Source organism: Pelodiscus sinensis, chromosome 4 (genome assembly GCF_049634645.1).
Source record: "Pelodiscus sinensis isolate JC-2024 chromosome 4, ASM4963464v1, whole genome shotgun sequence".
Lineage (NCBI taxonomy): Eukaryota > Metazoa > Chordata > Testudines > Trionychidae > Pelodiscus > Pelodiscus sinensis.
The window spans coordinates 44,327,789-44,566,333 of NC_134714.1; the positions used below are offsets into that span (position 1 = coordinate 44,327,789).

Genomic DNA, 238,545 nt, shown 5'->3' on the forward strand with positions numbered 1-238,545 from the left:
GAACATACTGGAGGCCTTCGGCTTCTGGGTCCTATTGCGACCAAGATCTCCACGTTCTCGCTACGCACAAGTTCAGTCACAAGCTGGGATGAAATTCTGGTACCAACCCCTCCTGCTCGCTACCCAAAGTCTGCGAGCTGCTCTGTCAGGCCTAGCGATTAGCAAATAATGACCGGCAAGGGCCACCTCTGGCAAGGGGAGCTGACGACCATAGGCAAAGCCTTGAACCCTTCGCTCCGTTACTATGGAGACAGCATTCAGTTTACAAGTACTGTGTTTGTTTAGCAGCGACAGGCTCTTCGCTTCAGTTTAGCAACCCCAACGCCATTGCCTGAGGACTCGGATTCGCTGAAAATTAACCTAAATTATAACTCGGGTGATGCCAGGATCGCCGTTAGAGATTTTTAGGGAGTCGGGAGAGGGGCAAGTTTAACGGATTCCATGGGCTAGACAGACACATGAACACTCTAGATTTTGATAGTAACTTAGAAATTATCTGACAGAAGCCCTGTATCTAATTTCTTTATAAAGAAAGAAAAATAAATATTAGATCTACTCAGCTCTAATACTAGTATGTTCTGTCATTTTTGTGTCAAGTCACTTAAACTGGTTAGGTCTAAAATTTTAATGTATATTCCTATTTTGTTGCTAACTCTTGAATACAGCAATTGAAACAATTGTAGAAAAATTGATTTCTTTCTATCACTCTTTTGCAGGTCAAGATTGGAATAGATCATATTAACTTTTGGAAACATCCTACTAGGGCAGCAAGGGGCAAACTATGTTAGTGAGTGGGCCACATGATTGTCGTAAACAAGTCAGTCTCCCGGGATGGAGTAGTTTTGCTAACTGTACCTAGAATTTGCAGGGTGTGCCAATTGAACTGTAGCAGCACTTTGATTAGATGCAGAGGGAGTGCAAGGCTCTCTCAATGTTCTGTGCAATTAACATGCACCTGGCTTCAAAGTAGGAATAAGAGCCTCCGGAAAAGGGCGCTTTTTCCGGAGGATCGGGGCCAGTGTAGACGCTCTTTTCCGGCTTTTCTAAAAGCCGGAAAAAAGCGGTGGACATTTTTATTTAAATGCCGCGGGGGATATTTAAATCCCCCACGGATTTCCCTACTACGATAGTTGAAATTAACATGCCCCTTCCGGAAAAGGGGCCAGTGTAGACGTAGCCAAGGATGTACACCAGAGACTTCTAAGATAACAGTTTGTAACATCTCTGCTACGAGCCTGCATCAAGAACTTGGTGATTGGAACATGTAATGTAGACTCCTTAACAACCTTTTCTTTTTTTTGTTAATAAACCTTTAGATGCTAAAGGATTGGCCCAGTGGGTAAGATCTAAAGAGTAAATCGACCAGGGATCTGTGGCTGGTTCTTTGGGACTGGGAGAAGCCGTTTGGGGTAGGTGAGATAGGGTTCTATAAACCCTCACCTGTGTGTAAGACCTGGGACTGATTGTAGCACAGGGAGAACTGGGGTGTCTGAGGGGTTTTGCTCATGAGGCTTCCTGCTGGATAGATTGGCAGCTGAAACACTCAATGTGACTGGTTTGTGGCCTCTTTGGGAAAGGTCTTCAATCTAGGGCTGTAAGCAGCCCTGGTTTTGAGCAATTCACTCTGAGCGGATGCCCTCAGCGGTGCCCAGACCCAACATGGTCCATCATAGGTGGTTCAGTGGATCAGAAGCTACTCTGAGAGATTTGGGAGTCTACTTTCCCCAGAGACATCCTGTATGACCTTAGGCTAGTTAGTACTTTGGGGACAGAGTTTCAAGATTTTTAGGCACCCAAAGATGCAGCTAGGCATTTAGTGGAGTTTTCAAAGCACCTAATTTCTAGATGCTTTTGAAAATCCCATGAGGTGCCTAAATACCTTTCAAAATCTGGCCTTTAGTCTTTCAGTGCTTCAGTATATTACCTGATCAATGGGTATAAAATAACATTTCTGCATTACCTTACTGAGGGGTTGTGTGGAGAAATAGGTTAGTGTGCAAGATTCAGATACTATGGTGATGGGGCCATAAAAGTACCACAGATAAATTTCTCTATACCATTGTTATCCCTTCCCTCGATTTTGGCCCCTTCTTTTCACTTACACCTCTCAAATCTCCCTCTTTTCTGAATGTAACTTTAGTTTAAAGGGCTTCTGAAATCCCTGCATTTTCTTTTAAAAAACCTGTCTTGCAGATTCCTGTTTTACAGGCTCACCTACGGGCTTATCTACACTGACAAATTACCGCACTGAAACTTTCTTGCTCAGGGTTATGAAAAATCACCCCCCTGAGCACAGCAAGTTTCAGTGCAGTAATTTGCCAGTGTAGACAGGCTCCCATTGCTGAGCCTGGCCTAAGGCAGAAATGTAAGAAAGTCTTGAAGACATGTTGCTATAATGTACTTTTGTCAGTGCTGTTTGGTGTTGGAGTGTGCAGGAGAATGTAATCAAACTAGTTTTGACAGGATGGCGGTCGGTTTCTAGTGGAGTGCCCCAAGGTTCGGTTCTAGGACCGGTTTTGTTCAATATCTTTATTAATGACCCGGATGAGGGGATGGATTGCACCCTCAGCAAGTTTGCAGATGACACTAAGCTGGGGGCAGAGGTAGATAGGCTTAAGGGCAGAGATAGGGTCCAGAATGACTTAGACAAATTGGAGGATTGGGCCACAAGAAATCTGATGAGGTTCAACAAGGACAAGTGTAGAGTCCTGCACTTGGGACGGAAGAATCCCAAGCATAGTTACAAGCTGGGGACCAACCGGTTAAGTAGTAGTTCTGCAGAAAAGGACCTGGGGCTTACAGTGGATGAGAAGCTAGATATGAGTCAACAGTGTGCCCTTGTAGCCAAGAAGGCTAATGGCATATTAGGTTGCATTAAGAGGAGCATTGCCAGCAGATCCAGAGATGTCATTATTCTCCTTTATTCGGCTTTGGTAAGGCTACATCTGGAGTATTGTGTCCAGTTCTGGGGCCCCCACTACAAAAAGGATGTGGACGCATTGGAGAGGGTCCAGCGGAGGGCAACCAAAATGATTAGGGGGCTGGAGCATATGACTTATGAGGAGAGGCTGAGGGACTTGGGTCTGTTTAGTCTGCAGAAGCGAAGAGTGAGGGGGGATTTGATAGCAGCCTTCAACTTCCTGAAGGGAGGTTCCAAAGAGGATGGAGAGAGGCTGTTCTCAGTAGTGACAGATGGCAGAACAAGGAGCAATGGTCTCAAGTTGTGGTGGGAGAGGTCCAGGTTGGATATTAGGAAAAACTATTTCACTAGGAGGGTGGTGAAGCACTGGAATGGGTTACCTAGGGAAGTAGTGGAGTCTCCATCCCTAGAGGTGTTTTAAGTCTCGGCTTGACAAAGCCCTCGCCGGGTTGATTTAGTTGGAATTGGTCCTACCTAGAGCATAGGGCTGGACTTGATGACCTTCTGAGGTCTCTTCCAGTTCTATGATTCTATGAAAATTAGACATGTGAAAGTTGGAAGGAAGATTGAGTGCTGCACAGGTGTTCAGTCTTGGATCTATTGGAGGCAGCAAGGAGGGGCAGGCAGGTCCACAGAGATGGCATGTGAGAAGAGCTGGCTTAAATGCTGCCTCCCCATGCACATTAGTTCCTGCTTGACATCCCCCTCCCCGCTGCTGCCTCTGATAGAGGCAATAGCACTGGGGAAGGGAAGAGCAGCTTGTGGGAAGTGATGCGGGTGGAGCTGGCTTAAAAGCCAGCATCACACATGCACCAGCTCCTGCCTGCCCCCTTTACCCTCTGTGCTGCAGCTCCTGCCGCAGAAGGTCTGTGGCGAGCTTGGGCCACCGCAGACAGAAACTGGTCCTCAGCAGCAGCCCCTGTCCATGGGGAGTCTGAGCTCTCCGAGGACAGGGGCTGCTATCGGAGCAGCCTCTGTTCACGGTGAGCCTGGGCTGCCGCGGACAGAGGCTGCTTCATGGCAGCCTCCTCCCCACCTCCTCCCAAAGCAGCTTCTATCCCCAGGGAGCTCGAAACCCCCATGGACAGAAGCTACTTCCACCCCACACTGCTGACCCCACACTGCTGCCTCTGATACAGAGGCAGCAATGTAGAGTGGCAGGGGCTCCCTCGGAGTGGGGCCACAGTTCACTGGCTGCCAGCCCTGCCCTCTGGAACTATAAAATAATCAACTAACCACTAAGAATTCATGCGGTTACTCAACTATTCTATTACTTATCTAACATCCCTGGTGAAAACTACTGCATCTGCTAATTAAGTCTAGACAAGTTAGACCAACCTACATGCAAGATAAATGATACTTCTATTGTGTAGACAGAGCTGTGTTGAAGAATAATCAGATTACATCTACACTACGAGTTTCTCAGCAAAAATATGCAAATGAGGGGCTCATTTGCATGAGTCATGATCTCTTGCATATTTTCTGCCGATCCGTTTTTGCGCTGGGGTTTTTGAGCAAAAAACAAGCAGTGTGGAAGTTTTCTTTTTGCGCAAAAAACCCTTTTCCCACAAGATTTTTTTGCTAAGAAAAATCAGCATAGATGTAGCCCCAGTTCCTACTGCTAGTTTAAGCAGGGCCTTAAAGTTTAGTAAGGGACTTAATAGAGATATTAAAAAGCAGGTAATTGGGTAACTGTGTAACTGCTGAAAATCTCAGTGGTTACATAGTTACATGCTGCAGGCTCTGCAGTATAAAGCTTACACTGCAGAGCCCAGAGCACAGCCAGCTACCCAGGAGCAGAGCCAGCAGGCCCTACTCCCAGGGAGCCAGCTGCACTGCAGGCTCTTCATTATAAGCCTTTAAACCAGCTCCTGGTGCATACCAACTCCCATCCCACTCGCAGGGAGCCAGCTGCTGCCCCATGCTGTAAGCTCTGATATAGAGCCAGCAGTGCAGAGTAGCAGTCGGCTCCTCAGGATCAGGGTGGGAACCTGCATATAACCATTCATGGTAACCGATAAGCCCAGGCTAAATGGTTATCCTGTTACATTCCTACTTAGTAGCAAGTGGTGCATCAGTTGCATTGTAACAGGATGGCAGAATGCCTAGAAGAGGTGCTCTGTTCCCAACTATGAAGATGGTGGGGGATAGTGCTTTTATCAAGCAGGACGTGGGCAGACATACATAAAGACATGCAGTTTCAGGAATTCACGTAAGATGCCATCATGTTTAACTCATTATGCTGATGATATAATAGTCAAAGAAAAGCCCACTAATTCCAAATAGAGACTGAACTCCTTTATTATTGCCTGTTTAGTAGAGATGCTGCAGTTTGCTTACGGTGCTCTCATCAACAGACATGCTGCCAGGTTTTCCTTCAGCAAACACCCCAGAAAGTTGATGGTAAGTGAATTTACACAAAGCACTTTCCTCATTTGAACTTGGCCTCATGTTCTCATGGGGAGGAGAGAGGAGAACTTTGTCAGTTTTGTTCAGATCCAGAATACAGAGAACCTATTGAGTCAAGGATTTAGAAAACATCCCTCCCCTCCATATTTTTCAGAGTTTCTGTGTCCATATAAGGTAAATTCACTGCTATGGCCTCATAATTTAGCTGATTCCCCACCATTCAGATGAAGAAATTATAAGTGTGGGGAGAATTCAGCCATGTCAGAGAAATGCATGTGCTGCTGCAGAGGCCACTGTTTTTCATACAAATTCCTAGAAACTAGAGTTGCAGATCAGTATTTCCATTATGTTCTATTGTTGAATCCTTCTTTGACATTTTCTCCAAATACTCCACGGGCAAGGAAGCTAGGCAGATGCACTCTCTGGGTCCTGGTATTCCTGCCCGCACATGCTGATGTGACCAATGGGTTTAGGTTACCTGCAGCAGGTGGAGCAATGGTGAATAAAAGCAGACAGATCCAAAACAGCTTTTCATTAGAAAACCAAAGCTGCAAAGCCTAAGAAATTAGTCCAGTGTCACCTTCAAGGTCTGGGAACAAGCATAGGGGTATAGAAACAGATGAACCTTCTAACTGGTTTTAGAGTCTCCTGACACTTGATGGCTTAGTAGCAGGATCTATTGGGAATATCTGTAGCAGGGATTTAGAATCGAGGGGCTCCATAATCATCTGGCATTCTCTCAATATTATACCTGAAAGTGACAAAGAAAAAAAACTGTGAGTATAGAACACCTTGCTTGAAAAGCAGTCTCCTCCAGTAACTGTCTTGCCATCTTCCCCTTCAGCAAATGTGGAGAGGAGCCTAATGCTTTCATGCCCACAGCAAGCAGCTTCATAGAATTTTGACTTGCAGTCTGAATACTCAGGGAGGGTGAATACCCAGGGAGAGAAGCAGTAGCGGAACTGCAAAAAGATTTGGAGATGTCCCTACCAGTGTTCCAAACTCAAGACCTAGCTATTGGGGTACAAGCACCTTAAAAACACCCCTATGGGAGGAAACCAGCTTCCTACCAAGTTAGTACACAATAAATACTGTAACTCCTTTCAAGCATATGACCGAGTAGCATTGAAAGCACTTCTCACCCAAGTTGCATTCAAAGGCACAAAAGGATGACAGCAGAAGACACTTTGTGAGAGAAGTATTCAAAGCTACATTCCAGTTATGGATGTATTAAGATTCTTTGACTTGCCTCAGATAATCTTGACACACTACTCCCCTGATATATCAGCAGACTCTTCCTCTCTTCACATAATCACCACTATTAATGCAAAGAGCTTTCTCTTTGCTTCCCTTAGCATATGGAATTGCTTCCTCTCCCTCTCTCACCTCCATTTCAAATCCCACCTGAAAACACCCTCTTCTCTGCCCAGACCTTGTTTTCTTTTCCCACCTCTATTTAACAGCTGATATGAAAAACAAAATAATTCAATGTCATGAACAAGATAATATTAAAATACTAAAGGTGACTTTTCTTTCTCTAGGTCCACTTTAGGAAGACTGGGATTGCTGCAAATCCTTGGAAATTTAGATTGTGTTAAGCAGATCCTGAAACATTTAACGTAACTTTAATTAAGCAAGCAGCGCCAAATGATGAATACTTGAAAAAATAAACTTCAAACTCACTACACCAATTTCTTTCAAAGTTTTGTTTTACATCAGAAATTAGGTCAGTCACTTATTTGCGTGCACTAAATTTGTGACGAGGTTATGAAAAACACCACTCCTCTAAAAAACTTCTGAGTGTGTTTTCCTGATACTTCAGAATTTAAAAAATAGAATTCCAAACTTAGATTACTAGGTATTCCTGTTACAACAGTGTACAGTTCCAGCATTTCTTCACATAGGCAGACTTCCTCTGATAAAGAATCAAAGACGCTACAGTTACAGGCATTATAGAAAACCTCAAGATAGAAAGACCAACGTGTTTCGGAATAAACTGCAAACAAATAGGAAGTCTATCGAAGTCAGTGTTGTGTCCTGCTACAGAGGTCTCCCACCTGTGGTTGGAAATGTACATGATAGGGACTCCTGGAATCTTCCGGATTCTCCGCTTAAGGTCTCTGTCCACGGTGGCCACTATGTAACACTTGTGCTGCAAGAAAGGGAGGCATGTCAGACTCTAGCAGTGAGCCAGCCCAGTGGAGAAGGATAAACATATGCTTTTGTACTCTTAGGCCTAACACTATAGGGCACAAATTTTAATATTGGGCATCACTAGAATATGATGCTATTCTTATTCATACAGAGCCCTACTACAGATTAGCTGTGCTCTTCTGCTCATCTTAGGCTGTGTCTAGACTACATGCCTCTGTCATCAGAGGCATGTAGATTAGACACATAGGCAAAGGCAAATGAAGCCGCGATTTAAATGATCGCGGCTTCATTTACATTTACATGGCTGCCGTGCTGAGCCGACAAACAGCTGATCAGCTGTTTGTCCGCTCAGCGCGCTAGTCTGGACGCTCCCCTGCTGACATCAAAGCCCTTTGTCAGCAGCCCTGTTATTCCTCGTGGAATGAGGATTACCGGGGCTGCCGACAAAGGACTTTGATGTCGGCAGGGGAGCGTCCAGACTAGCGCGCTGAGCCGACAAACAGCTGATCAGCTGTTTGTCGGCTCAGCGCGGCAGCCATGTAAATGTAAATGAAGCCGCAATCATTTAAATCACGGCTTCATTTGTCTTTGCCAAAACAACAAATCTACATGGCTCCGTCGACAGAGCCATGTAGTTTAGACGTACCCTTAGTGTCCAGGTGACTTACAGGTGGGAGACAGTGTTGCCTAGTGGACAGAGCATTGGGGTGGAACCCAAATACCTGAATTCTATTACTGGCCTTACCCTGATGTCCTGGGTGACACTGGGCAAGTCCCTTTGCCTTTCTGTCTCTTATTTACCCAGTCTGTAAAATAGGGACAGTGATACTGACCTCCTAGGTAAAGTGCTTTGCAATCTACTGCAAAAAAACCAACCCTCCACAGGAAGCTGGTATTACCATCTTTATTGTTACTAAGGCTACTAGCCTGCAGGATGGAGAATTGAGGAAGGAACATCTCATCCCATATGCATTCCTTTAGACAGAATTTCACAATGAAGTACATGATGGGAGTGTTATATCTTTCTTTGAATTAAGTAATGTTACAGATTGGATACTGGATTAGAGGAACTTTGTCTGGCTCCTACAGCTTCTCAGCAGGCGATTTGATAGGTCATTAGCGTCTACAGGTGTTCAGCAAGTTTTCATGCCAACAATGCAGAAAAGGAACCCTTGGAATGGAAGATACCTGAGTGACCCTCTGTACTAAGCAGTCATCTGCATAGGTCCCTTTGTGTGTGCAAGGCAGGCGTTCAAATCGTGGGTCCTTAGCTATTCTGTGGAATTATAAAAGATGTCATTAGGAAGAGTACAAGGACAGTTAACTTATACAGATGCATCTTCATATTATACAGGTGTTTCACTCTGGGCAATTTCCAAACTTCAAGACCACAGCCAAGATCAGGGTCTAAAATACCTTCAGTTCAAAGGAGAGAGCAAGAAAGATAAAAAAGCACAAGATGGATTAACAAATATTGTTCATGTATTACTTTAGTATATATTGCAATAACACCCAGAGACCACAGTCAGGATCAGGGCTCTATGCAAAATAGAAAAAGATAATTAGAAATGCAAGTTCTTTGAACAGTTCCTCTACAGACTCTCCATATCCTGTCCAGGTGGCAAGAACAAGCCTCAAACATAGCCAATGCCTTCTTGTGACAGATCCAGGAGTCCAGCTTCCTAGTTTGACCTTCCAAGCCATCTTTGAATAAAGCTCAAATCAATTTATATGTGTTGCTAGTGACTATAAATGGGTCTTCATGACTTCCCCCCCTTTACTGCTGTGGTCACTTAGAAGATGTAGACCACATATTTGCAGATTGCATCCCTGACAAGGGCTGGCTGGTTCTCTTATGGACTTGTCTACATAGACGGAATCATTATATAGATATCAGGGACAGGGATCATACTTCCCTCTACTACTTCATCTCAAAATGCTTTATCAATCTTGGAATGATTTCAAAATCCTGTGAAGTATGGATGTTGCAGTGGAAAGTCACAATTATTTCTTTTTTGTTCTACTGAAGTACAAACCTCTGGAAACATCGCACTAAAAAGTTTCTCAACAATCATGCTAGCAAATATCACAAATGTGCAGAAGCATGAAGATGGATTTTTTTAACCTAAGATACAAGAAGTATAAGCGAATATCTCATTCTAAGTGTGATCATTTAAATGGATAGAAGTCAGGAAATTCAAAGTTACAGTTGGAACATCAGGGATCCAACTGATGCAGGCTGAGGTCAGTCATCTTTTCTCCTGTAAGGATGAAGACCAGTTTTTTTTGTTTGTTTTTTTTTTTGCATCACCTGCTGATATTAAAAGGGATCAAGTTCATTTAAGAGCTCTCAGTGCAAGGACACAGTCAGCTATGGGTGACTCCATAGGACTTTACAAACAACTTTTCCCCTCAGTGTAGGGACTTCTAAATGCTCCCTTTTCATCAGGTTATCCGCAAAGAAAGAATAGCGTGCCAGTGGCAGAGATCTCACTATAAACACAACTGCTTTGGACAAAGATTTTTTTTTTAAAATATGGCTTGCAATTGTGGCAAAGGAGGTTTTATCATTTTCCTACAAAATATTAAAGTGGTCTTGAGCAGCAGAACTGTCCAGGATGATGGAAAAACTGATGCATATCAACTATTTTCATTCACAAGAATCAAATGTTTCTCTCATGGTGGATTCCTCCAATTTAATTGAGACTGGACTGCTGCCTCCTTTGTGTCAGGCCTCTTGTGAATGATTTATGTTAAGGTCTTTGCCAAGGCTTGCTCACAATTACTGTAGATATACTGGCACTATGATTTGCACCATAATGACTACACTTTTTTAAATAAAAGCTTTTATTGTGCAGAAATTGATAGACCAAGAAGAGAAGCAAGACTTTCCATCCCAGCCCAAACCAAATCTTACTCTGGGAACAGAACTTTCCACTTCCCCTTGCCTATTTCAAATTCAACCATAATGGTTGCAACACTTTATATCAGCACTTTAGCACAATAGCACTTTATATCAGCAAAGTGCCTGAAGCAGCCAAGTGAACAGTTGGACTAAGGAATAGAGGAAGTGGGTCTGGCCCACGAAAGCTCATCATCTAATAAACCATTTTGTTAGTCTTTAAAGTGCTACATTGTCCTGCATTTTGCTTCAACTACCCCAGACTAACACGGCTACATTTCTATCACTAAGGAATAGAGTGAGTGTTCTGTGCCTACCTTAGTGCCACACGATATTTCTGCCCTAGCTTCTCAATTTCAGCCATCACGCAATCTGTGATACAAGGGATACCTGCAAAAACAGAATATAATTAATATTATTTGTTACCTGCATAGTACCTAAAGTGTGTTAACAAATTATGACAACGTGCTCTACAGAAAATACTAAGAAACTATCAAGAAGATACCCTGAACTGCTTACAGTTTCATTAAACATACAAAAAACTCATGAGGGGAGAGGGAAATAATTAAAAGCCAAGTAAACGAGCAGTTAGATGGGCATATCTTGTTAAGGTTATTGATCTTTTGGATGAATTTGGGATTTAAAATTGTTGGGTTTGATTTTTTATTTTGTCAAAATTAGTATTTAAGACTCACCTGATTATTAATTGCAAAGTTTAATGCAGATTAAGAATCCCAGGCTCACTGATCAATATTAAGCGCTCTTCATCCCTGTATACTTCCAGCAGCATAAATCCTTTTAACTGGACTTTTGTTACTTTAAGCAGAGTCATCCTGTCTATAGGATGGTCTGGAGACACTGCCCCATCTCCTGCACTTCAGGAGGATGCAGAGTCCAGGGTAGCCTGAGGAGTTAGCGGATGCTCTGGTGCTAGCAGCAGTAAGCAACCCAGCCCCAGCCTGCCCTGCTGCACTATGTCACTTAGGGAGATGGTGGAAACCAAAAAGAGGCAGGGAATAGACATGAAAGAAGAGTTAAAATGGGGGCAAAGAGGGGGTGGAGCAGAAACTTGGGCGAAAAAGTGAAGTGGGGAAGAGCATGGTGTGGAGAGGGGTAGTTGTCCTAGGCCCTGCAACCTCCTAGGGACAGCCCTTACCTTAAGCTAGTTCCATGTAGGCTGGAAAGTGTTTGTGAGAGAGCGGAGAATTGTAGCAGGTAGGGATGTAACAGTATAACCATTTAAATGATTAACCAATATGCATGAGTTTATCAGTTACCTTAACGGTTAGATGCTGGCTCCCGGCATGCACTGGATCCCGGGAAGGCGACTCCCGCACTGCCCTGCTGCCTCCGATACAGAGGTAGCAAAGCAGAGTAGCAGCTGGCTCACTGTGAGCAGGGCAGCAGGCAGGAGTTGGTGCATGCCCCTTGCTGCAAGTTCCTCAAGAATGGAGCCAGCTGTGCTGCAAGTTCTGCAGTATAAACTTTATACTGTAGAGCCTGCAGCGTGTAACCACGTAACCACTAAGATTTTCAACAGTTACATGGTTACCTAATTAAATACTGTTTAACATCCCAAGTTGAAGGCAAGAGCAGACCATGCGACACCAGGGCACCATGGTATTTCAGGAGAAACTCTTAACAGGAACAGATACTCACACTTGGCATAGAGACAGTCCATCATTGACTGTACCAAGTCCAGCTTGGCTTTAATGGAGAAGTTGATGAAGTTTGTATCAACCAGAATGTAATAGGGAGGACCCAACTGTGTGTTATACTGGAAGAACAAACAGGAAGGGTGCTGAGGGCTGTCAGGAAAGAAACAATTAAAATCAGTTACTTTAAACTGGCACTTCCAATGTATCAAGTCCTATGACCAGACCCATCTGCTAGGAAACATGCCCTGCCAGGAGCAGTCTTGAGATAATGCCTGGAGAGAAACAGGGTGGCAAGCAACCTCCTCCCCAGCTTCATAGTAGCACTTCCCACATTATACACATTAAGAGGCCAATGGGGGACAAGTTCCTATAACCTTTAGAACACTCCTGTAAGTGAAAGAGGGGGGAAATATTCTTGCAACTGCCCAAAACTGCCTCTTCTCTGCCCCCAAGTGCCAGGAAAGGCAAAGAGCTTCTTTACTCTCAAAAGATGTAAGGAAGAGTGCAGCTCCTTGGGTACTTACACCTCTCTTTCCTTGATTGCACTGGGATCATCCTTCTTTTTCACATTAGATTTTGCTCGTGCGCTCTCTTTGCTAAAGCAACAAAAAAATAAATTATGTTTGTCTGTGACAGTACATTAGTACAGAATACAGGAGAAAAATGGATCTAAGACTAAACCACAAATGTCCTAATGATGTAAAAAACAAAGGAGAAAAAAGGAACAGCTAAGAATGATATATGGGAGTAAAACAGGAAGTTTGAACTGAAATTATGAACATTTAGGTTAGTTGGCAGGAAGCCTCCTTGACAATGAAAAGGACCAAACTGGGAAAAACATCTCATAAGGGAAGCAGGAAAAGGAAGCAAGCACCGGGGATTCTGAAAACGGAACAAGACACTGAAGAATATTCAACCATAATACATCTTGCATTGGCCTTCAGGTATTGACTAGGGGGAGGCTAAGCTTCTCTGTAGTTAAATCTCCAGTTTTATGAACTGGTGCCTGATAAACTGTCCCCTCTCCCCATGACTGGGAGGCTCACATGCGCTGGTCTCGGAGGCTGATCATGCGTTTCACAGTGGCGTATTTCCTCGCTTTCTTTTGTTTCCCCTAGAAAGAAACATTGTTAAAGAAGAGGAGGAAACACAGACACCCCCGAACCTGCCTCCCCAGTGACTCTCCTCCAACCTCTCCCCCGTCCCCAGCAAAGCATCTTCTCCACGTAGCCACCCCTGCAGCGCGCACCGCCCCACGGGGTGTCACACAATCCCCTGTGGCTCGGGGAACCAGGCGCGGGGCCCCCCGGAGGCAGCGGAGCCCCACAATCCCCGTCCGCGTGCCCGGAAGCAGAGCGCCGCCGACGGCTACTCACCATCCCGTTCCTCGCCCGGCTCGGCCCCGGCCCGGCCACCACGTTCCGGACACTTCCGGCGCGCGTCTCTCTCGTCACCGAGGACCAGCCGGCCGTGAGGCTCTGTCACTTCCGGCCAGAGCTTCGGAGTTGGGGGGCAGCGGGAGCCCGCGCTGGCCGCGCGCATTACCGGGCCCCAGACCCGGAATCGCCGCCTGGGGTAATTCCCCTCAGGCCCCTGAGCCAAGGGCTGGGCCCGCGTCCCGGGGAGCCCCTGCGGGGGGAGGGACTCGTCCTTGGAATCTCCCGACCCGCCCGTGAGGAGGGGGGCGGCGGCCCCCCGCCAGGCCTCGAGACCGGGTGGCAAAGGGCGGTCTGGAGCCTGTGAGACGCAGCGACCTCCGAGGGAGAACTTGGGGGCGGGGGTCTGCTTGCCCCTGGAGAGGCCGTGCCTGTGAGCCGGTATCCGGGACGGGGAGGAAGCCTCGTTACAGGGTCACGGCACCGGACAAGGAAGAGCGCCACAGCTAGGGGGGAGTCCAGCGCGAGCGCGGCATGGTGGACTTGTCAGCGGGTACCGAAGTGCGAGGACCTGGCGTCCCGCACCCACTCAATGATGGGAACCCAGCACAGGGCTTCCCAGTATATTTAGAGTTAAGCTCAATATATTTACGTTAAGCCTCTACCTAGGATGGGCTTTCACAGCGTGGCTGGGACTTGAGCCTCTGTCGGCCTGCTTGTCCCGCTGGTTGGGAAGGGTGCGGTCAACGGGTCAGGTGTCGAGCATTATGCAGATATTCCCCACCGTCCTTGGATGACAAGTCATTTGTGATCATGTGAGGAAGTGCCTCCGCAGTGGAGCAAGAAATAATTTGGACCTATTCTGTATGGCATGGGAAGCTTAGTTATTTCTTTGTGTTTCTTTAGAGCCGTATAATCTTTCAGTTCTGGTTGCCATTTTGTGATCTCTGATTCTACATTTGAAAAAGTCTGCTTGCATTTTCCACCTCATTGTGGTTTGAAATATTTGCTGATGAAAAGGTGCTGTTTGACATCTGCATCTGTCTGTCTTTCATTTGTGTCTGTCCTCAGTGAGTGCTGTACTGTAATTTTTTCTTTAGTGATTTACATTATTATTTTGGCTAAGGTAAAATTGATTATTTAATTATTCTGTAGGTTAGACCTTTTTTGAGGTTTGGCTAGACTGCTGTATCTGCAGTGGAGTCATTGTCAGATTTGTTTTTTTCTTCTCTGGTGCTTTGTGGTGGGCAAAAAGTTTGTGACTTTTGCTGAAGTGCCTGCCAAACTTGTTCTTATTGTGTGTTGGTTAGTAAAAGGAAACTCTAGTTCTGTCTTGCAGCTGTGTGTTCCAATGGATGCATAACATTTGTTTGCAGAATTTATAAGGTTTCTATTGGGGTTTATTCCTCTTCAGTGAAAGTTGAAGATACAGGTGACCCCCACATTTTACTTTTCTTCTTATACAGTGGTTTGGATTGTTTTCAGATATTTTTAACAAAAAAATTAAGTGTATGTTTATGGGGGGCGGGGAGAGGGTAGTCTACATCTTAGTCTCAAAATTTGTTAGTGGTTTTGGAAGGGAAGCATACTCCCATTTCCCTTCTCTCTTTCTTTTCCATCCTGCCTCATTGCAAAATGGCGAGTAATTATATATCCCCTCTCATATGGAGCTGTTCTGCTTGGCTGTCTCTTGAAGGTGATGCGCTAGTATCTAAAGAACTTGTTTACTTGTGATTCTGCAGGGCCCTGGCTGCTCCAGTCCCTCATATAAAGGTGTTATCATCAACCATACTTCCTGATATTACCCCATTGCCTGTAGTCCTAACAAATGTACAGAACTTCATAGGGGATGCCAGCAGAGAGTGATGGCTAGTATGGTTGACACACCCCTTTTCTAGCCATCGGTCTTTTCCAAGACCTGTTAGACCACAAACAGGCTCATGGTAATATATCCCTAAGGGTCTATGAAATGAAGGGAGAGTTAAGCCTTGCTGTGGTGTCTCTTCTTCATGCACATCCTAGATTTGCTGTGGGCTTCGAGCTGATGGCGCCTTTCAGATGCGACCTAGTTCTACCTGATTTGCTGAGGTGATCATGAAGCATGATGAATACAAGCATCAGCACAGGCTGAGTTACAGCTGAGACACTTCTCCCCAAAGTACTTTCCTCAGCAGAACTGTAATAGAGGAGCTAGTGGTGCAGAAGAGAATCAAAGACTGGAAGGATAATTGGGATTGGTAAGTAAATGGGGGGAAGGTTGTTTAGAGAGGTCAACATATAGGCAGTTTTACCCAAATTAATTGTTAGCTGAAGGGATGCATTCTCCAGTGCTCATCTGAGTGACCTTGCTTTGGAGCTGGAGGGGTGAGCAGCAGTGGGAAGTATGTGTTCCACAATGAGCAATGTAGAGCAGTGGCTGAGGGTTATTTTTACTTACAGAGTGAATGAAGAAGGCTGACCTGCTGTATCTTTGTGGGGAGGTGAGGAGCGTATATGTACTGACATTGATTTAAGATCCTCTAGGGCCGTGGTCACCAGCCCGTCGATCGCGAGGGCTTGACCAGTTGATCGCGAGGCATTTGCCCCTTCCCCATTTCTCCCATCCCCGAGAAGCCCCACTATCTACCTCCAGCAACAATGGAGGTAGTGCCGGCTTCCTGCAGGGTAGACAGAAGTCCTGCAGCTGCATGCCACTTCCGGGGGTTCCAGAAGTGCGCTGTCTGCTCCCCTCCCCCACGTCTGTGGCGTGCTGGGAACTTGCGGGGGGGAGAGTCCCCAAAGGAGGCGCACTCCAGGGCTTCCCTGCCCTGCGGGAGGGGGGAGTTGGCCCCGGAGGAGGCACGCACTGAGGCTTCTCTCCTCTGCGGGGGAGGGGGGTTGACCCCAGAGGAGGAGCGCGGTGGGGCTTCCCTCCTCTGTGGGGGGGAGGAGTCCTGGGAGGAGGTGGGTGCAGGGGACTCCCTATCCCCTGTCCCCCACTGGCACCCTGTCCCCACCCCAGCACCCTGTCCCCTGCTCCCACTGGCACCCTGCCCTAGCACCCACTAGCTCCCTTCCCCAGTACCATGTCCTCTGCTCCCACCAGCACAGTTGGGACTGTTCCGCATCCAGGGATGCATTTGTTCTTCCGCTTTTTTTAGTGGAAGAGCAAACATGCTCTTTCGGTAATCCCTGTATTCCCCGTTCCACGAGGAATAAGGGGGCTTCTGAAAGAAAGGGTTTTTCTGATATTTGGTCCAGTCTAGACAGGCCAAATGTTGGAAAAACCTCTTCCTACAGAGATGGAGAGGAGGAGAATCGAGAGGGCGGGGCTTCAATGAAGGGTTGAGGTTTTGGGGGCAGGATGGGGCGGTAGATCTTGGCTTCTTCTGACATTTAAAAAGTGATCTTGGGTGTAAACAGGTTGGAGACCACTGCTCTAGGGAATAGAAAGAATGAGGAATCTTAGATTTTTGTCATTGATCTGGAATATTTTTCTCTCTCTCCCTTTTTCAAAGCCAACATTTCAACTGGATCTTGTTTAAAGTTTCCAATGGCATTTTCTAACTCTGAACAGTGTGTAACATAACTCTGTATGTATTGATCTTAGCCATCAGTGTGGTTTTCTGACCTTACTGCTTGATATTGTAACCTGCCCTGTGCTCTTGAGTTGACTCTTTTTCAAGACTAGGGATGTTAAATAACGTTTAATCAGCTAATCAACTAGTCAATGGAATTTCCATCAACTAGTCAATTAGTTGATGGGAAGAGGGGACTGCAGAACTTCAGTGGCGTTAGCTCCTGGCCCCAGGAGCTAACCTTGCTGCAGCTTTGCCTTTTAAAGATATTAAGAGCCACTAGGGGAGGCAGAGGTGTAGCAGGGGACTAGGCACAAGCCAGGAATCAGTTGTCCTGGCTCATGCCCAGTCCCCTGCTATGCCTCTGCCTCCCCTTGCACCTCCCAGAGATGGTGCTGGGGGTGAACTGGCTTTTAAGTTGGCTTCTGCCCCCCTTGCTGTCTCTCTCTGACAGAGGAAAAAGGGGGGGGAGTGACTAGTCAAGTCACTGGTTGACTAGTTGCTTAATCCCTATTCAGGACCATATTTTAAAATTAAGTGCATATGTGCAATTGCACTGATATCTTTGTGCACATTTCATTTTTGAGAAAATACTGGGTATTCTCACTCTAAAGAGAACCTTCTTATTGCATATGATCTGTCCACATGGTTACATATGCCACATAAGGTGTTCTGTTCACAAAGTTGTAGACATGTTCTTTCAGCTTGGTTTTTAAAATTTGAGGCAATACTATCCTGCAGAAATGATTCATGATCCATTTTTCATAAAAGTTGTTGGAATTGGAACAGGGACATAAATATCAGTGCAGTAACAAAATATGAAAGGATAATGCGTTCTATATAGTATGTGTCCCATATGGCTCTGCACCTGCAGTTAAGTTAATGTACCTGTGCTGGATAATGTTCCTCTTCTAGTTGCATTACACTTAAGTGCAGCTTCAAAAGCTTTGCTGCATGCTCTGCTGTCTCCATAGCAGTTCTCTCTTTGCTGCCATGCACTCCATCTTTGTTCTGCTAATAGTTTAGGAGGCAAATCTGTATTAGAGCTTCCAAATTCAAATGATTCCGTTAAGTGATAGGAGGCCATCACTTGCTGTGTCCTTGGATCAAGCATGTAAGGCCTGTAGGACAACTGGGTATTTTCTCTGCCTAGTAATGAGGTTGGCCCTCTCCAGAAAGGTTAGTTCCTCATCTTGTTAGATAGTAGCATTGACACTGCTTGATGCTCATCTAAAACAGCTCATTCCTTTTCTGAATAAAATAGATATTCTGGGTGCCAGCTAACCATGGGAGAACGCTTACCCCACAGCACACTGGCTGAGTAAGTGTCTTTAGGGCTTGTTTTAATATACATGCTAGAAGGAAGCTGGCTGTGAATGTGGCAATTCTCTTTTGTCTCTGCTGTCTATTTGACATGGCGCCTTGCCTGCCATTTCATGCTGAGGTAATGAAATAACTTGCTGCACTGATTGAAGGCGATAGCTTGTCAGACACAAGGAATTCTGAAATTCAAGATCAAATGGCCCATTTTTGCGTATGAATATAAGCAACTAGTCGAGTGAGTACTCAACTAGTCGCTTTCCCTCCTCCCCCCGCTGCCTCTGTATCAGAGGCAGCAAGGGGGTGGGAAGCAGGAGCCGGTGCTCGGAGGAGAGCCAACTTACAAGCTGGCTGCCCCCAGCATCATCTCTGTAGTGCAGGGACAGCGGGAGGAGAGGCAGAGCCGCAGCGGTCCTTAGGGTGGTGCAAGCAGGGACTATTCAGTCCTGGCTTATGCCACCCCCAGGAGCTTACCCCACTGTGGCTCTGCAGTTTAAATGTAGCAAGAGGCCCCTGGGAGCAGCAGGAGAAACTCCGTCGACTAATCAAGTAGTCAACGGAAATTCCATCAATTACTCAATTAGTTAATTAATTGATACCTAACATCCCTATTTTTATATTGACATCAAGCTCCTGGAGTGGGAACAAAGTGGATATTGTTCATTTGAAGGTTGCAGGTACCAAAATTAGAACAGACAGTAACTTTCAGCATGACTTGGGGAGTGGATGGTGTTATGGTCTGAGGTTGGGGTATCTTGTGCATACCAGCCCAAAGTGCCAGTTTTGTACTGAAGTTTTCACTGGGTGAGTGAGCTAATTTCGTTAGCTGTTAGTGAAATATTTCCTTGGATATTCAAAACACTTGAGAATTGCATAGTGATAAGAGTCCCTATGGAGTTTATAAGCTGCTTAGTAAGGGAGTGTGCTCCTTATTCAGAGGGTGAGGCACAAAGGGAGCAAGTACGAAGTAATATGAAGAAATGTGAAGGGGAGGAGGCAGGAATGTGTTGTTGTTTTTAAGCACATTTCAGTGTTAGAAATAGTTCTAGAAACTACATCCTGCTCTGTGTTCCTTCCTAGACTGCACTGCAGTTTCTAAACTGTTGATGCTGGTATGTGGGGAAAACCTTGTAACAGACTGGTTCAGTTGGAGCAAAGTTTGAAGCCAGCATTGAGGCCAGATGAATTAGCATCAACAAGAAGGGGTTTAAGGTGATATTACTAGTACATATGTGGACTGTTTGGGGTCAGAGCCATGAGTCAATTACCCAGCCCATGTCTCGGGCATTAGCTAGATCAAAATCAATGAGTATTAAGAATAGAGAATTTACAGGCGTTAAGCTATGTAGGGAGGAGATTGACAACTCATGGCCTAGGGATTACAGCTCTGTACTTTCAGCCAGGAAGGGAAGGATAAAATAGATGAGTGGGTGGGATTTTCTCTTAGACATGAGAGAGGAGGAGACAGTAAGAAACTGAGTTTTTCTGCAGCACATGTAAAAGACTGTGTACAGATTTGCCCATCTGTTCACATATGTAAGTGGAGAGTTTTGTGTCCTGAAGGCAGCAGGCTTTGTATTGTGGAGTTATGGGTAAGAGGTCATGGGGAGGTAGCAGGCATCCTGAAATAGACAATTTGAAAGAGAAGTGGTAAAGATGGCAGGTATCTTAACGTGCAGGATGGGGAAGAAGGAGGAGCAGGTCTCTTAGTGGAGTTCTTACTTTATACGCTATCAGACAGTTAGGTGATGTCATCTGTTTTGGGGGCACATTCCTAGTTTATTCCTGTCTCCTTCCTACACCTCTCCATTCTGAAAGAACATGTGTGACCTAGCGACGGGCACACCCTCTTGGGATGTTTCACATTCTCTATGCCAGAGGCCCCAAAACTGTGAAGCATCCATCTAGGCGGGCATGGAGGAACATTTGGGGCACAGGGCAGAGCTTGGCCAGCCTCCACAGCAGGCAGGGCAGGAACACTATCCAGTCCCACTACTCTCCCAGCTCTGCTTCAGCCCCAGTCTTAGCTGCAGCCCTTGCTCCCCAGCCTTGTCCCCAGCCACAGCCCCTTCTCCCCTCTGCTATGGCTGCAGTTGCACCCCTGGTCCTGACTCCCAGATCCACTCCCAGCCTCAACACTTAGCCCTGACCTCTTACTATCCCTCCCACAGGAGCCACTACTCACCCTATCCACACCTCCTCCCAAAAGGTAGGGCTGGGAGGGAGTGTGGATAGGGTAATGGGACTACAGCTATATGGGTTACACAGATTTTGTCTGTTATGGGGTTTGTCTTCAGACTAAATGAGAGATGTGCTGCTTTGCAGCTAAGTTTTAGCAGGGTAGACAGAGCTTAAAATGAAGTGTCTTGTGAAGCCACCTGATGTTAAGATCTGGGACATGTGTAATGTGGCAGCTTCAGAGAAATTTGTCCCATCTGTTTTGGGGCTCAGATTCCTTTTAAGGCATACTGCCATTGTATATAAATGTCTGTGCAGCTGAATAACCTTCACCGGGGATTGGTGTAGTCAGATTTTGCTGGACACCATGCCTTTCATTAGCTTTATCTCCACCTCTCTTTCTCTGAGCTGTTTATGTGGTGCCCAGTCCATAAAATTTACTCTTGTGTGGGAACTGAGTACTTGGCTGCCCTGCTGAACAGGGCAGCCTGTTAAATCTATTTAGGCTAGCAAAGATTATTTCCATTTTAGCCCTGTATATCTAAGCTGCAAAGTAAAATGAGACAAGGGTACATTTGAGAATGCTGGGAAATAGGAAAACCCATCACTTTACACGTGCAGTAGTGCTTTACATCAGCTAAACTTGTGGCAATGACATGGACTCAAGTGGGTGGGTTTTTTTTTTTTAAATCTCTTTACAGGCTACCCTTTTCATCATGGATAAGTGTAACTGGTTTTCTTCTTGTTCCTTCCTAGGCTACTGAGCAACTTGTGACTGCAGAGTGCAAGAGTGCAGATTACCTCTTCACAGAGCTGGGGGATAAGTTGTTGTACTTGAGTCCCTTTCCTCCAGCTGTGAAACTGCAATGTGTGTTCCAGGAGCCTCTTTCTCCACACTGTTCTACTGCTTGGTCCCTTCCTGCTGACCCTTGCCCCACCTCTGGAGCCAAAAGGAAGGATGTGGAGGAATGAGTGTCCCCCTGTTGGCTTTTAGAACATGGGCACTTTTGTAAAGGTATGTGACTGCCATTGGCTAGAGAATTGGGAGGATTCACAGGGCTGGAAGGTGATCACCATCAGACAGGGAAATGTCTGGCCCAAATTTCCTATGTGGTGGTGACCTTTGCTGCTGTTGCTGTTATGACTGATAAGTAACTTCACCTCTTGCCTAGACTAACTGCAGGCACATTGTAATTCCTCACTTAATATGCATTAATGCGTGGAAATCTATTTCCACCTCTGGTTGTTGGACTAAGTATTATCTTCTGATAATACACAGTGATTCTTCCACTGCTTTAGGGACTCCTGAGCCACCAGCATACTCCTTGCAAAAACTGAGTGTATGATGTTTCCAATTTGTTGAATTGAGAAAAAAGATGTAGATGTACTTTCCTGTCTTGTTTCCCCCCTGTTGTTCAGCCTCAGAAGGGCCACATGTATTTTAGCCCTATGCTGGAGGGCTCATTTGGAAGAAGGGTGGTGGTGGCAGAGAAGAGATTTATGCTTCACGACAGCCGATTTATTCTGTAGTTTTTCTGCTGAGGCTTCCAACCTGAGACCTAGTTGCTACCAGCTATGGTGGTGCTTTTGTGATTTGCCTACATGACTTCTGAGACTGGACCTTAGATCCATGCAAACTCACTTCACAGACCCATCAAACAGATAGGAACTACAGGCAGTCCCCGGGTTACGTACAAGATAGGGACTGTAGGTTTGTTCTTAAGTTGAATTTGTATGTAAGTCGGAACTGGTACATATTGTAGGGGAAACTCTAGCCAAACATTTTTCCAGAGCTCAGTTTTATTCTCCCAGTGCCTCCACCCCCAGCAAAATCTTGCAGTTCCCATTGTCTGGTTTCCAGCCAATGGGAGCTTCCTGTGCAGGGGCGTGGAAGGCAGAGACCCTGTGAGGAACTAGCTGGGCTGCTGGCTAGGAGCCATCCAGGTAAGTGTCTCCTGACCATAGCCTGTCTCTGGCACCTCAGCCCCTTCCTCCACGCAACTATCTGCCCCACTCCTGTGCCCCTACCTCATGAAACCCAAACGCTCCGCATCCCTGCTCCTGCACCTATACCCCTTTCCAGACCTTGCACCCTAATCCCCTACCCCCAGTCACAATCCAAATCCCTGAACCTCCTCCTGCACTCAGTCACATCCCGCTCCCAGACCCTGCATCCCTTTCCTATGCTGCTCCTCCAGGTCGCAACCCCTTCCTGCACCAGTGTCTCCTACCTCCAGGTCATAACCTCCTCCTTCACCCAGCCTGCCTCCCAGATCCCACACTCTGAGCCGCATCCCAATCCCTTACCCAAGCTCCCTTCTCTATCCAACCTCCATCACAAATCCTGCAACTCCTCCATTAATATCATGGAAAAGTGTAGTTCTTGACCACTTTATCAAATTCTTGGAGTACATCTCTCCTCCCCCCCCCCCCCATCAAAAATTATTGCCCACCCCTGGTTTAGGGTCTGTCTAACAAACAGGAAGTTTTCTTGCCACATTGTTCTCCTCTTCAGCCCCAGGCAAACTCATCTCATTGACTTCCCTCAGTCCTTTATTCTCAAGCTGAGGTGTCTGCTGAGAAAAGCCGCTCCGCGTCTCCCTGGTCTGCTGGGGGGAAGCAGCTAGTGCGGGGTTGCCTCACCCTGTTTGTAAGTAGGGATCCGATATAAGTCGGATCCATGTAACCCGGGGACTGCCTATACTGTCAGTCACTAGTGTTGGAATTGGTGACCCAAGGGGAGTGGCCCTGTTGCTCAGTCCACAGTGTATTTGCACGTTCTCAACACTGTCTCTGAAGCTCATACTGCATTGTCTTTATTTCAGATACCACTAGTTCAGAACAAGAATCTGTGATGTAATTGTTCTTTATAGAAAACTGAGCTGATGGGGTTTTTCAAAGACTTTAGGTTTCATGTATGAGGGATCTCTTTAGGAAGAAGACCAATTTTTCTCAGCTTCCGCTGAAGCATATAATGTGTATATGGGGGAGGAAGAGATGGGGAATCCTGCTGCCCCTAAGCAGGGTCACTGGGTTTTTGTTGATGGGTGCTGTAGGATGTGTGCAGATTTGAGAAGGGATCACTGAACTAGCCATGGTCTGATTTGTGTTCTAGATGGAGCTGTGATCCTCAGCTGCGTGTCTTACAGAAGGGACCTGATGTTTTACGTTATTGGTAAGTGGTGAGGCAGCCTAACTTAATGCATCTTATAATAGGATTCTGAGGGTTTCCTTAAGTCTTATTCTGCCTTGGATGCTTTCATACTGGTTTAGGACAGGGGTGGACAAAATATGGCCCATCAGCCACATTCAGGCCACCAACCTGCCAGATCTGGTCTGTGGGAGACTTTGCCAGGCTCCCTGCCTGCTCCGCCCCCACACACCGCTCACAGTGGCTCTCTGAACACCATGAGCCTGTGGGGACGGAGAGAGGGAAGAGGCTTCACGTGGTGTCTCCACCTCCAGCAACATCTTGCAGTTCCCATTGTCTGGTTTCCAGCCAATGGGAGCTTCCTGAGCAGGGGCGTGGAAGGCAGGGACCCTGTGAGGAACTAGCTGGGCTGCTGGCTAGGAGCCATCCAGGTAAGTGTCTCCTGACCACAGCCTGTTTCTGGCACCTCAGCCCCTTCCTCCACGCAACCATCTGCCCCACTCCTGTGCCCCTACCTCATGAAACCCAAACGCTCCGCATCCCTGCTCCTGCACCTATACCGCTTTCCAGACCTTGCACCCTAATCCCCTACCCCCAGTCACAATCCAAATCCCTGAACCTCTGCCTGCATTCAGTCACATCCCGCTCCCAGACCCTGCATCCCTTTCCTATGCTGCTCCTCCAGGTCGCAACCCCTTCCTGCACCAGTGTCTCCTACCTCCAGGTCATAACCTCCTCCTTCACCCAGCCTGCCTCCCAGATCCCACACTCTGAGCCGCATCCCAATCCCTTACCCAAGCTCCCTTCTCTATCCAACCTCCATCACAAATCCTGCAACTCCTCCATTAATATCATGGAAAAGTGTAGTTCTTGACCACTTTATCAAATTCTTGGAGTACATCTCTCCCCCCCCCCCCCATCAAAAATTATTGCCCGCCCCTGGTTTAGGGTCTGTCTAACAAACAGGAAGTTTTCTTGCCACATTGTTCTCCTCTTCAGCCCCAGGCAAACTCATCTCATTGACTTCACTCTTGCCTTGTCATTCCCTTTTTCCTTTATGGTCTAGTGGGGGTTTGTTTCTTTCATGATGCATGTCTGTCCAGTTCTAAAACACTTCAGGTGGTAGCTGTCTCATTGCATCCTTCAGTGGAATCTCAGTAGTTTTATGTAGGGTATTCGTAGAAAACCACTCACAGATGTATCTAGACTCTCCTGTGCCATACTTCAGACTCTGGGCAACTACAACCATCTCCATTCAGTTCATAGTCACTTATAGATTGTAAAACCCAGCAACCTTTATCTAGTGTAATCTAGCATTATCTCCTGAATAAAACATGCCACAGAATTTCCCACAATAATTTCTGCATCCAGCCCATAACTTCTGGTTGAGTTAAAGTGTGTCCTGTAGAAAGACTCCAGTCTCAATGCAGGTGGGATCTCTGTGCTTTGCTGGACCATGCTGCCATAACCATCTTGTATTCTTTCTCTGCTGCAGGTGGGATCACAGTATCCGTTGTAGCCTTCTTCTTCACCATTAAGTTCCTCTTTGAGCTTGCCGCACGTGTAGTCAGCTTCCTCCAGCATGAGGACCGGGAGCGCCGAGGGGAGCGAACTATTTATGACTACGTGCGAGGCAACTACTTGGACCCCCGCTCCTGCAAAGTCTCCTGGGATTGGAAGGACCCCTATGAGGTGGGCCATAGCATGGCCTTCCGAGTGCATGTAAGGGAATGTTTCTGTCTCCACACAGATTGGGGGTTAGGAGCAGGGTTCCATCTCTAGGAGATGTAGGGGAAATCTCTTAATTGTTTGGTGGGCATTGAAGAGAGTGAGGTCCTCTCCTGTTTGTTTGTTACGTCATTTTCATGGTTGAGTTGAATATAGTGTTTATGTCTAACAAACTTTTTTCATGCTATGGGTGTCGTTGGCACAGACTAGGTCAACTATTGGGGTGAATGTCTCCTGTGTCACCTTCCTTTATGGTAATTGGTCCAGGGCACTACATAATTCTCTCTGGGGACAAATAGACAATACCTAGTAGTCTTCCTATAAAGATGCAGTTTTGCTTGCTTTTGGTGGGGGCTTGGTTGGTTTTGATCCTGTTCAGGATGCAAACTAACAATTCATGGAGCAATTGCCCTGAAACGTCGTCTTCTCAAGTAACTTTTTTGAATCCCAGCAGAATAAGTACTGGGGGGAGGGGAACCAGAGCTTAAAGGTACACGGTTCCCTCTTTCTCACTCTCTGGGAGAACACTGCCCATGCTATGGGGCTTTGTCCTGCATTTGTTTTCCCCTCACTCCCTTGTTGAGGCAGGGCTCCATCCTGCCTTCTGTTGCAAGGTGGCTGGTTTCTTTCTCTACCTGTGTCCCGTATCTCTGCTGACCTGGGCTTCTCCATTCCCCATGCAGTTATTCTATAAGAATGGGCAGCCCTTCCCTGCTCATCGGCCTGTGGGGCTGCGAGTTCAAATCTGCCATGTGGAGCTAGCAATGGATATTCCTGTGACCCAGGAAGTCCTTCAGGAGCCTAATTCCAATGTGGCGAAAGTGGCCTTCACTGTGCGCAGGGCTGGGCGATATGAAATTACCATAAAGCTCGGCGGCTTGAATGTGGCCTACAGCCCCTACTACAAAGTGTTTCAGCCAGGTAAGGTCTAGGTGAATTGGTAGTGAACCTGAGTAGATATAGAGGTGTCAGTGACATCAAGGTATATGTTGGTAGCTGAGATAGAGATATATGGGGAGGGTTTGCCTCCTTTGCATTGTACTCTACATGTGCTCTCCCAAGTAATAGAAAAAAATTAAAAACTACAAATAGTTTCGTAGCACCTTAAAGACTAACAAAACATGTAGATGGTATCGTGAGCTTTTGTGGGCGCAATCCACTTCTTCAGATGACACAAACCTCATGATACCATCTACATGTTTTGTTAATCTTCAAGGTGCTACTAGACTATTTGTTGTTGTTTAAGTTTTTGCTGTTACAGACTAACTCGGCTACCCTCTGAAGCCAAATAATATAGAGAGAGAGACTCTTGATTTAAGCAAGCTTGTAAGCAGCAAACATGGGAAAACAGAAGCTGCTATACTGTAGTACAGGCAGTCCTCGGGTTACGTACAAGATAGGGACTGTAGGTTTGTTCTTAAGTTGAATCTGTATGTAAGTTGGAACTGGCGTCCAGATTCAGCCGCTGCTGAAACTGACCGCCAGTTCTGACTTACATACAGATTCAATTTAAGAACCCCAAGCTTCCCCAAGTCAGCTGCAGCTGAAACTGATCAGCAGCTGATTCCAGGAAGCCTGGGGCAGAGCAACTCTGCCTCGGGCTTCCTGTAGTCAGCGCTGGTCAGTTTCAGCAGCGGCTGACTTTGGGACGCCTGGGGCAGAGCAGCTGGGGTGCTGCTGGGTTGCTCCAGTAGCACCGCTCCTCGGCGCTACTGGACCAACCGAGCAGCACCCCAGCTGCTCTGCCCCAGGCGTCCTGATTCAGCCACTGCTGAAACTGACCAGCAGCGGCTGAATCAGGACCTGGGGCAGAGCAGCTGGGGTGCTGCCGGGTTGGTCCAGTAGTGCCCAGAAGGCGCTGCAGGACCAATTGCCAGCCCCAGCTGCTCTGCTCCAGGGTCCAAAACAAAAGCCTGGTCTGCTGGGGGGGGGCACACTAGCCGCGCCCCCCCGCCCCCAGCAGACCAGGGATACGGGAGCAGAGCCGCAGCGGCAGCGGGGTGCCGCGCCTCTGAGGCTTTGCTCTGGCAAAGCCTCAGAGGCGCGGGACCCCCCGCGGCTGCGGCTTCAGTCCCGGTGCCTGTGGTCTGCTGGGGACGGTCCCCAGCAGACCACAGGCAGGGGACTGAAGCGGCAGCAGCGGCGGTTCCCCGCGCTTCTGAGACTTTGCTCTGGCAAAGTCTCAGAAGCGCGGGGAACCGCCGCTGCTGCCGCTTCAGTCCCCTGCCTGTGGTCTGCTGGGGACCGTCTCCAGCAGACCACAGGCACCGCGACTGAAGCGGCAGCCGCGGGCGGGTTCCCGCGCTTCTGAGGCTTTGCTCTGGCAAAGCCTCAGAAGCGTGGGAACCCGCCCGGTGCCCCTGGTTTGCTGGAGACGGTCTCCAGCAGACCAGGGGCACCGGAGCAGCTTACGAACGGGGCTTTCTCGCCCCGGAGCTCGCAGGTAGCAATCCGCTACCTCGACCTCCGGGGCGAGAAAGCCCCGTTCGTAAGTGCGGATCCGACGTAAGTGTGGATCCGCGTAAGTCGGGGACTGCCTGTAGTAGCAGTGTGTGTCAGCCTATATAGCCATTGACACCATACCATTCTTTGTGGGTAACTTCATCCTGACCCAGCTAAATGGCCAGAGAATGCCTTTACACTCAAATATAGAGAATTATAATTGATATCTTAGCTATTGTTACTTCAAGTGCTATTTTGATTTGACCTGAATCCTCTTAGATCTTCTAAACTTTGCTTCATTGATTTCTTGCAGCAGTGATTTCCACAGATTTTTTTTATAAAAAGAAAAAAGGAAACTCTTCGACATAATTTATTTTTCTGTTTGATTCCAATCAGTATATTTTATACTCTGTGCATGTACTTCCATTAATAATTTTACAAATAAACACAATTCCAGATAAGTCTTGCCCCCTTTATTGCCTCCAAAAAAAAAGAGGTAATCCAAAACTTATTCAGTACCCTTCTGGCTAAAGCTTGCATAACTAGTTGAGTCTTACAGGTCAACTGATTTGTACTTTATTGGATCAGTTGTGCTATCATGATGGGAATGAGGACACTCATTTAAATAGATGCCTAAAGAAGCCAAGAGTTAACCCTGTTCAGCATGCTGGGTCTCAATCTATGGCAAGCTTTTCCTTCCTCACAGCATGTATTTGAATTCTCAGTGCTTGGTTGCACTAGCTGCAGAGGTGGGAGAAATGTATTAAGAATTCATCTGTTCTTTGCAAGGCATAGTGCTTCTATGTTAGCTTTCTGTTGCTGTAACTAGGGCTGTCTCTGATTCTAAATTGTGTCTCTCTTTGTTTCAGGGATGGTGGTTCCCTCCAAGACCAAAATTGTCTGCCACTTTTCCACTCTGGTGCTGACCTGTGGGCAGCAACACACTTTGCAGATTGTCCCCAGAGATGAGTATGATAATCCCACCAGCAATTCTGTGTCCCTGGTAGATGAGCACAACTACAGCCTTTCCATCCATGAAGTGAGTTGGGTTGGGCTTCATCCCTCTCTCCCGTCTCCTCCTGATCTAGAGTGTTATCCTCTCCACTGTTGTTTTTCTGTCTTTTTCTAGCTGGGTCCCCAAGAGGAAGAGAGCTCTGATGTTTTGTTTGAGAAGTCTGTGACATCCAATCGACAGACTTGCCAAGTGTTCTTGCGTCTCACCCTGCACCGTAGAGGCTGTTTTCATGCTTGTATTGCCTACCAAAACCAGCCTATTAGCAATGGCGATTTTGACATTATTGTCCTAAGTGGTGAGTTGAGAGATGTTCGATGATCTAGTCCTACTGGATGCCATATGTTCCATTCAAGGAGAGCTGGTTTCTGTTTTAAAATTGGCTTCCCTCCATACCAGTCTCACTCAGTGATGTTCATTCTTTTAAACATATTTAAATGAGGTGAATTCAGTGATGGTGGAGAAAACACTAGAGATAGACATTCCATATCCCTATAACATTTATCACACAGGAGTTGCCACCTCCTGCTTCTGAGGGGAACTTTTTAAATTGAGCCTTTGACTATGATGTATTCAGTCCTTTGCATTTAGGAGGTTAACAGTAGTTAAGAAAATTTTGGATATGCTTTGAGATCTACAAATTAAGAGTACTATATAACAGATGGTATTCTCATTCTTGATTATTTTGTGATGTGGATCTTTGTCCCACAAGGAGTAAGTTACCAGTTTATTTCACACAAGCTACTGAATGACTGTCATTTGATTATAGCTTTTGGTTACTACAGGCAGGAGTTAAATTAGAAGTGGCGCCCTAGAAATGAAAGGTTCTGTATTCCTTTTCTCTCGCCCCTCCTCCAAGACAGCCTGTCTCCCAGGCCTACAGTCAGACCTGATTTACTGATGCCCTGGAGGTGAAAGGCTCCATATCCCACTCTTGAACCTCCTTCGTTGTGGAGTCACTTTACCAGGTTCCCACTTAGCTGGTTAGACTTTTTGATTAGTGCTGTTCTGTGAACTCTGAACTTAATGTGAGGTACTCAACTTCGTTTCTTGGCTGTATCAGACTTGACATGTGTTCCATTTGTGTCTTTTAGAAAATGAAATGAACATTGTAGAACGTAATGTGTCCACATCAGGGGTCAGTATCTACTTTGAGGCCTATCTTTACAACTCTACTAGCTATGCCAATACACAGTGGCACCTCCCACCCATGCATCTGGGCTCCTCCCAGCGCCGTCTTTCTGCCACCACTGAAGATGAGGATGAAGACTCTCCATCTGACAGCCAAACTCCAGAGAAAGTGAAGAAACCTAAAAAAGTATATTGTTATGTGTCACCCAAGGTAAAGCCCACATGGTTACTGCTCTTCAGCTTTAGATTCAAATGTTCTGGCATTTCAGAGATTGCCTTGCCCCTCTCTTTGGGCTCTGTTCCTAGACATATCAGACTTGGCTGGTAAAGTTTGTCTAAACTAAGTGTTTAAAATTGTTGTTTTAGATTCCCCAGGTATTTTCCCCCCTGAAGGATCCCAAGATGTTAAATTTAAAGGCAGGGAAGAATATAGTGGAAACCTGGTAGAGTGAAGATATGTGCCACAGAAGAGATGGAAACCTATTAGCTGTACTTGTCAAGGCTGACAATGCTTTAATTAAAGATGGGAAACCAGAGTAAAAGCTACATGTTAATAATATTCAGAGCTGATCCTAAATTGGGAGGAGCTGCAAACACCAGTGAGGGCAGAGATACACAAAGGGACCTAGTAAGGCTAAGAACAGGGGGTGAGAAAGGAGAATGCCAAGATTCAAAAGCAGCCTAAGGAGCCAACCAAGCTAATCAATGGGAGCGAGAAATCTGGAAAACAGGAACAGCTAAGGGAAACCCAGAGGGAATAGACAGAAAATTTAGAGTTTTCAATTAAGTATCAGTAAAAAGACTGATACACTTTTTAGCATTACATATGTAGCAGCATCATATCACAGAGTAGGGTGATCTAACAGCCTCTCTCTGTCTGATCCTAATCTGTTGAAGTCAATGGGCATCTCTTCATTGACTTTAGTGCCCTCCTTTATGACTTTGGTGAAATCAGGCTTCAAGTTACTTCCATTTTGAGTACGTACAGGTCATGATCAGGAGGAAAATCAGAAAAAACAAGTCTGATTGGGAGCTAGGGAGAATGATTGATTTGGGAAGAAAGAATAGAAAATACAATCTGTTTAACAACAACTAAGGTAAAAGGATTAAAACAGTGGTCACCAACCAGTAGATTGGGATCTACCGGTAGGTCTTGGAGCCTCTGACAGGTGATCCTGACTGGTTTGGCAAGGAAGCTATCAAGTGCTGGCACTTCAGTTGCCTCTCCACACACTGTCAAGCTGCTCCTGCCCCTGCCTTGGAGCTTCCCCCCTGGAAGCCTCCTGTTTGCTGTGCAAGGTGTGGGAGGGAGAAGAGGGGGAGAGCATCCTTCCTCCACTCCTGTACTCTGTCTCCACACAGAGAGAAGGGGATGGAGGGAGTTTGGCGATGCAAGACGTGTGTGTGTGTTTGTCATTTTCACAAACATACACTGTCCTTCACACTCATCTCCCAACCCAACACATACTTAAGGGGTTGTTGTTCTTGTACTGCTTGCAAAGTGGGTTATTTTTGGTTTTTGACTGGTCTGTGCATTTCATAATTTTCATTTCTCTTATGCTTAAATTTAATTCTTTTGAGTAGCGAGTTCTAAAATGCCTATCCTGTCGTGGCTGGAGTCATTATTCCTGTGGTAATTGCTGTTCCTGGATGTGGCTGGCATGTTCCTGCAACCTCTGAGAAAGGCAGAGCATGGGGTCTCCATATGCTGTTCTTGCCTGCAGACACCACTCCTGCAGTTCCCATTGATCAATAATGGGGAACCGTGGCCAGTAGAAGCTGTGGGTTCAGTGTCTGTAGATGAGGGGCATTGGTGCCATTGAGCCATTGCTGTACATGCCAGCTGCTTTCAGGAGTGGTGCAGGGCCAGGGGATAAACCTGTCTTAATTCCACTGCTCCACCACCTGGAAGCTGTCTCAATTAAACATTAAGCCTGTTTCCTGGATCCCTGTCCTAGTCCTGAACCTTCTGCTGCACCTAACCTCCTTCCCAGAGCTTGCACCCTGAAATCCCTCCTGGACCCCAATCTCCCCCTGGGCTAAGACCGGAGACCCTCTCCTACTCCAAACCCCATGGCCCAAGACTAGCTCCGGTGGCCCAAAACCAGAACCTGCTCCCCCAGCCTGGTGAAAGTGAGTGAGGATGTGGTAGGAAGGAGGATGGAGTGAGCAGGATGAGGCCTCGGAGAAGGGGTGGAGCAGGGGCAGGGCCTCAAAGAAGGGGCAGGAAAGGAAGTGGAGCAAGGGTATTTAGGTTTGAGGTAGATATTACATTACACTTACATAGGAAAAAACGTGTTCTTGTGGTTAAAAAGTTGAGAGAGCACTGGATTAAAAAAATATAAAAACCTAGAACAGAGAATGGTTATTTAGTTTAATATCCTGGAGCATAACTAGGAGAAATGGCAAAAAATTAAGAAAGGGGCAATGTAGACTTTACCATTGTAACCAGAATAATATTAACAGAAATCTTTGACTGTCCACTCCCTACAAAAACCCTTATCCTAAGTAGAATGTCTAGGGAAGCTAGTAAAGCAGAAAAGTTAGGCTAGTAGAGGCTTCGTTTTGCCAATCTATTAATTTGGGAGAGGTTCAGGTACTATAATAAAAGGTACCCATATAAAACCCTGACCCAGGAAAAATCTTCCTACAGAGAGATGAGGCTGTGAAACAGTTACCAAACAGTAGAGGGGAAGCCACATTGCTTGGGATAGTTAAGTCTACATTGGATGCAGCATTAGAAAATGTAGAAATGAGACTAATGTCTGAGGGGGAGTAACTCAATAGTGCTCCCACTCTGATTCTGAGAAAAAACTTTGGACTTTGATCAGGCTTCACTGATACATTTCCTGATATTGTAGATCATTCTGAATGCCTTTTATTATAGATACTGCTTGGGTTGGAAGAGAAGACCCTTGGATGTCTGTGTAAAATGTGCATTTCTTATGCATCCACAACTGTAATATTTTGGGTACCATATACAGGCAGTCCCCGGGTTACGTACAAGATAGGGACTGTAGGTTTGTTCTTAAGTTGAATTTGTATGTAAGTCAGAACTGGTACATATTGTAGGGGAAAACTCTAGCCAAACATTTCTCCAGAACTCAGTTTTATTCTCCCACACCTTACTTCCCTCAGTCCTTTATTCTCAAGCTGACGTGTCTGCTGAGAAAAGCCGCTCTGCGTCTCCCTGGTCTGCTGGGGTGGGGCGCTAGCTTCGCGTCTCCCTGGTCTGCTGGGGGGAAGCAGCTAGTGTGGGGTTGCCTCACCCCGTTTGTAAGTAGGGATCCGATGTAAGTTGGATCCATGTAACCCAGGGACTGCCTGTACATAAATGTAGAGCATTATTCCTGTCCAACAGATCCATGTTGTGCAGCCCAGCAGTTCCTTATATAGGGCTTTTCTCACTTAACTCATTGAAAATTGCTGCCATTCCTCAGCCATCTTTGCTAAATGAGGCTTGTGTAGAAGGGAGTCTTGTGTCGAACAGGAGTTAAAATTGGGGCTTAGCCTGTTCTACATTGAGAGAGAGATCCACAGTTGAGGGCCTTCTGCCAGAAATACTCTGCATCTTGAAGATAGCAAACAGGCCTGGTCACTCCCGGCTTCAACAGTTTCATTATTATTTGTTTGAATGTGATGTTCATGAAATGGAAGCAGTAACACCAATAATTTGGCCAGTGCATGATTACATTCCTCACAACTTCCTACTTCTGTCAGTGCATTGCAGTCCTGCCCAGTAACCTCCCTTGCTATTTGATTCCTGGCCTCCACTCTAAATTCCCACACACCAACTATCTTTTTAAAATATAAGGTTTCTGCACAACCTTATTTACTGCTATATTTCTCATGTCAGTGTGTCCTGGAGTTTCCCAGACAAATGTAACTATGAATTCCTTTTGTCGACTTGCTTACAATCACTCTTCTATCCCATATACAGGACTATGTAGCACTTTAAAGACTAACAAGATGGTTTATTAGCTGATGAGCTTTCGTGGGCCAGACCCACTTCCTCAGATCAAATAGTGGAAGAAAATTGTCACAACCATATATACCGAAGGATACAATTAAAAAAATGAACACATATGAAAAGGACAAATCAAATTTCAGAACAGAAGGGGGATGGGGGGGGAAGGTAAATGTCTGTGAGCTAATGATATTAGAGGTGATAATTGGGGAAGCTATCTTTGTAATGGGTAAGGTAATTAGATTCCTTATTCAGACCCAAGTGTAAAGTGTCGAATTTATCTGGACGCATGGCCAAGAAACACTGGAGACATTCCACAGAGATTTCAACAACCTACACCTCACCATCAGTCTCAGCCTGGACCATTCTACACGAGAAATCCATTTCCTGGACACCACAGTACAAATCAGAAATGGAAAATTAGACACCACTCTCTACAGAAAACCCACTGACTCATACAGTTACCTACATGCTTCCAGCTCCCATCCAGAACACACAATACGATCCATCATCTATAGCCAATCCCTTCGATACAACCGCATCTGCTCTAATCCCACTGACAGAGACCAGAAACTTCAGGATCTCTACCAAGTATTTATAAACCTCAACTACCCACCAGGAGAAATAAAAAAGCAAATTGAAAGAACCAGACGAATACCTATAAACCATCTACTTCAAGACAGACCCAAGAAAACCAACAATAGAACACCACTTGTCATCACCTACAGCCCCCAACTTAATCCTGTCCAACACATTATCAATAAACCACAACCTATACTGGAACAGGATACTAAACTCCAAGAGGCTCTAGGAGACAGACCCATAGTCTCCTATAAACAACCACCTAACCTCAAGATGATTCTTGCCAACAACCACAGGACATACCACACTAATACCAACTCTGGTACCTTCCCTTGCAACAAACCCCGTTGCCAGCTTTGTCCACATATTCACTCTGCTGATACCATTATTGGACCTAACCAAGTGAGATCAAGAACACATATTCCTGAGCATCCAGAAATATAATTTATGCTATCATGTGCCGAAAGTGTCCGTCTGTTATGTACATTGGACAAACGTCTCAGACACTTCACCAAAGGATCAATGCCCACAAAACAGATATTAGACAGGATCACAAAGAAAAAACAGTTTCTTGCCATTTCAACCAGAAAGGACATTGCCTCAACGACTTAATTACCTGCATCCTGCTTCAAAAGCCTTTTAAGACTGCACTTGAAAGAGAATCCTCTGAACTGTTGTTCATGCTTAAATTCGACACTTTACGCTTGGGTCTGAATAAGGAATCTAATTACCTTACCCATTACAAAGATAGCTTCCCCAATTATCACCTCTAATATCATTAGCTCACAGACATTTACCTTTTCCCTCTCTCCATCCCCCTTCTGTTCTGAAATTTGATTTGTCCTTTTCATATGTGTTCATTTTTTTAATTGTATCCTTTGGTATATATGGTTGTGACAATTTTCTTCCACTATTTGATCTGAGGAAGTGGGTCTGGCCCACGAAAGCTCATCAGCTAATAAACCATCTTGTTAGTCTTTCAAGTGCTACATAGTCCTGTATTTTGTTTCAGCTACACCAGACTAACACGGCTACTTTTCTATCACTCTTCTATCCCATGTTATTGCATAGTAGAGATGTGAAGACTATGTATACTGTCACGGGAAGTTTTGGAAGGAGGCTTTTTCTGTGGGTTTGTTCACCCTCTGTCTTGAGTCTAGACTACTTGAGAGAAAAGTTTCAGTAGAAATGTGGCTGCTAATGAGTTTTCTTCTCTTGTGGCTCCTCAGCAATTCTCAGTGAAGGAATTCTATTTGAAGATCATTCCCTGGCGCCTCTTCACATTCAGAGTGTGTCCTGGCACCAAGGTGGGTCTGTTTTCATCCAACTGCTGTTGCAGTTCCCACTTCACTGCTGTTTGCTGAATAATGATCTGCCTGTTGGATTTGCTGTTGGGGAAGTAGTAGTATTTTCACTGAACGGCTGCTAAATACATATGATACAGGAAATTAAAAAAACATTTTTCCTACCAGAGTATTATAAATGTGTGAGAGCAGTGTGGATGTAAAAAGTAGTCAAGTTTACAATTAACCAATAAGCCTAGGCTTATTGGTTAATCTTCTCAACTACTTGCATTCCCCCGCCTTGTTGCCTCTGTATCAGAGGCAGCAAGATGGAGAAGAAGGCTTAAAAGCTGGTTCCCCCCCAGCACTGACTCTGTGATGCTGCCTTCCTCCCTATGCTGCCTCTATCAGAGGCAGCAGCATGGCAACAGAGAGAGGGGAGAGGAGCCTCTGCCCATGGTGGGTCTGAACTCCCTGCGGACAGAGGCTGTTCCGCATCTCACAGAGCAGCCTCTGTCCGCAGTAAGTCTGGACCTGCTGTGGGAAGAGGTTACTTCATGGCAGCAGCCCCTGTCCATGGGAGGCCCAAGCTCCCAACAGACAGAGGCTGCTCCGCCTCCTGTGGAGCACCCTCTGTCTGCAGTGAGCCTGGGCCTGCTGCAGACAGAGGCTGGTCCGGCAGCAGCCCTGGGCCCCAGGAGCTCAGAACCCCCAGGGAGAGGGGCTGTTTGGCTCTGTCTGTGGGCTGCAAGTTGCTGCATCCCCACCCCACAGCAGCCTCTGTCTGTGTGGGGCTTGGACCCCCACAGACAAGGGCTGCTGTCACCCTGTGCTGCTGCCTCTGTAACAGCATGGGGTGGCAAGCAGCTAGTCCGCAAGGGGACCTGATTTTTAAACTGGCTTTCCTTACAAACTGGCTCCCATCTGGCAACCCTGTGCTGCGGCCTCGGATGCAGCAGCAACAGTATGAGGTAGCAGGGGGCTCCTTGGGAGTAGAGCCGGGAGCACACTGGCTGCCAGTCCTGTCCCCGGGGACTATAGAACAGTTGAGTAACTGATAAGAATTCATGTGGTTACTCAACTATTCTGTAATCCAACATCCCTAGTGAGTAGGGGCTGTGCTAGTCATGGTTCTTCTCCGAACTCCAACATCAGGATCCATTTCTCCTAATAGCCGCCTCCCTCCTCCAGTAAAGCATCTAGCTCTGGTCCCCTGAAGCTCCCTGTTTGAAGTGGGCTTTATAAAGGCAACATCCCAGTAGAGATGTGAATGGTTAACTGGTTTACTGGTTAGGGTTAACTGGTGGGGACTGGAGCAGCCCACTGCAGAGTGTTTAATAACAGGCCACTGCAGTTTAACTGGTTAACTAATTAAATGGGATTTTACATCCCTACGTCCCAGCTAGAATCCAAGTGCTGGAGCCAGCATGCTTGTTAAATGGGTTCTGTTGGGGTATGCAGATGGGAAGGTGCGTGTGCGTGTGCGCGCACTGCATGCTGCACGATGACTTGATCTCCTGTCCTGCATCTCTTTGTTTCTAGTTTTCTTACCATGGGCCTGATCCTGTGCACAAGCTGCTGACTCTGGTGGTAGATGATGGGATCCAGCCCCCTGTGGAGCTCAGCTGCAAGGAGAGGAACATCTTGGCAGCCACTTTCATTCGCTCTCTGCACAAAAACATAGGTAAAAGAGGCTGGTGGGATAGGCATTATGATTGGGGGGCCAGGTTGCTGCATCCCCAGCTTGCGTACATCATGGATTGGTAGGCAGGGAGTTAGCACTTGAGGTCAATTATTCCACTTTACTTAGCTATGTAACCCTTCCCAGAGTTGTAGAGTAGTCATCCATCTCTTCTTCTGCTTCTGATAGCACTTCCAATGAATGGCTCTCATTGTCTCTGGCTTGTCATGCTCAGCAGGCATTTCTGTTGTTCTTCTGAGCGTGGCTGAATGTTTGAAACACTAAGCACAAACTGTCCCCTGGGAATTCTGCTGTGCCTGTCTTCAATAGCAGATCTCTGTGACTGAAGAGCAGGCTTGTACAAGTAGGGATGGAGACTCCCATTCTGACATGTGAGTGTTTATAAGAACATAAGAATGGCCATGCTGTATCAGATCGATGTTCCATCCAGCCCAGTATCCTGTCTGCCGACAGTAGCCAATACCAGATGCCCCAGAGGGAGGGAACACAACAGGTAATCCTCATGTGATCCCTTCTGTTACCCACCTCCAGAGAAACAGAGGCTGGGGACACCATTCCTTCCCATCCTGGCTAATAGCCATTGATGGACCTAACCTCCATAAATCTAGCTAGCCCTTTTTTTAACCCCGTTAAAGTCCTAGCCTTCACCACATCCTCTAGCAAGGAGTTCCAGAGATTGACTGTGCGCTGAGTGAAGAAAAACTTCCTTTTGTTTGTTTTAAACTTGCTGCCTATTAATTTCATTTGGTGACCCCTAGTTCTTATATTGTGGGAATATTCACTTTTTCCACACCCGTCATGATTTTATAGACCTATCATATTTTCTAAGCTGAGAAGTCCAAGTTTGCAGCTCAGGTGCAATCATACGATCACTATTTCAGGAGGCTCAGAGACCTTTCAGGACAAAGTGAACTTCTTCCAGCGGGAGCTGCGTCAAGTGCATATGAAGAGACCTCACTCCAAGGTTACGTTGAAGGTCAGCCGCCACGGCCTGCTGGAATCTGTGAGTGAGCTTGTGACGGTTGGTACCTGGGGGGACAATAGGCTGTTTCCACTCCTGCCCAAGATCTATCCCAGCTCCTTTTGCTGCCATTCAGTTACTCCATAGTGAAATTAAAGTTGAGAAAGTCGACAAGAATGTTTGAGCCTCTAGCTGCGAGGCATAAACTGATCACCAGCTTTGTGAAGGGAAGCAAGTAAAATTTTCCATGTGATAATATAATTAGAGAGCTTTTGAAAGCTTTACACCTTTTTCTTAAATTTCTGGCATCAGTTACTGATGCTGGGACTCAGGGGCAGTTGATCTCTTCTGCTATGGCAATAGTTGGAATGTCCAGGCTAACAGGGTAGTTGGTTTGTGTGTGATAGAAAGCATCCTGAATGCCATCAAGACAAGCCCTATTGTGACAGGAACTGCCTTAATCCAGTGTGCTTTGTTCAGGCTTGGTAACTGTTCTTGTTTGTGGGGAAACTGTGTACCTCCCCCTTAAACTGTAAAAGCCAGTTATGCTCTGAGCAAGAAGGAAGCTACTCTGTGAATTACTGTCACTGGGGTAAGGGTAGACCAAACCAAAGTATATGGAACTGTGGCAATAACAGTCTCAGAGCATTGAGTGTCTCCATTTGCAAAATGTTCTCCAGAGCATTAGCAGTGAGACTTGACTCAGACTGACTTGTTATAATTCTTAAATCTCCTAAATTAGATGCAATAAAACTATCATTTGTCATGACTTGTGATGCCATGTGTGTTTTGGCATAGAATTGTGACAGAAATGGAGAACACCAATTGTGGGAAAGGGAGAACTGGTTGAGATTCTCTTTGATACAGTTGGTAACTTTGGATTTAGTAATATTTATCAGCAGATAGGTCAGGCTGAACATTGTATACACTGGGGCTCCAAGTATCAGTTCATCATCCAAACCATTTTTAATTCCTAAAAGCATTTCAGTGTCTCCCTCAGTACCCAGTTATATTGGAAATTGCTGCAGAACCATTAGCTGTAGCATTGCAGCCAGATAAGACCAAAGAAATTACATGTGGGGCTGAGAAATGTAAACATTTGATGTAAGGATGTGAATGAGTAGTCCACTACCTGATAAGCTCGGGTAGTACTTTCAACTACTCGATCACCCCCATCTCTTCCCCTCTCCCCCGCCCACTCTACATTCTTAAAGAGACAGGAGCTGGCCGCAGCACAAGCCTCCCTCCTGTTGCTCTGCATTATTAGGGATAGGGGAGCCTGCATGCAAAAATGCTGGCTCAATCCTGGTGGCCTATCTGTAGCATTCCAGCCTGACAACCAAGGGAAGTCCCAGCTGCTATCCCAGCAGAGGAGCATTCCATTCCAGGCAACCCCAGCTGGGCTGGGGTGGGGGGGCGGCTGGGAGAGACTGGAAGTGAGAGCTGCAGCTATGCTAAGGCAGCAGGTAGAGGATAGTCCACCTCAATTTAAGCCCGCTTGGATGGAAGGGGACTGGGAGAGACAGAAAGTCTGATCTCCAGCTGTACTGGGCAGCAGGAAGATGAGTGGGATTCCCTTTGAGCCCCAGAGGGCAGGGGGAAAGGGGACTGGGAAAAGAGGCAAGTTCTGGCTGTACAAGAACTCCGGTAACCAGAGTGTCTCTTGAAGTATTTGTAACCTGACATGTGTGACTCTGAGCCCCGGCTCAGGGGCTGCAGTGACACTGTGACTAGGAGAGTGCCTGTTCCCAAACAATTTCTATGGGTTCTAGACAAGTGAGAGCCATAACGTTTTACTATTTGTTTGGGGACAGGGACAGGTTTTGAAAGTCATTAAGTGCAAGCACCAGGTCTTCTAGTGTAGTTTTCTAGTGTAGTTTCTTGGTCCTTCGAAATGACTCAGTGACTCCTAAGTATGCTGACCATATGCCCTATAAAATCCAGGACAGTCCTGAATTTTAATCTTCTGTCCCAGTGCCCCCCATAAATACTGAAAATGTCCCAGAAACAGCGCACAGCCTGAAGCGCCTGTGCGCTGCAGTTTCCCATCCCCTTCCCTGTGCCCAGGAACACAGGGACTTCATAGAAATTTTTTCTGCTGCTCTGGAAGCAACCAGTAAGAGCAGTGGGAGGCGGTGCCTGACCTTGAGCCTTTGTCCTGGCTGGGCAGGTAGTCTGGGAGCCGCCACAAGCAGCAAGTGCCTCCCCGCAACCCTTATGCCCTTTAAAGTGAGTAAGAGCCATGCGGGTGGTCTTAGATTTAAAAGGCTGAGCTGGAAATCCGCTGATGCCAGTTTGCACAGAGCGCAGACTCTGCCTTTTAAATCTGAGACCATCTTCATGGCTCTTACTCACTTTAAAAGGCAGAGCCAGTGCTGTGCGCAAATCCTGCATCAGTTGGTTTTAGCTCAGCTGGCGTGGCTCTGCCTTTTAAATCTAAGATGAGCCACTTGTGCTCAGCTGTGTTGTGGGAGGTGGGGGAGTTCAGCCGGGGGTGGAAGTGGGGAGGAGCTCAGCTGGGTTGCAGGAAGGGGGAGGTGCTGGGCTGCAGGAAGGGGGAGGTGCTGGACTGCAGTAGGGGGGAGGTGCCAGGCACAGAGCTCAGCTAGGCTATGGGAGGGAGAAGGTGCGGAGCGTGGAGCTCAGCTGGGTTGCTGGACGGGGGAGTTGCCGGGAACCCAAGGACTGGGCTCAAGGGGAGGGAGGGAGGTGCAGGGAGCCAGCGCTGGACTCAGCACGTCAACTGGGCTGAAAGGGATGGGGGGGGAGGCACAGGAAACAGACGGGCAGCTCAGCTGGGCTGCAAGGGGGGGTGAGGGGAACTGGTGCTGGGCTCCACTGGGTTCTGGGGGATGGCCTTTGGGGAAGGTGCAAGGAATCGGGGTGGGAGGGGGAAAGGAAATGCAGAGAAGCATAGTGGGGTGGGGGCAGCAGCAGAGGGCCTGGAATGACCTCCCCTAGTCTGGAAGTAGCCCTCATCTGGGACCAGTGAGATCCAGAGGGTGCTGGACCAGGGAGGTACTCTTATGTATCCGGTGTTGGGCTTTTTATGTCATCAGAACGTGGGATGTAGCGGGTAATCCAGTTAAGGTCTTTGTTGAAACCTTTATTGTAGCTTTCAAACTTGTGTTTTGTCCCAACCTCAGAACCTAAGGGATCCATAAAATTCCCCAGAAAAGTAAATCTGGCTTATGAGAAGCCCTGAACTTTAGTCTTCTCTGTCCCTTCCCCTCATGCCATGGCACACCTGAGGAGTGAGGTGTCTCAGTTGGGGGCCACCTCAGTGAGGGTTGGAGTTTTGGGAGGGTTTTTTTTGTTTCTCACTTGTGTGGTTCCCATCTCATTTTTCTGTGGGTCAGTGACCCCTAACCCAAAAAAGGTTGCCTACCCCTCCCATAAATAAAGAAAACATTGGAATCTTTTGTATTGGACATACATTTATATTTTACTTTACTTTGTTTAAAATTAAGTTTGATAAACTAACATGTGAGATTTATAACATTTAATCTGTTTAAAAATTGAAATTAAACCATTCTCCCCAGCTGTAGCACTAGCAAAATGGCTTGGGCATAATTGTATAATTAAAGGTGAGTTTCCATTAGCAACTGATGGTCCATGGAAAGGTTTACATTGAGACACATGGTCCACTGGCCAAAAAGTTTGAGAATCACTGAAATAGAAGCACCCCCAGCCTCTCCCCTTGAGACACCTCTGCAGGCTCCCTGCTGCTCCACAAGAGGCCCAGAAAGATCAGGTCTGTTACCAGGGCAGTGAAATCACCATGTTGCTCTGGTGTGAATGATGGACAGACTCTTTGTGAGTCTTCCTCATCCAAGCAGTTGATTTAAACAGCACGGTAAGATGCCATGTGAAAACGCTTGGTGTGTCCACAGAGAGACAGGATGTATCTTCTCTCTCCAGAGAGGATTGTCATGACTTGTGTGTCTGGGTAAACAAGCCCTTTATGAGCTCTGTGAAGAGGTGAGATGTTTAGACTTCCAGTTTCAAGGGATTTGTTCTTCTGTCTTTGGGTTGCACGTTGCTTTGACCTGAATGGAGTGACAACGCATTTATGAGTTATTCTGACACACAGTGAAACCTGTGGTAAAGACCCCACGTTTAGTGAGAGAAAGCGCTGTTGTCAGAAGAAGTAAATTCATAGTCTCGCCAATTTTCTTCAAAGATCACCTCTACTAGGCAGTGGGGCTTTTACTGATTGGTCCCTTATATGTTTGAAGAGTGATTAAATGTTACCTGGATCTTTTTGGGAAATATCAACAGATTGCTTTGGGCTCAATCCTAGCTTAAAATTTAAATTGGATCAGGCCCTTTGTAAGCAGGTTGGGAAGTGGTCTCATTCGGCAATTATTATTAGGTATCATTTACATAATATAGGTGTTACCATTATGGTATTGGCATATGCATTTCTCAGTAGCTTTACATATAAAACCGCCCCATTGATCTCCCCAGGCAATGTACCTTTCAAGCTGTAGTGGTGAGGATTAGTGACATGGTCTTCTCCACCCTGTAACTGTCATAGTTAGTTCAGTATTGTCATTCTGGCTTGTGGAAACAGAGGACATTTGATAATTTTGCAGTAACTTCAAAAAATGCTGTTGTATTACATTACAATGATGTTGTAATACATCTCATTAAGGATGTAAATTCCCATTCATCAGTTAACCGGTTAATGTTAGGTCACTCTGGGGCTGCTGCCAGCTTCCAGCCCCCTCTGGAGCAGCCCCTGTCAACAGCAAGCTGGACTCCCCATGGAGAGAGGTTGCTCTGGACACTGGAGCAGTCCCTGCCAGCTGAGACTCCAGGTCCCCACAGACAGGGGCTGCTCCAGACCACAGCAATCCCTGTATGCAGTGGGCCCTCTGTGGGGGTGGATCAGCCCCCTGCCAGTAGCAGGTGGGAAGCTGCTCCAGCCCCCTCTGATTACCTGTTAATTGGAGCTGTTAAGAGCACTTAGGAAGTTGTCCTAAGAAGTTGTGGGATAGCTCTGTATGATTCCCAGGTCCTGAGTCAAATGGGGCTGCATCTCTACTGCAAAATAATAGGTGTCTGATTCTGGATTTCATCTTGAATTGTGGTTGGACCTGTACTGCTGCAGTGTCCTGAGACCCTAAGTCTGGGGTCAGGATTAATGCAATTGTAATATAGTTGCATGGGGGACCCCTATAGTTCCCAAACTCATCCCTATTGGTAGAGGATGGTGGGAGGAGTTTTTAGAGGAGGGAGGTCACATGATACCCTTTACTTCCGGTCATGTGTACATCTTGACCCTGCAAGTACTACCCCAGGGGAGGGACTTACTGAGGCAGATGGGTGGGGCCTAAGGATCAGGGGCGTGGCTAGCAGTGTTAGAAGGTGTGGTCAAGGTGTTCCTATTTTTAGTTCAGAAAATATGGTCACCATACTCATAAGTAAAGTAACAAGCACAACTGGGATTAGCATTTGCAGGCTGAAGACCTTATTTACATTACAAGGTCTTTCAAGCTGGGAAGCAAACTCCACAGCAATGTGTTAAAGTGCTCTGTTTCCTTTGGGAGGAAGGAAAGATTACCTAGTAAGCCTACTGTGACTTCTTTGTGTAATACAGTGAAACCAAGAAAGGCTTGCCTTTTTCTGTAAGGCTCTGGTCTGCAGCATTTGCAGTGTATGGGTCCAACACACTGAACCAGTGTGCTCTCACTGCCGGATCCTTTGTCCCTAATAATGCAGAAGGCAGCAGGGAGAGGGCGTGGGGCTTGTGCTGAGATTGTCGGGTTGGCTGCTCTGTCCCTTTGATAATGCAGAATGGCAGCATGGGTTACGGTTGTCCTGAGAACCTGTGGGGGACCAGAGATTGATTCCTCTCTATCTCTTTAAGAGTGCAGAGTGGCAGCGGGGAGTTGTTCTGAGGTTCAGCATGAGCCAGAAGTGAGTGTTTTAACTTCCCTTTCTTAAGGACTAGTTGAGTAGTAGATGGAAATGAGATTGATTAGCAAGTTAATTGCTACTTAACATCCCTAAATTGAGGTATAAGGACAATACATATCAACCAGAGAGAGAAGCTGTAAGCAGGTGCTAGCATGATGCTCCAATGTATTTAATAATCAACTAAGTCTGAGCTGACACTGTTGCATTCTGGGCTTTCTGGGATACAGGTTTTGCACTTAGATCTTTAATTGGAATCAGGAATGTGGGCCTACCCATTTCCAGTCTCTTGAAAGATTTTCTTAAAGTAAATCATGCTGTAACAGGTAAATGTAAAGCAGCAACTTCTCCTTAGGCTTCTTTCTTCTATGCTCTTTGAGGAGCAACTGAAGAGATGGGCCAGAGAGAACAGAGACTTCTTTACAAAAATTGCTCCTAGCTATAGACGCTTTAATAAATGCTATTGAGTTGTTGCCTCAGGTTGGGGGGGAGGGGCATTGAAAGAATGGGCAGTGCTTAGACTATTGCTTTTGAGCAAACTTTCTCTTGATTGTGAAGTGAGGAGCTGTTAGATGTGGGGAATATTTTGTAATGGAGAACATACTTATGGTTGAGTCTAAAAGGAAACAGCCCTGCCTAAAATTAATTCCTGACTCTCCAACCTGTATTCAGATTACTAGACTGTCTCTCTCCCGTTCTGTTTCATTTAAGTCAGGGAACCTAACGGCCAGGGGGCCGGATGTGGCCCCTGTCTTGCCTGGATCTGGCCCCTGAGGCTCCTCCCTCCCCCCCCAGCATGAGGGAGCCTGTGCCCATGGGGCTGGAGTGCACAAAATCTACTCGCCTGGGCTCCTGTAGGCTCTGGTATGCAAGAGTAAAGTGGGGAGTGGCTTTCTCTTACTCATTTGAGGGCCACATCAGTGAGCGTTTGGGTTTTTTTTGCTTCTCCCCTTTGTATGGCCCCCAACTGATTTTTCTGAGAGTTATCAACTCCCAACCCAAAAAAGGTTCCCCCCCTCTGGTTTAACTCGTGCATGGATATTGAGGCCTGAGTAGTGGCTGCTGCTAATACTTTTCCTTTCATTCTCTCAGTCTCTGAAAGCAACACGGAATTTTTCCATTTCTGACTGGAGCAAAAACTTCGAAGTGATTTTCCAGGATGAAGAAGGTAAATGAACTTGCCCCTGCAGAAACTTACAAGCTCAAAAAAGGTGTGCCTGAAGCATAGTGGGAGCCACTTGGTGTGAAATTTAGCACTTCTGGCTGCTTTGTAACAAATACATCTATGTCTAGATCCTTCTATAGCCGCTCTGGTCTAGGTCCTTCTATAGTCTTCATACTGAAGTTTTGAATAAATATTAATGACTTCATCTTCCCAACTCCTGTTAAGTAGGAAGGTATTAGTCCCAATTTACAGATGGAGATGTGCAGCACAGAGAATAAATGACTTACCTAAGGCTATATGTGTCAGTGGCAGAGTTGTTTACAGAATCCATTATTCTTGAGTCCCCATTCAGTGCCTTCATTTTATAAGACCATCCTTTCTTTGAGTTTGCAGCTGGGCTTCCCAGTGTGTTACTTATAAATGGTGACTGATTTGATAAGAATCACCTATGCAGAAAAGATATGAAGTGCTGGACTAAGAGATTTTGTCAGTCACTGTTGTATTTAAATGTGTGAAAATGCTCGCTTCATGGATCTGAAACCTTAGGTTTGAGTGAACGGAAAATCCTTCCAGCAACAGGAGTCTGATACAAGCAATTACAAGACAATTAAGTGAAAGACCATCTCTATACTTATTTTCCTGTGATCCCATTCCCACAATGCTCTGCCCATCAAAGTGACTTGGAGATAATGATGCTGTAGCTAAAGAAATAATTCTGATTTCCTGGCAGCTCTGGGTGGGAAGAAGAAATGGAAGAGAGTTGGCTATAACTCTGGGTTTTGGACTTGGTTTATCTTGTAGCACTGGACTGGGGAGGCCCCCGAAGAGAGTGGTTTGAGTTGATCTGTAAGGCTTTATTTGACACCACCAATCAGCTCTTTACCCGTTTCAGCGACAACAACCAGGCTTTGGTGAGTTCCCACCTTCCTACTTTGGGTGGACAGAGTTGGGCATGTGGGCATACTGTCTGCTGAACAAAAACACATAAAAAAACCTACTGTGCCTGTCTGCTGAAATACCTGCCCCCAAATCCTCCTAAATTATCTCCAAATTCTTGTTTGGATATCTCACTGGGTTCCAGAGTTGGAGCATTGGGCTTCCAGAATCTGGCACTTCCTTATAAGGCCTTATTGGGCATAGGATGCAGTCTGTCTGTCTATTAGAATCTCTTTCTTTTGTCATGGAGTGGAAGGCAAATTTTTGGTGCATAGCTTGGGGCAATGCACGTGGCTCATGTTGTGTCCCTGCTGGCAAGATTCTGGCTTTTAATCTCTGTTGCTGTGTTCTCATGCTGTCACTCCTGAGACCTACAATAGCTTTAATTTAATCACTGAGCCAAATCTATGGCCCATGTTATGCAGGAGGTCAAACTTGAAAGATTATTGTAATGGTCCCTTCTGGCATTAAAAGCTATGACTGTATGTTTAGATTTAGGGTGCATTTCCAGGGGCATGAGGGCATCTTCCTGGATGTGGTATGCAATGTGAATGGCAGGTAGGGTCATTGTTGCCATTTGTGTTAACCCGTGTCTCGTGGTGTTCTAATTCTGATCCCTCTCCTCTGCAGGTTCATCCCAACCCCGTCCGGCCCCCACATTTACGGCTGAAAGTGTATGAATTTGCAGGCCGCCTGGTAGGGAAGTGTCTCTATGAGTCATCTCTTGGAGGAGCTTACAAGCAGCTAGTGCGAGCTCGTTTCACCAGGTCCTTTCTGGCTCAGATCATAGGACTGCGCATGCATTACAAGGTAAGGCCACACTGGCTTCTGTGCTGAGCCCAGGCTGAAGTTGCACTGAATGCGATCTTGTTCCCAGCAGACCCAGAATTCCTGTTCAACCATGTATGTTAAATTCCTCCTTCTCTCTTTCTCCGCCCCATACCTCATCTACCTTTCTTCCTCAGTATTTTGAAACAGATGACCCAGAGTTCTATAAGTCCAAGGTTTGTTTCATATTGAACAATGATATGAGTGAGATGGAACTCGTCTTCGCTGAGGAGAAATACAACAAATTGGGGCAGCTGGAGAAGGTGAGAGGTGGTGGATGAGGGTGGGGACAATCTCCACTCCTTTCATCATTGGTAGGAGAGGTTGGGAATTGTGTGGGATGTCCCTCAAGCAGTGGTTGAGGAAGAGTATCAGCAAAGTAGGAGCAGGGAGAGTTTCTTCAGACAGGGGTTCATGCTACAGGGATGATTCTCCTTATCCTCACACATTCTTACACCAACATCTTTGTGTGGTCTCTTGTTTCAGGTGGTTGAGCTGGTAACTGGAGGGGCTCAGGTCCCAGTAACCAATGAAAATAAGATCTTCTACTTGAATCTGCTTGCCCAATACAGACTGGCCAATCAGGTTAGAGAAGAGGTGGATCACTTCCTGAAAGGTAAGATACAGTGTGTGCTCCCTGCTTGGCTCTAACTTCCTGTTTTAGAGACACTGCCACTTACTGTCTTTTTGTCTTTCAGGTCTCAATGAGCTAGTTCCTGAAAATCTCTTAGCTATTTTTGATGAGAATGAGCTTGAGGTAGGTTCTGCTGATCCTGAGCCAGCCTGCTTTGCCCACTTACCCTCCTTTTCACATGACTGTAGAGCTGGCTGGGGATGAGAGAACTCAACACTTGCAGTGTCTCTTCTTAAAACATTCCCCCTTCTCCTTCCCTCCTCTCAGTGGGGTGGGTGGGGGTGTGTGTGTGTGTGTGTGTGTGTGTGTGTGTGTGTGTCTGTCTGAGGGAGAGAGCATTGAGTGTTTGGGAGACTCCTCCTTCTGTCACGTATACACTGGCTTCATGGATAATATATAATTATTGTTTATAGTTTTAATCAAAGGGTATTTGAATCATGGGTTCAGATGCTCTTAATGTCTTGTGGGGACATAGGAAGTCTAGCCAGACTATAATTGCCTCTTACAGCAGATGGCATGATCTAAAGAGAACAGGGCCAATTCCTTTAGGTCAGCATTCTACACTAATAATGAACCCATGGCAAGGTAGAGAGTCACTTATCAATTTTTCTGGTCTCCATTTAACATCTGAGTCTAGACTTCTTGGTGCACACATCCCAGTTCCAGCTCTGAGAGTCTCTACTTTGCATAGTTTTTATAGTACTCTGCTTTGTACAGGACCATTTGGGCATCCAAACATGAGGTCTTATTTCCTGATTAGCTGTTATCCTAAGAAAATTTTAGAGTAGCAGGGGAGCCATTAAGACTCTTAGTCCCCTCCTCTCAGGATTGCCCATATTTCCTGGTTTGGCAACTGTTTTTCCTCTTCCTTTAGCCCATTTTATATCTAACAGAAGAAGTCCAGTACTATATATGGGTATGTCTACACTACCCCGCTAGTTCGAACTAGCGGGGTAATGTATGCATACCGAACTTGCTAATGAAGCCCGGGATTTGAATTTCCCGGGCTTCATTAGCATAAAGCCGGCGCCGCCATTTTTAAAAGCCGGCTAGTGCGAACCCCGTGCCGCGCGGCTACACGCGGCACGGGCTAGATAGTTCGAACTAGGTAGCCATTCCGAACTATCTGTACGCCTCGTTCCACTAGCGATTAAAACTATAAACAATAACCCCTGTCTGGAACGAGGCGTACAGATAGTTCGGAATGGCTACCTAGTTCGAACTATCTAGCTCGTGCCACGTGTAGCCACGCGGCACGGGGTTCGCACTAGCCGGCTTTTAAAAATGGCGGCGCCGGCTTTATGCTAATGAAGCCCGGGAAATTCAAATCCCGGGCTTCATTAGCAAGTTCGGTATGCATACATTATTCCGCTAGTTCGAACTAGCGGGGTAGTGTAGACATACCCTATGAGATTGACATTTTACTTGAAGTGTGTATGTTCTGAGCCCAGCATTTTGCGTGCCTCTTAAGGGAACAAAGCTGACTCTTGTAACTGGAATAATGGCTGGCTTCATGAGTACTTTGTGCTCTTGCTCTCATAACTGCAGGTCTTTTTCCTTTCAGCTGCTGATGTGTGGTACTGGAGACATCAGTGTCTGTGATTTCAAGGCTCATGCTGTGATGGTGGGAGGGTCGTGGCACTTCCGAGAAAAGGTAGGTGGGAAGTTTTTTTCTTCCTCCACTGAAATGGGCCGACTGTCACCTGCATCACTTGGACTCCAAATGGAAATTTCCTGCTCAAAGTGGGAAAAGCTTCCAGAAAGAAAAACTGGAAAGAACTTGGAGAAGAGCAGAGTAGAAAAGCAAGACCTGGGCCTGGTGGTATAGACACAGGAGAGCAGACTTTGGATCTTGGAAGGGAGCTTACAAAGAGGACAGAAGCCACTGAGGACAGAACAAGAATGACTGGACTGCAGCTGCAGCAGGGAAAGTTCAACATTAATACTGAGAAAAGAAAAGTCAACTGTAAGAGAATTTCAGCATTGTGGCAAGTCAAATGTTGGGTATATCACTCTTCAGTGAGGAGATTCCCATCTATCAGGGATGATTTGAGGATTTTTAAGTCCATGTAATTGTGAGGCGTAGGGTTGTCACCCAATAGAGGTTCCTTAACAAATGGCCCTAGTCTTCCCATCCCAGGAGCACTTCCCATCCTGATGTGGGGGGCTCATGAGACTATCTAGAGAAGTAATGGAAATTGCCAGTGTGTCCCAGAGGGAGACACTAGAACTGTTTCCCCTTCCAAACTGCCAAGGCACCAAAGGATGTGGGAGAGCAAAAGATTAGTAAAGGAAGCAGATGGGATTTGTATCTTAAGCCTAATTAGTTTTCCAATTCAGCATTTCAGCAATAGAGAGGAGCCTCTTGTGTGGGAAATCGATGAGACATCCTATTATACTAGAGGTGGGTGGTAGCAACAAGATATAAAGGTGACTGGTGAGATGTGACTATGCAATTGTTCCTTTTCTGGTTTGCCTTCATAATATTGGTGGCCATAGCAGTTGGTAGAGCTACTTTCTTGCACATATTGCCTCTCTTCTTCTAGTAATCTGCCATTGTACTTGTATGTCCCTGCTTCCCTGACCTAATTCTGCCTTATTGGTCTCTATCAGGTCATGAGGTGGTTTTGGACCGTGGTCTCCAGTTTCACACAGGAGGAACTGGCCCGTCTATTACAGTTCACAACTGGTTCCTCTCAGCTGCCTCCAGGAGGGTTTGCTGCACTCTGTCCATCTTTCCAGATCATTGCAGCTCCAACCCATAGTACTTTGCCGACAGCACACACCTGGTGAGAGCCCTGGCCTTTGAACTCCCTGCAGTATGTGTGTGGGATTACATTATGTGCTTGTGAGCGGTGAGTGCATCATCTAGTAGCATTTCTTGTTGTGAGCTGCCGGTACTACATGCCAGGTGTGTTGGCCCCTCTGAACTGTGAGCTGCTGGTAGCAAGCATGTGGTGGGCAATCTGTATAATGGGTGCTAGATGTGTGGTGGATACCATGTCATCCCACCCAAGGGCAGTGAGCAGCTGGAGACATTGGTGGATATTCGCCAACTGCACAAGTGGTGCTTATTAATTGTTTTTCTTTTTTCAGTTTTAACCAGCTGTGCCTCCCTACTTATGACTCCTATGAAGAAGTGCACAAGATGCTGCAGCTGGCCATCAGCGAGGGATGTGAGGGATTTGGCATGCTGTGACTCCCCTTCCACTTCCTTGCTCCTCAGGGCAAGGCATAGCTCCAGTCCACTCTCATTCTTCCCTTCACAAAGCAATGGGGACACAGCACAGACCCTGTCCAAAGGGGATCATCCTCCAGAATCTGGCATGCAGTCTTTCCGTGTCTAGAGTACATCACCAAGAGCTCGCCTCATACCCTCCCCTCACTCCCATCTCGGTTCAGGGTAGTACAGCGAAAGAGCTGTGGTGCATTCGTCAGGGTGATATGGCACTGGGATTGCCCCAAACTCTCTGCATTTGTCCCTCTGGGAGCAGGGAGTGCCTGTGAGCAGGAGTTGCAGTTTAGTACAGAAGGAGGTCTGTGTAGCAGTCATTACTGTAGCTATTTTTGGGGAGGACCAGCTTGAAACTTTGTTGGAGAGCTGGCGTGTGAGAAGCCTTAACATGTTGCCATGCTTTGGCCCAAGTCCTTCTCCTGATGCTCTCCTGTAGCTTATGTAACTACTTGTACTGCATGTTTCTGAAGGACACAGGCTTTGTTCCCTATTCAATACCTGACCCATTAGGGCTTCCAGTTCTCTTCCTCTCACTTGCACTGGAAGCTGACATCTCTTGCCCTTGCTGGAGAGGAGGAAGATTAGCATCTGCTAGAGAGAGCAATCCAAAGGCACACTCTCTCATTAGAGCACAAGCGCCGACCCTGGCAGTGACACTGTACTGCCTCTACAAGGGCTAGCAGCAAGAGCATCCTTCTGTACTGGCAGTGACTGGTACAGGCCTCTGCTACTAAGCTGGAAGAGGATATTCTCCTTCAGTAAATGTTTCTAACATTTGACCTAAAGTGGTACAGGAAGCTGTCCTGCATCCCTTGCCTTCCTTTCCCTTCCTCAGGAGAGGGGATGAGTATCTGTGTGAGCCCTCAATGCTGAGCACAAATGTCTCTCCAGTGTTCACCTTCGTGGCACGTGTGTAGTATCAGGCCAGCTGGCCAGCAGGCAGCTACTACTGTGTGCACTGGGCTTCTGTTTGTACAGAATTACAGTTGGGGTGATGGTATTGGACAGAACCCAGTACCTCAGCCCCTGACATTCCACAGGGTCTTGGCTTCTACCTCTATCACATGGCAGCCAGGGGCTCTGCCTGAAGTATGCTGGAGGAAGAAGGGAGTGCTTCCCGGAGGGGTGTTGGTGCCTGGAGAGCAGCTGGCCTTCTCTCCTACCAATCCTCTGCTGTTCTCTTCCAGAGCACTCTTCCTTGCTATTCCTTCTAGTGCTGCTGGCTTTCCAGCACACAGGGTACTAAACTGGAGCGTCTCCCAAACAGAGATTGAATAGCCCATCAGGTGGCATGTTGCACAACCACTGCCCAAATTATAGTTTGGGAATCAGTAATGAGCAGTAAATTTATAGCTACCTGGTTCTGTTACCTGTGACTATCCACTCAGCTCCTCCCATCCCAGCAAAACGAAAGGGTGAGGAGTCAAGGATCTTACTTGGCAATCTTTCCAGTTTCAGCAGTGAGACCAAAATCTGAACAGATAATTGAACTCCCAACTTGTCCTTAAAGTGCATCTCTCCAGGTCAAGACTGGAAGCACATTGGTGAGTGACTGGCATATGAGAAGAACCTGTGCTGTATGCAGTCACTGGAATGAGTAGGATTCAGGCTCTTAGGTTCATCTCTTCTAAGAGCTAATTTTAGAAAAATAGATAACGTTAAAAATTGTGCCATCACCCTCAGTTCCTTTATTCTGTGGAGCTGGAGCTGTCTTAAACAGGGCAGGACTTGCGGGGTATGGCTTTTAAGTTGGCTTTTCACTTTTCCAATACAACTCAACTAAATGAATTAGAACTCTTGGGAATATTCTAGACAAATGTCTTTTTATTAAGGCAGTATCTTAACTGCTCTTAGGGAGAGTGCAGCAGGGCCAACAGGCACAGCAGGCCCTTGGGCCAGGCGGGAGGGGGGCCTGAATCCGTGCTCCCTAAGGGGTGATGACAGAAGGGGCAAGACCAAGGGTAGTCAGCCCTTAGTACCATCCAGACTCAAAGCTACATGGAATAGAAAGCAATTCAAAGGGGCCAAGAGCTCCAGTCGCTGCTAAAGTAGCAGCAGTGGTGGCTGGGATCTCTGGGCTCCTTTGAAATGCCGGGTCCCCATGCCGGGTCCCCATGCAGTTTCCCAATCTCCCACTGTTGGCAGGCCTGGGAGAGTGCATCACATCTCTACAGAAATATAAGCTATTGTGGTGCCCAATCCAGCCAGAACTCCAAGCATTCTGTAAAGTATATTAATTCCCCTTCAGGAATTGAAGTGCTGAGAGAGAGCCTGATACATAGCTGGTGCAGTTCTTCCCTGACTGATCACTTTAGCAATGGCTACTTTGTCCCCTTTTTAAAAAATACTCTCCCTTTGTGTAATGCTCTGACCTCCTCTGAGTGGAGAGTGTGGTTCCAACTTATTTGCACTTTGGGTGGTTTCTATAGTCAGTACATTTGGGGCTTGTGTGTACTATTCCACTCATGCACTGCTCTTTCTAGAGACCAAAAGAAGGTGGCACTGTTGCTTTGCTCAACTCCTATTGGTTGAGGAGGTGCAGCATGTTGCTGTTCCCTCATTGCAGTCTTATGTCTTGTTCTTTGGCCTGGCAAGGGGCCTTTTGAACCTTGTGGTTATAGGTTAATTCTGCTGATGACATCTTCCTCAGGAATCTTTTCCCTCCTTCTCTAGGGCTGAACTGTTTCTACATTGAGGACAGAGTGGCTAGACATTGAATAGCTTTATCTGCTTGAAACAGCCCCCTGATCCTCCTTGCAGTTCAGCCAGCACCCCTTGTCTCCGTAATTATACAGATGCCAAGGATTTTCTTTCAATACAAGTGCAGTCAGAAATGTGGTGGATGCTATTAATTTTTAGTTGAAAACCTTTCTTTGTTTCCAAAGGCCTTTAGCTGGTCCCATTTCTCCCAATGCTCCACCACTTCTGTGGTAGAGGATCTTTGTCTCTTAACCTCTTCCTTCCTCTTCCCATCACACCCACCTTATATGCTGCCCTTACAGTACCAGTGCGGGGCAATGTACGGAATGCACTGTGGTCAACTGTACTGTATGTTTTCTGCTGCAGAGGCTCCTTAGTTGATCCCTTAAACCCACCTAATAGAGACGCTTCAGTAGAAAGTTTTTGGTTCAGGGTACTAGCTCAGACAGATTCCTCACCTCTCTGGAGCTGCTGTAGACCTCACAGGGCCTGGCCTCTGCCTGTATTTGAGGTTCATGATGCATGTTTTAGAAATCAGAGACTAAAAGAGAGAGGCCAGGCCCCAGTTCTAGCTGGCAAGTTCCAAGTGGAGTTCAGCAGGTTCTGGAAGCCCGTGGATTTTGTATATAGTTTGTATATTAAATAAAATATTTTAAAAATGCTCTCATCCTGGTTTGGAGTTATTTCTGAGAGGCACAGAAGTGATGACTTAAACCGATTAACCTTAGTCGTGAAAAGTCCTCTTCTGATCTTTTAGTTCCTCGCCATGTCACTCATGTCACTGATTTCTAGTAGGACTGACTAAATCAAGGACCTGGAAATTTAACTGAATTCTGCAGTAAGACTTCCTGGTTTCTGTGGTGCTTCATGGCAGCAGGCTGGAAATTCTGCACCAACTTCTGGTAAATCCATTAGTGAGACTTTTAGTATACTTACTATTCAAATGAATAATGGAGTCGGCACAGTAACTTGTAAGTTACTTTTAATATACATGCATTTCATTATATTCAGTGCTGCAAGTATTGCCTTTGAGTTTGCTTAACTGCATTATAAAAGTTGTCAGGTTTTAGTTGGAAGATGGAGGTTTTGGTGGTAAGAGTGGACAGAGTTTATAGCACCTGGGAAGTGATGGCACTTTTGGAATGTGGGACGTAAACTTACCATCTGGTGGTTTCTTCTAAAATGATCAACTAAATAGTTAACAGTAGACAAAGTGTTTACTATTAGGCCTCAGGGTGAGCATTCCTTTTCCATGAATCTGAGAGCTGTTTCAGGCTGTCTGCAGGCTTTGATTAACAACACTGTATTTGTCACTGTGTTCATGTTTGGAAGACTTTTCTTGTCAACCATAAGAACTAGAAACATAACTTTAAAAATGAAAATGATTATGGAGGGAGTGGATTCTGTGGCAACTGCCTCGTGGGCTTCTGACATCAGTATTGCTGGATGTTATGCTGCCAAAGTGTATTTTGGGAGTCAGCCCAAAGGCTTTGGTTGAGTTCTTCCCCCTTCTATGGTAGGTATATCTCTGAAAGTTTGTATATGTCCCACTACACATTAGTATACTTGCCAGCACGTAATGAAATCGGCATCCCCTTCTCTGACTGTGGCCAATATTTGCATTTTAAGCTGTGAGTGAGTGCTGGCTGCTGGATAAGACTGTGAGCAGAAGGTGTGGATCCCAGAGTCCCAGCTGTAGTATTGCACTACAGAGTTCCATCTGGCAGCCTACAACTGGAGCAAGCTCTCATTTTGTCTGGTGCAGAAAAATCTGAACTCGTTTACTACAGCAGTGGATGCCATGAAGAACTAGAGAGACAGAGTCTTGGTATCCCTTTCAAGTGGATGAATCCGTGGCTCATGATGTTAGATCAGGGCTCTCAACGATGCGTAAATAGCCCCGAATTCCCTGTGTGGAATGATCAAAATGATTTCCAGCAGTGACTTTACTCCTCTTCCAGACAAGCATATCAAGCAAGCTACATGCACCCTGGCTAGTGTGACTCATAGGAAAGGGTCACAGCGGAGGCAAGAGCTTTTAGAAATACTACCCGTTTGGCTAGACATGGAGGGGGAGCAGTAATCTGAATTAGTTTAACATGAAGCAGGTTCTATAGTTTCTGCCCCTCTTTGCAGCAGGAGGGGTGATGTCATCTGGCCATCTCCATTCTTGTTCATCAATTTCTCCTGATGTCATGGAGACAGAATGGTGCCAATGACCTGTAGCCAGATTAGCATCCTCAGTTCAACTAAGCATCTGTGAATTTGCCTGGACCTGAATCTGGGCCAGGAGAAGTTCTAGCTATGCATGTGTCTCACTCGTTCTGCATGCACCAACCTGTGTCTTCTGTGTCTGCAGGCAACTGCACAGGGGGAAATGCTGCAGACTTCCTGATTCTCTACACGCAGCACTCCTGGCATGATGTGCTGAAGGTTGAATGTGCTGCTTGGAAACTGCATTGTCTGCAGCATTCTCTCCCCCTCCCAAGTTTTGTCTGCCTGCCTTCTAAAAGCACAAAGCTCTCAGGAGTTTCTTCAACAGTACTAATGGAGAGACTGGTTCAGGGAGGGACTGCTTTGTTTGGGGGGATTCTGAGTGTATAAAAGGTTACAAGGAGGAGGGAGAAAAATGTTTTCCTTAATCTGAGGCTAGGATGAAGCAATCTTAAATTTCAGATAGGAAGGTTTAGACTGAACATCAGGAAAAGCTTTGTCAGTGATTAATTGCTCAGGGAGGTTATTGAATCTCAATCACTGGAGATTTTAAACAGCAGGTTAGAGAATCACCTTTCAGGTATGACCTAAATCAATGGTCTCCAACCTTTTTAAAAAAGTTATCTTGTGGTTAATATAAGTGCAATGTAAGATCTACCTCAAATCCAAATACCCTAGCCCTGCTTCCTTCCCGCCCCTACTTTGAGGCACTGCCCCTCTCTGCCCCTTCTCCGAGACCTCGTCCTGCTCACTCCATTGCTCTTCCTCCCACATTATCACTCACTTTCACTAGGCTGGGGTAGGAGGTTGGGGTGCAGGCTCTGGTCTTGGGCCAAGGGGTTTGGAGTGTGGGAGGGGCTCTGGGCTTAGCCCAGGATGGGAGATTGGGGTCCTAGAGGGGTTTCAGGGTGCAAGCTTTGGGGTCCAGGAGCAGTTTCAAGGTGCAAGCTCTGGGAAGGAGTTTGGGTGCAGGGGGACTCATGTCTGGGGCAGGAGGTTGGATGTAGGAGGAGATTCAGGGCTGGGACAGGTTCATGAAACATGCTCTGGCTGGGCACCGTTTAACTGAGATGGCGTCCAGGTGGTGGAGCAGTGGAGTTAAGGCAGGCTTACTCCTACCCTACCTTGGCCCTTTACCACTTCTGAAAGCAGCTGGCATGTATAGCAATGGCTCCATGTGTAACTCATTTCATACCTGATTTACTGTACCTGAAGCTAGTCTTGGAAATTCCCAGATCCTGCCCCAGACATGAGACTTTGCTACTGAGTATGTCATGCCTTGAGTCTTGGGGTTCTGTATATCAAACTCAAGAGAAGCTTTGGCTGCCTATCACTTCTTTTGTGAGGGATCAAACAGTAGATCCAAAGGTTCAGTGTTTTTTAGTTCACAGTGAGGGATTGAGAAGCTAGAATTGGCCTAATGTTGTTCAGGATACTTTCCTCCAGTGTGAGTGGAGGCCAGAGCAAGTAAGAGGCAGTTCTTTGGTGGAGTATCTCTGACTTTATCTATGATGGCCAACAACTGACCTCTCTTCCTTCCCTCCTTGGAGACAATTCTCCAAGTAATTGTTCAGCATCTTCTGACATTATTTTCAGCACTGCTGTGTACCTTGGTACTGTAACTTCTTTTCTTTGATACATTTCCATACCTGATGGACTAATAGAATACTAGAAATGTAGGTCACCGAGCACAAACCTCTTCCAAATTAAAAGCCCTATTTCCTCTATGTTGAGGGCCCATATCTGGACCATACCTGTCAGATGTTTATCTAACCTGTTCCTAAACACCACCAGTGACAAGGATTCTACAACTTCCCCAATAACCTATTCCTGTACTTAGCTCTCCTTTTAGTTCATTTCCCCCTAATATTTAGTTTAAATCTCCCTAGCTGTAGTTTAATCTGGTTATTTTTTGTCCTAATTTCAGTATACACAGAGAACAATTAATCACCATTCTGTTTATAACAGTCCATAATCGGAGATCTTTTTGCAGCTGATGTTATGAAGCTATCCTTCTGCAAGAGGGAAGACAGCAGTGGGCAAAAGGATGGCCAAGATGATACAAAAAAGGAGTGTGGTAGTATCCCCTAAAGCAGGGCTACTCAACATGTGGCTTGCAGCCCATGGTGCAGTTTGGGTTTATGCAGGGCTCAGCACACAGCCTGTGGGTGGGAGCCAAATAAAAAAAGTAGTCAATGTAATGGTCTTCTGTTGCTATGCATTTTAGTAGTTAAATTCCTGGACTGTCATTGCTCATTAAAAGTGCTGTCATATGGGTGGAAATTGGGAAAATATTGTATTTTATTAATATGAGCAGAACTGACTAAAATGGGGCCTGTTTGTTGTGTAGTCTTGCCTTAATCTTTGTATTGGTGCCCATCAGTATGAAAGATACTGTTTGCATATATCTGCAAGTATATGCAACCACACTTAAGTTGCAGCCCTCGGCATGTTCTGTGAGTATTACTGCAGCCCCCCAGGGCTTCCAAAGTTGAGTAGCCCTGCCCTAAAGGATCCATCCCATGTTTTTTCCACATCTCAAAGAGAGACGCCCTTGCAGCATTTTGCCCACCAGAGGGCCACCTGTGCTTGACTTGAGCCAGTTTAGTTCATTCATTTGGAACGAGAAGGATTGGTTATTGGCTGTTTCCTTTTAATAGAGCTTTTGATTTGGTAGACATTTGTGCTTGATGTCTTATCCCCTCAACCTATAGAGGAATGTATATAGCAGGTGAATACCCTGTTCCCGTATAGTCCCTTTTACATAAAGCCCTCTATTTCTAACTTGAACAAATTTAAAATGCATCGAAAGGAAATTATTTTTATACAATATACAGTTAACCTTTGTCACATTTTGCCTTGTTTTGTTGAGGGAAAATAGCTTAGTAATGATTTTTTTTAAATGTAGAATCATGTAAATAAATAGTATTTGCACCAGTTCTGATCTGATTAAAACTGTCTCTCAGGCTTTAAGTCACAGGCTGATCACTAGTTTGGGGAGTTTGAAGGCATTTCATCCAGTCAGCCAGAAAAGCTCAAGTCACCAGGTGCATAGGTCGTGAAGTTATTCCACCAACAGGATAAAGGGTCTGCTTTTTAGACGACAATAAGGATTGAAGGCATTTGGCGCCACACGGGAGAGATCATTTGAGCACTGCAGGTCAAGCAATTGGAGGGAGCCAAGCACAGGGAATTGAGCACCTAAGGATGTCTTTCAATCAGAGGCAAAGTGAACCTGATCCCATTCTACCCTGCTGCCAACACAGACTTGTTATTCTGAAGCAGAGTCTCAGAGGAGTAGCTGTGTTGGTTTGTATCTGCAAAAATAACAAGGAAGACTGTGGCACCTTAAAAACAAACCGATTTATTTGTGCATAAGCTTTCCTGGGTAAAAAACACTTTGTCAGATGCATGAAGCAGTTAGTATACCAACACTAACCCTATCCCTGCCCTCATATGCTACTGCTTTCTCAAATTCAAAGGGTGTGACTTTTCTAATCCAGCACATTTACTGTAAGTAATTTCAATGTATTCAGGCTTTGGAAGAAGATAGTGCTCAAAGTATGTGCCTCTGCATTGTCCCTGATATTCCTAAGCCCCTTCTATTTGTCATTTTCCTGGGCTGAGAGCAGTTGTGATTTAAGTGAGACATGACAGAATTTCATTGGAGCTACATACCAGGAATGTTAGTGAAGTGTAAATCACTTGGTGCTGCCACAATGTCCCCAAGGCTAGGATTCTGACCTTGACAGATCTGGTCTTAGACAATCTAAAAAAACAGAGGGAGACACACCAGCTCAAACACCAGCAAGTGGAAGTTGGCCGGTTAAAGTGGGAATGATTATTTTGGACCCAGGAGCTCCTCACAGAATCAGGGGGCAACGGTGTGTGGGCTGGATGGAGTTTAGTTGTTCAGTTTTCAGTTGTGTGTTTCTCTCATTATTGCCCTTGGTGAGTCCCAGGGGTGCATTCTCTAAGTAATAATTGTCTAGATAATACTTAGTCCTGCCGTTGAGTGCAGGGGATTGGACTAGATGACCTCTTGAGGACCCTTCCAGTCCTGTGAGTCTCAACTCTGGTCATCTTAGAAGGATTGTAGCAAACATAGAGGGGGGGCGTCTAAAGTGTATAATGAGAATAGGCGGGGGAAAGATTATGATCTAAGAAGAGGTTGTTGCTATTTAGAGAAAAGACAGAGAAGTATTCAAAATAGTGAACAATATAGGGAAGGTAAATGAGGTGCCCCGTCCATGATACAAGATCAAGGGCACAATAAATGAGTGTCTTTTTCCACAATGAGCCTGTAGCAATGAGTTCCACAGTCTAACATCACTGACGCCAAGAGCTTAGCAGGATTAAAAAGGAGTGACATTTACATGAATAATGAGAACAGCTGCATTTACATTAAATAGGACTCCGTGCAAACCCCAACACAATAAACTCTCTTTTGTTGCACAGCAAAGGCCAGCCTTTCTTGTGAACTGGGATGAAACTTCGTCTGTCACTTTCTTTCACCTGAAATACCTTAGACTAAAGTCATTGGGCTCAACAGAGGTTTGTTGAGGTGAAATGTAATGATTGACATATGCTATACGGGAGGTTAGATCTGATAATCTAATGGTCCCTTCTGGTCTTAAACTCTGTGAAGCATCTGATACTGAAGCATCAGACACAGGATATTAGGCTAGGGGAGTACTGGGCTGATCTGGTATAGGAATTCCAGGGTTCTAAGGTAGAAAGAAGAAAGCCAATTCTTCACCTTGTGCTTCCATCCCAACTGCTCTCTCAAGCGAATTAGGGTTGGGCCAGTTTAATATTGTGCTAAGAAACTAGTTGCTTCAGGAAATAGTGCTGGTAACTCAATAAGGGGCACTCTCCTCTGAGAAAGTACTGACCCCAATACCTCAGTGCTGTGATGGGGGCACTGTGCTGAAAGAAACAGTATAGGCAGCATAATAGCAAGCACCACCCCCTCTGATTTCGTATCCCAGAATGGTGCCCCGTGTGCTGCTTGAGGCGCTGTCTTTTGAATGAGTGACTAAATGTAGAGCTTGACTGTGGTCATTCAGGAATCCATGGCACATTTCCAAAGTGTCTAGGTACTAAGCTCAGAGTCTTGGCCAAATTTGGGTAGTTTCATTTTGTCCCCCCCTGCAGTTTCTACTGGATATGGTGTTAGCCTTCACAACCGGCCTTTTGTGCAGTGTTGCTATGTGCTGCAAAACAGCTGCCACTCCTCACCCCAGAAGCGGCTGTATTTCAGTGGTGAGTGAATAATCCCTGTATGTATATCTTGTAAAGTGCTTTGCAATCCTTAGGGATGAAAGGCACATGGAAGGGTAAGAGTTTATCCTTCTAAAAGTGCAAGTTGCCATCTGTGTCCCCCTCTGGGGATGGGTTGCTGCAGTTAGGGTCAGCAGACTTCCTCCCCCATTGAGCTGCAGGATATGGTGTACAGAAACATGTCTCATAGGCCTAGAAGAGTAAGGAGCTCCCCACTCCCCATTTCCTCTTTGGTATGCCCAGTGGGGACCCCCTCATACTACTTTCTTCTCCATCTCTTCTCCATTTGCACTTTCTATGTTGTCAGTGTCCCATACTCCACGGTGATTTTTGCAAGGAGGACTCTGAAGCACGGGTTTACAGCTCACAGGTTACTGCTCCCTCTCCTCTCCCACACTGTTCATCTGTGTCCCTCTTCCCTCAACTAGTGTTCCTCCCTTTGCCTTCACCCTTCTCTCTCTCCGGACAGAATGGCTCACAGAAGGCAGAGTTCTTTACCTTAGGCTGTGGTAGGGATGGAGCTGGATCTAACGTGGCAGAGCGCAAAGCACTAACCCTGACTATTCTGAGGTTGTCTATGGCTTGGCTTTCTCTATTCTCCAGGGTGCTGGGGAGCCTGTGCTCCTTCTTCAGCTCTTCCTGGCTGCCTTTCCCCTCTCCAGTCAGTCATGGTAATTCACCCTGGCACTGTTTGGCAGGGACTATATCCTGGCATGACGAACAGTCAGGGTCACTTGTCAGCCTCAGAGCTATGAGCCTAATTCAATACAACAGATGTAGGTATTTTTTCCAAATTCTCTCTGGGCCGCAGGATTAAAGTCTCTGTTCTCAGCCGGGGTCCCTAGTGCAGTCATTTCCCTCTGTGTTACACAATGCTCTATTAGGAGGAACAGTACAAACAGATCTGTAGGGGCCCTTCCCCAACCTGGGAAAGCTGGGGGTGTTGGGAGGAGGCAGATTTAGTCCTAGGAGCTCTAGAATGGTTCTGCCTCATCCTTCTCCCCATGAAATGTCTCTGCAGCACCTTACAGCCTCCATTCTAGCCATGGAGGAAGCAGGATGTGGATGATGAAGTGTCTGAAAATACAGAACCCTATTTCCCATGATCTAGCTGAACTTCACACAATTGGTGTGAGAGTGGCCAGGGTACAGTGTGCCCATTTGACTGCATCCCTGGACCCGTGCCCCCACCTGTCTGCATGTTCATTGATCAGGATGCTTCTGTATGCTTGTATACAACAAGTGATACTTGTGACATCTCAGAGCCCCAGTCAGGGAAGGAGTGGAGTGCAGCAAGCAGCAAACAGCACTTGTGTTCTCAGTGACAGCAAAAGGCGCAACAGGGCCCTGGAGCCCAACATCCTGGGCCAGAAGATCTACCACCACAGAAGTGGAGCAGCACTTTAAATGAATTGGTTAGGACAGCTGCTGGATTTGCTCCCCTGTCCATTAGGTCCCATGCTCAGAATGACCGTCTGGGAAAGGGTCACCACCTTATGATATTTATAATCTGAAGCAACTCTGGGGGGTGTGGGAAGATGAGAGTTTGGCCCATGGAGGAAGTTTCAGTTCAGTGACTGTGTCAGACAGCTGGGCTGTGTATCACCCGCCAGGCCCCACCAGCTGCTTTGGAATCAAAACTCATACCACGAGGAGACTTGGTCAACATTCCAGACTTTTCCTTCACCTAATTTGTTAGCTGTTTCAGATATGGATGCTGTGGCCGGCACACAAAGGCCTGGCTAGCATGCAGGGCGCTGATCCAGTTGCCCTCGTTCAAACTTCCTCTGCAAGCCTGTCTGGATGTTAGCAGTGAGAAGGCCTCTAAGAGGGAACTCTGGAAATCCAGGATACACCAGTCGTAATGGAGTTGTTCATCACCATGCAAGGGAAGTGGTGGAAGTCAGATGTCCATCCCAGACATGTCCCTGCATACTAGTGCAATATAATTATGTAACAGAATGAGTTTTTGTATCACAGCTATTGGCCCCAACTTAGATCAGGGGCCCATCGAGCTAAGTGCTATACAAGTCTGTAGCAAAAGATGCTCCTTGCCCCAAAGAGCTTACAGTCTAAATAAACTGTCTTACTTTCCCTGTTGTTTTAGTCCCATTTTACAGATAGAGAGTTGAGATTAAGTGATTTATCCAAGGTGTGTCAGCCACTCGATAGCAGAGCCAGGAACTGAGCCCAGAGTTCTAAGATGCCAGGCCGATGAATTAACCACAAGATCATCTTTCCTGACACAAGTAATTGGGGTCTTCGTTCTTTAGTTGGATGGTGGGGTGTGGCTAGTGAAAGATTGTTATGCAAGCATTTCCAGTGGCCACTTCAGAGCAAAGCCCCTACATGTCAAATGCCAGTTCAGTCTCTAGCATCATGTAGTGAGCTGGCTCAGCCTTTGAGAGACTTTTTGTGTTTATTTGCCTCACTTGGAGATGGGGAAGCAGTTGTGATATTTTGAACATTAATGTAATTGTTATGTCTTAATCCCATGAATGTATTTGTGTTCATGTGTGTATGTGTTTGTTTTTTCCTGCACCAAAATAGCCTGTATTTGCCATCAGTGCCAAAAAGCGATAAGCAGCAGGTGCTACTCAAATGCCACATCAAGGACATTTTTTAACTAGTTTCTAGACTGGAAAAACTTAAATAACAAATAGTCTTGCAGCACCTTAGAAATTAACAAAACATGTAGATGGTATCATGAGCTTTCATGGGCACAACACATTTCTTCATCAAAACATGTAGATGGTATCATGAGCACAACCCACTTTTTCATCTGAAGAAGTGGGTTGTGCCCACAAAAGCCCATGATACCATCTACATGTTTTGTTAGTCTCTTAGGGTATGTCTACACTAGCCCCCTAGTTCGAACTAGGAAGGCTAATGTAGGCATTCGAAGTTGCAAATGAAGCCCGGGATTTAAATATCCCGGGCTTTATTTGCTTCTTCCCGTCCGGGCGCCATTTTTAAATCCCCCTTGTCCGAACTAACTGCCCGCGGCTACAGTCAAACGTTTACTCAAACTAAGTCCTTAGTTTGAGTTAACTGTTACACCTCATTCCACGAGGTGTAACAGTTAACTCAAACTAAGGACTTAGTTCGCGTTAATGTTTGACTGCCGCGTGTAGCCGCGGGCAGTTAGTTTGGACTAGGGGGATTTAAAAATGGCGCCCAGACGGGAAGATGCAAATAAAGCCCGGGATATTTAAATCCCGGGCTTCATTTGCAACTTCGAATGCCTACATTAGCCTTCCTAGTTCGAACTAGGGGGCTAGTGTAGACATACCCTAAGGTACTACAAGACTTTTTTTCCAGTTACAGACTTAACTTGGCTATCCTCTGTAGTTTCTAGACTGAGCAGGAAAGGAGTAGGGTAACCCAGGAGCATCGTTTCCTAGCAGCAACATGATTGATTAAATCCCATATTTACTAACAGATGCCACTTAACTTGAGCTAGAGAGCTAGATTTGTGAAGCCTTTTTTGTTCTTGGGGTGGAGGGGGTTAGTGACCATTCTAGTGTTCTTGTCAACATTTTCTGTTGATCACTCACAGGGTTTTTTCTTGTTCAGCATCTGGCCCTTTATCATTATTTGTATATAATGCCTAGAAGCTTTAGTCAAGGTCCAGAACTCTATTGTGCTAAGGGCTGTGACTGGTTCAGGGTAGATGGGGGAAGTTCTGCTTTTGGAAGGAGCTGAAGTGATAAACTACCAGGAAATATGCCACCAGCCATGGAGATGCCCTGCAAATGCTTCCACATCTGGGAGGAGGAGCAGCAGCAGCCTTGGCTCTTGAGTGTCCTGTGTGCTTGGGTTCCTTGTGGGTTTTCACAAGCTCAAGGGGATGGGACATCTTAGGTCTTCAGTGTGACTGAGATTTAACAGGTAAGAGGCAAAAGGAGGCACTTAGTACATCAACGGCTACATCTTATAAATCAGATTTCAAATGCCAGAACCTGATATGAGAAGGAATCACGAGGCAGATGAAATGTGTGTCATCGGCTCTTTGGAGATAATTAGAACTAAAGAAATATTGGGAAGTGAAATGGCACAGAACAGGAAAAAAATGAAGAAACTCGGCCTGTCTGGGAGAGTGCAATGTCTCTGGGCTGTCATTGGGGACTGGGCTCCCAAGTGTTCAAGGAGGACAGGGGTGTTTGTTTTTTGAGGGCATTCGGAGGATTGCTCCTATTGAATCTCTGAGGGGGTGTCTACACTGCACCTTTACCTTGAAATAAGCTACACAAATAGAGTTGCTTATTTTGAGGTAATTTTGAAATAAAATGCTATTCTGAGATGTTTCTTAACCCTTGTGGAACAAGGATTACAGGGATGCCAGAATAGTGTGCCCATTATTTCAAAATTGATTTTGAAATAAAGAGCTGCATTAAATATGGGGAATAGCTATTTCGAGATACTTCCAGTATCCCAAAATAGCTCCGCAGTGCAGTAGTAGCCTGAGGCAGCTGAGCCTGAAGGAATAATATCCTTATGCCTAGGGAAGGCCCCTCCCTCCACATGGACCCTTTGGTTTCTTCCAGCAGGTATCAGTAACAACACTAAGGGCCCAATTGCTTCATTTCTATGCTCAGCCAAGCAGGTGTGGGAGACTCCCTCTGTTCTGACCTGACCCCTGGCTTCGGTTAGTAAAGCACTATCTCTTGGCATTGGGAGATGTGACTGCGGTTTTAGCTGAGCACGGGAGGTAGGAGCCCAGGCTGGGAGTAACTGCCTTGGGGGTATGGCTAAGGTGACATGGGACCAAGGAACTGAGGCGAATTGATGCACATAGGCCTGAAATAGGGCAGGCTGTGGCAGGTCAGATTGAGGCGCATTGGACTGGTGGGGCTATGTGGGGTAGCGAGCACAACTCCTGTCAGCAATCTAGCAGTGCAGTTAGTCCCTGAGCTTCAAGAATGACATATGCCTTTCCTCCCTCTATCCCTCTATCTTACTCAGGCTAAGTCTACACAGTCACTTTAATGTGCTGCAGCTTTCTGACCCCAGTGTGAGCAAGTTACAGTGCAGTAATGCACCAGTGTAAATGGGCTCTCAGCACTGTTAGCTATTTCACTCACTGAGGTGGTTTACACCAGTGTTTCTCAACCAGTGGTACGAGTACCCTTAGGGGTACTTGAGAGAAGTCTAGGGGGTATGTCAATACAACTGAAATTTGGCAAAAACTGAATTTTTGTCTTTAAGTCTTACAGGGTTTTATTATTTTTGTACTTTTTACACCCAAAAATTTCATCACCCCCCTGGCTACGATTAATTGTTTAAACAAATGTGTTGCAATGGTAGAAAAAAATTGTGTCTGAAAACTGTAGGTACTGGGGGTACTTATAATTTTTTTAAAGGGGTACTTTATTAAAAAAAAAAGTTGAGAAACACTGGTTTACACTCATCTCTCCCAGTGCTCTTGGCCACACTTTCACTTTAAAGCGCAACTGCTTTTTAAAGTGCTGATATGGCTGGAGTGAGCCTGAATTAAAAGAGTTAAATTCCTAAATGTGGCTTCAGTTCCTTGCAGACAGATTGTCTTTGCCTGAGGGGTCCTTACTGAGTGGCTTATGATGTTGGTTTCCTGGGTTGCTGCTTGTTGTTGGGGTCAAGTTGTGTGGTGTGCACGTGAAAGGGAGCTTTGGCACAATAGAGTCTACGTTGTACTGGACTTTATTGTACAGAACACAGACTCCTCCTCCCCCCCCCCCCCCCCCCCCGGTTTCTCTGCTGCAGCGTGGGACAGGGCCTCCCTGAGAGCGGGGAGAAGAGCTGCTCCCAGGATCACCCAGAGAAGAGTGTGCAGAAAAGAATCCTCACAAAAGCTCCCAGCCTGGGAGCCCTGCATTCCTCTGCCAGCCTCTCAGGGGTGGATTGTTTCCAGCAATCTCCTTGGCAGACAGGCAGCTTCCCAATACAATGAGTTTCCAAGAGGTTAAAGCTACTCTGTTGTCAAACAGGATCTGTCCCCCTGCTCCTTCCATTGTCTTGCCAGTGCTCCCCCTCTGCTTTTGTATTCTTCTCCATGCCTTAAAGACAGAATGCCCTGAGGCCCCTTCTCTCAGGGAACAGGACTGCAAAAAATGTGGAAAAGGACATTTTTAACTCAAACAGCCACAGCTGGTGGATAAGCCCATGCAACCTGTAAATCAAAGGCAATGAGGTAGACAAGACAATTTAGGTTGTTAGTTCATACCCAGGGGACAGGACCCTGCAGCTGTACTAGTGGTATTCTTCAAGCGATGTCCCTGTGGCTGCTCCACTGTTGGTGTCGGGCTCGTCCCGTGCCACAGATTGGAGTTGACGCAGCAAGCCAAAGATCCAAAAACCATCAGTTTAAGGCTTCCACCTGTGATAAAGAACATAAGAAGTTAGATCTTTTTGGCAGGAAGATGTATTTGTCCTCCACTTTGCAGCTCTGCATAGCTAATTACACTGCATCGCTTGCTAATCATGATTTTGACAGTTACACTAAGTTAACTGAGTTAATGTAACATTTACCAGACGACAAACAACCCAGCCTAAAATCCATTGTTCAGGCGGATTGTACCATGCACGGCACTCCAGATAGCACTGGATGTTGCCAATACAGGGGCAAGGGCAACGGCTACCTCACTGGCATGAGGCATACTTCTTTGTTACAGGCAGTAGGCATGCCAAAGCAGGTACAAACCAAGGCCATTTGAGCAAAACTGGTCAAGGGCAAGAAACCAATGTTGATGGGGCACTAACAACCATTCCTTCAACCAGCAGGTTTGAGGCATTGGTCAAGGGCCTACAAGACCTCTCCATTCCACTAGTGCCTCACGATCACTTGACCTTTCAGCACTGTCTGTGCCCTTTTTATGAACAATGGGCAGCATTTACTACAGACCATTGGGTCCTAGAGATTGTCAAATGCGGATATTGTATTCCTCTCAATTCCCCTGACCTCCTCACTTACCCTGTCTCTCTTCAGGGACCCCTCTCAGAAACACTTCTGCAACAAGAAGTGAACCATCATCTACACACAAAAGCCATAGAGAGGGTACCCGAACAACATCAGGGTAGAGGTTTCTACTCAAACTACTTTCTCGCAAAGAATGGGGGATTGGAGGTCCATCCTCAGTCTTCGCCAGCTAAACAAGTACCTCTGCAAGCAATGATTCAAAATTATCACACTCACGTCCATCATCTTGGAACTAGAAGAAAGAGACTGGTTTGCAGCCCTTGACTTGCAAGATGCTTATTTTCACATCACCAATTACACAACACACAGATGCTTCCTCTGCTTTACAATTGCTTTTGATCATTTCCAGTATTGAGTCCTACCCTTCAGACTTTCTTCTGCTCCCAGAGTCTTTTCGAACACCCTGGCGGTCGTGGTGGCTCATCTACCGAAGGCATCGTGATCTTTCCTTATTTAGATGACTGCCTCATATGAGGTCCATCTCAACAAGCAACTCTACAGATGCCCTTCTTTTCCAAGAGGCTCTTTGAATCTCTCAGCCTCATCATAAATGAGCAGAAGTCCATTTTTTGCCCAACGCAGTCACTAGAATTCACAGGAGCTCGACTGGATTCCACCATAGCACAAGCATACCACTTTGTCCAACGTTTCGAGGCCATATAAAGCCTCATCGTTATTATGGAGTCCAGTCCCACTGTGACAGTGCTCACCTGCCTCCAGCTCATGGGATATATGTATGGTGGCCACAATATATGGTCTGTTATGCATGTATGTGTGATGTAATGAGGATTGTATTCACTCCTGTAGTCAGTGTATTCACTCTGGTTGCTTTGTTGTGTTGTATGTTATTCTTCTGTCTTTATGCTGTTCGGTAGTGAATCTGTGTGTGAGTAGCGTCCAGCAGGGGATGGGCTCTTTAGGTGAGGACTCCTGAGGGAAGGCATTTAGGGAATGGTCCAGGCCTCCTGTCACCTGAGCTAGGTGGAGGATTCAGTCAGGTGACACTTTGCCCTGGAAGCAGGACAAAGGAGGGGGCAGAGCTGCCTCCAGGGTGTGACCTGTGCCTGGGTGTGTGTGTTAGTTTTCAGCTGGCTTAGGGAGAAGGGAGCCTAGCTGGCTTAAGGGGGGCTGAGCAGGGGCCTAGAGTCCTGGCTCTGGGTCCCCTTGTTCCAAGATGGATTGTGCTGAATGCTCCTGATTCCTGTGACAAGTCTGTGCTACGCTGTGTCCCTGTGAACAAATAAACCACCTGTTCTACTTGCCGGCTGAGAGTCACATCTGGCTATGGATGGGGTGCAGCGACTCCCCCACATTCCCCCACACTCTGTGACAGTCTGCACTTTCTGTGTCTCCAGCACTGGCTGTCTTTAGTCTATACCCCAGCCAAGCATCATGTGTGCAAGCAGGTGTCAGTTACCCTGAGGATTATCGCTTCCTTGTGATGGTGGACCAATCCAAAGAACCTCCTTGCAGGTGTCCCATTTCCCCAGACACAGCCATCTCTACAAATTACCATGCCTTCCTTCTTGGCTGGGGCACACAAATGCAACACTACTTCACTCAGGGCAAATGGTCAACTCATGAATCCAGATTGCACATCAATCTCCTAGAACTCTGTGCAGTGAGCAACGCTTGCAAACATTTCATCTGGCATATTTGTGGACCCACAGTGCATATCCTCACCAACAATGTCACCATCATGTTTTATATCCATTGTCAAGGTGGTACCCGCTCTCCATCCCTCTCTGCGGAGGCTGTACACCTATGGAACTGGTGTATTAGCAGCAGCATCAGTCTGGTTGCATCCTATGTTCAGGGGGTCAACAATACAATGACAGATGCTCTCAGCCAGCATTTCACAACAGACCATGAATGGGATGTCCACATGTGCGTCATACATACCATATTTCATTTCTGGAGGCTTCCGATAGTAGATCTTTTTGCGAATTACCAGAATACTAAGAGCCCACAGCACTGCTCTAAAATAGAAGTAGGACCAGACTCACTAAGACGCTGCCTTAATCACGTGGGAGGCCTCCCTCTGCTACACATTTCCCCCAATCCCTCTCTCTTTCTGAGGGTCATCAGGAAGATCCAGTCAGACAATGACTGAGTCATCCTCATAGCCCCAGTGTAGGCCAGGTAGACTTGGTTTCCCTATCTTTATTAAATGTCTCATCAGCCTCGTTACCACCTTCTGACTTGTTCAGGCCTCCTTTCTCAGAACGCAGGCATCCTTCTTCATCCCCAGCCAGAAACACTACACTTCACAGCATGGTTTCTCTCTGGTTCTCTGGAGAGGAGAAAAGATGCTCATAGCAAGTGAAGAATGTTGTGCTTCAGAGTAGACAACAGACTACTTGCAATACTTACCTGTGGAAGTGGAAATGTTTCACAGCATGGTGCGACATTGGCGCTCAACCAACTACCACTCCTCTACATACCGTACTTGATTACATTATACATCCCAAACAGCAGGGTCCATCACTCACCTCCTTTAAAGTTCATCTGGCTGCACTGGCAGCTTTTCAATCTCCAATTGATGGATTTTCATTATTCATACACCCTATATCTAAGAGATTTTTTGAGAGGGCTACACAACCTAAACCCTCCATGTAAATCCATAGCCTCAACTTGTGACTTAGAGTTGGTGCTAGATTCACTAACTAGATCACCACTTCAGCCTTTGGCCACGTGATTGCTCTCCTTATTAACAACAAAGACTGTGTTTCTAGTGGCAATCACATCAGCAAGACGAGTTAGCAAAATTGCAGCCCTCACGGCATCTCCACCTTACACTGTATGCTATACAGAGTGGTCCCCTGAGCACTCCCCTCCTTTCAGCCTAAAATCTGCATTAATTCCATGTTAATGAACCTATCGTCCTACCTATGTTCTACCAGAAACCTCATGCTTCTCATGAGGCATCAGTGTTACACATCCTAAATGTCCAGAGGGTGTTATTGTTTTATATCGACTGCACATGGCTTTTCTGCAAGACTATTTTTATTGCTTGTGGAGCACTTTCAGGGAATGCCACTATCACAGCATATTTCCAAACTAATAACATTTTGCATCAATCAATGTTATTTGCTCTGAGGCAGAACACTTTGTATGATCCCCAGTGCACATTCTACACAGGCTGTAGTGATGTCAACAGCCTTTTTGAAGGGAGTTCCTCTCAAGGACATCTGTGCGGCAGGTACATGGTCATCCAACCACACCTTCATGAGACATTACGCAGTTCCCTCACAGGCTCTGCAGTACCTCATGTGGTCCTATCATCTGCGCATAACAATTAACCTGAAGTCCATCTTCCAGATGCTGGATACTGCTGGACAGTCACCAACAGGGAAGCACACACAGGAACATCACTTGAAGACGAAAAGGAAGTTACTCATCTTGTGCGGTAATGATGGTTCTTCAAGATGTGTCCCCCCCCATGGGTGCTCCACAATCCACCCTTCCTCCCCATTTCTTTGGATCCAATCCAATCAAGAAGGCACGCACGAAGAAACTAAGGGGAGTTGGGCCACATGCAAGTATTCCAAAGTCACGAATAGCATGTGCCCTAGCAGCGCATGCACGGCCTGACCATACACTGCTGGAAAAATCTCCAATCAATGGTGCTGGGACGAGCCCAACACCAACAGTGGAGCACCCATGGGGAGACACATCTTGAAGAACTGTTGTTACTGCACAAGATGAGTAACTTCCTTTTTTTAAATGGCTCGAAGAAGTTAGTTAATGCCTATTATGCCCGCTGGCATGTAGGGCAGCAACGAAGGTTCTCCATTTTTGTTTGTCTTTGGTCATAAGGAGAATTCTTCGTTGCTATTTCTGTAACAATTTTTTTTTTTTTTAGGTCAGGGTGTTAGCCCTGAGCCAAACCCCCAACCTGGAGAACTTCTGGCCTCTACCCTTCGACCTGTTTGGCATAGATGATCCTACCAGGAGCACTAGGCTCCCGCCGACATAGCTCTAGGGGTCACTGAGACACACAAGCCCCCCCAACCTTGAAAAGATAGTGATCCATTGTGGGGAAAGAAGAAGACCATTCCAAAATCTAGTCGCTCCCACCAACAGTTTCCTGGTTTTTATTGTCTGTTCCTTTGTTATTGGGTCTAATCACATCTGCTTCTCTGTAGGTGTTCACACCCTCAGGGTTATCAGGCTGCTCCCTGAAGCATTGCTTAATGAGGACAAGCTGAGAGCATTCTTCAACTGTTCTTCTAAATAAATCTAGATCTTCTGCTCATTGTTTGGCTGACCTTTGTGGGTGCCTAGACTTGTGCACTAGGTCCTGTATCGCCACCGGGTCATGGAATTGCCCTCTGCATAGTTGAGGGCACACCTTGGCAGGCTGTGTATATCTGTGGGTATGTCTACACTACCCCGCTAGTTCGAACTAGCGGGGTAATGTAGGCATACTGCACTTGCAAATGAAGCCCGGGATTTGAATTTCCCGGGCTTCATTTGCATAAGCGGGGTGCCGCCATTTTTAAAACCCCGCTGGTTCGAACCCTGTGCAGCGCGGCTACACGGGGCACGAACTAGGTAGTTCGAATTAGGCTTCATTTGCAAGTGCGGTATGCCTACATTACCCCGCTAGTTCGAACTAGGAGGGTAGTGTAGACATACCCTGTATGTTTCCCAGCAGGTGCCTGAGCAGTTAAAGTCCCTTTTGCCTGCAATATCCTTGCACTCCTCCACAGATGGTGCAGGGATTGAGCTCTCTTTCCCCCTGTAGGGCTGTGGCTTTGCCCATAGTTCCTGTTGTTTGTTTTTTATCTTTTGTTGTTTGTTCTCTGCTACCCTCATCATGAGTATCTTATGGGATTCATATAATCTATTCCTTTGGACTTGCCTTACTTGGACTGAATGTAGACCTGGTGAAAATGTAACTTCACTGACTGAAAGGGAGCTTCCCTCAGCTAGAGCAGGCATTGACACACCCCCATTCTCCCCACTATAAGCACAAGGAGCAGGAGCCATGCTGGCTCCTCATGGGACAGGCAGAGACTAGAGCTAGGAATGGGCAATAATTTTTGATGGGGGGCCACTCCAAGTATTTGGAAAGTGGTCCAGAGTGGTACTCTTCCATTATATTAATGGAGGAGGTGCGAGGTCTGGGATGGAGCTTGGGTGCAGAAGGGACCTTGGGGAAGGGAGGAAGTTTGGGTGAAGGAGGCAGTTGTGACCTAGGGCACTGGACTAGGGTGGCGGGGGTTGGATTATGACCTAGGGTAGGGAATTAAGGTACCGGGGGTTGGGGTAGGGATTTGGTTTGTGAACTAGGGCAGAAGGGGACTGTGATCTGGGGCAGGGGATTGGGCTGCCGGACCTGGGAGGGGATCTGGGTACAGAAGGGGAGCAGAGGATTTGGGTATGTGGAGTGGGGGGGCAGGAGTGGGGGGGCAGAGGCATTGGGAAGGGAGGGACTGGGGTGTGAGAGAGAGGCTCTGCCCAGGAGACTTACCAGCCAGCAGAGGTTCCTGAATCAACCTCTCTGCCTGCCCCACCCTCTCACAGGCTGCAGACGTGCTCTGGAGCCCCTTGTGCTTCATGGCTGCCTGTTACTGAAACAGGAAGCTCCCACTGGCCAATTTCTGGCCAGAAACAGGCCGATGGGATTGTGCTGGGGGTGGGAGCAGTTTCTAAAACTTCTCCCCTCCCCTCCAGACTCTGTTTTCAAAGAAAACCCCCCCATGGCTGCATTTGCATTTGTGTGGGTGGGACAAGGCAAGCTGGGAGCCTGCCTGGGGTTCCCTGCAGTATCCACAGGCCGGATCCAGCCCCTTGGCCATATTTTGCCCTGACCTAGACTTCCCAGGCCAGTGGAAAGTTTACTTTCTTTTTCTTCCTTTCCCTTCCTCCCTTTCCTCTGTGATTCCCCTGATCCTATAGTGACCATCTTGGTCTTGTTAACAAGAGAGCAAGAGTCAGGCTAAGTCTGTGGCCTGACAACGCGAGATCTGTAATTAGACGCTGCCTTCGCCTCTCGCCTCCATACGGAGATAAGGATAGAATGCTGACTCTGGTAGGGACCTTGAGATAAGGAGCATCTGGGTGGAACTAAATAACTGTTAGCCATTGGTGTTTGTAATGGGAAGGAGACTAATTGTTACTGTTATGATATTTAATAGACAGTATATAAACTGCTTCATAATTGCTTGTATTCGAAGATCTGCCTCCGTGAGGGGGGGACTCCCCCCCTGTCTGAACCAGTTTTTCCCTTGCTGCAGCTCGTAATAAAACTGCCTCTGGCTACTTGTTGCGTAAACACAACGCAGAGTGAGGACAATGTTTTCTTCCACAATTTCGGGGGGGTGGCTGGTGGGAAGCAGGGCTGGTCCAAGGAGGGGGGGTCGGGGTTAGCAGGGCTGGCTGGGGAAGATCGGGGGGAGCGGAGCTGACTGGGGGAGATTGGGGGAGGAGAACCAGCCGGCAGGAAGCAGGGCTGGCTGGGAGTGGGGGGTTGGGAGCAGTGCGGGGAGAGAATTGCCGGCGGGGAGCAGGACTGACCCGGGCACATGCAGATCCCAGGGTGCTGCTTGTCCTGCATATGATCCCGGCGAAGCATGAGCGAGTCCACCTACTGCTCCACAACATGCTTGTACAGAGCTCAGGAGCAGGGGCAGATGACCGTTTTGCGGGGCCCCGGGCAGCATAATGCCGCGGGGCCCCCTTTTGCCACAGCGCATGCTCAGTGAGGTCATGCGCATACGTAGCGGCGCCACGGCGCATGCGCAGGGCTTTCTGAAGCAAGGGGCCCGGGGCGGCTGCCCTGTTCGCCCTGCCCTATATCCGCCCCTGCTCAGGAGCACGGACAGGGCTTCTCTTCCTCCCCAAGGCGTCACTCCTATGTCAGACGCAACCAGAGGCTCCCAGCGCCGATCACGCTCCGCCTCCCAGCCACTTCCCTCACCCCCGCCAGGCTTCCGTCTGGCACCCAGCCGGCAAAACAGAAAATACCAGACATTACACATGTCTGGTATTTTCTGAATTTTTTTACCGGACAGAGGCCCCAAAAACCAGACGGTCCAGTTGAATACCGGATACTTGGCAACCCTAGGAATGAAATCTGCATGGTTTGGAAGGACACCGATGGCTGTATCCCAGCCTTCCTGGCTACAGGTTCACCAGGCTTTGTTTGAGCAGCTTGTCCCTCTGACAGTGACCCCAGAAAAGGACAATAGAAGCAAGAACCACGACCTCTTGGACTTCAGCTGCAGGAGCTGCCCTGCTCTGCCCTGTCCTTTGACCTTGACTCCAGAAGGAGAGAGGCATGAAAGGAACCGGAGTGTCTGGCACCAACTCCCTGCAGTTCACCTTCCAGCTGCTGCCCTCGCTGCTACCATCCTGCAACTGGGACAATCTCAGGCTGCTGCAGATAGCCTCAGACACAAAGGGAGTGAATGAAAGTCAAAGGATCAAATGGAAGGAGCTGGCAGCTGGAGCAGGATCTCCAAGGGTGGGTCCCAGCTTTGCAAAAAGAGGTTTGGTGAATGTGAATAGCTCCATGAGTAGAATGGCTCCATGTGACTTGTGGGGGGGAAGGGAGAATATTCCTGCACAGTCCCCACTGCTTGGCTTGGTTCACTGCCTGCAGTCTGGATGGAGCATAGGATCCAGGTGAAGACTGCTGGGGGAGCATACAGATATGATAGCTTTGCTCTGGCTATGCTCTCTTTGCAGCTGTGGGAAAAGATCAGTGGAACTGTGCAGTCAAGGGCCACCAGCTCTGCCCTGTTCCAATACACAATTCCAGCAGCAGTGTGGCAGAGCCTGTAGAGCTGGGCTCTGGAGGGCATTCCATTCCTGCAAAGAGCTCTGGCATCCTCCTGAGGAGCATGGGTTTTCAGGACTGCAGAACCTTCCATGCCTTGGGTTTTATAAGGAATAAAATTTGTCCCTTCAAAGAGCTGCCACATTCCAGCCCTGGCCCAGGGATGAGTCTAGTAAAGTTAACTTGCATATGCCTCAGGAAAATATTGCTATTGACAGTGATAACTTGTTGCAAATTGTTGCATCTGATCTGTGTTTCCAGGGGTTGTCGGAGCAGGACAGTTAGCTCCTTAGGACCAGGACTTGATCTCTGCTTGGGTTCTGGAACATCTATGTAGCCTGATTGCTACTAATTGTAATATATAAATACTGAAATAGAGACCAATATGCTGGGGGCTGTACAAGCACTTAGAAAAACATGCTCCTGGCCCCAGAAAAATTACAGTCATAGGCCTTGATCCTGCAAATCAGCAAGTGCCTAATTTGCAGTCTGAGTTTCACTGAAGTCAATTATTTGAGGACTCTTTGAAGACACGCCATGGGAACGCCCTTCACTGTGCTGGTAAGAACATTCTCCAAGACCCTGAGCACTTGCTCCCAAAGTTGGTGTCCCAGGGTCTATGATGATTAGGTAATTTTATGGGACTTGTGGGCAATGTTCCTTCTAATCTTTCCCATCCATGTGCAGATTTTTCCCATCTGTGTGTGTCAAGTATGGGTTCTCTTGGCCAAGCCTCGCACCTATAGCCGAGATCTACCTCAGCAATCTCACCACGTCACATGGATAGCAACAAGGCTTATCTACCAATAAAATGGAGCTTGTCAGAGTCCAGCACTCAACACCATATATGGGCCTCACACCACACCCATGCCACTCCCAGAGCACAAACAACACCAAATATGGTAATAGGCAAGAACATAAAAACCTCTCTGCCCTTAGCTGGGGGAGGACTATGGGATGCTGGAAGACAGAATCTGAGTCTGGCTTAGGACTGATCACCCAAAGGCTGCCTCCCACCCACCGAATCTAAAAAGTCTAAAAGGGGTGTACGAATCTGGAGCATGCTCCGTTTCCTTGTGTGTCTTTGTGTTGTTGTTGCTGAGTTTGTAAGTATTTAATTTGCCCCCACTGTTGTTAAGTTGTTTAAAAGAGCCAGGTTAGAAAAAATATTGCTACCCTTGCTATTGTCAGTGTTAAAGAAACAGTTTTTTTAAAGTGTGTATATATTTGACTTAGCTGTAACTTAGGTAGGGTTTAAAAGTTGTTGTATGGTAAATATTAGGTAGTTCATTATATTAGGTAAATGTTAAGTAAATATTAGTAAGTTGTTCTGCTTAATAAATCACTCCTTCTTTAGCAAAACTTGTTGTCTTGCCATCATTCTGTATTTTCACTGGGTATTTGGCCTTAAGCCTCTGGGGCTCCTACCATTTTATCGAACCCAGCACCAACAGTGTGTAATAAATTTTATGTGCACCAAGGTATGTGTGAATGTGCACCACCAGTAGAAACAAAAAAACCTACTTGCAAGCATTCTGCTAATCAGCTGGGTGGCAATGAAATCACTCCTGAATGGCTACACATGTGCACAGATTACTGGGAGCTCTGTTTGTGGTGGCAGTTAGGCCATGGGGGCATTCCCTTTGTGGTCTAACTAATGCACTTCACCTGGCTTGGGTTGGAGGGCTAGAAGGGAGTATCATTAAACAAATCTGATAGAAAGGCTGGCGGGGACTTATAAATCCCATGTGAGCTTGCTCTCATCTTGATGGCCAGAGCTGATGCTGGTGGAGCTCTGGGAGCATGAGCACCCTGGGAGAGTCGGAGTGCTAGTCTAAGCCATCTGGAGCACTGCTTTAATCAGACCTGCTCAAAGGAAATCTTAGAGCTGCAGTGCTGCAAATAGCCCTAATGGAGGTAGGCCCTGAGATAAAACGTGGTGGTGAAACTGAATTAGTGTTGGTGTGGTGGCTCTATTTAGACCATATTCCTACATCCTGCTTGTGGGGAGGGTGATGATCCACTATCTAATTGTTCTCATCTTTGGAAGAGTTTCCCTTCTCTCTTGCCTTGACCCATGCTTCAGAGTAAGGCTAATACTGTTTGTCTCCCTCCACCCCACCCCCATTCATTTTTTTTTTTTAAAGCTTTTGGTGGCTGCTTTCCTGTCTCTGTAAGGGAAGTGCCTTTCCTGCATACCCAGCCCCAGGAGAGGCTCAGAAATTTCTGCACTGCTAAATGGTACAGTGCCGCTTGGGAAAGCCACACTTGACCTCCCCCCCAGGTTAGGTTTTCCATGGGGGGTGGAGGTAAGTGGACGAAGTGTTGATTCATCCCTTGAACAAAGCTCTGCCTGTGGGGAGCAGGGGGCCTGAGCTTGCCTTGCAGAGTGATGGATGGGGGGAGGGATCAGTTTCACCCTCCGTGAGAGTGAAGAGACAAAAGGCCTAGTGATCTGTCCGCACAGAGGGCCCAGCTCAATTTATCAAGCAGCACAAAGCCACCTTCCCTCCCCCATGGGCAAACATAACCTGCCTAGGGTCAGTGAGATTGTGCCTCTGTCCCAGGGAGAAGCCAACGTTCTGGATAGAAGCAATCACATTGATGCCCTGAAGTTCCCTTCTTTCTCTTGTATATGAAACCCAGTTCCCTTTTTAGAGTTGTCCCCAGTTCCACCCACTCTGTCTGAACCAGCCATCTCCCCAGGCCACAGCAGCACCTGTGCTGTGTCTAGTGAAGTTCACTGCCCCTGTAACAAACTTGGCCCAACCATCTCCATTAGCATAACAAACATATCCTTGCCCAGTGTAATGCACAGCTTAGCATCTTCATTTCTCCTAAGCAACTAGCAGCAAGGCAAGTGGGACCTAGGTGCAGCCTGCACAATAGCACAATGTTCTCTATGGAGGACATACCTCACCTTTACTTTAAGTTGTGTTATGGTAGTGCCTAGAGTTGCCAGTGAAGATCCCAGGGCCCCAGTGTGCAGACATCAGGTAGGAGAAAAGAAGTGATATTGCCATTTTATAAATGGGGACCAGAGAGGTGGGTTTGAATCCAGGTGACCAGTGCCCTACTATGAGACCACTCTCCATAACCATGGGATCTAGGTGACCAAGGTGCTGTTTAAAAAGCAGCAGCTTGGCTCATGCTCTTCGTTGCACCTCTGATTTTGGAATTCTCATATGTGAAGCTGCTCTTGCTCTTTGGTTTCCACAGGAAAGCGCTGCCAGGCTATTCTGTGCTTATTTGTGCAGGGCTGACCGTGCTCAGTGCTACACAGTGTACATACCGTGGAAGCCAGGTCCTGCCTTGAAGCTGACTGAACCTAAGGTGAGACCTAGAATACAGTACCCACAGTGCAGAGTGACTCAGGCTTATTTTTCATTATTTCTTTCATTGATGTGTAAAGCTCTCTTCTTGTGGGAATGGTGGCAGAAGTGGATTTTTGGAAAGGATTTGAGCATCTGCACATGCAAGAGGGTGGCCTGGAATCCCAAGTGTCTGTATTGTGGAGAAACCTGTGCAAAAAGATTGTTCTGCCATGGCCTGAAGGAGGCAGGCTCACCAGTGCATAAGTTCTCATCATTAGCCCCTCAGACGAGGAACAATTTCCTCACTTCTGTTCCTGTGTGTGTTTCCTGTCGGTCCTGTCAGCTTCTCTCAATGATCCCTGCACTCAAGATAAGTCTCATGCAGTGAGGCAGCTCTGAGACAGCTAGGCTCAACCTATGGGGAGCTTTAAGGTTAGCACCAGGACCTTAAAGCAGATGCGGTAAGAAATGAGGAATGGGCGTGAGGCAAGCACACCAGGGTAATGTGCACGTTCCTTTTTCTATTGCTGCAGGCTGATGTGTGTTGTGCTTCTTGAAGCTATTACATGGCCCCTGACCTTTAGGTTTCAGCTTCTCCAACACCTTCCTTCAGAGGCTCTCAAAGCACTTTAAAAACAAGTTAACCCCCTTGCCCTCCAGTGAGGTACGTAAGAATTATTGGCAAGCTGATGCCCAGAGGTGGCAGTAATGTGCTTAGTATTGCACAGTGCTAATGGCAGGGTTGGAGCTAGAGCTCAGATCTCCACAAGATGCACATAAAAGCAAGGCCAAATATGCATCTCTGGAGTGTCTCAAAGTAAATACGGTGGGAGCCATTTATAGTCAGCTGGGTTATAAAAAATGGGGAGACAATTTTCAGATTTTCCATGGAGTTTCACTCCTCCTGCATCACCCCTGTGACCTGTCATCTTGGTCTATGCACATCATCATATGAGGGATGCTTCACTCCCTTATACCAGGGTTCAGCTTGGCAAATCCCCTTGTATGGCAGGCTGGTGTACAGTGCTGTAGTCCTACAGGCATTATCTTTACCTCCTGACCAAGCAGGAGGATGAAGTGAGTAGGGGAGCTATAAAGAGTGATTTCTGATGTGTATGGTAAGGAGTAGAAAGGAGCCAGGCTGGCATTGCTATAGCTGGGAATGAAGAGGTGGACTTCCAGAACGTATACCCTCTCTGTACTTTCCATGTTCAGACCTGGTATGAAGGGAAGATGCATCCTATTACAGCAGCACTCCACTTACAGTAACCCATTGTATGGGACTGTGCGCACCTTGGGTCTAGCCCAGTGGGTCTAGCTTTGGTTTACGGTTGGTGGGTGGGAGGCTCCAGTCACAGAACTTTGGGCTGCATTTGCTTGCTGTGCAGTGGTGGGCTCTGGCCCCAAGCTCAGCCCTCATTACCCCTGGCTGCTGCTGCCTTGCTAAGTGCACCATTGTGCTGGTCCACACTGCATCTGTACGAGGGATGTAATAGTGTAGTTGATTAACCGATTAATTGATCAGCAAAAGCTCATAGGTTAATGCTTATAGACTACATGCATTTCATTTCCCCCATCCATTGCCAGTAAATTTTTTAGCAGGCTGGCCAGCAGCCTGGCTCAGTCCTGGCTTACACTGGGTCCAGGACCTACCCCTGCTGCAGCTCTGCATTTAAAGTGTATTAGGAGCCAGGCAGGCAGCCCAGCTTAGTTCCGGCTCTTGCTGGGTCCAGGAGCTCAGACGCTCCTGTAAACGGGCTGCTGCCACCCCGAGCTGCTGCGGACCAGCTCCCGCCTGGCATCCTGCTCTGCTGCCTCTGATACAGTGGCTGCCAGTCCTGCCCTCAGGGACTGTAGAATAGTCAACGAACCAATAAGAATTCATGATTACTGGATTATTTAATTAACCGATATTTAACATCCCTAATCCGTACCCATCTCCCCATTCAGGGCTTAATTTGTCCTTGGGTTTGCCAGGGCTGAAGTCTGCTATGAAAAGTGATAGTTGTATGTTTAATATCCCTTTTCACAGCCAACTTAGTAACTAGCAAGTATTTCAAAAAAGTCATGTAAAAAGCAGAAAAAAAGACAACATAGAAAGCACCTTATTTGTGTTTCTATTCAGTTTTGGTCCATTAGAAATAACTGAACATTACTACAGAGTTTGCAAAAGACACCTACATAAATAAATGTACAGTGAGTTGGACATATGTACATATTTACTTGTTTTTCCTAAAATTAAGTATTTTGGGAAAAATATTAGAGGTAGGTGGTCGCATGTATTTTGAGAACCTCTGGCTACAAATCAGGAGCCCGCAGATACAAAGCATGTTGTGGGTTCTGGTTATATTTTACTCCAGCAACTAGCAGGTCTTTGAGTTTGTCATGTCTAATTGCTGGGGCGGAGGAGAGTTTTGCAGGGCCCAGGGTGCGGAGCCTATTGAAGCGCGGGGCCCAGGGCAGCACAATTTTGTGCATGTGACACGGCCGCAGCCGAAAGGTAGTAGCGCGTGCGCGCGGGGCCTATTGAAGCCCAGGGCAGCCGCCCCGCTCACCGTGCCCTATATCCGCCGCTGTCTATGTTAATTAAAACATTAGCTGTTAGCTGTGTTTCTATAGCTAGGAATGCCTGGGAAGAGCAGAAATCCAATAGTATTACAAGTATTGCACCTGGGTCTGATTAGCATGGGTGTGAATAGAAGAACTGCAATACTGGGTCAGACTAAAGGTCCATCTAGTCCAGTATCCTGTCATCTGACAGTGGCCACTGCTAGGTATCCCAGAGGGGATGAATTAAACAGATAATCAAATGATCCAACCCCAGTCACCCATTCCCAGCCCTGACAAACAGGCTAGGGACACCATCCCTGCTTATTCTGGCTAATCGCCATTGATGGACCTATCCTCTGTGACCTTATCTAGTAAAAGTGCTGGCCTTTCACAATCTTCTCTAATAGGGAGTTCCACAGGTTGACTGTACACTGTGTGAGGAAAATACTTCCTTTTGGTTGTTTTAAACCTGCTTGCTGCCTGTTAATTTCACTTTTTGACCCCTAGTTCTTATGTTATGGGAAGGAATGAACAAATTAATTTTCTTCACACTAGTCGTGATTTTATACCCCTTTATCATATGCCCCTTAGTCGTCTCTTTTCCAAGCTGAAAAGTCACGGTCTAATTATTCTCTCCTCATATGGCAGCCATTCCATATCCCCTAATACATTATTGTCCTTTTCTGAACCTACAGGCAGTCCCCGGGTTACGTACAAGATAGGGACTGTAGGTTTGTTCTTAAGTTGAATCTGTATGTAAGTCGGAACTGGCGTCAGCTGCTGCTGACTTGCGGACGCCTGGGGCAGAGCAGCTGGGGTGCTGCTGGGTTGGTCCGGAGCGGCGCTGCGGGACCAACCCGGCAGCCCCCAGCTGCTCTACCCCAGGGGTAGGCAAGAAAAGCCTGGTCTGCTGCGGGGGGGCACTAGCTGCACCCCCCCCCCAGCAGACCAGGGAGACGGGGGTGGTGGGACCACCCAAGTCCTCCATGGCTTTGCTCCGTCTCCCTGGTCTGCTGACCTGGGAGACGCGGAGCAAAGCCGCAGAGCACGCGGGCAGCGGGGGACAGTCCAGGCACGCCTGGGCTGTCCCGCTGCGGGCGTGCTCCAAGGTTTTGCTCCTGTCCCCCTGGTCTGCTGGGGGGGGTCCAGCAAAGCTGCTGGACCCTCCCCCCCCAGCAGACCAGGGACACTAGAGCAAAGCCGCCGCCTGGGCGGCTTTGCTCCCGGGCAAATGAGCAAAGCTGCCCAGGCTGCGGCTTTGCTCGGGTGTCCCTGGTCTGCTGGGGGGGGTCCAGCGGCTTTGCTGGACCCCCCCCAGCAGACCAGAGAGACCGGGAGAAGCTTTTCTCGCCCCGGAGGACACGGGTGGCGACCCGCCGCCTGTGAGCTCCGGGGCGAGAAAAGCCCCGTTCGTAAGTGCGGATCCGACGTAAGTCGGATCCGCGTAAGTCAGGGACTGCCTGTATTTCCAATTCCAATATATCTTTTTTGAGATGAGGCGATCACATCTGCACTCAGTATTCAGTAAGCGTTTGTACCATGGATTTATATAGAGGCAGTTTGATAGTTTCTGTCTTATGTTTCCCTTTCTTAATTATTCCCAACATTCTGCACATTGTGGAGAGTTCTCTGAAAACATCCACTCAGTGACTCCAAGATCTTTTTGAGTGGTAACACCTAATTTAGACTCCATGTGACTGCAGATATTGGGATTTCTGAGATGCTACTGAAAAGAGAAGGACTGTACTGTTGGAGAGAGCTTGCTCTCCAATCGTGGGAAATTTCAACATGGAATGAAAGCTTTTTATTTGGGAAGGAAAACTGGAGTATGTGCCTTGCAATTCTGCATTAATAAGAATAAGCAGATGCAACTGCAAGCAGGGCAAACAGCCCTTAGCTCCAGTTTGACCCTGTCTCTGGTAATAGGTTACTAAGAGCCATGGTCTGAGCTCTGGCTCTCTGGAGGTTGAAGTGTGCATGTCAATAATCAAGCAGACTAGGCCCCTCTCTCCAAATGCACCCTGCACTGCTGATCTGTTTGTAATCCTCACACGTTTAGTGTCCCACAGTTGTTTTGCTAAGAGTGGTACTGCTGAATCAGCTGTTCTGAAAGAGGCTTCTTCTATCAGTGAATGTTGCTAGAGCTCATCTTCCCACCTTGTGCTCGTGGGAGATTGCAATTTGCTGAAAGAGCCTCCCTGACAGGGTGTAGCATGTTTCGTGTCAGCCAGTGACTTGGACAGGCCATCTTGTTTCTAGGAGTTCACTGTGTGAAGCCTTGCCCAGCCTGCTGTGGGGTGTAAGAAGGGCACATCCTTCCAGCCCTTCTGCTTCCTCCACCACAGCACTGAGACTAATGCCCAGAGTTTGAAATGTTTGAAAACATTTTGATAAACTTCCAAACGTCTGTTGTACAAACCAGATGTGCGAGCCCTGTCTGTAAATTCCCTTCTGAAGAACAGGTGTGCAGTAATAACTTTAGCAGCAGACCCAAAGCTCACAGGGTCATCAAATTGCATAGAGCTCTGGGGCTTGGTGCCTTTCCCACCATGCAGCATAGGCGAGGTTTTCTAGGAGTGTCAAGCATGTTAGGGGTTTGCATGCAGTCAAGATCAACACAGATTCAGTTTGTAGAAAGAGTGAGGCATGGAATGAGTAGGACACAAAAATCTATAGTCCCAAAGCACACTGCACTAATTAAAAGGCTCTTTGCCCTGGTTGCTAGGGCAACACAGTGATGTCCATGGATACATTTGTTTGGGAGCGCCCTATGGATGGAGCACAAAGCTAGATTTGGCCAGCATCCTCGATAATAAGTCGTATTCTATACACGTGTGAATGAGACACCTCAGGGGCTGTGGGGCTTGGGAAGAGGTCCTGTGTCTCAGATCTGCTCCCTGTTGTTTCTTGACAGCTCTGAATCACCATCAACTCAACTCTGCTGCTGCAAGAATATGGATGCTGAAGTGAGTCAACTTCTTCCCAGGTCCCCAAACCCCGAGAGGCCTTGTTCTGGAAATCTGGGCGTTGAGGTGTAGAGGGGGAGGGGAAAGGCCTGAGCTTCAGTCCTCTGTGGGGAACTGTACCTTTAAGAGACTTGGGCAAGAGCTAGTTGGAGTCCCTTTTATTGTTATGCACAGGCTCATGTCACACAGTGCTGATCAGTTTGAACTCAGACACTAAATGAAGCAGACCTCCATCAGGTTCCTTGCCTTGGCGTGCTCTCTTGCTGGGGCTGGATCTCTGAGTAGTTCTTCGAGGAGTGTCCCGTGGGTGTTCCACCTTAGGTGCACCAGCACCACTGGCACCCATTGTCAGCAAACTTTTGATAGCAGTGCCTCTGATTGGCTGTGCATGCAGAGCGCTGGTGTGCCACGCTTGGAATGATCATCTCGTGTGCACAGCCATCCGGCTCCTCAGTTCTCTGACTGCTGCTGGCTTCAGTCGCACAGAGCAGTTGCCCTCATTTACCTCATTCTACTATAGTTAGACTTAAAATTAGTGCTTAGTGTTAGCATTACTTAGCTTAGTCTAATGTTTTCCTCTTACATTTATTTAAAAAAAAAGGGAGAGAAGGGGGAAGGAAGAGTAAGAGCAAGGGACTCTTCCCTCTGCTTCTCAGAAGTTGTAGTTTATCCACCACCTACACAGACTCATGGTCTTTAGCAAAAAGAGACAGCCTCAAAACGGACCTTGTACCAAAACATGCCTGGCTCCCCAGCATTCAAAAAGTGAAAATCCTGTAAATTGTCCATTTCAATATCAGATAGACACGAGCGGTGTGTCTGCTGCCTGGATCAAGAACACAATACACAGCAGTGCAAACACTGCCTGCAGCTGACCAGTAGAACAAGAAGAGCCAGGGAATTCCAGCTTAAAATAATGCAGCTGGAGGAAGACTCTACAGCTGCTGGTAGACAAGATAGAATCTTGCCCCCCCCAGGCTCATGCCAGAGGGGCAACTACTCTATCAAGCCCCAGGGACCAGGACAGGGCTCAAATGCTGAGGAAAAAGGTCCCACTCCTCAGCAGGCTCTGACTCCCCACTGAGGAAGCACTCTGTGAACAGCAAGTCTGTCTCTGTGCCCGCCGCAGCTAAGCCGCCAGAGAAACAGAAGGGGAATGCGGCTGGTACTCACAAAAGCCAGGACTACAAAGAGAAGGTTCAACCTTCCCCCTCGCCCTCCTCAAACTGGATGAGGAACCTAAACATAGAAGCTCCAAGCTGGCACCCGCAAAGCCGCTGTCAGCGGCACCAGTGAGAGTGCAATCCGTGCCGGCACCAAGCGCTGCAGGGCAAACTCTTAAAGAGCCAGCATCGGCTAAGAGCGGGAACGCTCATAAGAGGCACTTGGCCCTGGCTTGACCTTCATTACTGGCACCGACAATGCGTTTCACTCCGAGGCCCATCCTGCCCCCCCTCAGTTGCCTCAGTTTATCTCCACAGCAGAACTGAGAGTGAGAGAAATACCAGGCACGCCTCCATTTAGAACAGGTGCCACCCCAAATACTTGTAGATATAGTCTCTCAGTAACACTAGCCTTGGCGCCTTCCTTACTCACTGATAATGAGGAGGATGCCATAAATATGCACGCTCCCAGAAGCTTGTTTCCCAGCCCTTTGTGACTGCAGCAGTGGCAACAGCCACAAGGGCTCCTGCCACCCATTTCACTCAACTGGCCATACTGGGACCCATGGGTGCCATATAGAGGGCAACAACCTCAGCAGCCCCACCTACCATAGGCTCTCAACCCCCACACTCTCCCCACACAGTCACCTGACCATCCTGCCTTCTCAGAGCAGAGAAGGATGTCACGGGCAGAAAGGACCTTAGAAGACCTGCCACTAACTGAGCACCTTCTATTCTTGTCAGCCGATGACACAATCATGTCCCCGCCCCCCAATGCAGGGGATGATTTCAAAACCTTTCAGGAGCTCTTTAAGAGGGTTGCAGACACACTGGACATATCGCTCTCAGCTCTGCCTGAGACTCTGCATAAGCTAACGAATGTTCTGCACGCTTCACCACAGGCCAAGCTGGCAATCCCAATGATTGAAGCACTCATGGAGCCTGCCAAAATTCTATAGCAAACACCAGCAACAATCCCACCGAGTGGTAAAAGATCTGACCGCAAGTATTATGTGGCCCCGAAAGGTGCAGAATTTCTATTCTCTCATCCCACTCCAAATTCCCCAGTGGTCGAGGCAGTCAACCAAAAGGGCAAGCAGCAGGCCACGCGCACAGTAGCCTAAGACAAGGACTGGAAGTGTTTGGACCTAACGGGCAAGAAGGGTTTACTTGTCTGCTAGCCTTCAGCTCAGGATTGCTAACTATGTGATCCTCTGTGCAAAGTATACACATCACATTTTCAATCAATTGTCAAATGTTATTGGAGAGCTTCTAGACAACAAAGAAGAGCAATACAAGGAAGGACATTAATTTCTAGAACAGCCCTATAGGCTGCACTAAACTTAGAAGACACTGCCTCAATGTCCCTAGTGCCTGCAGTCGTAATGAGGCATGCTTCATGGCTCCAGCTTCCCAAGAGAGGTCCAGTCCGTGGTGGAAGATTTACCCTTTGAAGGCATGAAGCTTTTCACTGAATCCAAGAATGCCTCACTTCATACGCTGAAGGACTCAAGAGTCACACTGAAGACCTTAGGCATACACGTACCGATGAATAGGAAGAAACAGGGAAGATCTTTCACACAGAGATAAACCTATACCATTCAACCAAGACGCTATGACTGCAGGCGCCAACCAAGAAAGAAAAGGCATAGGCAAGCATCTGACCAGGCAGCCATACAAAAACCTTCAACATCTCGTCAAGCGTTTTGATGATCTGGTCGAGGGTCGGACAGCTCTGAGATCTCCAGGGCAGCAATTCATACTTCGTACAGTATTTGGCAGCAGCCTAGCTGCATTTTATCCAGCAGACCTTCACCATGAACAAGTGAGTGTTGGAGATCATTGAAACTGGATACTCCATCCCATCCCCCACTACCAACCCTCCTCCCTGTCCCACTTCAACGACCCCTTACAAATAGGTTCTCGTATACGAGGCACAACACCTCTTACAACTAGGGGCAATAGAAGAGGTTCCACCAGAGCACAGTGGGAGGGGATTTTACTCCCACTACTTCACCACCACCAAGACAGGGGGTTGGAGACTGATTTTAGATCTTCGAAAACTCAATTGCTTTGTCTGCTACCAAATGCCTACAACTTCTGGGACACATGGCAGCGGCCATATTTGTGGTACCACATGCTCAGCGGCACATGAGACCATTACAGGCATGGCTAAGGATGGTGTAAAGGCCACACACATGCACCATCTAAACGGACAACTTTCCATACCAAACAAGATAAAGTCCACGCTTACATGGTGGACACTGCATCACAATGTGTGCAGCAGGGTACCCATCCAGCGACCACCTGTAACACTAACAATCACTACAGATGCCTCGCCAGTGTTTTTTTGTGTGACTGTACTGCCAGGTACACAATACCGGCACCTGCAGACGAAGTACTGGCACCTCCAGTCAGAGCTCAACAACTTTTCCCCTGGAGTACCATCACCTTTTATTTTTTTTCTAAACAAACAAAAAACAGCACTGCGCCTCGCTAATATGACATGGAGCAAACCTGGGCAAACATGTCATACAAGCCCAATGGCAACGCCTACCTTCCTCCCTCGGCTTCAGATCCAACTGCATCACGGTCAGAGAAGGAACTGAGGAGGCGGTTGGCTGTGCAGGCAGGATGACTGTTCCAAGCGTTGACTCTGAATGCACAGCCAACTGGGGAGAGGGGAGGCACTGCTATCAAGTCTGCTGACCATGGGCACAGCGGAGCTTGTGCACCTGAGGTGGAGCGGAGCACCCACGAGGACAACCATCTCGAAGAGCTCCAGTTACTGCACAGGGTGAGTAACCTTTCCTTCTGCGCTGCTCTGGGGAGGAGCAGAATTTAGTCCTGGGGAGAGAGTGAGATGTGGAGTATAGGTTTGCAGATGAGCTCTTGGGAAGACAATGGCAATGCAGCTCAATGGTGTGTATGAGCACTAGTGCCCTCTGCAGGAAGGAATGAAAGCCATGCTACAGTGCAGTCAAGTGATCAGTGAGAAGGGGTGTTTGATGCAGATGAGTTGGGATTCAAGGGACAAAATAAGGGAGATTTAACTGTAGACAAAAGCTGCGGCCCCAGAGGACTGCAGAGGAGGAAAACATGCTTCCCAGACCATCTCCGATAATGCCTCAAGATCCTGCAGTCTTTGGTTGGTTTTAACTCCTGATACCCATTGGGTAACACATGTAGCTAGTTGGGCGTTGGTAGTGACGCTCCTATATTCCACAGCTACCTCTATAAGCTAGAAAGACAAGAGCCAAGTCAGTTGTGGGAGGTGAGGACTGACCAAGAATAATAGGGCAGTTTGGAGACACGTCCTGGGAGCCATTATATGCTGTATGGTAAGTCTATGAGGAGTGCACTACATCATTAGCATTTTTGCCCAACAGGATTGTACTATGCAAATTAATTACAACCTCCCTAATTGTATGCCGATTGACTTACTTGCCACTGATGTCACAAACCCACCAGCCAAAATCAATGTTGTTGTTTGCTCATTCCCAACATTAATTTATTAATGAACTCTTAGTACTGACTCAAAATCACTCTGTCAGTGCCTCTAGTTCAGTGGTGACCAACCAGTTGATCAGGATCTGCTGCTAGATCTTGGAGCCTCTGACAGGTGATCCTCACTGGTTTGGCCAAGAAGCTATCAAGTGCAGCACTTCAGCTGTCCCTCTCTCTACTGCACACCTCCTGCCCTTTGCCTTGGAGCTGTCCCCTCAGGAGCCTCCAGCTTCCTATGCATGGCAGGAGAGGGTGAGGGGTGCTCCTGCCAAGGTGCCCCCTTTCCCACTCTGTATCCTATTTCCACAAAGCAGATAGGGGGCACAACAAAACTTAGTGGAGTTTGCTGGCTGCTTTAGGCAGTTGGCTAGGAGGGGGTGAGCCTGTCTTAGCCCCACTGCACCACCAGCCAGAAGCCACCTAAGATAAGCAGTGCCCCACTGGAGCCTACATCCTGAACTCCTACCCTAGTTATGAACCCTCTCTGCTCCCCAAGCTCCTGCCGCAGCCCGGAGCACCTGTGTATCCAAACACTCTCCCAGAGCCTGCACCTAGAACTTCCTCTGGCACCCCAGCTGCTTGCCCCGGGCTCAGCTCAGAGCCGCCCTGCCTGCGCTCTAGATCACTTAATCCAAGACCAGAGACTGTGCCCAATGCCTGATGAAAGGGAGTGAGAAATGGAGTGAGCAGGGGGCAGGGCCTTGGAGAAGGGACAGGAAGGAGCCGGGGTCAGGGTGTTTGGGTTTGTGGTAGATCTTGGATTGCACTTAAATTCAAAAAATGATCTTGTGCTTAAAAAGGTTGGAGACCACTGCTCTAGTCCTCCCTATGGAGGAGATGAAAGGGACATTAAACTTGATCTGGAGAGGACTGAGCAAAAGTGACAGCACTTTCTCTCTCACACTGCAAGCCCCTAGACGTTTCCTCCACACCTTTGGGCTCTGAGGTGCTGCTCTCATTCTTTATGATTAACCCCAGACAATCAGTCTTTTGATGCCATTCTATGGAGGTCAGTGCTTTAATCTCCCCAGGCGGTGTCCCTGGCTTCTGCGAGTGCCCTTCCTCCAGGCTGATACAGGACAGCAGCTGCCCCCACTCATTCAATAACTGCCTGGGGATTAACCCAATTCAGACGGCACTGGAGTCCAGTGTTCTGGCTTGGCACTGAAGTACATTAGCAGGGATGCCCCCAGTTGTGTCCCTGTAGCAAAGCACAGGGAGGTAAGCTATCTGGGGTTTGCCCAGTTATGCAATCTGTGGCCTTAAGACAGGGTACCTTGTGAGGAGGATGGAGAGGTTCTACAAGGGAGGTGGGGAGGGAATGCCCCTAGCCATACTGTACACGCTGCCCTCTTGACTGCTGCTCCTGGTTCTGGCACCACTCCCTACTGTGCTGGGCTTGCCAGTCTGTCAGGAATTCACACGGTCACCTGGGCTATTAGCATCGCTTGTGTGCACTTGGCTGTGGAAAGCTGCCTAGTCAGCTGGACAGAGAGAGAGTGGGAAAAGGAAAGAGGGAGGAGGAGGAATGAAAACTCTGAGAGGGATGGGCTGTGTGTGTCTGAGCTCAGGACAGAGCTGGGGGCGATGACCAGAAAATGAAAGGTCTAGGCTACTAGGTGCAGTTCACAGCAGTGGTATGAATATCCCTGATTCTACCTCAGATCGTTGTTGTCAGGTTGTTCAGTCGCCGGGGGAGGGGTGGGGAGGCAGCTCCCACAGGGGAAATGGGTGCTGCCTTTCTGCAGCTTCGAGCCCCAAGTTCTTGGCATCTGGTGACCAGACCTTGTGCAGAAGTGCACAGCAGCTTTGCACCATACATAGCAGCTGCCCATGTTTGCCATGTAAACTGCCATTTATAGGTCATTCATATGGTGCATGAAGATTGGTCAATGGATAAACCAGAACAGGAGAACCTCTTGGATAGAAGGAAGAGTCCCTCTGCAACTGTGGTGTCCTTGGAGAGCTGTAAACCCAGCCTGGTGCCTTTACCTTTTGCCCAATAGGATTGTACTATGTAAATTAATTACAACCTCTCTAATTGTATGCCAACTGACTTACTTGCCACTGATGTGACAAACCCACCAGCCAAAATCAATGTTGTTGTTTGTTCATTCCCAACATTAATTTATTAATGAACTCTTAGTACTGACTCAAAATCACTCTGTCATTGTCCACTGAGATACAGGTCTGACCTTTCATCTCCCAAATCAGCAGGATTCTGTGGTGGGGGTGACTGAAACTAAACAATGTGGTCAGAATCAACCTGCTCAAAATTCACATTGTCAACAACCAGCTTCCCTTTTAACTTGGGCTACCATGGTGGTAACTTATAGGATTTCCAAAACTGGTGGGCAGCCAAGCTAAGTGTTTTTGTAAGGGAATTGGAGAGCCATCGCTCCTAAAGGACAGTTTGTTTGGTAGAAGAGAAAAGGAATGAAACAGCTTTAATCTGAAACGCACAGTCAAGTCCAAAAAGTGGTGAATGGTGGTTTTGTTCTTTTCTTTTTTTTGTAATAAAACCTAAGATGGTACTGAAGAAATTCAATGTGTGTGGTTTTTTAAAAGAAAAGTTTAATACAGTGAAATAGAAGATTTTCCACCTGAGCCCTGACTTTCCTCCTGACTTTCATCACTGATATTTGTCCTTCTTGCTCGAAGTCCTTGAGTCTGTTCTTTTCTCGGTGTTTTTGTAGCCTTGGAGAACTGCTCCTCAAAAAAACAGATGTGGAAGCCTGCCCCCTTTGATCTTCCCCTAACACAGACTGTCTGGGTCACCGCATATCCTAAAGTTGGTTTCCTGTTCTCAGGCCTCTTGAGAGTTAAGGCTTGTTTCCCCCTCCCATACCTCCACCTGCGCAATGAATATTGATACTTCAGCTGGCCTCTTGAGGCAGCCATCAGAGTTAACACCCTACTAATATGCAGGAAAAACAAACTTTTGCTGTCCTTTTCATGGGCCTCCTACAGGCAGCACAGATACAGACATGTGTTGTTGTTTTCATCCTCTCTATATGCATATCCTGCTGGAAAATAGGGGGCTCATCCCTCTCTTAGAGCTATTGTTTCAGGCGTGTTTTCTCTCTACTGCATTGGTTACATTTAAGCTCAGCTGCTGGTGGGAATAGTTGGTGATGGAGCAAAGAGAGTCAAAATAACCATCAGTGTGATCATTAAACAAGGACCCCAATGGATTTCTCATGGCAGCTTCACCAGTGCCTTTCTCTAAATCATACCACATGACAAACTCCTATCTGACTTGCTATCCACTCTTGTCCTTAAGGATCTCTCATCTGTTCCTGTTGCCCATGTTTCTCCCTACTTTGTATCTGCAGGTTTATATATATTTTCTTGTGTTCTAACTGTCCAAGCGCTGCTGTGCATGGTCTGAGCCAGTATTAATGTGAACACACATGTTTAGACAATGGTATTCTCAAGGAGCCTGGCCATAGGATGCCTAAATGGTTGGTGTGTGCCTCCTTCCTTCCTCCTTGTTGTAGCTGGTCCTGTTTAAGTGAAAGCATAAGGAATGCAAAAGCCAACAACTCAATCCATGAGTAGGAGCTGTGCGATAAGTTTCTTTCCTCTGTTTCCTGAAAGCAGCCCATCCCTGACACACATGGCTAGTCTGCCTTCCGAACTCTTCCTCGGTCTGGGGCTCTCCGAGAGCTGGCAGAGAGCTCCACCAAGAGAGAGGGTGCAGCCATTCCCCTAATGCTCAGTAGCTGCACACCTACCCAGAGGGAATGTTGCGTTTTTTCATGGAACAGTGTCCCATCATCAGAACATGCTGAGCTATATGTTTCACTGCCAAGTCAAGGGGCTGGAATTATTTCATTGCAGGCTTTTCTAAATGCTTTATGGAGTCCCAAAGCTGGCTCTGCTGCTTGGTTGTGCCCTCTTCATAAGGTCCAGTCCAACTGGCTTGTGAGCTACCTTAATTTTGTACTTTTCATGATCACCATGGCCCCAAGGTTGTATCTCTGTCTGTGTGTGACCCATCTCTCAGTGGGTCTATAACCTCTTGAATGCCTCAAATTGCATATGTCATCTACCCCACCCTAAAGAAAGTTGAGGGTGAAGGACTGAACATCTCCATATTTGGAGAGAGAAACTCTTATGAGACATGCGTCAAAAGGCTGATTCCCCTACCCACCAACAGTGCTAGTGTGGGTGGCTCTACCAGAGGAAGTGCAGGCTCTGACAAGATCCCCATAGGCTTTGTCTGGCCCTGTACATAATGGAACAGTCCCTTTTTCCTCTCAGCAGCCGGCTTCCGAATCTGTGGAATGCATCCCATCTGCACCGTATTACGGGAGTGCTCAGCAGTGGAGGAATAAGCACATGTGAGTTCTGAACCTTTCTGTGGAGAAAGAAAAGGAGTTAATTAATGTAAGGAACATTGTGCCAGGAGCCACATCTGGGGGCCAAATGCCCTTGGGAGTGTGAATCCTAGGTGCTATATCACTTTCGTGTCAAATTACAGGGGTGATGCAGTCACATAGGGCAAGAATTCAGTGGCACTGAAATATAAAAACTCTGTGTAGCTGAGTCCAGAGAGAAAGAGACCACTGACCTCCACCATCTCTGCCCTGAAGGGCCTCCCTCCCATCAGGCCGGAGGGTTAATAGCGAATTGATTCTTCATGCTAATCTATCTAGGGAAAATTGAAGTTCAGGAGTGGACCTTGCTGTTCTCAGCTGGGAGGCAAATGCAGTGTCTGTGTTCTTTTTGTGTTGAGTTTCCTAACTTCATGACGCACCCACTTGACTCAGTTCTAGCAACATGCTTAACTCTATTCCTTGAGCAACACGCTTTCCTGGGAGAAGAGGAAGATTGCAACACCAGAGCAGCTACACTCTGCTCCATCGATCTCCTATGCTGCTCTGAAGAGCGCACTCAGTGGTGTCTCCATTGTTAGTCTCGTCCTCTGCCTTTTGGCAGCATGGCAGCTGGGAATTGGAAACCTTGTGTGTTGGTGGCCACCTAGGTCAGCCTCTGAACTTGTGCTTTCTCTAGAGTTTAGACATTACCTCTCTGGGTCTAGAAGTTACTGATCTCTGCAGCCAAGCTGAGCTGATGCCAAGCACTACCTCCTAAGTGATTGTCTACATGAGAAGTTGTCAGGTAACAGAAAGTATGAATTGAAAGTGCAAAAGTGAATTAAGTTAAAATGAACCAATGTTGTTCTATATGAGAGCATCTGCACAGGGGTTCAATATGTTTTATCTAACACATACAGTTCACATCTTTAGTGAATTCAGTTTAACGTCCTAGAAAAGCCCTGTGGTCCCAGCAGCAAACGGCCAGATGGCCCAGTCGCCAGAGATTCTGTCAAATTCCAGGTTGTTGGGTTGCTTTCTCATCATCGCTTCACTGCTAATCTCTCTTTGGCAAGGGTTTGATCTTGTAGGCTCATTGCCCTGAACTGTCCAAGCGCTGCTGTCTGGGGAGTTCCTGAGAACTGAGCTAGTTCATGTTTGTCGTCTGAGCCCTGCTAAGCAGTGTACTGAAATCCAACTCCTGTTGCAATTCCCCACGGACTCTACTCTTCCGCATTTCTGACAGGATGAGTACGAAATGAGTCACTGAAGCCAGAGAAGTGCCAGTGCCTAGAGAGGGCAGCACACTGAGCTCTGCAATGAATGTTAGCCCGCAGCATGGACTGAAACAATCCACACCTATAAGGCTTCCAGTGTTTGGCTAGCAACTGTGCAGGAGGTACGTAGACAGAAAATGCTTGCCAGAGGAAAACAACAAGAAGAAGCCAGGGGGCCCAGCCTCATTCTCCCAAGCACCCCCACTGCTAGCCTGAGGTGTACACAAGCAACCCTGCAGTAACAAAGAAGGACTGCATAAAAGCTTTCTGTCACATACTTGTGAGCAACTCTAAATCTATAATGGGGTTCAGGGTGCTGGAACAATTTTATAGTGGGGTGCTGACAGCTATTGTATAAGACTGGAAACCCAGTGTATAATGGAAACCTCTTCAAGCTGCAGCACCCCTGCACCCCTAGTTCCAGCATCTATGAATGGGGGCACCTGGCTCCACAGTATCCCTGCAGTAACATGCGAGTGTTTGCATGTTTCACAATGAAAAGAGCTTGATTCTAAGTGCTGAGGGGTTATTGTATACAGGGAGTAAAACTATGCAAGCTCCCTGGGCCTGGCTCCATGGGACCCTGAGGCGATGGTAAAAGTGGAGCAGCTTGCATGAGGTGTTGGAGGCATGGGATCATTCATTGCTGTGGTTGCTTTACACTTCTCTCTACTTTACCTTGTCAGAAAGGAAACGGATCCTCTCACCCCCTCACTCTCCCTGGCTCATGGATGGCTTTTGGTTTCCTAGGCTCTGGGCTGCTGCTGGTGCCCAGAGAAGTTTAATCAGTTGGGTAAAGAGCAAATTTTATATGTGATCTAAAAGGTAGCAGTGGCGGCAGCACCCCTTGTGCTCATGCCCTGACATGGCAGGAGCTAGAAGAATGTCTACAGTCATTTCAGCAGAATCTAGGTTTCAGTAAAGCCTTAGGCTTTGGCTCCTTGTTTTCCAAGCCTTGTTTATGGCACTGATATTTCTTTAGTGTCAGGGTTAGACATCAAGCATTTTTTCCACTGCTGCATAAGAAAATAAATTAAGTGACGATGGAGAGGACTTCTACCTTAGAAAAAGCTATGCTCTTTGGATCCAATAGCTATATACATGCTAGCACAAATTGCTTCCTGGGCAGAGACTCAGCCTCAGCTACAGAGAGGGAGGAGTTGTTTACGCATTGGGAAATCACAAAGCACCCCTTGGATTTTCTCAACAAACGGCTTCTCAGATAAACTTGCAACCTCCATTTGGGTAAAATGCCAGTCCAGCCAGCTCCCTTTGCTCCTCACAGACTTGGACAGACATAGGTGAATGCTGTAACTTCAGCTGCAGTAGCACCTCACTAGTTTCTCTCCCTGGCAATTTGGGCCCCAAAGAAAAGTAGCTCGTATGGACCCCAGTTTAGCCCACGTGTTTCCATTGCCAGCTCATTACCACTATTGTAGCTGGGTGACAATATAATATGCTGCACAGAGCACTCCAGTTTACACTGGCCTAGCTTTAAGATGAGCTTTGAGAGCGGATGTGACTCAAAGGCTGTAGGTAGGGGCTAGGTGGGTAGAGAGAAAACACAAGACACAGAGAGCAGCACAAGTAAGTAAGTTGTTTTCCCCTGCCCACACCATAGAGAGCATCAGGGAAGGAGCAGGAGGGAGACTAAGAACTGGAAGTAGTAGGAGCAGACAGCAGAACAGGTGGCTAGGAAAGCAATAGAGGAGGGAGGTTTGCGAGCAACAAGGTAAATTAGAGCGAGTCAGGAGAGTTCTGAAAACAAAGAGCAGGCATTGGAATTAGCTGTAGAGCTGGGGAGACAGCGAAGGTGGGTGATGGAGGATTTTCATGGACTGTGTATGGGAGTGACTGGCCTGAGGGAGCTAGTAATCCACTTTGCCTCCATAGGAGGAGGTGGAAGGTTCAAGAACTAGGATGACCCTGCAGCTTCTGGCCTGACTGAGGAGCTCGGAGGGAGCAAAGAGCAGGGGAGGGCAGTGTTTTAAAGTGAGGCTACTATGGTGGCTACTGCTATAGCCAACTAACCATACACAACTGGCCAAATTGCCACATGTGGCTAGCGTGTTGGACATCACCACTTTACAGCAATGAAAGTGACATCCCGTCTGCTTGTCCTTCTGCCTTTTCCAGTCTCCCGTCAATTCTGTCCCCACATCTATTCCCCCCAGATCCACCTCTGCTCCTGGTGCAGTTCCAGGGGCTCTTTTCACCTTGCTGCATTAGGGAGAGAAGAGGAGCAGAGGATCTGTCTCTGTGGCTCATGCTAGGGGAGGGTGGAGCAGGGCCCTTTAGGGTGCTTGGGCAGGGCTGAACTGTGACTCTGCAGAGACCAGGCTCAGCTGCAGAAATGTCACTTGCTGGGTTTGCTACACCTTTGGACGGGCTAACCTAAGCCCTCTCTGGGGGTGGCTCTTAGTGCACAGCTTGAGACAGCCACTGGGGGCATGTCTAGACTACATTTTACTTTTGAAGAAGATATGCGAATTTGGCAGGAATTTGCATATCTTCTTCCGATTGCTTTTTTCAAAAGAGTTTTTTCAAAAAAGCAAGCAGTCTAGATGTGGTCTTTCAAAAAAAAAAAAAAAAAAAAACCAACCCCTTTTTTCAAAGGAACTTTCTTCCTCAAAAATTTAGGTTTATAGGTTTTTTCGAAAAAGCAATCAGGAGAAGATATGCAAATTCCTGCCAAATTTGCATATCTTCTTTCAAAAGCAAAATGTAGTCTAGAAGTGCCCCCCAGTGAGAGAAGAGCTCTAGCAGCAGAAGTGAGGAAGAAGACAGCTGGGACCTCAGCTTCCATCAGGAGGTGCCCAGGAGAGTAATTTGGTGGTACTGAGAACTGCCTCAGCATCCTAGAGTGTGAAAGCACCATGGGAGATGGGCAGGGGGGAGAGGTTCCTTGCTCAGCTGCCAGGCAGTGCGGAAACAGATGGAGCTGGGTGAGGCAAGAGGCAGCTCTCTCCTGCTGAGACACTGAGGGAAAGGGGTGCAGAGAGGACAGGGAGTAGGCAGTGAGGGGAGGTGAGCTGTGGTAGAAGGAGAGGGCCTGGCTTTGATAAGGCTGGTGATGGAAGGGAGAAGGGTCTGGTTGCAGCTGCCCTCATTCTGTCAGTTGTGCAGAGGTTGCAGACCTGCCAGAAGACTGTGGATGTTCAGAGTAGGGTGAGTCAGACTATGGCATGGGACAGCAGGAGCTAGTCCTGGAGTCCAGTGGGGTAGTTTTTCCTATTGGTGAGTCATGTAGGAACCAAATGAATATACAAGTGCTCAAGTGGCCTGCTGGGATTTGTTCAGCTACTGACCATCCTGAAGCTGCAGTGAAGTTTGACCCAGATATTCTGACGCAAACACCCCCAGTAACGCTCACTCAGCTGCATGTACAAACCAACACCCTTCTCATGAGCACATACCACACTCCTCCCTGCCCTCCTAGTGCGCTGAGATATGAGGTCCCAATATGCATTTACCAAGCTTCTGCTCACAAGTGAGAAGAGAAGTCAGACCATCACTAATATTGTGTGCTGCTAGGGCCCCTCCACCACGGGATCACCAGGCAAGGGAGTTCAGCTCCAGACCTCCCAGGAGGAAAGTCCTTATTTCATTTGAGAGATGGCCACAGTGAGTGGAGGAAAGGGGGAGGCAACATGGTGAGGTTGCAGTTGGTTGGTAGAGCTGAGATCTGAACTTGTGGTTCTGCTTTTCCACAAGATTAGTCCCATCTCCTGGCACCCGAGATGGTCTTTTCAATTACTGCCTAATCTAAAACACCAGAGGCAGAAAAGGAGGAGGCTAGTGCTGCTCTTGCCCATCTTGTCTATCTGGGGCTTTCCCTGACCTTGTTTCTGGGCAGCAAAAGGGCTGGTTCCATAGCTGAAGGAGACAGAATTTTGGCTAGTTCATTCCTGGCCTGGAGCCATAGATGTGAATAGATGAATGCACTGAGGCACAGAGCTGGGACTTGGGGTGCTAGCTAAGAGGCTGGTCCACTGTGTGACATTGAGCAAGACAAACCTCCCCTCTCTGGGCTTCAGATTTGCCCTCCAGGAAATGGGACTAACAGCCCGTCTGCCATCCTGGGCTATGCAGGCTAATTGGGCAGGGGTTTGTTCAGAAGATCCCAGCCCCTGCAGCACAGGGGCAAAGGGCTCTGACCTGGGGTATATTCTCTCTCTAGGGCTGTGCTCCCCCATGTACCCCTGCCTGCCTCAGCTTCACTGTACACTTACAACTGGGATGTGAATTTCTAACACTTGCTGTGAGCTGGGGAAGCTGAGCCACAGGCTTGTTCAGCAGCCGGGCATGTTTGGGCAGCTGAACTCAAGCTCTCTGAGCAGGCAGTGGAAGGGCCTGCCTGGTTGCTCATGGGTTAATGTTTCTCTGTTGTAGTTTGTTTCCCTTTGCCAAAGTGGGTGTTGCTGGAATGTCTCCTCTGGTAAGGAGGGGGCCGAGCTGTGTCCTCTGGAGAGGGGCGATGTCAGCATCAAAAAGACACAAAAGGGGGAGGTTTCCAAAAATAAAACCCTCCATCCCCTCCAGACTCTGCCAGTGCCAGAGGCAGGCGAGAAGGTGCTTGGAGCTGTCTGCAGAGCGCGCAGGCTCTGACAGCCAGGGGAGAGGAGGGACTGGGAGTTCTCCTTTCAGGGGTAGGAGGGACGGCTGCAGCTGCTCTGTGCAGCCCACACTGTGGGGCTTGCTGTGTTACCTTCTCCCTGGGCTCTCCTGCTCCTGCAGACAGCAGGTACTGATTAAGTGCCCTCCATCGCAGGAGATGGTGAAGTGAAGGACTTGGAAGGCTATTTCAGGAGACTTGTTCAAGGAACTTTGCCTAGTCTGCTTCCCACAAACTCCCGTTGGACACTTCCCTTCATGGGGCTGTCAGCAGCCACACGCTGAGTACGCTCTGCTCCCTTTGGGACTGGCCTTCCCTCACAGGCAAGCACCATGAGGGGTTCTTGGGGCAATTTTCTCCCTCTCGCTTTAGCTCTTTTCCTGGGACTTGGTGATTCTCAGAGAGACTTTGCTGGAAGATCTGATCCGAGTTCTTTGTTCCAAACTGAAGCTGGAAGCAGGGACACAACTCGGCTAAGGCTGCGGAACCAGGGCAGTAACTTGGGACCCACAGGCAAGGTGTACAACCTGTTCCGGGCGCACAGCCCTCCTGCTTCGGAGCATCTCCCAGCAGCCTCTCCTGTGGATCACCCAGCCTGGATGAGGAGCCCGACAGGAGGGGACAAGAGGGCACATCCATCTATTCCTCCAGATCACAAACTACTTGCTCCCCAGAGCGCCAGGGGCCAACCCAGTAATCTGAGAGCAGCTGCAGACTCTCCAGATGGGACCCTCCTTCAGACCCCTAAGCAGAGGCAGAGGATGGATTCCACACGCCAGCGGCAAAGAAACGGGGTCAAAGCTCGGCCAGTGTACCGGGCAAAGATGCAGAATGCCGGAGGCCGACTCATGGGGTAAGTGTAGCCAAAGGGTTCTCACTCCAGGACTAGGTGTCTAATGTGACTCCTTCTGTTGCACCGGCTCAGAGGTCTGAGTCAGGAGCAAAGGGGCCAGAAAAGTCCCATCTTCAGGGAACTTCGTTAGTGGAGACTCCAGCCCCAAAGCTCCAGCCACAGGAGGGGCCTCTGGTCCAATACCCATCCCCTTTTTGTTCACTAACCAAACCTTTTGTGCCCATTGGCACTGCACGTATGCCATCCCCAGCAGGTAGAGCTCAGATTGTCTCTCCCTTGGTCACTTACTCACCTTCTGTCCCATGTGCAGTAATAAGGGCCAGTTTCTGCTTGGCTTCAGCTGTGCTGACCCTCGCCTGCCCTTGGCATGCAGCCCAGGGCCCAACGCAGCTTAGGAGCCAGCTCAGTTACTTGCTGTAACACTGTGAGCAAGTCCCCCACGTGCGGGAGGAGTTTGTGCTTCTGTCTCGGCACACAGAGAGCATGTGTGTGTGTGAGCGAGAAGGCACGCGTGCAACATGTTGTCTGCAGCGTGTCTCCTCGGCATATTGCCCCAGAACGCACCGGGTGTGCTCCCTTTGTGTGTGGGCACGGTGGGGCTGCTGTGGCCATACTGTTGCATTGTAGGCTGTGGGTTTTGCTGCCCTGCTTGTATGGGTGTTGTGTATAGTCCTGCAGAGAGCACAGGTGGGGAACTGCAGTGCAGTGTGTCTCTGTGCCTGAGGGGCAATGCAATGTGGGGGCAGCTGAGGCCCTTGCTTGGCTTGAGGAATATACCTGGGCTGCCATGCTCTCTGACTGCAGATATTAGCCTCTTGGCACATTGCACCTGGAATGGGTGGGCCCCTTGTAAGTTCTGCATGCAGAGCTTTGAGCTTTGTATAGCTCCTGCTGGCTCAGCTGGAGGATGCTTCCTATGACTTGTCTGGCAGAGCTGCCCCCAGTTGCAGTCCTTGCCGTGGTAATGTGGAGGTAGGGTGGGGGGCACACGGTGTGCTCAGATGCTCTGTAGAAGAGTCCTGTTGTTCCTCCCTCTCCTGCCATTCCCCTTGCTGGTTCCCTGCTTGCGTGCAACTCTCAGCTTGCACTGCTGGGGTAACGTGCTCTTGAAGCCACCCTCTGTAATCAGTTAGGAAAACCCAGATTGCCACTAATGGCCACTAACCCTTTTAGCATAGTCATAGGATGATGGCAGGAGGGGCTGGCTTGGGGGGGAGGGGGCGGATTGCTGTATTGCCCTCTGACATGCAAGCACGTTACAGACTCACAGAAACACTTTTTTCCAACACTAACAAAGGAACTCAACTAAAAGAGTAAGAAAAGCAGCATCATTCCTAAAGCTTCCCCTTCCCTCTGCCTACTGCTGAAAGCTTTCTTCTGCCCCATCCCACCTGCTTCCTCCTAGAGATTTAAAGTAGCAGCATGCACAGCCTTGCATCTTTTCCCATCCCCCTGTGCTCTACACATATTTAACAATAAATTATTCGTTAAGAACAAACTATAGCTCCAGACGAGCCTCTGGCTACCTCACTCATCTAGCGCTGCTCACCTTGTAGCCCTAAGAAGGGATTTGTCCAGTGGATTTATTTGGATTATCAAATCTCATGTAATCAGTTCAGGACGCTTCTTAGCAGAATGATCTCCTTCCGCTAATGCTGGGATGTGAGCTCATTGCTCTAAGGGTCACATGGCAATTCAGCTGAGTTTGGGGGACCCACCTGGAGATGCTGCCTACTTCATCTATAATGAGTACCAAGGTCCGTCTCAACCAGGCTGCTGATGGGGAACAGGGTAGCAATTGCCTCAGGGCCTGGCAATTTAAAAGGGCCCAGGGCTCCAGGCCCTTTTAAATCTCTGCTAGAGCCCAATGCTGTGCAGGCTGCCCGTAGGCCTGCCCCCTCCATCTGAGGCCACACCCCTTTTGAAGCCCCTGGAGTCACAGCCCTCATCTACCCCAAAGTTTTACAGGGCCCAGCTAAATCTGTCATCAGCCCCAATCAGAACCAGGGATAACAGTTAATATTCAGTTTCATCCTTGTCCAGTTTTATCAGGACTGGAGAGCCTGCTTTAAGCTTGGATGGGGGGGCCAGGCTGCAGACAGATAGATGGCTGAAGCAGAAAATCTGAGACCTCTTTGAAGTAGCAGCACTCACATTTTAAACAGGATCACTTAGGATGAAGATTTACCTGGGACGTTGTCAGTGTTGCTTGAAAGGAAGCTCCACGTAAAATCCTTGAAATCACACTGCATCCCAAAAACTTGGGATGTAGAGTTCACATTGTCAGTGAATTTTTTGTTCAGATGCCAGGACAAGAAAAGTTTCCTTGTTAACTTTTTTCTGACCTGCTGACTTGGGGGTTGGGGTGGGATCTAGTGAGATGGAAAATGTTTGCCTAATTGGAATAGTGACTGTCTACCAACATTTTCATTTTCCTAACACAAGCCTAGAGCTATTCTTTTTCAAAGCCTGTTGGGTATAGCGTTTTGGGTATCTGTGAGTTGTGGCTTTCTGGTCATCATATATATAGTAGACCAATGTCTGTGAGTCTCTAACACTGAAATGCTAGCTGTTCCCTCTTGGCAGCCCGTACTGCATGGGGAGTGCGGGGCCCAAACGGCTGCTTGCTCCCCAGCGGCAGCCCGGCTGAACGGGGCAGAAGTCAGCCGAGCACCCCGGCAAGAGGCGAAGGGGGGCGGGGCAGTGACGTGCAGCGTGACAGTGGCTCCATGCCCCGCCCCCTGGCTGTGAACGTCACCGCCTTGCCCCCCTTCGCCTCCCGCCGTGGCGCTCGGCTGACTTCTGCGCTGCTCAGTCAGGCTGCCGCTGGGACCAAGTGGCGCAAGCGACTGTTTGGGCTCCGCGCTCCTCATGCAGCACGGGGAGTGCGGAGCCCAAACAGCCGTTTGGGCTCTGAGGTCCCCAGAGTGAGAGACAGGAGGGGGAGGAGAAGAGAAAGAGAGAGACAGAGAGAGAGGCAGGAGGAGACAGAGAGAGAGGCGGAGGAGACCTGAGGGGGGGGAGGCAGGAGGAGGAGAAAGAGAGAGAGAGAGACCGGAGGCTCAGGAGAGAAGACCGACGTGGAGGAGAGAACTGAAAATCCCGTCTTATGACGGGCTATTTGGCTAGTCATATAGGGTATGTCTACACTACCCCGCTAGTTCGAACTAGCGGGGTAATGTAGGCATACCGCACTTGCAAATGAAGCCCGGGATTTGAATTTCCCGGGCTTCATTTGCATAAACTGGGCGCCGCCATTTTTAAATCCCTGCTCGTTCGAACCCCGTGCCGCGCGGCTACACGCGGCACGAACTAGGTAGTTCGGACTAGGCTTCCTAGTCTGAACTACCGTTACTCCTCATTCCATGAGGAGTAATGGTAGTTCGGACTAGGAAGCCTAGTCCGAACTACCTAGTTCGTGCCGCGTGTAGCCGCGCGGCACGGGGTTCGAACGAGCAGGGATTTAAAAATGGCGGCGCCCAGTTTATGCAAATGAAGCCCGGGAAATTCAAATCCCGGGCTTCATTTGCAAGTGCGGTATGCCTACATTACCCCGCTAGTTCGAACTAGGAGGGTAGTGTAGACATACCCATATATAGTAGCCCAATGTCTGAGAGTCTGTAACGCTGAAATGCTGGCTGTTCCCTCTGGGCGGCGTTGTTGCCTGAAATACTAGCTGTTCCCTGTGGGCGGCCCATGCTGCATGGGGAGTGCAGGGCCCAAACTGCTGCTTGTGCTGCTTGCTCCCCTGCGGCAGCCCGGCTGAACGGCGCAGAAGTCAGCCGAGCACCAGAGCGGCTCCAGGCCCTGCTCCCTACCAGTGAATGTCACCGCCCCGCCCCCCTTTGCCTCCCGCCGTGGCGCTCGGCTGACTTCTGCACTGCTCAGCCAGGCTGCCATGTGGGAACAAGTGGCGCAAGCGACCGTTTGGGCTCCACACCCCCCATGCAGCACAGGGAGTGCAGCGCCCAAACGGCCATTTGGGCTCCGCGGTCCCCCAAGTGAGAGGCAGGACGGGCAGGAGAAGAGAAAGAGGCAGGAGATGGAGGAGAGCTGAGAGAGAGAGAGAGAGGATGAGGGGAGAGAGAGAGAGAGAGAGATGGAGCGAGAGACCGGAGGCTCAGGAGAGAAGACCAACATGGTGGAGAGACCTGAAAATCCCATCTTTTGACGGGCTAATTGGCTAATTGGAATTCTCACAAATTCCAATCTCATTTATTTTATTTTTGCCTTGTTACATCTGCCCTGTTTCTGCCTAGTGCAATTTTTAAGAGTCTTTATTTTATAGTGTTTTCCTTTTCCTGAATGGGAATGTTTTCTTTTCTACCTGCACAACACTTACATCCCTTTCCTGCAAAGTGACTCACATTTTCACTCACTGAGATGACAAGGCAAGATATACCAGCCATTCCAGGGCAGCTCAGGCACAATTACGATTATTCAAAAAGTTCCTTGTTTAAAACTCCAGTTACTAGGTAATGTCTTAATTTATTTTTTCTTACCAATTTCCAAGTGGCAGTGTTCTGATTCTCCATAAAGTGCCTCATAACAGGCCCACAACATGTTGTGTTGAGTGGAGCCTTATTCTGAGGTTTAATTTCCAGCTGGGGCAGATATACTGATGCTAGCTGTGTCAGAGCTAACTATGGAGGTGTAGGTGCAGCAGCATCAATAATGGGAAGGTCTAACTGCCCCGGATATGGGCAAGCCATGTGGAATGCCACCTCCCACCAATTGTACTGCTACAGCTATGCTGCCATTTTTTGTGTGTTAGCATGATCAGGGCTAGCAGGGGTATGTCTGTCCAATCTGGAAATGACATTGTCAGCTTCAGTATAGCACTCATGCTGTGACTCTGCGCCCTTTGTTAGAAACACTCCATTCCTCAGTTGCAGTCCTTTTTACAATAAAATGCTTACCCTCCCACTTCCTAAAAAGGAAGGTATAGCTATCTCATCTCATCCCTTTGGGATAGCAATGATTCAGATGTGTGTTTAGCTTCATTCCCTGTGGTAAAAGTGAATGCAGTGGCACATCCCAGGTCATGCTCTGTGTTTAATGTGGCTGCAGTGTAAAAGCTGGGGAAGGGCTCCTTCCATGCAAGCCATTGAGTGAAGCCAACTGTAAGTTTCAGGGAGAGATGAACTTTTCATTTTCTTTTGCTGGCTTGGAATGAGTCAATTACTGACACCGTGTACTGCATCAGTAGCAAAGAACCACAGACGCTGCTTTCTTCTATCACTGAACAAGGAGCTTTATTAGAATACGGAGAACAGAAATATCCTAAAAGCTGCAGTCACTCCATGGAGCTTTGCTTAGAACCTTCCCCAGATGTCTCCTGACTGGCATCTGGACACATGCCCTATATGCTGGGTCACAGCATTCCTCTCCACTGCCAGGGATCAGCTCATGTTCAGGGTGGGTGTGTTCTGTTTGTTTTTAAATTGTTTATGCTTTTTTTTTTGGATGTAGACCTTGGGCTTTTGGCCATTGAAATGTCTCGGATGCACCCAAGATGTGAATACACTGTAGAGCTAGGTGTATTGCTAGCAATAGCTGGCCAGCTGCCAACACAAGGCATATGTGTTAGTGTGACTGGGTGCTTTCCCATTGCACAAGCTGCTGAGTGTGTCATCCGTACAACAGTGGAGCCTGTGCTCCTTACTCCCACTGCTCCCCTCTCTTAACAGACCGCTGATTCCTGTGAACACAGACCTAGCCTCACAGCTCTCATTATTAGTGTCTGTGGTGTACTTGGTGCTCTCCAAATGGAGAAGAGCATCCCCATGAGCCTCCCCTAAGGCTGTTGAGCTGTGAGCCCCACCTTTCCCCTACTCTTGGTGGCAGGAGTGGTAAGTCAATGGAGATTGGTTAGGATGTGAACAGTGGAAGTTAGTAATCTAGGCATACATGCATGCACAAGCTTGAGGGTGACACACTGCATGCTTCCCTCATCAGTGGTTGGGAGACACTCCCAACTCTTGCTCTGACACATGTTGCTCCCACTTGCTCTATCAACAGCACAGGACTTGCACTGCACCACATCTTGGTTGATGTAGCTTATACCCATCCCTCTCCTGCCAACCACCACTCCTCTAGCAAACTTGACATAGTAAAGGTAAGAATGGGGGCATGAGGTTGGGAAATTCCTCAGTTAGGCTTATACGGACAGCCTTAACTCTACCTCTTATATAGCTGCCCCATTCCAATATGATCTTCAGTCACACGGTCCCATGCCGTCTCTGGATAATACAACACCACATCATACAGTGCCCCTACGATCTTAGGATACACCAATATACAAGAAACTGTTGCTTAATCTTTTTGTTCACACTGATGAATTTGTTTTAAGGGTTAGTCTATGAATGCGTTTATTCAGACAGCATATGTGGTGGGTTCTGGTGCTCCTTAATAATGTAGTTAACATCCGAAGGCTGCTCAGGAGCTGAGGCAGTTAATGATACTAACTTAGCTGCATATTTCAAAGGCTTGTCTATGCCAGTAGCTTTTCACTCTCACTTTGAGTTGTGGAAGAAGCATTTATGGTGAACTTCTCATATAAAGTTGGATGCAGTTCTCTGGCGTGCCCTATATAGTAGGTCAAACCCAGGTGATTTAATGATCCCTTCTGGCTTTAAATCTAGGAATGACTCTAATGGAGCCTGTGTATTAGTAATACACTATGCGGTGCCCAGTACTACAGGATGATGTATAGAAGGGTGTAAAAAATGTGTACTATTGTATTGTTTGGGAAAGCGTGTAATCATGTCATGGAGCTGTGTACACTATTCATGTGTGCAACTCTGTGATCTTATTGCTGCTTCTCTTGTTCTTAGTGTTTGTTACGTTTACTTGAATCTGTTTTCCAATAAGACTGCAAAGTCTTCATGATTTGTGTCATCTTATGTGTGTGTGTGTGTGTGTGTGTGTGGAGCACCTAATGTAGTGGGGCCCTGCTCCTGACTGTAGCCCCTGGGTGCTCCTGCAGTGCCAGCAATTATTAAGGAAGACTGTATTGTAATAAGCCAAGGGGGCAGGGTTAAGGTGGCACATTCAGCCATGGTTATGGCATTTTCTGAGCTGAGGGTAATTTGCCATGCAGACTGTGATTCTTGAAGGTCTGCTTTCATTGTGGACACATAGGAGGTTACCTGCTAACTTTCGAGGTGAGGCTGTAACAGGAGCTCCAAAGAAACAAAACAAGGCTTCTGTCTTTCTGTTTCCCAGCACTTGTGGACCAGGGAAATGGCCTGTGGGGGAAAGACAGTGACTAAGGCCCTGAAACTGGAAAAAGATCATTGGTGGATCTTTTCCACTTCACAGAGCCCTAGAGATTGATTTGCAAGATCAGGGCAATAATGGCTCTGCCTTTGTTGCCCCAGATGTTGCTTCTTTCTGACAGTACCTGCTGCCAACTCCGTTGATTGAGGGCGGGGCAGGTGCTGCAAGAAAGAAGCAGCATCTTGTGCTCACTTTGAGTGCAATTTTGGGCTGCTGTCTTCAGACTGAGGTGTTTGGGGGAGGGGTTGCTGTACTGCTACCAAGGCTCCCTCTAAGGTGCATGGCAGCACACCTTCACAGCTTAGTGGGAACACGGACTGCTATCCTAATTTCTGTGTTGCAGCAGGAGAGTAGTGGCTGCTGACTGGGAGATCAGATCTGAAGGCAGCGCTACGGTCTAGAGAGCTGAGCCCCCAATCAGCAGCTGCTACATTCCAGCCACCCAGCTCTGAAGGCAGCACAGCCATCAGCAACAGTGCAGAAATAAGAGTGACGTGATACGCCATTCGTGTTGTTGGCAGTGCACTGCCATCTGAGCTGGCACCTGGCCAACAGCCGCTGCTCTTTGGCTGCCCAGCTCTGAAGGCAGCACATAAGTAAGGGCAGCAATACCACAATCCTCCTAAAATAATTTTGTAACCCCCTCCCCCAGCAACTCCCTTTTGGGTCAGGACCCCCAATTTAAGAAATGCTGATCTCCTTTGTGAAATCTGTATGGTATAGGATAAAAGCACACAAAAGATGACATTTCACAGAGACAGACCAGATTTTACCATCTGTGATATATTTTTCATGGCTGTAAATTTGGTAGGGCCCTACTGATAGGTCTTTGGCAGGGAGTGCAAATGTTGTGCAAATGCTTGTGCAAATGTCTTTTTACTCTGGGCCTTTTGAACCGTGTGGAGCCTGGGATCACCTGGTGGTGATCATGGGAACTGCTGAGCACTAATGCCACAGAGTGGCCCGGCTGTGTAGCTGCAGCATGAGTTACAGTATTCATATGCCTCTTACTCCCATTAGCCCTGCATGCAACAAAAGGGGCACCAGACACTGCTTCGCTCCAGGCCTTGACCCTTTCTGTGCTGCGTAGTGCAGAGGATAGGACTCTTGGTCTTGGCTAAATATTCTGCACTTAGGTAGGGTTGCCAACTTTCTAATTGTACAAAACTGAACACTCTTGCCCTTTTCTCTGTCCCGTCCCTTTTCTGAGTCCGTGCCCGCAGCTCACCTCATCTCCCCTCCCTCTGTTGCTCACTCTCCCAACCCTCACTCAGTGACTCATTTTCACAGGGCTGGAGCAGGGGGTTGGAATGTGGGAGGGGGTACAGGCTCTGGTCTGAGCGTGCAGGCTCTGGGGTAGGGCCAGAAATACAGGGCTCAGTGTGTGGGAGGGACTCTGGCCTGGGGCAGGGAGTGGTGATCAGGGACAGTTATCGCGCGGCCCAGTGAATCTATGGGATGCAGCACTCTGACCACTGCGGCAGTGGCAGGAGCCCCGAGCTCTTTAGAATCGCTGCAGGACTGCCAGGCCGCATGCTCCAGAGCCCCGTGCCTCAAGCTCCGCCTGGCTCTGAGAGCTGGTGGTGGGGAGTGTCGTGTGTTTTGGGCAGCGTTGAGGGCTGGCTGCTCCAGCCCAACAACCATCTGCCTGAGGCTCCGCCCTTGCCAGGAATGTGGAGCTGTGTCCCCCTTCACATTGCCTAGGGTCCCAACAACCCTGTCAGCTGCCCTGGTGAGGGTGCAGGGTGTGGGCTCCAGTAGGGAGTTGGGATGTGAGAGGGGGGCTCAGAGCTGAGGCAGGCAGTTAGCGCATGGAAGTGAGTGCAGTTGGGGTGTGGCAGGAGGCTGGGGTGCAGGTGACACTTACCTCAGGCAGCTCCTAGGAAGCAGAGACATGTCCCCAGCTCCTAGAGGTGGCCAGGTGGCTCTGTGCAGTACATGCTGCTTGCACCTGCAAATGCAACCCCAACAGCTCCCATTGGTTGCAGTTCCTGGACAATGTGAGCTGCAGAGTTGGCATTTGAGACAGGGCAGGAAGCAGAATATCCCTGGCTGAGCCTCTGCCTAGGATTTGAGGGGCATGTCACTCCTGGGGAGCGGCACAGAGCCAGGTAGGGAGCCTGCCAGCCCTGTGCCAACTAAACCTATAAAGGCCTGGTCAGCTCTGGCTGAAAACCAGACATCTGGCAACCCGGTACTCAGCTGTGGAAATGCCTTTCTAGTATGCTTCCCTGCAGAAGGTGTATGTGGATTATAACAGGGCTTTTAGGTTGGAAGGCAGCTGCCAGCAGGGCACTGGGCCTAGGCTATCGGGTTCAGAGGGCTAGTGAGACTCAGCTCTGAACTAGTTCTGGGGATTGGTCAATGTGTGGTGCAGGGCTGGGTGTGGAGTTTGGAGGCCAGAGGCTGCTCGCCTGCACTCTTCAGGTTTCACAGAGCACTTGGGGTCCAGTGCTGCACAGAGCCCAGCCCATGTGGCTTTGCGCATCCACTTCTATGCTGCTGCCTTTGCCTCAATTCAGTGGCCCCGTCTCCTGCATAGTGGTTGGTTTTTCAGACATACAGAACTCCTTGTTGTGGGGCAGCCTTGCAGCTTTCTAGCCTACAGCTTGGGGCTGCGATGCTGAGGGCGAGGGAAACCCATCCTGTGCGCCACATGACTGTCCTGGGCCAGAAAATTCCAGAGGAGGTGGCAGCAACCAGAGGACTCCTCACTGAGTTGCATGGCTGCAGGGAGGCATTGGCCGTGGAGTATGCAGTGAGGCGTGCGCAGCTGGGGTGCTATTCTGCCGAATTGCAGGAAGCCAGCCACTCCCTGGAGCACCATCCCTCTGAGCTGTAAACATGCCGTCGTGCTCCTTAAACCTGCAGGGGTTTATTTTGAATTCCTCATAAGGCAACAAAAACCACATGGCGTTCAAGCCATGAAAATGTCAAGTTAAATGCTTTAAATGTAACCAGATGCTCCCAGGGCTGGTTCCTGCTCAGTGAAAAACCAAGAGCACTTTGCCCAGCTCCGTAACCCCCTGCCACCTCCCCCCACCACAAGGCTCCAGCACACCTGGCTGTCCATTAACGCCATCTCATCAGGAGGTGAGAGAAACTTTGCTCTGTTCCCCACATGGCCTCAGCAATGTGGCCCACACAATCTGGGATAACAATAACCCTTAGCACTTAAATAGCATTTTACTGCTTCTCAGAACTTCACAAACATTTAGCTAATCAATGCTCAGCAGCCTGCATTGGCACTGGGGCCTGGTGAGTTTGGTACCATGCTGAGAGATTTTTCGTAGCTTTGTTACTCACTTGCTGTGTGATCTTTGGCAAGTCCCTTTCCCTCTCCTGGCCTCAGTTTCCCCATTTGCAATGTAGTGCTTTTGACACTGACCTGCCTCTTTGGGCTTGAAGGTTGTGAGTTAGTGTCTAGAACCATGGTGTCCAACACACTAGCCACATATAGCTATTTGGCATGTTGAGCGTGACTAGTACACTATAGCAGTAGCTTCTATAGCAGCTACTACTTCAGAACTGATTGGACACCACTGGTCTAGAAGATGCTAAGGAGGAGGATAGCCCATGCGCTGGGACACAGCAAGGCTGGGACCAAGTGAGTCTCACTACAGGCAGCAGCAGGTGGGCCCTTCCAGGAGAAATATAGAGGGGCTTTGGGGCTGGCACCGAGAAGGTCAGCAGCAATGGGAAGAGCCCAGAAGAAGCAAGGCCTGGGGGAGTGATAGGGGTCAGACGCTTGTGCTTGCTTCACGTGTGCTCTTCATATGTGGTTCGGCTGCCAGGATAACCATGACTCCTAGTGGGTCAGCTCTGACCTCTCACTCCTTTCCATGCTTGTTCTTTGTGCTTCTGCTTCACCTGCACAGCCTATGGCTGCCCTTGGGGGCTTGGCAGCAGCAGTCTTCCAAAGCAGAGTCAGACAAGCCCCCAGTGTGCTGGGGTGCAGCTGCTGTTCCGATGGCCCACAAGAGCTAGATGTGTTGATGAGGAACCCTCAGAGAGGTGGAGAGCCAGCTAGGGACTGGCCCAGCTGCTCTATTCCAGTCTCTCTCTCTGCACCTCAGAATTTGTTGCCCACCCTATGGCCTGAGAAGCGATCAGCTGTCACCAGGAGAAGCTGAGAGGCGTTCCGTGTGTGTGTGTGTGTGTGTGTGTGTGTGTGCGCGCGCGCGCGAAATCGAGACACAGATTTCGGACTTCATTCCATGAAGAATTGCTGGTTTGATCTGAGGCCAAAGCAGCTTCTCTGGAGGCGGTGCCTGCTCCTGCCTGCAAAAACCACCTTCTGATTGTGCCAGTAATTTGAGGCAAGAACAGGAAATGTTTTTGCTCTTTCACAAATCTCCTGAATTTTGCAAAGTGCATTGAGGACACCCCAGGGGAAAAGGGGGGAGCTGTAGTGATGTCCCCACTTCAGAAACCAAGTGGGCTTGGCCAATAGCTCAATGGGAGGCCTGCAATAATATAAAGACTGAATATTTTTGACCTCTAAAGATATGGTTCAGCCTGAGCAAACCAGATATGTGTGTAGGCCTGATGTAGAAATTCCTTTTATGGCCTATGTTCTGCAGGAAGTTAGCTAAGATGGCCACAAAGAAGCATGCTGGCCTTAAAATCAACAAATATTAATAATGGCTTGATGCTGCAGGATCAGAAAGGACCTTCCAACAAGTTACTTAGCTGCAGAACTCATGCCCTGCCTCTACATGCACACAATGAAATCCTGCCCCTTCTGGGATGAGCTGTCTAGTTATTTAACAGTGCAAAGCAACACTTCACAACAGTTAAAGTGGAAAATGAAGGGAAATATTGTATCCGTTTGAAACAGCAAGGGAGATTTATGGGAGCTAAATATATTACTAATATTGGATTAGACCCTCTCCTGGAAAACTGTGTTGTGAGATCTTTAATGGCCCTCAATTGTCAGGACCTCAAATTACTTGTGAGCAAAACGGCATCTCTGGCAGTGCAGTGCAGCGCTTCCCTGCAACTATGCCAGGGCATTTGAAGTTAGTTCTGATTTTGAAGGGGAAGTGCCACCTCCTGAATCACCCTCATGTTCCCTGCAGCATCTGGGTGTTCCTTCCTTAGGGGTTTTCCCTCCTAGCGTTTAGAAAAGTCCAGCCTTGGTTGGCAGGAGATCTCAGGCAGCAGTGTTCTGGCTTCTAGGAAACCTCAGATGCTATAGGCAGTGGTTCTGTTGGTGTCTCAGGAGGTGCCAGCAATAAGGAGGCCTCACCTTCACTCTTTTCCTAACCCTGTGGTTTGGTACTGCCTAGGCCGAATGTCTGCGGGGGACAGTGCTGCTCTGGGTGGACAACAGCTCCTGGCACAAACCGCTGCATCAAACGTGAGTATGAAAGAACCACAGATGAGCGATGTCAGTTCTGTCACTTAATGCCTCACTGGCTGGCAGGCACTCAGCCACCCCAGTGATGGGTGTGGCATGAGGACCAGAGCATGCCCCTTCCTAGTCCTTTGATCCCGAAGCCCCCTTGGTCATTTCACTGGTATCTTTGAATTTCTCCACAAAGAGTGAATTCCCCTTTCTGCCTGACTCACCCCATCCCTGTTACGGGCATAATCTGCTTCCCAAGCCAAAGAGAGATCAGAGCTCATGGGTGCTGTTACATGTGTAGACCCCAGAACTAGGCCGCACACCCCCTCTTGATGCTGCAGCACTTGTGACTATATCAGTGGTCCACGTTAATATTCGCTGCATCAGAGAGCAGACCCTTTTCACTTGTTAATTTGTTATTAATGGGGATCAGGGCTCCACTGGGCTGGTACTGCCCAGAGACATGGGCCTTGCTCCCAAGAGCTGATAAATTTGAAACACGACCTGAGTGATTTGGTAAATTGTGGGAGGAAGAGTAGTGAGGAGGGTAGGGAAGGTAAGATCACATGGTTACGTAGGCAGCTGGTGCCTAGATTGATGGTTCCAAATGGTCTGAAGATTTTTTAGAAAAGCAACTAGCTAGGTTGGCTGAGGGGCTGGGACATGGGAGCCTGCTTCTAGCGGGTATACAGACTTAGAGACACAATAGAAAATGGCTTGAGCACTTGATCAATCCCTGACTAGCTCAGCTCCTCTCCCAAGGAGTCTGTGTCCTCTCATGTCTTCCCAAGGTAGGAATTACTGGAACTGTGTGAGTGCAAACACCTGTGCCCCCATCCCTCAGGGGCCCTCCCTGTGGGGAATGCTGTTCCTCCCTGGCTGTTACTTCAGAACAACTCTCTTGCCCGTAAATGCAGGGCCCTCTGGGCTGGGGCCTCCTGCAGGGCAGCTTGGCTCTCACACGTTCATAGGACTAAAAGAGAGTGGAGTGATTTACAGGGAAATAATCCTATGGAGGGGGCTCTGGTGACATCATTAACCACATAAGTTGGAACCCCAGCAATGCGATTAATTACATTGTAAATCAGAGCAGCTCACTGGTTGCTGGTTAGTTTTCTTAACCTGGGGATCCAGCAAGACTTGTAAGTTTCCAAACACATAAATCCTCTAAAACCGCAGAATGAATGAAGAGAGGTTTTATCCTGCAAATGCCTCAGCTCCAGCATTTGCAGCTGCCATGGTTCATGGACCACCCATAGAAATCTCCCTTTTCCCCTCTGACCTGTGGCCCAAGTAATCCTAGGGATACTCAGCTCAGAGGACATTTATAAATCCAAGCTGAAGTTTCTCTTCTTTCAATGCCTGTCTTCAGTGGGTCTGAGTTTTGGAATTGGCCACCTGGGAATTCTGCTTCATCCACCTGTGATGTTCTAGTGGAGCAGGATCTGCATCTGGGTTTTATAAAGTGGAGTAGATTGCAGCTGCTCTTCTTGTGAGCCCTGTAAGTCAAACCCCTGTCACAAGCAAATAAGGAGAGCAATAGCATGAGTGAGGAAAGTCTGGAGGAGACTGGAATCCTGAGCAATAAGCAGCATTACAGGGGAGTGAAGGAGTGGCTAGTTGTCTTTGTCTCCTCTGCCCGGGCAAATAGGGTCAGCATTGTATCCGCATACTCAGTGGGTCTCTCAGACCTGTTTAAACACAACAGGACAGCTTGGTGCCCACAAGCTATCAGTGTCCAATATTGACCCACACTGCCAAGATCTGCAGGATAGTAATAGAGATGTAGCCGTGTTAGTTTGATCTTGCTGAAACAAAACATCTTGTTAGTCTTTAAAGTGCTGCATAGTCCTGTCTTTTGTTTCAGCAAGATCTGCAGGGAGAGAGATCAGTGAAATGTGTTATACTGGAGTGTCATGAGTAGGGATGCAAAAGGTTAACTGGGGGGCAGGGGCTGGAGCAGCTCCCTGCCCGCAATGGGGAGTACTGAGAACAGGGGCACTCCGGCCTGGCCTCGCTCATTCCCTCTTTAATCAGTTAACTGGCTGATCCGCAATGAAAATAACTTAAAATTTCTTACAAATACTGTCCTATTGCAACCCAGGTCCGTCAACTCTTTAAATAGCTCCCTGCTGGCTCTTCTTGCTGGAGCTGCGCACCAGGATGCACCCACTTACTTTCACCTCTGCAGTTAACCAACGAGATTTTATATCTCTAGTCATGAGGGGTAATGGCAAGAGACTGAGCAAAAGGAACAGTGGGCAAAATATCAGGAAGACACTGCCTGATGGTGAGCTGGGTCAGGCTGTGGAAGCTTTGCCCAAGGGAGGGGGTGGGTTCTCGCTTAACAGGAGACTGACAGAGAGTACAGTAGGGAAACAGACAACCAGATGGAGAACCAAGATCTCATCTTTCTCTGGATTCTGCAACTTAATATAGAGGCTGCAGGTCCCAAGCCCAAGAAACTGGCTTGCCTTGAAGAGCAATCTGAGACCTGTTGTGCACATCTCTTGGGGTGGAGGCTGCTAATTGCTCCCCAGAAGGGAAGAGGTGTGTGGCTAGCTCTTATGGTAGATCCCAAAGTGCTTTACAAATTAGGTCAATATCATTTAGCCTCCTGGTCTGGGAACAGAATTTAGGTCTTATGAGTGCCCAGTCCACAAGGAAGCTCTGCCAATAGAGGTCTGCTGACTGGTTTTTGGTTTCTGACTGGGCTAGGAGAATGCCACAGCTTGAGTCACACTCCAGGGTAATTCTTCCCAGTATTCTGAGTGAAGTTTCCTCTGAGCCAGGGAGCACTCAGCCAGGGCCTCTGTTATCCCCTCTAATGTCTGCAGGTAACTATGTTCTAATCCTGGGGTCTTTACAATAAGGAGCTTCAATATTTATTTTCTCAACTCCTGCTCCAGCAAATCTTGTTTAATCTTATTCATGCTTGAAAGGAATTTGGACATAGCCCCAATCAGGATAGCTTCCCTGTCCCCCCATTCAGGCTCTTTATCCTCTTCAGAATCTTGCAAACCCATTTGAATTCAGCATGTTTCCTTCAACCCATTCAAGGTCTGATCCTCTCTCTAGGACAAGGATTGAAATAAGTGCCCTGGCCTTGGAGGAGCTCCCTGATCCTCCTCCTACTCACACTCCATCTTTTAGTGCTCTTTTTCTGCCTGTGTTTCTTTCCTTCGGTTAGTCTGTGCCTCCCTACCCACTGAGGTCAGGCCCTAGCATCCCATCCAGGGCTCCTCGCCTGCAGTGTGTCACACATGTGAATGCTTTACCCCCTTCTGGCCCATTTGCATGTTGAACTGGTGTTCTATGCTAATTAAATTTAGCTCTTGGCATTATCTTGCGGCTGTTTCCCTGCTAATAAAACATGCAGATTGGAAACAGGTTTCTGAATTGCAACAGACAGTTCCTTAAATAAAAGAAAATTGAGATCATGTCTCTCAAAAGAGGAGGGGCCTACAGATGCACTCCATTTTGGAAAGAAGAGGTGCCCAATGGCACTGCGCTACAAGTTGAACCTCTTTAGTCTGACCAGTGCTGAACCAGAGAACTTGCCAGACCACGGGAGGTCAATATTGTCTAGCTGCATTGCCAACACTTCCACTGTGTACTAGGCTATTAGAAGACATTTAGGGGTAAATTAGGGCTAAATAACCATATAGAACACTGAGAGCCGGGACTAGTGGTTGTAAAGAAGCTTTATGGGGCTTTGGGAAACTTGGCCACCCTCGTAGCAAGTGGACATCTAGCTAACTAAAATCATGCCAGACCATGCATGTTGCTGGAATCAGAGAGTGCCAGACTAGAGAGATTCAGCCTGTACTGTGCCTTCTGTTGTTCTCACTGCGACACTCTGCCTCCCATGTTCTCAGCACCCTCTGATGTTCTTGATTCCTGAGAAAGTCTCCCCTGGTTTCGCCTAGCACGCAAATGGGAAGGAATGATGCACTGTGGCTGGGAGACCACTCAGCACTATGTGTAGCTTCCATTAATGTTCCCACCAGCTGTAGTCACTACTTGCTAAGGTGGATTGTGCCAAATCTGGACATGGTCCCCCACTGCATCTTCCTTTAACTAAGCCAGCCAGGAAGACACATGCCCATATTACGACAGCACAGCCAGTCCTTGGGCAACCATTTCCCATGGGGCCAAAGGGGAATGCAGATAAAAGGAGTCGGAGGAGGCCCCTCACTAGAAACATTTTCAATAGCGGGAACTTGCTCAAATGTGCAGTGAGACAGACAGTTCTTTTCTCCACCAAAGAGCTCAGCCCCCTGTCAGTTAGAGTGAATTTAGGCTCCATGTACTAGCTCTGCAAGGAGACAGACCCAGCCTTCCGCAGGCTCTGCTCTTGTCTGAGGTATGTCCAAGTCTGGCAGCCTCTGGTGTCTTTTCCCTGGGGACATTTGCCCTATGAACATTGCTGCATCAAGGGCTTTCCCTCTTTGGTCTCTAGCTGTGCTGGACTGAGTTGCTTTCAGCTCTTGCTTGATCTGTGCCCGAGTGGTGATTTTGGAGGGGTTCCGTTGCTTGCCATGCACATGGGAGCCATTTGCTTTGGGCTTTATTCTTGTTATGCTGCTTGTTCCCATAGTAGCCCCTGCTGTGAGAATGGGATGCCTTTGTGCTCCTGGAAAGGGTTAGGGTTTGATTTTCTGCCCCACTCCAGGCTTCCCACTAGTGCTATAGAGCCTGGGGGAGATGCTGTGTTGGGTGGGAGTTGTAATCAAGTGGGGATTGGGCAGAGGTGGGAGCTAGTTTAACATCTGGGTTTTTGGTTTTTTTTCCTCCTTTCCCTCCCCTCCCTCCTCATGGCATGTGTGCTGTGGCTGGCAGGTGAAAGCTGTGAGCTTCTAATCAGGGTTTGAAATCTAGAAGCCTCTGCTTATTGGTTGAGCCTTTATTAAGGGGAGGGGCTACCAGGCAGTCCAGGGTTTTATAAAGGAGTGAGTCAGCGACCAGGGAGCTTGTGAACAGGGAATTCGGAGAGAGAGTTCTCCAGATAAAGGAGGAAGCTAATACAGGACACTTGCGGGAAGTGGCTGTCTATAGTGTGTGTTGTGTTTGTGTTTGGGGTTTTCTTGCTGTGTGCTGAGCTTGTGTTTAGCTGGATTTTTTTTCTCCTTTCCCTTCCCTCTCTCCCCCCCTCACAGAGTGTGTGCTGTGCCTGGCAGGTGGAAGCTGTGAGCATCTAATCAGGGCTTGAAATCTAGATGCCTCTGCTCATTGGTTGAGCCTTAATCAGGGGGAGGGACTATCAAGCCATTCAGGGCTTTATAAAGGAGTGAGTCAGTGACTAAGGTGCTTGCAAACAGTGGCTGTTAACAGGGAGTTTGGAGAGACAGTTAGGAAGGGGAATGGAAGGGGGTGAGAGACACTCGCGTTGCTTTAAAATTTTTTCACTACACTCCTGCCCTTCAAGGAGGCATTTAATAACAACTGAGGAATCTCTCAGAAGGAAGGCAGGTATGGATAGTGATACGTCTGCTGTTGTTACCTGCACAGTATGTGCCATGTTTGTCTTCCTGCCAGAAGGAAGAAGGGATTTCATCTGCACTAAGTGCAAGCTGGTCACCATTGTGGAAGAAAAAATTAGAGGACTTGAGGTCCAAGTATCGACCCTACGTTCTATCAGAGAGGATGAAGACTTCCTCGATAGAAGGCTGAAGGGCCAGTCAAAGTAGTACAGGACAAGCAAGAAAACTGGCAGCATGTAACCTCTAGAAGGAGAAAAAGGCCAACTTGGGTATCCCCCATTCCTGTAGAGGTAAATAACAGGCACTGCAGTGGAAAATGGTTTGGCAGGGACCTCTCAGGGAAGAAATCAGAAGGGAACACCATCTACTGGAAGGCATGGGATGCGTAGTCCTAGGGATGGAAGTTCCATGACCACCACCCCCAAAAGAAGATGATAGGTGGTGGTGGCTGGGGACTTCCTCCTAAGAGGGACTGAGTTATCCATCTGCCGTCCAGACCTGCAAACTCGAGAAGTGTGCTCCTTACCAGGAGCTTGCATTCAGGATGTGACCGAGAATCTTCCAAAAGTGATTATACCTTTGGATCGCTACCCCTTCCTGCTTCTCCATGTAGGAACTAACAATCTGGCCAAGAATGGCCTTGAGCAGGTCACAGCAGATTATGTAGCTCTGGGAAGAAGGATCAAGGAATTAGAAGCACAAGTGATGTTCTCATCCATCCTTCCGGTTGAAGGAAAAGGTCTGGGTAGGGATCGTCAAATTGAGGAAATAAATGCGTGGTTGCATAGTTGGTGTCGGAGAGGGGACTTTGGTTTATTCGACCATAGGACTCTGTTCCAGGCACAAGGATTGTTAGGAAGAAATGGGTTCCACCTAACCAAGAGAGGAAAGAGCATCTTCGCAGGCAGGCTTGCAAAAATAGTGAGGAGGGCTTTAAACTAGGTTCACTGGGGGACTGTGACCAAAGCCCTGAGGTAAGTGAAGAAGTCGGACACCGGGAAGAATCACAAGGAGGAACGAGCAACAAAGGAGGACCCCTGATTTGGATGGAGAAGGTAGGGCAATCAACTGGTTATCTAAAGTGTTTGTACACAAATGTGAGAAGCCTGGGAAACAGACAGGAAGAATTAGAAGCCCTGGCCCAGTTGAAGAACTATGATTTGATTGGATATGAATAACGGAGACTTGGTGGGATGACTCGCATGACTAGAGCACTGTCATGGAAGGTTATACACTGTTCAGGAAGAACAGGCAGGGGAGAAAAGGAGGAGGAGTCGCATTGTATGTAAGAGAGCAGTATGATTGCTCGGAGCTCCAGTATTTAGAGGGAGAAACGACTGTGGAGAGTCTATGGGTTAAGTTTAGAGATAGAAGCAACAGGGGTGATGTTGTGGTTGGGGTCTGCTATAGACCGGCGGATCAGATGGCTGAGGTAATGAGGCTTTCTTTGAACAACAGAGAGAAGCTTCCAGATCTCAGGCCCTGGTTCTCATGGGCGACTTTAATCATTCTGACATCTGTTGGAAGACCAATACAGCAGTACACAGACAATTCAGGAAGTTTTTGGAGAATGTTGGGGATAACTTCTTGGTACAAGTGCTGAAGGAACTGACCGGGGGGGCATGCACAACTTGACCTGCTGCTCACAAACAGGGAGGAACTAGTAGGGGAAATAGAGGTGGGTGACAACCTGGGAAGCAGTGATCATGAGATGGTAGACCAAAGGAAGAAAGGAGAGTAACAAAATACACATCCTGGACTTCAGAAAAGCAGACTGACACCCTCAGAGAATTGATGGGCAGGATTCCCTGGGATGCTTACACGAAGGGGAAAGGAATCCAGGAGAGCTAGCAGTATTTTAAAGAAGCCTTATTAAAGGCACAGGAAGAAACCATCCCAATGTGCAGCAAAAAAAGCAAATATGGTAGGAGACTGGATTGGCTTACCGGGGACATCCTTGGTGAGCTTAAACACAAAAAGGAAGCTTACAAGAAGTGGAAACTTGGACAGATGACAAGGGAGGAGTATAAATATATTGCTCGAGAATGCAGGGGAGTTATCAGGAAGGTGAAAGCGCAATTGGAATTGCAGCTAGCAAGAGATGTGAAGGATAAGAAAAAAGGTTTCTACAAGCATGTTAGCAATAAGAGGGTAATCAGAGAGGATGTGGGGCCTTTACTGGATGAGGGAAGTAACCTAGTGACAGATGATGTGGGAAACGCTGAAGTATTCAATGCTTTCTTTGCCTCTGTCTTCATGGACCAGGTCAGCTCCCAGACAAATGCAGTATGGGAAGGAGGTGGACAGCCCTTGGTGGGGAAAGAACAAATTAGGAACTATTTAGAAAAGCTAAACATACACAAATCCATGGGCCTAGATTTAATGCATCTGAGGGTACTGAGGGAGTTGGAAAATGTCATTATGGAGCCTTTGGCCATTATCTTTGAAAACTCATGGAGATCGGGAGAGATCCCAGATAATTGGAAAAAGGCAAATGTAGTGCCCATCTTTTAAAAAAGGGAAGAAGGACAATCCAGGGAACTACAGACCAGTCAGCCTTACCTCAGTCCCTGGAAAAATCATGGAGGGGATCCTCAAAGAATCCATTTTGAAGCACTTGGAAGAGGGAAAAGTGATCAGGAATAGTCAACATGGATTCACGAAGGGCAAGTCGTGCCTGACCAATCTGATTAGCTTCTATGATGAGGTAACTGGCTCTGTGGATATGGGAAAGTCAGTGGATTTGATATACCTTGACTTTAGCAAAGCTTTTGATACGGTCTCCCGTAATATTCTTGCCAGCAAGCTAAGGGAATAAGGATTGGATAAATGGACTATAAGATGGATAGAAAGCTGGCTAGACTTTCAGGTCCAACAGGTAGTGACCAACAGCTTGATGTCAGGTTGTCAGTCAGTTTCTAGCAGAGTGCCCCAAGGATCTGTTTTGGACGGGTTTCGTTCAACATCTTTATTAATGACGTAGATGAGGGGATGGATTGCACCCTCAGCAAGTTTGCAGATGACACTAAGCTAGGGGGAGAGGTAGATGCACTGGAGGTCAGGATAGTCCGAGTGACCTGGACAGATTAGAGGATTGAGCCAAAAGAAATCTGATGAGGTTCAAAAAGGACAAGTGTAGAGTCCTACACTTGGGACGGAAAAATCTCAAGCATTGTTATAGGCTGGGGACTGAATGGCTAAGTAACAATTCTGCAGAAAAGGACCTGGGGATTACAGTGGATGAGAAGCTGGATATGAGTCAACCGTGTGCCCTTGTAGCCAAGAAGGCAAATGGCATATTAGGGTCCGTTAGGAGGAGCATTGCCAGCAGATCCAGAGAAGTGATTATTCCCCTTTATTTGGCTCTGGTGAGGCCACATCTGGAGTATTGTGTCCAGTTCTGGGCCCCCCACTATAGAAAGGATGTGGACGCATTGGAGACGGTCCAGCGGAGGGCGACCAAAATGATTAAGGGGGCTGAAGCGCATGACCTATGAGGAGAGGCTGAGGGATTTGGGTTTGTTTAGTCTACAGAAGAGAAGAGTGAAGGGGGATTTGATAGCAGCCTTCAACTTCCTGAAGGGAGGTTCCAAAGAGGACGGAGAAAGGCTGTTCACAGTAGTGACAGATGGCAGAACAAGAAGCAATGGTCTCAAGTTACAGTGGGAGAGGTCTACGTTGGATATTAGGAAAAACTATTTCAGTAGGAGGGTGGTGAAGCACTGGAATGGGTTACCTAGGGAGGTGGTGGAATCTCCATCCCTAGAGGTGTTTAAGTCTTGGCTTGACAAAGCCCTGGCTGGGTTGATTTAGTTGGGATTGGTCCTGCCTTGGGCAGGGGGCTGGACTTGATGGGCTCCTGAGATCTCTTCCAGCTCTATGATTCTGTGGGGGCTCCTTAGAGTCCCAGGGACTCCTCACTGCAGCCCATGAGATTACTAACACGCCCATCCCTGAATATCCAGGCATAAGAACAACCATACTGGGTCAAAGGTCCATGTAGGCCCCATTTGCACGAGTCAGAGCAATGGTCAGGGAGAGTGGGGGCCACAGCTGTGCCCGAATCTTTCTGACTGGAAGCTATTGGAAATGGGGGCTGTACTAGGCAACTCTGGCATATGCCTGGGGGTAACTGGGGAAGAATCTGTGTTGCTTGGTCATGTTTATGTAGCTGTCTTCCAACAGTGGCCAATACCAGGTGCCCCACAGGGAATGAACAGGACAGGTAGTCGTCAAGTGATTCATCCCCTGTCACCCATTCCCAGCTTCTGGCAAACAGACAGAGGTGAGGGACACCATATTTCCAGCTCCTTTGTTCCTGCCTGGCTCTGGTTTTAGTGGCTCCTTCTATATAGGTCAGAGTGAAAGTATCTTCGGCTGCTGGAATGGGAGGTTGTAGGGCACAAAATGATGTGTGGCTTGCTATGGAGCCAGAGTCCAGGGGCTATATGTGCTCTTACTGGGTGAGGCTGTTGTAGTAGGTGGGCCTGAAGCCAGTGTGCATCAGAGTTCCCAGAAAACCTCCCCCTTGAGTTGGCACCATCCGACTCTACGTTCCAAAGCCACCTCCAGCTAAGTAGAGTTCTTTTTCCATTGTAAACACATGTATGTTCCTTTCTTTAGCATAAAAATGTGGGACTCTTAAGTTCTTTCCTGTTTGGGGTTGAGTTTCCCTGGACCAGCAGTGCTCCTGGCCTCTGAAATCTTTTCTCCTTCCTCTTGTGGTGAAGTGCGATTCTTCCTCTCCTTGTCTTTTTATAGCTCTCTCGCTGTGCTGTCATTTCTCAGCTGAGTTCCCATCGTGTTGCCTGATTAAAGGCTTCCTCTTGTGAAGTGTTCCTGCTGTTGTACCGAATGTGCCAGGACTTGTGATGGAGACAGAAACTGCATCTGATTCTGCTCTGCAAAAGCCTTTTGCAGGAGTCAGAGCAGTGGCTGGGGAGAGTGGGTGCCACAGCAGTGCCTGAATCTTCCTGATTGGAAGGAATTAGAGATGGGGGCGGTACTGGGCAACTCTAGGACATGTCTGGGGAAACTGGGGAGGAACTTGTGCTGCTTGGTCCTGTTTGTATAGCTGTTTAGATTTATGGATTAGCGGGTTAATGTATTTGTTTTAGAACACTTCTTGCTCCCAGAAGCATTCAACTAGCTTATGGATTTGCCTACAGGCCAGAGGAGCTGAAACATCATCTCTGACCCCAAGAGGTTTCAGACAAGACAGCTCAGTAACCAGCTTTCAGTGCTGCCTGTAGGGGTTTCCCCATCCATCTTGGGCACCCCCTCTCCACCTGTTCTGTCCATCTGGCCACCAGGGTGCACCTTCCCCAATGTTTTTATTTTAGTCTCAAGTGGGGTGTGCTTTACAGCAGTTCACTCTTGGGGGGAGGGTCAGAACAAATTCAGGCATTGGGGAAAGCCTTTGTAAATAAAATTCAGCCTATGGAATCTGCCCCAGTGACATCACCGGGTAGCAGGACCTGCCCAGATCATCAGTGAGAGAATGAGGCCTTGCTTTGTTCGCTGAAGGATCTTGCGATTGTTAACATAATTATTTCAGAAAAGCTGTATAATTTCTGTTCTGGAGCAAGGGGCCAAAGACTGACTCACGTCCCTTCCCTGCCCCACCAGCAGCCAAACGGTAGAGAGCTCGTTGGACTGCCAGACAGTATCTGTAAACAAAGCGCAGGGTGAGCAATGGAAGCATCTTTCTCTCATTAAGGAGTTTTCTGTGAGTAGCACAAATGCTATTTGGGAGCTGGGCTCCTGCCGACGTGTGCTGCCTGGTGCCTGCTCAAGAGCCCATCTGTTGTTGACAAAGATATATTAATAGGACACTATCAAAATGGGGAGGCCTGACAATGTCCCTCCCTGACAGGGGGCAGTACGTCGGAGACAGGCCTTAGCTTTACATCAAGCTAAACTAATGGCTTTGCTGTGTAAACATTGTTTGGTGCCCAGCAGCCTCCCGCCCCATGCTGTTCTGCTGGAGTTTGGGTCACTGGGGACATTCAGGCTGATACTGTTAAAGCTGCGTAGGGGGCCATGACATTCTGTTCCCATTACTTTCCCATCTATACCGTAATGTGGTTCTGTTTAATTTTTGATCTTCTGATCTTGTACATGGAGCAAATCAGGGGATCTAGCCAGATGGGACTGCAACCAGAGACAATGTGTTTGTATGAGAGAGGGGAGGAGCTTCTGTTTAGGTCTCAAAGCACTAGGTTGGGTCTCATCACTGAGACAGGAGAGAAGAAATGGCCAAAATCTTGTCCCCTGTTCTTGGGAGATTTAACACCTATAACATACCAAGCCCAGTGATTTCTCTGTTCTCCCGCTCAATTTGCCAGGGATTTTCATTCTTCATTACGTGCATGGTGTGTGACTGAATCCAGACCCTGAGCAAAATTCTCCACATTGTGGGTTGAAATACAGTGTGTGTGTGTGGGGGGGGGGGGGGGGATTTCCTGAGGCACAAAGATTATAAGATGCTGAAACATGCAAATATCTAATTCTGGGGCAACTGGACCCTTCCTGCTAAATGGAGAATTGGGGATACTGGGTGAGTGACTTTTAAGTTACCGGACAAAGTTTTCATTCACTTGAAATGCTCCTTAATTCTTACCCAGACAGATGAGCAAGCCAGGCTGTATGCAGAGCATCCTCGGGGACTCTGAAGGATTTGTCCTCAGGGAAGTGCACCGAGGGAATGAATTTAAGGATAATTCTTTGTAGAATTTTGAATATCAGCACCCTCTCTGACTCCCTCCCTTCTTACTTCTAACTCCTTCTGGTCCCATACCTCTTCACTCATTCCTAGCTGAGCAGATCTTTTGCCACCCCTCACTGGTATCTTGACCCAGCCTCAGTTGTTATGCTGTCCCATGGCCACCTTGTCACAGCCCCCTCCATAGCATAGCTGTGGAACCCTCCCAAGAAGTGCTCTCTTCCTCACCCCCAGCCCCCACGACTGCTTTGGGAACTGGGCAACTTGTTCAAATTAGGGGGGAGAGTGGTCTGCAAAAGTAGAAGTGGGAATGAGGGAAAGAGTTTAATAGGAGGGCAAAAAGAAAGTGGGATTGTCTGCCTTGTCTCCACCTTTAGAAGCAAGTCTCTGTCACTCCATGGGGTACAGCACTAGCTCATCAGGAAGGGAGGATGACAGAGACTCCCTTCTGAACTGAGCCTTTGAAATGTATAAAACAATGGTTCCCAACCTTTTTTATACCGCGAATCAGCAAACTCATTCAAAAACCGTTGTTGAATATCAGCACATATTTGCATATTCATTATGGTAATTAATTTATTTGCACACTTTCATATTCATTATGGTGATTTTAGCCCGTGATATATCAAGCAAATCCAAAGGAGGGGGGACATGATGATTAACTAGAATTTGAAAAACTGCTGTGCACACGCATTTAAAAAACCCCATAAAATAGTTGCTAATACTTGTTTAAAGGGTATTCTCCCGTCCAAACACTTTGCCTCAATTGCACCAGACTTAGAGGCAGTGCTAACACATTCTGCACATTCATATTTTCTTAAGCACTTAATAATGCATAATAATAATGTGTGCACCTGCTGGCTTGGGAGCAAGAGGAGGCTCCCACCGAGTGGGGAGGGAGGAAAACAGGGTTGCAGGAGCAGCCACCCTTCACCCAGTCATTGGCCCCGCTGGCTGGGGCATTCACTTTGCATGTGGCGCTTGGCCCTGCTGGCTGGGGCAGTTGCCCTTTATCCGGCACTGGGCCTTACCAGCTGGGCCACGTAGCAATCGCCAGAGCTGGAACTGGGGCCCTGGTGAGGCTGCCACAGTAGGGTTAGCCTCACTGGGGTCCGGGCTCTAGCTGCACCACACTCAGCTACCAGCCGCCCCACTCACCCACCTTGTTGCTGTGTGTGGAAGTGCACAGGAAGGGAATTCCCTGGGAACCCCAGGAGGCAGAACTAAATGAAAGCTGGGGGCTGGCAATGTGGCAATCACTAGTCTAAAACATACTTGTAATTTGACCCTCTGGATATTAACTATGGATTGCAATATTGTGAGGCTGGGTTTAGGGTTGAGGCACTGGGCTGATTCTCAGAGGATCTGGGATTGGTTCTGACTCTCCCATAGACTCCCTGTGTAAACTGGGGCAAGTGACTTCATCTCTGTGTGCCTCAGTTTTCCCTCTGTAAAATGGAGACAGGCAAAGGGGTGGGGAGAGAAAGTACTCTTTTGTTTGTTCAGATAGTACACCCTACGGGGCAGGGACTCTCTCTTATCAGGGGCACGTCTTCACTGCAGAGTTAGCCTGGGCTCTGTCTTGTGTATAGGGTTGCCAGGTGTCCGGTATTTTCGCCTCCTGTCTGGTAAAAAAACTCAGAAAATACCAGACATCTAAAATTTTCTGTTTTTTTTCCCGGCGAAAATACCAGGTGCTTACCTGATTCTGCAGGGGAGCTGTCTGGCCTGGAGCAGGAAGACAAGATGGCAGCCTGTTAGGGCCAAAAAAACCTCAAAAGCATTCCTTAACGGGGCCATGCTGGGTTTTTTTTTTTTTGGCTTAACAACTCTTGGGGTTCTCTTTTTTTTCTCTTGCTCAACAACTTTGGTCTTCCCCCCCTTTTTTTTTCCCTTGACAGAATTTTTTTCCCAGTGTTTTTTTTTGGGGGGGGAGGGAAGGGAGGAGGAGGGTGTTTGGTATTTTTGGTTAAACCATCTGGCAACCCTACTTGTGTGTCTGCTCCATCCCATCCCCACACACATGCTTCTGACCCAAGGTTAGTGGGGCTTTGAACCCAGACCAGCTGGCATGGCTGGAAGCGTGGTAGGTGCTGCATTCATTCATGCTGGTGGTAACTTGCCACTGTGCCATGGGGACTCAGGCTAAATCAGTCATGAGCTGATAGTCCTCTAGTGCCTCCCTGCAATTCCCCTTGTGGGCCTGGAAGTTCTTCCACTATTTATTGGAAAAGAATCACAGAGCATCTCAGCTTATTTCAGCACAAAGAACTGTGAGAGATGCCCCAGGAAGCCCTAGTGACACATGGGCAAGTGCAACCCCCATAACGCAAGCTGTACTTTGCAGTGTGGCTGCTTGGACTAGGGTGACCAGGGAGCCAGGGTGAAAAATCAGATGGAGGAGGGAGTGATAGGTTCCTGTGTAAGACAAAGTCTGGAATATCAGGACTGCCCCTATAAAATCAGGACATTTGGTCATCCTATCTTGCTTCAGCTAATGGGGGTGCTCAGATCTGAGTGCTGTTGATCACCCAAATTAACTCTGTGGTGAAGAGATGTCATGTGTGTTTTGTCCAGCTTCTGGCACAGTGGGGCCCTGGATATGCTAGTCTTCCTACTACTTTGATGAATACTGTTGCAGTGGTGTCAAGACTCTTTATCATAAGTCTTGCAACTTTTATTGTTTTTTCTTAAAATCTCAGCTCCTGGACCAGTGATTAAAAGAGAATTTCAGCTTTCATTTTAAAAGAGTAAGTTTCTAGATTTAATGATGCAGAGAAAAGCTTGAAACTGTAACCTGGGTATAATCTAATAGCTGGAAAGCAAATCAGAAGAATCCAATATTTATAATTTTTTGAGGCACTTGTAATTTTTCAGGACTTGACTCATGATTTTTAAATTTGGATGTTGGCAATGCTGCAGTGGTCAGATGATCAGCCCTTTCCCTTTGCTACACATCTAGAGTGAGTGAAAAATAAGTTTTCAGAGTTTTCAAATTTTTTCTGAGACTGTTGGGAAAACTTGGTAGGGGATAGACCCAACAGTTGGGATATTTTAAGTAGGGCAATTCCCCTCTTTCCTAAAGAGAGAATGGGTCTGACCCCACTTTCTCCTTCATTTGCTGTATTTCAGCAGCTCAAAGACTTCTAGAATGGCTGGTTTCTGATGGCTGAGCTCCAGATAATGTACCAGAATTTAAAGATGACTTGAATATTACTGTATGCAGTGTAGTTGTGTCTGTCCCAGAATATTTGGGACACAAGGTGGGTGAGGTAACATCTTTTATTGACCCAACTTCTTCTGGTGAGAGAGATCAATTTTAGAACCACTCAGAACTGTTCTTCTGGGAAAGGTACCCTGGGCAAACAGCTAAGTGTGAGGTGGAACAGATTAAATAGTTAACACATTCTAAGGCAGTGTTTCTCAACCTTACTTTTTTTTTTTTTATAAAGACGTACTTTATTAAAAAAAAAAAATCCCCAGTACCTACAATTTTCAGACCCACACAATTTTTTTCTACCATTGCAACACATTTGCTTAAACAACTTAATCATAGCTGGGCTGGTGATGAAATTTTTGGGTGTAAAAAGTACAAAAATAATAAAGTGCTGTAAAACTTAAAACAAAAATTCAGTTTTCTCCAGTTTTCAGTTGTGTTGACATACCTCCCAGACTTCTCCCGAGTACCCCTAAAGGTACTTGTACACTGGTTGAGAAACACTGTTGTAAGGGACCATTCAAGGCAGAGTGGCCTGTTAACAGCTCTGCAGACATAGAACACAAAACTAGGCTACGTTTACACTGTCATGATCTTGTGCAAGAACTCTTTTGCCGAAGAGTTCTTGTGCAAAAACTCTTCCAGAAGAGAGCGTCTACACTGGCATGTGCATCTACACTGGCATGAGCGTCTACACGCAAGAGATGTGCTTTTGTGCAAGAGCATCCATGCCAGTGTAGACGCTCTCTTGCGCAAGAAAGCTCTGATGGCCATTTTAACCATAGTGCTTTCTTGCACAAGTAATTCATGTTGCCTGTCTACACTGGCCTCTTGCTCAAGAACAGTTGTGCAAGAGGGCTTATTCCTGAGCGGGAGCATCATAGTTCTTGTGTAAGAAGCACTGATTTCATACGTGAGAACGTCAGTGTTCTTGCGCAAGAACTCGCGGCCAGTGTAGACAGGCAGCAAGTTTTTGTGCAAAAGCAGCTGCTTTTGTGCAAGATCGCACCAATGTAGACACAGCCGTAGTGTTATTTCAAAATAACACAGTCTGGGTCTACACAGTTGGCAGTTATTTTGACATACTGTTAAAATACTGCCAAGGCGGAGGACTTCTTACTCCTACTCTTGTAACCCTCATTGTATGAAGAATAAGGGAAGTCGGAGGAAGAGTGGTCTGTTTCGAAATTAGTGCTGTATAGACAGTGCCAAAACTTGAAATAAGGTATTTTGAAATAAGCTACACAATTGATCTAGCTCACTTTGCATAGCTTATTTCGAATTAAGCCCTGCTATGTAGGTGCACCCTAAGGTGCTGCAGGACTATTTGTTGTTTTTTAAGTTGTCATGCAGGTTTGGGATGATGAGCAGTGACTGCAGAACTTGTGGATATGCAAGATGACCTTTCTGGATCTATGTGCTGAACTTGCCCCAGTCCTTCAGTGCAGGGGGGCATTTTGCTCTGAAGGACTGTGACTGTGGGCAACATGCAAGACAGAGTGGATGGTTTTGAAGCAGTGGGGTTTCCAAACTGCAGTGGGGTGACAGAAAGTATGTATGTCCCTATTTTAGCAGCAGACCACCTTGCCACAGACTATATCAACAGAAAGAGAAACTTTTCTATGGTGTGATGGATGCCTCCCCCACATGAGGCTCTAAAGGGTTATAAGAGCCCTACAGAGGCTGTGGGAAAGCAGCCAATCAGAAAAGGACTGCGAGGAGCAGACAGTCAGGGCCTGGCTGGTCAATATAAGAAGGGTTGCAGACCAGCTTCATTCACTCCACGGAGCTTCAGGAGAACTGATTGCCTTGGAGATTGAAGGCAGCAAGACCCTGCAGAGCAGTGCTACACACAGAGACCTAGGGAGCTACAGGCAGCTTTGGGAAGTCTGTAAGGATCTGCAGGCTGAGGCCCTGAGTGAGGCATGGGGGAAGAGGGTGCAGGGGCCACAGAGAGGTGGTCCAGAGAAATCTACTGGGGAGTCAGAAAAGATGCAGCAAGTGGCAGCCATTTACAGAGTACCTGGGACAGGATCCAGAGTAGCGGGTGGTCCAGGATCTCTTCTTTCACCTCTTCCAATAAGTGACAGACAGGTGGCTTCAGTAATGCAAGCAGTGGTGGATCACCAGGGATGCTTTATTGACATGAGTGTGGGCTGGTCAGGGAAGATGCTTGATACGCATCTTTAAGGACAGAGGACTGTTCAGCAAGCTGCACACGGGGACCTTCTTTCCTTACTGGGGAATTACAATTGGGAATGTTGAAATGCATTAGTGATTTTGGGAGACCCAGCCTTTCCCTTGCTCCCCTGGCTCATGAAGCCATACATTGGCCACCTCGACCACACCAAGCAGTTCTTCAAGTACAGGCTCAATAAATGCAGAATGACAGCTGAAGGTGCCACAGATTGTTTGAAGGGTCACTGGCATTGTTTACTTACAAGATTGGGCCTCAGTGAGAAAAATTTCCCAATTGTTTCTATAGGGCCTGCTGTCCCCTGCATAATATCTGTTAAGCAAAGAGAGAAAAGTTTCCACTAGGGTGGAGGTGTAGAAGCTGTCTACTGAATTTGAACAGTCAGACAAGGACTATTAGAAGAGCTCAGTGGAAAAGCGTCCTACTGTGGCAGAAGAAACCTGCAGCAGAGGATTGCATGAAAGTTTCCTTGAGATCTCTGTGGAGGATTTAGGAGGCATCCCAGTGTAAATATACCGCTCCATTTGGCCCCCTCTACCTAACTCTAGGGGGGAATGAAAAGCAGATGCAACCAAGAGAAGTAGAGTTTCTTGCTATCTTTACCTGTTCTAGCACAAGTTAAAAAAGAGTAAATTAACAGATGTGTTTTGCTACTTTGGGGGTTCCATCCCTGTAATTTCAAAGCAAACTGCACTACAGTAATCAGAGGTTCCTTCCCCTGCATCAGGCTCCTGTTGACCGTTGGGACTGGCTGACCTGCGAGGGAATAAAAAACATGCTGGCTCACTGCACAGTCCTTTCTCCCCTATACTCCTCCACCCTCACCCCCCTGCTCTGATAGGGTTGCAGGACTTTTCTGTTCTGGAGTCTGGGGGAGGAGGTATTTGGGAATGAGTCAAGTTTGGTAAGAACTAGCACTTGGATACCACAGTGATGGGTGTTGTATGGAAACCCGAACAGAAAGGAGGTCCATTAAAAGTCTGCATAATTATTTGTGTATATGGTACATCAGGCTGCTTTCGACACCTGTTCTGCTTGACTCCTGGGGGGGAAGTGCACAATCTAAAATAACAGCGTTAGAAACGTTCATTGCAGATTTGGTCTTGGGTTTTCTAAGCAGGTTTCCCTAGAATTAAAATCCAAATCCTTCGGAGAGACTTCTGTTGGTTGGGACTTCCATTCTGGTAAGCAAGATACTGTCCCTTTAGTCTCCTTTAGCCATGAGCCATGTAGCTTTCTCCCAGCAGAGAACAACTAACTTGGTCCTACTGTAGTAAATTGTGATTTCCTCACTGTTACTGACTGGATTATAAGCCCAATTTGGCTCCTGTTAATTTGGGAAACATTGGGGCCCAGCATGTAATTAATGGCACTTTCCTCCCAGACCTGGAGCTGAAGATGATGTGCTGTAATTAGGAACACACACAGGCTGTGAGAGTGATTAGGGCATGAAGTTAATGAACCGTAAGTCCCGGTGGCTACTGAGGAATTTGAGCATGGTGACTTCAGAATTAGCTAGCAAGGGAAGGGCAGACATGTTCCAGAGGACGGAACAGCTCAGAGGGATCGGGGAGGGGATCCATATAAATATAACCATGAAACAGAATAATAAAGCAGTACAATAAAATTAAACTAATTAAACAACTCCCAAGAGATCACACAGCCATATTGTCTTCTGCCTCATGCTTCCCTTCTCCCCACTCCCTCCCTGTGCAATGAGCACCATATGGGGATCTGGGCATGGGATTGTAAAATTCTTCTGAGAAGGAATTCTGGGCCATTTCTGCTCTCACTGATATCAAAGTAATTCAGGAATAACCCCTTTGAGATTAATAGAGTGATGAGTATCAGCTCATGGCTTTTTTCCTCTCTCGCCTAGATCATATTAGAGATCCATGGTAATCATAATACAGTGACTCTCATTTCTAGGGCACTGGGTCCACTCTTGCTCAGAGCAGTAGCAACCCAAAGATGTGACCTGTGTGAAATGATTCAGTCTGGTCGTCATCTTCAAGTGCTGTCCCTGTGGGAGCTCCACTTTAGGTGTCTGAGCAGCCCTGTGCTCATAGTTATCTTCCTCTTCACTCCTGTCTGAGCAGTTCACCTGCCCTTAGGAGTTGACTGAAGGAAGAGGAGGGTATGTATTGAAACTGGGATTTAATGAAGTGGGGGGAAAGGAAGCCTTCTTCAACTTTCTGTGTCGGGGTGGGACAGGTTGCATTACCACTAATTCAATTACAACTGTATAGAGAAGGCAACATGGGCCTGTTGCACTAGGAACCTTGCATCTATGTTCCCTCCTTTCCATGTCTCTCCAGCTGTGTGCAACCCTCCATGCCAGAACAAGGGATCCTGCAGCCGACCCCAACTCTGCATCTGCCGCTCGGGTTTCCGGGGAGTCCAATGTGAAGAGATCGTTCCTGAGCAAGCGTACCATCCTCCTGGCTCTGCAGCAGCGCTCCAACCCCCAGCAAGCTCCCTTCCGAAGAGGGCTGGCAGTATAGAGAGAGAAGGCTCACCCAGAGGGGCTGAGACACCTGTCCCACAGCAATCACCGGCTGCGTAAGTCACTCCAGTTACCAACAAGAACCGGATTCCCTTGATAAGCGACAGTTAACTTCAGGATCTGTGCTGTGCTGGTCCAGGCACCATTCCTATTCCAGGACCCAAGCTCTCATTCCCTGGGCTCAGTCACTGTTCTAGTGCTCAGTTTTTCTATGCAGAAGACTTAGCTTCCATTTCAAGTTATAGGCTCTTTCCTGGGGCTATTAAAGCTGTAGAATACTGGTGCAGGAGTGATTGCCCTGAATCCAGAACTAGGTTTGTCCCCATCACTGTCTGCTGGTCCCTGGGAACAAGTGAGACTATGAGGGAAGAGCTTGTGGTGGAGTATTCACCCCCACACTAGGCTTGGGAAGGGTTAATGAGGATGAGAAGGAGCCAGATAAGCAGATAGGCCATGCCTGAGAGGAGCTATGTGTCCTAAGTACCCATAGATTGATGAAGGATTCCAGTAAGAAGGAACAGACAGGTATAAAGCAAGGAAATTAGCAGCAGAAAAGGGCTGCAGTGAGGGAGTATCCAATCACTCTCTGGTTAGGAGGGAAGGAAGGAACCCAAGAATCCAGGAAGAGAAGAGAAACCTCAGGGGACTGAGATTCTGAAGAAGGGGTTTATCCAGAAGGGTGGTGGAATGAAACCCTAAAAGAGGTGGAGTAGAAAAAGGCTCAGGGAAGTGGTAACAAACTGGATGTTGCAGATGTTGGTTGCTGATTAGAAAGTCCCTGAGCTGGGACCTGTGTCTGGGATCCCCTACCAACCACTGGGGAAGTGACACAGTCAGGACAGGATTTTGCAGTCTGCCTGGGACATTTCATCCTTTGGGACTTTGATAGACAGTGACCTGGCCAAAGGGCCAAGCCATAAAGAGTGAACAACCCGAGTCAGAGAGAGAAAGGTGACAGGGTGAACGAGCAAGCGACAGAAGGGGATGTCAGACCTAGAAGGAGCTAATCCCCAGAGCAGCCAGGAGGAGGCACCCTAGCGGTCAACATATCCCATGACATAACCTCCCCACGGTCTAATAGTTTTGCCTTTTGTTCAGTTCAGTAGCAGCCTTAGTGGTGTTGCCTGGGAAGACTGGCAAGTGGGTTTTTGTGGGGGTGTTGCTTAGACCCAGCTAAGAATATTGTCTACAGCTCTGCTATTGTTATATGCAGAGTAGAGCATAGGTACTTGGGGTAGCATAAGAATATACATAGGTGTTTCCAAGGCACCTGTCATCATAGATCCTAGGAGCAAAGGGCGAGTGTAACTGTTATACATTTGTATTACATGACCATATATGGTTCTTATAGCTAGGTAGGTGTGTGGCTATCTGGTGCAGGATTAACTTAAAAAACAGCAAATGGTCTGTTAGCACTTTAAAGACTAACAAAACATGTAGATGGTATGAGCTTTCGTGGGCACAGCCCACTTCAGATGACTGGAGTTTTTACAGGATTGTTATGCTTAGGCAACTCTGTAGCTGTGGTGTATTTGATACTGTATTTAAGAGAGACAGATCCCTTTTTAGATTGAGTCCTCAGTGGTAGGAGCTGAAGGTAGTTCTTTGTGTCTTTGTTTCTTGTGTATTAAAAGTAGCTCATTGGCTACCGCCCAGCTCCCTCTAAGCCAAGCTGTAATCTATCCCATATATTGTATTGTGTAAGTCCTGTTGTCAGTGTAGGGTCTTCCTCTTGCAAGTGTTAGGGTGATGACACACATCCCAGCTACTGCTGGTAATATTCCAGAAAAGAATCTTTGTTGTTTGGTTCATTTGTGGACCGGGGTAACTCCTAGAATACTGTAATGGGCAGGTTTTTTGCTGACTCCATATGGTGCTCTTCTGTAAGTGTTTATGGGTGTCTGAGCAAAGGGGTTGGCTTTGTGCCCAACTCCAGAAGGCATGCCCATCTCCTATCTGTGTCACTCTGAGCCCTCTTTGATCAGAGCTACCTGAGGGACCACTGCTCCCTCAACGAGTGGGATCTTCCATGACAAGAACAGGGGAGCTCTTCACATTGAATAGGACTTGTGAAAGCCACAGGCAAAGGTGGTTGTTGAACTGCCTTCCTAAAGGGATTGGGATGATCAGAACCCTGGTGTCTTTCAGATCTGAATACCAGACACATCTCATGAATTTTTTCTCAGCAGAAAATGCTCCTCCACACCCCCTACCATGGGTATTGGGGCAGAAGGGGGAAGGGAGCGACACATGGCCATGAAACACCTATTTATTTTTTTGTAGGGCACCCAACTCTCCTAGCAATGAACATGATGTCAGACCTTGGATAGGGAGTTAGATAGGATGCAGGACTCTGCTGGCATTTACAGAACATTACTGTGCAGGCAGCCAGACATAGTGTCTAGCAGAGTATGTTTAGGTTTCTGAATGCCCAGCTGCCCTTTGCTGCCGCCAGTTCTCTGGCTGGGTCCCAAGGAAATACAACTCCCTTAGGAGCTGAATCATTACCGTCCTGATTTGTGAGGTGTGAGGGGCAGTTTGTTTCTTTTGAGGCAACAGGATGGCCCCTTTCCCAGCACTTTTAGGAGAGCATTTCATTCTTATCACTATTCACTTTCATATATGTGCATTTTGTATAATTGCTATAGCTAGAGATTCACCTTTGATCACCACTTATGGTTTCCTGTAGCTGGTCCTTCAGGGCTTTCTCTAGTCTAATGCTAAATGCCTCCAGGGTGAAGCTCCCACCATTTCCCTTTGAGATTACTCCACCACCTATTGCATTTCCTTGTTAGGCAATATGAAATGGTACTGATAGCCGTGTTCTTACAGGATAGGTATGAGGCTACTGCAGGTTTGTGGTTCTTACATGGGCTGTAGTCTGTACCAGTGTTTGATTCTTTAACCTGGGGTCTTTCACAGATGTCTAGTAAAGGACCAATTGCAGGTGACTGTAAAATTGGTTATGATGACGCAACTTCCTAGGCTAGGTTTATAATCCCAGAGAAGCTGAAGCTAAGACGCCAACTGTTACTTGTTTAGCAAAGCCAAATTCTGCCCGTGGCTCCATATCATAGATACTGCGAGGAGGTTCTGAGATTCCAAACACACTGTCAGCCCCAAAATTTCCAGACAGGGTTATCAGTAATGAGGGGCACTCAAGCAAGCACAGAGATTTGTAAACTTTGAAATCCCATCTCCGCTAGAGCAAATACCAGGATAGGAAACCAAACTTCAGGTTGACTCTCACTGCAGGGTTTCCAGTCTTCTAAGGTGGGTTATTTGTATCTAATATTTGTGTTACCCTAGTGCCTTGGAACCCCAGTCATGGACCAGGGTCCCAGTGTGCTAGGAGCTGTACAGACATAGAACAGAAAGCTGATCCCTTCCCCCATAAAGCTTGTGATCTAAGTAAGAATGTGGCAAGCAGGGGGTTTTGAAGTAGTTTTTGACATGTAGGCAGTGAGCAGCTTCTCATGTAGGGTTGCCAGGTGTCCGATTTTGAACCGGACAGTCCAATATTTGAGCTTTCTGTTTGGGAAACAAATTAAGAAAATATAAATGTCCAGTGTTTTCTAAATAAGATGTAATGTAGATTGTGATGTAATGTCAAGTGTGCCCCGTATTTTTGATGAAACCATCTGGCAACCCTATTCTCATGTTATTCAGAAACTATCTGCACCAAATATGCCCATCCTTACAGGATGGTGGACTGGTTTTAGATCATTTTCTGACCTCTTCCACAGCTACCTGGTGGGGTTGCTGCTGCGCTAACATGCTAGCTGTTGATGTAGGCCTGTAAGGAAAGTTTTTGGTTTTTTACTGCTGTGGCGCTGCCTTGTTAGCAGTGTCCATGGTGTTCGGTTTGTTGTCTCCTGCTTTTATTTGGTGAATCCTGTCCCACTGCTGAGGCATCCAGGAAGGGCTTTGCAACATAGCTCCACAGAGAGCTCTCAGTTTACAGCATGGATTCCCTCACAGGCCCCAGAAAGTGATTATTAGTTCTGACTGGCTGTGTTGCAGAGTTGAGGAGTGAGTGCCCAGCTATGTCTCTGGGCTGTACTATGGGGAATTCCAGCTCTCATCCTAAAACAACTGGCTGGCGTTGAAATGAGGAGAAAAACCTCACTCACCACAGAACCCATGGAGCTGGCGCACAAAGCTTTTCCCACAGTCTCTGTGCTGGTGCTGCCCATTTCCTTTGCTGGTGACTTTAGCTTGACCTTGGATGTGCTGGAACTGTTTGCTCTATACTAGTATCCTGGCCTCAGCTACCCTTGCCATGGTGATGGCTCTGTTAGAGTTCCCTTCAGGACAAGCTCCAAACAGCTATAGAGCTTGATAAGGAGCAATGGCTAATTCCCTTTCACCAGGCCCTTTGATGAAAACTAGAGCCCATTTGCTCCCAAAAGTGGGTATAGACTTGTCTGAGATGAATGAATGCTGACTATGGGGATTAGCCTTGGTCTCAGGTTAATGAGCCTTGGAGAATTGTTGGATGAGCCTATGTAGCTGTAGCCCTGACTACCTCCCCCGCCCTCCTCCCAAGCTCATGGAGGCTCCTGTTTTTGTGGTTTTCTCCTGTGACTGATAGCAACAGCTGTCCTGGCAAAGAGCAAGGATGGAGTGGTGTTTTCAGGAAATGGAAACCTGCCCTTCGCCTGCCTGTCCTCATGGTTCATCATCTAGTGTACATGTCCAAGCTGCTGGTCACCTCACATCTCAAGGCCCTAGCATGGGAAACAGGGCAGTGATTTCTGGGGAACAGGCCTGAGGATACATCTCTAATGAGTGCTCCCTGAAGAGTCTGGAAAACATGACCCCACCAGTTCTGAGAATACATTATGTGCAGGCCTGCTGGTGGGGGTGTGGCATATGCACAGGGGTGCGGCATTTCAAAGGGGACCAGAGCCCCTGGCCACTGCTACTTTGGCAGTGGCAGTGGCCAGAGCCCTGGGCCCCTTTGAACTGCTGTGGGAGAGCTGCTTCACGCAGCTTTGACAGCTGAGGGGTGGGGCCAGTGCTGCAGTCTGGGCATTGTTAAGGGCTGACTGACTCAGGCCCCAACCCTTCCACCTTGGCCCTGCCCCATTGATTATATGTATTACCATAGACCCTAGGGCTCTGTCTACATTGGTGGCTTCGTGCGCAAGAACATCTTGCGCAAGGGTTCTTGTGCAAGAAGTCTTGTGCAAGAACACGTCCACACTGCCACGTGCGAGCTGTGCTTTTGTGCAAGAGCACCTATGGCCGTGTGGACGCTCTCTTGTGCAAGAAAGCTCTGATGGTCATTTTAGCCATAGGGGTTTCTTGCGCAAGGAGTCCCTGCCGAGCGTCCACAGTGCCTTCTTGCGCAAGAGCTCCTGCACAAGAGGGCTTACACCTGATAAAAAAGAGCGTAGCTCTTGCGCAAGAAGCCCTCTCTTACCATGTCGTACTGTAAATTTCCTTGCGCAAGAGTGGGCGGGCAGTGTGGATGCTCTGCGGATTCTTGCACAAGAATGGCTGTACTTGCGCAAGAAGCCGCGAGTGTAGACATAGCCTAGGAGTCCTAGTTGTAGACCAAGACACTACTGTGGTAAGTGCTGTACAAACACAGAACAAAAAACCAGCCTGCCTCAGAGAACTCATAGGTTATATATAATATGAAAGATGGATACAGATTGAGGGAGCTGAACAAGGAAACAATGAGATGGTGGTCAGCTTGAGAGGCTGTGTGCTGTCACAATTATGCCTCCGTCTCAATAAGAGGCAACTATCCTGAACTGAGGGCATTAGAAACCATTAAACAAAGAAAGAGTTTGGTAGGTCAGGTATGTTCTGGAGTAGAGTTTCTACCTGCTACTGGCAACTGCTGGAGACAGGGTGCTGGCATAGATGGCCCAATCGTTTGGCCCAGCACGGCAATCCTTGGTACTTCTCTGAGTGAGGAAAAGATCCCAGGGAAATTTGGATCCAAGTTATCAAGGGCAGTAGTACATCAATGGGTAATCCAAGGAATGACTAGTGATAGCCATCTGTGTCCTTGATTGATTGAGGTAGAACTGGGCTGGGCTCCAATGATGTCTTGAAGGCTGCAGTTGTAAGGCAGTTCTGTGTTGTGAAGCCCAAGCAGTTGTAAGACAGCTCCATGTTGTGAAGCGGAGACAGCAATCCTTTCTAGGAGGATTGCCTTTCCCCTCCTTCACTCTCACTGGTCTTACGTTTGTTTGGAGTTAGAAGTTGTAGAATCATCTCTTAACTCCCATCCCTGGAGCAAACTTGTGTCCATATCGGGGTAATCATGTTTACCCACATTTGCTGCAGAGGGGAAGTTGCATATTGGCCACAACCTTCAATGTCCTCCTGTGCTCCATAGTGGAATCCATCTCTGCCCTGTCATGACAATCTTCCACCATCCACCATGTTCACTGAATCCTTGGCTTCCCCACATTGCCTACTACTGTACTCTCTTCCCCTGGAGGCTAGGAGTCCATGCTCTGTGTTTCTGTGTGTCTGGTGTTCCCAGAAGATATGAAGATACATGCTTCTGAGAGAGAAAGATGGATTTTGAATTCCAGTGCTGTCTTTAGGAATGGTGGGACCTGAGCCCCCTTCCTAAAATTCAGACTGGGAAAAAGTCAGCCCCTTTCATACACACCACGTTTGTCAGAGGTTCAAAGCAGGTGGTGGTCCGGAGGCAGCCACAGGGAGCTTGTCCTGGGCAGAGTGAGAGCTGGGAGGCATTAGGAGGGCACCCTTTGGTATGGCGAGTGCTACAGAACAGTGTTCTGGACTTGTCAGTGGTTAGAAAGTGTTGCTCTTCTGGCCTGAGCTACCTGCAGTTCCTCCGTTGACACCATGCTAGCCTCAATTCCTGCCCAGAGAGAGAGAGACTCTGACAGAGGATCCATCAGGCAGACGATCCATCAGGCAGGCAGAGTTGCACCCAGTTTTCCCTGTAAACTGTGCTTGTGCGGCCACACAGAAGAGAGTCAAATGCCACCCAAATGATTAGCAAAGCACTCACAACTAGGATTTTTGTTTGTAGTAGTGGTGCACAACCACACACACTTTGGTACGCATAAACATTTATTCTTCACATGAATGGAAAGTATTAGAGGGAACATTGGTTGCATGTTGGCTCAGAAGTCACACTACATGGAAATAGTTTAGTTTTTCTACGTTTGAAGTAAATAAACAGGGATTACTTGGCTAAGAAGGAGCTGGAGGGAATATAACCCCTATACCTCCCCCAGGAATGTACTGCTGGCCTGCAACCACCTGCATGTTAATTCCAACAAGTGTATGAGGAGGGGGCCCTGCTGCTCGGCTTAGACTGAAGGAAGTTGCTCCTGTGGAAATGCAGTATATAAATCTATACCCAGAATCTGTCCGGTGGGCTCCTGCTACCCAGATAACATATGCTGGACTGTGGCTTTACAGCAAGTAAGGAAGGGCTACTGGGACCTCCATAGCAGTTTCCCAGCAGTCCAGTCATGGGAAGAGGCAATTGCTCTGTTTTAAAGGTGCTTATACACTTCATGGACATCTTGTTGGAGTTGAACTGTGTAGGGAGCTACCTCTGGGAGGACTTTGTCATAACAAGGCAGTTGCTAGGAGCATGTTTGGTGTTTCAAGCTTAGAGGTGTGAAAGAGGACTTATTCACAACACTCTCACTTATGTGGCATCTCTTCTTGGCACTGCCTTCTTTTCTGCACTCACAAGACATCCTGTCTTACTGGGGAGGACTTCCCTCAAGTAGGAAGTGGTGGGTTGTGTTAGTGGCTCATGACTCAGGGATTGCTCTTCGCTTGGGAACCTGAGGGGAAAGAGTGAAGCTTCAGCCACTATATGTGCTCTGTGTGTAGGGGTTAGGGATATACAGAGAGCAAAATTTAAGGTAGAATCTCGAATGAGGGGAGAAGGGTGAGTGCAACTGGGCTTGGTGATTGGGGTATATGTATTTTTCTCTCTTTAAATATTAATCAAAATAATCTGTGATTGTTAGGAAATTTCACTATTACACCACCACAAACCTAGAGATTGTAGGTAATTCTGAAGGTAAACAAGTGGCTAGAATACTTATTTGAAAAGAGAGCTCAGATTAGGTGGAGGTGAGCTTGCAACAACCTTCAGATTTCTCATGGAAATTACAGACCATGGCTCCAGCACAGCCTGTAATAATTAGAAATTTAGACTCCCACATTGTAAAAAGAGTTAACTGGGCTAGTTCTCTTTGAGGATTAGCAGATAAGATGGCTGTCAAATTTTGAGACCCTACTGTCTTTGGAAGATGCTATTCCAAAAGAAAATTGGGCCTCCTGGAGATGTAAAATCCCAATTTTTTTCAAAGTAACATCTCTAAAATCTCTTGTCCAGTTACTCCTAGATTTACACATTCAGGATTAGAATGGATGTTTTCTTACAGTCTTAACTGCAGTGTTGCCGTTGAGTGTCTACAGCTATTTGTTAATAATACTGCATATAACATGCCAATAGGAATTTCTTATTTAGCCTTACTAATAGTGTGCATACTGTACTTGACTCATGCAGTTCTCTTCATGTAAGCCTGTTACTCAGTTTAAGTTAATGAGAAATACTGTTTAGTAACACTAAACTAGTTTCTAAAAATGGGACCTTAACTTGTCTTAAAAGCCACTGTATGCAAATGCTTTTCACATGCATTGAAACACTCTGCTGGGTTCAAAACCAAACAGGATATTCACAACACCCCACATAACCTTGAATTTGACCATCAGTTTACTGGGGTAAGTCATATGCGTCCAACCCGCACTTTGCATCCATGTGACATGCTTACACACAGGGTTTACACAACACCAGTAGTACAGTATAGCTACAGTGGGGCACGTCTCTTTCATGTAGACAGGCAGGCTCTTATTCATAACTTTCTAGGGCACTTTCTTTTAGTAACAGTTTTTCCAAGGCAGCTAAGCATTTTAGTTTCTTGATCCAGAGCCATCTGACAGTAGATATTTGAAACGTTAATAACTTGAAACTAAAAAGCTAATGCCAGTCTAAATGGAATAATGTGAAAAAGCACTTGGAGCCAAGAGAACTCTGAGTCTCGGATCTCAGCCCCACTCCATTTTTGACACAGCTGAAAGCTTTTGGCAAGCAAGCTGGGAAGGCTATAGGAAAAACTAGAGCTGCCCAAATGTAGATGTCATTTTTCTTGCATAAAAATACTGTTTTAAAATCACATGACCTGTAGCCCCATTCTCAGCACTACAGACAATTGCTTGGCTTTCTAACATTTTAAAGCTGTCAACACTTGTGAATTAAACTAAACTGAATTAAGGCCGCTTTAATTCTGATTAACAGCATCTACACAGGGATTGAATGGGATTTAACTAAACCACTTCAAATTCATGCTTTTTAATTAATTTGGATGAGTTTTCCTGGCTATCCCTGTGTAGCCAAGACCTTATCCACTTTTTCATTCTAATGTTTCTAACTGAAAGAAAAATGGTCATAGTGTCATTTTAGACGCTCTGTATTGCAGATTGGAAATACAGCATGGGTGAGGTTGCATTAACAAATCCGGTTCACAGCATATTTTATATATAGAGTACTGTAGTTGACAAATAATCTATGACAACACAGTTTCTATGGCAATTACAGACAAATAAATTATATTAAAAGAACATTAAGGCCACAAGGTGAAGCAGTGAAGTTAGGATATGTGGGAATGAAAGGTTTTCTGTGGTATATTAATTTAGCCTCCTTGTGTGTTCATAAACCCCTTTTGAGTAAGCTTTGGTAAGAAACAGTCAAAGAAGAGGAGAAGAGAAGGAATTGGGAAGTGGTAAGAAGAGTTAGATTAGAGAGGGGATTTAAAACCGGATTAATTGATTGTTCATTCTGAGAGAAAATGTTTCACATAACATTTCTTTTCAATTTTGCCCCAAATTTCCAATTTTTCTCTTTTGGATCTTGGAAGGTTGAGTGGAAGGTGGTGGTAGAAGAGGAGTGGGGAGCAGACAGAAAATATGTTTTTCCCCTCAAAGTTTCCAGGTTTCCCTCTCCCTGGTCTCTCACATCTCTAGCTACAGCTATTAATTACACGAGCATATCCTATTTGTTAGTTAAAACCTTGTCTAATTAAAAAAAAATGCTTAAGCAAAATCAAAATGTCAGATTTTTGTTATTCTGAAAGAAGAGTTTCCATACACAGACTTTCACTGAAATAACAAACAATATGAATTAAAACTAATTTAGTTTATTTTGGTGCAAGCTTGGGTGTAGAGCATGCATGAGGGACCCGGAGGGATTAGAAACATAGGCAGGAAATAAGAGAATATGATTCAACCTGGAAAAATGTCATCTGTTATGTCTGGAGGGGAAAAAAATCCACTTGCCCAATTTTGCCAGCACAGTTACAGCTCTAGTGCTTGGTTCAGCTCCCTTTACCCTGGGCAATGCTGCTCCCAGCCCTGTACTTCCTTCGATCCCTAAGATCAATATTGAGGGCCTAACAGGGAAAGAATCAAGTGCAACTTTGTAATGTGGGAGTCCTTTCCTTAGAGAAATAGAAGTGGGTTGTACCAGGGCCATAACAAGGGCCAGGCGAGTGAGGTACTTGTCTCAGGCGCATAGCTGAGGGGGCGCAGAGAAGTCAGCTACTAAGATGTCTTCGCTTGTGCCTCGCGCCATGTCAGCACTCCTGTCTGTGCCGAGGTCTTGCCTCAGGCACCAAATTAGCTAGTTACAACTCTGGGTTGTACCCACGAAAGCTCATGATACCATCTCCATGTTTTGTTAGTGTTTAAGGTGCTGCTAGACTATTCGTTGTGTTTTAAGTTTTTTCCAGTTACAGACTAACTTGGCTACTCCTCTGAAGCTTAGAGAAATAGCCCATTCTTTCAGCCAAGGGACTATCAGGTAAAATGCAGAGACGTGCATGTGGTCTTGGCCCAAACGCTGGCTCTAATTCCTCTGTTAATGAGCATCTGGAAGAATGAAGCTGGTGTTGATAACAGAGCGGAGTCCTCAGGAGACTTGTTCCCTGAATCCCAGCAATGCCGAGACTTGGAGACCTGAGAACACAGTGAAATTCCCCAGCATAGCCATAATGGTCCACATGTAAGGGGACTGTTAGCCCCTTATTAAAAATCTCAGTGGGGTTTTTTGGCTGGCTAGCTGCAGTACCAAAAAATGGGAAGGGTCAACGAGAAACCAGAACCCTGAGACTGACAGTACCCAGGAACTATGGGAAGAGGCCAACTCCCCAGGTTAGTCTGATTGACAGGGTAGGTAGGCTAATGAAGGAGTCAGCAGTCCAGGGGGATCCTGTCCTCTATGTGAACTGGAACTGCCTGGGTCAGTCAGAGTGGGGACAAACTAAAGAGAGAGCAGGGGCCTGAGCTGAGCTACGGAGGAGAGCGGTGCCGGTCAGAGAGATATAGCCCAGAAGCAGATCTATGCTGGGAAGGGAGTTGAAGCCACAGACCCCAGTCTCCAAGACATAGTGCTAAGAGCAGAGCCTGAGACACAGTACAAAGAGCAGATCCATGCTGGGAGCAGAGCTGCAGCCACTGAGCCAGAAGAGACAGAGAAGCCACCTGGGAGCTGGAGGCAGTGCAGTCAAGTGGAGCGGGGCCTGGAGCATGCTGGAATAGGGTGCAGTGACCAGCAGGGGGGTCCCAGAGTAGAGGTCTAGTGCAGGGCATCTCCATCAGCCAAAAGGACTTGCAGGTCAGACTGGGCTGGTGCTTGAGAGAAAGGTCCTGCCATGTAGAGAAAAGTGTCTGACCTACAGCATCCCTGCAGCACAGTCAGGGGCTGAGAAGAACTGTTCTTACATTCCAGAGACGCTGTTTGTGAGGTCTCCGAGCCATAGAATGGAGAGATGTGTTCTCCATTCGCTTTCTCCATTTGTTCCTTGCTCTCATTTTTAAAAATGTTTATATATTTGCTTTAAACTGCATGTAATCATCAGTATGTCAGGGAACTGTTCAATGTGAAGAGAGCACGCTGGAGCAGGGACATCCTAGACCCTGCCCTAGGTGACTACAACAAGGTTACGGGTCAAGCCCCCAAGAATCTTGGGACCAGCCTGGTTGTGGTTATGAGGACTCTGCCACACAGGAGAGTGGAAGGGAAGCCCTTTAGGTCAGGGAGGCCTCCGGGTAAAGGAAGTGGTAGTGAGAACTAGGGATGTAAATGAGTAGTCGACTACACAATTAACTGATAAGCCCAGGTTTATCGGTTAATCTAGTCGACTACTCTCATTTCCGCCCCCCCCCCCCAGCTGCTTCTCTATCAGAGGCAGCAGGGAGAGGGGAAGCAGGAGCCTGTGTTGGGGAGAGCCGGCTTAAAAGCCAGTTCCCTCCAGCACTGGCTCCGCAGTGCTGCGCCCCTCCCTCCACGCTGCTGCCTCTATCAGAGGCAGCAGCACAGGGGTGGGGAGGCTGCTGCAAAGTAGCCTCTGCCTGTGAAGGGCCCAGGTTCACTACAGACAGAGGCTAGCCATTTGTCTGTGGGGAGCCTGGGACTGCCGTGGGCAGAGGCTGCTTCATGGCAACAGCCCCTGTTTGCGGTGTGTGAGGGGGGGTGTCTCAGCTGGAGCAACTTCTGCAAATGAAGCTCTATAGGGAATGTAATTTACAATTAACACACCAAAGTCCTCTTCCTAAAAACACTGCAAACTGAAGATCGGGAGATTTCCCAGTATTTCTACTTTCTACATTCCTGCTCCTCAGGGCAGAAGAGAACCACTCTCCTGCTTCCCCCCTCCCATGTGTGTGAGAGAGACAGCAACAGTCTCTCTCTGCCCCTCCTGCAGTTTGCAAATGGAGAGACCCACTCATCCCAGCTGCGCCTTGCGTAAATGGGGCAGATGTTACTTCCCATGGGGTTGTGTGGGTGTGAAGATGAATCGGCTGATCTGTTTGTTCAGTGCTTTGAAGCTGGGGAGCCCAATGGAGGGGATGGGTGTTGCTAGTGAACAAGATGCAAATGTGACTAAATGTGCTTGTTTTGACTCTATGTGACATGGAGATGAGTGACCCTCTCCCGTGAACCCCACAGGAGCTTTCCTCTGGTTACGACCTCTGCAGTATGTTTTCATCAGGATGGGATTGGGTCCCTAGCCCACTGTCATCGGATCCCACTCTGGCAGCTGGAATGGGATGGTCAGCCTGCTGTGTTTGTCTGCCCAAAGCCTGTGCGTGCTGGGTTCCTACAGTCTTTGCTTCCGTCATGGCTTTGTACTCAGTCTGTTTCCTTTCTCCATTGCCTGCCAGGTTGGGCCCCTCCTGTGTGCTGTGCTGGGGAGTTTCTCATTAGGGCATGTGCTTGCTCAGAACCTATAGTCAAGAGTCATGGCTAGGTCCCTGGGGAAATTAAAGTGCTGGCTGCAGTAGGAGCCCATATTTGTTTTATTCCATAACGATCACTAGGCCTTTCAGGGCAGCTGAAGCTTTGCCCATCCAAGAGCTGCGCTGGCATCATAGCATAAACAAGGGTCACTCTTAGATATAAGAGGTGGGATATAAGACGTGGATATAAGAGGCAGGGGAAGACAATGCCTTCCCAAACTGCCAGGCATGGCTCGCCCACGCTCTGCCCCCAGAATGCCCCCTACTTTAGTGGGGCTCCTGAGCTGCCCCTGGGCTTCAGCTGTGAGGAGGCTGAGGACAATGGGGCAGCATGCCCTACCTGTGCTCCAGGGTAGGAAACTGAGGACGCCTGCCTGCTCCTGGGCCAGGGAGGCTCAGGCTTTGTGCCACCCCCCCCCTTCCCATGCTCCAGGGATGGGGAGACTCACATGGGGGGCTGGAGGCAGACGGGGCAGGACTGGGGGCTTGCCTCTCCCAGCCCTAGATTCATCCACCACCCCATGTTCTTAGACATGATTTACAGTTTTTGGACCAGCATTACCATTTCAGATTAGGGTGATATTTTTTTAACCAGAGTAATTGTATGGGCACAGCCCCATGTGTGGATGCTGGTATATTGGAATAAAGGTGCCTCATAGAAATATAAATTATTCTCATTTCCCTAGGGTGAGAACTATACTGGCATAAAGCCCCTCGGTATCCATATAACTGTATCCTCACTGGGGACCAGTACTTCTTTGACTGCCAGTGTAGCTAAAGCAGTACAGCTTGTATGTGTAGACAAGCTCATAATGTGGCAACTGGAGCAAATCATTACTAAGGAATGCTGCAGCCCAGGGACTAGGGGGCTACGTCTAGATTGCATCCCTTTTTTGTTTAAATCTCCCCCGCTTCATTAGCATAAAAATGGCTGCCGCTTTTTTCGGCACTGTGCTTTGCCGGAAAAAAGCGCCAGTCTAGATGCGGATCTTGCGGAAAATAAAGCCTTTTCCGAAAGATCCTTTATCCCTTATTATAAGCGTTGTCGTTCAGTGGCCAGTGTAGACATAGCCAATCTGCTAACAGACAACTGACCTGCAGCAGTGTGATAACTGCAGCTTTTCAGAACCCTGTGCGCACATGCTGATAATAACAATCACATGAACCTGAGCCATCACTGGGCCAATTCATGCTCAATATTTAGACAAATGTCTTCAGTGTATAGTTAAAGACACTACTACAGTATCCTAGCCAGCTGAAGAGAACTATTTATTATCCGTGTGCATCTACAGTTAATTCATTGGGTTTTCCAAAGGAACATACAGACTTAAAATTACACTAATGTAATACAAGACTTCATTTACTTACTGCAGCTATAAAGGAAAGTGGAATATGTCTTCTGGACTGTATTGGGAAGAGTGACCAGAAATGGGTACTACTAATGACACATGTAATTCATGGCAAAAGCACAAGAAGCTTATGGTAAGCTGGTAAATAATGTTTGTACTAGTGCTGTGAGATGAAGAATCCATTTGACAACAGATTTAGTTGCATTTAGTAGTAAAAATTTCACTGTCAGTAGTTTCACAGAAAGCACCAAACAAGTAATAATTTCAGATTAATAATGTTTAAAGAAAGAAGACAAAGGAAGAGTGGCACAGCATTCCTCCTAGCTGTGCTGTTGTTGTTGCTATTAGAAGTACAACCAGCAGCTTCTGGTTTCTGGTTCGAAATCAGACAATCTTTACCCTCACCCCAGCACTCTATTTAAAGCTAAGAGTAATACAGACATGTATATTTTAGATGGTCCCTGGCTTTGCTATATGCAATACTGAAGAATATTTAGATTTTCCATATTCCACTACTTATGATTACTACAGCAAATCTCTTTTTTCCTTCCATTTTAAAAGATTATTTTATTTCAGTTCAAGTATGAAAGAATGAAGTGCATTAAGCATACCACCAATAGCTGTTAAAACCCTACAATTTAGTCTTCAAGGACAGTACAGACCAGAGTGATTTCATTTCTAAAGCATCAGAATATAAATTAATTTACAGCGTAAGCTCCAAAACTCGTGCTGTAGTAAAACAGCTCCCAAAGTGTAATTTTGTGTTAATCTGTTCTTTTTTTAAAAGAAGTGTAAACATTTATTCACATGCCTGTTTTATCACTATTGCTGATTTACAGTTGTGTGAGAGCAGAATCAGTCCCACTCAAGACTGAAGAAATGCTCATTTTTCTGTCACTAAATCTGAGTCTGTCTTTTCTCCTCTGTATGCCCTGCTCCCCCGCCCTCCCCTTATTCCGAGATAAACCCCTTAGTTCGAATTGACTGTTACTCCTCGTGGAATGAGGTTTAACAGTTAATTCAAACTAAGGGGTATATCTCGGAATCCCGCTTCCCTGCCGCGTGTAGACACAGGCAGTTACTTTGGGTTAGTCAGTTTTCAAAATGGCAACCGGCTGGGATTATGCTAATCAAGCACGGGATATTTAAATTCCGTGCTTCACTAGCAATTTCGATCACCCTCATTAGCCTCTCTAGTTCGAACTAGGGGGCTAGTGTAGATGTACCCTTAGATGTGTCCATAGTAAAACCAAATGGATGATTATGTGCCAGGTTTTGAGACAGGGATTTAAACAAAAGCAAAAATAATGGTTAGAAATATATGGTAACAAGTAAAAAGAAAAGTGCCCTACACTTGTTACCTCTCTGTCTTATCAGGCATTTCTCTCCCAGTGGTTCATTCTTATAGTGTTTTCCAGTTCAGAAAGCTAGAATCCACCTTTCATGAGACACCCCCTTACCCCCCACAGAGTCTCTTTTCTGTAATGACTATCAACATGTGCGCTTTCATAGTTACTATTGTCTTTGACCCCAGGGGGTGCCCTGTTCTAGAGACTTTTCTTGGGGTTCTTTTGTCTCTGTAAATCCTTAAGCCTGCACCAGGCCCAGACTGTAAACAAAGTGCTGTCTCCACAGATGTCCACCACGCTCAAGGTTGATTGAATTAGCCCTGAGACCAGCCTTACCTCAGGGAACGAGTTTCACTTCAGTAGTTTTGAACCCCAATATCCTACATGATACGTAGCTCTGCAGTTATTTCCTGTGCAAACATCTTGCAATACTCATGACAATCAGAAAAGTCTTAGCTTTCAGCAGAGGCCATACATGACCCCTGTCAGTGAAATATTGAAGAAGCTGGTTGGACACCTGGGCCACACTGATTTGATGGGGAGAGGGGGAAATCACTTGGAGAAATTTTCTACTTCTAATATCGCCCCACTGAGGTTCCTGCCCTCAGATCATTAAGAGAGCCTAGTGCCTGGTGTCCACCTGGATTTCTGACAGCTTCTGGATACTCAAATGGCTATGGCCATGAAAAATGGCCTCTTCTCTCTACAGCTGTTGAGTAGGCTAGGTCACTTTCTATCTGATGCAGACTCAGCAGAGGGGCTCTAGGCTTGGTCTTGTAATTCCCTCTATCACCAGATAAAATTGCTGACCTTTTAAAAAAATGTAATTAATTCAGAAAGGAGAAGCCTGACTGCAGAGCAACAGCAGCTTCCCAGAGCTTGTCAACCTAATTCTCCGCTCTCTGTTGGCTCACTGCAGAATGCAGGGTCAAATTCAGTGATGGTCCAGGAGCAGTAGACGCTCCCTAAAAGTAGGGGGACCCAGGCTGAACTTTCTTCTCCACCTTTGTGCCACCCATTCCCCCTGATATCCCACCACCACACTGACGATTTCCCCAAGGCCCTATTCCTGTGCTATACCTCTTGTCCCATAGACCTGTTCCCACACTGCCTCTTCCCCCCAAGACTCTGCCTCCCACTCGCTCCTCTCCGCCCCTCCTACCTATCACTCACCCGTACAGCCTTTTGAAAGTGATGGGGCAGTGATGTCCCCCTCTGTTCCAGCATCCCTTGTTCAATCCTCAACTTTAAAGCTTGTAGCTGGATGGATTCAAGTTCCCTTATTTATCCTAGAGACTGAGCTTTCTCAGGGGCTAATCTGAGGCTGGACAAACTCCCCAGGAATCAAGGACCATCACAAACTTCATCTCTTTCTAAGTGTAAGGCACACTTCTCTGACCTACCTTCTCTAATGTAAACACAGAGCATCATGTACCTGAAGGGGGAAGATGACCAAAGCCACCACAATACCCCTAGCAAAACAACCCACTTCAGCATAGCCAGTTCTCCTCTTGGCAGGGTGTGAGAGTATAAACCATACAGATGTTAGGGAAGGTGCTCAGATGCTGCAGACACAAGCACAGAGTAAAATCCTCTATAGAATACCAAAGGGACCAGCTCTCCTTGTCTTTATTTCTTGCAGTGACAGCCACATTTCACTCGTGCTTTGGAACTATCACCCTTAGGAGTGAAACTTCTATGTGCAGGAGCCTGAACTTTTCAGTAACCGGCTGTTGGATCTGAATCAGAGAGATCAGGATGAGCACAGACATCAACCCCTTCAGAGCAGAATGCCAGCACCACTTTGACCCAGCCTTCCCATAATAACTTAGCAAACATTAGCCAGGCACTCAGCTATCATTGCAATTGGTTCCCTGAAACAACTCAGGAGGGAAGCTGTCTCAGGGGCTGCATGCTGTTTCTGTCACACATGCAGGGCCTGAATGGAGAGTGCTGTCAGCAGCCCTGACAGATGAAGAACAGGGAAACCAGCTGCTTGGCAGCCAGTCCCATTTTGTAAAGGAAGAGACCATTGCCTCTAGGCAGAGGCTCCAAGCTGCAAAGAGCTGTGCTGGCGCTTTGCCTGGCTGGAAGTGTGGAAATGAATAACACAGTGCTGAGGGGGGGATTCTGAAGGACTGCATAAGGCAAAAGCCCATGGGCTTTCACTGTCTCACTGCATAATCCCGGAGGCTGTTCCATCCTCCTAAGCTTATGGCCTTTCCCTGAGCAGGTGTGGGCACGGACAGTGGTCGTACAAACTCCCAAATTGCTTCTCAACCCCTACTCTAGCCCAGAGCAGCCCCAGCTCGCAGCAAGAAGATATGTTACTCTTTTCAGCCCTTTGTCTCAGTACTGGGACAATTCACCAGGTGTCTGGGGAGAAAGGGAGGCTTGTGGATTTTGCAATGTGGACTGCTGGCAACTGGACTGAGACACTGCTCCTGAGGATAATTTTTAGCCACTACTGACTCAGGCTACCTTTAAACAGATGAACTCCAGGAATAAAGGTTCCATTCCCCAGCCTCTCTGTGCCTCTTAGCCCCCTGACCTAGGGCTAGATTGTAGTTGAAGCGCAAGAGGTGAAAAGCTCTTTCCTGTTCCCTGAGCTTGAACCCGAACCAGTCAGTGAGCTTGACAGGGAGCCAGACTGGAATTGGCAAACAGAGCTGAAAAGAGGCTCCCTGCCAGTTGCTTTCTGTGGTTTCCACAGTGGATGGATGTGTTGCCTGGCATAAGGTACAAATCCTGGAGACGGAGCTTTCTCAGGGGCTGGTCTGAGGCTGGAACAAACTCTCCAGGAACCAAAGACCATCAAGAACCTCATCCGTTTCCTCTCCAAACGTAAGGCACACTTCTGTGGCCTGTCTTCTCTTATGTAAACACAGAGCAGCGTGTGCCTCGGAGGGGAAGATGACCACCACCACTACCACCCCCCTAGCAAAACAACACGTTTAAGTGGAGCCAATTTCACTTGTGCCATGGAACCATTACCCCCAAGTGGAACCAAATAAACAAGTTGATTCAAAGCAAATCAACATCCCCCTGCCATGCACATGGACAGGTACTTCTCTGTAAACAGGATCCCAGCTGATACCTTTTCCCCATTGCTTCCATGTCTCGTTCCTTTTCTATTTGCCTTTTGCAAGATAAGGTGCTGCCCCTATGTGATAAGCACGTCTCACCAACTTTTATTCCCACTGCAATGTTAATAATTTTTTTAAAAAGTCCATTCATGTGGGTGTTTTAACTACAACATTTGGTGCTTCTGAAAATATCTAGAGTTGTCCCTCCAAAACAAGAGATCAAATGCTGGACAAAGGAAAGAGCATGGCCAGCCCCTATGCATTGGCACATGTGCTTCCTCCCTCAAGGACGATAGGTGGTCAGCATGTTTTGAAGTACAGGAGCTACAGTTTGTTAGCTCATGTCACTGGACTGCTCCTTTCTGTGCTGCCGTCCGACAAGCTCCTATTACTGGGACAGTGGGTGTCATCAGCTTCATGAGGCCTCTGAGGTTCCCTACTTTTGGTTGCTCCCGTATATACCGCAGAAGCTTTGAGAGTTCTGGCCACACATGGACACAGCAGCACATTTATCGATAATAAGCAGGAGCAGATGTCTGCTGTTAGACCTCCAGGCACTTACCATTTTGTGTAGGGCTCCTAGGAAGTTGTGTCTGTCACATGGCCTCCAGCTCTTCCCTTGGCATCCATCTGGGCTTATTGTAAATACATGGCCTCATCTCAATGACACCCATGAGAGCTGTGGGAAGATTGGGTGGTCTTTCTCAGAAGGACTAGGTTAGCAAAATGGAGGCATTTATAGCAGTGTGCAGAACATCTGAGATCTGCAGGCTGGCCATAGCATGGCTTCTGAGAGAGGTCAAGGCTGGGTAGGACTGTATGATTTCTCCTGGGAGAGACTAATAGAGCTTTGCAATTTCACAGATATTTGCTTTATATCCACAGGTAACCGCAGATGTGGATCCAGATATCTGCAGCTCATTTTTGTGGCTGCAGATACAAATTTTGTATCCACACAGGGCTCTCCTGCAAGGAGCACTGGAACAATGGTGGAAATGCATATTGGTGTAGATATGTAAAAAACAGCCAAGGGAAAGATTGCAAGAACAAACACTGCTTGGAAGGTGGTCACTGGCTGGTCCTCTATTGTATGTCCCTGGCTGCTCTTTACCATGGGAGAGTCTGGCTGGCCTCTGCTCTCTTGGGTCCTGTACTGTCACTTAGGGTCCCAGCTTCATTGTTGCTCTCAGTGTGAGATGAGATGAAGGCAAGAAGCTGAGCCTACAATGGATGTAAGGGAAGTGCTGGCTGTGGCATTGGGTGTGGGGACTAGATGTTGCTGGACCCCAACTTGGCTTCAGATTTCATCACCGAGCACTCATGGAAAGAACAAATTGTATTTGTTTATGTAGATTTATGAAAACCAGATCCTAGCAATCCTCAGCCCAAGTACTGAGAGCCCCTCATAGACCTGGAAATTCACAATCCTTAAAATAATCACATCAAAACTACTTAGAGAGAAATGAGGGGCCTCTGTTGCTTTATGAAAATGGCCTAACATTGTTGTGAAAAGATTTTTTTTGTTTGATTCCATAGAGGTTTTGTCTGTCCTGAAAGATGCAATGGCTTTGTCTCCTCCTAGTCTTTTTTCCTAACATTTTCCACTATTGCTACTTCTGCTGAGTCTAGTTGCAGTGTAGACAAGACTCACAGGGCTGTTGGCATTTTATCACTGTGTCAACTATGTTGTGCTTTAAAAACGCTCAAGTTCCCAAAATTACTAATACCAGAGAAACTGAACTTAGTATAGACAAGGCTTTGGCCACGTGTGTCCCCCACGGGATTGGGCTGAAATGGAGATGCCCCAACTAGGCATTTCCTCATACTGTGAATGCTGTCACCCATATTTCTTTCCTAGTCCTCCTGGTGGCCTCTTCCACACAAACCAGAGAGCATCAGAACCTTATCATGCTCTGGGTCTTTCTGAAATGAAATTACTTCAAAGCAGGTCTGCCTAGCCTCACTAGGGACCAAAGCCTGCGTAACAACACTTCACTGTCAACCACAGCCACAGGCTTCATAACATCAGCATAGGATGGCTGCCTTGATCTGTAGTCAGGAGGTCATCAACTAACAGTACTAGTTCAGTTCCTGTCCCTTACTCAAGTGTAAGCCCAGATAGACCATCTGAAGATTGCAGATACTGCCACAAGAATCCTCAAGAATTTTTCTTCAGTGGTTAGATACCTGTCAATAGCAGGCAAGATCACTAGCATCAACAGCTGACTTTCTTATATTAAGGTCTCGCCAATGGCTCCTGGAGATCACCTGGCACTGAGCTTCTCTCTGAACAAAGGGCCCACTGTCTCCCTGCTGGTCTTTCCCAGACCAGAGGGAGCTGGGTCTATTGAATGTTGCCCCATTGCCTAAGGCACCCCAGTGCTTTATGACCACAGCTATACTTTGAGCAGAGGTTTTCATGGAGTTGGCCATAGTGATTCTCTGGTCTCCTTCCTGAGTGGTTACAGTGAACTCACAACCCAGAGACGTGTGTGAGTAATTTAAAATGACTACTTCTGACCTGCACGGACTTGTGTTACTCAGCACTGAATCCCATCAGCCCTGGAGCCACCCATCTTTGTGAGGTCTCTGAGTTGTTTCTCACCATCCTAGATAGTCTTGTGTAATGTGGGTAATTCTGAGTGAACTGCACATGCTGCTGCCTCTTTGTTTCCTTTCCTTTCCTTTCCTTTCCTTTCCTTTCCTTTCCTTTCCTTTCCTTTCCTTTCCTTTCCTTTCCTTTCCTTTCCTTTCCTTTCCTTTCCTTTCCTTTCCTTTATCATTGCTAAATACATTTAAACAACAACTCCAGCATAGAATGTTGGGACACCCTACTGTTAAGCGTTTGGCATGTTGAAAATCGTCTGATTACTGTGACTCTGTTTTCTGTCACTTAATTTCTGGTCTGTGGCAGAGCTTTAACCTTTCACTCTGTGATTGCTGAGTTTAATGCCTTTTGTGAGGAACTTTGTCAAAGTCTTTTTGAAAGTCCAGATAAACTGTGCTAACCAGCTCCCCATTTAGCTACTGTATTGCTGAGACTCTCACAGAATTCTAGCAGCTTAGAGAGACATGCTTTTCTTTACAGCAGCCCTGCCATTTTTCTCTATCATGTCCACATTTGCAAATCTATTTTTAATTGCTAACCAGTTTACAAGGTACTGACATAAAGCTCACTGGTTTGTGATTCCTTGGGTCACCCCAGGTGTTTTATTTAAAAGATCAGTGCAGTACTTGCTACACTTCAGCCTTCCCAGTATAGAAGCTGATTTTAATGAAACAATGCCCATTTTCATTAGCAACTCAGTCACTTCATTCCCCAGTTCCTTTAAAAAAAACTTCAAAAAACCAGTCCTCTTGGGTCAACATCATTTGGCCTGCAGACATCTGGCTTTTATAATAAATCTGTTCCTCCTTAGATTCATAGTGTTTAAGTCCAGAATAGGCCATTAGATCATCCAGTTTGACCTCTTGTACATAACAGGCCATCAGATTTCATCAAATTACTCCTATTTTGAGCCCAATAAATTGTATCTGACTAACATGTATTTTCCAGAAATGCATTCAGTCTTGATCTGAAGCCATAGAATATGGAGAATCTGCCACTTTCCTTGGTAGTTTCTTTATAACAGTTTGCTCAATTTTATGCCTTCTTATCTCAATCATTGGCTTCCAGGCATTGATTCTTGTTATGCCTTTCTCCAATGAATCTAAGCACCCTTTGGTACCTGGTATCTTCTACCCATGAAGATTCCTATCCACTGTAATCAAGTCATTTGGGGTATGTCTACACTAGCCCCCTAGTTTGAACTAGGGTGGCCAATGTAGGCATTCGAAGTTGTAAATGAAGCCCGGGATTTAAATATCCCGGGCTTTATTTGCATCTTCCCATCCGGGCGCCATTTTTAAATCCCCTTAGTCCGAACTAACTGCCCGCGGTTACACGCGGCAGTCAAACATTAACTCGAACTAAGTCCTTACTAGGGGGCTAGTGTAGACATACCCTGGGTGCTGTTGGTCACCAGAGGGGAGCCTGGAGCTAACAGAGCAGCAAAGGGTTGTGACAGGAGCTGTGGGAGATGTTAACTCAACAGGTGCTCAGCACAAGAAGTTCTGTGCTGGAGACCAGAATGCCTCAGTAATGGGCAGGGGGTGGCAACAGAATTGTTGGGCCCTTGGACAAAGTGTGTGTGTGGGGGGGGACAGCTCTGTGCTCCTGGAAGAGGAGGGGCCTTAGGTGGAAGGGGCTGGGCTGAGCAGTCAGCCATCAGTGCCATCTGGACCCTACCACGCCCCCTCACCCATCAGCCCTTATGCCTCCTAGTGTACACCGTGCAGGGCTCCAGAGGTGATATAAACGGCCAGGGCTCTGACTCTCACCATTGCCACAGGAACAGTGGCTGGAAGCCTGGGATTCTTTGAATCACTGGGCCCCAGGGCAGTAGCCTCCTTTGCTTCTCCCCTCTCCTCCTGTTGGCGGGCCTGGTGATGAGCAGTAAGGAGCATGGCCTTGGAAGTTGGGAGCAGCTTTGCACTCTCCCTGCTTGGTTTCTACACAATGCTGAAACCCAGGAACAAAGTTACTCCCAAAACTGTAAATGCACTAGTGGGAGTTTGTTCCCTGTAGAGTTTCCCTCATTCATTGCTTTTATGGAATGGGTGTATTTTATTTCATTTCCTTGGCTCGGCTCAGCTCCTCTCCTGGCCAAGACTCTGGTCTCGTCAGTGTCCAGGACAGGGCTGAGGACTTGTTCCCCAAGGAATAGGTACAAAGAGCCTTGTGTCTTGAGTGAGAAGTGTAGATAAGAGGAGCTATAGGACTGTCTTCCACTTCACACCATAGTGATGGAGCTGGTTCCCAGAGGCCGAGGGCTTTCCTTGTGCTAGGAGAGAATTGCTTTATTTCATGAATGATTTATCAGAGGGTGAGTGAGCATAACCCAGCCAGGCTGCACAATGGTGCGTGTGACTGCACACCCCCCCCAGAATCAGGCTGCAGACACCCCAGGATGCCACCTCACCTGACTCTGTGCCATTCATCCAGAGGACTCAGGCGTTTGTGTATTAGCCCCAGCTTGGATTCCTTAGTGAAAAGCTTCCCTTTTTTTACAAGACAGAAGAGTGAACAGGCTGGCCTAAACAGCAAGACAGCTCAGCCTCTGGAGCTGGTCTCTTCTCCCTAGCAGATTTTAGGCAGCTCTTTTACATAGTTGTCTCCAGAGCAATGAATTTAAACCAAGCACAAGCTAGGACATCAGTTGTAACAATGTGCCATTTTTGACTGTTTGCAGGACCTGGCATATGCGAGTGTGACTGACTTAAAGATAGCTAATCCCTTGGCTGCTGGAATAAATTCTAGTACAGCCTGTGCTATGCCACAGCTCTGAATCTGATCCCTGCAACAGACCTGCTTATTTGCTCTGCTACTGTGGGTGTGCAGCATGGTGTTTCTTCTGTGTGTGCCTCTGCACAGATGCTTTGGCACACAGGTTTTTGGTCCAGAGAATTGTTTGTCTGGAGCAGGTGGGATGAGAGCAACTGGGTCCTGTGTCTGGTGCTCATCTGGTTACTGCGGTCTAGTCTTCCATGCCTCCACTGGGCATTGGAAAGGCAGACAGGCAGAAGGACATGCATAGGACTGGCACTGCCAGCAGAAAGGAAAGTGAATAAGAGGCTGGGAATAATTGTCACCTCTCTAGTGCGTTTCCCAGACTGGCTTTCTTGTTTACTCTCTTTTCATCCCCTGGCTGTAGAGTGCTGACATATGGTGAATGGTCCAGCATCATCTTTACCTCAGGTTTTGCCTGTGCTCATGGTATTCAAGCTGAGGAGAGGAAAGGGGTGCAATATAACGGGTTTTGGGAGTACTGCTGAAAAGATCAAATCGGGGCAAATTACAGACAGTCCTCGAGTTACGCGGATCCGACTTATGTCGGATCTGCAGTTACGAACGGGGCCTGTCTCCCTGGTCTCCAGCAGACCAGGGAGAGGAAGCAAAGCGGCGGAGCACGCGGGCAGCAGACAGCTGGGTTGATTTAGTTGGGATTGGTTCTGCCGGGGGGCTGGACTTGATAACCTTCTGAGGTCTCTTTCAGCTCTATGGTTTTATGATTCTATAATAGTCTCAGAGGGGAAGAAGCTCAGTTAGTCTGTAATAGGAAAAACTTAAAAAACAGCAAAAAGTCTAGTAGCCCCTAAAAGACTAACAAAACATGTAGCTGGTATCATGAGCTTTTGTGGGCACAGCCCACTTCTTCAGATGACTGAAGTATTAGAAGTCTAGATCCAAGAATAAATAAGGGAAAGGGAGGGGAGAGGAGGAAAAATAAAGATAATTGGATTTTTGATGAGAACATGCAGATCATTGATGCAGCCACTGTTGTGTGTGCGCCCCAAATTTTGTACAAAGTGAGCCAAGTGGGATCACTAGTGAAAGCCTGTGCTTTGCTGATTATGTTTATACTACTCACATGCTTGTATGATATTTGTAAGTGAGGTTATGAGTATTGGCTCTGTACTTGTATTTCAAATGTTTGCTTCTGGGACATACCAATAGGCGTTGCTCACTGGGTGCCAATTGAGGTGCCAATTGTTCTTATCAGCCTCTTGTAACTACTTGAACAATCTACTCACTGTCTCTTTATTTGCTGAGGTGGGAGGCTTGCTTCCAGATGCAGTGCAAACATACTCAAAGGAGGCCACCTTTAACATTAGCTGCTGAACAGCCTTGGGGGCTGAACCAATTCAATGAGCACGTCAGCCGGGGAAACAATCAATTTAAGCCCCCCAAACATTTCTGTCTCAAAACATTGTTACGTACTACTGTTCAAGTAAAACTTATGATGATTCGAATCAGGAGCGGGTGCATAAGGTTCCTACAGATCCTTTTCAGAAATGTAGAAGCTATGGGGATGTCTGGTCAGTTGACTTGGGCTTGTGGACCCTGAGCCTAAAAGCATTTAGGCTCAGGCCAGAGCCCAAGCTCTAGGAGCCTACAAGCATGGAGAGTCCCAGAAGATGGGCTCCAGCTCAAGCTAGAATATCTACCTGGAAATGTTTAGCCCCACAGAGCGTTCCTGGCCTGGAGGTTTTAGCCCTATGTAGACATTCCCTAAGAAGCCCTACAATGCAATGCTGCTGTCAAGCGCAGAACAGGCACAAACAGGGTGGGGGACACTACGCCTGTGCCCAAGTGCTCTCCTCTGCTGAGCAGGTCCTTTAGTGGCAGCAGGATGCCAGAAAACCTTAGAAAATCCTTAATTTTGTAAAGAGTTTTTTCATATGAAATATTCCAGGCTATACTATGTACAAGGGTGCTTGCGGAAAGTAACATCCCAGGGGTTGCCTTTAAATGTGGCCCTGCGAGCAGCAGGCTTTTTGTGACTGCCTGGGTGCTTGTGTGGCTGGGCAGGGGAGTTCTGTAACCGCTGCAGCCCACCAGGCTCAGTTCAGTCTGCAGCCTCAGCTCTGCTATATAGCCCATGCTCCAGTCTTCCCGGTGCAGCTGCCGTTTGTTCGTTGCCTGGGGCTATGCTACCCTAGCCCAGGGCCTACAGGGACTTTGCAGCTCCCAGGCACTGGCAGCAGGGGCATGCGTTCTTCAGAACATTTGACTATTTGCCCAGTGCATGGTGTGGGACTTGATCTGCATGTGAAGTGGGGAAAGAAGCCAATGCCTGCTGCGCCACTGTGCCCCCTGTGATCAGAGCCTTTCCTGAGATGTGTCCCAGGAAAGGTGAATGCAGCCTGCTCACTGCCATTCACATGTCTGTTTAGTGGCAGAACTGGACTCTGTCTTATCCTGGAGGGTGATGGACTGATAGGACATTCAGAGAGCTGTGCCAGGATGCCTGGTGGAAGATGCATCAGGAGAGATGCTGGGAAGTTGCTAGCACTGTGGTGAAATGGCAGAGTGGGCAGTGATCTGGAGTGGACGAAGAGCAGGTACTGCTCACAGGGTATGTCTACACTACCCCTCTAGTTCGAACTAGCGGGGGTAATGTAGTCATCCGCACTTGCAAATGAAGCCCGGGATTTGAATTTCCCGGGCTTCATTTGCATGAAGCCGGCCGGCGCCATTTTTAAATGCCGGCTAGTTCGAACCCCGTGCCGCGCGGCTACACGAAGCACGGAGTAGCTAGTTCGGATTAGGCTTCTAATCCGAACTAGCTGTACGCCTCGTGGAACAAGGTGTACAGCTAGTTCGGATTAGGAAGCCTAATCCGAACTAGCTACTCCGTGCCGCGTGTAGCCGCGCGGCACGGGGTTCAAACTAGCCGGCATTTAAAAATGGCGCCGGCCGGCTTCATGCAAATGAAGCCCGGGAAATTCAAATCCCGGGCTTCATTTGCAAGTGCGGATGACTACATTACCCCCGCTAGTTCGAACTAGCGGGGTAGTGTAGACATACCCACGCTGACTGGCAGGCACGAGGCTGGGGTTTTGAGCATAGTAGAACGGGTTCCTACAGAACACACAGGGCACAGCTGCAGGAGGATGGCAAGGTCATCTGTAATAAATATTCTTTTCCACAGGACTCAAGGCAGAATTGGCTCCCCTGTCTCCTCCCAGCACACTGGGCCTTCCCGCACTGTCCGGCGCTATCAAGCTGCTAATACTCAGCTAATGTCCAATGCTCTGCCCAGTGGGAATGGGCATGAACAGAGCAGCTCTGGACCACACGCAGCCGATCAAGAGAATACGCTCTCTCTCTGGGGTAAGAACTACTGGGTTGCCAATTTCTCTCACGGGCCTCCTTGGGAGGGGCTGCGCTGCCTGATGACTTCAAACTCAGAGGAGTAGCAATACCCAGGAGGCCCAGACTGTCTGCCTAGCACTTTTCAGAATGGAGGAGTTTCAGGCAATACACTGGGATTCAGTTCTCGTGAGTGGAAAGTCCAACCCCCAGGAGAAGTAGTAAGCAGCATAGAGAGAAACCTTGGGGTGGAGGAAGAGTGCAGGAGGCTTGGCTGACAGGAAATCAGCAGATGGAGCCTATAGTCCTAGGGCAGCAGCACGGGGGCAGAAAAACCAATAATGGGTGCGTGCATGTGTGTGACAGAGAGAGTGCTGCTCACACTGCTCTGGAGCCAGAGCACCCTGGAACGATGGTGCAGCTCTACGCACCATAGGGCGGGGAAGAGAGAAAGCTTGAGAGCGCCAGTACAGAAGCTGTCAAGTATCAGAGGGGTAGCCGTGTTAGTCTGAATCTGCAAAAGCGACGAGGAGTCCTGTGACACCTTATAGACTAACTGAAGTGTAGGAGCATAAGCTTTCGTGGGCAAAGACCCACTTCGTCAGATGCATCTGACGAAGTGGGTCTTTGCCCACGAAAGCTTATGCTCCTACACTTCAGTTAGTCTATAAGGTGCCACAGGACTCCTCGTCGCTAGTACAGAAGCTGGATTGGAGAAGAAGCCTCATTGCTCAAGAGTAGATTGAGGGAGCAAAATGCAGAGAGTAGGGAAGAGAGAAGGCTTGGAGATGTGATAAATGCTCCAAGAGACACTAACCTGGGCTGGGAATTTCATACTAAGGACATTGGCTGAGTCAGTTCTCTCTTAGTATCATTGGAGAGCAGGGATGCAGCAATTCTCTGCCCTCTAATTCGGCTGTGGAGGTCTAATTTGTATAACCTCCATGTGGTTATTTCTCTTGGCTGGCCCCCATAGGTCTTGTAAAGTGCAGAGAAGCCAGGTAAGGCTGCTGGAGACAGCCTAAATGAGGTTTCCAGGAGCGAACCCCACCCAAGCACAGCTAGGGAGGGTTGAAAGTGCCCTCTCCAGCTGGGCAGCTAGATCCTAAGGTCTGTGTGTGATAGGGGCTCACTCCTGTGGGCCTCCTTGAGATCATTGGCGCTGGAACAATGTGTAGGGTGAGGGGTGCTGAGCTGTGGCCCCGCTCACTCCTGCCTGTGCCACTTACTATCCAGGCTGGGCCACAGCTGGGGACAGCTGCAGAGTCCTGGGCCAAGGCCAATAGCAGAGCCCTAGGGCCAGTAACCTGAACCTTGGGAAGCAGTAGAACCCCCAAGGGCAGGACCAGTAGCCAGGACCCCATATAGTACCAGGGCTGGTGGCCAGGTCGTCGGGTGGCAGCAGGGATGAAAGCTGGGATCCCAGGGCAGGTGGTCAGGATCTGTGATCCCAAGAGGCAGATGGGCTGGTAACTGGAACCCTGTCAGTGGCTGGGGTAGTGGAGCTGGCAGCAGAGCCGCTGAGTGGCAGCGGAGCCCTTAGGCATGGGCTGGTGGACAGGGCCCCGACACAGAGCAATGCTGGGCATAAAGCCTGGGGGTGCTGCAGCACCTCCGCGCTTCTGCTTCCAGCGCCAGTCCTTGAGAAGTGCGGTACAGAATGTGCAGGTGGCATCCAGCCATGCCCTGCTGCCTGTTTGTTGCCAGCCAGCAAAGCACAGCAGGCCTGGAGAGAGCCCGCTCCTTTTCCCTGGGCTGAAGAGTTTAACTGGGGTGGGGTGGGGTGGGGGTGTTTTTTCTATCTTTAAATACCAAACACCTAGGAAATTCTCCACGGAAAATGCTGCTAAGGAAATAAGAAAGGTGAACAGTGAAACATCTGGAAGCCAGGAAATGCCCCAGTTAGGGCTTGACTACATGGGGAAAGGTATAGGTATAATTGTCCCTGTACAGCTATAGTGGTAGGACCCCCTGTGGGTCTTATTCCATTATGAGTAGTCTTTTTCCACTTCAGCTTATACTGCTTCTAAGTGACATTAGCTACATCCAAAAAAGGCTAAGAAGCAACAATTTAGACCCCCAGGGAGAGAAGACACCCCTCCCTCCTAGTGATAGCAGAGCAATGGCCCAATTGGAGAGGGTGCACAGCAGTGGACAGCCACAGCTGTCCTGGTGCCTGGCCTGCTATGTGCAAGTCCTGCTGGGGTGCAGATTTTGCTGGCATTTGGCCGTGCCACTTTCATTCTGCACTGGCCTTTTCCTTCACAGGGGCCAACCTGACAGAGAAAATCCGGAAGATAAAAATTGTCTTCACTCCCACGATCTGCAAACAGACGTGCCAGAATGGCCGCTGCTACAACAGCTGTGAGAAAGGGGACACCACCACCCTCTATAGCCAGGGGGGGCAGAATCATGATCCCAAGTCTGGCTTTCGCATCTGTGAGTATCCCAGGGGTTCACTCTCCTCCCTGCCTGGGCTGCTGCTTCTGTTTCAATAGGCCCTACAGACCCAGGCCATGGCTTCTTCCTGTGCTCAGAACAATGTCTCCCTCACCCAATTTCCTTCTCCAGGGGGCCTGACTTCACCCGCTACTCCCTCTTCTGCGAGGGGGGAACCTCATCTCCACCCTGCTCCTCCCGTTCTTCAGGGGGGTGGGAGTTCAGTCAGGGATGCTGACAGGTCTCTCAGTCTCACCCTCACTCAGGCTTTAATTGGCATTCAATCTCGGGGCTGCCTTTCATCACTTAATTTCATCCCACTCTCTCCTTTCACTCATGTGGCAGCCAGGAGAACTGGCTGCAGATTGCAAGCTGTTTCAATGAACAGGGCTGCTGGAATCTTTCCTCTCGTTTCCTGGATGCTGGGATTGCCCATGAATTTTCTCTGCCATCCAGTGAGTTGGGCAAGTCGTCTGCCCCTCACACCAGGGATCCACTTAGCCACCGGTCCCCAGGGTGGTGGGATGGACTACATGGACCTTAACAGGACTTCTCATTTGCTAGCCTTGGCAATCCTATGGAGGTAAGATTAGCTGTTTCAGAAGCACTGCAGCCACCAAGGGACCTAGGCAGGAATGTCTCATTGATCCAGGAGAGAGGTTGACTTGTAAGAAAACCCCAGGCACATAAGTGATTAGGTTAGGCCCTGGGTCATCTGCTTCAGTCCTGCCCTGGGATGAGGACTGAAAGGAGTCACTTGGGGTGTCATCTGCAGATGTTTCACTGAGGCAGTGCAGACAAATGGCTCCTGCTTCCCTTATGATTCCCCCGTCCCACCCCATTCTGGTACTTCATAAGCTTCTGCAAACATTGGACAAGCCCTAAAAGAGGCCTGAAACTCAGAGTCCTTTGACCGTTCACTGCTTCCATTCCCATTGAGCTCCCCTGCCCTTTGGCTTGTGAATAGTAACCCCACCAAACCAGGTTTCTTGATCTCTGCCCTCAGTATCAAACTCTTCTCCCACTTCACGGCATGCTGCTGTATTAGTCGCCAGCCCGCTCCAAGAGATCCTGTTGGCGCCAGCAGTATCCCCCGGCTCTGTGGGGCTTTGGGGCAGGGTGTGTCTGGATCTCTCTCTCACCAGCCACAGGGACAAAGCCCAAGGGAGAGCAGATCTTCAGCCTCTGACTGAATGAGACTCACTTCATTCTGAGCTAAGGGAGGGTCTACTCTGTGGTGTCTCCTCTTGCTGTCTGCTGGTGAGAATGACCCTCAGTGGCCAACCCCAGGCTGCCACAAGGCTGCTTTCAGGAAATGAGGAGCCTGCTACTGTGCTGAGCCTGCTGCTTGGTTGTTGCAAGACTGCCTCCAGGCGAGGCCACTTGTCTGGGATCCCAGAGTTGATGCTGGCCAGAGGGGCTAGTGGGGCTTCTCTGTTAAGCAAGTGTCTCTTTGCCTTACAGATTTCTGCCAGATCCCCTGCCTGAACGGAGGGCGCTGCGTAGGCAGGGATGAGTGCTGGTGCCCGTCTAACTCCACAGGGAAGTTTTGCCACTTGCCAGTTCCAAAGCTGGAAAAAAAACAAGCGGGGAGAGTCCCAAAGACCCTGGCCAGCGGCTCCATGAAGCAGTCCATGTACACACTGCCGCTGTCCAACCAGCTCGGTGAGCCTGGGACTGGGCCACCCTCCCTTTTGGGCTGCCTGCACATGTGACTTAGAGAGCAGCCCTCATTGGGTATCTGGGCCCAACTGCTAGGCTGTTTGTGCCCAGGAGACTAGAACATTACTGGGCGGGAGGGCAGGTTTCATGGGGCAGGCGAGGGAGGGCTCTGGTTGGGGGAGATAACGGAGAGGAAGGGATGGGGCTAGCTCTGGAGTCAGTGGAGGAAGGAGGTAAGGGGTTGGTCCCAGCAGTGGATTCCTTTAATCCTGACACACTCTCTGCACCTTGGACAGCCCCCTCCCTCTCACTCATCCCTATCTTCCACACTTGAAGTATGGAATGGAGTGATTGTTGTTAATTTAAAATATTGTGCCTGCCCTTCCCCCCAGCCTAGCACCAGTTTCCACCCAGGAAGCCGAAAACCCACCCACCTTGCTGCCAAGCTGTCCAGGTCTCTCTCGCACCCATGTGTGAGAACACACCTCTGACCAGGTCCAGGTTTCTCGGTATTGCAGTGGCCTCACCCTTCTGCTCTGCGGATCAGGCAACCCTTAGAATAGGGGCTCCCTGGGAGGACCCGGGAAGGGGTGCAAGCGCCCAAATGCATGAGAGGGAGTTTGTGCAAGCACATAGTGACAGACCAGCGTGAGAGTGTGTGCTGATGAGCCAATCCTGAATGTGCAAAGCCTCAGCCGCCCATAGGCAGCAGGCCCCAGTGCTGTGCCCTTTTCACACTTGGAGAAGTACCAGGGGAATTAAATACCACTGCCCTGCTGTTGCAATGCTCAGGGTAGGAATTTCAATACACGACTGTCAGGGAATACCAGAGTTGAGGTGCCTGCAGGGCCATGGGCCCAGCCACAAGACTGAAGTCAGTAGGAATTTGAGGGCTTGTTTGGACTCCCCATGCTAAGTAAACTAAATACTGCGTGCTGTCTGTGCACATGCTGCTGTGGGAATACTGGACTCTCTTGGCTGGTGCATTTAATCTTTCTCCCCTCTCTCAGGGGTTTGCCTAGCTGGGAAACTGGGCAGACATTTTCCTGCATGACACTGCTTTTCTCTGAATTTACCAATATAGTTGTCCCAGAGTAGCCTCAGTGGTCAGAGTCCCCTCCACAGTGACTGGCAAACAAGGAGCTGCTCCCAGTTCCAGTAGGGTACCTGGGCAAACATAGCTGAATTGTCACAATGTTGGTCTAAACTCATCTTCCAGCTTCCTTAAATCCTTCCCTGGTGAATGTTCACATCAATCACCCGCCAGAGGCCACTGTGCAGATCCACCAGGTGGCCAGGGTGAGGGGCGAATCGGGCCAGTCAGAGGAGAACAGTGTGGAGACTGTACTTGTGTCTCAGCTACCCACTGGGCCACAGTACAGCCACAGCAATGGGAACAGCAACAGCATCACCACAGAGAATGGCCAGCAGCAGCGGTCCTCTGAGCTTCTAGGAAAGTGTTTCCGGGAGATGCTGCATGGACAGGTAAGGGCTACACCTATCCCTCTTTAGCAGGGTGTGAAGAGCTGTGTGTGTGTGAACATGAGTGTGGTATGTGTGCACATGTAGAACATGGAGAGGTTTGCATGGTGCAGTGTGTATGAGGCATTCTGGTGTGCAAGTTGTGACTATAGCTTGCAGGCGTGGGCGTGTGAGTGGTGCATGTGCTGTATCTGTGTACTGTGTGTGCAGCTGAAGTGGTGTAGTGCTTGGATGTGATCCAGAGAAGGCACCCCAGTGGCATCTGGGGCCACTGCCTGGACCCTCTTGTGCCCTGTGCCCATGTAGCTCAGCCCTGACATCTCTCACATACAGTGTCCTTCAAATAGAAATGTTTACTGCAGCGCTCTGACTACTGGGTAGCAAAGGTAGGAAAATGTCTCTCCCTGTCACGCAGTAAATGAAGGTCTGATTTTCATGGGCTGTCACCTTTCTATGCATCTTGGTCGAACTCAGGAAGCAAATGTCCCTGGCAAGTTCTCTAGTCTTTCCCCTGCACTAACTGGATTTTATTAGTTTGCCTTTCCCTTTTGGAGATTTCTGTCTCCCAGTCTAACACGGGTTAATTCCCATGGGTGAGCTCTGAGCGAGACCTCTGGTCTGATGTACCTATACTCTTGCTTCTCCCCCAGTACCATGAATACCACACTTGCTCTCAGTCCATTCCTGGTACATTTCCAGTCATTTGTTCCTTTCCGTCCAAGACATTTTTAGCTGGACTTAATTCTCAGCGATTTCCTAAAGGAAAAATAAATGAGATCAGGCCCCAAACATTTCACATGTGAATGCAGGGCCGGAAAAGCCCAATTCAGCGATGTGAAGATGGAGAGCTCTCTAAACTGAACCTCAGTCCCAAGAGGCTCCCCCTCCAAGTGCCACGTTAAAGGAAGCCCCTTTGGAGATACATTGGTGCTCTTCTGGGACCTGTGACTCTGAGGAGAAGAGAGGGGCTGCACTTGCCTTGTTTAACTGGCGCTGTGGCTGAGTAACCTGGGTGACAGTGAGGAGCCCAGGCAGGAAGCGTTTTTCTCTTCCGTCTGGGTCTGAAGCAGAGGTGATTGGAATGTGAGCACTGGGCACAAGGCCATGTCTCAGATGGACGGGGGCCAGATTTGGCCTGTGGGCTACATCTCAGCTCTCGTGGGGAAGCCCGTAATCCAGAGCGGGAAAGAGGCTCATTAAGCAAACAAAAGCATCTGACCAGAAGCTCCCCATGTGGGGCTGGGGCTGGGCACCCATCTCGCTGGTTAATCGCCGGGTGGCTTACAGCAGTCATTGGCCTTATCCCAGGCTTTGCTGCGTGATCGTCCATGGGTCATGCTCTGTGCTGTTCCGAGCCCCCAGCCCCTCCAAGGGGGCATTCAGAGAGAGGCTCATGTTTTTCTGTCTGCTAGACTGTTTACTGTCTAAACCATGTTCCTGGCCCTGCTCTGCCCCTGCAGGGAGTTTTGCTGGTATGGCTGTGTCAGTGTCTAGTGCAAGGCAGCCTTCCCCTGTGCTGCTTTGCTCTCCTCACTTGGAGAATCCTGATGCCTCCTTTCCTCCTCCCTTTTCAGTGTGCTAACCCGCTGGCAGGCCTTACCAGGCTTGAGGATTGCTGTGGCAGCGTGGGGCTCTTCTGGGGCATGAACCAGTGCATCCCATGCCCCCCCAGACCAGGTAAGTGCTGTTGCAGGGGAAGCTTTTATGGGGACTATTCGCTTCACGGTACCCAGAGCTGGACTTTCTCCACACATGCTACAGAAGGTGGGGGGAATCCAGAGAGAATGAGGATTCTGCAATCAGCTGAGGAAGCACATGGCTCCTCTCATTTCAGGCCTCTTGGAATGTGGTTGTCCTTTGCTTGAAGACCTCTGGGAAGGAGGGTGCATCTAACATGGTGTCTGGGTAATGCTTGCTCTCTCCAACCTCAGCCCGTGTGCTGGGAGGAGCAGTTTGGTCTGAGCACTGGCTCGGTGCCCAGCACTTTCCCCCCAAACCGCCTCTGTAAAAGTCCAATGCAGCCTGTGGCTCGCTCCATGCCAGATACATTAGGAGGGAGAAACAGTAAAACAATGGCCGAGGTTTTAGGAGGTGCAGCTCTAGATTAACCAACGAGGCTGCAGACTCAACTGATAGAGTTACGGGCCTGTTCTAGGCCCTGCGCGGGCTTGGCAGGGGCTCTGGAAATAACACTACATCAAACAATTGGCAGGAGTGTGCTTGGAGTCCATTCCAGGGACACAAGAATCCAGCTCTGATTTTTTTGCTCCCAAGAGCTGAACAGACTGATCCAGCACAGGGGAATCCTCAGCCACTCAGCTAGGACCTTGGGCCTTCACTGTGGGGATCATTCATTGGGGTGCTGTGGTCTCTGGGAAGGACCTCCCCACCCTGGAGAGGGAGGGAGAGTTTCCCATGAACTGGGTGGTGACTCCTGCACTGTTCAGGCCTGCTGCCCTCCATGTGGGCAGACACGCCTATGAGCTCAAGCCTGAGAGGGCATGAGCCCTCCCCACCAAGGCCAGGGGGTGAGATGTGCTTAGGGACAGGAGGAAGTTTCAGGATTGTGATGCCAATAAGGGTGCAGTACCCTGTAGCCTGGAAGGGAGTGCTGAGCACTTCAGCCCCCTCTCTGCAGGAGCAGTGATCTTGGCTGCTTGGCAAGATAGGCTTAGTGTTGTGCTCCCATGCTTCTTGTGGAATGCTGGATGGGGCATGGTGCTTGTCTCCTTCCCCCCCCCCTTCCTCAATGGGACAGGAACTGGGTCTTGCCTTTCCCCTGTGGCATGATTGGACCCAGTGCTCCTCACCCGCTGGCATGATGGGGCCCAGTGCCCCCCTAGCAGGTGCAGGGCTGGTAAGATGGCCCTGGTACTCCCTGAGTGGAGGTCAGGTTTCAGTCCCACAGAGGGGTGTGTGTGTGAAGCTGGCCGGCAGTCTGAGGAGAAGATTATTGCATAGGAAAGGAGAGTCTCATGTGGCCAAATAGCTGCTGCCAATAAGCACTCAAACTTGTGCGCAGCCAGCCAGGTCTGCCCCTGCCTCCCAGGCTCCTTCCATCCCCGCCGTGGTTAACCAGCTAGAGAGCTTGCCAGGGGATATCGACCGGGGTTGCTAGAGTTTCTCTAACCCTCTCCGCCTATGCCCGGCCTGGGCCTTGCGGGATGGCAGGAATACCCTCTCCACACTCTGTGAAGAGGGAGTGACAGATGCTAAGTCCCTGCTCTTAGGCTATGTCTACTCTGGCGGGTTGTTGTGCCAGAAATATGCAAATGAGGCTAAGCGTGGAATATCGCCGTGCCCCGTTTGCATACCTAATGAGCCGCCATTTTGCGGAAGAGGCTCTTGCGCCAGAAGGAGCATCTACACTGCCCCTTCTTGCGCAAGAAAAACCCTCTTGCGCAATGCCGTTATTCCTGAAAATAATCAGCGTAGTGGCATTGCACAAGAGGGTTTTTCTTGCGCAAGAAGGGGCAGTGTAGACGCTCCTTCTGGCGCAAGAGCTTCTTCCACAAAATGGCGGCTCATTAGGTATGCAAATGAGGCTCGACGATATTCCACGCTTAGCCTTATTTGCATATTTCTGGCACAACAACCCGCCAGGGTAGACATAGCCTTGGTGTGTGGGGCATCAGGCTGCAGCTCTCCCTACAGTCCCAGCAGGGCTTTACGAGAGCAGGGAGCCTGTGCCCTAGGGTTCCTTATTAGGATTAGATCAGCCTCTGTTCAGAGCCTTGTAAGAGATCGCTGCTGCCTTCTGGGCAGGACAGATTCGTTCCCCCGGCATGCTGACGTCGCAGAAGGCAGTGCGCTGGCCCCAGGAACTGAGACAGGAACGGAGGCCTGGGGATTTAACGTCCAGGCCAGCATGGTGTGAACAGTTCTGAGTGCCAGGCACTGAGGTTGGAGAGGGTGTGCCAAGAGGGACCAGGCTTATTGGCAGGGCTGATCCAGACTAGAACGGCCTGGGGTACCTAGTGTGGGGAGTTGGGAGAAGGAGGGTGCTCTCTGGTTTTTGGTGAGAAAGGGGAGCTGGCTGTGGGAGAATCCTTGGGGTATGGGGAGCTCTGTCCTGTGCCAGCTGCTCTATGGAGTACAGTGGGCATGGCACTGTTGAGCTCATGCCTTCTTGCTTCAGTCAGACATGGGGCTCTTGCCTGTCTCATCTCTCCTCGCCTTCTACCATAGGCACTAGTGGAAGTAGACCTCAGCGAGCTGGACAGTTTGACCCCCAAAGAGACAAGGGGAGTAAAGGGGAACAGTTACATGGAACAGGATTGTTGGCAGAGCTTTGAGTCGGGCCCGCCTGCTGCTTGTGTGCATTTACTTACTCATTTAGGTCTTTCTCCCTTCCCTGTGCTGCCTCTTGCTGGGAGGACACTCGTCTGAGAGGCTGGACTGGTTTCTTCTCAGTCACAGGCTGTGCTAGCTGGAGCCATGTTCCCTGAAATGTGGACTAGGATCCCAGCATCAATGTAAGACGGAGGTGCTCTGAGTCGCTGTGACTCTCTTACTCCGTGGGACTCTTCTATGGCCCCATTTTGTGCTGCCTGGTTCTCTCTGCTGGCCCCAGTCTGTGCCAAGAGATGAGCATGAGCATGTGCTCTATGCAAAGGATCACAGGATTGATGGGTTCAGTACAAATGAGGAAATGCACCAGAAGGGCCTTCTACATGCACACTTTTCTCTCCCGGCCCACCACAGTATTTGGTTTCTGGTGATCCTCTGGCCTGTATCACCATAATTGCTCCCTTTGTGCCGCTCCTATCCCCGTGTTCTCTCTGCACATCCCCTATTTCCCCTTTCTCCCTGCTCCCTTTATCCAGACCTGCTCATGGCATTTTCATTGGGCTACCAAGGGGTATAAGAACTGCACACCCACACCCACCCCTCACCAGGCCCTGGGTATCCCAAACCAATGAATTTGATGAGCTTGAGGCCTAGCAGCCCCTCCCTGATCTCAGAGAACTGGATGGGGTAGGGGATGCACATTCCAGAGTCTTTCAAGGGATCCTTATGGCTGGATCTGGTGCTGCCCTTTGACTCTGCAGGGCGGGTGACTGTCAGGAAGAGAATCCCACATTGCTAAGTGCGTGGCATTTATCACTCAGGCGGGCACACAGTGCACTTGAGCCCTACATGGGAAGTCTTGGCCATCAATGGCAGCAGAGGGCACATAGCCAGCGTATAGGAAGCAGGCTTCACCCTGCAAACACGAAATCACCACCTGGGCTCTTAGCAGATAGCTGGGGAGTGCACTAGCCTGTCAGAAATGGCCATTATGTGCCAGGGGCTCCTGATTCCATGGCTTGGCATACTGTCCCTGCAGCAGCAGGGGTTCAGGGGAGCAGGACACTGGTTGAGATGGCTGTTTGTCTGTTGTTGGTGCTCAGATGGATGCCTGTCTGGCTTTCATCAGATTAATTCCAGGTGGATATGAAAGTTGGCAGCAAAGAATGTATCCCCCGTCTTCTTCCTTCCCATGCCACCAGGAAATCCCAGCTTCACGCCCCTGTTTGGGCTACAGGATCCCCTTGGAGGCCATCAGGCACTTGTGTACATTGGCAGAAATTCAGGTTTGCTGGAGAGGCCCCGAGCTTCCATTTTTCTCTCTAATTCTGTTGGATCCATTCTTATTTTGCTGCTCCTTAAAGGCCCCACATGCTGGAGACCACACATGAGAACAACCCAGCCCCCACCATGTGCTGAGGTTGGGCTGCCGTTGGGACAGGGGAGAGGTGTGCTGTTCTGAATGAGGGCAGTACCATTGAACTGCGGATGTGCTTTCCCCTAGAGCAGGCTCTCAGCATCTGATGCCAGAGCTCAGATAGGTCAAGGGCACAAGTTCCTCTTCTACAGTCTCATCTCTTGGAGGCACCAGCTGCCATAACCATCACCCCCAGCTTTGCTCCATGCCTCCTCTCCTCAGAGCTCTCAGCATCTGTGGATGCTCCTTTTTGCCTTCAACCTGATGCTTGGAGCGTACCACTCAGCATTGTGTCCACCAGCAGAGACTCCACATCCCATGCCAGGAGTCCAGCTGTTTCTTTCAGACTCAGACTGGGGCCCTGCACATTGCTCATGTTGTCGGGCTGTTGTCATTGAGCTGGTCAGCCACATGTGCAGCAACAGCACATCCTGCTCATGTCCTGCTTTCTTCTGGCACTAGGGATTTCCAGCAAAGCTCCCCTTCGCGCCTGTCTGTCCTGGGGAGCTCGGCACCAGAACCCAGTCTCGACAGCTCTTGGAATTTCAAGCATTCCAGCAACCAGAGACGGAAATGGCAGAAATTAGCTCAGCATAAACACTTACAAATGTACGGCAGGGCAGCCAGGCGAGAGCTAGACAAATGAAGAACTTGTTTGGATTGACTTGCTGCCTGAGACACTGGATTATTATTTGAGACTGGAGACAGACCGACGTCTCTGCTGACTTGCAGCTTTCATATTAGGTACACAGGAGTGTGTGGGAAACATCAGAGAATTGGATGGAACTGAGGCTGACAGCTCTCTGAGTTCACCTGCCATGCCCATTCTGCAGTGACTTGCCCCTGCTGCAGTTCATTATACACCTACCACCAGCAGTAGTATGGGCTATGTCCCAAGGAGCTTACAATCTGAATTCATCACCGAAGGATGAGGCTTGGCTGTACGCAGGCTGGGTGCCTCTTGCTCCAGGCAATGACAGCTGTCATTTGTATGTGTGAGCCTCAGCTGCCTGGTTTGTTCACACTGTTGTGGGGATACAGATTTCCAGGCCCCCTGGAAGAGGGGTGTTAGAGTACAGACTTGGAAAAGGAGAGTTGAAATGTGGCAAAGTGTGCTGGAAGTGGCTTTTGCCCAAGTTAAGCTGGTGGTAAGACATCCAGGAAGAGAAGTCAGACAGAGGAGGAGACATGGGGTTGGTCCAGGGTGGGTGGGTGGGTGTGGGGAATAAATCAGGAGAAGTGAGATGGATCTGTCAGTCATAGGTGTACTGAGCATAATTAAAGAGGTGTGAGTGGATGAGATGATCCAGAAAGAGGGTGTGGAGGGAATCAGAGGATGTGCCAAGGGCAGAGCCCAGAGAGAGCCATTTGTAGAATAGGTGACAGGAAAAAGGATCCCCGGGACAGATCCTGAAGGAATGACCAGAGGTACTGGAGAGAACTGAGTCAGGAAAGCCAAGGCAGAGCAACACTGTGGGAAAGGGGATGTGATTGTCAGTGTCAGAAGTAGCTGGGAGGCTGAGGAGGAGGATGTTAGGGTGGGGACCCTGGAGGGATTTGGCAGGGAAGAGGACAAAGTCTGTGGGGAAAGCAATATCAGAGGAGTGGGGAGGGTAAAAGTTATGCTGGATATTTGTATTGTGTTGGCAGACTCTGAATTACAGTGTCCCAGTATGAGGTCAGGAGGCCTGCAACAGGATGTTGAGTGTTAGGACCATGTGTGCTTGGAGAGCCTCTGTGAGGAAAGCAAAGCTAAGGAGATGGTTTTGGCTGAGACTGACCTCTTTCTCTTAAGTTACCAACAGAAGCAAACCCCAGGCAGAGCATGACTTTGGCCACTAATCTACCATGGCCTCAATGCAGTGTCCCTTCCCCACTGCAGAAGCCTTGGGATAAAGGAGGACAGAAAATGAGAGATTTTCCTTCTAGCTAAGGTGTTTGTTACACCCTAAGACAAGCAAAAACTAACAGAGGCCGGTTCTCCAAAGTGCTTAGTGATTAGAATTGCAAAAGAACAGCACAAGTAAGTCCCAAAAGCTTCTCCAACCAAATTGCCCCCTCCCCACACCTCTTTCCCCAGCCCCACTGTGTTTCCTGTGGTTTTTGCCTCCTGTGGCCATTTTCATTCTGGCAGAAACCCTGCATGCCAGAAACCCTAAAAGCCCTTGGTGCTGCTTTTTAAGGCACTATCCCCACCAGGAGAGGCTCAGACTGCTGCTGCACTTTTTCTAGGATGGAGCCACAGAGCGGGATACTAAGCAAGGAAGAAATAGCATCCATCTCTTTTCCACAGCCCGGTTAGCTCTGTGGGAGTGAGCATCCCTGGGAGGATAGGTGCTGCTGGATTTGTCCAGGTGTTGTATACCATCTCTTGCACTGACTAAACATCTGGGAGAAACCACTTCCCTTCTGCCCCTCCCAAACAAGCTGTCAAGAGTTTCTGGCTGGAGCAGTAAACTAGTAAAGCAGCCCCTTTGAGACACTGCTCCTTCCCTTATCTTGCAGGATAGCTGAGGGTCAGCCTAGCAATCGGCCCAGATCTGGCAGTCCTGTCGACTCCCAGCCTAGCAGGGTTCACTCCTGCTGCTCCTGGGTGGAGGTTTTAACTTCATTAGGATACGGTTCTGTGAAGGCCAGCATTTTATTTGTATTTCTCCCACATTTTTCAAGTTTTTGTCCTAGAAAAGAATCTGAATTTACTGGAAAGTTGGATCCTGTAGCATTGGCTTGGCATCTGCAATGTGGGCCTCCCACTGTGTTAGACATAGTTGGCAAATGGCGGGCAGCTCCCCCAGCTGGAGACATAGTCATTAGTTACACGGAATGGTATTGCAAGCCACATGCCATTCTCCCTGCTGCCACCCGTAGGCATTGTCAAACCCTGGCTGGCCTCACCACAGCCAGATGGGGGACGACACAGAGAAGAGAGATTTTAAAGTTTTGAAGTATCCAGAAAGACCTAGTTTTCCCGGCATCTGCCATGGACGCTGGTCTCGGCATGGTGATGCACATGGGCATGGCTGGAGAGTTGAGGCTTACGCATGATCCCACTTGGCCCAGTGGATCCCAACAGGCTTGAGACACATTCCTGACTTGCTCTCAGAGGGCTGCCTCTGCCCATCACTTGGGAGTGGCTGAATGGGCTGCAGCAGTTGGTTCACACAGCACAGCACTGCCGGGGTTAGCACATTAAATGCAGAAGAATCTTGTATCCAGTTGGGGTGGCTGGTAAGATTGAATGTAGTTACCTTAGCTGAAAGTTACCCCAGCCATCAAGGCTAACAATCCGAGGTGGGATCTTAGCTGATCGCACATGGGCAGGATCTTGGTTTCGCAGCTCACCTTGATGACGACACCTCCAGCAGCACAGCACCCCTCTCTGGTGCCTTGGGGAATGTTGTGATTTACCAGGAAGCTGTCACAGGTCATCTGGAGGCAACGCATCTGGACACCACGACTCTTTAGCTCAATGCAGCAGTCCCTGGATCTTTTGAGATCCCTGTTCCCAACTCTCCCAGAGCCTGGTGGGACTTGCCCTTGTCCACTGGCACCAAGAAATGAACTTGTTCCCTTGTCCATTACCTAGCAGTCTGCCTGCTCCTAGGAATACAGTCGCGTGCATGCTTTCCCTCTAGAGCCCATTGCTAAGGCTGAGCTGTCTGTTTTTCTGCTGGCAGTGGCTTCAGCAGCTGGGTCAGAGCTTTCTCCTCTTGGGGAGCAGGTCTTTTCTGCTGTGTGTTAAACCAGGCTGAGGTTTCAGTGGCATGCTTGGAGTATTTGCTCATTCCAAGGAGAGAGAGATTTTGCCGTCTGTTTTTGATTAACTACGCACACGCCAGCCCTGGCTGGCTGTATCCCTGGGCTGTTTACTAAGGGCCTATTGACTAAACTCAAAGTAGGCTGAATGCTAGAGATAGGGTCTTTTAGAAACAGAACACTGAGCAAGCCACCAGCCAGTGACTGCCTGCCATGGCATTGGTGCCATCCCTAACTTTTGTGGGCCCATTTGCACATTCTCATTGCACAGCCTTGGTTCTTTGCCTGTCTCTGCCCTAGCTAATGCCCCTCTGAGAGCTACGCTCTCCTCTTGTTGGAACCTGCCTCCCTTTCTCCCAGAAGGCATCCTCTTTGCTGCACGTTTGGTTCATGGTGTACTGACTGTTATACCTGGCTCGGCTCCATCACCTCATTATCAGTAATGACTCATAACCCTGCCCACCCCCAGTGGCTCTCTCTGACACTATAGAGCTCCCAAACAATCTGTTAGAAACACCCCATCCAGTGCCTGCACCAAATCAATATGTCCAGCCACTCATCGCTACCAGTATCTTCTGGCTTCTGTAAGCCCTTGGGCCTAACTCATTGCCTTTCCATACACAGTTGCCATCACTCTCTTGGAAGATCCCTAGAGCACTAGGGCAGATGTGTAACCTAAAATACATTCATCAAAATGTGCAGAGGCACCAGCTCTATTCACAGGTGAGCTGGGATAGCTGCTGTCCTGGCTGAGACCTGCCCACGGCAGGAGCTTGGTCTGGAATAGTCAGAGGAATGGCTACACCAGTGTTCTCACTAGGCATTGGTGCTTCCATCCAGGGCTGTATCTCCCTAAGGGCTGGCATTAAATAACTGAGTGACCAAGAAATTCAGCTCATTTTTGATTCACAGCCTTTCCGACTCTCTTCATCCCATCTTGAGCAGCATGGTCCATGTGCTATGTCAGTGCCCTAGCGGCAGTGTGGTGTAATTAGGGCCCTAATAAATTCATGGTCCATTTTGGTTAATTTCACAGTCGTAGGATTTTAAAAATAGTAAATTTCATGATTTCAGCTATTTAAACTTGAAATTTCAGGGTGCTGTAATTGTTGGGGTCATAACCCAAAAAGATGTTGGGAACACTTACTTCTGAGGTGTTGCTGCTGGTGGCTGCACCTTCACAGCTGGGCAGCTCGAGAGCAGCAGCTGCTGGCCAGGAGCCCAGTTCTGAAGGCAGAGTGGCTCAGAAGTAGGGTTGGAATGGTATGAAATTGCCTCCCTTACTTCTGTGCTGCTGCCTGCAAAGCTGGGCTCTCAGTCAGCAACTGCCACCTTCCAGTTGCAGCAGTATAGAAGGCAGTATTGCAGAAGTAAAGGTAGCATTATATGCTATTGCCACCTCTATTTCTGTACTGCTCTGATGGGGCACTGCCTTCAGAGCTGGGCTCCTGGTCAGCAGCTGCTGCTCTCCTATTCTCTGCCTGGCCAGCAGCCGTCGCTCTCTGGCCACCCCGCTCTGAAGGCAGTGCAGAAGTAAGTGTGGCAATACTGCAACCACCCTAAAATAACCTTGTGACCGCCCCCCTGCAACTCTCTTTTGGATCAGGACCTTCAATTTGAGAGATGCTGGTCTCCCCTCTGAAATCAGCATAGAATAGGATAAATGTACACAGAAGTCCAGATGTTATAGTCTGTGATGCGTGTTTTGGTTGTGAATTTGGTAGGGACCTAAGTATAATGTATCTGGCACTGGGATGGGAACAGGCATAGCATTTTAATCTGGAGCCAGACCTCAGTGCCTTCGAACAAGCCTGAACGCCCCCTGCCCAAATGGTGCTGCTCAGCTGCTTCCTTTGTCTCCAGTCTAAGGGCATGTCTGCACTATGGGTGCCATAGCAACACAGTAGCAGTACTGCCACATAGACACTTCCTGCATCAATGGAAGAGGTTCCGGTGTCAGTGTAGGTAGGCAATCCACCTCGCCCCAGAAGCGGTTACTCAGTCGATTGAAGAATGCTTCTGTCTACACCAGGGGTTAAGTCAGCTTAACTTCCAGGCTCAGGGAGGTGAATTTTTCATAGCCCTGAGCACTAGAGCTGCATCTGTGTATATTTTAAGCATAGCCCAGTGCTAAGCTTCACTCTAACCTTCTGGAAAAGAAGCAGACACAGACACAAAGGAGCCCAGGATTTTCTGGCAGCTTTTGCTGACACAGGCAATGCCTCTGCTCAGTCTGAGCACCAGATCTGTTTTCTTCCAGTCACTAGCCATTATTAAATTCCAGAACAGTAACCTACCTGTCTCCCATTGCCAAGGGCAGGGAGGCTAGGAGTGGATGGGGCAAATTCTGGTGCAGTTCTTCTTCACTCTGCTAGCATCTCAGATTGGCCTTTTGTTGATCTTGTTCTCTCTGTTCTAGTTTGGTGACATCATATTTTAAGGGAGGAAATGCCCCTCTCTGCCTGTGTAACCAAGTCCAGGCTGGAAGTTAGCTAGCATCCTCCTGGAGCCATTCAGCCTCATTGCTCTGTGACCTTATCCTGACACAGAGAGCAGTCTCCATACGCAGTATTTCAGACATTGTAACTTGGTTCCATTGGGTGCAGAGATCTGCTCGTGTTACGCCACAATCACCCTTTAAGTGAGAATCGGTTACTTTGCAAAATTAATCTGTTAATCTAAAGTCTCACTAATAATTTGCTTCGTTAACAAGCATCATTAATCTGCCCACTGAAGATCGGAGGAGCCACACTGGTGCTGAGAATGGTACAAGACTGTGACTTTCGCTCAGTAGCTTTCAACCCATGTTTTTTACTTCAGAATAGAATCTTTCTCTCCAGCAGGGTCTGGCTGATGGAGGCTGTGAGTGGTCTCTTTCTCTGTAAAGGCCTTTTGGAGAAGAAGTTGAGTTTCATACTCTACTCATGTCCCATCATTGCCTGATCATGGGAACACCTTGCTCCCAGTTGGAGCACTGTGACATTTGTGTGTTTGCTATCACAATAGACCCGGAGCTGACCTGATGTGTCCTGCAGACAACCCCCAGCATATGGACTAGGCAGTGGGAGCGGCCTGGAATCTCTTCAATCATTGCAATCCCACAGATAGGCTGGGGGCAGAGAGCGATCTTTTTTTAAAGTATTGGAACTTTAACTGTGATAGCCATGCCCACCTCCCCCTTCCAATGCCCCACACCCAGCCTCAGATCCTTCAGCGTGCTATTCTTTTATGGCCATTTTCTCAGTCTACTGCCTTGTTTCAGATTTGTTCCTTATTTATTCTTGGCATCCACAATGTGCTTAAGTACCTCCCAAGTCCTATAGACGGACACATTCCCTGCCACAAAGAATGGCAGATCTGATACTATAAGGCAGAGCTAAAAGTGCTAGATGGGGGAATAGAAGGTTGGCCGGATGTGGGGTGTCAGGATACAGCCATATGGTTACTTAGTTGTTATGCACACGTCTTGCTCCAAAACATATTCTGCTATATGTGGGGGGGAAAATCCCTCACCTCACAAAAATCTTTTTCCAGGACAAAGTGCCCCTTTAGCCACTCCCCATTCCATCCTGGCTCCCTCCCCAGCTCCTCCCACACCCTAAAGTTCACTTTCATTCACTCCAAAACACGGTGCCTGAATTGGGCCTCTTTGGAATTTATTGGCTGGATTGTACTCGCCTATAAAAACTTTGAGAGATTTAATTATGTAGGTTATGGACTATTTTTCAATCCACAAAACTATTTTAAGAAACTATTTAAAATTCTGTGTATTGAGAATGAGTGAGTCAGGAAATCATGTCCAGCCAGAGCAAAGAGCTCCTTGTAAAAAGGGGGAAAAGGTAATAAATGGGCCCTTGGCTGTTATTTCAGGATCTCATTGGGGCTTATGTCATTCCTTCCATTTCCATTTCCCTCGTCATGTGCCACTGGACAATCCAAGCTGGGAACCTGAGACATCACAGTGGTGGAGAGACGACTGATTGCAGGTGTCATAACTGTGCTGCTTCGCTGGTACCTGTCAATGGCAGAAGCAACCAACTGGAAAATGCGGCAATTCATCTGCCGAGCCAGACCATCATCCAGGCATGCTCTGCCTGGTCTGGATGTTCTTTGCCATATTTTTGCCCCTTGACTCTTCAGACTTATAGCACAGGCAGTTTTGGGGGCACTTTCTCAGGTCTGAGTTGCAGGCTCCTCTGACATACACCAACAACCTAGAATTGTTGGTGTATGTAGGAGCTGCCTGTTAATCCTACCCATTTGCTAGGGGCTCTGAGACTGTGTTTTAAAAAGTAAATTTCTTGATAAGAAACAAGAGGCATATGCATGAGAATAGAAATTTGTGGGGAAATCTAAGCCTGAAGGCCTGTCCACCCTCCTGTTTCCACTTAGGTCGTATGCTTATATGAGTAGCTGGCTCCAAGGTTATGATTCATTGGGAGAGAATGATGGCGGGACCGTAGCTTATACACCACACATGGGACCTTTGACATTCCATAGTAACTCATTTCACAAGGAAACAACATTTGTCAGTGGAAGGGCCAACACATTCATGTCCAGGACCGATGGAGTAATCCTATATATCACAGTACAAAATTGACACAGAGTGCCCAAGTGCATCTATTGCTCCTACATATTAAAAGGCCAGCTTTATATGAAGCCCAGTTCTGCAGGAGGTGGCATGCATAGGGCTGAGCCTGCTTCATGAATGCTCCTAGAGAAGAGGGTTCTTTGCCTGTCTCCTGTGTTTGACTGTTCCAAGGCCATGTGTTCACCCTGGGGAAGATTGACGCTGTCACAATCGAACTTCAGGAGTTCAATTTTTTAGGTCTAGTTAAGACCTGCTTGATCAAGCTCAAAGGTTGCCCCCCTCGATGGCTGGTACTCCTGCTCCTGCAAGGAGTAAGGGAAGTTGACAGGAGCATTTTCTCTCTTTGGCCTCCTGCTGTGGAGACTCCTGCTGTGGGGAAACTCAGATCAAGTTGTATTGACTCCAGCTACATAATTAACGTAGCTGGAGTTGGATATCTTTATCTGACCTTCCCCTTTAGTGTAGACCTGGCCTAAGACACTCACTAGTCTCTGGCACGGGACTGTCTTTTACACTTCTTACTCTGTGAGATCCAGGGGAGACACTAGATGCTGTGGGTTGACTTTTCCCTCCTGAGCTCTTGCATCCTGAGCCTTGTAATAAGAACAATGATATTTTGTGCTCAAGTACCAACTTCCATCCCAGGATGTCAAAGCTTGACAATGTAGCCTTACTGGTATCTCTATGTTACTGATGGAGAAACTGAATCAGAGAAGGAGAGTGATTTTTGCGAGGCCACGTGGTGAGAACAGAGGCTAGGAATAGAAGAGTGGACTCCCAATCATCAGTCCCCTCTGCTCTACACAGTAGATGATCTGGCTTCTCAATTATGTAGGGACCTTCCTTCTGCTGACCCTAACCCTCAGAGGCATGACTGGAGGATGCATTGAATTATGCACTCTATTAACTTGCTTAGCCAGTCTAATCTCGGACTTGTAGGCTTCATTCACCTTTATTCATTCAGGACCAGGTTTGTAGCTCTCCCCAGCAGTCTGGACTAGTCTCACACCATGGCATATGTGGATTTGGGTCCTTTCTGGATGAGTCTGGCATGTACCACTCTTCATGCAGGTTCCTGTGCCTCTCTGAAGGTACTAGGGGAGCAGGAGAAGTTAGAGTTTTGCATGCAACATTAGTAATAGCCAGATCCTGCTTCAAGGAGGGGATATTGATGAGGGTGTTTATGGGTTATGTCTCTGTTCTAGAGAGGTGACTGTGTGAAAAGAATGGGCTTTGGGACTCAGCATCAAACTCCCCTTCGTGCTCTCCCAACGAGGGGAAATTGCAGTTCTCAATCCTTAAGAATCTCAACGCTCCAAGACATGCTGCGAGTTGGAGCTGAGTTGCACTGTGGTTACTCTTACGGTTGCTTGGGTTTGGGAAACCAATTGACAGAAATATGGGGGATAGCCAGATAAGCTGAGACTAGGATCAAACACCATGGTGGTAGGTAGGGCCTGCTTCAGACCTCCCGAAACTCATGTCACATTGGGAGTGTAGGTCAGAACTAAGGCCTGTGGTAGTGGTATGAAAAGGGCAAAGACCTTGTTAGGATTTCTTTTGATTGAAAAGGAAAGGCATGGCTCAGAATATGTGAATTACTGTTGAAGCATTTGTCATAGGGAAAATGAGAAACATCAACTGACTACCCTTTATTTTGCAATAAACATTGTTTAAACCCTTCTGACAATATTTCATCATAATTTAAAACCATGTAAAAATCCATCTAGACTCCAGCATGCTGCACATGGAGCCTGGATTGGGAAAGTTCCTAGAGGGATCTTGATTGTCAGAAGACCAGCTGGGGAGACAGAGAGTGGGGAAAGGTTTTCCAAAGCACTTAAGTCCCATTTTCAAAAGTGAGTTGGGCACCGAGGACCTGTGTTTCATTGAAAGTCAATGGGGCTTGGGCTCCTAACCCACTTGGGCACTTTTGAAAATGTTACCTGCGGGTATGTTATGACACTCCCCCCAAAGCCATGACTTTTGTCACCTTCAGCCTTACTCCTCCCCCTGCCCATGGCCTCCAGGTGTTAGAGGTGAATTGTGTAACTACTCTGCATGGCTAGCGGTTAGAGGACAAACCTAAGATGGGACCAGCTAGCATCAATGACTGAAAATAAGCGCATTGAGCATCACTCTGCAGGCTCTTCACTTGCAGAACTGCTGTTGAAGTCATTGGCAGCATGTGCTCTGAGCACTTGTAGGATCCAGTCCGTTGTATAGTGAACAAATTGAAATGCCTGGTTGTGACGCCAGTAATAATGGAGGAGTAAAAAATAAAGCAGAAAGCAAGGGATAGAAACATTTGAAAGGAAGATTTGAAAAAGGGGGGAGTTGATGGTGCTGGAGGCAGTGCCAAGTGGCAGTGCAGAAGAGGAGAAGGCTTTCACACCAGCCGCAAAGAGACTGACTGTAGGCATGGAGAAAGAGCCAGTGGAGTAGCAGAGGGTGTAGAAGGGAGGGTTTGGAGGTGTTTCAGGCACATCTTCTGCTCCCAGGTGGGACCACTGCTGAACTATTTAGCAGCATGAAATTGATCTGAGTTCCTGGTGCTCTTAGCCATTGCTGTGGAGGTAGTGATGGGGACTTACTAACAGAGGAGAGGTGGGAGAAGAAGAAAATACAGGGTCAGGAGTACCTCAAGCTCACAGACAGTGGGTGGAAAGGAGAGGCTGGAATCAAGGAAAGAGGAAGAGAAAAAGGGTGTGTGGAGTTCAGCCCTAGTTTCTAAGCCTCCAAACTGTTTGCTGTTGTCCTAGCTCATCCACTGATTGAAAATGGACAGGTGGCGTGTCCCCAGGGATACAAGAGACTGAATCGGAGCCATTGTCAAGGTAAGGATGCTGCTCTGATCCCTTTCTCAGACTCTTTATCAGGCAGAGTAGTAATCATTCCTCTGTGTAAAATGAGTTCATTTCCTGCCCTGGCACTGACTTACTGCGAATATTACAGTTAAAGAGCCCCGAGCCGTCACGTGTGAAAGTAACTAGCTAAGTACTGCTAACTGTACCGAAAGATTGCATGTCTCTGACAGCTCAGGCTGCTTCCCAGTGATACCAGCCAAATTCGTCAGACAACAGCCTGACCCACCTTGATTCTCTGTGTGTGCATACACTAGTGATGGGTGCATCTCTGACTGTGTTCTGCATGTACTCAGTGGTGTTAAAACAGGCGATCTGTATAATTCCTGTAGCCTGAAGCTTTAACTGTGGGTTACCACTGATTGGGGAGGTGTTTGGGTTTTTTAAAAGAAGGAGTGGTGAAAGTGAAAGCGAGTTGGCTTGAAAATCTGTCTGAACCAAGTACATAAACTTTGTACGTGCCAGGCTCCTCAGAGTCTGCCTTGCTCCAGGGTGGGGTCTGTCTATGCACATTTCAACCCACAGTCTCCTCTGCCCCACATCAGGGGCTGTCTGTGTTTGGACCATTTAGCCCATAGCCCCCTCTGCCCCATGTTGGGAGTATGGGGCTATGTCTAGGCCATTCAGCCCAGAGCTCTCTCTGCCCCACGTTGTGAGGTGTGGGTGTCTGGGGCGTTCATCCCAGGAATCCCTTTGCCCTACATTGGCCCATACAAGATACACTGCCCATTTACCTCAGGGGTCCTATCTGCCCTATATTGTGGGGTCTGTGTGTCTGCCATTCAGCCCAGAGGCCACTTTGTCCCACATTGGGAGTAAGGGATGTGTTGGGCTGTTCACCCCAAAAGTCCCCTCTGCTCCACATCAGGGGTGTGTGTACGTGTATGTATGGGCCATTCAACCCAAGAATCCCCTCTTCCCCACACTGGGAGGAGTCTTAGGTGGGCCATTCTTCCTGGAGTTCCTTCTGCCCCATGTTGGGGGGTGACTCTGTGTGGGCCAATCACCCCAGTACTCTCCTCTGCCCCACATTTTTTGTACATGGCTGTGCCTATCCCATTCATCTTGGGCATCCCATCTGCTCCACTTAAGGAGGGGGCCTTTTCCTCAGTTCCTCATTAGGGAAAATATCTGACACTTTTCAAATCAGGAATTTCTTGGTCACATTGTCATGATTCCTTATATGCCATGAGCTGTCCCTCAGAGAATGCTGTCTGGGCCTGGCACATGTAAGCTCATGGCATGCAGTCTAATGACTCATCTCCTCTAGCAGGGACTTTCCATATCATTGAATTAAATAATGAATCACCCTAGAGCAGAGGTCCTCCAACTGAGGGGTCAGGACCCCTCAGGGGTTGCAAGGTTACTATGTGGGTGACATAGAGAAGAGGGAAGGAGTGGGGTGCCTGGTGGTCGTCTGGCCAGAGGGAAGGGCAGGAGCAAGGTGCTGATGGGTGTCTGGTCGGGGCAGAAGCAGGCTGGGGGTGCAGGGTCTTGGCATGGAGGGTAGGCAGGGTGTGCAGGGTCTGGGCAGCACTGCTTTCAGGCTTCCTGTCCCAGACATGGCTTCCTGCTGCTCCATTGGCTGGATTCTGGCTAATGGAGCAGCAGCAGGATCCCCAGTCTGGGAGCTGGCCTCGAGCAGAACTGGATCTTGAGGAACCTCAATGGGATGGGCCCTGAGACAGCTCCAACAGGCCCCCTCAGCCTTGCAAACACCACCCAGCAGCAGCCTGGAAGCAGCAGCAGCAGCAGCACATCTTGCTCCCCTAATCTCCCCAGCTTAGCCGGTACCTGCTGGTCTCCAGAGATGAGTATATCTCAGCACTGCCTGCAGATCCTGCCTAAACGATACGCATGTGCCACTCCTCGTCCCTCTGCCGCCATTTTAGCTGCCCTCCCCACCTAGTCCCTGCGTGCTCAGTGTGTATCACTAGCACATCTGGCACAGCCAGACGCGGTCACTCAGGTGATCACCAGGCAGGGGGGAGGCCGCGCAGCTCCTGTTTCCTACCTCTCTAGAGCACGGGAGAAGGTAGGGTGTATGAGGAAGCAAGCGCTTTGCAGTTGGGAGGGGAGGAGTAGTGTGTGTGCTTCCCCACAAGCTGGCTCTGGCTCGGAGCCTCGGGGCTCCCCTGCCACAGGAAGCCGGCACGGGCTCCAAACTTGCAGTGAATGGGGATGATGCTGGATCGCCAGCATGTGTTCCCTGTTGCAGGGTGGGAGAGTGAGAAGGGGCTGAGCTCGAGCCGTAAGCCATATTTGGCTCCTAATTGAGCCGTATATGGCTCACCAGACATAGGTTGCTGACCCCTGCAATGATGCCTGCTGCCCTTCCTGCTGCCCAGGTGGTGGGGATAAGTATTTAGCCAGGACTCCTGAGACATCCAGTTGGCTTTAAAACATTGACTGACCCTCCCAGCCCCCTGTCTTTATCTTACAGATAGCCCAGAGGGGAGAGGGAATTTGCTTTAGGTCACACACTGCATCAGTGGCAGAGGACCTGGGAACTGCAAGCTCGCACGTATGCATCGCCAGAGCCAGCTGCACCAGTGACAAGCTGGACACATGCCTTCCACTCCTCAGGCTGATGCTGGGCTATGAGTGCAAGGCAGGTTTCTCCAGCCCTTGCTGTGCACCTGCACTCTTTGATTCTGGACAGTGCATCCTTTGCAGACAGTGCCTCAGTCTGACCACGCAGGAGATTTGATTGAAAAGAGACTTGCTCATGATCTGCGCCTTGCCAAGCCTGGGTCTGACAGCTGTAAAAATGACCTTGCCAGGATCGCCCCATGAGATGCACCATCTGGTGTCCATGAGGCTCCCAGAGTCGAGCAATAGTTCGAACCATCTATGCAGCTGCAACAAACAGGCCGTGCACAGCGAATGTGGGATTGCTGTCATCACAACGGTTCCTATGAAACGGTTCGCAATACAAGTGCCCTACAGCACACTGCACTGGCTGAGACCAGCTTGCTGCTGCTGTACGGCAAAGCTGGGTTGTAGGACTTGAGGGACTTGGAGACCTGATCCATTAGAGTAGGTAAGATACCAGACAAGCAGCTCTAATAGTCCTGGGAGAAGGGCCACAACCTTGAATCTCAAGGCAGCTGCAGGGAGGAACAAAGGGGACCTAGCCAGGGCAGAAGGCAGTAAGCAAACTGCACGTGAACTTGGTAGGAGACAGGCAAGGCAGGACTTGGACAGAGGGGAGGAGGTTTTAAAGAAGACTGGAATCTCCTGGTTCATTATTGTACTCACCTGGGGCTCAGCTAGCAAAGCCAGGCTCCCATATTCCTTCTTTACCCATGGCATATGGTCCAGCTGCCGCATCTGTATGGCACATGGTGAGTGGACCCAGCTGGATGAATCTGGAGAATCAGTAGCAGGGTGAGAGAGAGGCAAGGCTAACAAGAAGTTCTGGGTGGGCTGTTTGCTCTTGAAACCCCTTTTTCAGGTTAACATGGCCCATTGGACTAGGTATCCTTAGCCCTGCTCAGTGTGGGAGAGGGACTAGATGGCCTGCAGAGGTCCCTTCCAGCCCTACATTGCTAGGTCAGGCTCCTTGAGAGAGCAGCACTTTGCAGAGTCTGGTGGCCTGTGCCATTCAGGACACTGCCACTAACCCTGCCAACAGCCTAGCTGGGAATCCTCTTGGGGCTCACAGCTGGACTGTCCCTGGCTGTATCAGAGGCTCTGACTGCAGAAGGAGCCAGGCTGGAGTCGCGATTGTTTCATACTGTTTCAGAAATGGAACAATTGGAAATCTCAGAGAGCACCTCCATATAGTCAGTGCCTTAAGGGGCCCTGCCAGGGCCTGACCTCACTGTGATGTGGGGTCCCCTCCCCTAAAAGCCTAATGCTTATGGATAGTATGAGAGAGAGAGCCCAGCAGGATCTGCTGGCCCTGGAGTGGATTCCTGTGCCCAGGACTGAGAGGATGTTCTCAGCTGACAGCATCCAGGAGGAGATGGAATGTGAGTGTCTCAGGGATTTCTGCAGGGCGGTAGGTAGTACAACAGTGCCCTGCCCTCACACCCTCAATGTGAGGCTCTTGAAGGCTGAGCCTGTTCCACTCTGTGCCCCTTTCAGCCTTCTCTCTGAAGCAGCACTCCCCCAGGGAATTGTGGGGGGAGGGGGAGTTACTGATACAGAGGGACAGAAACATGGAAAGCCAAATGCACTTGCAAAATGCCCCTGCCCTGCCTAGCTACAGAGAGACTCCCCAGCTCTCCCATGCTGCAAGGTATCTGGGCCTTTACTAACTCAGACTTTTTCCCAGTGTTAGAATCAGCAGGGCTCTGCCCAGGGCATTCTAGGCAGACACTGATCTCAGTCCCTTTGGGCTTCTGGTGTAACCCACCCCCAGCAGCTCCTCATGTTAGATCTACCCCAGGCCTGTATGTGGGGAACCCCCCAGGAACTCACTCTAATTGTTCTTTCTGTCACTCCCGACTGATTCAGTGCTGGAGAGATCAATTGTGTTGCGGGAGGATAAAGACCTCTGCAGTTTTCTGGTTGTGTGGGGGTCAGTATCAGCCCATTGGAGGACGGAGGCTTGGAAGTGCCTCAGTGCTGCTTGTGGGGTTGTTGGACACAGGGTTTGCTGTTCCCTGCCCTGCTCTGCACTGACACCAAGTGGACGATGGGAAGGGAGCACTGGCCATCTGGCTACATAGCAATAGCCCTGTTGAATTGCAGCCCCTTCCCTTGCCTGCATGGTTCCCTGTGCCGTGTGCTGCTGTTGCTGATTTCATGTAATGGGCAAGCCCAGGGCACTGTGGCTGATACTGTTCTCTCTTCCTACCCTGCAGATATCAACGAGTGCCTAATGCTTGGCCTGTGTAAAGATGCCGAATGTGTGAACACTCGTGGCAGCTTCCTCTGCACCTGCAAACCAGGCACCATGCTGGACCCATCCCGCAGTCGCTGTGTCTGTAAGTCAGGGTTTCCCAGCCTATGGGTCGCCATTACATTTCAAAAGGGTCGCTAGGTGTCTCCCCAGATGGCTCTTAAGGAGCCATTCACACATTTTTTTAATTGCCCTGGGTCACCAAGTCTTCCTGAATTGTCAAAATGGGTCTCCATCTGGAAAAGGTTGGGAACCGCTGCTGTAAGTGCTTTGGGGACGGCTGCTTGGAAGCAGCTGTCCAGGGTCCCCAGTAATGCCCCTCAAAGCTTCCCTGGAACTGTCAGCAGCAACCAGCAGATCACAGTACAGATGGAAACAAGATATGATGTGTCCGTGTTCCCTTACGTGTGCCCTGAGATGGTGTGTGTGTGAGGGGGGTGAGATCCTGTGTGTGTGCATTCATGCTCTTGCATGGTGTGTGTGCGTGCATGTGTGTACACGAGCGTGCACGGACCTGTACCTGTACTCATAAGAATGGCCGTATTGGGTCAGACCAAAGGTCCATCTAGCCCAGTATCCTGTCTGCTGACAGTGGCCAGTGCCAGGTGCCCCAGAGAGGGTGGACCGAAGACAATGATCAAGCAATTTGTCTCCTGCCATCCTTCTCCAGCCTTTGACAAACAGAAGCCAGGGACACCATTCCTTACCCCTGGCTAATAGCCTTATATGGAACTAACCTCCATGAATTTATCTAGCACTTTTTTAAACTCTGTTATAGTCCTAGCCTTCACAGCCTCCTCTGGCAAGGAGTTCCACAGGTTGACTACATGCTGTGTGAAGAAGAACTTTTTTTTATTAGTTTTAAACCTGCTACCCATTAATTTCATTTGGTGTCCTCTAGTTCTTTTATTTAGGGAACTAATAAATAACTTTTCTTTATCGGCCCTCTCCACACCAGTCATGATTTTATAGACCTCTATCATATCCCCCCTCAGTCTCCTCTTTTCTAAGCTGAAAAGTCCCAGTCTCTTTAACCTCTCCTCATATGGGACCCGTTCCAAACCCCTAATCATTTTAGTTGCCCTTTTCTGAACCCTTTCCAAGGCCAATATATCTTTTTTGAGGTGAGGAGACCACATCTGTACACAGTATTCAAGATGTGGGCGTACTATAGTTTTATATAGTTCTCAGTTCCCTCCCTTGATCACATGGGGTTATGTGGAGGCCTGCACCCAGCTTCCGGGTACACTTGTGGGTAAGGTGTTGAGAGCACCTGCACTGGTGTATCTGGAATTCAAATAGAAGTCCATCCCTTCCATGCTGCTTCTGTTGCATCTGCTCACTTCACTGATGCCCACAACCAGGAAGGAGACCCAGTTCCTAGCTAAGGAAGAAGTCCTAAGGCTGAATGCGCAATCAGAGCTAGGCTGGGGAGAGAAGTACTATGGAAACTGCAGCGTCAGGGAGAGGAGCCTGCAGCTTTTCACCAAAGCCCTCATCAGCCAGGGGCAAAGGCTGTGTGGCATGAGAGGAGGGTGCCCATCCATAAGGGGAGCGTGGAAATCTTTGTGGCAGAAGCAGACCAGTGGGGTGGTGGCAGCAATATTGCAGTGTAGGAGGAATGTGATGAGGCACGGGGCTGGTGACAGAGAGGCAGAGATGAGAAGGCCATTGAAGGTGATGACAGGCAGCACTTTTCCTCATTAGTGTATGCCTGGCAGAAGCGGACGCTTGGCCTCCAACATAACCCTGGGCTTGTCTTTCAGCGGCTAAGGCGGTGTCCATGGAGCAGGGGCTATGCTATCGCTCAGCAGCAGGAGGTGTCTGTGGCCTCCCACTCACCCAGAGTATCACCAAGCAGATTTGCTGCTGCAGCCGTGTTGGCAAAGGATGGGGGAAGAATTGTGAGAAGTGCCCTGTGCTGGGGTCAGGTGAGAGCTCTGCTTACTGCTCAGCTGTGCCCAGTGTTCTAAGCTGGCCTTACTTCACCTTACACCTTCTGACTCCGCGGCCCAGGACCAGCTCAGTCTCCTTCCATGCGCTGACATGTTGGGAAGTGGGTGTGGACAGTCTAAGGGGGCAGGGGCACAGGCCATCACAGAGGTTGCTGTCTGCATGTCTGCTTGCTAGGAGGCAGCGGGCGCTAACTGAGAGCAGCCTGCCACTCTGGAGCAGATTCCAAACCTGCACTAGGAAATTCCTCACCACGCAGATGTCATGCAATATTGCCCTCGAGGGAGACCACAGCCTTCCCCATGCCTGTGTTAGCCTGATACTCCCTTTCATCTCACTTTGCCTCTCCTAAGGTTAAAGTTTCATCCTTTCCTGACATGTCAATCTTCAGGTGCCCCAGAGCAGTGGCTCCCAGCCTTTTTTCTACCGCAGACCAGCATAATCTATTTGCATATTCATTATTTTCCCACAGAAGTTGCAAATATGCAAATACAATTTATTGGTCTGCCAAAAGATTGTGAATGGGTTTGCTGGTTTGCGATATAAAAAGCCGCAGCCCCCAGTGTCAGCCCTAACCCTTAGAGCCCTCCACTACCCCCCAATGCCAGCCACTGACCCCAGAGCCCCTTGTACCCAACCTCCCCCAGTACCGGCCCCCCATCCCTAACACCTCATTGTCAACCTCCTGGCCCTTAGCGCCCCCCCCACCAGACTCCACCAATGCCAGCCCCAGTCCTCAATATTAGCCCTATCCCCAGTGTTCCCCACGTGACAGCCCTGCTCCTGTAGCCCACTCACTACTAGCCCTGCCCCCAGAGTCTCCCAGAGCCAGCTGCCCACCCCAGATGTCCCAGTGCCCTCCAGGGTCAGCCCTCTGCCTCTTAGAGCCCCATCCCTTAGAGTTTCCCAGATGCACCAGTATTAGCTTCAGCCCCAGTGCCCCTCAGTGACAGCTCCACACCTCTTAGAGACCCCTATCCCCAGAACCCCTCCACACTAGCCCTGTCCCTGGAGCTCCCAGTGCCTGTTCTGCTCCCCTCACCTAGCCCTGCACTGCCTCCCAGCCACCAGCTGAGCACTGCTGCCTGGATTGCAGCAGCTCTAAGGCTGCCGTGCCCGGCTCCACCCAGCCCTCCTGCCATGCAGCAAACTGCTCTTCTGCGGCCGGAGGAGACCCCGGCACTGGTTGGCTGAGAGGTGAGGTAGGACACTCCTCTCCCAACAGCTGTGGCGGGAGGGGAGGCACTGGGTGATGTATCCCAGCCTCGGCCCCCCAGAGTGGCCGTGGCTCGGCAGCCAGTGGTTTGCGGCCTGGTGTCTGCGGACCGATGGTTGGGAACCACTTCCCCAAAGCACCAACCAAGGATGGGTTGATGTTTACCAGAGTGTTAAGGACCAGAGCAGTGATGGGCAACCCACAGCCCACTGGGGCTCTAACTGCAGCCTGTGGACCCCCGTCTGTCCCGCTCTCCCATGCGCTTCTTGCGCACTGGAAAACTGGAGCCCCACGTTTTCTACTCCTCCCCCACCCTCACAGCACTTTCAGAGTGTGCAAATTGCCTGATTTATGCTCTGTTCCTGCTCCTCCCCCTTCCTCCCAGAGCTTGAACAGCTTCAAACAGCTGATTTGCAGCATTCCAGCTCTGGGAGGGATAGGGAGGAGTGGGGATGAAATATGAATCCGGTGAGGTGGAGAGCCACTCATGTGGCCCACTCCCTATTTTTGGTTGCCCATTGTTGGGCTAGAGCCACAAGCATGGAACCCCACAGGGCTGGAAATCCTACACATCCCCCTGGACTGGGAGAAGGCATCTTGGGACATGCATCTCAAAAGACCAAAGTACTAGAAGGTCCGCAGTACCTGCAACATTGCAACCATGTATTTAGTCCCTTATCCAGCCTTGGCAGGCTGTGCAGCCCTTTCCACCCCATTAGATGGCTCCCTCCTAGCTCTGTGGGGGAGTGTTTTCTTGGTGCTCCCCCTGGTGGCACTGAGTTAGCAGAGAGATTGGAGTCTCCAGTAGCTGTGAATGCTAACTGGTGCCAGTTACAGACTCACCCAGCTCTGCGAGCTGATTCCCTTTGCTGGGAATATCCTCACTTCACACCTGCTCCATCAAACATGTGGCTCAAACATGTTCTAACCAAGGGACAGACTTGTATTTGAACCCTGGTAGGCTGACAGGTGGAGGGAGTACATGCGCTCACACATCATGACCTGGCCAGTCTTACCTGCGTAGCAGAAGACAGCATCTTCCATTCCTCCATTGGGTCTTGCCAGATGGATAGCCTTGTGTTTTTGTGACTGGTTTGTCCCCTTTACTCCGCATGTCAACCTTGGCCTGTGTCTCCTTTGCAGAAGCCTTTAAGGAGATTTGTCCAGCGGGACATGGCTACACATACTCCAGCTCAGATATACGTCTATCCATGAGAAAGGCAGAGGCAGAAGAGCTGCCATTCAGCTCAGAGGAGCAGGGGGAGAGAAGGGAACATACGCACCCCTGGGCAGGAAAAAGGCTGCAACTGCAGGAAGCCCTAAGTGGTGGAGTCACAGGTAGGCCCCTATGCTGGAATGTCAGCAGCAGAAGGTAGATTGGGATGTGATGCAACATTACTAGCAGCTACACATACAGGTGCCCTGGATGGATTCCCCCTTTCACCCTCTGGCTGTCTCCTTCCCAAGGACTGTGCTTCCAGCTGAAGTGAATGGAGGTCAGCTCCAGAGCTATACAAGGCTCTCTTGTCCCAGTATCCCAGTGGTACAGGGCATGGCCTTTTCAGAGCTCCCTGCTTTGAGACAGGGGCAACCTTTGAGTTCCAGCCTCAGATCCTTACTGCTAACAGGTGCTGCTGCTGCCAGGTGGCCATGCTGCCCCCACAGTTGGAAGCTGCAGTCTGATTCAGACGTGCCCTGCTGAGCAGGCATGTGGGACCCGAGTATGACTCCTGGCACAAGTGTCCCCCAGTGGTTATCCCAATACACTCAGGCTGGGAATGCAAATCCAGAGAGGGGCGTGATTGTTGTCATGGGAACCAAGGTCTGTTAGAATGGCATCCCCCTGTGGAGGCTGAGGGAGGAGCCAGGCCTGGGGCAGCTCAGTGCTCTGAGTTTGGAAGGACAAGTTCCCATCTTGTGCTGGGAGAATGGGGGCTCCTAGTCAGCATCAGGTTAGTGCAGTTATGGGCTCTCTCGTGTCTGTGGAGTGCTGACATTTCTTGTTCTCAAATTCACCATGTGCGATTTAATTTTCCAGGTCACTCTCCAGACAGCCAGGTGAGTTAAGCCCTGCCTGCTGGCAGATGATGGGGAGGGGATGTGTTTGTGATGAACTTGCTGGTGGGAAAGGGGTCATTTTAAAAAGTAGCAAGAGGAAAACACTGACTTGGTTGGAGTTGGAATAATGAGGGGAAATAGCTGCAGATCAAAGAAGTACCAGGTTAGCTAAGATGCTGGTGGAGGTTAGAAAGCACCCTGACAACCTGGCATTGTAACATAGCACAGATCAGCTGTAACATTCAAGCCCACGTGGACGCTTTGGAGCAGCTGACACACACATACCCTGTTGAGAACAGGGAGCAAAATGGTGCCTCCCTGGATTTTGGGGGTTGCCTCTTTGTGCACTAAACATTTAGAAATAAAGCTTAAAAGTATTTTGCAAAGGGAAGAAATGGGGCTTGAGCCTTTGTTGTGTTCATTTCTTTGGGATGGTTTGGTTTGGCTTTTTCAGTTTGGCAGCATATGTTCAGATCCTGTCTGTTTTTCCGGTGTGCAGCTATGGCCTGCTTCATCACAGTATGGGTATGTCTAGACTGCGAGGATCTATCAGAAAGATACACAAAATGTGGTGCGCATTTTGCGTATCTTTTTCTGATACTTTTGTCAGAAGAGGCTTTTCCGAAATTTGGCCTGTCTAGACTGGGCCAAATTTTGGGGAAAACCCCCTCTTTTGAAAGCCCCCTTCTTCCTCATGGAGTGAAGAATTCCAGGGGCTTCTGAAAGAGCGCGTTTGTTCTTCTGCAAAAAAAAGTGGAAGAGGTAACGCATTCCCTGGACATGGAGTTTTTTTGGGATACCTCTGGTATCCCAAAACCCCACAGAAGTGTAGCTGTACCCTGTGTGAGCACCTCACAGTCTTGAATGTATTCAGCTTCGGGCTGTCTCTGTCAGTTGTTAGACCTTTTACTGCTTCCTCATCAGCGGAGAGACTGAGTGACCAGGGCAAGGCCTGCAGGCCTCTGGGGGCAGTGCTGAGGCTTGAACCTGGGTCTCCTTGCTTCTGAGCTTGTCCTCTGGCCCCTAGTCATCCTTCCTCTCATGTCCTGCTGGGAAGAGTCTCTGATGACTGGGCAATCAGTGAAGTGGTGACAGTCCAAAAGAGTGAAAGCCAAGGGAGTTTAGACTGTTTAAACTGCTTTTGGTTTGTGTTTAACACCTGGTTAATGCCCATAGCTATTTGACATCCTGAATAAGGGAGTCTTTTGCTAAAGAGCACTCCTGCCCCTGGAGCTGAGGATTCAGAGTTCACAATAGGCATCCCCAGGACTTCCAAGAGGCAAACCACACAGACATTGTGGAGATCAATCTCTGCCAAAGGATTGCCAGCCCAGGGCAGATTCTGGAGCGCCAAACAAGATTAGCCAGGCTCCCATCCCAATACCTGGTCCTGAGGTTTGTAGCTGTGCAGTCAGCCTATGAAGGAGACCTAGAGGGAACTGAATGCAGAAATCTGAAAGGCTCCTGAACAGGCATAATGCTTTGTATAAGCATCCAGCACACTGAGGCTCCAGCTGGTCCACACACCAGTAGCCTCAGCTGCCATTACAGTACCCCCAGTTTGCATTAGCAGCCAGCTAGGGCAAGAGGAAGCTCACCTCTGTCTTGCCCCTGGGCTAAATACACCCCTGGCTAGTGCAGGCAGAGCCAATCTTTGTGTTTTGTGTTTCTCACCCACAGGCCACTGCTGAGGCCACTCAGGAACCTGCCCTGTACCCAGGTGCGTACATGCACAGTGGGCTTGTGGGTAAGCTGCAAATAGAGAAGTGGAAGGAGGTCCAGGGTTGTCCCAGCTGGCAGCTTCAGGCGGTGCTGATAACCTTGGGGCCAGGGAAAAGCAGCTTTATTTCATAGGCACCTCCTAAACGCCTTCTGTGTTGCTCCAAATGGGCTGTGCTGCACAGAACTGGGAGGCGCTGCGGGAACGGGGCTGTCCCATGAGATGTAGGACGGGGACAGGGAGAACTGTACTCCATGTCATGTGTTGGAAGACCCCTTTCCTGCATCCCAGGGCTTGGGTGCTGTTATCTTCTGCCCATGTTCATGATCTCTGGGCTCTGTAATGGGCACCGCAGCGTGGGGTGGGGGATCAGGAGGCAGGGAACTGCAGCAAGGACCTGCACCTCCAACATGCAGCAGCAAGCTGACTGGCTATGAAATCTCTCCGCTGTTCTCTGCTGGATGAAGTGACAACCCGGTCTCATGACTGACATTCGCAGCCACCTAGATGCTGGGCTCAGAGCCTGGGACCTGCACCTGCTGCTCCATAGCCGATCTCCTGGTATTGCAAGTTGCTGGAACGTCATGGTTGCGGGGGGGGGGGGGGGGAGTCATAGGCAGGGCTGTGGCTGACATTTGTTCCTATGTCCAACTGTGATCTCAGGCTAGTCCGAGTCACATGGTCATCTCTCTCATCTGCAGGGGATGTAGTAGCAGAGAGATTCCCTCACCCTCCCGCCCAGCCAGGCCTGGAAGCTGCAGGGGAGGACACTGCTGTGGCACACATCCCAGGTTTGTCAGCAGCTCAAAAAGGGGTTTACCTGCTTCACCCGGCAGACGCTAAATAAAAATGTGACTCATTCAGAACATAACCCTCTCCTCAGTGAGGTTCCCTGGTATGCCAAACCCTGGCCTGGGGGTGTGGCTCTAGGTGGGAACAAGAGTGGATGCTTTGGCTTTCAGTTCCCTTTACCGTCTGTTTAATTTGTATAACCCACGGCCTAGTCTGGATCACATGGAAGGGAAGCTTAGGATTCCTGCCATGAATGAACACAGCCCTTCATTGCTGCCCAGCCAGGCACAGAGACTTGTCACCCAAGAGAGCTTTCACTTTGATTCATGTGTTTAGCGTAGACACTGCTGTGCCTGCCTAAGGCTGTCAGGACAGAGGCTGCCTGCAGAATACAGGGGACTAGCTGGATTTCTACATTGTCAACAGCAGGGTCTCTGAGCAGAGGGAAGGGCACCCAAGGAAGGGGGGTAGCAGTGACTCCCAAGGAAAGGGAAAGGCAGGGGCTTCCTGGTGGATTTGGCCCAATCCCTGCTGCAGTCAGAGTTGAGTCATCTGGAAGTTGTGGTGGAGCGGAAGCATGTGGCTCCCAGGGGAGGCTTGTTTACAGTGTGAATAATAGCAGCTCTGTTATTCTCTGGTTGTCTAAGTGTCTGGGAGCGCTGCTCCTGCTGGGGGCCGGAAACACTCTCAGGAGAACCCCTGGCATAGGCACCTTGCTGTGGAATGCACCTCCACAATAGCCTTTTGTTTGTGTGTTGGTTTGGTGATAGGATTATCTCACTGTTGGGGCGTGTGCAGGTCTCTGTTGACCTCTCCTTGCCCTTCCTGCATTCACTGCTGCTGAGCTGCTTCCTCTGTCTGACCTGGACTTAGTGAGACCCAGGCTGAAAGCAGCAGGAAGAGAAGCAGCATGTGAATGGCCCACACTGAGGCTATGTCTACACTATGGGGCTTTATCGGAAAAAGGTATGCTAATTATGCTCTGCAATTTGTGTACCTTTTTCCGATAGATTTTTCAAAAGAGGCTTTTCCGAAATTTGGCCTGCCTACGCTGGGTCAAATTTTGGAAACAGCCCCCCCCCCCGCCGCCTCTTTCGGAAGAGCCCTTCTTCCTTGTGGGAGGAGGAAGATAGGGGTTCCAAAAGAGCGCGTCTGCTCTTCTACAAAAAAAAGCAAAAGAGCAGAGGTGTTCCCTGGATGCAGTGGAGTTTTTCTGGGATATGTATCCCGGAAAAACCCCATAGTGTACACATAGCCTTTGAGCTGGCACTAAAGTCCCTGTGACCGTGCCTACTTCCCCCCCCCCCCCCGCTCCCCAGCCCATTACAGGACTGCATTGGCTCCTGGGGACCTGCTTACCTGCCCCAGGCCAGATAGAGCTGGTTTGCTGTTGTCTTTCTAGCCCTCCAGGGGCTTTCCTGGCTTTCCAGTAGCGATGTGATATGTTAACCAGTAACGGGTGATGCTTACCAGTTCTGGTTACCTGGTAACTGGTGGGGGCTGTAGCTGCTCCCTGCCTACCATGGGCAGGGGGCTGCTCCAGCCCTGCAGGGGGCCCACCATGGATAGAGGCTGCTCTCGTTCAGAGCAGCCCCTGTCCACGGAGGGCCTGGGCTCCCCAGGCAGGGGGTGTTCCCGTGGAGCAGCCTCTTGCCACAGGGTGTCCCAGGCCCACTGCAGGCAGGGGCTGCTCTGGTGGGGGCTGGGAGCCAGGAGCAGGTGGCCGCCCCAGCCCCCAAAGGGCTGGGAGCCAGCAGCCAACCCCAGCACAGGGTAGGGGGAGGGAGCCCCGTGAGCTGTTCCTAGGTTACCAGGTAGACCCCCCCCCAAAATACTGGACCCACATGATCGTGGGCAGGAGGGGAGGGGTTGGCCGGGAGGAAGGGGGTGGGGGCGGGACTGGCGGGGGGGCCAGGGGCCGTGGGGCTGGCCAGGAGGAAGGGGGGCAGGAGGCGGGGTTGGGGGGGGCTGGACGGGAGGAGGGGGGGCCGGAGGAAGGGGGACGGGAAGCAGAGCTGGTGGGGGTGGGGGTGCTGCCACTGGCCACAGCCAGAGTCCAACAGGCTGAACCCCCGGCAGGCACTCCCTCTAGTTGCTAGTAGAAACCGGGGGGAGTGGCTGGGATGTGAGGCCGCGATTGGCGTTGGGAGCCTCTGGTTGTGTGCAGCCTCCTGCTGTCACTCAGCCCAGTGAGGAACGAGTAGAGATGATAGACGTGGAGCCATGTCTGACCCGCTCGGTGCACTGACCCAGGCCAACCTGCAGGTGCTGGCGTCCATCCCTGTCCCTGTGGCTAGAGGCTGCGGAGGCCCAGCTCCGCCAGCTGTCTGAGATGCAGGGGGTTGGGGGCTGTCTCCTTTTGTGTCTGTGATGGGGAGATGGTTCTAGTAACTGGGCAGGAGGCTGTGGCCCCTCCTGTGAAGCAGGGGCCTGTGACTTCACCCTGTCTTTTACCCTCAGAAATCGATAGATGTGCCTCTGTCCCCAGTCCGTGTGGCCCAGGCACTTGTGTGAATCTGCCCGGCAAATACAGCTGCTTGTGTGGCCCTGGCTATCGGCTGCATCCTGGCCGCCCCCAATGCATTGGTATGTCACTAGCTCTGCTGATTGTAAAGGGGAGATTGGGGAGACAGCGGGTGCCAGGTAACAGGCGTGTGGAGCGGAGCTGGGCAATGCTGACCACGGCCTGACTCTTGAGCACAAAGCTATGGCCCTGGGCCTTGCAGCACCAGCCCCGCTGCCTTCCTGAGCAGAACAACCCTGAGGCCTGGCATCATTTTCTGTCCAGCTTCCCCCATTTTAGCAGCCGGGGAGGTTTGAAGGGCACCGTCCATGTGTGAGGGTGCTGCCCTCCAGTGGTGCATGACAGCCAAACAGGGGCCTGTCCCTGCCCTAGCAGGCTCCCTGGGGAGAGAAATACTGAGTGGGTGAGATGGGTCCCCTCTGGCCTTTGCTCATCCCATCTCCAGCGATGTCTGTAGGAAATGGGAGGGCTAATGGTTTTGCCTGCGTGACCCTGTTCTTCTACTGCGGGCCCAGATGATGATGAGTGTGTGAGAGATCCCTGCGCCGGGAAGGGTCGCTGCATCAACAGTGTGGGCTCCTACTCCTGCCTCTGTTACCCGGGATACACCCTGCTTGCCTCCCAAGATGCACAGACCTGTCAGGGTAAGTGGTGCTCCAGCTGGTTCTGCCCACATGCCATGGGGCACCTTGCCTGACCTTCCTGTGATCTCCCCCGGCTAGATGTCTCCTGGTAATGGGGATTCCAGCCTCCTCCTTCATATGGTCCAGGTCTCCCCCTGAGACACCACTTCCAAAGCCTGCCTTAGAAAGACCCCTCCTGTGGGGCAAAGGAGGTTGCATTTTCTCTTGCTGGGACAAGGCAGTGAGCTGTGCAGGCGAGGAAAGACTGCGATAGAGTGTCAATCAGCAAAGGCTTTTTGTCCAGAAAACCCCTCCATTGGGGCCTGTCTGAGCCAGAGGCTAGGGGTGTGGAGCTCTGCTAACCTTGCATCCCTCACATTGTGTCCCGAGCACCCTCTCAGAGCAGTTGGAGAGGGCAGGAGGAAACCCGGCAGCGCATCATCCTCTGGCAGCTGGCAAGTGCTGGTCTGAGCTCGTTATTAGCTGGGCCTTCTGCCAAGCAAACAGGAAGCCCTGGCTCTGCTCAAACTGCCTCCAGCCTGCTGTGGCATGTGGGGGTGACCAGCAGCATGGGACATAGAGTGTGAGTGACACAGGCCATAAGAATGGCCTGCTGGTGCCATTCCGCCTCATTGGCATGAGGGCAGAGTTGGCTCTCGGGAGGGATTTGAACGAGGGGAGGGGAGTGGCCATGCAGAGGGCGTTTGGGCTGAATGGACAGCGAGGGCCCTGCACACAGAGCCAGCTCTCACACCCTTAACCCAGCCCGGTTCCCTGACGGGCAGTAACAGACCTGAATGAATGTGCGCCAGGAGGTAGTGCACCAACACAGCTGGATTGTGTCTCTGTGAGTGTGCCAGGGGCTATGCTGTGGGCCTCAGAGGATGATGCGAAGGTGAGTATGCTAACTTTGCGTAAGTGAGGGGGTCCAGCCCCAGCTGTCAGTGCTCCCCTCCCCCTGGTATTGCACTGAGACGCTTGTACCTTTTCACTTTGTCATGTCAGTCACCCTCTTATCCTGACAGCCTGCCCCTGCTTGCCTGGGCGAGTCCCCACCCCATGTTCATTCCCCTGTAGGCTCTCTTGCCCCTGGTCCCCGAGTGGGAGCCCCCTAAGGCCCAGTGGGACCCATCCTGAACCCCTCTTCTGGACTGCAAAGGGAATGCAGTGCGTTTTGTTCTTGCGTTGGGGCTTGTCTTTTGGAGGTTTGAGCTCTGTTGTTGCCTCTTGTTTGAGCCCTCGGCTAGCAAGTACCTTGAAGATGTGATGTATACAGCCAGCTGCATGTACACTGGCTGCCTCCAGCATGTCACAGTGACTGAAAACCCAAGTGTGCATCCTACCAGGTGTGGATGCAGGCCATAGGGACAACAAATGGGGAGTGGGACTCTTGAGGACCCCCTTCGGGGCCCTAAGCTCAATGCGCTTGCAAGCCCATCTGCTTGGAGTCACAGTCGCGCTGCTTTGGTCAGAGCAGGCTGGGAGGACGAGGCAGCTGTGTGTGGTCCCAGCTGTGAGGATGTTCTGGATGGGACTGTATCTCTCTCTCTCTTTTCCTGGAGTCTGAAAGCAGGGGTCTCTCTGCAGATATTGATGAGTGTGCTGACCCCAGCATTTGCCCCAGAGGGAGATGTGTCAATACACTGGGTTACTACGAGTGTCTCAGTTGTGCTGCTGGTTACCAGCCAATGAATGGAAGATGCATTGGTAAGGAGACAAGAGCTGTTCCTACCAAGACCCCTCCCTAATTCCTTCTGGAAACTCCCTGTTGCATAGCAGCAGTTGCAGCCCTAGCCACGCCCTCCTGAGGCTGTATTGTACCATACAAGCCTCGTGGGCAGGCTCTGGCTGCTGGGTCTTTCTGTAGGAAATGGCAGACAGGAGAGACTAGCATGTGTAACCTGATTCCATGCTTGGCAGGGACTGGGTGGTGGAGAGATCCCTGGGGATATTGGAGCGCTTCTGTTCCTGGCTTGATGGGCCCCTTGGCCATGTCTTACAGATGACGACGAGTGCCTCACCTTGGGAACCTGTGCTCACGGACTGTGCATCAACCTGGCCGGCTCCTTCAGGTGCTCCTGCTACCATGGCTATGAGGTGACAGCAGATGAGAAGAGCTGCCAAGGTATCCTAGCCTCTACCAGATGCTCCTGGGCCTAGTCCAACTCCCATCACGTCTGTGGCATGATTTCCACTGAGTGTGGGGCATTCCTGAGTGTGTGGCCAGGCTGCCTGTGCCTTCCTGCCCCAGCCAGCGTTGCTGGGTCCTGAGATCCTGTGGGGCTATTCCCTCGCCCCTCCTTATATATTATTGATCTGTTCCTCTCAATATCCATGGCTCTGAGAGGAAGCCCCACACTGTCCTGGACTCAGACTCGGCCTCTCCTCCCTGTCCAGTTCTCACTCTGGTTTGTGGGCTTATTTAGATATTGACGAGTGTGCAACACGCAGCGCCTGCCCAAGGGGACTGTGCATCAACACCGAGGGCTCCTTCTCCTGCATGGCCTGTGGTGCTGGATACGCTGTGTCCAGAGACGGCAGCATGTGTGAAGGTATCTCCTGTGGACTGGTGAGACGTGCGGGTGCCAGGGAAACTAGTGTCGGTGGGAGAACGTGCTTGCCACTAGGGCTGGATCTCCAGCTGTGGCTGCAGAATCTCGCACTGTGCATGCATTCCCATCATGGGGTATCCCCCAGCCCATCTTAGACAAAGCTGCCAGCGTGTGACAGCAGTTGCAGGCTGCAGTGCCCCTAAGGCTGGGTCTCTGGCTCTGGGCCTGCATCTCTCTTTGGGGACCTGACCTGAGTCATTCTTCCTGGAGCAGCTCTAGCTGAGCTCTCTGCACCCAGGAAGAGCCCCCTGATGCGCAGCGAGACCCACTTGGAGAGCAAAGAGCCTTCCTAGGATACCTGCTTCAGCAGCTTGGCTTTCAGCCTGTGCAGAGTAATGGAGAGCTAGAGGTGTCTTGGGGGAGATCACTCCCAGCAGGCTGGGGCCTACAGGTGCTCCGACAGAGACTGCTGCAGCTTTGGAAAGGGGGCTGTGTGTCACAGACGTAATCCCTGTGCTGGCTGTGAGAACCCGGAGGGCAGAAGCAGCCCTCCCCAGGCCAGCGAGCGAGCACAGTAGGCATGCCCTGTTCTTCATCCCAGTCTGTGCTTTCCCCAGATATTGATGAGTGCAGTTCACCCACTGCCTGCCCCTTGGGAATCTGCATGAACACAGATGGCTCCTTTGCCTGCCGAGCCTGTGATGCTGGCTACGTGCTCTCCTCCAGCAGGCTCACCTGTGAAGGTAAATCTCCTGAACTGCTCTCTGCCTTTGCTGGGAGCTGTGCCGCACATCAGGCAACAATAAGTGTATCTGTAGTGTCAGATTTGGACGTCAGGGGTCAGTATAGCCCTGCACATTGGCAATATATTGTGGGGATCTGATCATATCTGGGAAGAAGTACAAGTACACAGCTCATCATGAGATTCTCAGATGGTCCTAGTTTAGGGGGAGCTGCAAGCCCCCCAAAAAAGGGCAGTTGGATACAAAGAGGCCTGGAAAGAGCAGAGCCACAGGCAGAGAATAGCAGAATGGGATTCTGTTCAGAACAAGAGAGATAATATGTCTGGAGAAGGCAGCCTTGAGCCGAGGTGACTGATGGGAGGGAGAAGCATTGGAATCCGGAATGGCTGAGAGACATGCAGCAGCAAATTAGGAATTTCGGAGGCAATGTGGAAGCAAACATGGCCCATTTGGCAGAGAGCTATCATGTCTCGGGCAAGGGGGAATAATTCCTACTTTGTGCATCTCCAATTTAGTTTGTTGTGGGCACCTTTTTATCAGAAAGGTATTGGCAAATCACAGGGAGTTCAGAGAAGAGCAACCAAGGATATATCAGGAGGCAGAGCTCTAAGGAAGAGTACAATGAGTCAATCCTGTCTAGTTGGGCTAAGCCTCAACTCCAGGCCTGGGGACGCCTGGGAGGAGATCATAAATATCTGCCAGGTATAAACTCCAGGCAGAGAGGAATTACATAGGCCCGTGGTGCAAGGGTTACAAACAACAAAATAGGCAGAGGTTTAACAGTGCCAATGCAAGCCAACGAAAAATAGAAAGCAGGTCAAAGGGTGATGAAGCAATTAAGGTCCCAGTTCAACAAAGCACTGAAACAACATACTTCACTTCAAGCACAAGTGGTGGTACTGAAGTCCCCAGGACTGCTCTCTGTCTTATATCATGCCCACAGGACAGGAGAGATTTGTGTTGCTGTAGCAGTACACCCTGCGCAGCATAGGTAGGTTAGCTCATGTTTTAGGTGCGGACTAGCCCTGAAAGCGCTTAAACAGGGTTAAGGTTGCTCACATGCTTACTGATAAGCATGTGGAAAAGAATTTGCAGCATTATGGGAAATAATAATAACAACTAACATCTGAAGAAGTGGGCTGTGCCCACGAAAGCTCATGATACCATCTACATATTTTATTACTCTTTAAAGTGCCACCAGACCATTTGTTGTTTTTTAAGTTTTTCCTCTTAGAGACTAACTCGGCTACCCCCGAAGCTTTAAAACCAAAAAATAATAAGGGGGTTAGACTAGATGACCCTGACAATCCCTTCTAATCCTCTGATTGTCTGAACCAGGAGGACTGGGATAATATTGGGGTAGGGAAAACAAAGGCTGGGCCTTAGCAGAAACTCCCAGATAGTGAGATCTATCAGACTGCAGCAGACCTTGGGGGAAGGGAACTCAACCTTTCCCTAGTAACTGCTAAACTTGTGGTTGTTAATGGTGCCGTTCCCTAGGCCCTGTCATAATTTGTGTGCAGATGTTTTTAAAGTGTAGCTTTGAGGCTGTGCTCCATGGGTACTTGAAATTGTGGTGTAGAACTTTTCTTGGCATGAGTTTACGTTGCTAGGTTACCCAGGAGTGGCAGAGCTACAGGTGAGATATGCGGAGACTCCTGCCAATCAGCATAGGTTCTGGATCAGCCATGTTTTCTGCAGGAAAAGTGCGTTAGGAGAGTGACTGAGAGAGTTTAAGGGTAGTTGTCATATTCCCCCGTACAGCTAGGCTCCCCTTTCTCCCATTTGCACAGCTATGCAGGAGCTATGCAGGCCACCGAGGAGAAGAAAAACAGAATTAATGTGGTTTAGACACCCTAAAAATGACCTAAAATAGCATTTTTGTGTCTTCTAATGCCTGATACCCTGCAACCTGCTATGGTCATTGGGAGTACCCTCCTCAAGCATGTCCCTGCTGATATCAGGCTCACCTTTTGGACCCAAGATACCTTTGGACCTTAAAACTGTCATTGACCCAGTGCCTGTCATGGGTCTTCACCTGGGGTTTTTTGTGAGAAATTCTGCATATGGAGGCAAAGAAGGAAAGATTTTTGTGGCAGGTTTTGTTGTTTGTTATGTGAAGTGGTTCAGGTGGCTGGAGTGGTGGAGAAGGGCTCTTTGAAGATGGAGTGGTGGGCATATTGCAGGTGTGATACCTGAGCCTGTTTTTCACTTGTGAGCTTTGTCTGAAGCCTGAGCCCTCACCAGCCAGGGCGACAGCCTGTAATTTAGCTTTGTGGCATGGCTTCCTTGGCAGTTGCCCTGCTTGCTGGCCCCTAATGCCAGCCCTGCTTTTGCTCCCCCTTTAATCTCGTCCCATGTCCCCTTGGGGGCTAAAACCACCAGATTGAGAAACATGGATCAAGATGAATTGAGTCCCCTGGAAGATCTCTGAGTAGCCCTGGGGTGCATGTACCTCTAATTGAGAACTACTGTGTTAACAAATCATTTTGATCAAAAATATTACAAAATAATTTTTGACCATTCCTAATCTATTGTGAAAAAATTCTTTAACCATTCATACTAGGGATGTTAATAGTTAACCGGTTAACCAATAAGCCTCACCCTTAATGGGTGAGGCTTACTGGTTACAGTTAACCGGTGGGGGCTAGAGCCACTCCCCACCTGCCATGGGCAGGGGCTGATCCAGTCCCATGGGTCCTGCCGTGGGCAGGGGCATTCCAGACCAGCCAGAGCATCTGCAGTGGTCCTGAGGTGCACCATGTCCAAGGGTGTCCAGCCTCCATCCGCGGTGGGGAAGCTGTTCCAGCCTATCTGCAGCGGACAAAGGGGGCTGCTCCAGCCCAGTCAGGCTGGGAGCACCCCTCCCCCTGCCTGCCCTCTCATTTAATCGGTTAACCAGGTAAACTTAATGTTTAGCTGGTTAACTAATTAATAGGGATTTTACATCCTTAATTCGTACCTTGCCACCTTTGTTGATTTAACCCTTGCAAAATTAGTTATGCAACAGACTGAAACAATCAAAGAATCAGACAGAAACCATGTAGATAACAATAGATAAGTAGGGACCATAAAAGCTAAACACTGAAGAATTACAGATTTCACAATCACAACTGTTGATAAGTGAGTCCTTGATAGACAGAACACTATCAAACAAAGTTTTATTTAAATGTTCTAAGATCTGTTTCTTTATCTGGTGGCAGTGGGTACTTTAAGACAGATTTGCTTTCTAAACAGCTCAACATTTCATGGATTGAATGTAATTTAGATGAATTGTGCAGATGTGACTTCCTGATTTTTAGCTCTAATGTGGTGTCGGGGTACGCCCCTGACAGGGGTTGTGGACCCCATCTACTGACCCGTGTCTTGGTCCAGGCCCTTCTCTCAGGGCGTATACGGTACCCAAAATCCCAAAAGTCCCGGCCTCTCTCTCAGGGCATATACGGTACCCAAAAGTCCCAGCCCCGCTCTCAGGGCGTATACGGTACCCAAGGCCTAGTTCTGGGGAAAAAGCCTCTCCTGGTACCGAGTGATTCCCCTGGTGCGGCCAGGGATGGTAGGGGGATCCGGTCCCTCCCTCTCCACCGGGTCCCAGCCCAGGGCCCTGAAGGCAGGGACTCTAGGTCCTGCCGGCTTGGTGGGGAATCCAGCTGCTACGCACCAAACGGAATTAGCAAACCTCCGCCCTGGGCCGCTTCCTACCGCCCTGGCACCCCCCTAGTCTGTCCGTTGGGGCGGTGGTCCTTACCGGGGCTGGGTAGACCGGGTAGGTGTGCCCGTTACTCTGCAGGGTTGGGGCCGTCTTCCCTCCCGGGGTCCAACGCTGGCCTTCAGTTGGGTCCCAGTTGTCATAGGAACACCGGCTTTGCGGCTTGGCTCCTCCTAACCTCTAGTTGCCCTCCTTTCCGCTGGGCCGCTGCCTGCTTTATATACTGGCCCTGCTGGGAGCATACCCGGCGGGGCTCTTTCGGCCAGCTGGGCCTGGGCTACTCCCAGCCCTGTAGTGTGGGGCTTGTTCGCCCCATCACATGTGGCTTCAGAAAATATTAATGTCATCTCATCCCTGGTCCTTACAATGTCTCCCTCTACAGTTATTCTGAAGAGTTCTCCTCCCTTCTTAGAGCTTGCATCCTTCAGGCAATACCAGGTTTCTGGCCTGTCTCCCAGCCGTGGCTTAGCCCAAAGGAATATATTTATTTCCTTCAACCTTTCCGTATTAGTGATGCCTTCAAAGCACTGATGATGGCTGGGGGGAGCCAGGAGAGTTTAAGGGATGACTGGGAAGCAGGAGGGTGGGGAGTTTCCACAGCCAGGGGAGAGACACCTGTCAGGGAAGGATTGTGGAAGGGGTAGGAAGCCAGGAGTATGGGGTCAGATGAGGTTCTGGAGGGTGTTGGAAAACTTTGCTGATATACACTCTTGTGCCATTAGCATGATCCTTGTCATGGCGCTTCTCCCATTTCCCTCCAGTTTGTGCCACTGAGATCTCTCGTACTGGACTAACTTGGGGACAGGCCCAGAAGCCTGGTTTGGTTTAGCAAAATCTCTTGGGTTGGCCCTGGTTTGCCAAGGCAGGACTAGCTCAGATCTGGGATCCAGGGGTAAAAGGGCACTAGAGTCTGAGGGAGCATTGGAAAAGATGCTGCTGCAGCTACTTTGCGTGCAGCATTTGAGAGCTGTATAGAGAGCCTTTCCCCTTGGCACCCCTTGACCAGGATCCCTCTCTGCAGGCAGCCCCAGGACTGCACTGTGGACTGACCGCCAGGGCGCTGCACTCAGCAGGCAGGAAGGCCTCTGAACAGCAACTTGCTGTGGCTGTCGGAGGCCTGAACGGCTGCTGCCCTTGGCGTCTTTGTTTATGGCAGCTGCTCGTTGCATACCTGCACTGGCCCTGCCTCTTAGTTCTGTGCCTCTCTGCCTGCTCAGATATTGATGAGTGTGAAGACCCCACTGCTAGCTGCCTTGGAGGAGAGTGCCAGAACACACAGGGCTCCTACATGTGCCACTGCCGCCCTGGTTTTGAGCTGATCAACGGCACTGTGTGTGAAGGTATGTGTGATGGGTTGGATCACAGGGGTTCCTTGGGCTGCTCATGCCACCGAGCCTGTCTGTCTGCCTGCCATCTGGGGCGCTCTGCCACACTGTCCTGTTGGCCCAGAAGCTCTGGTCTCCCCCAGCCAAGACATAGAGTTGGGGTAACTGCCCTCCAGCAGAGCAACACAGATGCTGAACCAGCTCAGCTCTCAGAGGGCTCAGCTATAGATCCATTGACAGCATCCAGGAACCCAAACATCAGAAGGGATCAAACCCCCAGATAAATCCTTCTTATGCTGTATAAAAGTTTTACACAGAGAAAGCTTATAAAGTTTGCGGTCTTAATCAATGAAAGAGAGAGATTCATAGCGGTTCCCCTTTCCCCCTGGTAACGATTATTTACACTGGGATTGATAATAAACAAATGTGTTTTATTAAGTATAAAAAGTAGGATTTAAGTGATTGCAAGTGAAAACAGACAGATCAAAGCAAGTTACTAAGCCAAAATATACAAAACATGCCAGCTAATTCTAATACACTAAGAGAAATTGTTTCAAAGTGTGTTCCTTGTCCTTCTTTCAGGTAAAATCCTTCAAGACAGAGTTAACTTTTTTTTTTTTTTTTTTTTTTTTGGCCTGGGCCTACAGATTTTTAGAGTTCTTTGGAGTTCTTTATGTTCAGGTTTCTTCATGTGTATCCCCTTAAAGGGAGGAGGCAATTTCAAAAGCCAGCTGAAGACAAAAATACTGATTGTTTTCCATCCCTTAAATAGACTTTCCTCAGGGACGGAATCCTTTGTTTTATTTCTCCATCTCCATGGAAAAATACCAGATTCAAGATGGATTCCAGCAGCAGGTGGCATGGGCATATAGCTTTCTAAAACCAATCACAGTTTGGGCATATAGGAAAAACAACCCCATTTACAGATTATTGTCTTGAGCACCAGGCCATTACATTTCCTTTAGTACCACTAATGGCTTTCATTAGAAGACTTAGATTATTAAAACAGGTTTACACTTCATATTTTCAACTTCACATACAAGAATGATACATGCACAGAAATAGAATATACACATTTAGCAGATGGTAACTTTAAAGATGCTATGTTACCTGATGTATTTTTAAAGCATCTTTGAGTAATGCATATTCATATTCATAAGCCAATTTTCATAAAGCATGGAGGGCCTGACAGTATGAGCCTTGGCAGAGCTTGTCCATTCTGTTTCCCTTTAATCCCACCATGCAGTCTGGAGCAGCTGTTGCGAATTCCTATTTCTGCCCATGCAGAGGTGATTGCAGTGCAGGCTGGGACAACCAGCCTGTGGAGCACCACCCCAGAGCATTAACCAAATGTGGTCACCACTGACCCACTTCTTGTGCCTCTGAGGAGAGGGCTGGATGGGACCTGCCCTGTGTGGATGGGGTTGGGGGGAGGGGTGTTTCTCCTGCCATCTGTCCCCAGCCAATTGTGTGACACTAACACATCCTTCTTCTGCAGACATGAACGAGTGCCTGGGCAGTGAGATCTGCAGCCCCAATGGCGAGTGTCTGAACAGCCATGGGTCCTATTTCTGTATTTGTGCTCCTGGCTTCTCAAATGCGGCTGGGGGAATCAGCTGCCAAGGTGAGCGACTGAGAGAAATGGCAGCAGCTAAATGAGCCTTGGACCCTGACTCTGCCCCCTGGCTATTGCCCTGGGCTCTCCCCTGCCCTTGACTGCCCCCTTCTTTTCCCTTGCGTACATCCCTGGGTTCTTCCCTGCCAGACTGTGTTCCCTGCTATTCTCTTGGGTTCTCACCTACCCAGCTGTGTCCCCTGCTGTTCCCCTGGGCTCTCCCCTACCCCTGCCTATCTCCTTTTCCTAGCTGTGTTCCCTTGTCCCCTCAGCCATGGTCCCAGCCCACTATGGATAGTACTTATTGTGCAGGGGACCATTGCACACCCATTGGACAGCCTCTGTGCTGATCCTCATCATGTTGCCTCTTCCAGACGTGGATGAATGTGCAGACAAATCCCGGTGTTTGCAAGGCCAGTGTTTCAATACAGAGGGCTCCTACCGATGTTTGTGTGAAAATGGCTTCAGGTACTCGCAGGAGATGGATGACTGTGTAGGTAAGTGCTGGTCTCAGGGGATGCAGATCACTGAGGGTCTCTTTCCCTGTGCAGGGAGAACACCTCTATTTTACTCCCACTCCAGAGCAATGAGGCCTTTCTTGGTCCTCCGACTAGTTGGGCTATGATGGAGGGCCCCAGGGCCCACAGTGAGTTTGTGGGATGGAGGGCTGGTGCCAGGTCATTAGTGAATATGTGGGGCATTTGCCACAGACCCCTGGTGTGGCTGGGCTCTGGTTGCACCAGTGGGATTGTGGGGTGACTGTCCCATCTCTTTGCCCTTCTCCCTCTGTGTCTGATGTCACTTGGTGACAGATGTGGATGAGTGTGCAGATTTCGGGAACACCGTGTGTGGCACATGGAGGTGCCAGAACACCATAGGATCATACCGCTGCATTATGGGCTGCCAACCTGGCTTCCACCGGACCCCGCTGGGTGACTGCATTGGTGGGTATTACTGCATGTTCTTTCACTGTGGTCTGCGTTCTCTTCTGGGCAGGGAGTCTGGCTGGCTCAGTTGGCACCCTGAAGGCATGGCTTGCTGCCCAAGCTAGAAGCAGGAAGGCACCTGTGGTCATGTCCTAAATTCCCCCTATGCTGAACAGCCACATGGCTTTCTATTCAGCATCCCCCATTGGTCCCAGCCATAGCTAGGGGAAAAGGGCCCCTCCTTACAGTCCGCAGGAGGGAGCCACCCTGGTAAGCCCGAGCCCCTACCCATATTGACCACTCCCCTGCACACTAAAGTCCTTGTCCCTGGCTACACCCCAAGCCCACACCCTCTGTGCAGCATCTGTACCCTCTCCTGCACACCAACCCCCTCATCCCCAGCCTTACCACAGAGCCCTTACATCCCTACCCTCTGTTTCTGTCCTGAGCCCTTAACCCCAGCTGCAGCCAGAGCCCTAATATTCCTGCACCCCCATCCTCTGCTTGAGTGCAGAGTCCCCTCCACATTCAAAGCTACATGGTCTTTTCCTTGTCGCGTGAATTTTGTTACATGCACCAATATGAAAGTGACGTGTCACACATCACCTCCGTGTCATACAGCATCTCCACGTTATTGCACATAACAAAGCTCATTCTGCTCCGGGGTGAGAAAAATTAGAGGGAACACTGGTCATATTCCTCCATAGCAATGGGGAGGAGGAAGTGCTTGGCCAGCATAGATGTTGATAATTCTGAGTGCTTGTTTTCCTGGCTGTTTTTAGTCTAGACTTCTCTCTTCTTGGCATTTGGTAACAGACACTGCATTGTGCAGCTTTTCCTCTCAGGGAGATTCCTGGGGAGGTTACAGTCCATGCCAGGGCCGGGATTATATTGCAGCACAGAGCTCCCCGAGAGGCAGCTGCCTGCTGGGGTTATGAGCTGTGTCTAATGCCTCCCTCTCTCCCTGGAGCTGCTGGATTAACTGTGCTCTGACAGCGCCTAGTAGCTCCACTCTGGGGTTGGTGCATAGAGATCCCCTCTGCAGAGCCCCAGGGTTGGATTTAGGGCTACGAGCCCAGGGCAGCACTGACAGGTGACACTACAGAGGGATTATTGTGGTGATAAAAAATCCTCCAGACTCTCATAAGCTGATGTGAGGGGGAGCTGTTGCCAGCGGGGGCCCAGCACTGCCACTGGCACCACAGGTTAATGCCATCTGAGGTCAGCTTCATCTTCTTCAGCTCCAGACAGCACTAAGCTGCAGACATAGCTCCCTCAGTTACTGTGAGGAAATCTCACCCCCATGTGGCAGAGAGAGGGGAATGAGGCCCGGGTGCACTGTGCAGCTGGCCAAGGTCCTCTCCCTTCTCCTGAAAGGTCACTCTCCCTGTGGGGAGACAGCCCCTGCAGCCCTGACTCCTCCCAGCTTTGGGACACCCCATTTTTCTGTGAGGGTCATTATGGGCAGCAAGTCCCCAATTGAGCCCAAGAGGCCATAAGCCAGGGTTGGGTGCTTGTGGGGCCTGTGTGCTTGGAGAGCAGGCTCTGCGCAGCTGCAGTCAGAGCTCTCCATGGGTCAGGGTATGAATCAGAGGAAGGAGAAAAAGCGCAAGTCTGCCACTGATCAGCACAAGGGTCAGGGCAAGAGAGAACATTCCCTGTTTGTGTTCCTTCCCCCATATGCTCCCACACTCCCCTATATACCAGCCCATAACCTCATCTGCAGGTTATTCTATCCTGCATCTACCATACTCCCTTGTCCTTGTTGATAAACTCCATATTCCTCTATACCCGCCCATTTGCACTTCCCATCTCCTATACCTTCCCATAGAACTCCCTAGAGCCATCTATGTCACCTATCCCCCTAATTCCCCGGCCCTGTATGCTCTTGCATCCTGCCTGTACCCATTTGGAACACTGAATTGTAGTGGAGGTTCCCTAACAGTGGCTTTTTCCCCTGTGCTAAGTTATTTCCCTTCCTTCTTGCAAATTAGGCAGAGGAGCTGGGCAGGCCTAGCCCTGTGATCCAGCGGCAGCAAGTGCAGAGAGCTTTTGCTCTGGGTACTTCCCAGGGGCTGACGCTGTTGGGAGGGCTCTGGGAGCGTGATGGGAAAGGAGGCTCTGCACTGACCCAGGCCCGCCTGTCTCCTGCAGACATAGACGAATGTGCCAATGAGACGCTGTGCGGGAGCCACGCCTTCTGCGACAACACGGATGGCTCCTTCCGCTGCCTCTGTGACAGTGGCTATGAGAACTGGCTCCCAGGCCAGGACTGCGTGGGTAAGTCACTCCATGCTTCTGGCCTGACGCCATCATGCTACCTCGGTCTCTGCCTCCTGCACCCAGGTCCCTGTACCCGTTGTGCTGCATGAATCAGTCCATCCGCATCTCAGTGAGGGAGTGCCTCCCAGCAGGGGTGGGGAAATCCTTTTCCTGTGGCTCCCTCAGGATCCCTGACAATGAACAGTCTGCCCAGGATGGTGGGGCTGTGAGCAAGGCAGGAGGGGCAAGCAGACACCAGGAGTCTCCAGGGCTCTTTTCGGAGCAGATGGACACAGGGACCCCCAAGGGGTGAGAGAAGCTCACTCAGGGGATTGAAAATGGGCGAGGCCAATGCCTCCACTCAGGAGGGGCTGCAGATGAATGGTGAAGGGGCTGATTATTGGATAGTGACAATGATGAGTGCCTGAATTCCAGCAGCTCGAGGAGGAAATATCCTGTCAAATCCCAGCTAGTCCATTCCTAAGGGCCAGGGCAGGATCTCTTCCTGGCGCTGAGTCTAGGTGTTGTTTAAATGCTCCTAGGAAAGGAGTTCTCTGCGGTTCATGGATTGGGAGTCCTCTTAACGTTCCAGTCTGTGCAGCCCATCCACAGCTCCTTCCCTCCCACCGCACCAACAGGGCAAAAAGCATCCACGACTCTGAGGGCTCAGGTGGAGGCACTGGCCCAGTGTGGGAGCCCTCAAGCCATATCCTTTGCCCTGTGTTGCAGATGTGAACGAGTGTGAGCTGATGCTAGCTGTGTGTGGAACTGCCCTCTGTGAGAACGTGGAGGGGTCATTCCTGTGCTTGTGCCTAAGTGACAATGAGGAATACGACACGGAGACAGGAGAATGCCGGCCACGAGCTGGCATGGGTAAGATTTCGCTGGGTGGCAGCTGGTTACAAGCTGGCATGAGTGAGAATTTGCTGGGGTGTGAGCTGAGTGCCAATGGGTTAGTGCTGGCCCCGACTTGGAATGGGTGAGCTCTTGCTGGTATGGGAGCTGAGTGCTAACAGATTAGTGCTGGCCATGAGCTGGCGTGGGTGAGATCTCACTGGGACAGGAGTACGGGGCTGCCTGGGCATTGTTTGATCTCACCTGTGGGGATCTGCTCTGAAGGCTATATTGCCAACCCTGTTTTCATCATGGGAGATTCAGGATGTGGGGCAACCCACCCTAAGCCTCCAGAGCTTAGCATGTCATTCAGGCCTTCTGTTGAACCTCTTTTGTGCTCTGTTGTCTCCCAGGGGACTCGGAGCAGCCCATAGCACCACGTCCCGCTGGCTCGGAGCGGAAGGAGTGTTACTATCACATCAGCGACATCCAGTTGTGTGACAGTGTCCTGGCCAAAAACACCACCAAGGAGGAGTGCTGCTGCACTGAGGGGGCAGCTTGGGGGGACAACTGTGAGACCCACCCTTGCCCTATCCTAGGCACAGGTAGGGCACCGGCCCCAGCACTCTCTCCTCATGCGGATCAGAGCACATAGTGTGCTCACTGTGTCACAACCTAATCATAATACAAATTCCTGAGGGCTTTTTTTCTCTTTCCCTCTTCCCATCCTGTCTGACAGTGGAATACAGTGAGATCTGCCCCAGTGGCAGGGGTTATATCCCTGTGGAAGGGACTGTGCTCTTTGGACAGACGTCATACACAGGTACCAGCACCTTTTCTTCTTCCCTCTCTGCAGGCTCTGGGCTACTAGAATGGTTGTCTGTACCTCACACAAGCTCTGAATTGGTTCATGTGGTTGAGGGAGGGGTGGGTGAGATTCTGTGGCCTGCACTGTGCAGGGGGTCAGACTAGATGATCATAATGGTCCCTTCTGACCTTAAAGACTATGAAACTATGTGAGCCTGAGAGGCCAAGTATGTTGCCTGGAGAATAGACCACTCCACTTACAGAAGAGTGCCAGCTGGGAGAAAATGTCAGAGGTTGCTATGAAGACAGGAAAACTGACACAGAAAGGAGAGGGGCTGGAGGGAGAGAATTTTCTGACACCAAATTAAATCCCTCTGGAAACTGTAGAAGTGTCTATTTAAGAGAGAGAATGGACACACAGTAGGGTGGAAAGATATGAGAGGAAGCAGACACTGGTGATGAAATCAACAAAAAGCAAAGCTGAGGAGGGAAATAAACCAAAATGCTACAATTGTAAGATCACTAGTCAGATGATAGATTAGGTGGTGATTACCCCGTGAAGGCTGCTGACTGAACTTAAAAAACGTATAGGGGATATTGTAAGACGCTGGGAGATGGGAATCTTTTAACTGAGCATAAAAACAAAGAACAAGCTGATATAAAAACTAAAATGCTAGGGAAAGTTACAGGAAGTTACCACTAATAATGTATTGCATTCATTAAAGCTGATCAATGATGAAGATAACCAAAAGCACAGGAGAAGGTAAAATGTCCATAAATGGGTGACTAATTAGTAAACAGGGAACTGATATCAAAGCCATCAGCAGCTATGGTGATTACATTTAAGGGAAAAGCTTGACCTGAGACAATAATGCTAGGGTTTCAGGTATTCTGAACCAAGCCATATCCCTTAGATGTTGTAACTGCCAATAGTATGGGTATGTAGCAACTGTTTAAGGGAAAATGAAATGCAGTAAATGTGAGGGAGAGCATTCCTGTGAAAATTGTTTAAGAAGGACAGAGGTCACATGTAATAACTGTGGCGGTAATCACGCTCCAGCATACAGAGGGGGTGCGTCTAGAATGGCAAGATTTTGCGCAAAAGCAGGTGCTTTTGCGCAAAAACTTGCCAGCTGTCTACACTGGCCGCTTGAATTTGCGCAAGAGCACTGATGTTCTAATGTAAGAATTCAGTGCTTCTTGTGCAAATACTTTGACGCTCCCGCTCAGGGATAAGCCCTCTTGCGCAAGAATATTTGCGCAAGAGGGTCAGTGTAGACAGGCACCTTAATTTTTTGCGCAAGAAAGCCCGATGGCTAACATGGCCATCGGAGCTTTCTTGCGCAAAAGCGCGTCTATACTGGGCACGGATGCTTTTGCGCAAAAGCATCCTTGCCAATCTAGACGCTCTTTTGCAGAAATACTTTTAACGGAAAAACTTTTCTGTTAAAAGTATTTCCGCAAATTCAGGCCAGTCTAGACGCAGCCAGGATGTATTGCAGCAAGACAAGCTAGTGAGAAACAAAAGACAAAAAGTGTTAATAATGTGCCTTATGTGGCAGCAGTAAAGCGACTCTCAAAGCATTAGGCGGAGAAGGAAAATTCCAGCAGCCCAGGATAAGAGGAATTGTGGGCACAGCCGTATTCAATAAAGATTATGATAAACACAGCAGAAGGAATAGATGGTGAGCTCTAGTAGTGACAAAATAAAAGATTAATTGTACATCACAGAGGAAAAATCAGAAAAAAGTGAATTTTTCAGCAAGGACAGTGGAAAGCATACTTATAAATTAGCAATTTGTCAATCGACCTTATGAAATTTTGAATGAAGTCAATGGTGAAGTGTGACTAGTAAGGAAATTTCAATCTTTTGCTGGAATGTGCACAGTTTTCTAGTACATGTTCAAGAACTAAACAAATATATCCTGGAAATGAAAGCTAAATCTGATCTCGTATGTATCCAGGAAACATGGTTGCTTGGAAGTTTGCTTATAATATTCTAAGACATAGTGCCTTTAGGCAAGACTGAAAACTAGGAAGAGGACAAGGTGTTTGTACTTTCATAAGGGAAGGATTATGCTGCATAGCAATGGAGAATGAAGAAGTAAGCCCAGAATATAATGTTGCTGAGATTCCCATGCAGAAGAGAAATATTTCTGTATGGCTTTATGAAGTCTATAACTCTTATGTGAAATCAGAAAGTTTGGAGCTATAAGAAATAATGAAGAATGCTAAATGACCATATGTTATATATGGTGACCTAAATAGTGATAATCAACTGTGGGGAAGTAAGACAACTGACAAAAATGGTGCATATTTAGAAAAGTTCATGAATGAAAACAATCTAGTTGTTTTAAACAGTGACACCTCAGATACATTCAGTGCAGCAGATGGTAGTTTTTCCTATTTAGGTGTGGGAATTGTAACAGCAGATACAAGTTGAACCTCTCTACTCTGGCACCCTTGGACCTGACCAGTGCCGAGCCAGAGAATTTGCCAAACCATAGGAGGTCAGTATTGTCTAGCAGCATTACCAACACTTCCACTGCTTACTGGGCTCTTAGAAGACATTTAGGGGTAGATTAGAGCTAAATAATAGCATAGAACAATGAGAGTCAGAACTGGTGGCTGTAAACAAACTTTATGGAATTGCAGGAAACTTGGCTACATCATAAGTGGACATCTGACTAACTAAAATCATGTCAGACCATGAATGTTGCCAGCCTAGGGATGTAAAAATGTGGTTAAAAATGTAACCGTGTAACAGCTAAAAAATCATAGTGGTTACGCAAGCAGGGGCTCTGCAGTATAAAGCTTAAATAAACAAATAAGCTTTATACCACAGAACCCACAGCAAAGCCTCCCCCGGAAACAAAGCTGCCCCCTTGGGAGCAGGACTGTCAAGGAGCCAGTGTGGAACCTGCAGGGGGGAGCTGCTGGGCTCACCACAGACAGGGGCTGTTCTAGCGGGTCTTGCAGGGCTGGCGCAGCCCCTTGCCCAAGGCGGGCTTCAGCCCCTATCAGTTAACTGGATCTGGTAAGCCTCACCCATTAATGGTGAAAAAAACCACAAATGGTCTGGTAGCACTTTATAGACTAAACAAAACATGTAGATGGTATCATGAGCTTTTGTGGGCACAGCCCACGTCATCTGAAGAAGTGGGCTGTGCCCACGAAAGCTCATGATACCATCTACATGTTTTGTTAGTCTATAAAGTGCTACCAGACCATTTGTTGTTTTTTTCTGTAACAGACTAACTCGGCTACCCCCTGAAGCTCCATTAAGGGTGAGGCTTACTGGTTAACCAGTTAACCTTTTACATCTCTATGCCAGACCAGAGCATTCTGGCCTAGAAAGGTTCAGCCTGTATTGCAACTAAATGCAACTAGGAAATATATAAAGAAGAAGGAATGGGGAGCAATCATTTCCCTATACTTACTGTTTTTGAAGGGCAAGGGAAGGTTGAAGATAATGGAAAATTATCCACCTGGAATCTTAAGAAAGCTAACTGTGAGCTATTTAAAAGTAAATGTGCTGAATTTGTATGAGTGATGGCAGAGAATTTCAATGACAGTGTAATAAAGGAATTAATAGCAACCGCTACAGCAGCTATCCCTAGGATATTGAAACAAAATTAAACCCCCAGACTAAAAACTGAGCTTCATGGTAGAATGAGGAGTGCAAAATGGTGGGTAAAGAATGGAACAAAGCCTACAAAAAAATGAAAAACACACTGACTAGTGAAGATCTCATGAAATATAGAAGTAAAACAATAGCACAAGGAATTATGAAAAATATAATAAAAGAAAAAGAGTTGGAGAGGGTATTTTGGGTGGATAAATAAAGATACCGTGACATCAGAAATACATAGGCAAATTAGAGGAATGAATGGAATTCAGACTAAAGCTTTGTCTACGTTAGTACTTTTGTGAGCAAAACTTTTGTCAGTCAGTGTCAGGCATGTGAAAAACCACACTTCTGACTGACATAAGTTTTGCAGACAAAAGAGCGGATTTGGACAGTGTTGTGTTGGTAGGCGAGTGCCTTCCGCTTACATAGTTACTGTCACTTGTTGGGGGTGGTTTAACTATGCTGGCAGGAGAGCTGTCTCCTGGTGGCATTGAGCAGCTATATGGGAGATCTTACAGCAGCTGTAGCTGTAAGGTTTGCAGCTGTGCTGCTGTAAGGTCCAATGTGTAGACATAGCCTAAGAGTAGCCACATCACAGGTTTCATTGGAATTGATAAGATAGTAGAAGCTTTGATCACGAGAAAGCAGAAATTTTAGCAAAAACTTGTCAATTGGGTGAGTAATGATGGAAACCAGAGTGAAGTTTTCTATCAGATGGAAAGACAATTCATTGAAGAGAGCCATGATCTATTATGTACTTGATGTAAACATGAAGATACTATATTGAGTGGATGATTTTGTAGGGCAAACTGAGAAAGCTGTTGGTGTCAGCAAGAGTGCCACCAAGATAAAGATAATATATTTAACATAATGTGTAACTATCTCTCTGAAAGCATGTTGAGGTTTCTCTTGGAATTATATAACACTTGTTTGGTGGGGGGAGAGGAGAGATTTCCGTAGGGTTGAAACATGAAGTAGTAATTCTAATATGAAAACCAGACCAGTTGCCCTTATATTCTGTTTGGATAAAATTATGGAGAGAATGGTGAATGAAAGATTGGTTACCTTTTTGGAAAACAATGGCATCATGGGTGAGGTGTAAAGTTGTTTTAGGAGGTGAAGGTGCACCATTGATTGCATTGTTAAATTAGGAACTAAAATACACAAAAGTCTGAGCAACAAAGGTTTTATGATAGCTGTCTTTCTAAATATTGAGTCACATGGTGACATGCTGTGCAGGGACTGCTAGTTGTGCAAAGGAGATGCACTAGGAAAAAGGGGAAGAATATATGTGTATGGGTTAGAGAATTTTTGAGTTAAAGAACCATGAAGGTCAAAGTTGGGAACATTATATTGTCAAATATATACCGTATCAAAAATGGTACACCATAGAAAGTGTTATTTGTTAAATAAGATTGGGCTGATAAGTGCTGAGGTAGGAGTCACTCTATATTCACAGGTGACTGTGCTCAGTGGGTTAGAAGTAGGAATAGTGAGGTGGCAGAAAAGGGAATTAACAAAGAGTTACTAGAGATCTCTGGGGAAATGCACGGGGTTTTATGTTTTCCATTTGAGCTTTATGAAAAGGAAAGTTACAAACTATATATGTATGAAGAACAAATACTAAGAATTAAAAGGTTCAAATTCTTATTGCTAATATTTGATATTAAGTTACTCTGAAAAAAATCTTATCAACCAGCAGTTCTCAAATGACAGGGCGGGCCTCCGAAGGGAGGCGCAGGAATGTATCAAAGGATGTGTGCTTTCTTCTTTATCTTTGTAAGAGCTCTGTCTGTCAGCTGTGGCGGCTGGGGCTTGTGTAGAAGGGTCATGCACATGCAGGAGGCAGGGATAAAGGGTACAGCCAGAGCCCCCCCATCCTAGGGCTGACAGCCAGAGAGTACTGCTTGGGTGCCCCCTTCCAATACCCCACTGGGAGTCGGGAAAGCCTCAGGCTCTCCCCCTGGCCCAAAATCCCTCACCTGGAGGTGGTGGGGCTCCAGATGTTAGCCCTGGAGTGACAGTAGCAACACAGAAGGGTGGCAATAGGTTGCTAAGTCTACTGTGAAAAGTGATACTGATAAATACTATTTTCCACATTGCCTTTCTTACTTCTGTGCTGCTGCTGGCATGGCACTGCCTTCAAAGCTGGGCACTTGGCTAGCAGCCGCTGCTCTCCGGTCTGGCTTCAGCACTGGGTGATGGTATATGTATTTGTGAGTGGGAGAGTGTAAACAACTAGAGACACAAAAAAGGGAACCTGATCAAATACATTTGTGAATCACTCTTATAAACTGTATTAAAGGAAAAATTAATCTGGTTATAAATCTTGCTGGGACTAACTGGGGGTGGATAAGAAAAAGCTCCTGTTGCTATACAGAGTTTTAATCAGAGCAGGTTAACTATGGCTGCCAAGCTTTTGGATCAGCATCAAAATCAAAACCTAAACAATTTGATTTTAATACAAGCCAAGGCACTACAAATTATGTACAGTGCATTCATTACAGTACTTATAGGCACACTACAGATAGCTCCTAGGGAAATTCTATTCCACTATGAATGAAACTACTGGGCTGTTGTTTGTGGGACTTTATTGTCCAGGAATGGATGGACTGAAACCACTACCTGACTGGAGGGCAATGGTAGAGGAATAGAGACAAACCCACAGGGTGCTTATTGGGGTAGGAGCTGGCTGTGCCACCCCAGCTGGGAGGAGGTGCTCTAGCTGTGAGTGCACTCCAGCATTGCACTGAGAAGTAACTCGCTAGGACACCTTTGGGATGGCGCTCTCTGGCCCTGAATTCAGCTGAATCAGTGGTGGGAAGTTCTGAGACAACACTGATAGACAAGGCTTTTTTTACTTCAAAAATCATGAGTGTGAGTGACTTCTAGCATTAAGCTGGCAATGCCCTTTCCAGCAGAAGCCGCTTCTTCCCATTGCATTTAACTCTAGCAAACTATCTTTCTGGGGCTGATATTTCTCAAGTTTGATTCCAACCAAGAGGCAAAGCTTTTTGGGAAGTTTTAGCAGAATCCATGCAGTGGTTTTTGAGTTCTGCCTGTTTATAAACCAGACTTCCAGTCTGTAAAAGTTTAGCTCTTTCTCCTCCTGTTTTGCCGAGCTGGACTCCAAGCTTGTGGGTTTGGAATGTGGAGTTGGCTCTGGCTCTTTAGCTTCATGGGCTGGATTTTAAAACCAGTTAAAAATATATTTGTGCAACTTGTTTGTGTGCACACCTCAGGGAATTGTACATGCAATATCCATAATGAGCCCTATGCCCACGATTTCCCCTTTGCCCACTTTGCCCATGGATGATTCCCTGCCCCTACTCTACTTGCAGGATATTCCTCTCTGCCTGAGGTCAGGCCCTACGTGCTGAGCTGGTTTTCCCCAGCCTTGGCTCATTTGACCCCTGAGGTGGAAGGAACAGGTTCCCTTGCTGGCTGCAAGGTGCATTGCCTCTGTGACTGACACAACCTCCCCCACCCTCTCTCTTGGCAGATGCTGACGAGTGTGAGATGTTTGGCCCTGAGATCTGTCGGAATGGGCATTGTATGAACATAGTGCCAGGATACAAGTGCTTTTGTCGCTCTGGCTATGTCTTCGACTCCAGCCGGCTGGAGTGTGTGGGTGAGATGGCCCTTCCCATCTGGGTGGCTCCTCCCTCTCTCTGTCTGGGCCTCTACGCTCCTCACTGCGGGAGGCAGGCCCATTCTGTCCTTATGTCCCCCTTTCTGTGTGGCTGGCGACACTGCTGGTGCCCATGTTATGTGTAGGTTGTAGTGTCCTCCAGGTCCTCATATGGAGACAGGGTGGTGCAAGTGTTCCCTGCGGCCTTCACACAGTGTGTGTTAGGGATGTGACTGGTTAACCGGTAAGCCTCAACCTTAAAGCTACTAGCATCTCCCACTGGCTCCTAGGCGGAAGCGTGGCTTGGGGCTCAGGGTGCTGCCCCTGCTTGCAAGCATTGCACCTATGGCTCTCATTGGCCATAGTTCCTGACCAATGGGAGCTGCAGAGCTGGTGTGTGGGCTGGGGACAGCACACACAGTGCTCATGGCCATCCCTATACTCAAAAGCCACAGGAAGTTGCTAGCAGCTTTCTGGAAGATGCACAGAGCTGGGCAGGCACCTTACCTGTCCCGCTGCAGGCATGAGTGGTGCTGACTGAAGCAGCCAGGGTCCCTTTTCGAGTGGGCATTCTGGCAGTTTGGCGAGCCTTCCAGTCCGATCCACTGACTTGGTACCCAAAATCCTATTACTGCGGGTGATGCAGGTGGGGAGGGGCCGAGTTATCACTTGCACCAACCCCTGTTTAGCTGGGGCTGCGTCCTACCTTCATTGGGCAGCTGCAGCTTCCCACCCTGGCTCCAGTCCCATGCAGGGAGTGGGGAGAGGGGTAAAGCAGTGAGTGGCAGAGGGAGGGGGAAAGAGGAGCAAACGGGGGATGAGGTCTAAGGGGAAGGAGTAGGGTCTTTGAGAGAAGAGGCAGGGTAGAGATGAGGCCTGGTGGCATAGGTGGTGGGTGAAGGTAGGAAAAGGAGAGACAAGCCCCCAGCCCTGCCTGTCAGCCCCACCCTAAGCCCTTTGTCCAAGCCCCAGCCCCATGGGCACCAACCCCCCCCCCCCCATCCTGCACCACAGGGAGGGCGGCCAGCACCAGGCCCCAGCCTCCCTGTTCCAGAGAATGCGGTCCCAGCCTCCCCAACCCCGGATCATGGGAAGGGCGGGTGCTCAGGGACAGCAACACTCTGCCCTCAGTACACCTACAGGAAGCGTTCTATGGGCGGAGAATGGGTGGGACCAGTCTGGTGGTTTGGGAAGGCAAAGCCTTCCTCCGCCTATGATACCTGCCGCTCCTGCCTGGAGGGAAGGGGGGCAGAGGCAGGCGCTCAGGGGAAGGGGGATTTTCAGCATGCCTGCTGGAGTGTCTGGCTTTTAAATATTACAAAGCGGGCAAGCTTAGGTGGGGGGAGGGGTAGCAGAGGCGCTTCATGGAACAAGAGTTGGGTGGTGCCCTTGCTTGCCAGTGTAACGGTGTCTCTCCCGTCCTGTGGTTGCAGATCAAGATGAGTGTGAGAACGAAATGTCCTGCGTGAATGGCGAGTGTCTGAACACAGATGGCTCCTTCCACTGCTTCTGCAGCCTCCCCCTGGTGCTGGATGTGACCCGCAATCGCTGCATCAATGTCTCAAACAGGGCAGGTGAGTGGGGCTAGTGAGCAGGCTGAGTGCTGCTTCTGGGCCTCAGGGGAAGTGGGTTTGCATGATCTGCACCATCATGGCCTGAGATTGCAGGACAAGCTGTGTCCCAGGCCCCCTTGATGCAAGCCTCTTCGGAGTGGGAAGCATTGACATAAGGTGGTGGCGTAGCCCACAGGCAACATGGTGCTGCATGCAGGGGAGCAGGAAGGACAGGGTGCAGGGCCAGACTCAAGGGGTATATTGCATGCAGGGATCTGTGGAGGACCTGGGGATTGCTGTACATAAGGCATGTTGTGGTGGGCTGTCTGGGTCTGCAATTCAATGCATGGCATTGTCGGGTGTCCAGTTTTAAACTAGAACTCCCAGTTCAAAAGGTACCCTGGTGGCTCTGGTCAGCACTGCTGACCAGGCTGTTAAATGTCCAGTCAGTGTGCAGTGTTACTAAGACAGGTTCCCTGCCTGCCTTGGTACCAAACGACTCCTGGAAGCAGCTGACGTCTCCCTGAGGCCTCTTGGCACAGGGGTGATCAAGGAAGGTCCACAAACTGCCCCCCTCCCTGAGCACCAGCTCTGCAGCTCCCATTGGCCAGGAACCACAGCTAGTGGGAACTATGGGGATGGCACCTGTGGGTGCAGGCAGCACTCCTCGGTCACACCTGCATCTAGGAGCCAGACACAGCAGCTATTTTGGGGAGTCACTCTGAGCCAGGTCAGGCAAGGAATCTGTCTTAGCCCTTGCTACACCACTGACCAGGAACCACCTGAGGTAAGTGCCACCTGGCCGGAGCCTGCATCCCTGCCCATGTCCCAACCCCTGCCCCCAGTCTGAATGCCCTCCTGGAACTCACACCCCAACCCTGTGCCCCAGCTCTTAGCCCCTTTCCGCACCCCCAACCGCTCATCCCTGGCCCCTTTCCAGAGGAAGGGCCATCCTTACCAATCTGCAAAATATGCATCTGCGTAGGGCACTATGAAATTTGGGGCACCTGCCTGCTTTAGTAGCCAGCCCCATCCCCCTGCTGCCCCGCCTCATGAGCTGTGCCCAGCAGGGGTCAACTCTAGGCATTGAAAGATCTGGGACAATTCCCTGGCCCACCCCCATCCCACTCTCACTCCGCACCTTCCCCTAGCGATGCAGCTTGGGGGAACAGCAGGGGGTGTGGTGCCAGCAGCAGGGATCTCCCCCACCCCTCACTCACCACAGACGGGAATTGGAGCAACCTGGTCCCAGCCCCCTCCTTTTCATTGGCTCCCAGCTGTGTCGCTCCTCTTCCTGCCACCAGTGAGTGCTGGGGGCAGTGAGCCTCCTCTCTTGAGCTTCTGTGAATTGTTCCTCTGTCCCTCTGCTCTCCTGCCGGGAGGGAGAGGAATGCAGGCAAGCTGTGTAGATTCCCGTCACTCCCTGATAGTGAGGGGAAGGGGAAGAAGAGCAAGCAACATCCTGGTATGTGCTTCTGCAGCCCCCCGCCTTCCTGAAAGGGTGCCCTTATGGGCCCAGCACTTTCTTAGGGGATCCCAGGAGACCTAGGAGATGTCCCCATGGCCTCCTTTCTCTGCCTCCCTAACAGAAGACCTGGATGAACATGAAATCCACCTGGACATCTGTTGGCAGAGAGTCTCCAACTACATCTGTAACCAGCCACTGCGGGGGCGACAGACCACGTACACCGAGTGCTGCTGCCGCTATGGCGAGGCCTGGAGCCAGGACTGTGCACTCTGCCCCCTCCGGGACTCTGGTGAGAATGCACAGCCACAGGAATGATACCTGAGGACAGGTTGGCTCAGGGACTGTGCAGCCTTTGGCCACCAGGCTCCTGCTAGTTAGACCCTGCAATGGGGAGCAGCGAGGGAAAGGTCACTGTGGGCTGCGTGAGTGGAGAGAGGGCTCTTCCAGCAGACCCCAGTGAGCAAGTGTTCACATCCCAGAAACCAGCCCCGCAATCTGTCATCAAAAGGCCCCCTTATTAGCAGCCAAGGACCGAATGGGCCACCGGGAATGAATTCTCCTGTTGTTCCCAGGGGAGTTCCTGGGCTGAGGTGTGCTGGCAGAAGTGGCATGCAAGTCCTTTGCTTGATGGTATCTGAGTGATGGCACTTAGTGTCACAGCACCCGTAGTACTGCACTGAGGCATGGGTGTTAGTACCAACTCTGAGCAGTGCGTCTGCTTCTCAGACACCCTCACTCCCTCTGGCAGTAGCTATGTGTTCTGGAGTAGGAGGGTTCCCGTCCAACCTATGTCTACACTGCCCCCATTTTGTGCAAAATACATGCAAATGAGGCAAAGAGTGGAATATTGCCACGCCTCATTTGCATAATTAATTAGACTGTTTTTGCACAAGAGGTTTTTGCACAAAAAGGAGCTATCTACACTGCTCCTTTTTGCACAAAACCCCCCTCTTGTGCAAGAGCCGTTCTGCATTTTTTCAGGATTTTTGCGCAAAAACGGAGCCTAATTAATTATGCAAATGAGGTGCAGCGATATTCCACGCTTTGCCTCATTTGCATATTTTTTGTGCAAAACGGGCAGTGAAGACATAGCCCAAGAGAGTACAATATTTTCCTGGTAAGATCTGACCCAGTACCAGCCCAGACAGCTCTTTGAGGCAGCTATCTAATGCCCTTGGTCATGGCTTGGAGTGTTAGTTCCTCATACCTTGCATTTCCCATAACAACCCTGGGATCCAAGGAGGAAGCCTCTTGCAAGAGCTGGACACAGGAAAGTATCTTCCCTCTGGCAAATTCCAGCAGTACAGCTTGAGAGCCTTTTCCCGCTGCTTACAGATGCCCTAGCTCTGCCTGGCCCCAGCTCCTCCTGGGCTTGGCTTAACTTGGCCCAGCCTGAGACCATCCCTGATGCGATCCCCTTCCCCCACTTGGCTGATCCCTGGACAGTCAGGGACCTATCCTCCTTTGTACCATGGTGCTAAGCTACCCCTTCCCTTTCTTTCCACCCCCAGAGGACTTTGCTCACCTGTGTAACGTGGGCAGGGGAGAGACTGAGAGGGAGGCTGGACTTCAAGAAAGGCCTGGATACGAGTATGGACCAGGCCTAGAAGACCCTCATTATGGACTGTATAGCCCAGACCTAGGGACCTATTACAATTTCCTGAGTCCTGAATATGGAGCCCCCGATGTCAGCTTCCCCCAGAGAGAACCAAGCAGCGAAGCTGGTGGCAGCACATTCCTACGCACTCCTCCTCAACTCCATCCAGCACAGTCCCAGCCCCGCTACCTGCCCAGCCAAACTGGTGAGTACTGCAGAAAAGTAGGAGGTATCCTGGTGGCTTCCTTAGGTTCAGGCTATGCTCAAAAAGTTACTCCCACCCCCTTCTCCAAAAGCCAGGCAGGACAGGAGCTCACCTGTATTATCCAGACCAGTATCCTTCATATCTGCTGCTGTGGCCTCTTTACATGGCTCGCCTGCCAGTGTGCTGGTCTGCGCTTCCCCTGTGGGCAGCCAGCCTCTCTCAGAACTTATTCCCTGCAGGCTAATGACCTCTCTGTATCCGCAGGGCATTTCGACAGCTTTGAGGGACTCCAGGCAGAGGAGTGTGGCATTCTGAATGGCTGTGAGAACGGGCGCTGTGTGCGTGTGCGCGAGGGCTACACCTGCGACTGCTTTGACGGCTTCCAACTGGACATGGCCCACATGGCGTGTGTAGGTGAGTGGCCCCAAGTGGTGAGAGCGTTAGCTTCACAGAGGCCAACTCTCACTTGCCCTCCCCCATAGCTGGGCTCCCTGTGCTCAGAGGCTGGTGCTGGTGGCTGAGCTCCGTAGCTCCCAGACACTTCAGCTGGGGAGCTTAGCACATTCGTTGCCAGCTACTGCCCCCTAGAGGCACTGCCCAGGAATGGCCTTGGGGAAGCAGCGTGAAACATTCTCCCTGGCTGCTGCCAGACCCACACTGACTGTGTTCCCATCACAGAACTGCAGAGGAGAGAGCCAGGCTCCAGGGGTCCAGGCAGGAGGGCCCTTTCCCTCAGCACCCAGAGCCGTCACTCTAGTCAGGGCATCAGCCACATTCCTGGCACGTGCAGCTGAGCAGCAAGTCTGAGCCAGCATCCCAAGTGCCCTCCACAGGTTATACACCCAGGCTGAAGCTGAGGGGAGATTTATACAAGGTCTGGGTCTGTCATGGGAAGGGCAACCCCTGCCCACTCAGTATGGAGATGGTGGGTGCTATGGGGAGTGAGAGGGAGCCCCACTTCCTCAGTAGGGTGGGGAGCTGTGGGGAATGAGCTGATGGCAGCACATTCCTACACACTCCTCCTCAACTCCATCTAGCATAGTCCCAGCCCCGCTACCTGCACAGCCAAACTGGTGAGTACTCAGTATGGAAAGGGACTGGGGTCAATGAGGGGGGAACTCTGCTTGCTCAGTACCAGAGGTGGGGGTGCTATACAGAGAACCCTGCTTGCTCAGTGTGTGGGGGGGAAGGGACTGTGGGGAGAAACAAGGAAAACTCTAAGTTAGCTCGGAAAAGGAGAAGGCATCTAGGAATCAAAGCAAGAGCAGAGAACAGGTTGGAGGTATGTTTGCACTAGCCGGTCTGAGCAAGCTCCCTGCGGTGCTAGAACACCATAAGCACTGGTGCAGATAAGTACAGGTTCTTTGGCCACTTGTTACATAGCAGTACACTCATCAGGTCTAATCAACATGGTGTTTAAAAGCCGGTGACCCGTGGGCCTCCTCTGCACTAGCACTCCTGTCCCAGAAAAGCTGGTGGAGACAGAAAGCCTCCATCAGTCCTCTGGAACAGCTCTAAGGTTATTAAAATGCTCATTTGTTTGCTTAGTGCAAGGTTCCTTGCCTGTGTTTTGGTCCCAGAGGTGATAATCGGCCTCTTTCAGGGCCATCCCAGAGGTGCCCTTGTTTCTATTTCCCAGTGACCTTGTCAAATCAGCAAGAGAAATTTTGCAAGACCAGAATGATCCTTTCCCCCAAATCCATTCCTAAGCGAGGCAGCACAGTGAATTCTTCTTGGTGATCTGTGTGCGTACAGGGGCAATGTCAATTGTGGGGAAGTCTTTTGTGGCCTGGAGGTACTGGATGTGAGAGAGCCCTATGCAGCGTGAGGTTGCTGGGTATGAGGGAGCACTGAAGCACAGACACACTGGAGGTTGCACTGCAATGAGGGTACTGAGTTTGGGGCAACACTGCGTGGCTTGGAGGTCACTGTGCATAGAGAGCTGAGTGTCATAGGGGTTCTGGGTTTGGGAGGTTTGGTGACCCCTATTCAGCATGGAGATCCCAGCCATGAGGGGTTGGAGAGTTCTTTGCAGTAGGGAGGCTAGGGGTGGGGGAGCTCTGTGTAGCATGGAGGTATGGAGGATGGTGTGATGTCAGGGTCATGGAGGTGCTGGGGTTGGGTGTGTATTGTGCTGCAGATCATGGCTTTCAGGCTTTTTCCCCCTTGCTTTTCCTTTCAGACATCAATGAATGTGAGGAGGTGAGCAGCCCTGGGCCCCTGTGTGAGGGCGGCACCTGTGAAAATACAGAGGGGTCCTACCGCTGCAGCTGCTCACCTGGCTTTGTAGTGCTGGCTGAGCCCCACCGCTGTGCTCCTGCACCCACCCAGAGCCCGGCAGCAGCACAGCTTTAGGGAACCGACGGGGCAAGCGTGGCCCCCTTCAAACATTCTGCTGGTACCTGGGATCCATTGGCTGCAGCAAGGTCTCCTGGGATTGCAGCAACTTTGAGGCACTTTGCTCATCTCCCAAAGCACACAATCTTCTTGCCACACCTTGCCCAGCTGAGCCCATAGGGACACAGTCTAGGGCAGAGCTCCATCTTCCTTCTGGTGCAGCCATCTTCCTTCTGGTCTGCTCACCACCAGCCTCCTGCTTGTGTCACAACATGGGTACTCCCCACTTCCTCCACCAGGCCTTCCTCTTCCCCTCACTGCACAGACCTGTCAGGCTCACCATTACTGATATGGCTAAGCAGGCCTGAAAATAAGGAACTCTAGTAGCTGAAGCTGCAGAAGGGCAGCAGCTGCCCCCTCCCGCGCCCCCAGCTCCTCAGTAACCGGTGTCAATAGCTGAGAATGGTGTGGAAGACTTAGCCCCTTTCCCCCAGTACCTGATGGAAGGGTTGATAATTTGTCATGGTGTCCTACTTGAGGGCCCATGGGACATTTCTTCACCCTGCTGCCACCCCTAGGCCAGAGCCTTCATAGTTGCTGATGCTACCCCTCACTGCTTTAACTGGTGTTTTTGTTCTGCCCCAAGGACAACCTGGTGCATGAACCCTAGGCCTGGGAGTTTGAGTGTGAGGAGGGCCAGCCTCAGCTTTGTACAGCTGCTGCCTGACTTCTGGAGGTGGCTTGGATGTGGAACCCAGTAGGTTTGAAAGGCCTAGGGACCCTGTTCTCCCTGCATCTATCCGGGGCACAAGATTTTCACCCCTGCACTTTGTATAATTGCCTAGCAGTAGGATGGGGTTCTAGCTTTGTAAAACTGTTGGTGGCTTTTCCCAATGGAGTCTGCTAGAAACATCTGTTATTGTTAAATAAAAATTTTATTTTGGGCCCTGTGGCTCAGACATTGGGGTTAGCCTAACAGTTCAGTCCCTGTTTTCTAGTAGTTTTTGCCCATACTCTCTCTCTAGGGGGAGGTAGCCCTTTTAAATATCCTGAAAGGATATTTTAATACTAGCTGGTGTGTAGCCTTAACTCCTGCTGCTTTTCCTTTCACATAACCAAGGAGAAATAATATTGCCAGAGCCTACTGGCAGGCGGGACCCAAGCTGCTCCCTCACAGCAGCTTGTTGCGGCACTGGGTGCATCTTCAGCATGAGAGCTCAGCTACAGTGGCTCCCCATCACACAACGCAAAGCAGCAATTTGAGTCTTTATTAAAAGGCAAGTTATAAAAAGAGGTTAGGGTTTGAAGAGCTCCCCATATGAGCGAGGAGACAGTGCAAATCACGCGTTAGTAAGAATCATCCCTGTGGCAATGCTGCGGGCAGTTGGGAGAGGAAGCATTCTCCCAGCTGCAGAGTTGCTAGCCACCACTAAGCCGCCTTTGGCTATGGGTAGAGATGCTGGGCACAGGAACACTGATCATGACGGAGCAGGAGAAAAGCAGACAGGGGGATGCAGCAGCACTGCATCATGACAGGCACTGAAGAGTTAACAGGCAGCTGCTGACATCAGCTCCATTGCATTGCAGAACAAGATCCCTGTATGATTAAAGTAGCCAAAGACTTCCAGAGCTCCAGCAATGTGGGATGCTCTGCTGTTTAGCCACTGCCACCAATGGCTGCCATACTTTGCTTCCCCTCAAACGGAGATGGTGCAGCTGCTGCACCTCCCTTCTGGCACAGCACAATACCAGCTGCTTGGAAGCTGCAGAATTTTGAAGCAGATGCCAGGAAATGCCCATTATTTAAGAGTCTGACCCATTTTTTCCCCTCCTACACCCTGCCTTCCCCCAAAGCGAGGCACAGGGCTCCTTAGCTGGTGATCTGCACAGGTATCTTCCAGCAGAACAGCATGTCGCCTTGGTCATCCACCAGCTCCCACATGACGATCAGTTTAATCTGGAAGAGAAAGGAAATGAGTGTACAGTGACTTGCTGGCCCTCCATCATGTGGGCAGTCGGAGTTTGTGGGATGGGGAAGGAGAGAACCCACCTCTCTGCCCTGATAATGGGAGGAACTGCTCCTCTGGAAGCAGACTGGGAGCCAGGGAAGCTGTAGCAGGCTAATTCCAGGTATACTGTACTCCCAGAATATCTTTCCTGACAAGCAGGGCTGATTGGGAGCTCACCAGAGACTCCTTCTCCATTCCACACCCCTGTGGTGATAGAGGGCCTTGTGTTCTCTCAATTGAGAGAAGTCCTGGTGCTTTGAGCTGAAGTTTTCATTAAGCCCTCCTACCACTGGGAGACAGGAGCTGGGCTCTTTGGGAGCCACAGGCTCTAGAAGGTGATTACCTGGAAGCACACTTGCAAAAATCTTCCCCAACCCTAGCAGCAACAAAGCTGCTGCCCCTGACAAGTCCAGCCTAGGATCGGGAATTGGAGATGGTCATGGAGAGAATACCACCTGGAGCAGAGATTACTCCTGACATGTGATCTTAACAGCGCCTTTTTCCTGAGCCTCCACCCATGCACATGCTATCCCCAAGGGCCTCCTGGCTCAAACCCGTGCTTTGGGGCTGAGCCCCGACCAGACTGGGTAGCTCTGAAACCTGGAGCTGGCCTGGGGATCACTTACATTGGGATATTCGCTTTTCACAGGTAGCTTGTTGAGGTAGCTGTAGGAACGACCTTTCTCAATGGGGCACTGGATCCCACTCTTACATCCATCAGGCTCAGGGATGGGAAAGGGTATGTCCACATGGAGCATCTCCCCATATACCTTGGCTTTGCTGCCCTGGCTCTCGATCTCTGCAGAACAGGGAAAGTCATGAGAGTGAGAAGAGCAGTCCCCACAGAATACCATTTCTATCCAGGGCAGTGTCCTTTGTCAAGTGGCTCATAGGGATGCATTCTAGGATGAGGTCATCAATAGATGCTTTTCATTTCCTCTGAGGACACTCCTCAGCCATCCTGCCCCACTCCTCCAACTGCTGCAGGCAAGTCCCAGGGGTGAAAAGTTGTTACCTCCCTTCTGCCCTTCCATCTCCACCCACCGCTGCAAAGAAGCTCACACCCTCAAGTAACAATTTCTGTCCTTACTGCTGGAGAAGGTGACATTGACACTGTAGGACTGCCCTTTGTGGAGCTGGCAGGGTTGTGTGGGGCAGGGGCTCACATTCACTTCTGTGATGGTTCCATCTTTGGAGCCTGAAAGAATAAAAAGCAGTTGGTCATTCCAGGCTGTTTCCCAAAGCCAGAGGCCTCCAGTCAATATACAATAACACCCAGTCCTAATGTACATGACAGACACTGCCAATGCCAAACACGACAGAATGCACACACACCCTCAGAAGGAAAGAGTTTTGGAGACTAATGAGGCCTCAGACAGACCTACTGTGTGAACAAACTGGAGAGAGAGAGAGTCCAGAGCCATTCAACAAAAATAAGTTTAGAAAATATGATCAATGCCAATTCTCACGTCTGGTCTAAAGAGGAGAAGGCTGAGCAGGGACCTGGATAAATCTTAAAATATGTAAAAGGTTGTTAAAGGGTAGTGTGTGATCAATTGTTCTTCATGTTTACTGGGTGTAGGACAAGTCATCATCCTAGTCTGTAGCAAAAGAGATCCAGATTGGACAAAAGCTTGTTAATGATGAGGATAATTAAGCAATAGAAAGGTTAACAAGGGAGGCTGTGGGATCCTCATCAGTGCAGATTTAAGACAGGCTGGCTGAAAACTCCTGTTATGAATGGGCTACATTGGAGGTTCTCAACCAGGGATACGTGTATCCCCTGGGGTTACACAGAGGTCTTCCAAAGAATACATCAATTAATGTTTGCTTAGTTTTACAACAGGCTACAGAAAAAAGCACTAGTAAAGTCCATACAAACTAAAATTTCATACATTGACTTGTTTATACTGCTCTATGTACTATACACTGAAATGTAAGTACAATATTTATATTCAAGTGATTTATAATTATATGGTAAAAATGAAAGTAAGCAATCTTTTGTAATAGAGTGCTGTGACACTTTTGTATTTGATGTCTGATTTTGTAAGCAAGTAGTTGAAGCGAAGTGAAACTTGAGGGAATGTGAGACAAGTCAGGCTCCTGAATGAGATACAGTAGTCTGGGAAGGTTGAGACATTGCTCTAGGTTTACTTAGCCCTGCCTCAGCAGAGAAAGTGAGAGTGGGGAGGATGATGGACTAAATGGATGTTTGGGTCAAATGTTAATGGTGTTGCATTGTTCTGGACTGCTCCTGCAGAGTACTGATTTAATATGGGACCACTGCTTAAGGAAGTGTAAAAACCTGGATGGGCATGTCCCCACCCCCCTTCCCCCCCCCATTGGCACCACTTTATTTGGTTATAAAGAGTGCTTTTCAACAGGCCATAGAGAAAGAAAAAACCTGCTCTGGAATACAGGGAAGCATGAAGTAGCCAGGTTAGCAGACTGGCATGCTGGGATGTAACAGGTGGAGTTTCATGAGACGGCAGCACAATGTACCTCTCCAAGCCTTTTAACTACATTCGCAGCAAGTCAGTGCCACCAATGAGGGCAGCATTTACAATGATGAAGGAGATTAACACTTAGGATTGGGAGAGACTATTAGAGACCTACTGCAGCTCCCTGGTACTAACATAGGATTGTTCCCCACCTGTTCTAGTCAATGGTCTCCAGTGATGGACCTTAGGACAAGGTAGGAGAAAATACCAGGTGAAGTTCAGTGACTACAGGGGAAGATGGAAATACCCACTTCTGTATGTAGATAAGCAGGGCTAAAGACAAGAAGGGAAGATTGGGCATAGTGGGAAAGTTGGTACAGAGATTCAAGGAGGGAGAATCATGGTTAAGAACAGTCAGAAAGGAAGATCGTGTAGGATGAAATGAAGGGAGAGGGAGGATTTGCAACTCTCCTAGCAGGAAAACAGCAGAAGATGAACTAGCAGATGAGTAGCAGAGAGAGGAAAGGACACTGGTAGCAGAGAAGGGACTTAGAAGTCTACACTGGCCTTGGCAGGAGAGAAAGGAGGTAACGCTCTTTGCTTAGTGACAGACATGACAGTCGTGTCCACAGAGCAAGAAGGGGGACTACTAAAATTGCAAAGTGTCCTCACTGTGAATTCTAGTACCTGTGAAGGGCTGTGACTATACAAACATGTGCCCTGAAATACAAATCCTTCACAACAGGGAACAAACAGGAGCTTCGCTCTCTGCAGTCACTACCCACTGTTCACAGACAAACAGCAGCAGAGCCTGTCAAGACTGAATGGGGCAAGGAAAGTTTAGTAATATTTTTAAGGTAGTGTTTCACCTCGGAGCACTGCAGTGCAGCACAAAATCAACTAAAAACCTCCCTAGTGTCTAAAGATCCTCCTCAGCAACTGTAGTGCCTTCAGTGGGTGGGCATGCACTAGGCAAGCACTAAAGACAGGAGGTGAAAGACAAAGAGCATTATTTATCAATGCCAGTCTCTTACAAAGTACGTTTATGACAAAGTTTTAGAGTTTTCTGGCTTTAACTCAGTTACTGGCATTTCAGTTAAAGTTTAGTAACATACAGGTGACCAACACAAAGCAGCCTTGGGGATATCTTTCTAATTAGCCGAAAATGTTCAGTCTCCCTCTGTTCTCAGCCTTTGAGAAAGAGCAGTCTGTCATATCTTGTTTATAGAGACCAGAGGTGAATTAGATTGGAGGGAGGGAAGGTCACTTCATCTCTTTATCTCCCCCACTCCCTATCATCCTTTAGTTTAACAAACACTGTGTCAAATGTGACTTCCCCATATCAGCTAGATAGTGAGCCATGGTTCATATAAAAGCCGATATACAATGTATGTGTTGGTTTATCAAGAGCTGTGGCATCATCCATTATGATTCCTAAGTCTCTCTCAGCTTGGCTGGTCACTGGTTTCTCCTTCCTCCAAAATGGTGTGGTGGTATATCACTCTAGGAACCTCTCTCAACCTTTAGGTATCAAAGTATTTTTTAAAAATAGCCCTTTTCTGCCCTAGGCTTCTGTAGCTATGTCTACACTACAAGATTATTTTGAAATAACTCCCTAAGTAACTATTTCAAAATAAGCTTATTCCCCAAGGGGAAATGAGTTGTTTCAAAACAACAGGTTTGGTAGTGTGGATGCTCTGCTTGTTATTTCAAAATAACGGGAGTTATTTCAAAATAACTCCCCAGTGAAGACATGTCCTAAGTTATTTCTCTGTCCTGTGTAGCATTTCAGAAACTAGACAATGTAGTGCTATTGCTCAACTTTACTGATGTGCTCTTTAAGCACCTTTCTGATTAGTGAGATTGATCTGGCCACATCCCATTTTGTGGAACAATGTAGCTTACAGAATCCCACTGGACACAACCCCTAATTTAGTATCTTGCCATTTATCATTACCTTTTGTTCATGGGCTATCATCACAGCAGCCTCTCTACCAGAAGCAGGGCTATTCAGTACAAAGTGCATTACAAGTCCCTTTGTGAATTTAGCTTGTTAGGTGCCTAACTGGTCCTTTCAGTACAACACTTGGGTGCCACTGGCACTAACAAAACCCTTGTTCAGCTGCTGCCTCACCCTGTGGGCACCAATGGGAATTGAGGCTATTTCTACCAGTGGCCATGCACAAAGCCAGCTCAGTCCTGATGTACCCCAGAGCCAACTAGCTACTTAGAGCCCTTGTTCACATCTAAGCCCCAGTGGGATTCTCCTCTCCCTGTTGTAGGAGTCTATTAGGTGGGCTCAGAGTACACTTAACCCAGCAGGGGACAGCAGGTGGCTGGCAGGCATAGGTCGCAGAATAGCAGATAATGCAGTGCGACACCCAGGTTGGAACTCCCATGCTGCCTAATATGAAGCTAGGACTAGGCATGTTAAATTGCATTTAATTAATTAGTCGATGGAATTTCCAGCAGAGTCTCTATATATTTAAAAAGCTGAAGCACAGCTGGTGGGGACAAGCTGATTCCTGGCTCACACTTAATTCCCCTCACTGCGTTTCAGCCTTTTAAATAAATGCATTAAGAACCTGGCAGCTCTTAATATATTTAAAAAGCTGAAGTGCAGTGTCTGGGACTGGGCACGAGCCGGGAATCAGCTGATTCCCAGCTAGCACCCAATCCCCTGCTATGTCTCTGCCTCCCCCATGCCCTGCAGAGATGGTGCTGGGAGGAACCATCTTTTAAGCCAGCTCTCCCAGCACCAGCTCCAGAGGCAGCAAAGGAGGGGGGAAGTGACTAGTCGAGCCACTACTCAACTATCTGATAAACTTATATTTATTGGACACTCGACTAGTCGTTTACATCCCTAGCTGGGACCTGCAGCTGATTCTTCCACTGTCTAATGGAGCATTCTAATCACCAGTCTATATAGTCACATTTCCTCTCTGGCCTAATGAATATTCACTGAGACCCGTGTTTCCCAACTGGTGCGAAATTAAGGGTTCTGCCCCCTCTTAAAGAGACAGTCAATTAAATGCCACAGTGGGGCTTTTTTTTTTGGTTCAATAAAATGTGGTGGGGTTTTTTTTTTTTTTTTTTTTTAAGGCAACCCTAAGAGTTCCATGGCCATATAAAATTGGGAAACACTGACTTAGACAAAGCAGAATAGGTTCCCAAAGAGCCTGATGTTTAGGGCACATCGCTGGAGCATGGGAGACTTGAGTTCAAGTCAATCAGGTTTCCCACCTCCCCAGTGAGAGCCCCAAGCACAAGGCTGTTAGCTAGAATGGGATGGGACACACCAGGCTTTTACAAAAAGGTTCCTAAACAAGGTAAGTCCTTAATGCCAAGAGAAGGTCCATGGCTGAAACTCCGAAGGAGAGACAGGCCTTTGGTCAGTCAGGTGCTTAGGCTCAGATCAGTGAGAGTTAGTTAAGTATCTTTGTGGATCTTGGCCTTAATCCCCGCATCTTTCCCTTGTATTTCACTCCAGATTAGTTTAAGCAGGTCTCTCCACTCTGCTTGATGGCTTCTGAGAATCCTTTACTTAGGCACCTGTATCTCCCCTAAGTGAAGGCTGCTATTTCACTGGATGGCAGGGACCCACGAGTCTGGTGTCAACACACATAAGTCATCTTTGTGAATCTAGCCCTGAGTCCCTACTTGGAAGAGCTTAAAGTTCTATGCTAGCAGCCAGACAGATGCTATAAATTTTTTTACTTGGGTACTTCCATCATTGATAAGTGAAGATTTTCCCGAACTGCTTCCTTCAGTCTAGTTCAATGACGGCTGATTTCTTGCAAGTGCTTGAGGGCAGAAAGCTTTCATTATACCTGACAGTGTCCATTCAAGCCACTCAATGTTCCAGGAAGACTGGGAAACACTACTGAATGCAAACAGAGATTCTTTGGCCCTCTGTATGGCTATTCATTTTGAAATGCTAACAAAAGCTAGCTGGACAGGGAGAGAGCTGGATGGGCATGAGGCTGTACAAGAAAGGATTTCCCGTTGCTTTCTAAGGAGCATTGGGAAACTGAGCTGGAAACTCTAGGAGCTACTTTATCAATAGGATGTGCATGAATTTTCGTAAGAACATTGGTGCGCCTCACAGAAACATAGTGCCACTTAGTGCAAGCCTAGCAGACAGACTTGGTACAACAGCCAGGCCTAGCACACCTCTGGACACTCAATGCTATTTATATATGGAGCAAAATGATTCTGAAAGCTGGAGAAGTTTGAAGCTAGAAATGCAGGTACTTTATGGATCTCTTTGCTCTAGTATCCCAATCCCTATATTTGCCTTTGGTACAACAAGCACAAACCTGCTACTAGGGCAAGTCTCTCCTTCCTTTCTCAGAAGCCCAGAGACATTCCAGACCCCAAAGTTTGCTAGTTAACCATAGTCTGTAGCCTCAGACCGAGAAGAGGAACAGGGATGGATGTGTGCAGTCTCCTAGGAGTGCTGTCACTCAGGGAGCAAAGAAGTGAAGCTGCCTAGCAAAGGGCTTCGGGAGGTACTGGAGAAGAGGAAAACAGTAAGTGCTTCCAGTGCTAGGCGAAAGGAGGAGCCTTGACAGCAACTCCAAGGGGCCGGGGTGGGACCCTAGGAAGCCCTAAAGGATGCGACCCAAGCCGCCCAGAGGAGAACACCCGCTCCAAGAGGTCCCTGCACCTTTCCCCCTGCCAGGTTTCGTGGGCTCCCCAGCTCCGAGCTTGTTCGGGTTCAGCCGGCGTCCCTGTCCCTTCCCCGCCGGATGGGGAGGCGCTGTGTGCTCCGGGGCTACAAGAGCATGGCGCGGAGGGGGGGGGAGAGACACGGAGCCGCCAAGTTAGCGTCTGCAGCGTCCCACGCAGCCGGGCAGGGCGGAAGCCACTCACCGCAGTCCAAGAACTTGAGGGGCTCGGCCCGCGCCACGGAGCCGAGGGCCAGGAGCAGGGCTACGGTCAGGGCGAGCATGGTCTCAGCCGGCGCGTGATCTGGGCGAGGATCTGTGAAGTGCGGCGCAGCCTGAGTTAGCCGCAGCAGGTCACCTGAGAGCAGCGGGCCTAGGCCCGCCCATGCGCTCAGCTGACTGCGAGGGAACCAGCCCTCCCCGCGGGCAGGCGGGGCTTGGCCTTCTGTGGCTCGGGGCCAGGAGAGAGCGCAGAGGACTGGCCCTCCAGCCTGGGGGCAGCCTACGGGACTCTGCTCTTCCCCTTTAGACTCCTGGCTCTAGGCGCCCGGGCCCAACCACCATTCAGATAAAAGCCCTCCAGCGTGATCAGGCCGGCCAGACACCCCCAGGGCCCGGCCCAGCCGCACAGAAGCGTTCAATAGCCCCACGAGCCCTGAGATGTGAGTGTCTGGCCCCTTTTTGGTTCGGAGTTTAAGGGGCCCTCGGATTTTATTCTAACATTCCCCCCCCCCCCCAAGAAAAGGGCTAAAACCCTCCTTTCTCCACCC

At 48.7% G+C, this 238,545-nt stretch overlaps 4 protein-coding genes and 1 long non-coding RNA gene across 14 annotated transcripts; 3 read left to right on the forward strand and 2 right to left on the reverse strand.

Annotated features, from left to right (window-relative positions):
• Nucleotides 1–5,196: 5,196 nt before the first annotated feature.
• Nucleotides 5,197–13,557, reverse strand: FCF1 (FCF1 rRNA-processing protein). The gene is made up of 8 exons (XM_006117749.4): nucleotides 13,420–13,557; nucleotides 13,090–13,157; nucleotides 12,568–12,639; nucleotides 12,045–12,193; nucleotides 10,703–10,775; nucleotides 8,672–8,759; nucleotides 7,387–7,481; nucleotides 5,197–6,080 (listed from the first exon to the last, which is right to left on the reverse strand). The coding sequence occupies exons 1-8, from the start codon at nucleotides 13,420–13,422 to the stop codon at nucleotides 6,032–6,034; spliced, it is 597 nt and encodes a 198-aa protein (XP_006117811.1). The 5' UTR covers nucleotides 13,423–13,557; the 3' UTR covers nucleotides 5,197–6,031.
• Nucleotides 13,481–54,514, forward strand: AREL1 (apoptosis resistant E3 ubiquitin protein ligase 1). Of its 8 annotated transcripts, none has more exons than XM_075926868.1 (21): nucleotides 13,481–13,618; nucleotides 15,442–15,656; nucleotides 21,231–21,489; nucleotides 23,590–23,649; nucleotides 25,121–25,347; nucleotides 26,037–26,274; nucleotides 28,665–28,834; nucleotides 28,925–29,105; nucleotides 29,902–30,149; nucleotides 35,717–35,794; nucleotides 37,313–37,454; nucleotides 38,354–38,475; nucleotides 45,448–45,523; nucleotides 46,322–46,431; nucleotides 47,087–47,266; nucleotides 47,422–47,547; nucleotides 47,771–47,900; nucleotides 47,983–48,041; nucleotides 49,483–49,572; nucleotides 50,532–50,707; nucleotides 51,015–54,514. In XM_075926868.1, the coding sequence occupies exons 4-21, from the start codon at nucleotides 23,634–23,636 to the stop codon at nucleotides 51,115–51,117; spliced, it is 2,472 nt and encodes an 823-aa protein (XP_075782983.1). In that variant the 5' UTR covers nucleotides 13,481–13,618; nucleotides 15,442–15,656; nucleotides 21,231–21,489; nucleotides 23,590–23,633; the 3' UTR covers nucleotides 51,118–54,514. The 8 variants fall into 8 exon arrangements, 7 of the variants coding, with proteins under 7 accessions (XP_075782983.1, XP_006117813.1, XP_006117812.1 ...); XM_006117751.3 differs by having other exon boundaries at nucleotides 25,121–25,317; XM_075926870.1 differs by lacking the exon at nucleotides 13,481–13,618 and adding an exon at nucleotides 13,916–14,051.
• Nucleotides 54,515–74,774: 20,260 nt separating this feature from the next.
• Nucleotides 74,775–89,532, forward strand: LOC142829104 (uncharacterized). 2 transcript variants are annotated; one of them, XR_012903383.1, is made up of 3 exons: nucleotides 74,775–77,200; nucleotides 79,314–79,427; nucleotides 84,873–89,532. It is a non-coding gene; the product is annotated as an uncharacterized LOC142829104 (long non-coding RNA). The 2 variants fall into 2 exon arrangements; XR_012903382.1 differs by lacking the exon at nucleotides 74,775–77,200 and adding an exon at nucleotides 77,874–78,011.
• A 10,136-nt stretch (nucleotides 89,533–99,668) lies between these two features.
• On the forward strand, nucleotides 99,669–229,576 carry LTBP2 (latent transforming growth factor beta binding protein 2). 2 transcript variants are annotated; one of them, XM_075926872.1, is made up of 35 exons: nucleotides 99,669–100,661; nucleotides 113,234–113,304; nucleotides 133,232–133,475; nucleotides 161,061–161,242; nucleotides 163,490–163,660; nucleotides 165,125–165,325; nucleotides 166,542–166,807; nucleotides 168,379–168,481; nucleotides 183,621–183,695; nucleotides 188,537–188,659; nucleotides 190,341–190,505; nucleotides 192,887–193,081; nucleotides 193,782–193,801; nucleotides 195,482–195,521; nucleotides 196,223–196,312; nucleotides 198,774–198,899; nucleotides 199,353–199,481; nucleotides 201,048–201,167; nucleotides 201,463–201,585; nucleotides 201,887–202,012; nucleotides 202,630–202,755; nucleotides 207,682–207,804; nucleotides 209,288–209,413; nucleotides 209,779–209,901; nucleotides 210,217–210,348; nucleotides 212,485–212,610; nucleotides 213,322–213,465; nucleotides 213,840–214,031; nucleotides 214,166–214,249; nucleotides 221,367–221,495; nucleotides 222,929–223,069; nucleotides 224,638–224,805; nucleotides 226,028–226,318; nucleotides 226,583–226,732; nucleotides 228,501–229,576. In XM_075926872.1, the coding sequence occupies exons 1-35, from the start codon at nucleotides 100,141–100,143 to the stop codon at nucleotides 228,671–228,673; spliced, it is 5,319 nt and encodes a 1,772-aa protein (XP_075782987.1). In that variant the 5' UTR covers nucleotides 99,669–100,140; the 3' UTR covers nucleotides 228,674–229,576. The 2 variants fall into 2 exon arrangements, with proteins under 2 accessions (XP_075782987.1, XP_075782988.1); XM_075926873.1 differs by lacking the exon at nucleotides 201,048–201,167.
• A 332-nt stretch (nucleotides 229,577–229,908) lies between these two features.
• On the reverse strand, nucleotides 229,909–238,163 carry NPC2 (NPC intracellular cholesterol transporter 2). Its single transcript, XM_006117747.4, has 4 exons — nucleotides 237,981–238,163; nucleotides 231,755–231,862; nucleotides 231,291–231,463; nucleotides 229,909–230,612 (listed from the first exon to the last, which is right to left on the reverse strand). Exons 1-4 carry the CDS (start codon nucleotides 238,057–238,059, stop codon nucleotides 230,526–230,528), a joined length of 447 nt encoding a protein of 148 aa, XP_006117809.1. The 5' UTR covers nucleotides 238,060–238,163; the 3' UTR covers nucleotides 229,909–230,525.
• Nucleotides 238,164–238,545: the final 382 nt, after the last annotated feature.

What these genes read in the sequence shown, in the direction of transcription:
- FCF1 (XM_006117749.4), bottom strand. An exon ending in AAATATCGTGTGGCACTAAG is followed by an intron (nt 8,760 to 10,702) that starts GTAGGCACAGAA and finishes ATAATTCCACAG; the next exon opens with AATAGCTAAGGACCCACGAT. An exon ending in ATGTACATTTCCAACCACAG is followed by an intron (nt 6,081 to 7,386) that starts GTGGGAGACCTC and finishes TGTCACTTTCAG; the next exon opens with GTATAATATTGAGAGAATGC.
- AREL1 (XM_075926868.1), top strand. An exon ending in CTCTCTGCACAAAAACATAG is followed by an intron (nt 37,455 to 38,353) that starts GTAAAAGAGGCT and finishes TCACTATTTCAG; the next exon opens with GAGGCTCAGAGACCTTTCAG. An exon ending in GATTTTCCAGGATGAAGAAG is followed by an intron (nt 45,524 to 46,321) that starts GTAAATGAACTT and finishes TTTATCTTGTAG; the next exon opens with CACTGGACTGGGGAGGCCCC.
- LTBP2 (XM_075926872.1), top strand. Translation starts at nt 100,141, where the DNA reads ATGAGGGGTTCTTGGGGCAATTTTCTCCCTCTCGCTTTAGCTCTTTTC. An exon ending in TGGCCGCCCCCAATGCATTG is followed by an intron (nt 198,900 to 199,352) that starts GTATGTCACTAG and finishes CTGCGGGCCCAG; the next exon opens with ATGATGATGAGTGTGTGAGA. An exon ending in CCCGCTGGGTGACTGCATTG is followed by an intron (nt 210,349 to 212,484) that starts GTGGGTATTACT and finishes TGTCTCCTGCAG; the next exon opens with ACATAGACGAATGTGCCAAT.
- NPC2 (XM_006117747.4), bottom strand. Translation starts at nt 238,059, where the DNA reads ATGCTCGCCCTGACCGTAGCCCTGCTCCTGGCCCTCGGCTCCGTGGCG. An exon ending in CAATGTCACCTTCTCCAGCA is followed by an intron (nt 231,464 to 231,754) that starts GTAAGGACAGAA and finishes CCTGTTCTGCAG; the next exon opens with AGATCGAGAGCCAGGGCAGC. An exon ending in TGAAAAGCGAATATCCCAAT is followed by an intron (nt 230,613 to 231,290) that starts GTAAGTGATCCC and finishes TTTCTCTTCCAG; the next exon opens with ATTAAACTGATCGTCATGTG.